We start from the raw sequence: 288,358 nt of genomic DNA on the forward strand, positions 1-288,358 counted from the left end.
AAAACAGGGAATGGGGAGTCCTCACCTTTCAAACTCCTCCATCTTGTGTAGACAACAGCAAAGACGACCTTGAATATAAGTTTGCCAGATGGTTGGTTAGATGGATAGAAGGAGCCTTCAGGAAGATCTTAGAAGCATCCCAGTTGAAATTTCAGTGCTGAGTTTACCACCAACATGCTGTGAGACATGGAAGCAATTTACTGTCAAAGGAAGGTGATAGCTGAGTCCTTTCCTGTTCAAATAATCTGTGCGCCCAGCATGCTGTTAGATGTTTGTGTGGCCAGCAGCTTCCAAGCCAAGAGTCATCACTTTTGTACGGTTTTAGCATTCTACAGCAAACCTGCATCATATTGTCATACCAGCTAGGACCCAGGCAAAAGTCTTACACTTTCAATGCTGTTTATTGCCTGACTCACTGGGCTGAGAAAAGGCATTGCTGCACTCTCAGAAATCTTCCTCTCCAGAATTCACATACCCCATGAAGGCAACTTAGCAGTATGGTCAAGACATAAACACCTCGGTGACACCAAAATGGTTCTAGAGAGTTTTGCCATAACCATCTTTGCCGTAGTACTTTTGCCCCATAACAACTTGGCCGTAAGGCAATTTTGCTGTAAAAAATTAAAAAAAAAACTGGTTGACAGTTTAGTTTCATTTCTCCTTTGGCAGTATTTTTTCATTTTATATTATTATAAATCTCAGCCCTCATAATGGTCCACACAGTGGTGCAGTGTTGAATCCACATTTCTTGTAGAACTTCCAAACATCTCTTGGTGGACGGGATGCCAAGAACAGATGACAGTGTAGAGGTTTCCACAGCACAACACAAAGCTCAGTTACAAATGTACAGCATAGTATCTTGGAACTGATACCTTGCTTAATGAAGGAAGAAATTTTAGCAAATAAAGAAAAAGTGGTATTCCACCACCGAGCCACTGACTGGGTGGCTCAGTCGGTAGGGTGTCTGCCTTCGACTCAGGTCATGATCCCAGAATCATGGGATGGAGTTCCACGTCGGGCTCCTTGCTCTGCAGGGAGCCTGCTGCTCCCCCTACTTGTGCTCTCTCTCTGGGGGGGAAAAAAAGGCAGAATGCCAATGGAGAAGATGAATCCACAAACAGCCCCCCCTCAAATGTGGACCATGAATGAAAGACTTTGAAGACAAATGCTTAGGTACGGGCCCCAAAATAAAATCATTTACTTGCAGCGTGGTGATGAATATACACTATACATTTGGAATGTATTCATGTATTTTGCATTTTGCAATGGTCTTTAATTTTGTTCTTCATTTTTCATGTTTAATGATGCCCTTCTAAGTCAATATCCTTCTTTTACTTTTCATGATTTTTATGTTTTATGGCAAAAGTGCCTTATAGCCAATTAGTTACGCAGCAGAAATGCTTGTGGAAAGATGCCAGACAGGCACCATGATCAGAGAGGTGTGAGTGGGAGAGTGGGAGAGCCAAGACTGATGGGTCAGAAGCTAAGAAGCAAATAGAGAGCATCATAGACACCCAATATTAGAAAACACCACAGGTCAGTGGTTTCAACCTGGATCAGAGACATCTTTTCTCAGTGGACATTCTTTTTTTTTTTTAATTTAATATTTGTTTATTTCTTAGAGAGAGAGAGAGAGAGCAGGGCAGGGGCAGAGGGAGAAAGAGAGAGAAAATCCTCAAGCAGACTCTCCACTGAGTGTAGAGCCCAACGTCGGGATTGACCCAGGACTCTGAGATCATGACCTGAGCTGAAACCAAGGGTCAGCTGCTTAACTGACTAAGCTCCCCAGGTGCTCCTCTTAGGGGCATACTATACCTACTTGATTCCCCTCTGTGACACGCAGCTCACTACATGATGAGGCAGCCATGCTGTTATCAGACACGGAGAAGGAATAAAGGTCAAGTTCTACTCAAACTCTACTCAAGCTGGAGCCCACATTCAGAACCCAAACAACTATGATCTTAAATATTCCTGTGTTCCAGCCGTTAGGAGTACAGCTTCCGCATTCAGTTCTTGTGAGTATCACGCAGAGTGAACCATTTGTTAACTGTGTGACTTTGTGTGAAATATGGAGCCTCTCTCTCACCTGCAAAATGGGGGTATTTGCAGGACCCAACTTACAGTATTGTTAATGAGGTTCAAAGCAGATGATCCATATAAAATGCTTAGCGCAATGATTAGCTCTATTAACACCTGTGAATACTTACTCTATCTAGTAGCATATCAACTGTCACTCAGAGGATCCCCTTTCTCTTCTCTTTAGCGGAGAGCTAATTGGGACAGGTACCAAAACAGAATACTTCTTGCCACCAAATCTAAGAACCTCACAAGAAGGGGGTTGAGTTTGGAATCACAGGAAGGGATTCTGAGTCTCCATTCTGCCCGCTCCACTGGCTGGATTGCTTTTTGCAAGTTACTCTGGGATCAGTTTCCCTGTCTTTATTTTTTTTTTTAAGATTTTATTTATGTATTTGACAGAGAGAAATCACAAGTAGATGGAGAGGCAGGCAGAGAGAGAGAGAGAGAGAGAGGGAAGCAGGCTCCCTGCGGAGCAGAGAGCCCGATGTGGGACTCGATCCCAGGACCCTGAGATCATGACCTAAGCCGAAGGCAGCGGCTTAACCCACTGAGCCACCCAGGAGCCCGAGTTTCCCTGTCTTTAAATGAAAGGTTGTTACTAAGTCAGCATAGTAAGTGTACAGTTTGATCCCTTGAAATTCCAAAATGGGCTAAACTGTTTGAACAACATTCAATCTAAGCAGCGAGATGATTTTAAAATATTTTTAAGTGTGTGCATGAATTTTCTCCGGGGAAAATCTGCTGCGTACTTTCCCATTTTTCTCCCCTCCGCATGAGACTCATCGACATCAAGTTAAAATCCCTGCCCTAGACACCCTCTAACTGTTCCCATCCAGCCTACAAATGTTTGCGTATTGTACTCATCAAAAACAACCAATGGAAGTTATTACTCAAAATTATCATAGACATTTGTTCATCTGTCAAAAAGTAACAAGAAAATTGCATAGAGGGGAACAGTGGTATGAAATTTCATGAGCTCTTTCAGTAGTATATTTTAAAATAAGTGAAAGTCAGCATGTTGTGGAACAAAAACATGGTGGATAAGGATTAATACCTTAAAAAAAAAAAAAAAAACCTTTTGCACACCCTGGACTCTGGTACATTCATATTATCCATCCCACAAGGAACTGAAAAATCATTAAGCCCCCAGAAATCCCATGTGTCCATGGTGCCTGCACTCATTTTCCTTCTTCTCCACCCATGTATCCATGGCCCTGTCTTTGCCTTCTGACCAGGTTCTGCCTCAGGCCGCTGCCCATCTCAGCCTGGATTAGAAAAAAAGCCCCCCCCCTACCTGAACAATGGGGCTTCCAGGCTGGGGGACTTCCTATCTCTGTCCCTGCCCCTGAAGGCTGCATCTTTGCCCCACACTTCCTTGGCTTCCACCCCCAAAGGCAGCAAAAGGAAACAATAGCTGTCAGTCCCCGCCAGCCTAGGTCTTTCTGAGATGCAGCTGAATAATCAATTACTGGGTCAGTGTATCTCAGTTTCCCTGGCTCTGGTCCACAGGCCTTCACAACATCCAAGTCTACAGGCTTGGAGCTGCGGGGTCCTCCTCCCAGACTCTCCACCAGCCTGCCACTCAGCCCCAGCCCGAAGCAGCTCCCGCCCTCACCAGCCTCGCTTTGTTTCCTCCATCCTTTCCACAAGGTGTCTGGAAAGAAAGACCACTGTTTCCTTGAAAAGGGATTAGTTGGAAAGGAGAGATGGTGCAGACAGCACCACTTGGCAACTTGGTGGCTGGGGGCAAGGACCAGGAGCTATGAAATAGATACTTCAAACAATTTTTATTTTCATTTTGGTATCTGAATTAAAATAAAGCCAACAGATCCAAGCTGTGAGGTCCTTCTGCGAGAAACCAGGGCCCCGAATGCCCTCCTGTGTCCACGTACCCAGAACCCACACAGCCCGAGAGGGTGCCTGCACTCCTGGCTTGTTTGCAGAGTTTACGCTAAGCAAAGTCAGCATATCAAGTGATCGAACAGAGGCATCTTGCCAGCTTGACAGCAAGCTGGGAAACAGTTTAAGGAACAGAAAAATTCTTGTCTGTGAAGATGTCCAGTTTTCCTGAGTGTTGGTGTGGATATTTATGTCACTTTGGGGAAAATGATGGCACAGGCAGGATGCCTGATAGGAGGGTGGTTGGTGGGCAGATCACACAGCAGCTTGTGAGGGTTCGGCTGAAAAACAAATATGGTTTATGTAACGGGCCGCACACGCAGGCCGAAATAAGTCCGGCGAACACAACATTTTCTCAGACTTGGGGATTTTGCGTCCTTTGGCTTGGCTAAAGCTAAGGTCTCAAATCTGTGTTGAGCAAATGGGTCAACAGTTCTCAAAATCCGCCAGCGGGTGAAGCAGAGACTCTGGTGTTCTCATCTGTCAAATGGGAGCTGTGAGCATTCCTGTCCCAGAGGTCAGTGGTGGAGGGACAATGAGTTCATTGCCAGCTGCCAGATAGTGTGATTTTATTTGTTTATTCTGAGCACCCAGAGGAAGTGATAAAGTTCACCCAAGTAGCAATATGTAGTTGAAAAAACCCTTGACAGGGAACCTTCAACCTGAGAATGTATGCTGACAGCAGGAAGACTTTACCTAGGTCCAGTGTGTGTTTTTGGAGTGCCCACTACATGTGAGGCACTAGGAGTGGAGATCTGTTGCTATTTCATGATTTGAAACATAGGAAGTAGATTGCTTGTTGTTTAGGGTTGAAGCAGGGGAAGAGAAAAGTGAATGACCACTAATGGGCATGAGGTTTCTTTGGGGTGGCCCAAAACTCTAAAATTAGGTCATGGCAATGGTTGCAAAGTCCTGAAAATACAACTAAACACATTTTAAATGGGTGAATTGTATGGTATGTGAATTATATCTCCATCAGCCTGCGTTTTTAAAAACGTAGAGATGGGCACCTGGGTGGCTCAGTTGGTTGGGCTGCTGCTTTCGGCTCAGGTCATGATCCCAGGGTCCTGGGATTGAGTCCCGCATCAGGCTCCCTGCTCAATGGGGAGCCTGCTTCTCTCTCTGCCTCTGCCCACCGCTCTGCCTGCTTGTGCTCTCTTTCTCTCTCTCTGACAAATAAATAAGTAAAATATTTTAAAAAATAAAAAATAAAAAACGTAGAGAAACACTATTTAAAAAGAAAAGAAAAAGCAACAAAACCAAGATGATGACAACAATGAAACCAGGTCTTGAGCAGGAATATACCAAATTGACTTGGTTTCTAGCCTCATGGAGCCTGAGGTCTTGTGAGATAGCCACAGATTTGCTAATTGGCCAAATAAAGAAGCCTTTGGATAAAGGTTAAATGAGAATAGGGCAGTGTGGCCGACACTGGCCATCACCTTGCAATATGCATGCATGTTCTTCTGTTTTCCTGCTGCTGGCGGTTGGAGACTAGGCTTACAGCATCCTCACAGCCCGGTGTGGCCCTAGGGGCATTAAGTGTGTGGCTGGTGGGCTGTGTGATTTCCAAGTCAGGTAGGTTCCTTCCTTAGAACAAGCTCTCTTTCCTTTTCTGCTCTCCCAGGGACTGAGAAACCAGCATCACCCCTGCGAACAGGTCAGCCCTTTGCAGATGGTACAGACGAAGGCAGAAGGCACGGCCGACGTCTTACTCTGGACCACCCTTCTGTCTCCTTCCTTGCCTTGTTCCCAATAAGAAGCTGTTTTCATTTTTATCTTAGCTTTTCTGTACATAACATGTGACTTGTTCTCTGGCTGGTTTTAAGAGTTGCTGTTTATCACTGGTTTTAAGCATATTTCAATTATGATTTTGATTATTTTGAGCAGGTTTTGTGACATAGGTCTTCATGTCTCTTGGGCTAGGAAGTCATTGGTTTTTCTTGGATCTATAGGTGTATAGCCTTTATTAAAATGGAGGGGGGATTGGCCACTATTTCTGCAAATAGTCTTCCTGCCCACACCTACTCTCTTTTTCATGGAATGTCATTACACATATATTAGCCTGCTCCCAATTGTTCTTTTGTTCACTGGTTCTCTTCTCTTCTCTTCTCCTTTCCTTTCTTTTTTATTTTTTTCCTCTCTGAGTTTTATTTCAATAGTTCTTATTGCAATAGCTCCAAGTTCTCTAATCTTTTCTTCCGCAGCGTCTAATCTGGAATCAGCCTCGTGCAGTATTTTTCATCTTAACACACCATACATTTCATCTCTAGAAGCTCAATGTGCATCTTTTTTAAAGAAAGATATATCTTTTATGTCTTTTTAAGTCAAAGCCATCTTTAATGAGAGCTCAACTTTTGAACATCTGGAATACAGTTATAATTGTTCTAATGTCCTTGTCTGCTAATTTTAACATCTGTGTCAGTTCTGGGTCAGTTTTAACTCATTTGTTATTTGCCATTTGGGTTGTGTTTTCTGGTTTCACTGCAGGCCCGGTGATATGGGGATGCTAGCTGTGGTGCATTTCACCTTGATAAATGTTTTTGAGGTTTTCCCCAGATGCAGCAAACTTTCTTGGCAACAGCTCGATCATTTTGGATCTTGGCATGATGATTTGTTAGGCCGGTTTGAAGCTCTGCTCAGTCTAGAGCTAATCATTCCCTGCTCCTGAAGCAAGACCTCCCTGAGTAGTCTTCCCAGTGCCCACGAAATGAGAGGTCTAGCTGGGGTAAATGGCATTATCCCTGGTCCAGTGGGAGTCCCAGACAATGTTCCCTTTAATCCTTTCGGATGACTTTTCCCCTCCTTTTGAGCAGTTTCCTCCCATGCATGTGCTGATCACGACTCTGCTGACTATTCAGTGACAACTGTCTTGCCGATCCTTGGGGTTGGCTCCACTTGCAGCTCTTTCCTCTCCAAAATCCTGCCCTGCATACACGAGTCACAGCAGTCTGCACACTCTAGTCCTGTCCGTCTCCCTGGATACTCAGCTCAATGATTCAACGCACAGAGTCTCCCAGGTTTCCCCCCGGGGTCCCTTCATCATGCCACAGTCTGCAGGCCTCTTCAAGGAAGCGATCGGGGGGAATCATAGTGCTTACCTTCGTGATTCTCCGTCTCTCAGGGTTCATAGTCCTTTGTGGCTTGATGTACAGTGTCTTGAAAATAGTTTTTCCCTGGATTTTGCCTCTCTTCATTTGTTGGTATGTTTCAGGTGAGAGGGTAAATCTTGTTCATTTGTCTTGCCTGCAAGCAGAAGATATGCTTCCCAATACCTTACTTAACCTTATCAATGAGGCTTTGAAATAGCTGACCTATCCTCATTTGCAGGGGAGGAAGGGGGGGCTCCGGCAGGTGCATAACTTGGGCATACTCACGCCGCTTGTGACTGGTAGACCCCAGATGCCATCCCAAGCTTGTGTCTTGAAAACAGTTTATACTCTTTTCTGTGCTCTGCATTCCTTTCACTGGAAATGCTCTCGGGTGGGAGGGGAGAATGGGAGGAGAGAGCTGGAAAATAGGATGCTAGAACACCATTGGGGCCCTGCAGACCACTTCCCTGCTCCTTTAGGGTGTGAGGTAAGTCGGGGTGGAAATCGGAACGTGTGGTTCAGACCCAGGGGCCACACCAGTATTGGTCACCACACTTCAGTCTTGTAGCGAAGGAGCCTCTAGGTCTACAGGTCTCAATGTGGAAAACAAACAAACACATGTACTCATGGTTGGGGAGAATATACACCACCGTGGGTTATTAACAACAACAAATGGGAGAAAATAAAGATGAAAAGTTCATGTACTTAGTTTCTTTCCTGAGGTTCTGGCTTGTGCCCCCTGTGAGAACTGGGGAGAGAAAGTTCCTCAACTCAGAGAATTGGGTGATCTGAGTGACAGTGTCCAATTATTGCCTTCTCTCAGCACCCCCTTCCTTCTGTGGCTCGGTGCCACAACATTCAGTGTGGCTCAGACCACAGACCCAGCCAATCATCAGAACCACGTGTCTGCCACCCTGACAACTGGGCCAGCCTTTAGCTCCATGCCCCAAGCTAGGTCCCGCCCAGTTCTTCCCTAAGACTTCATTATCTGGGGCCAAAAGAAAAGGAGTTTTGTCTTTTGGGCTGCAGAATAGGAAGGCATGAGTCAGATCTATCTGGAAGCCATCTTCCAAACCCTACAAAGACCTTGTGTGCTGTAGGAGAGAATAAGACAACACATAAGGCAAACACAGGCAAGAATTGGAGTACAGTGGGGCTGGTTGGGGGGGCGGTGATAACATCAGAAAAAAAGAGATTATCAGGGTTTAGTCATTCATGATCTGCAGATCTCACTGGATCTAAAACCAGTGCTTGGACATCCCAGATGCACAACCCAGGAAATCCTATTTTATGCTTAAATTGATTTGAGTTGGATTTCTGTCACATGCAACCAGAAGAGTCCCAGTAAATATGGAGAGGAAGTGATGTACCCAATACAAGGTCCAGAATTAGATGAGACTTCTACTCATTCTATACCAAACATATCGAGCAGGAGAGAAAATTTAGGACCCTGTTCTTCACCTTGACCTGCAAAACCTGCCCCATGCACAATCACTACTAACCATTTTGCTTGTCACTGATACACACTAAGGCCATAAAAACTTAGTTCTGGGCACATTCTAAGGCTTTTATGTGATCCTTCCACAACCAGGAAGAAGATCTTATTATAGTCTCGCTTTGGAAGGTGAGGGAATGGCGGCTTGAAGAATGTCAGCACCTTGAGTCTAGAGCTGGCTAGTGTTGCAGGCAGCCGGACTTTTCAGCCATGTACTTGACCGCTGTGCTGTCTTGCCCTTGCCCTGGTGCGTTAACAACCTTCTGCCTGAGTACCAGGTGATGTCAGGAAATGATCTTTGACGGGTCTCGGACAGCATCGTCTGAATTTCCATTGTGTATCAGGCAGTTGCATCCAGATTTCTCCCTGAAGGATGAAAGAGCTGGTGGTGGCCACATTTCGGAGCGGAGGACGAGGGGAACAGGATTGCTCCCCACTTGTAAAGCTGTCTTCTCACACTTTATCCCAGTGATTCCTCATTTGAAGTTTGCTGCACTTCAGAGAGTGCTGGTCAAGATAGCGAGCGTGAACCCTGGTGCACAAGGGACTATCCTTAACCTAAGTTTCCGGAAACAGTCACTATCCCATCTCAGGTGTCATTCTAGCAGAAATTCAGATAGTGTTCGGGCTGAGCCACAAAATCAGTGTGTTTTTCCTTCAATGACACCAAAGCGCTTGATTTTACAGAATCCCCAGTGGCCCTGATTACAAAATAAACGAGAAAAGTCAAGCCCAAGGGGAACAAATGGGGACCAGCACAGACCTTGCAATTTTCAGGCTCTGAATACAGAATCCATCTGTGATTCAAGAGCATGGATGTTACTGTAAGTGGACAGATGCCTGTTTGGACAAGCAAGGCCAGGAAGTGATTTGCCTTATGGCGATTTTTGCTTTGAAATTCTTTTTGTTAAAAAGTAAGTGGGTTTTTGGGGTGCCTGGGTGGCTCAGTGGGTTAAAGCCTCTGCCTTCGGCTCAGGTCATGATCCCGGGGTCCTGGGATCGAGCCCTGCGTCATGCTCTCTGCTCAGCAGGGACCCTGCTTCCTCCTCTCTCTCTGCCTGCCTCTCTGCCTGCTTGTGATCTCTATCTATCAAATAAATAAATAATTAAAAAAAAAACTTTAAAAAAATAAAAAAAGTAAGTGGGTTTTCAACTATCCGTGAGACCCAGTCTACTAAACAGAATGACACAGATACCTCCGGCATTTTCTGGAATGGCTTTTGGCTTTTATCAACAGTAGGGTTTGGGGAAGTTTTGCTGGGCAGACAGAAAAGAGCTCGGTAGGGGCTGCATGTTTAGACAGGGTGGGGCTGGGAAGCAATCGCAGAAGGCCCACCCTGGGTCTGGGCTGTGGGAACAATAAACACAGGGGAGACTCCCATGTCATAGGAAGGAAGAGACCATCATTAAGGTCTTTGGAAGAACGGAACTGCGGGGTCTCTAGTGGCTTCGGGGCTGGTGTCATCTCATCCCTGAGGTCATCATCACACATGTCTTTCTCACACACCAGATGGTCTCTGCCTCGGAGTTGGCAAGCTGAGGCGCCTCCTGTCCCAGTTGGCCAATACCTACAGGCTAGAGTTTGCAGGAAGAAAGTACATTTGGAACCGCGAAGAGGGGACTCTTGCCCCAAACCCACTTGGGCAGCTTCGCTCAGCAGATGTCAAACAGGGAGCCATGAGTCTGCGTTGGCTCTGCTACTCACCAGCCCTGTGAATCTGGGCAAATTCCATTGCCTTTCTGTGCCCCCTTAGTCTCATCTATGCCTGAAGAAGCCTTAGAGATTATCTAATTAAAACAAGCTATGGTTCTAAAAATGAAGGGAATATCCAAGAGACCATTGTTCTGTTGCATGTAGAATTTTCAGGAGATTCTAAATTCCTCTTTCTTATTCTCTACCATCAGGTTGCAAGTAAAGGGGCAAAAAAGTAGATTCTAGAGAAACGTCAGAATCCCTCAGCACAAATTCAGGGGACCCTGTGTAATTTCTCCTTAATATTTGTCTTGAAGCCAACTCACATTTTTTTCCCCCAAATAGAAATAGTTAAAAAGGAATCTTTATATCACTTGCCATAATAAGAATTTTAAAACATTGTATTATTTTCATTGTATTTTTTTCCAATTACCTTCTAATTAGATACTGTTGCCTGCCAAGGGTTCTAGCCCCCAGGCTTGTTCTTTCTTTAATGCTTGCTAATCTCTCTTTTTAATAGAGAAGTATTAAAGACCTACTCATTCTGAGCCAAAACACTTCCTCTTGATGTAATCAGCAAGTGAGAAAGTGAGTCCCTTTTGAGTAATGTTCAGCCCCTGAGATTTCATTGTCGTTTTGTTCATGTGCTTCCGAAAACTGTCTCCAAAACTACCTGGTTTGCATTTTCTGCACCCGGGAATATAGAATGTAGGCTCTCTCATGCCTAACCAGGAGTCCAATTAAGTAGTCTAATCCTGGGTAGGCTGAAATCAGTTTCTGTGATTTAAAGAGATTTCCTTGCAAAGGGCAGGACCCTGTGCCTTTATCACTGTGTGCTTTGGGGCAAGCTTTATACAAGTCTTCCGAAAAATAAACTATTTTCAAACAACACTGGCCCTGTCCAGTCCTTCCTAGAGAGAGACAGAACAGAAGCCTCAGCAACTAGGACCAGGCATTGTACCCGCCGCCCCTCTACCCGCTTTGAAAAGTCAAGCTTCTTGGGAAGTTTATACTCAGACATGGCTGAGGAAGGCAGGCTGTGTCCATGAGCAAGTCCACGCAGGTCAAAATACTTAGCACAGCCATAAAATGTAAAGTGGATAGGTTTGGTAGAAAAAGTCCCTGCTTTTCTTTTTCTTTTTTATTTTATTTTATTTTTTAAAATTATGTTCAGCTGACTACTGTATATTACATAATTCATTTTGGATACAGTGTTCAGTGACTCATTAGTTGCATATAACATCCAGTGCTCGTCACCACACGTGCCCTCCTCAACACCCGTCACCCAGCCAACCCATTCCCCCACCCACTCCCCTGGGAAACCCCCGGATTGTTTCTCGGGGTCCATAGTCTCTCATGGTTCATCTCCCCCTGTGATTTCTCCCCCTTCAGCTTTCCCTCCTGTCCCCCCTGGTCCTCCGTGCTATTGCTTATGTTCCACACATGAGTGAAACCATATGATAATTGTCTTTCTCTGCTTGACTTACTCCGCTTAGCGTAATGCCCTCCAGTTCCATCCATGTCGAGGCAAATGGTAGGTATTCATCCTTTCTGATGGCTGAGTAATCTTCTGTTGTTTTCTTTGATAAACAGTAAATTTCTGGGATGCCTGGGTGGCCCCGTTGGTTAAGTGTCTGACTACTCAACTCAAGTGATAATCTCAGGGTCATAGAATTGAGCCTCACATCCGTCTCTGCACCAAGCCTGGAGCCTGCTGAAGAGTCTCTCTCTCTCTCTGTCTCTCTCAAAATCTCTCACACTCTGCCCCTACCCTCTAAATAAATAAATAAATAAATAAAATGAACAGTACATTTTAATATCAGAGTATGTTGGTGGGCACTTGAGAAAGATGGTAGTGTTCACTGTGTTGCTACTGCAGGAAACACTCTTTTTAAAAAGATTTTATTTATTTATTTGAAAGAGATTAGAAGCAGAGGGGAGAGGCCGGGGAAGACTGCCCACTGAGCAGGGATCCCAGCGCAGGGCTCTATTCTAGGACCCTGGGATCCTAACGAGAGCAGAAGGTAGACACTTGACGACTGAGCCACCCACACGCCCTGAAACACTCTTGATGGTTAATGAACTTCTTATAAAGAGTGACTCAGGGATCTGGATCTTTAGGACAGTGGTTGCTCCCAGATCAGGGGCCATCCAGCAGGTGGATGAGCTTAGGTTCCATGCTGAGGGACAAGGGTCTTGGTTAAAGGGCCAATAGTCTTCCGTTTCCTCTTGACTTGATCAGGGAGGAAGTGGTGGTAGTGGTGAGGGTAGTTTAATGAACTGCCTGAACCAGGAACTATTTTATTCATCCTCTCCTTCAACCTCTGCCATGATCAAGTGATCTGGATCTAATGATTCCACTTTACAATAAAGACTCAAGTGCAAAGAAGTCAAGATGCCTACAGCTTTGGAGTCAGTTTGGAGGGAGCTCAATCTTCCAAATCAGGCTTGTGCCATCATGTTCCCGGAAATCTTCAGCACCGATTTGTTCTCGGGGTGAGTCTGCTTCCCCATCGCTCCAAAAGACCCTCATCCCTGCCCCGTGTGCTCCGGCCCCATGGAAGCTCCAACTGGAGCATTTTCAACACAGAAAGGTAATGTTTCCAAGATATTTATATCCTCCTTAAACACACATGCATAATCCCGAGACTAGACATGAATGGTAGTGGGGGAGGGTTTACTAGGGTTCCTTAAAGGAACTTTGAATAAATAATACTGGGCATTTTCCTACCCATAGTAGAAGAAATACATGCTATTTTGAGGATTTGGAGCTTAAAATATATCTTTGATAGAGAATGACTATTGAAGATTGAAAAAAAGCTTACTCTAAGTTGATGATTTAACATGGAGGTTTGATGTTCTGTATGAAGTTAAATTGCTCTAAGTTATCATCATGCTCCAGAAGAGTTAAGATACTCTGGCTACCCATTAAGGGGTTTTTATTGAGCACCTACTACCTGCCACTCACTGTGATGGGGTACCAGCAGGAATGGGCATTATGAAGAAAAAGTAGGCCGTAATGGAGCCTTACACAGGGAGCTGAACCTAGTCTGTGGCTTTAGAGAAGGTTCCTCAAGGACAATTTTGAAGCTCGCTTCCAAGGAAGAATATATGCAGGGTCAGAAGTCCCCAGTTTACAAAACCATAATGACATACCTCCAAAGTCATATTAGAAATAAAATCCAAGTAGAAAAAAAAGGCTTCTTTTTTTTTAAGATTTAAAAAAAATTTTTATTTTGTTTTATTTTCAGTGTTCCAAAATTCATTCTTTATGCACCACACCCAGTGCTCCATGCAATACATGCCCTCCATAATACCCGTCACCAGGCTCACCCCACCCCCCCACCCCACCAAAACCCTCAGTTTTGTTTCTCAGAGTCCACAGTCTCTCATGGTTTGTCTCCCCCTCCAATTTCCCCCAACTCAAATTTTTAAAGTAATCCTGACACCTAACATGGGGCTTGAACTCACAACCCTGAGATCAAGAATCACGTGCTCTACCAGCTGAACCAGCCAGGTGCCCCTCCCCACCAAGACTTCTTAAATATAGCATCAGTTACATCAATTATTGATAGTAGACGTCCAGTCTGGAAGAATATAAATGGTGGTATTAGAAATCATTTATTCATTTTTTTTCTTTTCATGACAAATGTAAGTAACCCTTACCATTTAACCATTTTTAAATGTACAACTCAGTCACAGTGCTGACCTACCATGACCACGATCTATTTCTAAGGCTTTGTCATCACCCCAAGCAGGAACCCTGTAACCCTTCAGCAATAACTCCCCCTTCTCCCTTCCCCTGTCTACTGGAGACCCCCAGGTCTGCTTTCTGTCTCTTCGAAAATGGGCCTATCCCGGATATTTCATGCACCTGGATCATACAATGTCTGTCCTTTTTGTGTCTGCCTGATTTCTCTTGGTGTGACGTTTCCAGGTTTATCCACATTGTAGTACATGTCAGAACCCCATTCCTGTTGATGGCTGCGTGATATTCTACCATGTGGATAGACTGCCTTCCACTATCGCTGATTCTGTTTGTGGACCTTGGGTTGATTTCAGCTTTGGCTATTGTGAATAATGCTGCAGTGAACAAGGATCTGAACATCTTTTCAGTTCTTTTGAGTAGATACCTAGTGGTGGAATTGCTGGACCTCAGTTCTGTATTTAACTTTTTGAGGAATGTCAGCACCATTTCCCATGGCACTTGTGTCATTTTACGTTCCTATCCCCAGTGTATGCAGCTTCTGGTTTCCCGACCCCCTCACCAACACTTTACATTTTCTGGTTTTTGATTATAGCCATCATAATGGGTATGAGGTGGTATCTCGTTGTGCTTGTCATTCGTATTTTCCTGATGACTATGTTGAGCATCTTCTTGGCCATCTGTCTGTTTTCAGAGAGACATCTAAGTATTTTACCCATTTTTAAAATTGAGCTATTGGTCTTTTTTGGTGCCAAGTTTTAGGAGGTATATATATATGTGTGTGTGTGTGTGTATCATATATATATATATGATATATATGTATATGTATATATATATGTATGTATATGTATATATATGTATATATGTATTCTGAATATTAAACCTATATATATATATATATATATATATGTATTCTGAATATTAAACCTTCGTCACATGACTTGTAAATGTTTCTCCCTATTTTTTTGGTTGGTTTTTATTTTTTAATTTTCACTAATGTCCCTTGATGCACAAATTTTCAAGTTTGCTGAAGTCCAGTTTATCTATTTTTTGGGTCGTTATAGGTACTTTCAGAATCTGTACTAGCTTGAGAGTGTTCCCATCACAAAACACTCTGGTTTTTAATTTTCCCCATATCAAGAATACCTTTGATTTCCCCTGAGGCCTCACTCTCTGGCTGGTAGGTGACGTCATCTTATCGTCTCTACATACGGTCTTTTCCCCTCCCTTGTGTCTCTTCCTGTGTCCCAAGTTCCTCTTCTTCTTTTTAAAAATTTTATAGATTTAGTTGGGAGAGAGAGCACAAGTGAGCATGAATGAGGGGGAGGGACCGCGAAAGAGGGAGAAGCAGGCTCCCCCCTGAGCAAAGAGCCTGATGCAGGCCTTGATCTCAGGACCCTGGGATCATGCCCTGAGCCAAAAGCAGACGTTTAACTGACTGAGCCACCCAGGCCCCCCAAATCACATAAAATTTAAAAAACGAAATGCCAGAAGAGAAGAGAGAGTGAGTTGAGCAGAGAGACGGTACTTGAGTGATCCAAGAAGTCCTCTCTGAGGACTTGCTATTTCTTTGGCACCTGGACCAGTTTTTGAAGATCTGGGAGACAATTCAGTCTCATCGCCCAGGAAACCACACACTTGAAGTCAGTACCTTTGCTGTACTAGCTTGAGAGTGTTCCCATCACAAAACACTCTGGTTTTTAATTTTCCCCATATCAAGAATACCTTTGATTTCCCCTGAGGCCTCACTCTCTGGCTGGTAAATCTGGCATGGCCAAGGTTTGCATCCAGATCTCTCAACTAACTTCTGAAACAAACTATATTATGCATTTCAAGATTAATAAGCCAAATGGAGTGACTCAACCAATATCTTGTCACTAGTGAGAGAAAAGGTAGAGTGTAAAAAAAGGGGGGGGGGATGTAACTGATTGATTGGTTTATCAGATGTATGGATTTTTTGGCAACCGTGAGGAGGGTAATCTAATGACATATTAATTTGACCAGTATTTTGACAAGCTTCCCTGGAATGTTGGTCCCCAGAATGATGTAAGATTAATAAACAACATTTCTTGCTGGGTACGGTGGCAGGCACCCCGGTCGCACTATCCTGGAAAGGAATGCGATGCATACATTCCCTTCTCCAGACCCACGGCTGGCCACAGTGGGATCTCCGAGCTGCCAAGGAGAACGAGAAGTTACAGATGCTTGGTCTTGGGTGGACTTGTCTGATGAACATCGAAATGACAAATTGTCTTTCACAGTCCCTCGAGTGGGATGACAAAACACGGTGGTGGGTCAGAGTACGAGGCACATTCCACTCTTCTAGGCTTGCGACAAACCCAGCCCAGTTCTCGAGGTCTTTCTGGACCCCAGACCAAGCTCTCCTCCTTGGGAAAGCCCCACCCAAGTGCAAACACGCCCCAGACACACTGCATTCTCCCACAGCACAGCTCTCCAAGAGTTGCGTTGCTCAGCACAATCTCAGCCTTTAAAAAACACCATAGGAGAAGACCCTTCTCTAGGGAGAAATGTCTATTTCTGAGTCCCTAGGACTCGGCCTTATTTGGCGCTCTTTTCTAACTTGAGCAGCAGGGAAAACAACTCTTTTGGGTTCTGATAAGTCTTTATCACCAGGAGGCCCACCTCCCCTTCCTGCCCCCACACAAGGAACTTGAAATCCCCAATTCATTTCTCCAGTCTCTGTCCATAGCATCTCATACACTCGGGCATTTGCCATATTCTGCCCCCAGTGCCCATGCTTTCTTTTCTTTCTTTATTACCTTTGCTTAGTTACATGTTTCTGAATATAAGCATCAGGTTTTACTCATCTCTGCCTGTAGTAGCACAGCACCTACCATGCTTGGAATAAATATATTCTGAATATTTTTTTTTTCAGGAAGATCATGTTAGTTTTGAAAACTGTTTCCTATTTTGCAGGTATTTTTACAAAGTTGTGAGCTGCCCTTGTTGGCTTATGCAGAACTGTAATAAGGCTAGCATGAAAGCCAACTCTGATAAATGTACCAGATGGATATTGGAGAAAAAAATGACATAAGGTGGCCAGGTCACAAAATCTAATTGCAGTATTTCAAAAGGAAAAGAATAAAACTAAACAGAACAAGTTCCTTTTTTAGTTGACCGCGGGTTAGTTAATATAACAAGGGTTACAATTTGTAGACTGTCCAGATACTACAGCCACAAATGTAAGGTTTGATGGGACAATATACAAGAAAAGACTCCCGGGGCGCTTGAGTGGCTCAGTGGGTTAAAGCCTCTGCCTTCAGCTCAGGCCATGATCTCACAGTCCTGGGCTCAAGCCCCACGTCGGGCTCTCTGCTCAGGGGGAGCCTGCATCCTCTCTCTCTCCGCCTGCCTCTCTGCCTACTTGTGATCTCTGTCAAGTAAATAAATAAAATCTTAAAAGAAAAGACTGCCTAGAAGAACAGAACACTTGTAAAGTTAACAGTACCTATAATGCAGTTGTAGTTTTCAACAATGTATCTGGTACATGAGTGGGAGCATTGTAAATTATTTTATTACTTATTTATTTTTAATTTCTAATCTTCCCTTTTCTTTCTTTTTTTTAATTAATTTTTTTTAGCGTAACAGAATTCTTTGTGTCTGCACCACACCCAGCACACCCAGTGCTCCATGCAATCTGTGCCCTCCATAACACCCACCACCTGGCTCCCCCAACCTCCCACCTCCCGCCCCTTCAAAACCCTCAAATTGTTTTTCAGAGTCCATAGTCTCTCATGGTTCATCTCCCCTTCCAATTTTCCTCAACAAATTTAATTTTTTAAAAAGATTTTATTTATTTGAGAGGGGGAGAGAGAGCGAACGAGCATAAGCGGTAACACGAGAGCAGGAGAAGGGAGAAGCAGACTCCCCACCAAACAGGGAGCCCAACACAGGGCTCGATCCCAGGACACTGAGATCATGACACGAGCCAAAGGCAAATGCCCAACCAACTAAGCCACTTAGGTGCCCCTAATTATTTTAAGCTTAAACGGTAATATCCATTAAAAGGAATGAAAATACTCATTCACTTGGACTCAATTCTCTGTCTCACAGGAATTGATATCAAGGAAATAATCCGGATAGATAAAAAGCAATTCTTTACTAGTACAGAGCTTCCTCAACATAAGACGGGGTGATATCCTGCTAAAGCCGTCATAAGTTGAAAGTATCATTAAGTCAAAAATGCATCTAGCATACGTAACCCACTGAATGTCACAGCTCAGCCTCACTGACCTTAAATGGGCTCAGAACACTTCCGTTAGCCAACAGTTGGGCAAGATCATCTCACACAGAGCCTATTTTATTATCAAGTGTTGACTAGCTCATGGAGTTTATTGAATACTGTAGTGAAAGTGAGAAACAGACCGGCTGTCTGGGTACAGATGGCGGTCCACGTCCCGGGTGTTCCTGCTCGCGGCTGTGCGTCTGACCGGGATCTGCAACAGCCACCGCTTGGCACCAAGAGCATTGTGAAAACACTCATTCACTTTGAATGAGCATCGGGAGCAGTGTCAGACCACATGTCACTAGCCTGGGGACAGATCCTGTCCAAAATTCAAAGTACCATTCCCGCTGAATGCCTGTCACATTCACACCATTGTAAAGTCCAAAGATCCTAAGCTGCATCGTTGTAAGTCAGGGACCATCTGTAGAGACAAGATCTTTTTCCTATTCACCCAGAAATTAAATTTAAAAATTACGTGGTTTTTAGACTTGGAGTGTTTTAAGATCTACTTTAGCGTCTAGGCGGCCAATATGTGACGCTTTGCTTAAATGTTGCTGTTAGAACGGATAGCAGCACACACTAGGATATGCTTTAATACTAGTTTTAAAATGGGAATGTAAAAACATACCAGTGATTGCAGATAGCTAAAATATTTATGCATGTAGACAAAAACTGATTTCTTGTAGTTATTGGGGCCGAAGTGACTGACTCAAGAAGCTTGTGGAAGTGTAAAGATTTTTTCCTAAAGCTTTGTAAGCCAATTTTCTGAATTTGAAAGATAAATAAACTAGAATTGACATAAGGAAGAAGAACTAAGATTGGTTTGATTTTTTTTTTTAAAAAAAGGTTGTTTTTGTAATATATTTATTTTAAATAAAATACTTATTTTATATTTATGTCCATTCCTCCCTTGCTGGTCTGAAATGAAGCTCTATCACTTTGTCTTCTAACAACAAAGCAAAGATCAAATAAATTTTTGAAAAGCGGAAACTTTCCTAGATAGGAAAGAAGATAGTAATCACACGCATAAAAGCAGATACTTCCTTCAGGCTTGTGAAAACAGTTCTAGGGTCTGAAGACTCATTAGCGTCATTTTCTATAAATTTTGCATTTTATTAGAGAATGGGAAGAATGCCATTAGACTAGAAGTACCGAAATGTTCTAAAACGGAGATTATTTAAGTCACTGAAAACTCAAGAAGTGACTGAATCTTTTTAAAGAGATGTAATTTTGTCTAAATAGCCCAGTTCCAATTGTGAAATTGATGAGCATTTACAAATGCGTGTTGAAACTAACATGGTTTTTATTTTTGTGCCAAAATAACTACACATACTCCGTTGATGCCTTTACCTTGAGGCTGCAGGAGCAGGGAAGACTTGCATCCTGGTTTCAGAGAAGTGTTTGATGACATTTCTCTGATACTAGTATGTGCAAGGATTATGACATGGGAACTAGATTGTAGGGCTTCTGAACACAATCTTACATGACCAAGGAGGTTGATTAATGACTTCTTGTCAACTTCGTGGGAGGTCTACAGCAGAGTGACACGGAGATCACTCCCCAGGTCTGTCCTGTTCGTCTATTTTTTATCAGCCACTGGGGTTGAAAGTATGCTTATCACATCTTCAGCTGCCACAACGTGGGGAGGAATGGTTAACTGTGTAGACGACAGAACCAAGTACACAATGAAATCAACAGGTGGGAACAGGGTTCACCAGTGGAATGTGACAGGGAGAAAAGGAAGTCTAACTTTTTGGACTAATAGTACAATGAGCAAGTTTACCATAGGAGACATGAGACTTGGTTGGAGATCAAAGAAAAGAGGTGTGTTTTTTGTTTGTTTCATCCATTTCTAAGGGTCTTTGGAATGATAAGAACATTTAAATAAAAAGTCAGTGTTTATGCCCTGGGGTCTGACAATTCTACCTTCCTTTGAATCAGGTACATCTACAGTATTATGTCTAGATGGGAGCTTCACAATTGAAGAGGTTCATTTAAATATAGAAAAATCAGAGGAAGGTCAACGGAAGAATGAAAGGGGAAAAATGCCAAGAGGTACTAGATTCTTGTTCTCCGCCCGGCACAGTTCTGTGCTGGGAACTCTGTATTTTACTCCCCAAAAGTCCTATGGCATGGACACTGTGCTCATCAATTTATAGATGAGATGAGGTCCCAGAATTCAAGGAAGTTGCCCAAAGACTAATAACCAGCGAAGGGCCAGACTAAAATTTGAGTCTAAGACTATAAGTTGCCTAAACCTAAACTACTTTCTCCTCCAGGAAAAACATCCAGATTTATTGAGAACATAAGCATTGTTTTCATACATTTCAAGCATTAGTATAGAGAAGAGGAAACAAATAATTATATGGGCTTCCACATACAAGAACTAGGGCATTTGGTATAGTTTCTTAGAGCAACCAACTTTGCTCAATTTAAGGAAGAAGTTGTGTGTGTGTGTGTGTGTGTTTAAGATTTTATTTATTCATTTGACAGACAGAGATTACAAGTAGTCAGAGAGGCAGGGAGAGAAGAGGAAGCAGGCTTCCTGCTGAGCAGAGAGCCTGACGCAAGGCTCTATCCCAGGACTCTGGGATCATGACCTGAGCCGAAGGCAGAGGCTTTAACCCAACCCACTGAGCCGCCAGGCCTTCTGCAAAGGTTGTCCAAACCAGAAATGGAGCATTCACTTAAGAAAAAATACTAAGCACCATTCCTAGATCATTGTGAACTCTTAATAAATATTAGCGATTGATATTAACAGCACTGTGATGATCCTTAGGGTAAGCAGAGTGACTTACAGGTCCGTTTTCTCTTGTATTCTTAAATTCTTCAAGCGGGGAATATCACGCTGCTCAATGTAGCAACTTGAGGCTTGGATGGGCCAGAACATTTGAGGTGCTTATCTTTCCTTTCACTCACTGCACACTTTCTTCAGGAACAACTCAGCCCCTGGCATGGTGCCAGCTGTCCTAGGGAAGGACACAGATCTTGAATTCTGCTTGGTATCACTTGATTCAGCATACAAATCAAGGCCCAAGAATCCCTTCTCTGGGCGCCTTTTATCTTCTTGCTATTTTCATTATTAAATGTCTTTTTTATCATTGACACGTATACATGAGGCTCGTTCATTTTTAACACATTCATGTGGTTTGGGAGTATGTGAAATACAGACGAGGAGTCCTCCGTCACACCCTCCCCACACCTCCACACAGACGCATTCCCTAAAGGAGAGCGTGCTTGAGAACTTGATGTTCTATGTTCTATTTTCTTTTTCTGTCCAACCATAAAGAGCTCCAGATTTTCTATTTCTGTCCAACCATAAAGAGTTCCCCTTCACTATTTCATCAACAGCCTCAGCAATCACGGGAGGTGTGACCACTTTACATATGATGACTGTAAAGATCAGAGAGGCCGAGTGGAATGTTCTACAGGTAGTGAGTAGCCATTAGGGTTGGAAGTGTTCTACTCTGTTGACTTTTATCCCAACAACAGCTGCCTTGAGGTGGCTTAAACCAGACTTCTGGCTTCTGGCACAAAGAATCATGAAAAAGATTATGAAATCAAAATCGAATTCACTAGTATTTGCTTGAAGCTTTCACATTTAAGAGAAAACTGATTTATAGGACTCTATAAAGAAATATATAACCAAACCTGTATCATCCAAGAATGTGTCATAATTCTTTTCTTTAAAGTGTAAGACAAAGCAATTACACTTACATTTTTAAGAGGCAATTTAGATATTTTGATATCTTTTATTTGGAATCAAATATGATGTGATACAAGCTAAATTTCTAACTAGTTTGTCTTTTCCTACTACCAACTTGTGGGAGCAATTCAAAACACTGCAATTCAGAGGAAGAAAATGTTTGTCTTTCTTCATAACGCTTCCTTTTTTGGGAGTTGTTTATTTAATAATCAGAATCAGGCTTTTCTTTTTCTTTTCTTTTTTCTTTCTTTCTTTTCTTTTCTTTCTTTTTTTTTTTTTTTTTAACAAGCTTGGCAAGTGGCTACCTGTTTTGGCTCCATTCTGAGTTGATTAACTGGACCACAGAGAAGACACTAGAGCAGAACTGACTGGATGTTTCCTTTATTCATAACTAAATATTTGGACTTTGCTGTGCTTTTTTGCCCGTATACATGCGAACCACAGTGTTATAGATTCTTAAATCCACTGTTGCATTTAGAACATTTTGCATTTTCTTCAGCAATCCCTTCTCTTCCTGCCGGGTAACTTTCTGAAATTCAGAGCTCGTGGTACGTGAAAGGTTCAGACTTTGGGTAACATGTCTGTGACAGGTCGTTGGTGTGGCCAGCAGGGCCTCCCATATGTCACAGGATGACATGTGGTCAGGTTCTGCAGACCAGAGTTTCCCAGGCAACCGAGTCAGTCATGCCCTATGGAGATTCCTTGGGAAGTTGAAAAAAGAGGATGGAGATCTCAGAGGTCTGGAGCCACCACGTCTCCAGGCCATTGTTTTGCTTTCTTTGTCCGCTCTCCTGCCTTCCCCTTGACTCTAGCCTGAGAGTCTCCAGTCTCCAACGTGGGCCATGCATTCCTCTGCTGACCAATCCAGAAGCTTCTCCGGGTGGTGGGGGGGGGGGATGGGGCAGGGGAGACACACAGAATTTTAAAATTATTTTACATCTTTATGTTTTAAACAATGAATATATTCTCGTTTGATAAAATCAAGGCGAAGTTTGTAAAGTGAATCAGGTTACATATATGTAAGTAAATAGTTTAGGTGGCACACAGTTTTGGCTAATAAGAAAGAGGAAAAAAATACGAGGTGGCAAAGAAACCATTGGGCAGTTTCCAAAATTTCTACCATCTCTAGTTTTTCTGTTTATAGCATTTTTCTTATTTCTTAACAGCAGCGGTGATCATGATACCTAATACTTTATTTTCCTTCAAATTCACACAATTTTTGGGTCTATATAACCAAATGATCTTCCTTTAATTTGTTTGTTCGTTTGTTTGTTTGAATAAGGAGGAAGTTACTATTTGTTGGCTGGAGGGTGGGAGAGAGAGAAATATACAAGACCACTTCCTGGTTTGTGCTAAGAGAGCTTAGTCTGGAGTCAGATAAGCCTTTATCTTAAGCCCAACTTCATAGTTTCACTAGTCAGGTGGCCTTGGGGAAGTTCTTTGATGGCTCTGGGCCTCAGTTTCCTTCCCTGTAACATGGGGGTGGAGAGGGGTGGGGAGTGGGAGTGTGTGAAGGGGCTGGAAGCAGTCGTACCTTCCTTGTAGGATTATTGAGAGGATTCAATGGCCAAGGCATACAAATGCTTAGCATGGTTCTCAGCACACAGGAAGTATCTGCTAAATTCTAGTTATCATGTATTCTTGTCATTATCATGTTTCTAAGATGCTGTTAATTCCATAACACCTTATTTCACAATGGTTCCAAGGTGCAGAGAGGTGTGTTTCGGAAGGATGGTCTATGAAATTGCCTCCATGAAGCTTTTGGAGTCCTCACAAACACCTTGCCAGGTTGCATCACTCATTAGGATTAGCCCCTTGTCACTGAGGAGAGTTCCGGAGCTATCCCTGATTCCGAGACTACCTCCCGCTCATGGACATTGCCTGGGGACATTGGGAGTTACCCATCCTCCTACCATATCTTAGGACATGGCGTCCATGGTGTACTGCTCCCATGTTCTCGGAGGGCTAAGCAGAGAAAGTGAAATTGCTTCAGTTGATCCCAGTAATAAACTTACTTCTAACCAAAGACCTAATAATGCCTTTAACCCTTTTAAAAAGTTTGCCTTCTTGTATCAATCCTGGCTTTTTTTGTTTTGTTTTTAAAAAGCAGATCCCAGATCACTGCTTCGAAACGTACCCATTTGTCCAGCCATTTTGGTATCTCTCTCTCGCTCTCTTTTAAGATTTTATTTATTTGCAAGAGGTGGAGAGAGAGAGCGAGCGAGTGAGCTCACAAGCAGGGTGGAGGGGCAGAGAGAGAAGGAAGAGCAGACTCCCCCTTGAGCAGGGAGCCTAACACAGGGCTTAACCCAGGCACCCCCTTTTATTTGGAGTCTCTTATAACTCTTGATAACTGCCTTCTAATCTTATCGTAAAAGTGCATTAAAGGGATGCCTGGGTGGTTCAGTCCGTTAACTGCCTTTGGTTCAGGTCATGATCCCAGGGTCCTGGGTTGGACTGACTCCCTGCTCAGTGGAGAGCCTGCTTCTCCCTCTGTTTGTGCTCTCTCTCTCGCTGACCAATAAATAAATAAAATCTTTTTTAAAAGTGCATTGCAGGTGATGGTTCTGAAAGGGATGAGATCTTCCAAAGTAATACATATTTTATTTTCTTTTCTGACGGAGAGAGTGAGCACCTGTGTGCTGGGGGCCAGAGGGCAGGGGCAGAGGAAGATGGAGACAAGGCCAAGCCGACACCCATGCTGAGTGCGGAGCCCAGCTCCCATCTCTCGACCCTGAGACCATGACCTGAGCTGAAATCGAGTCAGATGCTTAACTGACTGAGCCACCCAGATGCCCTATAGTGCACATTTTTCAAAGTGATGAGTGGAGGGTGAGTGAGAAAGGTCAGATAAAGCAATTGGCATAACCCATCCTGATACACGTAACTCCACGAGACACCTCCTTAGAGAAAGCAACATGATAAAGAGAGCTTACTCTGTCTTTTTCTTTCTTTTCTTTTTTTACTCTGTCTTTTTCTTTTCCTTTTCTTCTTTTTTTCTTTTTCTTTTTCTTTTTTTTAAGATTTTATTTATTTATTTGACAGAGAGAGAGAGAGAGAGATTGCAAGTAGGTAGAGAGAGAGAGGGAAGCAGGCTCCCCGCTGAGCAGAGAACCCAATGCAGGGCTCAATCTCAGGACCCTGAGCTGAAGGCAGAGGCTTTAACCCACTGAGCCACCCAGGCGCCCCTCTTTTTTTTTTTTTTTTTTTTTTTTTTAATTTTGCTAGAATGAAATCATGCCTCAGTCTTTTCTAGCTTCTCTAATAAGTGTAGAGGCTCAGAGTGACTGCCCGGGTTTACTGGATGGAATGCAAAGCTCAAACACACTTCCTTCCCTGCCCGCCCCCGACTCCATTCCCACACCTTGGTAATCAAAAACAGGTAATTCTATGAGAAGGAGATTGAGAACATTATTCAGCCAGGGATTCATTCATGTAATGATCCCATCAATCACATGAAGAGTCTTTCCTGTGCCTTGCGCAGGGCAACAATCACTCAGGTTTGCGGTGTTTGAAATGTTGCATCAGAGCATCCTGGAAACACATCTGTGAGATACAGACCACGTTCCCTCCATTTCACAGCCGGAGAACACTCTTCTCTTTGCACTGCAACCAGCTTGCAAGGAATGAGTAACTTGTCTGAATGGCAGCACCAGAGTTTTATTCCAGTGCACTCTACGGTATTCTTATTTTTTCTACCTTTTTCCTCCTCTCTTCTTCATGTTATTATACGAACAGTCGTGGATCCCTCCCTGTTGAGTCCCACATACTAGCGTCCCTGTAGGATGGATCTTAAGACCTACTGTCTTCTCGCTCTGACTGTCATTGTCACGCTTCAACCCTGAGACACCAAATGTGGGTGTCGTCTCACAACGTCGTAACTTCCAGCCTAAATCTTCTCTCTCAGATCCTACTCCAGGCTGACCACCTCCCTCCACACCCCACAACCCACCTACAATTCTCAAGAATAGCTAAGATGTGGGGCACCCAGGTGGCTCAGTGGGTTAAGCCTCTGCCTTCAGCTCAGGTCATGATCTCAGGGTCCTGGGATCGAGCCCCGCATCGGGCTCTCTGCTCAGCGGGGAGTCTGCTTCCCTCTCTCTCTGCCTACTTGTGGTCTCTCTCTCTTTCTGTGTCAAATAAATAAATAAAACCTTAAAAAAAAAAAAAAGAATAGCTAAGATGTAGGGTGTGCCTGAGTGGCTCAGTGGGTTAAAGCCCCTGCCTTCGGCTTCAGTCGTGAGCCCGGGGGTCCTGGGGTCGAGCCTCCCATTGGGCTCTTGGCTCAGCGGGAAGCCTGCTTCCTCCTCCTTCTCTGCTTGCCTCTCTACCTACTTGTGATCTCTGTCTGTCAAATAAATACATAAAATCTTTAAAAAAAAATATCTAAGACTTGACATTTGGAAAGCTTACTTCTTTGGGTCCCCCCCAACCCGCACCCCTGTCCCAAACCGGATGCTTTTCAGAGATGCTGTTTCACTGAATGGCTCTCCATCCCTCCAGCTGTGCAAACTGGAAACCACACTCAGTCTTGACCCCTTCGTGTCCCTCCTCTCGGCACTTGTGATAGATTGGTGTGGACCCTCACCACCCTGAGGGTCCCCACCCTCACCTCTGGCCCGGAAGACTGCACTGCCCTCTAAATCGGTCCTCTTCCTTGGTCCCTTTCCAATCCATTCTCCACACATCAACCAGAGTGGGATTTTTCCAAATGTCGATCTGCTGGTTGCCCTACCCCTGTCTTCTCACTTTTCCATGGAATACCACGGATCTGGTAACAGACCAATATTCTAACAGGGTTCCAAGTCTCTTCAACACATCCTGTATCATTAATCTTTGCTCTTCGATCTCTGTTCTTGGGCCACCCTGATTCTCCATCAGGTGCTTAAATGAGCCAGCTTCAGCCACATGCAAGGCTTTGACATGTGGCCGATGGTCTGAAAAACCACCTCCATTCCAAAGTTTGCTGCTGTAATGTCCATGTTGCCTTTATTTCCCTGCTTGAGTACTACTTCCTCGCAGAAGCTTTTCTTAATTTCCCGTACAATCAGGTCTGTACATTTTATTCAAAACACTTTAAATAAGAGCTTATACGCTTAGCTGTGTGTTTCCTGGATTAATACCATCGGTTCTCTTTACCAGAAGATAAGCTCACAAGAACAAGGACCATGTCCCCACGTTTACCATTATGCATGTCTATGCTTAGTGTAGAGCCTAGAACATACTAACAGTTGAGTATGTATTTGAGTACACCATAATGGAGCAGAATAGGAATATTACATGATTAAACTACCTTGTTTTCTAATTATTGATGAAAAACCATCTCTGTCTCTAGAGTAGGGATTCGCAAATCTTAGTGATGATCAGAAACACCTGGAAACCCCATTGAGCATCCTGGCCCCCTCCCCAAGCATTTCTGATTCAGTGGGTACGGCTGTGTCTGAACTTTGCATTTTCTGGTGAGACCCTTCCTGCTGGCCTGGGGACCAGACTTGGAGAAGCATCGTACTGGCCCATATACACTTTAGAATACAGTTCTTACATTCTTGAGAAATCACGCGTTCTTCATCAACTGCATTAGGCCCAGCCTCAGACGCTGCAGGAAACGGACAGGTTTGCTCTTCCTTAGGCATTTCTAGCCCTTCTGAGAAGCTGCTGTGTTTGGACAGCCATGCCTGGCATCGTTCAGGGGTTCAGTTTCCAGCAGGGATTTACTCCCAGGCAGGACTCTCATGATTCTCAACAGGGACAAGTGCCTGCAACTGAAATGAAAATGTGGAGGGCAGGCAGGGAGGCTTAGGTTTCAAACATCTTTCACTGAGGAATTAGTTATAAAGAGACACACAACAATAAAGCATGAACTGAGCCCAGACACCGTCATTCAGAGCAAGCTTACCCTCCGAAACTGGCCCCACGCCAGCTTGGAGCCAGGTGCCTCTCTTGGATCGGAGTCAAGTGCCCCGCGGCCACCTACAGAGCACTCAGGTAGGATCCTGAAAGCCCCTCACCTCCCTCTGCCCTGCTTGATTACTATTTCAGGTCCCCCCAAAGGACTCCCAGCTGGCTGGCTGGGGCCCAGCTGCTCAGGCTCGCCCATCCCATCATCTGCACCACGGTGGGGAGGACGGGCAGGACCTTTGGGAGAGGAGTGACAATTGGGCCACCTTCTTTGCTTGGAGCTCACCTCAGAGAGGTATTGTTTACACTTGATTAGAGTGTTTATGGCTCATTTTGTCCTGGGTCTGTCTGGTGGCTGCAGAAAGAGACAGGAGGGCCAGACCATCAAAGCTGAGAGATACAAGTTTTGCTAAGAAACAAAGCAAAAGACGAGGACGTTCTGGTGGGGAGGCAGCGCGGAGTGGCGGAAGATCAAGTGTATCTAGAGAAGGACATTTATAACGTGTCCTGCAAGCCGATGAGCTCACCGGCGGCACAGACCAGTGCTCAAGTGCAATGCCAAGACAGGCACAGTGTGCCCCGAGGGCATGAGTCTGAGTACTGCACGTCTGGCTGAACTGAAGGCAGAGGATTTGCGCTTGCTTTAGTGAACATTGGAAAATGCCTAGCATGACGGTCATGGGGATGCCTCACACACACTCACCTTGAGGCAGGGTAATGGACCAAGGGCCCAGCTGCTGGGTCCCAAATTCCGTGGCTGCATTTGTGCCCTGGCCACGCTTTCCGTGGACTGCTTCTAGCCCACGAATGAGTGAGAGCAGCACCCCTGCTAAGGCAGACCGGTCCCCCCCGCTCCCCACAACGACACACACACTGCTAGGAAACACAGGACTCCTCTGCTGGCTCTGGCTTGAGGTCACTTCAGCAGGCTTCTAGAACCTTCCTAACATAGCACAGAAATGTCAGTTGCTTCCACCCAACCACCCTCTGGCTTTCACTTGGGGTCAGACCGACGTCGTGGACTGATGGGTTTGCCAGACTTCCTGGCTCCTCCCCTTTTTTCTCACCAACAATACCCCTAAGATTCCATCAGTTTCTTCTTCGCAGAGGATCCCGGTAGCATGGGGGTTACAGAGTATTTATTCTTCACCTGGGTGAGGAAGCAGGGACTTCTGCTGAAATGGCCGGATTGAAGTTCTAAGAAATAGAGATGTTTCTTTTGTCCCTTGGTCCAGTCCCTCATTATCCACATCATCTTCTTGGATTCTCTCTGTTTTCTGCCCTCTGTTATGTTCCCCTCTCCCAACACACACACACACACACACACACACACACACACTCAATCTCCTGCAAAGGGTCTTCAACAAAGGTCATCCCTGGAGAATAATTGGACATTCAAGATCCCCTCCATTCATCACCCTTCTTAGACTTCTCATCCTGTCTCCTACCTGAAATGACAACCTAGCATCTCTAAAAACCACCCACCATAGCAAAGGCCATCCTTAAGTTTCCAGCCTGAAAACTTGCTCTATTTGTGGAGTCATAAAATACAAAGAGTGAAATAACCTAACAGCCCTATGTACTATGTACTATGATTCCCAATTGTTTTTTTTTTTTTTTTAATCTGGTAAACCATTGTGTGAGATTGTCATGAATCAGGAAGCCTAAGTCAGATGCTGCATTGCCTTAGGAATCTTACTGTCTGGGCTTCCATTCTGTCATTTGAGATGGTGACATTCAGAGCTATTGTGAAGATTATAGAAGACCATATTATATGTGGAAAGAATTATATGTGGAAAGGGACCTTATACCCTTTAATGCTTACTGGGGGCTAACTATTATTAATACACAAATAGTTATGGTAAAGAAGTAGGAACATGGTGATTCTAACCCTTGGCACATGGGGTGACATATAGACAGTGCTTAAAATTTGTTAAATGAAATGTCCTTTAAGATAAGGTTTCTCAACCTCAGCCCCATTGACATTTTGGACAGGATAACTCTGTGTTGTGGGGGTTCTGTTCTGTGCAATGCAGGATGTTGAGCAACATCCTTGGCTTCCATACACTAAGTGCTAGTAGCAACCCCTATCCCACTTATGACAACCAGAATGTCTCCAGACATTGCCAGATTTCCCTTGGGTAGAGGGAAGGCCTCCAGCTGAGAACCACCAGTTAAGATAGAATTAACGTAACTCCTAAACCTAAGAGGCTTAAAATCCAGCAGGGAAGCTAGACCACATTATTTTAGTTTTTGGTTTAATATCGTATGTCCCGTGACAGAACAAAATACTGGATATTTGAAGAGCACAGAGAAAGTTCATTGACCCAGTCTGGAGGGTTTGTGGGTAATTTGCTTCCTGTGAGCTCAGCCTCACGCCAGTTATGGTCTGTTGGATTGACCTTTACAAATAGACCCATTAGGTCAGTCTGAGCTCATGATGAGAGCTGGCTTGGTTTCTAGCTCCTTCGTTGAGAGTAGGTATTCCAGCTTTTGTATTTTAGAAACTGACTGTGTGAAAATTAATAAAAGGAGAACTGAAACCACATTTAGAATGGGACTGGGAGGCCTGCAGGGGGCGCTCTCCCACCTCACATTCCATGGCGGACCCAACGGGAAGAGAAGAGATGGACCTTGGGGGTGGATACTGCTTTACTATATATCCCAGATGGAGGAAGAAAGGCTTTCCTTCTGCCCCAGCAACCGCCCAGCCAATGAGAGAGTGTTATAACTCAGCCCGTGAAAAGCCACCATACTTCAACCTCTCAGTTTACTCCAATGGCCTTTTGGTTTATAACAACCTTCCCCGCGACCACCTTTCCTCTAAAAAGAGTGGCCCTCTGTGCTGTGGTTTTGCCTCTGGTGTTGGCCAGCTTGGCATTTGAGTTTTGCCGTTCTCTGCTATTCCCAAATAAACTCACTTTTTTGCTGGTGAAAGAACTGGCAGTTTTAATTCTTGAGTTTAGCAACAGCAGCAGCACTTGTTTGTCTTCTACCTAAACGGAAGATGAATGCTTCTGCTTTGTGAGGGACGGGCACTCTCTATAGCGTGAGAAAATCATTCTCTTTTCAGCTGGAGAGACCGGGTAGGCGTCAGGGGTCTGAAACACCCTCTATTAGGGGCTCTGAGCTACTGATGAGTGAAGCAAGGGATGGACAACCTATGATTTCTGCGGAGCATCGGTGAGTCGTCTGATAGGCTGACAGGCCTGGTTCTGCACAGGGTGGGGGGGCTAGATAGTTCGGTGTAAAAAGCAAGGGGAAGGAGAGGAAGGGAGAGTCTTTGGGTTTATGGAGACTTCCAGCAGCATGGTGGGTGGCCTAATGACTTGTAAGAAAATGCTATCTGATACCGCCTTAAATCAGTTTAGTCTCCACTGTAAACCCATTTGATAGTGGTGATGCTTGGACAATACTGGAAATGCACTTAATGCTACCGAATTATACACTTTGGGATGGTAAAAATGGTAAACTTTGTGTTACATGTACTGGTGATGGTTCATTTCATGTGTCAGCTTGAGTGAGCTAAGGGATGCCCAGATAACTCCTCAAATACTCTTTCCAGATGTGTCTGTGCAGGTATTTCTGGAACAGATCAGCATTTGAGTGGGCAGTTGGAGTAAAGATGATCACCCTCACCAATGCCTGTGACCATCACCCAATCCTTTGAGGGCCTGAACAGAACCAAAAGTCCAGGAAAGGATGGATTCATTGTCCCTGCCCGAGCTGGGACATCCGTTTTCTGCACTTGAACGTAAGGGCTTCAGGTTCTCGGGCTTTTGGATTCAGACCAGACCTACATCATGGGGTTCCCATGATTCTCATGTCTTCGGGCTTGGACTGCAACCGCAGCACTGGCCTCCAGCTTTCAGATGGCACACTGTGGACTACTCAGCCTCCATAATCAGGTGAGCTAACCCCTGCTAAGAGCTGTGTTTTCATATGTCCACAAACTTCCTATTGGCTCTGTTTCTCTGGACTAAGACAGTGTTTCACATCAAAAATAAAAAGTCATCTGAGTCCTCACACTTTAGTAACAACTGCTGTGGGACACAAATGGCTCTTTTGAGTTGTTTGAGATGAGGCGTGGTGCTCTTTGGTCGATGCAGGACAGAGAGGAGAGTGGAAGAGGTGAAAGTTGGTGACATTGAGAATTTGGTGGGAACCAAGGGACATGTGAGAAAGCACATGTCTAGAAGTCCTTCAAATTCTGGCAAGGCCACTAGATGTCCTATAGTAGAAGGGATCTAGGGGCCACACCCATTTATGTCCACATTTTAAGGGATGGGGTGAATTCAGTTGTAATCTGGCTTCCATAAAGACTGTAATCTATGTCCTAGCTTAGGGCTTATCAATTGGTATTTATATTACTGATCTCATGAGGCTGTTTTTTTTTTTTTTTTTTTTTTTTTTTACAGAGAGAAATCACAAGTAGACGGAGAGGCAGGCAGAGAGAGAGAGAGAAACAGGCTCCCTGCTGAGCAGAGAGCCCGATGCGGGACTCGATCCCAGGACCCCGAGATCATGACCTGAGCCGAAGGCAGCGGCCTAACCCACTGAACCACCCAGGCGCCCTCATGAGGCTGTTTTAAGGGTCAAAGGAGTTAAATAACTATACAAATTTGATATATACCGATTTTTGATGTCTGATTTTACCTTTCTACATTCTGTTTCCTCCCATTGCATCTGTTAAATGGTTTCCTGGTCTTCAAATTACATCCATTTGATAGTCACTGTCTTTGGTTTCTATTATGTGTTCAGCCTTCTAAATGTCTTCCTCCCTCCGGCATGCCCTGATTTTTGCCTCTCTTAACTCCTTTCCCCCCATAATTTAAGGATATACATGCCATGTTGGATCCAGCCTGTGACTTTCCTGGGTGAGCTTTCTGACACTCAGGGATAGCCCATGTGAATTAGGAAGGTCATTTTTAGTGTAACTTGGAAAGTTAGGGATGAATTATAAACACTGCTCCTTTGCCACTGAGGTCTGGTCCGGTCAAGCCTTCAGGGGTGGTTATAGACATCTGCTGGTGGACTCTCTTCCCACACAAAGACTCCCTAGAAACCTCAGCTACTGCTGGCATGATGGGGAGTGGTTTGTACCCCCCAGATCAATGTGTCATGCTGAATGGAAAGGATGGTGAGATGGGCCTCGTGTGTGTTTCCACCACCGCCACTTATCCAGATTTTGTCAGGTGGTAATTTCCCAACTTCTCTATACATTGGATGGTCTCACTTTCATTTTCCAGTTTAGAAAACTGTTTGGCAGAGTATTTTGATGTTGTTTTTCTTTGGTGTGCATGGTGCTGGGCCCACTCACTACCAAGGGAGGAATCAGTGAGTGGGAGTAACTTTCCCCGTCACTGTTGTCATACCTATTCATTTCTCAACCAAACTGGCGTCTCTCTGTGCTATCTTTCTGAAATATATGTATGCCTTGTGCCTTTGTTTTCCTAGTTCTGCATCATTGATTAAGCCTATGCTATCCTTTGTATCCAAAATTGAATTCGAAATTGTGGCTCTTAGGTAAAGATACAACCTTGTGAATCTAACGTTTGTGGGTGCAGCCCCTGGGTGTGTGAGTGATGGTAGCCTAAGTGAAAGGTCTTTATGCAATCTGTATTCATTGGGCACTTAACTTTTGCATGGTCTGAGACAAATAACACTTGGGCTCCCCACCTCCCTTCACCATTATAGATGCAATTATACAGATGTTCCTGTTGCTCTGTAATTTATTTTTTGTTATTTTTGGAGGTGTTTTTTTTTTTTAATTTTATTTATTTGAGAGAGAGAGTGAGCATTTGCAATTGAGGGGAGGAGCAGAGTTGAGAGGGAGAGAGAATCCCAAGCGGACTTCAAGCTGAGCGTGGAGCCCCACCCAGGGCTTGATCTCAGAACAAAGGGGATTCTGAATTTTTGCTAAGTGTGTTATGTTACATTCCTCTGATGAATTATGTCTCAGTCGTTCACACTGGCAGTGCAGGGAATCTTCATATCTGCCACATAGTCTCTCTATAGTACCAGTCAAACAAAGCAGGGCCAAAAGTGTATCCAGCCCAGTCTCAACTATGTAAAATGCTGCTTACAGCAGGAAGATACTATGTTATCTGTGGTCATCTTTGAGGGGTAGCTAACAGATTATTCCAATTCTTTCGTTACGTCTTTCTTTATTTCCTAAGACTTTTTTAAAAAAAGCTTGTACTGGTACTAACTACTATTTTTAATTTAAGTAATTTCTTCAGTCCCTCTGCAGTAGACCTACTTTGCCAGTTCCATAGCGTTGGAGGGGAGGGGCTGTTTTTGTTTTTGTTTTGTTTTTGTCTGTATACCCTTTACGTGCTTTTAAACCAAGTAAGTGTTGTATAATTAAAGCAGTGTGTTCAAAGCTGTGTGTCTGTGTGAGAGAGCTCTCATGTACTGTACAGTGAACTTAATGAACAAAGCAATATTTAGGCAATTCTGAAAAAATGGGGTTCTTTTTCTCTTTTTTTTTTTTTTTTTTTTAGGCATGAGGGAGCCTGGGGTGGGGGGAGTTTCAATTGTAATGATTTTCCTCCGTGTCATTTAGCAGTTTTCCAGGGCTTTTCATTATGGCAGCACCGGGCCATTTGAGGTTCTTGCTTTCTAATCAGCCCTGGACGCCTTCCAGTGAGCCTGGGCGGAAATTCACCGGGCACTGGGTTTAATTGGGGCCACCCACCACGGAAGCGCTTCCCCCCTTTGTCCAGAGAGATGGAAGCTCTTAACGTAATGCACATAAAAACGTCCAGTATTGCAGGGCGAGAGCAAGCGGGCTCTGATGTCCCGAGGCTGTTATTAAGTCCCAGTTTAATGTTAGCTTTTCAGGGAGGCTCCATCCAATCACGGGGGATACGAGAACTCTCCAGAAAGAGAGCAATATAAAGTATTAGGTTGCAGTCTGAACACAACCCCTGATGTTTGGAACCTCTCTAAATAGATCCCAGACTGCTTTAAAAATAAGAACTACCCCCCTCTCATCCCTTCTCCTATAATCCCTCTGGCACCTTGGATTCCTTAAATTAATTCATTGCAAAAGCCGGTTGAGTTCCAATAATTGGTTTTAAATGATCTGCCTCTTGAAATTGTGCCTCGCAGTCTAGTGGAAACGCCAGCCTCGAGCGCGGTGGGGCCAAGTCACCACGCAGCTTCTGGAAACAAATTGCCTGTGTGATGGGGTGCAGGCTCCCTGCAGCACTCCCAGCGGGATGGGGATTGTGTAACTGGGGAAGGCAGGGTGTCTAGAAGGCCAGCTCATGGTGGTGTTTTGGATGCTGCAGAGAAGTCAAGGGAGCTGTGACCTCTTTGCACGCTTAAAATTGGAAATGTTTAATTTGGATGTGACTATGGCATCTGCAAGCTTCTTATTGGCTGTGCTTCCCAGGCTAACACAGCCAGTGTCCTGGGAATAAAGATTATTGTTGCTCTCCCCTCCCCTATGGAAGAGGGTAGAAGGATGAAGAAAGAGAGAGTGGTCTCCAGGCTACTGCTTATCGAGTATTTAATCTAGTGCTTAACCTGATAAGAACCTGATCCCTCTCACCCCTCCCCCTCTCCCTATGAGTCCGCGCTGTTACTACTGCCCTCTTGGGAGCTGAGGCTTACATCGGGGAAGACACTAAGTCCATCCGGTTAGTGTTTCTGTCGTGCCTGTTTGACTCAGCTGCAGCCCTTGGGAAACTTAAGGGGCATACCAGGCAGTCACACACCTGGGGATCTTGCTCTAATGCTGTTTTTGATTGGAAGGGGGCGGCTGGGGCGTGGCCTGAGACTCTGCATGTCTAGTGAGCTCCCAGAGGGTGTGGATGTTGGGGGTCTGGGGATCCCCCCGTGCCTGCGCGCTCCATACCATGGTGGGACCTCAACTGGCCGCATATCCCATTCACCCGGAGCCAGCGGGCTCCCATTGACTCGGAATCTTGGGATGAGGGGACCTGACCACCGAGCACCCAGGCTGAGAACATCAGCCAAGGTGGGGAATTGTATGGCTTCAACCCAGGGTGGGCATCGAGGCCCTTAGACTTAGAGCAACAAAATGCAGGAAGGGAAGGAGGAAAAGACCACGGTGTATTCCAGGGTGAGGGAAGAAATAACAATGGGCCGTGCTTGGGGGTGAAGGAAGGAGTGAAAACAGCGGAGCTTGTGCACAGGCAGGTGTGGGACCTGCTTGGTTGTGCAGTGCGTTCCACACAGGAGACCCTAGAAGCAGGGTTCCCCAGGCGGGGCTGGCTGAAGGCGAAAGGGCCTGTCTCGGAGGTCTGGATCCGTTTTCTTCTGGGCAATGAGGACTCCACTCAGGGCCTTTCCCGACTGTCTGTGTCTCAGCCCTGTTCTCAGTACTAGAAACGGAGAGGGCAGAGATGGCCAGGGGCACTCTGCTCTCGGCAGCTGGGGGAGGCAGCTGTGGCTGGGGTGGGGCGGTGGCCTCTATAGCCCTTGTCTCCTGGAACTAACAGGCCCCCCACGGCCCCCCAACCAGGGTGATCTGGGAAGTCTGGCCAGGGTGCTGAGGGCCTGAACTAAGGCGATTGTGATGAGGGTATGAGGGGCTGAGCCTGTGGCATTTCTAAAGCCAGTTTGGTGATCAGCTGAGCCCCCATTCTCTCCACATCCCGGGGGGCTCCCAAACTTACCAGCTTGGGATTTGGGTCAGATGGCAGCCGCTGGAGAATAACTAATGGCATTTGTTTGGTGCCTTGTTGCGTTTAAGGTGACTCTGGCACATCCATTTAAATACATCCCCTAAGTGGTTGGAAATGTGTGTCTAGAGCTTGGGACTGAGATACAGGCTGGAGGAAGAGCTTGGGAAGTCACCAGCCATTCCGAGGGGGTCCAAGTACACAAGGGGAAGAGATGATCTAATTAGAGAAAAGAGAAGTGACAGGGATGCAAATCCGGGGAGCACCAATATTGAAGGGACCCCAAAAGGGGAGGGAAATAATTGATTAGTAAAAATTAAGAAAAAAAAAAAAAAAGCCAGTGTATAGTAATGACCTAGAAGCTGAGGAGGTGAATGCTTTTTGAGAAGGAAGCAGTGATTATTAGTTCAAATGCTGTAACTACTCTAAAAAGATAAACACTGCCAAGGGCTTTCCCTCTCTTAAGATTTTTTTTTTTTTTAATAGTTGTGAGTGAAGGAGCGAAGTCTGCATCTCTATGTTTCTGCTTATTTTGAAAGAGCTTTATTCTCATGCCACAATTATGAAATTATCCTTTGCGATCTGGCCACCTCGGGGACTATTCCAGGGGACTTGGGGCACAAGTGAGTGGTAATTCACTAAGGTTATGATGAATTTGCCTTCCACCGCAGAGCCCAGTCTTTTGAAGGGCTCCCTGACACCTAGGAAGGATGCTGATAAATGTGGGAAACGATAAAATTGGCGATTTTGAGGGGTGCCTGGGTGGCTCAGTCAGGCCATTAAACTTCTGCCTTCAGCTCAGGTCATGATCCCAGGGCCCTGGGATCAATCCCCATATCGGGCTCCCAGCTCAGGGCACCTGATTCTCCCTCTCCCCTACCCCTGCCCACTGCTCCTGTGCTCACGCTTTCCCCCTCAACAAATAAAAAAAATTTTTTTAAAGTCAGTGATTTAGGAATAGTAGCAGGACATAGCGGTAGGTGGGATGAATCTGCTTCTAGTCAATTTCCCAATTCAAGATAAGAAAAGGCCCAAGAGGGGATTGTATCCCAAGCTGGGTGCCCGGAATGGTTATGTCCTGCCTGGGGGCTGAATTGAAATGAAATCCACTAAGTCCTAGGCTTCTAAATCCTGTCCCAAAAGGTGCCATTAACCCAGAGGGGCATCTCTTATCCTAATTTGCGTAGCTTCCAACTTTTCGCCACTTTTATGTGCCTGCCTGTGCAGAAGGGAGCGCTTTTTTTCTTTTCTCTTTATTTGTTTGTTTGATTTTTTTTTAATTTATTGAGGTGTAATTGGCATTCAATGTTACATTACTTTCAGGTGTTAACATAGTGATTCAACATTTGTATATGTTGTGAAATGGTCAACGCAGAAAGTCTGTCATCTTACAAAGTTAGTATAATATTTCTGACTATAGACCTCATGCTGTACATGACAGGCCCCCGACTGTTTCCTCACTAGAAGTTGGTACCTCTTAATCCTCTTCACCCATTTTGTGCCCCTGTCCCCCCCCCCCCATACCCTCACCCTGCTCTGTGGCAACCACCAATCTGTTTTTATGAGTCTGGGTTTGGTTTGGTGTTGTGTTTTAGATTGCACACATAAGTGAAATCTTACAGTATCTGGCTTTCTATCCAATTTCTTTCACTTTGTGTAACACCTTTAGGTCCATCCTTGTCGCAAATGGCAAGACCACATGCTTTCCTATGGCTGAGGGGTAGTCCCCTGTATATACACCACATCTGCCTCTGTTCATCTCTTGGTGAGCTTAAGTTGTTCCCATATTGTGGCCATTGTAATTAATGGTGCAGTGAACACAGAGCATGTAAGTGTCCTTTGGATTTAGTGTTTTTGTTTTCCGTAGCCCAGCAGTGGAATTTCTGGGTCCTCTGGTAGCTCTATTAAAAAAAAAAAAAAAAATAGGGACACTCCATACTGTTTTCCACCATTGCTGTTCCAGGGAACATCATTTTCTTAATGCACACATAGGCACTGTATCCAAGAGCTACAGCCTGGAATCGGATGGGAAATATTGGGGGTTCCATCTGGGGTTTGGATGGAAGAACATTTGGAGGACACTGTCTATGAGCAAGAGTTCACAGGCTCAGGAAGTGGGATGGCCACAGGAATAAGGATAAAGGAAGTTCGAAAAAAGGGAGAGGAACTAGGTTCTGCCTCAGACATTTTGTATATGTTACTCCCTTCAGCTCTTGTGAAAATAAAAATAGGTGAAGGAGGGATTATCTTCTCAGTGTGAAAAATGGTGATTGGGGCGCCTGCGTAGCTCAGTGGGTTAAAGCCTCTGCCTTTGGCTCAGGTCAGGATCCCAGGGTCCTGGGATCAAGTCCCGCATCGGACTTTCTGCTCAGCAGGGAGCCTGCTTCCTCCTCTGTCTCTCTGCCTACTTGTGATCTCTGTCTGTCAAATAAATAAATAAAATCTTAAAAAAAAAATGGTGAGCACATTAAGACTTGGGTGTCCAAGTTCCCAGAGCAAAAAAGCACCAGGTCTACTTCTGCTGGAATTGATGGAAACCCAATTCAGATCAACTTAAAGGGAGAAAGAGAGTTGGAAAGAGATTTCTTAGCTTACATGGTAGTGATTTCAAGGATTAAAGGAGCGGGGACAAGAGTCTTGGCCTCTGACCAGAGGCTGTTTAATTCCCTCTTTCCTACCTGAGAAGTTTCATTTTTGCAGATCAGAGGGACATCTGCTGACAAATCCAGGCTGTGACCACACACTGTGATGACCTCAGCTGAAAGAGGGGTTCGTTCTCCCGAATGGTGTTCATAAACGCCAGTGAACCATTCTAACAGATCATGCTTGAGTCCAGATCCCACCTCTTAGGCCAGTGCTCTTGGCCCTTCCAAAAGTGCTATGACACGTTTGGGCAGGTCTAAATCACGGATTAAACCAGAACGAGGGAGATGGAAATGTTTAGAAAGCACATTAGTCTCTCCCACCCAAAAATCTAATCAAACAAGCAACAGATACTTCCTGCTTACCCCTACAGCAAGTCTTCAGCCCCACACCTGCCTTTTATGATTTCTACTATAATTTGATTCCTCCCCAAGTAGGGAGTAACTCAAAGGCATCCCAGAAGCTTTAAATCTTTTTGACTCCGAAATAGTGCTGGCATTTTAGGGAAGGCTTAAGTACAGTGGGCCACAGTGTGCTGTTTGTAATACATTTAGTGACATCAGAAACTACCAGGTGTTGGTTAAAAGACAAATGCCGGGTCTCATCCCAGACCCGCTTAACTGGAATATTCACAGGGACGCCCAAGAGTGTGGTTCTGACAACTCCTCAGGAGATTTTGGTTCGCAGTAATACTTTCCAATCCTGGCCATCCACACTGAGTGAGGACGCACTGGCCTTAGAGAGGCGAGATTGGGGAATCACTGGGGCAGATGTCCAAGCCTGCGTGTGCCGAGATCCTGGTGGTGGGGAAGTAGGAGAGAAGAGGTCCCGTAGACAACAGTTACTTCCTTTTCTTCAATGACCTGATTCTTTTCCCAGAGCTTTTGCAAAGTCTCTATTCCACTCTTCCCCTGTTCAGAGAGCTCAGAACTTGGCCTTGAGTCCAGTTGTGGAAATCAGTAGTCTAGTTCCAATACAGCCTCCTGGGTCTCGGGCAAACGAACTACTTTTAATAGTAGGTCTTGGGAAAGCACTAAAAATAGAGCAAGGGAGCCCCACGCATAGCCAGGGCGGGATCACCAGAGGCAAGTGGATCGGAGGAATCTCATCGCACAGATAAGTTAGGGCACGTGCAGGTTGTAAAGCAAAAAAAAATCAAGGTCCATGTCCTGAGAGGTGCAATGAAAGACTGAAATGTAATGCTAGAGGGGAGGATAATAGTTGACAATTCCTAAATGGTGCTTGATGACAGTCTGTTTCTAAAGCTAGCTGTTAAGCTAAGAGTTTCTACTTCCTCTGCTGTCACTGATAAATACAAAGCTTGCTACATGTCACTTGCTGGAGTTTTATTCTTTGTGTGGCACGCACCTTGCCTTTCAGGTTATCTCTAAAGAAAATGGAAAAAGTGGGGTGCCTGGTGGCTCAGTTGTTAAGTGTCTGCCTTTGGCTCAGGTCATGATCCCAGAGACCTGGGATCGAGCCCCGCACCAGGCTCCCTGCTCAGCCGGGAGCCTGCTTCTCCCTCCCACTTGGCCTGCTTGTGTTCCCTCTCTCGCTGTGTCTCTTTTTGTCAAAAAATAAATAAAATCTTAAAGAAGAAAATGGTAAAAGTTTGGACCTGCCCTTCTTTATTCTTCCTTGCTTTCTTCCTTCTTTCTTTTTTTTTGGGGGGGGGCATAGGGAGAGAGCGAGAATCTTAAGCAGGCTCCATGCCCAGCACAGAGCCCATCACGGGGCGTGATCGTGACCTGAGTAGAAATCAAGAGTCAGACACTTAACTGAGACACCCGGGTGACCCACAGATCTTTCTCTTGGGACGTGAAAATACCTTCTACAGGAAACTGTCAGAAATCTGTTGGGTAAAACCTGATGAACTACTCAGTGCAGCTTTGAAATGCCAGAGGACAGTGCCCTTCTGCTCTCTGCATGGGAAGGAGAGGAGAAGCCAAGGGGTTGGTCACGGCACAGAAAGTCAGTGGTGATGGGAGAAGCGTTAAGTGTCTGTACTTTGCGTGAAAGAGACACTTGTATCTTCCTAAAGCAGAGACCAAGGGAAAAGTCTGTAAGTAAGAGGAATTGCCATTGTTTCTTGTGCTGACTAGGAAGGGACACATGGCTTAAGGTATATTCTATTGAGAAAAGGTGACACGTATGCCCATGCAGAAGGAAGGAAAACCGACATTCATATTCATCATTCATATGAGTGAAACCCTCTGACCTCTCTGTCTCGAACTTCCACACCATTTCCTTCCTCGCTCCTTTCTTCCTTCTTCCAAATATTTATTGGCTGCCTGTGGGCCAGGCTCTGGGCTACATCACCACGGATTTTTTTTTTTTCTTTTTCCCCTTAGGTGTATGCATTGAACCGAATGTGCCATGCCCCAAAACCCACATGTTGAAACCGAATACCCGGGATGCTGGTATCTGGAGATGGGGTCTGGAGATGGGGTCTTTGAGAGGTGATTAGGCCATGTGATTGTATGAGTGCCCTTACAAAAGAGACGGAAGACCGCTCCCTTGCCCTTTCCACCATGTGAGGACACAGCAAAAGGAAGGCACCCGATGAACCAGGAAGCAGGCTCCCCCAGACATCAAATCTGCCAGCATCTTGATCTCGGACTTCCCAGCCTCCAGAACCGTGAGAGACAAATGTTTATTTTATTTTTTTAAAGATTTTATTTATTTATTTGAGAGAGGGCACAAGAGCAGGGAGGGGCAGAGGGAGAGAGAGAAGACTCCCCACTGAGCGGGGAGCCCAAAGACCCCAGACTCAATCCCAGGACCCCAAGATCATGAGCTGAGTGGAAGGCAGGTGCTTACCCCACTGAACCACCCAGGCGCCCCAGTGTTTGTTGTTAATGGCACCACTGCTGTGGTATTCCCTCATAGCACCCTGAAAAGACTGACACAGATGACTGTGAACTTCAGATATTCCTTACGGTGCCTTATATTTGTAGTTTTAAAATCAGTAAGATTTTCTTTTTAGTATTTATTTATTTATTTATTTATTTGAGAGAGAGGAAGAGGGAGCAGGAGCAGGGGGAGGGGAGGCCGAGGGAGAAGCAGACTCTCCACTGAGCAGGGAGCCCTACACGAGGCTTGATCCCAGGCACCTGGAATCATGACCTGAGCCGAAGGCAGACACTCAACCAACTAAACCACCCAGGCACCCCCCAAGTCAGCTAAGATTTGTATTTCCAAATAACTTAGAGAGGAGCGCTATTTTGCACTTAGAGCTGGACCTGGCGCTCCTGACTCTCTGTCACCATCTAGAGGCAATTTGTACATATTGCAGGGCTAGTTCTGGGAATACTGAATAAGCACAGTCATGTCAGAGGTTAGTTATGGCTGGCTTTGGCGTGTTTATTTATTGGCCCTACAGAAGACAGTGGACCCAGTCATCCGCAAATGGATGGAAATGGAACTTATGATCTCTCCAGCTGTGAGTACATGAGAAATGGGTCTCAGTTTCTGTACCAGACCATGAAGGGTGGGGATCTACGGAGTGCAAAACCAATGTGGGAGAAGCCACTTACATCAGGTTCAAGAGGAGGCCTCCACTCTCGTGGTGTCCAGGTCTTTACTGAGACCACATAAAGCACAGAAGCCACCAGCATCAGGAGCTCCCTGCAGGTGCTGGCTACAAAAGCTTATCTGCCCCCCCTCCCATGAAATCTGCTGAATCAGGACTTCCATGGTGCACGGCCCAGGAATGTGCACAGTAAGCCAGCATCACAGGTGATATTGATGCACATTAAAATCTGATATCAGATGTATGAAGTGACAGAAATGCAGCGTATCCTCTGTTCTCACTTTTAAAGCCCACATATAAAGTGCTCAGGAAAATACAGCCCTTGAGCTATCTCTCTGATACCTCGTATCTCTTCCCGTTTCACATTATAGAGCAGAGGCCACTAGAACTGAAACAGATTATGTTGGGAAGCCCTGCTGGTTTGTTCAACCTGGATTTCCTCACTGTGTGGCCTTTCCCAAAGGCATTCCCTAGCACGAGGGCTTTTCTTGGGCAGCCTGGGGTTCACCTTGTCGCTGCCGTGTCCAGGGAAACAGACTATGCGTACTGAGTTGTCCCTTGTCCTAAGCTGTGACCTGGACCTCATCTTAACCACCTCAGTACTCTTAGGACTGCAGCAGGGTCCACGTCCCCCTCTCCTGCTACCATCCTGGTCCAGGATGCCTCATTATTCACCTTGACTCTAGTGAGTTTGCTTACTGATTCCCCTCTGGCCCGACCTTAGCAACTCTAGTCCTGATCCCCACAGATCAGAGACTGTATTAGAGATAATGCTGCCCTCCCCACCCCCCTCACGTCTTAAATCTAACAGACTCCTGCATGCTTCCCGAAGTCTACAAGGTCCCGGCGACTTGGCCCTCTGCTCTCTGCCTCTCCCCCTGTCCTGTAACTAGCTCACCAGGGCGAGCACTTTTCATGCGAGGAGACCTTCACTTCTGTTGGGGCCCCTCTGCTGACACACAAGACCTTGTTCCTCTCTTCCCTTGTAGAACTAGCATTCTCTTTGGTATTATTTGAAATGTCAGCTCGGAAGAGACAGCTGACACACTCTTATCCCTACTCCTAGCTAAATTAGATAGAGCTGTTATTCTTTCTACTTTAGGAGCCTGTTCTGTTCCTTTCTAGTATTTCTGATCATCTGGGTTCTGGCATGTGAGAGCCTTTTACCCCCGGCCTAGACTATATTCCATTCATCGGTGCACTCAGTCGGGATCCAAAGATCAAGTAAGTGTATCGAGTAGATGAAGTGAGCCGCACATTCATGGGGGTGGCAGCACGGTTATGGTGGTTCAGTTCTGGGAGTTGTAGTGTTTTGGGCCAGGACTCAGTCTTGAGAAGCTGGAGGCAGGGTCACAGGGAGAAGAAAGAGGAAAAGCGGCTAGGCCACCACCATCGGGGCAGGCTGCGACCAGACTCAAGGTTCCAGCCTTCTGGGCTCCCCTAGATTTGCCAGAGCCCACGGTTTCGTTGGGTAGCTAGGCTCCCTTGAGCCCAGCTGAGCCTAGGTTCTTCGTCTTTCTCGAGGGGTTAATAACTCCCACCTTGCCATAATAGGGCCCGAGGTAAACGAGACAAGGGGGCTGGGTAGCACCTGGTACTTGGGAGGCTTTGCGAACGCCGAATACGTGGGCTGTCTCGCCGGAAGACTTGTCCAAGAGAAGTCTGCACAGGCACCGGGAGGAGTCGCGCCACTTACCTGAGCCTGCCCCCTCTCCGCTCAGCCCGTGGTGCGCTTCAATTACGTTTTCCAAGCCTGACCCAGGGCGCTCCCCACTCCCTCCCCTCCGCTCCCCCACCTCCCCTCCCCCTCCACCTCCTCCCTCGGAGCGGGAGCCGGGGATCCCACGCCCTTGCACCAGCCCGGGGGCTCGGACGGGCCCGGGAGCCGCTGGTCGCCAATCACCGTGCGGTGGAGAGGCGGGCGCTCGGCTCGGCGCGCCGGGGGAGCCAGCTGGCGCTGCTTTCCCCGGGAGCCTCAGACGCTCGCACAGACAGACAGACGCACAGACTGGCGGGCAAGCGGGCGGGCAGGCACGGACAGAGTCCGCCGGCCGCCTGCGTTCGGAGGCGCGCGCCAGCCCGGGCCCGGGGAGCCCCCCGTGCCCCCCGGGAGCGGCAGGCAGGCAGCTCCGCGGGCCGGCGCCGGCAGAAGGGAGGGCGCGCGGGCGGCCGCAGGCGGGGAGGCCCCGGCGCGCGCGGCCAGCGATGTGAGCGGCGGCGGCTCCCACCTGGCGCCGCACCTGGAGCGCCGCGCTCCGGGCCGCCGGGGAGAATGCGCGCGGCCAGTGCGCTCCGCCCGCCGCGTCCCGCCGCCCGCAGCCGCCGCGCCCGCACCTGACCATGGAGTGCGCCCTCCTGCTCGCGTGCGCCCTCCCCGCCGCCCGCTCGGGCCCGCCGTGGGGTCCGGCGGGGCTGGGGCGCGTGGCCAAGGCAGGTGCCCGCCGCGGGGGGCGCGGACAGCGGGGGGGCAGGGGGCGCCCGGCGCAAGCCCCGCCGCGCCTCCTCACGCGCGGTGTCCCCTTTTCTCTTGCAGGCGCTCCAGCTGTGCTGCCTCTGCTGTGCGTGGGTCGTCGCAGCCTTAGCCAGTGACAGCAGCGGCGGCGGATTAAACGTTGGTTCGTATTTGCTCCCACCCCTAGAAGGACCTTTCCAGGCGCTTGCCCCTTCTTTCCCCCCGAAAAGAGAGCAAAGTAGAAAGGCGCCTGCCACCGCCCTCCTCCCCAACCCGGCAGGTGTGCGCGCGTCCTGGAAGGGGCTCCTGTTTGGGGGCGGGGGATGGTGGGGATGCGGCAAGGGCTCTGAACTTATCAAAAGAATCAGTGCCTCAAGCTGTAAGTCCCATAAATGTGAAAGCAGTACTTTCCTTCGTTCACAGATGGCTTGTTTAAAAAAAAAAAAAAAAATCCTCACTGTGGTGAGAAATTAGGAAGTGGACGAGATGGTTGCTCTCAAAAGGCACCTTCCTCATTCCCTTCCTCCTTTGGGAAAGCCTGCAGGAGCTACTTCTTGGTGGAAGATGAAAAAACTGTGAGCCCTCCCCTCCCCCTCCCCCCTCTTGCCTCCTCGCTTTTCGCTTTTCTGCCTGTTTGTGTTCCTGATCTTCCTTTGCTTTTCTGCTTCCCCTGCCCTTGTGTCACGAGTTCTCAAAAACTGCTTTGAGAGAGAGGAGAGCAGGTAGCTTGAGATCTTGGGGCCGTTATCTCTTCTGAGGTTCCCAACTGCGGGGTCCCAGAACACCTTCCCGGTCTGTCATTTATTAACTTCTTGTTGGCACCCACCAGCTACAGGAGAGGAGCGGATCCAGGTATCTAGCAAGACCTTGATGTCCAACCCAGATTCTAGAATTTTTAGCTTTGCAGGGTTATCTGCCACTGCTGTGGGAGAGCAAGGCATACTGGGGAGACGGGGCATGGCAGAGTCGTGGAGTAAAGGCTGGGCAGATGTGGGTGAGTGAGGGGACAGGAGAGAGCCAGGAATGAACTCTTGAGAAATTCACTTTTGGTCCACCCAGAGGGGCTGACTGCATTTTCTGAAACAACCCCTCATTGTTCCATGTATAGTTTCCGGACCGCATCTCTACTTAGTCCCGGAGCTGACCGATTAGATCACTCCCTGCAGGAGGCCCTGCCTGCCTCTCTCTGTCCACGGCTGAGTATCACCATCCACCTGCTCATTCTCCCCTTGGAAACAAACCTGTAGCTGTGTCTTGGGCAGGGGTCTTTGTGGGCTGAGTGCGTGGAAGGCTGGCTGGAGAAGACTACCCCATGGCCTCCTACGTAGAAGCAGGCAGAGTTTTGGGTGGGTTTGGGCAAGGAGGTTTGAAACAACTTCTTGTACAGTCTAGAGCACATGCAGGCGGGGTTTTCACGCTTAGCTTTTAGTATGGTGGAGGAAGGAGGTAGTTTTTTGCTAAGAAAAAGTTGGATTTAACCAAGAGTCGCCTAACTGTAAAGCAACGTAGCAGATTTTTGAAAGAGAAATCGTCTATGGCGTGCTTAGTGGGTTTTTTTTTTTTTCTTTTTTAAGGTTAAAAGAGGAGAAAAAGTTTTCCAGTTGTGTGTCAGTTAGATAGTATTTCTCGTTAAAGGACTCAAGGAGAAAACGGGAGAGGCAAGATAAAAAGTCCATTGTGAGACTGGGAATTGCTCAAGCAATAAGGGTCACCCATGATCCATACAGAAGAAAACAGCTGAGGTTATGATCCTGTCGGGATTCTTACCCCCCCGCCCCCGCAACGTAGGTTCAGTTAGAATATCCCACATCGATTCCTGTTAGCTACAGGGCTTCTGTTCATTCCTGAGCTTTTCTTATTTGGTTGTTGACTATTTTGGGAAAAGGGAAATTCCTCTTTCTTTTCCTCCTCCAGTAACCAAGGACCCAAGTGACTCAAACATGCCTCTTAGTTATTTGGAATCTTTCTAAACACTTTCCAAATTAGTTTCCCATTCTGTGCCTAGAAAGTGGAAACGCAGAGTGTGTCTGAACACGCAGAAGGCATGCTCCAAATCATTTTGTGATGATACTTTTTAGTTTCCACGTTTTGCGATAGAAAACAGTGTGCATGCTTCAATTTTCCAGCAGCAAAGTGGTTTTTTTTTTTTTAAGCTCCTCCCCTTTAGAACAAGCAGCAATTAGTGCTGTTCTCGAGAGCAAGGGGGAAAGTATTTTGAAACATGCCTTTCCAGGTGTCCCCTGACTGACACTCCCCCACCAACATGTCTGAGCAATCTTAAACATCAGACACTATAGGAAAGTTCTGACAATTTTGAGGCATTTTTATGCATCCACTGTATTTTATGTCTACAGCGAAATGGGATTGTCCCTGTAAAAGCTCAGAGTGAAATGTTCAGAGCTGTACAGGTGCTGGGGTTTTATTATCACTTATAGTTAATATCGGAAATATGAAGCTGCCGGTAGGTGCTCATTATCTGAGATGGTTTCAAGTTATTCAGCACTGTCAGTTACCATTTGAAATTTAAACTCAGCCTCCCCAAATGCTCCCAATTCAGTTTAAACAGGAAGATGTTAATCTCCTCGGGGGGGGGGGGGGGGATTGTTCTTTTCTCTCCTTTTGTGGTCTTACACTTATTTTCTCCACCCCCCCCCCCATCACTTTTTACGTGTGGATGGCTCTGACTCATGTACTCAGTCCATCTGTCTCCGTGCAGACCCTGAGACAGAGTTGTGGCATTTTCCGCCAGCATTCTTGACATTCACGAAGCCTGTGCTTGACTTTTCATTTCTGTAGGAATTACCATCACAGAGCTCATTTGCACAGGCCACAGCTCCTGTCGTCCTGAGCCTCTCTAAATTGTCGTCGATCTAGGTGCGTGGCGATGGGAAAAAGCCACCTTTGAGCTGCGCGTTTGCTCTCTGCCAGCCTGTTGCAGGGGGACCCTTTGGCGCTGTGGGTTCTGGGTGCTGACAGCGAAACCTTTCCCATTGCAGATTACGTCTTTGTCACGCCGGTAGAAGTGGACTCGGGCGGGTCATATATTTCACACGACATTTTGCACAACGGCAGGAGAAAGCGATCGGCGCAGAGTGCCAGCAGCTCCCTGCATTACCGATTTTCAGCATTTGGACAGGAACTACATTTAGAACTTAAGCCCTCGGCGATTTTGAGCAGTCACTTTATTGTCCAGGTACTTGGAAAAGATGGTGCTTCAGAGACGCGGGAACCCGCAGTGCGGCGATGTTTCTATCAGGGATTTATCAGAAATGACAGCTCCTCTTCCGTCGCTGTTTCTACGTGTGCCGGCTTGGTAAGTACCCCACACTTGGGGGCGACTCCCTTGTTCGTGGGTTTTGTGTAACTTGAATGAACAGATGTCTGCAATATTAAGCGTTCTTCCAGCCAACTCGACACATTCACACTGTCAGCTTTGATACTTATAATATTCTCAATTGAATTAATCTAATCTGCTCCCAGAAAAAGAAAATAGAATAGAACTTTAATTACCATTTAGAACATTCTTTTGATGTTTAATGGTCTGGGCCTCTTTATTCTCCATGTTTGAGACGCTCCCCAAGGAAATTAATTTGATGGATGCCATTCGCTTTGTAAAAGTCTTGGGAGACCCAGGCATTATATAAATCTAACGAGCTGCTTGCCTGTACGTTGCTTTGAAATGGGAAAACTGTATTTCAATGCAAAATTGTGTTTGGCCGCCCCATGAAGCCCAACCTTTACCGTGGAAGGGAAGCCTTTTGTTTTCTTTTAACTAATCTGTTTGTGTCCTGCACACATAAGGCATCCTTTTAGAGTGTGATGTGGTATGCCTGAGGGCTGGTGGGCTTGAGCGTGGCATCCGGGGTGCAGGGCACTTTAAGCGTTCCTTCCTCTCGGTGGAATCCTCAACAGTGGAGCTCCAGGTCAAGGGTATTGGTGTAAAGGATGCTTGTCTCGGTTCAGTGAAATCTGTGAGGCTGTAAATGGGGTTCCGGGTTCATTGCAATTGATGAGCGTCTTGAACAGACGTCGGAGTGTCTGTCTGTTGACATCCCCCCCCCCCCCGCCCCGTGGTCATGTTTCTGGCACGGCTGGAAGAAGGAAAGCGTGAGAGAGCCTATTTGAGGATGTAGATGGTAATGACTTGGTACATGAGGACACAGACCAAGAGGGGCTGGTGGCTGGTGTAGGTTCCTGGGAATGAAAACTCCCACGTCCTTCACTAGTCAAGACTTTATTATTTAACGGCCTGAAATTTAGCTCACACCTTTTGTCACAGAGTTCTGATAGTCTTTGGTGTAATCTTTGAATTACAGGGCAAAGCAAAGATTTAAGAAGTCTCAACTAAGCTTGATCCATTGAGACGATCAGTATGACTCACTGATGACCTGTATGTTCTGACTTGGTTACACACACACACCCGTGAATCCTGAGAGTTTTGTTTGACTTGGTTGTGGTTGTGATGAGTCTCCCACTCGTTTCTGGGCATTTCTCCCGCTCTCCCGTCTGTTCCAGTACCCTAGCACCTTCAGGAGGTTGGGCATCTCACCACAGTGGCTTGGACTAGCCCAGTCCACGTAACACAGTGGTTGAGAGCAGTCTGTTCTGGGCCATTGCACCCCAGCACTCACTAGTAGAACCCAGGGCCAGTTATTAACCTCTGTGTGTCTTAAGCGTCTTTATCTCTAAAATGGGAATAATAAAGGGGTTTACATCACAGGGTTGTGGGGATTAAGTGACTTCTTCCAGGGAAATGCTTCCATGGAAAACAGCAGTTTCTGGCAGGGAATAATCGCCCTGTCTGTTCTAGTTCCAGCAACAGTTAGCCACTTGATATTGATTTCTCTTGGGATGCCACTCTCTGCCAATGATCACTTGCCTCATATTAATAGATTTCAGGTGATTTCTCCTAAAGAGGAGATTCACATAGAGCAAATGATCCCAAAACACCTAGGAATGGGGCAAATTACAATTTTCCATCTGCCTGTGTATAAGGCCGACGTGAATTAGAATCATGAAATTCAGATTCTGTCCCCACTGCTAAACAGACCAGCCACATGTATTTCATTAAATAACTTCTCTAGGTCTCAGTTTTCTCTCCTGAATTACATAAAATAATTTCTCAGACTCCTGCCATCTCTAGGCATCTGACTCTGATGATTTGATTTGTTGACCCTGGCCAGACCGGCTTGCTGTGGGGCAGGGCAAGAATCAAGCTCCTCCCCACTGCATTACCCACGTCTCCATGACCTTGCCAAGCAAGGGTGAGACACAAACCCATAGACCCATACTCGACAAGAAGAAGACAACAAGAAAAAAACAGAAAAGAATAGAAGTCCAACTGAGAAACTGATCACCACTCGAATTAAGTTTTATAACCTTGTGTTGAGGTGTAATGTATATACAGAAAAGTGTAAAACATATATACAGAAAAATGCAAAAATCAAAGTTAACACCTATATAATGACCAACGAGATGAAATAAGACCTTCATTACCAATGCCTCTTGGTGAGCATATGGACATTGTATATGCCTCTTGGTGAGCATATGGACATTCTGTTGGAAGTCTGCCCAACAGTGAGCTGTACTAATTTGCCCTGCGATCAGAGCATATGGGAGTTCCAGTTGCTCCACTGCCTCACCAACACTTACCATTGTCTGTGTTTTCTATTCTAGCTGCTGAAACGACGGGTGTGAAGTGGTACCACGTTATATGGGTTTAGTTTGTGTTGTCTTAATGGTTGCTGAAGTTGAGCTATTTCTTACACTTCTCAGCCATTTGTGTATTCTCTTTCGTGATCTTTCTATATCATACGGACATAGAGTATAAATGTTTCCAGCCTACATTATGGTTTTATTTTCCTTTTCTCTGTAAATGGATACAAGAGTTCTGAGCAAAAACACTGCTTTGCTGACTTAACATCTCTGTTGTCGTGGCTCTGAATCTCTAACAACACATTGATCTGCTTGTGAAATACTATCAGAAAGCAGCAGTGAACACCCTGCGATCAGCTGAGCTCAGGGAGGGGACACTTGACTAAGGACATTGAGAGATGGTGATAAAGAGAAAGAATCATGGCAGGAGCAAGAATGTCTTCATCCTTCCTGCCACCTAGAACACTTTGGCACTGCTTCTTTGGCCAAACAAGGGGTTCATTTCTTCGCTAAAGTTAATTAGCAATTACTATCACGTATTCAGAACAGTGAATGATTGAAGAGTTCAGGAGAGCTACAAATCTCTAGATGCTTTTTGGAGAGATCCTTGGAGTTAACATGTTAAAGGAGACGAGCAATTCTTCTTATATTGACCCAGAAGCTGACATGAGATGATGGAGATTGAGAAGTAGAGGCTCTTCTGCTGAAAGTGTCTACACCAGGGTTTCTCCTGCCGTGGAGCTGGGCGTCTGGCATCTGAATGCCTGTAGGGGTTACAGCAACCTCCTGGAGGTCATGCAGGTGTATCAGGCCAGTAGGTCACCCTTCAAGAACAAAGTACCCGTGGGAGAACTAACGGTGATCCGGATTGCCAGGGAAGCCCCAGGAGAGAGTGGGAAAACAAAGGAGGTTCATAATAGTGAAATATATGTGTAGGTACAGGCCTGCCTACCTGTATACCTATGTATTCCATTAAGGATTTCTCTGGCAGCGAATTTCCTTCGATAATTCAGAATTAAGCTGTGCTCAAAATACTTTCTTAAAACGCCCTCCCCTCTCCACAACTGAAAGGGCTAACCTTATTCAGAAGTTGAGCAGGTAGTTATTTACTTAGAATAATAGACAAAACAGAAATTGCAAACTTCCCTGACCGAATCCCGCCCACTGTGACTCCTGGGCAGGATAATTTTTTTAACAAACTTGAGTGTCTGTAATTGGGAGCTTGTGCACTCCAGCTCACCACCGCCTCCTACAGCAGACTGTCTCCCACTCTGGGAAAAGTTGTCTGGGTTTGCAGCCTTGGCCGCAGAATCTTGGGGTCCCAGTTAAGCTAATCTAATCACCGCCTGCCATGTACATCCCTTCTTCTGTATCTCACCCCTCCTTGACCACCACAGTGAGGAGAAGGTCATTACCTCCAGGTTCATTGCTGGGATGGTCTTCTTGATGTCGAACCACCACTGACCTTCTCATGACTCTCCCCTGTATTCCTTAGTCCTGTCTTTTGAGCTGATTGAACAAATTTGTGTCTGTCTTCCTATATCCTGGGAGATCCCAAAGGCCTTTCTGCCCAAAAACGTTTCACCCTTGAGCTCCTTTTCATTAGGACTGTGTTTTCAGAGTTCCTGGGATCAGCTGCCTCGACTTTGCCTGAGGTGTTGAAAATGTGAATTTCTTTACCCACAACAGAAGGTCAAAGAGGCTAAGCTCAGGAATGCGTGTTTTCAATTCTCCAAATGACTCCTAATGCATACTAACACGAGAGAACCATTGGATCAAGACAATGAACGTATAGGCAGATTTTTTTAATGATTGCTGTTGGGGGGGGGGGAAACGCTGTTGGTTTGAGACACTGATCCATTTCTGAAACTTAATGGACATGTCCTATTTTAAGAGCTGACTAAAAGGACACGTTGAGTGATTATTTTATTCCACGACTATTGATGAGCTTCTGTTCAGGGCGGGTAGAGTTGTAAACAAGTTGGATGCCATATTCTAATTTGTAGAAAAAGTTCATGGAGTAGGGTTTTAAAAAAATGGGGGAAGCATAGTCAAATTAGTGGTAACTCCACATCTCTGCGCTTTACCGGTGCATATTAGCAACTTAGAAATGCCCTACTTTAAAGATCTTTGTTTATACCTAGCACCTTCCTAACTTATTTGGTCACAGAACCTTTTTTTTTTTTTTCTCCCCCAAAGAACATCTCTTCATAGGCTGGTAGTGACAAGAAAATCAAGTGATGCTCCCCCCCCCCTCCAAAAAAAAAGAGATAGATCACGAATTGATTTCTAACTGGTGCGAGATGCTCCAGGGAGAAAAGGATCTCATGACCAGGTAACTGGTTTCATTGCCAGATACTCCCACAGAATAAGGGAAACCTTAGGTTTAAATGCAACTAGACAAGGTCTTCCCTGTGATACATTTCACACCTTTTACTACGCTAATCTGCATTGTGAAGCTTCAGGAGGCGGAACTGTAATACTAATTGGGCTGCACCTCCCTTCTTCAAGGCACTTCCATCAGCCGCTTGTCCAGGTTTCTGCCTTTACCACGAAAGAGCAACTTTTACATCTCGAGATGCATCGCACTTTATCGGTACCAGGGCAATGCACCTCTTGCTTAACAAACCCTTAACACCAGACTCCATTCACCGTGTGAGGAGCTAAAGACCAGGCATACTGAAACGTCCCCCATCTTGCTTTCCTGCCCAGATCTGTACTAACGGTACTTGGTACTTTACCGTTGATACATAACCTCAGCCAACACCCAGCCAGCAGGAGTGGAGGCATGGTCTGTTGGCGTCTTCAGTCATCTCTGATCAGGGGTCTCAGAGACACATCAGGGGCTCCCTGGACAGTGTGCCATGATCAAGTCTGCAGGAGGTCCCTCCAGCCTCCATTCCTGACACACCGCCTCCTTTGGCCTTTTAGTTGTTCTTTCGTTTCTCTTCTCTTTGTCCCCAACAATGAAACCGTAAGTGGTGTTTCTCCTGCATGGCTGGCTGCCCCAGTGCCCTAGTGTCTTTCTCACCAGTGGCCCTTTTAGATGGCGACTGCAGGGACCCATCCTCCGGAGAGCCTGGGTCCCTGCAAGGAGCTTTGGAAGCAGTTGGGTTTCAATAGGCGGGAGGGACGCTTTGATCTCCTCTTTTCAGAAGTATTTTATGACTCACAAGTCTTGGCCATTGAGGTGTGTGGTGCTGGTCACTGCCTGCCCAGCGGTCTTTAGAAAGCTGGTTTCCATTCATAAAAGGGTTGAAGTTAAATGGCCTTAGTCCAGACAGGCCGAAAGAGACCAGGCTCTTCTGCTTTGTGGGGCTTGTTAGCTAGGCGGGGGTTTGCTGAATTATATACACTCCCTCGGGACTGAGAGGAACATGTGAAATGAAGGGTTAGACTGGACTGTATTAGTAAGTTTTTTGGGTACAGGCTTTCCCAAATCAGAGATGTTTTTTTAGGTTCCTGATTCATCAAGGGTAAAAAGTGGTGTTTTTGTTTTGTTTTTGGCTACTCTTCAGAGGTGATTTATGAAGACAATTATTTGCTATTAGCAGTACTTTTAGCAAAATGCTGGCCAATCTCTTTTTTGAACACCTAGCTGAGGGTCTTGCCAGAAAGCAGGATCCCAAGGCTGATTTGGGGGCTGCTCCCACAGGAGGGTGAAGGGCTGACTCTTCCCCCGTGCTCTCTGCCTGTTAGAGGGTGGCCCCTGCAGGAGCGCGCCCCCACTCACACTGTGAGTGCTGCGCGCTCTGCCTTGCTCCGCACCTGTTTTCTCATCGGTAACGCAGATGGTACCTCTTTCCTCTCTCTCTTTCTCCGGGGACTGTGGCGACTTCCGAGGAGGGCGGAGCCTGATACGCACTGGGTGCTCGGTCCTTGGTTACTCTTGGCTTTGGACTAGGAAGGGGTCTGGGAAGGAAATGACTGTTGTTCTGGAACCTCCTCAAGGAAAAGGGCTCCTGGTGGTGGTAACGTCCTGCTGAGGCTGTCTGGAGATTTTGTGCGGGGAGGTCACCCCTGCATTATCTGCCATGAAGGAAGGAAACGAGAGAAAGCTAAAGAATCAAAGAGGAAGGATGCACCGATCCGTAAAGGTTGGGCTCGGGGTGCGTAGGTTACAGGAGTGCGGTGTGCTGGCTTCGAGCTCAGACTTCGAGAAGTCCCAGCTCTGGCCTCTGCTCACCGCACAGCTCAGGTCAGATGCCTGATCCTCTCTGGGCTTCATTCCTTCATTGGTCAGATGAGGATAACGGGGCTTCTGGATGCTGAACTGGAAGAAAAATGCTCTACGTGCAATGCTTACAACGGCGCCTAGCCCATAGTCGTAACGTTAGTCGTGGTAACGAGAGAGGCATAATCATCATGTTTGCTAACCTCCTGCCATAAAGGAGTTTCCAAAGCTGGCTGATACCCATGCTCCTTACCACCCACAGGCGGGAAAGCTTTTGCCAAGATAATAATAATCGTTTCTATTTATTGAGCACTTCCTGAGTTATTAAAACTGGAGCCGTGGAGAGGAGAATTCAGCTAAGACACGGGCTGGGGCCTTCATAACATTTAACTGCCAGTGAGCATACGGGTATTCAAGGTCTTAAGTGGCCTTTATACCTCCCCGCGTTTCCAGAAGGCCCAGGCACTTGGAAACAAACCCCCAACCTCTGACGTTCGTTCGGGCCCTCCCTCAGAGAATTCCCTGGGTCCTGGGTAGGGCCTAGGTGTCCACTTGAGGAAAGGAAAGGAAAAGCTTCACAGATGGTCTCAACCCAGTGGGCTTTCTTGACTGCCTTAGGGTCCTAGACACATCCCCAAAGAATCTTTTCAGGGGAAGCAGGACTGCTGGACCCTCTTTGGGGCAATCGCTTTCTGCTTTGTGGAATGCATCACGACGCGGAAGTGTGACTGTCCGCGCTCTAACCCCCATCCACGGGTGGGTATGCTAATGCGGACAGGTAGGAGTGGCTCCTGTGAATCAAAACGGATTGTTCTTGTTTGTGTGTCCTAGAAGTTTCCCTGGCGAGTAGAATAACTCCATCTCAAAAAAAAGTACATTTTGGGGCTCTGAAATAATTTGAATTCATGCTTCCCACCTTCACCCCCCCTTGCCTTGTGTTAGAACGGCTAGCTCTCAGCAAGGCTGGGTCCACGGTACCCAGGGATGTCATCACTGTTGTCTTTGTCTGACTCGGCTCTTCGACCTTGCTAGTCTTCCTTCTGCAAGCAGGACCTTCTGTGCTCGGGAGAGGAGGCCAGCCATGCCGTGGGCACCTGGGGTCTCACGTGCCTTACTCAGCAGTGACGCCCCAGTTGTAGCCTCTGTCCCACGTGAGAGCAAGTGTCTGGAGCTCTGGACTTGATTTGCTCTCCCCTCTCTCTCTAAGCCTGAGAGGGCCATGCCCATTTCATCTGTATATCTGAACAAGACCAAGTCAGGTCTTCACTTACGTATTGATATGTGAATCCATGTATGGAAGGAAGTCAGGGATGATGGACAGCGAGCCAAGGGTTGCAGTTATTGCTTTGAGGTTCCTTTTGAAACCCGAGTTTATTACATCTAGGGGCGTGTGTGTGTGTGTGTGTGCACACGTGTGCACATATATGTGTTCACATTTAAAATGTACATAAATTGTATTAACCAACACTTTTCCTGAAGCATGTTTTTTGATGGGAAGGGAGAATTCATGAAAATAATGTATATCTTAGAATTCCTTCTTTATCAGTACATGAGCATCTGTCTTATTCGTTTAACTGCTGTGTATTTAATCATTCCCTTCTGGTTAATGGGTTTGCGTCCAACTTTTTGCTGCAGCTGAAGAAAACACATACATTGGTGGGTCTTCTTAGTTGTATGCAATTCTGTATTCCGTGAAAGAGACAGACACCAAGAGACCTGCTTTGTGGAAAAATGGAGGTGCCAAACCGACACAAGACATTAGCTCTGGCCAGAAATTTCCCTGTTGAGAGTGACATTAGCCACCGCATGTCACTGGCTATCACCTTGGTGGAAAATCATGCCATGTTCCCATGAACTCATTTCACCTTTGTTTTCCATGACCCTAAGAAAGTCACTTAGGAGAGTGGTTCTCTCCAGTGGAGCAGATGTTCTGGTAAAATTGCACATTTCCCACCACTGACCCCCCCCCCCCAAAAAAAACCCAGTTGATGAGAAAGTGGTGCTGATTAATTCCTGAAGTCCAAACAGAAACAGGCCCAAGGAGCACCGCCCATTAAGGCTTTCGTGACCAAAACCATTTTCCCGGGCTTCCAAGCCATCTCTGTCCGCAAACTCAGGAGTTCCCTGTCAGTTACATCCAGTTATTTCCATGAAAGCCTGTTCCCACGGTTTCTCTGCCCAATGACGGGGCAGGGTACACTCAAAGGCCGGAACGCAGGTCTGGTGAGAGCGTTCCCTCTGGACGGCAGGCTCACCTCTCCTGAAGGGACGCCTTTGAAGTAGCCAGGGATTTCATTTGCAGCTGAATTCTTTTCATTGCTTATTCATGCCGCCGAGCTCCAGAATATTTTATCTGCCCTTATTACCACTACCCGTCGAGGGGGCATGCTTTCTAACATAAATTATGTCACGCACACCACTCATTTACTGGAAGTCAGCCACCCTTACTTGAGAGACGGCACTTGAAAGGGACTGACCTAAGCTAGTAAGTAAAAGGAGATTATCTCTCCGGTGATTTCCCAAGTTCTCTCTCCAGCAGTAAACACCTGACACAGACACTGCTTTTTAGTGTCTGTGAGTTCATTCTGTGATTTTATGATTCCTTGTCTCCCTTTCGTAGTGTTCTTCGCCACTTCTGGGAGGCCAATGAAGAGTACCCCAAATTAATTTCTCTGTTGATAAGCAATGAACACAATTATTCCTCTAGTTGATTATGGAGTATAGGTCTGTTTTAGGCAGCACAGTGATGTGGTGGAGAGAAAAGACTGCTTAATTGCATTCTTATTCTTTATATATACTTTATATGTATGTGTGTGTAATATACACACATAATACACACACACACACACACACACAGATGTGTATGTCCTATATTTTCCTATGTCTTGGTCTTACCTCAGGGCTTTACAGACATTTTTCAGTGAGATGCATTAAAGCAAAACAAATTCCATGCCTTTAAAAGGATTCTTTTTGTGTGTAAAGCAAGTACTAATTTCTCTTTAATCCTGCATATGTAACAATGATTAAATCATGTCTAGGTCAGTGATTCTTTTTTTTTTTTTTTCTAACTTCAGTTAATTAAAATATAATGTATTATTAGCTTCGGAGCTAGAGGTCAGTGATTCGTCAGTCTTAGAGAACACCCAGTGCTCCGTACATCACGTGCCCTCCTTAATGCCCGTCACCCAGTTACCCCAAAGCCCCACCCCTCGTCTCCAGCAGCCCTCAGTCTGTTTCTTAGGATTGAGAGTCCCTTGCGGTTTGTGTCCCTCGCTGATTCTGGCCCGTTTTATTTTTCCCCTTTCTTCCCCTGTAATCTTCTGTTTTGTTTCTTAAATTCCACATAGATCAGTGATTCTTGGCATAGAGAGCTTTAAAAAAAAAAAACAAATGCCCAGATCCCACCCCAGAACAATCGAAGACGAAGATCTGGGGCTGGGGCCCGAGCATGTGTGTTTTCATAGCTCCCACCCGGTTCTCCCGCGCGGTCCCGTTTGAGAGCCGCTGGTCCCGACAAATGCCAGTGGCTCCAGAAGCGCGGTCACTTTAGAAATGCCTGCGCAGGAGTTTAAGAGGGCGGATGGCATGTGAGAATGCGTGAGATTTTAGAAGCCCATCGCTTTCCCTTACTAGTTATGGGATCTCGGCACAATTATTCTTTCTGAAGACATTTTTATATTTTGAGATACGCTTAGACTCACAAGAAGTTGCAAAAATAGCACAGAGCTTTCCCATATAATCTTGCCTCAACTTTGGGAAATTATCAAAATCTGGGAATCTAGCACGATGCCCTCCCTTTTACTCATCCAGTCGCTAATTCAGGTACTGCTGGGAAGAGGTCGCGCAGGTGTCCAAGGCTCCAGATAAGTTGACCTTAAGATAAGGAGATTTTCCAGGTAGGTTCCAGGTAGGATCCTACCGAATCAGGAAACACCAAGGAGGTTCACAGCGAAGGGGATTTGATATGTGAGAGTCTCCGTTGCTGGCGTTGGAGATCAGGGGGTCCATATGGTCAGGAATGCCGGCAGCCCCTAGCAGCCAGAATGGCCTCTAGCTGAGTAAACCTAGATGTGGATTATATCCCAGAGCCTCCAGTGAGGAAGGAGCCCCCGGCTGACCCCTGATTCAGGCCTTGGGAAACCCAGAGTCGAGAACCTGGTCACGCTGTGCCCAGACTTCTGGCCTGCAGAACCGCGAGCTGATCAAGGGCTGTGAGTTTTAGGCTGCTACGTATCTCGTGATCTGTTATGCAGCAGTAAAAACGTAACACAGAGACGTTCTCCAATGCTGACTGTGCAGCGAGTGGGTCACATGGTAAGTCCCTTCTGGTTCCAGGGCCCTGGTCTTCTTACATCACCCCCAAATGCTCACGCTACCTTGTGGGGCATGTGAGACCACAGGTTCAAGGAGAAGCAGCGAGTGTCCGTAGATATTGCCTGTTGAAAATGGCCTAGGAAATTGTTCCACGATTTAGCTCTGCTTTCTTAGCAGGATGCTACTCGCAGGGACGGCTGCTTATGAGAGCTGTCCTGTGCATTTAAGGATGCTTGACTGTTATCCAGCAGATGCCAGGAGCACTGCACAGTTAGGACTGATAAGTGCTCCCAGAGATGGCCACTTGCCCCTTGGGTATGATTGTCCCCGGCTGAGGATCATGGATAGTGTCCGGTCACACGCTGGGTTCTTTTATAGAATGTATTCACGTATGTTTGTCTTTCTTCCATAGAGTGCTTGCTGTTGGTTTTGGAGTCATTAAGAACGATGATTTCAGGGGTGCCTGGGTGGCTCAGTGGGTTAAGCATCTGCCTTCGGCTCAGGCCCTGATCTCAGGGTCCTTGGATTGATTACTGTATTGGGCTCTCTGCTCAGCAGGGAGCCTGCTTCCCTCTCTCTCTCTGCCTACTTGTGATCTCTCTCTGTCAAATAAATAAAATCGCTTAAAAAAAAGCAATGATTTCAGTAATATGATGATTCAATAATGATTTTTGCTTTTGAGGCATGTTGCTGGGGAGACCGTCTGTGAATGGTGCATGGGGACTGGGCGTGGATTGGACAATAGTGAAAGATAGTCTGGACATCTTTTTAAGGATGTGTATTTGCTTTTGAGTTGCACGGAATGCCAACGCAGACTGCTGAAAATACATGTATCTCTGAAGAAACAAATAGATATGTGTACATATACATACATATATTTGAGAGAGAGCGTGTGCACACAAGCAGGGAGGAGGGGCAGAGAGAGAGGGAGAAGCAGACTTCTGCGGAGCAAGGAGCCTGATGTGGGGCGCCATCCCAGGACCCTGGGATCATGACCTGACCCAAAGGCAGATGCTTAACCGACTGAGCTACCCAGGCGCCCCATAGAAACAGAGATATATTTATAATAAATTTTACCCTTGCATTCTTACAAGGAAAGAGGGAGGGGGCGTCTATGCATGTGGGTGTAGATTAGAAATGTGCATTCCGTTTCGGGGTTTGCTGTCAACCTTCTGTAAATCTCTGTATCCTGTGGATCTGTAACGATGGGGAGAGTGGGCAGCTCTGGAATGAGTTCTGGAGTGTTCTCTATGTTTTATGAATGTGTGCGCAAGCCTGAGAATCTTGTCAAGGTATTCTGGATTTTTCTATCTGCTGCATGTAGTTGGACATACTTGAACTTCACTGTACTTGAGGAGGCAAAGAGCTCTGTTTTAATCGGAATGCAACATAAGGGAGCTCATGCTTTCATATACAATCAACTCATCAGCTGACCTGATGATGGAACCCACCACCACTTTTACCCCTTCCTTGAATAGACCTGCCCTAGGAGAATGTATAGCACACTGGTACCTGGTACTTTTATAATAACCACGTCCTTTACATTACCCAGCTTCTTTAAGGTCATTTGGGGGTTTGTACGCCTGGCGAATTGCTTGACATTTCTTCTTTTCCCTCTGTTCCTTCCTCCTGCCTACCCCCACCCATGTCTACACCCAGCTACCCCCTCTACCCACCCACCTTCTAAGCCAAAGCATTTATGTCCAGCCTTTTATGTGGTTGAGTACTATGATGGATGATGGAGATACAAAAATGGTAATCTGGTTCCTAAATTCTAAGATATTCCAGTGTGAAGCTGGAGAGTAATGGTGACTGGAGTATAAACATGTAAGAGTGCAACAAAATTAATCTTACTATTTAAGCATCATTTAAAGCACCTTGAGAACACAAAAAAGAATTGAGTGACTACTTTTTAATATGGTGGGCAAGCATTTAAACGCAGACGCGTATAGCGGGTGATTTTATGCACCTGTCCTTGTTCATTTCATTGCTCGTGGGCCAGCTGAATTGGGTATTTAGAAAATACACCCAGTTCCAACTACCTGATATCCCCTCTCCTGCCACCACCGTGACACACACCGCTGTCCTCTCTCACCCCGATTCTCATAGCAGCTTCTAGTCTGATGCTTCTCCTTCTCTCTGGTGTCCCTATAATCTGTGCTTCTCGCACTTGGCCGGTTTATTTCACCTTTTTTCCTCTGGCAACTAATGGCTTTCTGTGACTCATAGTTTGTAATCCAAATTCCTGACCACGACCTGCAACGCCCTATGTGATCAGGCTCTTTTGGCTTCATTTCCTATCTTTTCTACCATCGTACACTCCCCGCCTGCCAGCACTTCTGGCCTCTGTCACCTTTCATGGCCCCCGATGCCCCTACTGCATTGGCTGTGTTCTTTGGATGCTCTCCCCCTAAATATTCACCTACTTCCTTCCTCCGTGTCCTCTGCACGTCTGTGTAAATGTCATTGCAGAAAGCTCTTCCCTGCACTGGTCACTCCGCCATCCCCTTAACTTGCTGCTTTCTTCTTCATCCTCTTTATCACTCATACAGTGAAGACTTGATTATCTTGCATGCCCCTCCCTCCCTGCCTGAACAGCGGCTTTCTGAGGGCTGTACTTTGATTCTGCTGTTTACAGCTGCTGTGTCTACAGTGGCAGGAATGGACCCTGGAAACTAGTAGGCACTCAATAAAAATTTGTTACATGAGCGTATGTGATTAACATCCTGGTCATTTAGAAATACACACATCATTTCTGTTGGGCATGCGTGAGGAATTGGGTTTTCCTTAGGCATCCATGTAGACAGGCATTCATTGGGAAAACGCATCAGTGTGTCTCCTTATGTGCAGGTTAGCTAAGGGGATTCAGAGAGAGCACTGGCCCCCTGTGATTTCTTGTCTCTTTGGCGTCTCTTTCCCCAGTGTTTTGGTAAAAACCTTGCAGTTTTCCTTAGGGACCTACCTTCTTCACCTCTGTCCCAAGTCCTTGGAGTTTGGGTGGAGGTGCCATGTTTCATAGCGACCAGTCAGCAGATCAGATAGCCTTGACTAAAGTGATTGGTAAGGATTTGCATGTCACGGGATCAGAGCCAATGAAATAAAATTCTGGGACACCTGGAGGTCACACAGAGGATGGAACATAAGTCCAGAGCTGCTGGCCACCTTTATGTCCCCTGAGAATAGTCATCACAGGCTTGATGCTGGAAATTAAAGTACTTCGGACCTTTCACTCTAATGAAACATAGCCCCCTTTCTTGTTCCTCTAGTTTACCCTTAGTTTTGGTCCCTTTGAAATGAAAGTAGTAACTGTGATAGGACCGTAGAAGTCATGGACACCTTCTGCCAAGGACCTCCACGTCCCGCCGAGGAAGCAGGCAAGCTGAATGCAACAGGGGTCTTCATCCCGTGCCGGCCGTCACGACAATGCAGTGACACCTTGCCTGCACTTTGTGAACTGGCATTTCGTGGGCGCAGAGCCCACTGCACAGAGCGTGACCACATCTTCCGCTGTCGGTAGTCGTTTGTGATGGTGCATCTTGGCTGTATCATCTATCTTCTTGATTCACTACTTTGTCAGTTGTCTTGTTCTTACACACCTCTCCATGTCTGCCGACAGTAACTACAGACGGGGTTGACACAGCAAACACAAGAGAGCACGCCCCAGGCCTGTCAGTGAGCAGCTGGAGAGAGACCGCTCTGCGCGGTTGACTTAGAGGATGACTTCACACTCCATAACCGCTTTTAATTGATTTCTTTGATTTGTTTGGACGATGACATGTGGGGAAATGTTGTAAACCAAGAATGCTTATTGATGGATGACATTGCCCAACGTTCATATGCAGCTCATTTGCGTCTTTGAAGATATTTATTTTAATGAATCTAATTTTAGGAGGCAGTGGGCTTTTATTTTTAAATAATGACAACAGAAGTGTTTGTGTGTGTTTGTGTGTGTGTCCCCTCCCCCATGCTCTGCTTCTTCTTTATGACGTATGGCATTCCATCCCCTCTTTGCTGTGGCACAGTGCTGTCCAGTAGAAACGTAACACAAACCAACACGTGTTATATGTCATTTAAAATTTTCTAGGAGTCTTATTTAAAAAAAAAAAAAAAGGTAAAAGGAAACAGGCAAAATTCATGGTGGTAGATTTTATTGATCTAAGATATTGAGAATGGCATTTCAAAATATAATGATGAAAAAATTGAGATAGTTTGCTTTTATTTTGTCTTCAAAACTCAGTGTGCATTTTCCAATTACTGCACATTTCATTCAGACCAGCCTCATTCAGGACCAGAGCCCGTCCTGGATAGGATAGCTCTAGTCCTCTTCTATCTGGAAGTCCTCAGATGTATACAGTGAAAGTGAATGGGCAGAAGAGAAAGGTTCCGTTTTTATCTAGCTTGCTGAGATGGTGTATCTTCCAGAAAGTACTTCCCCGGTGTCTTCAGTTTTCTTTTGAATAGTCTCTGGTATGTACAGTTTGATATTTGGGTTTGGAGGCCCATGGTCATAACATAGTTCCTAGACAGTTGGGTAATTCTGATGGTGGGATTCAGATGTAAAATAAAGTCAATTATTTCTTTTGAACATAATTGAGGGTAATTAGGTTTTGAAAAATTTCAGAATTTATGCATTGATTTTCTTCTAATTATATTTGATCAAAACTTGCTAGCTTACTAACTTCTGCTTTTTTAATTTTTGAGTGGAAACCTCTTTATTAGTTCTCATTTTTCGGATCTTCATAATAACCTTCGCAGTTCTGCTCATTACCATATGTAGAAATCGGAGCAAAATTTTTTTAAAAAATTTTTTTAATTTTAAAATTTAAAAATTTTAAAAGTTTTAAAAAGATCTATGGTCAGGTCAGGACATTAAGAGGTACTGTCACACTATAGTATAAAGTTCCCTCTCTCACAGAAGGGTTCAGTGATAAAAATAACCCAGATCGGTGAACAGTCAAAAATACCTTCTATCTGACTTACGATCATATTTAATGTATCAGAAAATTTAGTTATCTTACTATATTTTTCTCACATGATATCTAAGCACATTTTTCCTTGCTGGTGGCCATGCTCACAGAAGCCGGCAATCCCACGGAGAGGCAAGAGATCAGCTGGCAGATGAGGACTCCATGCCCTTCCCAAGCTGGGCCTGGCCTTCCTTAGGCCAGAAGAGTGGAGGAGAGTTTTCTCAGGAACAGTTGAAATGAGGAGCCCATGGCTTCCATTCTCCAGAAAGGAAGGAGACCTTCTCAGTCCAGGAATATGGCAGTGGCTGCTTTTCAGAGGAGCCCGCCCCCGCTCCCCGTCCCTTCTTGGCGGTAGACTGAGCATACCCAGGCTGTGTTAGGGTTTCTGGACAAACAGAAGCAAGGGTGTGTATATGACATATATTATACAAATGTAGTACTAATATGTATGTATATCAATATTTTACTAGATAGTAAGATATGATTAATTCATAATTCTATAGTAATATATTAATGTATGTGTGTATTTTATATGCATATATACATGTGTGTGTTTGTATTTGTACACACATAAATAAACTTATATGTGTATAAATAAAGCTATGAGATTGACTCACATATTATGAGAAGTCCCAGGACCTGCAGCGGGGGAGCTGGAGAGCCAAGAGAGCTGAAGGTGTGGCTCCGGGCTGAGTCTGAAGGCGGGCAGAGAGCAGTGCCCCAGCTTGAAGACCAGGGTCAGGGGGCAAGTTCTCATTTCCTCCGCCATTTTGTTCTGTTCCGGCCATGGGGGACGGGTGATGCCCACCCACACTGGGGAAGGATCCCCACCTTATTGAGCCTACTGATTCAATCTCAACAAGAAACACCCAGAAAAGAATACAAGAATCATGTTTAAACATTTGGGCATGGTCTAGCTGGCACGTCAGATGAGGCATCCCGGAGTTGTTCTGCCATCCTTGGGCACAGTCGGTTTCGCGCCACATCCTCTCATCCCGTGCTCCGGTCATGCTTTCCCACTTCCCAGTGCGATTATCTCCGTAATGCCCATCTCCTCCGCTCGGTGCCAAGGACAGGAGTCCTGCCTGTACTATTTCTGCCCCTCATCATTGTATTTCAAGCATCAGTCTCAGTGCCTGGCACTCACTCATTCACACTCTCTCGTAGTGTATATGTGGAAACGCATAGCTATGCCAATATGCCTCTCCACATTGCATATTAATATAATGAAATAATAGTATTCCTTCAAGTGAATTTCCTCACTTACCAAGTGTGTACTGAGTGCCAACCAGGACGGATCCTGGAGCACGGAGCCTGGTAGTTCTGAAGAAGGGAGTTAGCATCCTACCTCGGCACCTTGTGCCCATGAGCCGAGAACCTCTGGGCGACCTTGAACTCTGTGTGTATCTTGTTTTCCTCATCAGGAACATAGGGATAAGACCTCTTACAACTGTGGTCAGTCTTACGTTCTTCATGCAAAACCCGCATCACAATGCCTTGGAGAAACAATAAACATACAAATGAGTGAATATAAAATAAATCAGAAGGTCCAAGTGCTGCACGGTGGGTGAGGGAGGTAAGGAATGCCTCTGGTAAGGGGGAGTTTGGTGCTCCCTGTTGGCTCCAGGAGCCTCACATACTCAAGGAGCACCTATCACCACAATGAATTGTTGCTGCCGCGCGCCGTCTTCAGCTCTTCCCCTAGAACAGGTAGGCGGTGAGCATTTACACGTCATGGACGCCTTGCAGGAAGATCTGGGTTTCAGCTGGAATAAATGAACCAGTTTGAAATGAAGCGAGGATCTTGCCAAACTGCTGGCTAAACAGAGAGTATCTGAGAAGCCAGAATATTACATTCCTGGCCACGTTCTGAGGTTTGAGGATCCAAGGGAGGGTTTTGGAAAGATTTGCTGAACACATTGTGTTGCCATATTGATTAGAAGGGAGACGAGCTACCTGTACTCCGTCCTGGGTGTTTGGCTCTAGCTAATTTCTGCAAAGGGACCTCTTCTTGATTAGCTTTCTTCCCTGCTGACACTCGGTTTTGTTACTCACTTTCTCAACATGGGAATGGGAAAAAGTGGTTGCCCATCTGCTGAGATGGTCTAGGACCCTGGAGATTTGGTTCTAGTCCCAAGGCTCTTACTAGCTCCTCTGTAACCTTGTGCCTATCTGGGCCTCGGTTTCTTCGCCTGAAAATGAAGGGATAGGATTGGAGAAACATTTATCAAACAACTGTCATTCTGGGTCTCCTTACGGAGGCATTGCTTAGATGCTTGACAGAAGTTCAGGATCCTGGGCCCCATTCCAGCTCTCATAATCTCTGGGACCCTTGGAATCTGCGCTTTAAAAAAAAAAAAGATTTTATATATATGTTTGGTGGAGAATGCATAAGTTGGGGGAGGGGCAGAGGGAGAGAAGGAGAGAGTGCCAGGCAGACTCGTCCCTGACGCAGAGCCGGGGGTGGCGGTTTGATCTCATGACCATGAGATTAGGACCGAGCCAAAATCGAGAGTCGGATGCCCAACCGACTGAGCCACTCAGGCGCCCCAGAATCTGCATTTGAGTCATTCCCATGTTCATTGCATTTTGAGAATCTGTGAAATGTAAAAACAAACAAACAAAACCTGATTTCCACATTTGGAAAACAAAATCTGCTTCCGTATGTAAGATGTCCTTTTCCAACCCAGGGTTGCAGCTCATCGGTGAGTGAGTCGTGAATCCATTCAGTCAGCTGCTGTGGGCATCCGTAAGAAGGAAGATACAGAGAAGCCTCAAATAGAGTCAACTAGACAAGACCAGATTATTATCTAGGAAAAGTATTCTGTGAAATTTTACAGTGTGGGTGTACGTGTGTGTTTGCTCAGCCACGTTATAAAATGTGTGGAGGTGTGTAAGCTGATGTTTGGGACCTGGCTTTTAGTCAAGGGGATTTAGGAAATGCTCTTGAAGAGGATCCATATTTAATGGGTGTGTGGTGTGGTCTGTTCTGTCGTCCCTTGAGAAAGTCGTGTTGTGTCAGGCGCTTGGAGCCAACCCGGACAAACACTGAGAATCACCCTGTGGTGACTTTGACAGGAGTTTCGGAGTCACCGAATAAGTAAATCTTTTCTAAGACAGACGGGTCTTAAAGATTACGTTCATCTCTATACATGGGTGCCATTTCTTTTTTCTTTATCTCAAAAGCACAAGAAAGATTTCCATTAAGTATTTGAAGAGACATGGAGCCTTTTCCCCTTGCATGTGAGCAAACGCTTGCCTTGGAGAGCCCAGCGTTGAGCTGAGCCCAGATTCAAGACAAGGCTTGTTGGACAAAGCAGACCTGTCAGAGTTCTTCACCATAAATGCCGTTACCTGTTGATTTAAGGGTTTCAGTGTACACTGTAGGTCATCAAGCCCCAAACAGAGCACATGGGTTTTGATCTCAGGATTCAGTTCTCCATTGTAAATCTGTCAGCCTCCCCTGTCGAGTCAGCTACCGAGAGCGGAATGTCTGTGGTACTATTTATCCTGTCATATCAGCTTAGGTCAACAGTTTTTTGTTACTCTCAGTGGAATAAGCCAGCCCCCCATTAAATGCTACTTTTGACTCTAATGTAAGTCTCTTATCTCTGCTTTCTTGAGTGTCTGCCTCAGCAGGGCAGGGCTGCAAGCAATGAATGTAGCTTTGGTCTAGAGATTTTTTTTTTTTTTTTTTTACTAACTCGTGACCCCTCAGCTCACAAGGTGCTTCTGAAATCTTGCATACCACCTCTGTCCCTTCCAGAAGGTTAGGATTTCTGCTTTAAAAAAAAAAATCAATTGAAATAGCATAAATATAGAAAGATGCGGGAGGAAGGGGAAGAGAGCTCATTTTTCTATTCCGAAGTGACCACATTCGTGTAACCGCCAACCAGATCAGAATATAGACTATCTCCTACACCCCTCCGGAGCCTTGCTCACACTTGCTCTCAGTCCCTAAATGCCTCACTCCCAAACATAACCATTATCTTGGCTTCAATCTCGGAAGATAAGTTCAGCCTGTTCTTAAACTTTGCATCAATGCAATCCACCGAAGCTCTTAGCTGACGCACTGCTTCTCTCCGACACCGTGTGTGGACACCGCTATGGTTGGTCCATTTTTATGCTCTGAAGCATTCGATCATTACATGAAGCGCTACCCTTGATCCACTCTGTTGTGGATGGACATTTGACTGTTCCTGGCTGTGGGCCGTTACCAGAAATGCTGCTGTGAATACTCTTTTGCAGGTCTTACGGTTCAAAGATGAACTCGTTTCTGTAGGGTTTCTAGAAATGGAGTCTCTGGGTCATAAGGCACGTGCAAATTGGTTCTACCAATTTGTTTTCAGAGTAGTTCTACCAATCTGCGTCCTTACAGGTTCGCTTGCTCCTTATCTTTGCCAGCACTTGGGGTTCTTTGTCTTCATTTTCACAAGTAGGGATGGTACCTAGTATAGCACTGAGTTTTTGCCTTCCCCTGATGACAAAAGAGGTTGAGGGATTTTCCGCATGCTTAATGGAGATTTCAATGTCTCGTGGTTCATCCGTCTTTAGCATCCTATCTCAAAACCCTTTCCTCTACCCAAGATCATAAAGATATGTCTTCAGTGTAAAATTCTAGAAGATTTTTGGATTTATGTACCTTCTTGGGTAGCCTACAAACTACTCGGAATGCGTTTTTGTGAATGATGTGAGGAATTGGTCAAGATAACTTTTTTTTTTTCCCCAGTGGATATCCGGTAGATACAACCCCATTTATTTCAAAGATGATTCTTCTAAGCATACGGCATTCCATTGTTATCTTTGTCATGAATCAGGTGTTGGTGTATGTGTTGGTCTAGTCCTGATTTCTCTATTTTATTCCATTTTAAAAATTATTTCTGTTCTGGGGCACCCGGGTGGTTCAGTGGGTTAAAGCTTCTGCCTTCGGCTCAGGTCATGATCCCAGGGTCCTGGGATCGAGCCCTGCATCCGGCTCTCTGCTCAGCAGGGAGCCTGCTTCCTCCTCTCTCTCTGCCTGCCTCTCTGCCTACTTGTGATCTCTGTCTGTCAAATAAATAAATAAAATCTTTAAAAAAATTATCTTTGTTCTAATACCACACTTTTATTAATTACTGTAGCTTTATCATAGTTCTTGATAGCAAGTAGTCTAAGTCATTCATTTTTGTTAATTCAAGACTCTCCTGGCTATATGAGGTTTACATTTTCTTCTGCATTTTTGTATCATTTTCCTAATTCCTGCCAGAATACTGCTGGGATATGTACTTGGCTTTCATTGAATTTATAGGTTAATCTTTACAATAGTATTTTTGATACATGAATATGGTATATCTCATTTGCAAGTCTTGAAATTCTTTCCTGAGGGAAATTTCTGTCCTGTGAGATCTTGTTAACCCTTTGTTAGATTTTTTTCTTGACTGATATTTTTGATGCTACTTAAAATGAAAAATTGTCCTTGTTTTCTAAATTTCTGCTACTGTTCCAGAGAAATGAAATTGATTTTTGTATATAGACTTTCCTTTGGAAGTTCTTCATTGTTAATTTTAGAAATTTCCCTACAAATTCTTTTCTAAATTTTATTTTATTTTTTCAGTGTTCCAATATGCATTGTTCATGCACCATACATACCCCGTGCTCCGTGCCATACCTGCTGTCTTTTCTACCCACCACCAGGCTCACCCAACCCCCCGTGTCCCTCCCCTCCTTTCTTTTGTTGCTGCTCTATATAATCCTATCTTCTGTGAATAGTGACAGCCTCCTCCCCCCAAATCTTTATTAATTTTTTTTTGGACCCTTTCAAAGTCAAAGAACTTAAGTATGGTGATACATAGACGTGATAATATCCAACATCTTTGTTTCAGTCCTGATCTTGCGGGACAATTCTACTCTTTTACCATGAAGTATGTTCTTAGCTATAGTATTCTTTGTAGATACTCTTCATCAGATGGGTAACATTCCCTTCTATTTGTAGTTTGCTAATAAATTTTATTAAAAATTCTTCATCTATTGAGGACATTTGGTTTTTCTATTTTTTTTTCTCATTAAGTATATTGACTGATTTATTATTTTTTTTTTTCTAATGTTAAGCCCACCTTGCCTTTCTGGAGTAAACCGTGTTTGGCTGTGATGTACTATCACTTTTAGTGATGGCTGCGTTTGATTTCTAAATATTTGTTTAGGTTTACCCATGCATGTTTATGAGAAAATTTGGTCTGTAATTTTATTCTCTTTACATCCTTATCAAGTTTGGGCACTGGTCAAGTTAGGCTGGCTTCATAAAATGAATTGAGAACTGGTTTTTGGTGGTGGTGGTTCTTTTCTTCCCTTGCCACTTTCCATGGTTTTAATTGGTTATTTTTTTATATATATAGAATCTTAGCTCATTGCTTTTCAGACTTTTGTCTTTTCTTTTAAGCCTAACATTTCTTTTAAGCCTAAACATTTCCATATAAACATTCCTTTTACTATGTGAAATCTTTATTGCCATTTATGAACAACATTTTGTAATTTCCCTTTGGGTATATTTTTTAACTCAAGGATTACTTAGAAGTGATTTGATTAATTTGGAGCCATTTGGGGTTATCTTTTTGGTTTTGATTTCTAGCTTAATTTCACAGTGGTGAGAGAAACTCCATCCACTTTTCAACCCTTTGAAATATGTTGAGTCTTGCTTCATGGCCTAGAATGTGGTCATATTTAGGGTGAAGATAAATATTCCATAAGCCCTTGAAATGCAGGTGAATTGAGTCCTTGTGTGTACAGTGTGATATATATCAATGTTGTCAAGTACATTAATTGTGACGCTCAGACTGTTTTCGTCTTTAGTGATTTCTCTGTCTGCTCGATCCATTAGCTTTTGAGAGATATACGGTAGTCTCCCTTTACAATTGTAAAGTTGTGATTTTTGTTGTTGTTAGTTTCAATGTCTCTTTCTGACCAATTATCCCCATTTAAAATATGCAATGTCTTGCTTTACCTCTAGCAATGCTTCTTGCCTTTAAGTCTGCTTTGATGACTACAGTAACAGTGTCATCTTGGTTGATGCTTCATGGTGTAACTTTGTACCATCTTTTCAACTTGCATCCTTTTGCCTTTAGTTTTAAGGTGAATGATTTATAAACAGCACATAGTGGTGTTTTGGAAATACATTTTAAATGGAGTATTTTACCCATAGTCTCTAAATATGATTACTTGCATGTTTTGGTATAAAACTTAGTGCCCATTAGTTTTTGATTTGTTGGAGTCTAACAAAAATGAATACCATGACCACTTGGATTACAGTGTCAAAAAGATAAGACATTTGAAATTCACCTACTGTCACCGGGGTAGGTTATTGTTGCCATGTATTTAAATTTTATATTTAAATCTTTAAGTTATCACTATTGCTTATAGAATTCATATTTATTCAGATTTCCCCCATGTTCCCTTCGTTGTTGTTCATTCTCTTTTATTTTCATTCTTCCTTCTGGGAGTAAGTATGTGCGTGGGTGGTCAGGTGGGAATGTGCATTCATTTATCCATATTCCGCCTGAAGAAATCTCATTAATATTCCGTATACATCTGATGGTGACAGATACTTCTCTTAGTGTTCATTTGTTTGGACATGCCCTTAATTTTTCTTCCTCTTCCCTAGATCTAGAACTCTAAGTTAGCCGTTGGCTCTTTAAAGGTGATCCTTCTTACTTCCTGGCCTCCATCCTCTCTGTCCAGTGTCCCATTGCCATTCTTGCTCTTTGTGTTCCTTTTAAGGTAATCGAGCTTTAAAAAGATTCCCTCTGGATTTTTTTTTAAAGATTTTATTTATTTATTTGACAGAGAGAGATCCCAAGTAGGCAGAGAGGCAGGCAGAGAGAGAGAGAGAGGAGGAAGCAGGCTCCCTGCTGAGCAGAGAGCACGATGCTGGACTCGATCCCGGGACCCCGAGATCATGACCCGAGCCGAAGGCAGCGGCTTAACCCACTGAGCCACCCAGGCGCCCCTCCCTCTGGATTTTTAAGGAATTTTTAACACCTTTGGTTTTCGGTGCTAGTACTAGGATGTGACTAGGTGTGTTTTCTTTTTTATTTAAACTTCTTGGAGGGGATGCCTGGGTGGCTCAGTCGGTTCAGTGTCTGACTTGGTCTCAGCTAAGGTCTTGATTTTAGAGTTGTAAGCTCAGGCCCCCATGTCTGTCTCCATGCTGAGCATTATATTTACTTAAAAATAAATCAATAAATGAACTTCTTGGGGCTTGCAGTGCTTCTTGGATATGTGGCTTGAAGTCGTTTTCGGTTCGGAAAGTTCTTATGGCCATTATCACTTCCAGATAATTCATCTGTCTTCTGCTGTCTCACCTCTTCTAAGACTTCCGTTGCATATGTGTTATACACATGTTTTCAGATAACCAGTAACATGTATGTTATGCATTTTCTACTTAACTGTTTTTCAAAAATATCCATTCCCCCTTTAGCTGTGTCTAAATTTTTATTAAATCCATCTGAGTTCTTTTTTTAAAAGATGATTTATTTATTTATTTGAGAGAGAGCGAGCAAGCAGGAGCCAGGGGAGAAGCAGAGGGAGAGGGATCAGCTGGCTCCCCGCTGAGCAAGGAGCCCACGGCAGGGCTCAATCTGGAGACTCTAGGATCATGACCTGAGCTGAAGGCAGATGCTTCATCGACTGAGCCACCCAGGCATCCCAAAGCCATTGGAATTCTTTTTTTTTTTTTTTAAGATTTTTATTTATTTATTTGTCAGAGAGCGAGCACAAGCAGGCAGAGTGGCAGGCAGAAACAGAGAGAGAAGCAGGCTCTCTGCTGGACAAGGAGCCCAATGTGGGACTCGATCCCAGGACCCTGAGATCATGACCTGAGCCAAAGGCAGCGGCTTAACTGACTGAATTCTTAATTTCAGTTATTATAACTTCCATTCTAAAATACGAATGTTAAAATAAATTTTGATTTTCTAGGTGAAATTTCTGTCTCATCTCCTAATGAATTTTCTCAGTTGTTACTTATTTTTCTGAACATGTTTACCCCAAGTACTTAAAGTCTGTGGCCAACACTGCCAATACTTGCATCATCCCTCTTTGGTCCTGTTTCTTGTTACGTCTCGTGATTTAAATTAAATGGTGAACATTATGTAGGAAAAATGAGAGAGATTCTAGATAAGCCTTTAGCTTCTTGAGGCAGTAGATTCTATCAGGTAGATCAAGTTAATCTAGTCAGCTGTTTTGAGGCTGAACTTCAGTCTTTGTGAGGTGTGGTCTACTTCTCCTTTTCCTGTACTTCTAGGAACTATCCCTCCCAGGGTCAGGTGCAGACTGGAGATGGTCACCAGTGTTTCTTCTTCCTTGGTCAGTTTTCTTGTTATTTCCCGTTGAAAGTACCAAGACCCTGGTTGGACACCTTCAAATTTGGGGCTGTTGCTTTTCTACTTGGCTTCCCTGGATCAGCACCATTTAGGACATGTCAGAGTCCTCAAAGAGGGAAGCATTTCAGACTATGGGCTTCACTTCTGTGTACTGCTCTTCTCTATGAGATGTTGGCCCTTCTAGTCCTAGGTAATTCGGTAGCACCAAACACAAGTTTCCACCTTTCCTAGTTTGAATCAAAAGAATCAGGATGAGGTTTCTGGGGTTTTTTGTTTGTTTGTTTTGCACTTGCTTTAAATTGGGCTTTCAGCCTCTTCATTGAATGCCTTGAGGGGACAATAATGTCAAACACTCAGATCGCCTAACCGTGTTTCCCTTCGCTCTGGGATCTCAACCCTTTTGGTCCTGAATGTCTAGATAATTATTTAATATCTTCAAACAGATTTTTTGGGGGAAGGGGGAATAGAAATCTTAGAAAGTTTATCTAGCTGTTCTCAATGGAAAGAATGGTCTCCTGCAAGATAGTCTTGATTTATGTCTTTATTGTTATACTGTTGAGTCATTGAGCGCACTAACAAAGAGAGAAAAGACAATTTTGGCAATGATGGGAACAGCTAACATAAACATCTCGTGTGCCTATGTTTCGTAGCTGGCACTGTGAGGGGCAGATAGACAAAGAGGCCACATGCATATTGATAGAGAGGTGTCATCATTTCTCTTATAATGCCACTTAATTTTTTTATGAAAGGTTGTCCTTAAGAACATAGTGGAATACTCCATTCTCTTATTAGAATTCCTTCTACATATACCTAGTTAGTTTAGAAATATTTTTCTTGGTCCAGGACCTAAGGTTGCAATCACTATACCATACTACCTTTCATTTGATAATAATAGTGTCTATTTCTTTTTTAAAATATGTTCCCCATGCTTCACTTTGTTACTCATTTAAGTCTTGTAATGCACACATTACAGGGGTTCATTATTATCACCATTTTACAGAAGGAGAAACTGTGAGAGGGGTGTCACAGACTGAATGTTTGTGTCCCTCTCTGCCTCCCTGAATTCCTATGTTGGATCCCTATACCCCAGGGGGATTGTTTTCAGAGGGTGGGCCTGCCGGGAGGTGATAAACGTTAAATGAGGTCCTAAGAGGGGGGCTCCCATCTGATATGGTGGCCTTACAGGAAGAGGAAAAGACACCTGAACTCTCTCCCCTCCGTGGGAGGACACCGCAAAAAGGCAGCTCTGGAAGCCAGGAAGAGCGCTGTCACTGGGAGCTGAGCTCACGGACACCACGATCGCAGACCCCAGCCCCCAGCCCTATGAGAAAACACGTTTCTGTTGTTGATGCCACCGGCCTATGGTATTTCGTTATCTCAGTCCTGGTCCGAGCAGACCAGTCCAGGAGATGAGTCATTCAGTGTCTCTCATCTGTGGAGTCTGAGGAAGAAAGAACCTTTATAGAAGGCTGCTTTCTTGTTCCTGAAAAGCAGTGCCTAAGACACGCCGAAATTGCTTATGTCCTAAGCAGTCGTCTTCAGCATCAGTGGGCACTGAAGACTGACTATCGTCAGTCTGCTCACTTAAAGCCTCAAATGTGTTCTCGTGACCTGTGAAACCAGGGCTGTGCCAGACTCTGGACTGGACATTACGAGATGTTCTCCATCGTGGGCCAGAGAGGTGCTCAAGGTACCAAGAATAATTCTGTTCTTTCCATCTGGTTTTCATTCAAGATTGAAAAATTGGGGATGCCTTTGACCAGGAGCTGCTTATCTGGACATGAATTTGGACTTAGCTGTCAACACACTGCTGAGGTGTCTAGAGTTTTCTCCCCCCAGTCCCAGCACGGGGGTGGCCAAATATTGCTTGACAACAAGGTCTTACATGAAGTCTCTTGCATTACCGTGGTGTGGATTTCAGTGTCACTTTTGGTGAGATTGAGCTGACCAGCCCAAATCACTTGACATTTTTTTCCTTACCAATGGCTGGGGCACTTAACAGCAGGGCTAAAAATATTTTTCTGGAGGCTCAGGCCTTCTTTCTTTAAGATGTTTTTCAGATATCCTTTCCACCAAGAAATCTCTGATGCTCCCACATGGAGTGAAGGGCTCCTGCTTTGTGCTCCCGGGGCTTACCTTTGCCATCATACGGTGTTGCAATCACCTCTTTTCTTGGCCATCACCCCCATGAGATAGATAATTCCTGGAAGAAAGAGACCAGATCCTAATCTTTGCAGTTTCAGAACCTGGCGCAGAGTCAGTCACATTAGCTGAAAGAATCACAGAGTGGACTGTGTGAGATATACTTTAGAAAAGCAGATCAGCAGGAGGACTTGGACTGGGCTTTGAGAACAAACAAACGAACAGAAAGCACGAGCGTTATTCACTAACCCATCTACCGAGTATTTGAGAGTCGAAGTATGTTTACTCTTTTCCATGTGGATTTTTAAACAAGATTTAGCCAAGGAGTTTACAGTGAACTCTCCATGATTTCATTTTTTCTTATCGTTTAAGACTGTCAATGGTTAGGGAATGTTCATAGCAGCAATGTCCACAATAGCCAGACTGTGGAAAGAACCTAAATATCCATCAGCAGATGAATGGATAAAGAAGATGTTGTGTGTGTACACATACACACACACACACACACACACACACTGGAATACTATACAGCCATCAAAAGAAATGAAATCTTGCCGTTTGAAGCGATGTGGATGGAACTAGAGGGCATTATACTGAGTGAAATAAGTCAACCAGAGAAGGACAATTATTATATGATCATATAATAATATATTATTATATGAGGAATTTGAGAGGCAAAGTGGGGGTTTTAGGGGATAGGAAAGGAAAAAATGAAAGCAGATGGGATTGGGAGGGAGACAAACAACAAGAGACTCTTAATCTCACAAAACAAACTAAGAGTTGCTGGGGGGAGGGGGTTTGGGAGAGGGGGTGGGGTTATGAACACTGGGGAGGGTGTGTGCTGTGGTGAGTGCTGTGAAATATGTAAGCCTCACGATTCACAGACCTGTACCCCTGGGGCTAATAATACATTATATGTTAATAAAAATAATTAAATCATTTTTTAGAAAAAAAGATTGTCACTGGTTAGGTTATTAACTAAAAGAGGAGCGGGGGGTCCCTATGATAAGAGAGTGGAGTAGAGCTGAGGCTCACACTCAAAATCCACTTCCTCTGAAGCCTAGGTTTTTGTGGAACTAAGTTCTCCCCCAATTCTATTTTCTTGTCTCTCCAAGAAGCTCCCCCTTCTCTTTGGTCACAGGTGTGCATCCATTTTCTCATGGAGCTTTACGATCATTGTAACCGCACTGCCAAATCATTTCAACTTTTTGATTCGTTCATTCACAATGAAGAAATGAGTTTCCTTCCTCCTCGGAGACGCAGCATACTTGTCCTGTGTATCGACACATTTACTTTCTGGGGTTTCAGTTACCCACGGTCAGCTGTGGTCTAGAAGCGCCTGGTTGTCAGGCGTCAGAATGACGTCAGAAGGTGAGTGGTGGCCTGACGCTATGTCCGAATGCCCACCGCGCATCCTCTCATCACACGGGCACGGTGTCCTCTCCCATCCTCGCGTGAGACCACATTCACATCAAGTCTATTGTTCCAGTTGTTCTGTTTCATTATTAGTTGTTGTTAATCTCTCGGTATGCGTCGTCTATAAATTAAACTTTATCATAGGAGCGCAGAGGAAAGAACAAGGTGTTTATAGGGCTTGGTACTGTCGTGATTTCAGGCACCCCCTGGGGGTCTTGGAATGTACCCCACCCTGCAGATAAGAGGAGGCTGCTGTATTCTTAAAGGTCGAGGGTTTTGATTCACAAGAACCACATCTGAAGAATTTCCAGAGGTCCCACCCTGAGGAAAACTTCCCCCAGATATAACCCCCGTGGTCCCTCAGAGCTCTGTTCCAAGGTCACTCTCTAGGACAGCCCTCTTCCCAAGTTGGGTTCGTTGGGTTTCTCTGTTTTGCACTCTCAAAGCACTGTGTTTCTTCCTTGCAGATTATATCTCTCCGTTGGTAATTGTACACTTAATTGTGTGATTGTGTGGTCATTGCTTATCTCTTCCATTAGACCTCAAGAACTGTGAGTCAGGACTGGGTCTGACTTTGGTCACAACATCTGACCTATAAGTACCCTCCCCCCATCTCTACTTTGAAGGGAAGGAATGACTCTGTCTCTCCTGCTGAGACAGGAAGAGCATTGACGTGTTGTTGAGACATGAAGTCAGACAGCAATAGGCTGTAGTCCATGCAGGGGGACCTGGATATCCAGAAACAAGGGGACTCTTGACTTCTAACCATATAGGTCCCTGGGACCTCCTAACACCCCCTCCCGCCATTTTCCAGCCTCCTCAGTCATACCATAGTGTGAGGTGATGGGTTGAAAGCAAAGGCTCTGAGCGTAGACAATCTTAAGTTCAAATTCTGTCTCTGCCATTTAATAGCATTGTGACATTGGGAAAATTGCTTAAACCTTCATTTCTAAATGGGGATTAAAATACTCCCCACATCCAAATACCAGGGTATATGGCGGTATATGGATTAAATAAAGGGACTCAAGGAACGCTTTCTTGATACATGCTTGCCATGATTATTGACAGGCATGTCGCGTCTTTGCCCAGGAGCTTCCGTTTATGAGAGCCCCTCTTAATGACACCAGCACCTTCTTAGTGACAAATTACTGTATACTTCTCTTACCATCCTTGTGATCTCAGCAAGTTAGCCAGCCTCCTGGTGTATCAGTTGTCTTCACCATGAAGTTGATACTGTTACCATCTGTCTCATAGTCCTACTGAAAATAAACCTGGGCTCATGCACACAGAGAGATTTAAGCAGTGCTTAGCCCATGAGAAACAGCATAGCAGCTTTGTCCTAATTTAGGGTAATGGTGATGCTAAAAATAATCATTAATAATGTACCACCATGTGATTGGGGCCCAGCCATGGCTTCACGTGTCCTTGATAAAGATTGTGTTTTTGTGACATCGTGGGGGCATTTCCCATGAAAAAGCCAGATGAAGAGGTGAAGAATCCAGGGCATTCAACCGTGGCTGGGGTTCTTGGTCTTGAGCCAGGCATCTCTTAGAACTGCAGAGACTTAGGATAATTGTGTAAGAATAAGAACTGAAAACTCCAACCTTCCTTTTTTGGGTGGCCCACCAGCGCTCATCCAGGCAGACTTTCTTTGTTTCATAGAAATGCACTTTCTATTGTTGGTCTCCAGATTGATTATCCGTGTTGATCAAATGCAGGTTTGGGTACCAAGGGGATAAGGAGGCACATAAACATTCTCCTACTTAAAGTTGACTTTTAACATTGTTTATATCCTGCTTAGATCTGGGACTTGAAATGTACTCAGAGTTTAAAGGCCCAGGAGTAATTCAGCCAGAACTCAGGAGTGGGCTCCTTTCTCGCTCCCCATGCTTGAATGCTCCTGGACACAAACAGGGACCCATGGGAACTGGGGGCAGCCCCCTCTCTGTTAGTCTCTACGCTTGGAAAGTACCCCCAGAACTGTCAGGATGAGGAGAGCTACCAGCACCTAGGGCTGTCTCCAGGAAGAGAGCAAGAGAGATCACAGGTGGGGGACTGGGCATCTCCCAGGGGAACAGCCCTTGCTTTGGGAAGAAAACGATGGGTCATAGTTGGCACTGTGACAGGAAATTTAGGAAACTGAGAATCTCGTTCTGTAACTGGTGTTCTTTATACCTGCTTTTTGTTGTTGTTGCTGTTTGTTTGTTTCAGTTTTTCTAGAAGGAGGCAGAGCTTGTGAGTTCTAGTGTCTGATGAGGACACTTGCACTGTGATTAAAGCTCAGAGCCAGACCAGAGCCACCATTTGATGGCAATTTTCTTGAACACTCTGTGTCTCAATTTCCACACCTCCAAGGCCAAGTCAATAATATCATGGACCTCAAAGAACCAGAGAATGAATTTAAGTAAAGGCCTGGTTATGGCATTTGGTACGGTTGTAATTAGCAGCGGTGGTCATTGAGTCACGGCTGCGTACTGAATTGGGGTTGTGGCCATGTGGTCCTGTACGTGTGGAGTGCTTGGTATACCCCAGGCACTATACTTCGGGCCTGACAACATCCTCTCGCTTTCAGCCCTAGATGGCTCTAGGAGTATGTGGTATCTTCTCCCCCATTTCGTGATTGAAGCAACAGAAGGTCAGAGACATTAAGCAACTTTCCAGGATCTGAACACCAAGAAGGAGTAGAGTCACTTGCTAAGAATTAGAGGAAACACCAGACATCACTTAGTTTTATCTTCCTTTGGGAAAGAAAATGCATAAAGATTTAAGATCCCCGAAGCTCTCATCTCAGGAGCGAAAAGCTTGTCTCTCCTGGTTTAAGTGAAACAGGGAAGTCTGGCTTGGGCTCGGCTGGATTGAGGAGACCTGGCCTCTCTCCGTCTCTTGGATGTCTCCATCTCCCTAAGTGACAGCAAGGATGGTCACTCACATGTGCTACTCCTCCCCCCATATAACAGTCTCAGACTAAAGCCAGACTTGATCGCATGCGATCCTGCCAAATGTTCAGGCCTGGCTCTCACTTGGAGGACACAGATGGCCTTACTGTTAAACCCAAGCAAAGTGGCGGCCCCTGGAGCTAGTGGCGGGTCCAGGTGACATCAGACCCACATGCAACAAAATCAAGTAGAAGGTGCCTTTCCCACTGAGAACGGTGGCTTCTGGGCCCTAGGAGAGCTTCTGGCCAGGTCAGGGTGCTGGCGGCTGCTCTATGGGTTCACGGTGTCTCTCTTTCCATGTACGTACGGGAACAGAGAGGCTCTTTCTTTTTTTTTTTTTTTTAAGATTTTATTGATTTATTTGACAGACAGAGATCACAAGTAGGCAGAGAGGCAGGCAGAGAAGGGGGCGGGAAACAGGGTCACTGCTGAGCAAAGAGCCCAATGCATGACTTGATCCCAGGACCCTGAGATCATGACCTGAGCTGAAGGCAGAGGCTTAACCTACTGAGCCACCCAGGTACCCACAGAGAGGCTCTTTTTACACACGGAGTGTCTTCCTACAACCGTCATTCTGTGACTTTTCTCGCCCATCAGACCCGAACTCCTAGATACAGATTTTCAGTTCTCCCAGTCTTTGGGTCTTGAACCCTTTCCATCTGCTTTCGACCTAGAACAGGAGTTCGGAGCCGTGGACGATTTTGCCCCCCAGGGGACCTTCGGCAATGTCCGCAGACATTTGTGCTTGTCCCTGTTGGGGAAGGAGGGATGCTGCAGGCACAGAGCGGGCGGCGGCCAGGGTGGCTCCCGAAGTCCTACGATGCCCGGGAAGGGCCCCAGCACAGACTTGCCCAGAGCTACAGAAGTGCAGAAGCTGAGAAAGCAAGCTTAGAGAAAGGCCTTCAAACTGTTGTGACCAAAGTTAGTCATCCTTCTTCTTCCTGAAACTCCACCGTCGCTCTCTGCCCTTACATTGTCTGACCTTCTGAACATACTGGACGACGTTGATGGCGGACCCTCCACTTCCTAGGAATATGGTGCACCACCCATGGTTTCCTGCTATTCTTTTGACTGCTTCTTCCCCGTTCCTACCATTACTGGTTTGTTTTTGTTGTTGTTGTTGTTTGCCTATCTTAACAACTTTATTGGCCTTATTATGTTCAGTTAGCCAACATACAGTACATCCTTAGTTTTGGATGCAGTGTTCAGTGATTCATGAATTGCAAATTAACACCCAGTGCTCGTCACCACATGCCCTCCTCAGTACCCATCCCCAGCTACCCCATCCCCCCAAACCACTTCCCTTCTGTCTTCATACCCGGTGTCCCAAGTGCAGGATATGCAAATAAGTATCACAAATAATGCAGTCTTGATGCATGCTGCACTTTGGAGGGCCCAGAGGGGCCGTGACAAACACGGCTGCCTGCCAGCTTCTCTCGGTTCTCTAGACAAGTCATGCATCTCGGATGGGAAATCTTCCCGTGTTTAATGTAGGCAACTCTGTAAAGATGCTCAATGTAGAAGATAAGACAAAGCGCCTCTCTGTGCTAGCGGCGTGTGTCCACCTCTACCTTAAATACCAGCATGTCCTGGGGATTTTGTATTTTGGGGAAGATTGGAAAAATGAGCAAGCATCCTGCCCATTTCTCTTTCACCACCTAGGGAGACATAAATGCTCAGAGTTCCTCTTCTCCACGTGGTTGATTTTTCTCCTTTTCGCTGTCTGAAAGAGATGCCGAACCTACTTTTTCTTCTTTACTCCACTTGCAGAATTAACAGTCTTAGAGTTGGAGGAACAGGGGTGTCTTAAACTGCCACGGAGGCTGGCACATATTTGGAGGACAAAGCCGAGATAGCCGCTAATGGGCAGCTCTGTGCAAGCAGTAATGGTTTTGGAATTCACCTGATGTGTGACTTCGGCTTATAAAATAAACCAGTCCCTGTTCCGTACACGCTTTCTTGAAATCCAGATTTCCCCTGTGTGCTGGAATTTAGAACTTGTTCTTTGCAGGTTTTCTCGTGACCAGTTGTCTTACCTTCCACGTTTGTTTTTTCATTAAGATTTTTACCTTCGAATATTTCCTGCGGTTTGGTTGAAAATGGTTTTTCGACTTTGCGGTTCTGATAACAACTTCCTTCAAAAATTATACTAATCATATGAAACTGGTACATAACCCATATGGCGTCTGGAAATGGTTATTTTTAAATGACTTTGTGCTGAAGTGTAGTCATATTTTTGTAAAAAAGGCTGCGATCTGTTTTTAATTTGCGGCAGTTTGAAGCCATATTGATTTTCTTTTTTTCTGCTGATATTTCAAATTTCCCTTTGTAGCAAACACAGTAAGTCGATTAACCTCTTGGCTTTCATTACCATCGAGTGGCAATAGCTTTATTTACTCAATTGGAATGTCTAGAGATTAAAAATTCCTTGATTCTCTGTAAAACTTGGGTGGAATATGGTAGAGAGGGACTGCACGGTCTAGGGCTCGGGCTCGGTACTCAGGTGGCTGGTGGAAATTCTGGTTTAACCATCCCAGCTGGGTGGCCTTGGGCAAGTTGCTTAACTTTTTCTGAGGCTTGGTTTCCTCATCTACAAAATACTAATGGAATTTTTCTTACCCTAGAGTACTATTAGGACAGTTAAGTCTCCTGGCGCCCTGCCTGGTTCATAATGGTAAGTGCTTCCTAAGTATGAGAGTACCTCTACTAACACTGGTGCTTGGAGTAACAGTACTTGTAGTAACAATGGTAGTAATAATAGCCATAATCCTGTCTATCACCTTATTCTATCCAGACTCCCGTTCGCCATTGTCCATTCATCCTTTCGTTATCATTTTTCTTAACTCCTGCTCAATGCCAGAGCCTTTGGTAGGTGCTAGAGATGGAATGATGGACTTTTCTAAGAGGGATATTCGTGCCCTTGGGGAATTATAGCTTATAACCTTGCTCTAATGAAGATACGTCCATTAACGAATCCTCAGGATACACAGTTACATTGGTAAGTGCTTCAGGAGACAGGCGGATGGTAAAGTGAAGACATGGTTGGTGGAGGGGGTTGAGAGGACATAGCCCTGAAGGAATCAGTGGTTAAGCTGGGAGGGGAAGGGAAAGACCTCTTAACTAGAAGGAGGGAATGGCTTGTGGACAGGTTCTGTAAGAAGAGGAAGCACGGCTTGCTTGAGGAGCAGATGAGGCCATGTGACGGAGCCACACTGATGGGCCACTGGCCGGGTCTGCCCTTGGTGATGCTGTGGAGTAGGCAGGACCAGACCCCATGGGCCTTATTGGGCTTTCAGAGAACTTTGGCTTGGCCCTTAAACACGCTTCCTACTCACCTTCTAATCTCATCTCAAATCACATTTACTAACTGATGACTGAGTTGGGAACAAGACCTGAGGGCGGTTTCCAGCTTCCCCAGAGGTGACTTTCCTAAGCCTTCCTTAGGTCTCCTCGGGTGCTATGGCTCGCTCTGTGCTTCCTCAGACCTACTTGGACCAAAAGATCATCATGAAACTCTGCTGATGAGGGAAGGTTATTCACATTCTCACGAGCCACGGTTAGAGTGATAGCAACATTGCCAGTTGTGCCGTGCACGTAGTTTGCGATCAACAATTTGCTTAAAGGATTCGCCTCACTTTTGCTCTGTTTTCTACACAATGAGTACCCCTATGTGAGAGGGGCTTTCTGTGGTACTGAACTTTCTGTGGGCTTAGGTAGTCAATGGGGAACATATTTTATCAGTAGCGGTATGAATTACATTTACATTTCTCAGAGTTGGGACACCTCTGTCCCATCCACCCCTTATCCCTTTGTGAGGCTCCTTTGAAAACTCAGAAAGTGAGGTGTCCGTTGATTTGAGATGAACCTGAGTCCCCCTTGCCTACCCTGTGCATGAGGAAAATGACAACTTTTCCTTCTGTTCAGTTTGAAACCAAATACAGTTGTAGTAGTTTTTGTTACTGTTTTTGGATATTATAATTCCCATTATTTTTTTAACCCCAGCAGGTTACAGATTATTCATAAAGATCCTCACAGATATTCAAGAGAGATGGAGGGGGTAACTGGTTGGCTCAGTCGGTAAAGCATCCAACTCTTGATCTCAGCTCAGGTCTTGATCTCAGGGTCTTGAGTTCAAGCCCTGTGTTGGGTTCCATGCTGGACATGGAGCCTACTTACAAGAGTGCGAGAGAAAGAGAGAAGATTGATAGAACTTTATTGTTGACTCCTCCTCTCGCAATGGCTGTCGATAATGTATCAGGAACCCCCAAATCACTGTTACCGGACATTGCCAGGTTCCCACTTGTTTGTAGCAATCCTCTGCTATACTGATCTAAGACTGAGAAATCCTAAAAGGTTGATTTCTACTCTTACCACCTATGTCTTCCAAATGCCCATATACAGTGGCATTTAATTCATGCTTTTAAGCAGATGGAGGTTCCTATATGTACAAGTAGCCTGACATCTTTTAGACTTCCAAGGAAAACCAAATGTAAATCTATAAGAGCAGGGACAATTTATTGAATAAATTTGATGGAAGGATGGTAGCATGGTGTGTCCAGTGGAACTTTCTACACTGTCCAGTATGGTAGCTGCTAGCCACATGTGATGGATCAGTGCTTGAACTGTATCGCTAGCATGACTCAGGAGCTGCACTTTGAGTTTTATTTCCTTCTAATGGATTCACTTTAAATATCAGTAGCCACATGGAGCTAGTGGCTATTGTATTGGACAGTATAAATTTGATGGGTTCAAGGGGTTATCCTCAGGAAGTAAGCAAGGCTGAGTGATTCTTTGTCTATGAGCCAGCCCCGTTGCCTACAGAAAGGATTTGAGTAACTTCCGTAACTACCCACTCCCCAAAACGCAATCTTCTAAGTCTACATTCTGAATTTTTAAAAATGTGTTTACTTCCTCTTTGCCATCATTGCTGGGTTTCCGTTGCTGATCCGTCGTGCAGAAACCCAGGCAAAGCCTCTGCTGGATGTCGGAGTCTTGATTTCTTGTCTTCTTTCAGTCAGCTTCCACATCTCAGCCCCACTAACTCTCCTCGGGATTAACCTCCCTGATGACTCTCTAATTTTCGCAGGACAAAGTTCAAAGTTGCCAGCTTTAATGAACATAATGGCTTTGGGGGTTTTCTCTCAAGTTGTGAAATTCTGGCAGTTTCCATGTCAGCTGATTGTAAGTTTTACTAATAATGTGATTTTTTTATGCCTAATAACATACAGGTTACACATTATCTTTTTATATTTAGTTAGGGCTTTTTAAAAAGACTTCCTTCCCGGCCCCCTCCCCAGCACATACATGCCAGTGCACATAACCGTTCTATGCTTGGCGAGTCAAACAGCTGTCGGCAAGTGAGCCTTTCACCTTTGCTCCCCCACCTGGATACCCCTCCCCACCCCACCCACCTTGCCAGCTCCCTCAGCTGCTAATTCCCCCTCCCCTGTCCTGGTCACCTGGCTCTGACACTAGCTAGCTTCATTAGAGACCAAGCTTTGATATGCCCCCTTTTAAGAAAGCTTTCCAAGAATTCATTAGGTGCCCCTTCAGTGATCTCCCCAGCTCCGTGGGGGGATGGGGGTGGCGCAGAAGGAGGCTGTCTAGTGATGTGTGTTTATAGCAGGTGGCCTCCTGGGTCAGAACCTGAGCACCCTGAGCTCGGGGCCAGAACAGTCTCATTCCTTATCTCTACGTCTTAGGTCAGTGCCGAACCCCTTAGAGATACCAAAGAGTTGTGGAATGAATGCATCTGATGGTCAAATATATGCTGCCACAGGGGGAATTTTCTAAACCCTCCCTCACCCCTCCCCAAAAGTAACAAAATAAAGCTAAATTCCTCCAAATAGGCAGGCCGTAATCTTACATCTGTTTTGTGGAAATAGAGAATGCAAAGGTTGGGATACTCTTGCTTTCAATCATGCTAAATCGTGTCCTCGGTTCTCCAGCTCCTGACTTCTTTACCTAGTTGACTGCTGCCAGCCTCCTAAGTGGCCGCTCTCTCGTCCCGAAAGTGCCGCTGGGACATCCTTCCTTCAGTCCACAGGCAGTCATTCCGAACCTGTTAAGCATCAGATGCTGCTCTCAGTGCCCGGAAGCTGGGGATAAAAGATGGGACAAGAACATACAAGGGCCTTTCTCTCTGTGACCCCACATGCTAGTGGAAAAAGATAAAACCACCAGTCAGTGGAGAAATACGACACTTTGAGGCAGTGAAGCAACAAATGAGATAGGCCAGCCAGGCACTCACTGCATGTCAGACACGATTCCAAGTGGTTTACCTGTATTAATGTCTTTAATGCTGACAGCAAGCCTGTAACCTTCATTTATCCTCCGGAAACCGAGGCCCAAAGGGCCAGGTAACTCAGCCAAGGGCACAAGCCTTAGAACAAGTGGTGGAACCAGAATTTGAATGCGAGCATCGGGTTCTAGTCCGTGGCATGACCGGAGTGTTGCCCCCAGTCCTGACTTAAGGAGCCGCGTCGCTGATGATGTGGTCAGGGAAGGGTCTTCTGAGAAGGTAAACCCAGCCTCACAGAGAGCTTGGGGATTAGGGTTTACTGGGTTCCTACTGAGAAAGTCAGAAACAGGTTTGGCAGGTTTAAAGAAGAGCTGGAGGGCCAGGCTGCTTAGGAAGTCTTCAAGGGTGGGGGTGGGGGTAATGGAGAGAGAGAGAGAGAAGGCTAGATTGCCCACAAGAGCCAGCGGGCAGTAGCTTTCTCTCTCCAGCTGGGTTGCTGGGTCTACAGCCCCCAAGTGAGGACCATCATCATGCAGTACATCAACTACTAGTTAGAAAACAAACCAGTTTACCGATAGTCTTGGTTGCTGATGGATAAAAGTAAGATACTAGGGCGCCTGCGTGGCTCAGTGGGTTAAAGCCTCTGCCTTTGGCTCAGGTCATGATCAGGGTCCTGGGTCTACTCAGCAGGTCGTCTGCTCGCCCCCACCCCGCCCCTGTATCTCTTTGCCTGCCTCTCTACCTACTTGTAATCTCTGTCTGCCAAGTAAATAAATAAAATCTAAAAAAAAAAAAAAAAGTAAGATCCCGCTTGTCATCTCAGTTCACATGTTATCTTAGCTACGGTTGGAGAATCAAACGAAACCCCTTTTCTGGCCGAAGTCAAAGAACTCAGCATCTTGCCAGTTTTCTCCGTATGCTCCTGGTAGACCACTGATAGGCAGGGTGCAACCCCGGATTAAAGGAGAGACATGGCAGTGGAAGCAATTCACTTTAAAGTGCTTTATGTTAAGAGAAAGGGTGGGTATGTGGTATGCGTGGCTGGGTTGCCACGGCCCTTCCTCCATCTCTGGGCTCTAGAGCAGTGCATTCTGCGATTGCTTCCAAGACCTGGCTGTCCATTCGTATGAGCGATCGGGAAGCCTACGCATACTCGATTTATTGAACCCCAGCCTATCCCAGGACAAGGGTGGCCTGAGCCCTCTGACATTTTGAACAACTTTGTAAACCGATCCGTGACCCATGACCAACTAATGTGTAACTATCGATATCAGACGGAAGTGACCCGACGTTTGGCAAGAAAGCTACTTCTCCTCTTCCAGCCACACTGTGCTTGTAAAGGAAGGGAGCTCGCATGACAGTCGGATGAGCCGAGGAAATATATGAGAGCATACAGAAAGGCTTGGAAATCGCTGCCCACATTCAGTTAATCCCTCCGTTATATGTTAACGAGTTGACAGCATATGTGTTTGTCTAACATCCTGCCTTATTTATGTCTTTCTGAAGGCCGATCTGGATGGAGGGTATTAGTTTAATTTAATGCCAAAGGTCATTTGCTATTTTTGCCCCAGGCCCCCCTCCTCCATCCCTAGCGTCTGGAGCAGGAATCTGGATCCTGCTGAAGGCGGGCTCGGTTCACAGAACAGAGATGTTTACCCATGGCAGGCTTCTGTAGTTTGTTTCGGCATGAAGGCACCAAGTATTTGAAACTCACAGACTCCACAAGGTAAATAAACTACGCTGCTTTTCCAGCCTTCCAAGAAAGCTGTGTTTATCTACCTGCCTCATGCTAACGGTGACCGCTCGGTGATGTCTCAGTGATTGTCTGTCGCCAAGCATTGTGCGCGGCAGCCATTTCCTGATAGATCCCAAGCGATCCTATAAAAAAAAAAAAAAAAATAGAATTCTGTGTTATTCTCATTCTACAGTTCAGGACACTGAGGCTAACTAAGGTAGGGAAGGCACGTGGTGCAAAGTTTGCAAAGATTTTAAGGTGTCAACTCTGAACTCAAATCTATGTCCAGACTCCCAAATCCCAGTTCTTTTTCCCTTTGCTCACTCTAGACTCTCCATTCATAACCAGATCCTTTTTCCTAAATAATTACATTCGTGTGTGGCACATATGTGGAGTTGGCATTGTGCTGGGTGACCTGGCAGATACAGAAAAAGGAAAAAAATGCCTTGGATAATGAGACGGGACTCTTACATAAGTAGCACATCAAAGATAGGACTGAATTAAGGCAGAGGTCTCTAAGCCAAACGTCCACAGGCACCAGACTAGTCATGTAATGAGGGACATGGGATGGTGGGGAAGGTTGGGGACTGTGCAAGCATGTCCTATATGCTTAGGGGACAGCCACTCCTTAGCTGCTGTCTAATAGCTGTATAGACAAAACAGAATTTCTGACTTCTCTTGACAAATGGGATGAAATGACATTAACACAAGAGTTGAAAAACCTACTGAGTAGGGAGCTCATCAGCAAGAAGGTGGAGAAGTTTCCATTGCTTGTCCCCTCGGAGAAGCATCAGTTTAGACAACCAGCCATGCATGAAAATACCTTTACAACAGTGCAGCTAAATGAATTAAAGGCTTAAGCATAAGGCTGGAAACTGTGAAGCTATGTTAGAAAACAGACATTCAACTGAGTAAATTTTAAAGATCTTGTTGGCTTCATTCCACAATTGGGGAATTAGGCAGCAACCCATGTAGTGGATTGAAAGGCGCTCCAAGAAGCTATATAAAATGGAAGACTTTTATAGGTGAAAGGGAGCCGGATACAAAAGTTAAATTGGCAAAATGTGGAGTGGCTGTGGCAAGGCCGCAGTCCTTTAGGGGAAAGACGGGGTCTTTCAGGAAGATTATGTCCTTGGTACTGACTAGGTAATTTCTGACTGACTGGTTTAAGATTCCATTCCTGAAAGAGGCTGATACTGTAATTAAGTTTGGGGACTTGGGGCTGAGGATAAGTGACACCATTTGGGGGCCTTTTGTCTCTTTCTTAACAACTACTAGAAGATAATATAGGGAAAATGCTTTCGGACATTGGTCTGGGTGACAAATCTTTGGATATGACCCCCAAAATGCAGAGGATAAAAGCAAAAATCGGCCAGTAGAATTAGGTCAAACTGAAAAGCTTCCGTACAACAAAGGAAACAATAAATAAAGTGTGGAGACAACTTATGGAATATGAAAAAAATTGCAAATCATGTATCTGCTAAGCAGTAGATGTCCAAAATACATAAGGAATTCAGGCAACTGAATAACAAGAAAACAAATATCCAGATTTAAAAAATGGGCCAAGGACCTGAGTAGGCCAACAGGTAGCTGAAAAAATATTCAACATCACTAATTATCAAGGAAATGCAAATCAGCACTACAACGAGCTATCCCCTCACATCTATTAGAATGGACATGATCAACAAGACAAGATAACCGGTCTTGGCAAAGGCAGGGAGAAAAGGGAACGCCCGTACCCTGTTGGTGGGAATGTGTAGTCACTATGGAAAACTGTATGGAGGCTTTTCAAACAGAATAGAATTATCCTCTAATCCAGCAATTCCACTTCTGGATAAATATGTAAAGGAAATGAGATTAGGGTCTCAATGAAGTTATCTGCTCTCACATGTTCATTACAGCGTTATTCACAATAGCCAAGATAGGAGACCAACCCAAGTGCCCATCCGTGGATGCGCAGATAAAATGTGCTATATGGGGGCGCCTGGGTGGCTCAGTGGGTGAAGCCACTGCCTTCGGCTCAGGTCGTGATCTCAGGGTCCTGGGATCGAGCCCCGCATCGGGCTCTCTGCTCGCCAGGGAGCCTGCTTCCCTCTCTCTCTGCCTGACTCTCTGCTTACTTGTGATCTCTCTCTGTCAAATAAATAAATAAAATCTTTTTAAAAAATGTGGTATACGTGCACAATAAAATATTATTCAGTCATAAAATGGAAGGAAATCCTGTCGATAGTAATATCATGGATGCACTGGGGTGGACATTAATGCTAAGTCAAGTAAGTCAGGCAGAGAAAGACAAATACCACATTGTGTAGGATCTAAAAGAGTCAGGGGTAGAATGGTGATTGCCAGGGACCAAGGGTGGGGGAAGTGGAGACACGTTTGTCAAAGGGTTCAAACTCTCAGTTACATAAGATGAATAAGTTGTTAGGGATCTCATATAGTGCATGACAACTATAGTTAATAAGACTGTGTCAAATACTTGAAATTCGCTGAGAGGGTGGTTCTTAGAGTTTTGGGCGCATATACAAAATAGATGGTAACTTGATGAGGGGATGGATCTGTTAATTAGCTTGACTGTGGCAATCATTTCACAATGAATGTGTCTATCAAAATATCACATCACACAGCGTAAATAGATACAACTTTAATTTGTCAGTTATACGGACCAGGAGGCCAAAAGCCTACCAAGAGCCAGGCCGGGTCTGTGGACTTCAGTTTGGGATCTCTGTTCTAGAAGATGGGTCTTGAAACCCTGGAAATCCAGACTCTGAAGGTCTGAGTTTATAGCCACATCCTTAAGTTTGGTGTTCACCCAGGTCACAGATGGGCTCGAATGTCCATACCTGGGCTCTGATGTTACACAATTCTATCCACGAACTTTCTTGTTGCTCTGTAAGGGCCTATTTAGCCAGAGTAGCCCCACCTCGGTTGAACAGCCATTTTGTTGTTTATGTAGTAAAACTTAAATTGACCCTGCCCACACCCCCAGGGGAACTTATTTAAAAGCAAGTCCGGGAAACCAGTCCCAGGTAACAAAGCCCAAATACAAGGGTAGGTCCGGTCAGGTGGAGACATCCAATCAGTAAAGGGCGCATACTGTCTCCCTAGCTACCAAGGAGTGTGGGCCCCGCCTTTTGGGCGCCAATTCTCACCAAGGTGATAGGCCAGTTCAAATGTCTACTATGGGATGGATTGTAGTTCAATTGGTCACTTGTGTGTGGCCTAGCAGGACTGTGTGGTTTCCCTGTGTGTTACAATCTCATTGGCCACCTGTGTGTGGCCAGGCCCAACCACATGGACTTTGCTCTATAAAAGTTAGTCTGTGAGGCAGGGAGGGGTCGCCCTCTCCGTAGGGGGCGGCCCTGACCGGTCTGTTCAATGGTCTCAATGGTCGGTTTGATTCTCGATGCTTGGCATAAAATAAAGCTTTGCTTGACCTTCGTTTTGTATCCGTCTCGCTCCTTTAACCACAGACCCATTGGGGACCCGACAGCTCCCTGTGTACCAAGCTCTCAAATAGGTTTGCCGCCCGTACCGTGATTTTACTTTACATCACAGTAAGTTACCTGCGTGTCATCCCAACTGATAAAAAGAATAGAATTCCAGACGTGGAAAGGCCCTTCAATGATCAAGTCTAGTCTCTTTATTAAGTAGAGGAGAAAACTGAACTCCGAGCAGGAAGCACAAGCCATCGGCCGATCCGCTGTGCGGCTTTGGGCAATGCCTTTGTTCTCCCTGGATCCCATTTTCTTTCTCTGTAAAGTCGGGGGGATGGAGGACACGATTGCTAACATCCTACAATCCTGTGATGATTTCCTTCGGTTCTGTCTTCAGGCAGGGGGTGAGGAAGGGCAGGAGAAGATAACTAACTAGAGAAAATTGGGACCAGCCATTTCCAGCATGGTGTTCATCTCCGGCTCTTCCACAGCACCCCTGGGAGGGCTCGGGGAAGTCCCGTCAGCGGCCGCACCCCTCTCGGCAGCGACCCAGTGACTGGGTGCCACGTGGCATACGTCATCACGTCTCGGACAGCTGGTGACTGGCTCGGCTTCCAGCTTCAGCTGTCTTTGAAACAAATGAATGTTGTCAGTTCCGAGGGAGGCAGGGCAAGGTGGGGTGGGGAGCTTGACATAACCCATCACCACTGCAGAAACAAGTAGAAACATATGTCTTCCTGATGCCACACATCCGTGGGCAGCAGCCTTGGGAATGGAGGAGCATCATTTATTCCAAAAAAGTGACTTGTACGGTCTTGTAAAGACGGCAGATCCTCTTTGTGCTGCTCCAGATCGGTCGGTCCCAGGGCCTGTGTCAGTTGTTTCTTTGAGGAAAATCACTACTTTCGGCAAACACATGGGAGACATCAGCCACCTGTGTTCCCTACTCTCCGAACTCAGACACCAAATAAACTTGGATGGTGAGAATTTAAATAGCGAGAGGGACCAATAACCTATTGATTACCGATTTTCAGCTAGCAGGGAGTTAGAGTTTGGATAGCAGTACTTTTAGGAAAATATTCATCTGGGATGATTTGCTAATGAGAGTTTAGGTGTCAGTGATGAAGTTCTAGAACCTAGGTGAGGTTTGGTGGGCTGAGGTCCGGAGCCGATGACCAAGAAAGAATTCTTGAGACATCTTTGGTGCAAAATGGTGGTTTATTAAAGCACGGGGACAGGACCCGTGGGCAGGAAGAGCTGCTGCCCCGGATTGTGAGGGATGGTAGGTTATACACCTTGCGGTTGGGGGAAGGTGAGAGAAAGGGAGGTTTCAGTGGAACTTTCATATGCTAAAGAGGGCCTACAAGGTGCCCTGATACCAGAGGCCTTGCTGGCTTGATCAATGTTGTCTTTTGGCCAGCCATTATCATCAAGATAGTTGGGAGATTCTTGGTGGGATGTCACAGTCCTGCTATCAATTATCTTTGTTAGTGAGATTTGGGTTTAGAAGAAATTTAACTTGGGGCGCCTGGGTGGCTCAGTGGGTTAAAGCCTCTGCCTTTGGCTCAGGTCATGATCTCAGAGTCCTGGGATCGAGCCCCACATTGGGCTCTCTGCTCAGCAGGGAGCCTGCTTCCTCCTCTCTCTCTGCCTGCCTCTCTGCCTACTTGTAATCTCTGTCTGTTGGGTAAATAAATAAAATCTTAAAAAATTTAAAAAAAAAGAAATTTAACTTTATTTAGGGCTTGAGGAACTGAGTTATTTGCCTCTGGAAATTGTGCTATTGATAAGGTAACTTCTTTGTAGATCGCTAGGACATTTGTAAACCAAGGGAGACTACTGTCTTGTAGGATTGTGGTTTCTGCAAGTTAACTCTTTGTTTCTTATGGCGGTCAGGGGTGCCTGAGAAATGCTACACATATTACTGAGGGGGAGCGGATGGAGAGGGGGTGCAAGGTGCCAGCTTTTGCTTTTGCCCTCAGCCAGCCTCCTGCTCCCTCATCATCAGTACTTGAAAACCTATGTCTGGAATGCTGGGGCTCTTTGAGATAGCCGTCTGGAGCAATGGTGGTAGAATGAGGTGAAAACGGGATTTTACCGAACGTGTAATGTTAACATTTTTTTAGTCTACATTCTTGGCATATCTCACCAGAATGACAGGCAGGCTATACTCTATCAAATTAGCACACATCCTTTGGGGTGCAGGGGTGGCTCGGTCAGTTAAGCGTCTGCCCTATGTTCAGGTCATGATCCCAGGGTCCTGGGAGGGAGCCCTGCATCTGGGTCCCTGCTCAGCAGGGAGTCTGCTTTTCTCTCTGCCCCTCCCCCCACCCAGGGCTGCTCTCTCTCTGAAATACATAAATAAAAATCTTTAAGAAATTAGCATATCCTTCAGTGTTACGGGAGCCCAAGTCCCTACCCCTTGGGTTCAGCCATTTTTCTATCATATAGATGGGTTCTTTGGGCTTTCCCTTTAAAGCCCTCAGCCATTTCTCCCTGTACAGGAGCTTGATATCATTCTCAGAGGTGGTCTGCCTTTGCACTCCCATGGAATTTTGAACATTGCCTCATTCCTTCAGTATGATTTGAGTGTCTTGTCCATACCATCTGAGTGCCAAGAGCATAAAATCAAAGTATGTTATCTGTCCTTGCAGGGATTCTGCATTACAAAAAAAGTTGTCTAACTCCCTTCAATAGGCGCGGCAGTCCAGCGCAAGGTGATAAGCCGGCAAGAGAAGCCTGTAAATCGTAGGGGTGAATCAGAAGAGGAATGTAACGTGTCTGATGCATTGGTTGTGGTTTGTCTCCAAAGGGAAGAGCATCCTTAAGTATGGGCACCAATGTCTTGCCTATTTTTAGGCCTCTCTTAATCCCAAGTACGTTGCCTTTTTTCTGGTTCATTCCTTCTGCAAATATTTACAGAGTACTTACCACATGCCAGAGGGGAGCCAGAGCAACACAAGCCCCAGGCTTTATGATGCTAATAGAAGCAACAGACAATAAACACAAAAGTGAACAGCAGCAAGGTAGACCATCAAGTAACCATAAGGGCCACACAGAAAAACAAAACTGCCTGAGATGGAGAATGACGGTATTTGCTTTATTTTATAGGATGGTACGATGAGGTGGCCTTTGGGCAAGATGAAGTGAGATATCTGTGGACAGAACATTCCAGATGCAGGAAACCGTAGTCAGAAAAGTCCAGGGTGGGAGCCCGGCTGTTCTGTTGATGGAAGAGCTATGACATCATTGCGCCTAGAGTTCAGCAAGAAAGGCTTGAAGATGGTTAGAGGGGCTACTGGGGGCTGGATTTGGATGGGACTGGACTGCAGAGTGGTTTGAAATCCATATTTCTTGGTTTGCCACTCATCTTGTCCTATTAGAGCTTGAATGTGACGTGTTTTAAGTGATGCTCTAGAAAAATAACTTTGGAGAGAAAGAGAGGGTAGGGCTTGCCAGCAGGAAGACGAGATAGGAGGCCCCAGCTTTATCCTAAGCCCGCGACAATACATGACCAAACTGAATGAGAACAGAGGGCAGGACAGGGTTAGGAGCTCAGGAGATCAGCTGTGCGTTGAAATTTGTCAACATTGTTAACCCATAATGCCACATTCCTTGGGACGTTGTGGGAGAAATTGAGGACTAGATGTTGGAAGCCTAAGTTTGGATTAAGAAAACATGACTTTGATGGATATGTTATGACCATTTCTTCTCAGACACTTAGCCTGCCCCTCCCTCCAGAGGATGCTGACACGACATGTGAAGAAGGAACACTTCATTAGCAGACACAGTACCAAAGCCTGGAATGATGTAGGGGGAGAGGCCGGCTGCGTGGTCCCATGTGAAACTGGCAGAGAGTCTGGTTTCTATTAAATCCAGACCTGCTAGCTATCTCCATGTGGACCAACAGCCATTATGGTAGTCATGTGTTTTCCAAATGACAGCCTTCCTGACCTTCCTTTGAAACCATCTGATGCTCAAAACCAGACTGGAGCAGAGGGGATCATGTGACACAGGCTGTCAGGTGGCTCCCGCCTTAGGTTTCCCTAGATGAGAAAGTCTTCATGACCACACTGCTTTGTGAGGGTCATGCAGCTCTGACGTCCATTCTTCCTGATGGTCAAGGTCTGTCTAACTTTCTGAGGAGCTGGGAAGATGTGGTTTTTCTTCCTTCTTATTCTATGCACATCTCTCCCAGAGATGTGTGGCATGCCCCTGGCATACAGGACATGACATGGTTGGTACAAAGCAGGGTGTCCCAGCCTTGCCCTGAAATTACCCGTGGTTCACTAGACAGACAGGAACCAGAGCGCTGCAGAATGAAATCTACCAGATTAGTCGTGTCCAGTAAGGCTACATTGCAGAGAGCAGTAGAGCCGCTCACCTCCAGATCCACCGAGAAGATTCCTCTGTGACACTGTTAACGCCCCCCCCCAATCCCTTTGGTGTGAAAATTGAGAGGGGAGGCCAGAAAGATGACAGATTTTAGTGTCACGTGACCCCCACCGTCACTTCTGGAGTTTGAGTTTATGGTGTTCTCCCAAGTCCTTTGGGTCCATCTAAATGACAGGAAAATTTCATCGCCAGGATGTTAGGATCGACATTAAGCCAGCTCAGAAGTATTTAGCTCTTTAAAGTTTGTTATTTGGGCTGCTACCCTACTCCCCCCAGAGGTCCTATCTTCTCTGGAGCCTTTGTTTTTTTTTTTGTGGTTTTTTTTTTTTTTAACCTTTTTGAGGTATAATAAATAAAATTGTAATATATTTAAAACCTACAACATGATTTGATAAACATAAACATTTGACTTAAACATCAGTCAGCTCCCGTATATATTCATGCCTTGATTATGTGAAAATATTTAGGCTCTACTCTTAGTAGATTTCAGTTAAGCAATACAGTGTTTCTGGAACTTTTCCTGAATCCAAATAACATGTGTGGTTAAGGGCGAGCAAAGGCCGTGTGTTCAGATAACCCTGAGATACAGAGAGGCTAATGAAAGTACCCATCAAATTGAGCTGCATGACTGGTAGGATTTTGCAGACAGAATGCCTCGTACAGTGTCTGGTACAAAGGAAACAATGGCCTCTCCCTCCTGGTTATGTAATAAAGGGTGGGGGAAGGGAGAGAAGAAGAGAAGTTCCCCCAACCTCCGTCGATCCTGATTAACCACTTGGACTAATCAGTAAGTGTTGAAACATAGGTTGTATGACTTCTTATAAAAATTGTGTGCGTTATGAGCATTTGGGCATTTAATTTTTTGAAATTAATACTAAAAGATAGACAACCGGCTGTGGTAAATCTGTCAACCATTTTGGTATTAGGAAATTGTTTTGTTTAAAGAAGAGGATTTTGGAGGTCTGTGTCCTACTGAGAATGGGCACGGGCATAAATTAGAACAGAATGGGCTTATACCTCCCAACCCAGTGTTGCTTTGGGAACCACTGTGATCTATTCTCAAGAGATTTGGGCTGTTGAACTCATTAAGTGTTAATTTCAACAGATATTTAAAAAAAATAAATTAATTAAATAGGTTTCATCAGTATATTACTTATGTCTTTGAAGAGCTGCTAGTGTTGCATCTTCTATATGAGCCCAGATAGTTACACTTTAAGCACTCTGAGGAAAGGGTCGATTCATCTTTGTATCAGGAGCTTAAACCATCGCACAAGGTCAAAGCCATGTTAGTCAATACCGTCTCGGAGCCAAATTTGCTTAGTGTAAGTGAAAGCAAAGGATGATTCCTTTCAGCCTCCTGGAGTATTTGAAGAAGTAGCCCAGTATCCCAGGCTAGGAAAGGGATAAAAGCCAGGGCAATTTGAAGAACTTCCGCAGAAAGATTTTTTTAGACCTTTTTTCGAATCCTTATCAGCGTGACTCAGAAAGCCACAGAGACTGACAGGACACGGAGACTCTACCTGCCTCGTGGAAGTCAGGGGTCACCTGGGAGAACGGGTCTCTTCCCAGGGATGCCTCAGTGTGGACCGCAGGCAGGATGTTTGGTGAGCCTCTGGAGTGAGCTGCCGTATTCTCCAGAAAGTCAGCTTCAGTTTTTTTTTTTTTTTTCCTCCCAGCAGTAACCTCCCAGTTGTTTTCCTGGCCTCTCAAAGTGTCCTTTTCCCCATGAGGCTGCCTTTTCTTCAGTAGAGGGCAAGTGGATAAGAGATCGGGTCTCCAAGATGGATGTGGTCTGGGTTTCACCACATTGAACCTGTGAACTTGTGGGTGAGAAGTTAATGGGTCCAAAAGGATCGTTGAAGAGGCGCAGTCTAGCAATGTCCTCTCTACCTGTCTTCTGTCCTTCCTGTCCCCATCCAAAGAAACCAATAAACAAGTCAGAACTGAAACCTGGAGCCTTTGGGTTAAGCAGCTCTCCAAGGTCGAAAAATCCATGCTGTCTCCTCTATCTTTAAATACCTCGCGTTACATTTGCAAGAATGTCATTAATATGTCTCTTCACCAGTCTTAAAGCCTTGTGTAGTCTTTTCATTATTTTCTCAAAAAAACGGAATGCTTAGGCCATCTCCCAGAATTTCAGGTCCAACTGAAGGGGAAAATCATAATAGCAAAACGCTACCAGAAAACGGCATGGCTTCTCTGCTTTGTTCCCTCAAATAGTCGAATGGAATGATAATAATAAACATGTACTGGGTGGTTCTCTGTGCTGGGCGCTGCTCTTAGCCCTTCAGAAGTATTGACTCACCTTAGCCTCTACAAATCCTCTAAGGGATGTGGTAGTATCATTCCCATTTTACAAACCAGGGACTGCAGTATCTGAGCAGTTTGTAAACTTCTTCAGGAGAAAGGGAAAGGATGAAAGTGTCACTTAACCGTTACAGAATTGAAGAAACTTTGTGGCTTTTGGCTTCATGGTCCCTTCTCTCTTTTTTAGTTTATTCCCTTAGGATTTTATTTATTTGCTACCGAGAGAGAGAGCGCACAAGCAGGGGGAGCAGCAGTGGGAGAGGGAGAAGCAGGCTCTCCCCCGAGCTGGGAGCCCAATGTGGGGCTTGATCCCAGGACCCCAGGATCGTGACCTGAATCGAAGGCAGATCTTTAAATGACTGAGACACCCAAGTGTCCCGGTGGTCCCTTTTCTCGCCAGGGAATTTGGGGATATTGAGAGTGGCTGATGAAATTTGCACCAAGTGGGATTTATAGTTTTTTGAAGGAAGATTACTGTGTGTATGACTCTGGAAAGCCTTCTTTGCCTCCTAAATCATATTTGTACTCTGAGTCCAGTTGACAGTAGTATTACCCTCAGTGAAGGAACAGGAAATGCCAGATTTTTGTTGACATGTGTTTTTTTTTTTCCCCCAAATGTAAGAGATTTTTCCCCCCACTGACAGTCATTGGGGCTCCTGAATATACATTTATTTTTTCAAAAGGCATGTCTACGTGTGAGGGCCTGTCCAAGTTGTCTGTGAAACCACCTCTGCATGGATAGATGCAGGCGGCAGAAGATTCTATTTCAGTGTCAGAGAATTGTATTCTTTGGAGAGAACTGAGGATGCCAGCTGCGTCTGCCTGCTCTCAGCACAATGTCAGATTTTGTCCCCTCAGCCTGCTCACTGGTGCAGATCATTCCCCTTCTCTCCTCTCGAACCTGGTCAATGATTTCTCTGCATTCTCAAGCTCCTGATTTCTTTTTTTTTTTTTTTTTAAAGATTTTATTTATTTATTTGACAGAGAGAAATCACAAGTAGACTGAGAGGCAGGCAGAGAGAGAGGGAAGCAGGCTCCCTGCCGAGCAGAGAGCCCGATGCGGGACTCGATCCCAGGACCCTGAGATCATGACCTGAGCCGAAGGCAGCAGCTTAACCCACTGAGCCACCCAGGCTCCTGATTTCTTTTTGGGAAGCAACTATGGCTCTCGGTTTTATGTTAATAGTTAACTGAGCAGTTGACTGCTTAGCATGTTGCCTGATGAATAAATACTTTCTTGATCCAAGAGAAGAAAGGTGGGGATCTCTTCACTTCCATTTCACAGTTAGGAGAGAAAAAAAGCAACCAGAAGTTGAGAGTACTTAAGCCCAGCTATCAAGCAGTAAAGCTTGCAGTTTACCTCTCAACTGTTTAGGTTTTTAAGAGAGAGAGAGCAGAGGGAGGGGCAGAGAGAGAGGGACAAGCAGACTCTGCACGGAGGGCAGAGCCCGACACAGGGCTCGATCCCACGACCCTGTAATCGTGATCTGAGATAAAATCAAGAGTCGGGTGCTCAGCCCACTGAGCCACCCAGGCACCCCGAAGTGTTGTTCATATGTTGAGCATTCCTTTACGTCATTGCCTCTGTGCCATTCCATTTTATCTTAATTTCTGGCCACTTCTAACTTTTGTCCATTCTAAAACATCCTCATGCTGATGGTTTTCACGTTAGACTTTCTCAGCCTTTCTTAGTCCCTAGTCCCTCGTTTCTCTGATGCTTCCTTTCTCTCCTCCTCCAACCCCTGGACCGTGGACTCCTGTTTCACACCGAGTGCGTACGCTTCCTTACGCCCTGCGCTCGCTCTAAGCTGAGACTTCTTCTTTGGGCTATCTTCATACGCACTGGGCCATAAATCAGCTACTTATTCTTTAGTGCTATTGTTAGGACAAAATATAGTTAAAAAAAAAAAAGAATGTGATGTCTTGACTGAAGTTGCAATATTTTTTTTGGTCACTATTGTTGACAATGGGCTAAATAATAAAAAGTGAAAGATCAATGGATTTTTAGTAACCACAAATATATATATCTTTGCCGATATTTTCTCCAGCCAGCCTCATGGGGCAACTTTATTTTATTAGCCTTTCCTAAAAAGAGAAAGAGAATGTTCATACTGCCCCCCCCATTCCTTTTTTTTTTTTCTTTAATTACTTCAAGACCTTTCTTTAAGGTATATCATCTCACTTTCAGCAAACTTCATCAACCCATTTAATCAGTTTTTGATTATTTAATAGGATAAAGGTCGCTTAAGACAAGGACCTTAGGGGCATCTGGGTGGCTCAGTGGGTTGGGCCTCTGCCTCCGGCTCAGGTCCTGATCTTGGTGTCCTGGGATGAGCCCCGCATTGGGCTCGCCACTCTGCAGGAAGCCTGCCTCCCCTCCCCCTCTGCCTGCCTCTCTGAGTACTTCTGATGTCTCTCTCTCTGTCCAAAAAAAAAAAAAAAAAAAGTGTTTAAAAAAAAAAAAAAAAGAAAGACAAGGACCTTGTCCTTTCTGGAATCTGTAGTTTCCCTTTTTCTGTCAAGTCTAAATCTTTTAATAGAATTTAAATATGACCTGGGGGGGGTGGTGTTTTAAAGGGCAGTTTCCTGAAGTATGATTTATACCCCCCAGAGCCCTTGGTGTCTTACTTGGCCATTGAAATCTAAAATAGGAAACAACTTCTAACGAAGTATATTATCTTTTAGTCGTTCCTCTCTGAACGTATGAAGTGGTGAACTGTGATCTGTGTAGAATATTGACTGTTGGTCTGTATCCATTGCCTCTTTCAGTTTAGCAGTTAAATTATATGATGACTGGGTTTCTAGGTCTTTGAAACTGAGAAAGGTTGACTCTTAATGTGGGAACAGTATTCAGTCCAGAAGGGGGCGCTGCCAGGCCTTTATCTCTGGCTCTTCTGGCTTCTGAGGGAGAGGAGTCCCCTTGGGTGGGTCGTTGGGGCAGCCCTCCCTGTAGCACACCTACCTTCTCTGGGACTTGAGGCCTTCCCTGTCCTTCCCTAGCCTAGGGGAAGCTTCAGCGCATCCTCAGTGGTAGGCCACCCCTCACCAACTTCCTCCCTCCTCATGAGCCAGGAAAGAGCTGTGGTCCCCTGGCGATGCCCGTCCTCAGGAAACCCTCCCATGATCTCCCACTCTTGTCATCCTTGTTTTCTCTCATGGAACACTTTTTTCATTCATATTTTGCCCAAAGGAGTATTCCATACCCATCTGTGATCTCGTTTAACCCCTCCCCTCCCCCGGCCCCCCATTTAACTGGAAGCCACATGAGACCACGCTGCATCTCGCTCACCACTGTCGGAGCCAGAACGTCGCGTGTGTTCGCTAACTCAAGACGCTTCACACATTCTCCACACAAACAGATGGCTCTTTTTGGAGGTGCTGGGTTTGGATTTTTAAACTATAAAATGTATGTATTTGGTCAGACTCCAATTTTTTTTTTTTTTTAGTCAAACTACACCCAAAAAAGAATCTTTCTTCCTTAATATCTGGCGCTGTAAAATTCTTTTTTCATCCTGAAGAATTATTCTAGATTTTTGTTCTTGTCACTCTGAACTGAAAAAGAGAGGGCCATGTGGGGCCAGTAGGTTTGTCCTGATATAGGATGACAATTCTTTTTTTTTTTTTTAATGCTTTCTCAACACAGAAGCTTTCCCTGTGCCTTTGAGTTGCTTAAGGTGCTCAGGAAACGGGAAAATACAGGAAAAGTTTCCCAACCGGTTAGTCCAGTTACGGCACTGAAGTGGCTTAAGCCTTTGATATTAGTTTAACCAAGTTAGGAAGTTAGTAAGGCAGGAGGGCTTTCAGGGATAAATCACTCCTCCCTCCTGCCCCTGCCTTTTAACTGTTCCTTCTGTCTTCGGGGGACTGTAAATGGTGTCTTTTGTCTTCATGCCTATGGAAGGGGGGGCTGGGAGATGGGGTTTACATCAGGGGGACCCCATTCTCCCTGGGCTGCCAGCCGAGATCTCCTCCCAGAATGGTTGTGGGGTACAAATAAAGCACCCCAGGGAGTGCTCCGGGCTTGACGGCTGGACTTTGGGAAGAATGCCTGGTTTTTATGTATTGGAACACGTTGCTCCCCACCTCTGGTGTCTTCCGCTGAGCAGGGAAGGGCTGCTGGCTGGTCTCCTGGACCAGCAAGCCTGCGGTCAGAGAGTCTTTCATTCCCTTATTCCACAAACATTTATAGACCAATAAACAAACATCGATGGGCTGATAACATGTGACACGCAGCAGGGATGCCCGCGAGGCTCCTGCTGTCACAGAGGGTACATTAGAACTCTGCGCTCTGGGGGATATGGAGAGGGTGGCATTTCGTCTGTTTCTGTCACTGTAGATAGACATGAGCAAAGACACCGGGATGTCAGAGCATTTGAAAGTGGGGGAGAAACGGGGCCACGAGTGTCGTTTCTTGGAGGGGAGGGTGACAAAGCAGTGAGCACCAGAAGCCGAGCCAGTCGATGGGAGGGGGAGATCATAGGTCGAAGAAAAAGTGTGCAAGAGTGTGTGGGGGAGGAAAACTCATTTTCCCTCTACCCTACTAGGTTCTTGGCTCAGACCTCTCTGTAATAAAAGATCAACGGGAGAAAACAAAGTGTCTAATAATATGTATACCTCCTGCACACACGGGAGGGCCCCAGGAAGACTTCGGGATCTCCCCCAAAGGGCCCAAGAGAGTGCCCTAAATACCATCTCCAGCTAAATACAAAAGAAGGTGTTGAGGGGAGCAGTTGTGGGACCTTATCAGGCCAAGTGCCCTCAGCAAGGGTATGGTTGTTATGCAGGTTTAAGTCCACACCTTCTCCCTTGAGAAGAGTTTCCCGATCTTTGGTCATCTTTCTATTCCTGGTACACAGAGAGACACTCTTATAAATAGAGATTTCCTTTATAAATGTAAACTTCTCTTAGAGAAGGGTAACTTCTCAAGGTTTTCAGAGCTTCTCCTATGTGGGCTGATTCTTTCCTTTTTTTAAAAGATTTTATTTTATTTGACAGAGAGATTAAGCACAAGTAAGGGGAACAGTAGGCAGAGGGAGAGGGAGAAGCAGGCTCCCCACTGAGCAGGGAGCCCAGTGCAATGCAGGGCTGCATCCCAGGACCCTGAGATCATGACCTGAGCCTGAGGCACCAGCTCAACGGACTGAGCCACCCTGGTGCCCCTGCATGGGCTGATTCTTAAAAATAACCAGCTCAAGATAATCCTTGTGCCAAGAGACATATTCTGGGGTGAAATTTCTGTTCCTCTTCAAGTAAGAGAACATAGTAGATTCAGGAAATGAAATGTCCTATAAGAATGGTGGGGAGGGCGGAAGGGAGTGGGGCCAGATAAACTGCCCAGCGCCACACAGAGGAGGTTACGCAGGGGCCTATTGGCCAGGAAAAAGGGTTTGGATTTGAGATCAATACCAGAGTGCATGGAAAGAGCTTATTACCGGGCGCCTGGGTGGCTCAGTGGGTTAAGCCGCTGCCTTCAGCTCAGGTCATGGTCTCAGGGTCCTGGGATCGAGTCCCGCATCGGGCTCTCTGCTCAGCAGGGAGCCTGCTTCCCTTCCTCTCTCTCTACTTGTGATCTCTGTCAAATAAATAAATAAAATCTTTAAAAAAAAAAAAAAAAGAGCTGATTCCCTTGGACAAGGACTCTGGCCAGTGTGAGGAGGCCCTAGGAGAGGATGCAGGTAGTTTGGGGACACTAAACAGAAAGTGTCCAAATGAGGGACGAAAACCTCTCTCAGCACGGCCCTGGGCTGGGCGGAGAAGGGTAGGTTACTCTGAGACCCAGCCTGAAGATATGATGGAAAGGATTCCGACATTGTGGGATTTTACTCAGCTGAATTTGGATCTTGCCAATCGATTTATCTTCTTCCGGAATCTGCATGAGAACATGAACGTGATCTGTTCCCTTGACTTGCCATGTGCCTCTGTTCTCTATGCCAACACCTGGCACAGGGCTGCTAATGAGGTGCTCGGTGTGCGTTCGCGGAGCCAAGGAAAGCATCTGCCTGTGTCCCGATTCTAGATAATAGGTCAGTGCTGAAGTCAGTCTGGCAGGCGGTCAGAAGGCAGCACCCGAATGAAGGGGGAGGGAGATCGGCACCAAACCACGTGTTCTGGGGCTTCTTTTGAGAACGAGAAGCTGAGCCGTATCAGAGAGCCCAAATTAGGCCTGGGCGCAGAGCCCTCCACCCTGTGGGGAGTTGGAGGGGCGGCTAGGTGCCAGAGCCCCTGCGTTCCCATAGTGATCTGCGCTCGCCACGATGCCCCCTTAGCATTTGGTACCACCTTTGAATTTTTAGTTGTCTGCTCCCTAACAAACCACATGCGGTTTGTGTATCTCCTGCCGCCCAGCGCTGTGCCTGGCCCTTCCCCAGCATTCAGCGAGGGTTGATTCAGTCACTCCCCCTCCCTAGCCGCCTCGATGGCTGTAGCTGAGCGTGGGTAAAAGGCTTCTTCAGTGGTTATTGTCTCCCCTTGTAAGGTAGTCAAAAAGGAGGGACGAGTCTCCCCATTTTGCTCATGAAGAAGGGGAGGCCTAGAACACTGGCCAGCAAAGCCCTTTGTGCAAGGCGGTGGTCATCGGAGCAGTGCAGAGCCAAGGGTCTCAGGCGTGAGTCCCAAGGACAGAGATCTGGTTTCTGGTGGGGCGGGATCCTGCCCGGGAGTGAGGCGTCCGTGTGTGCATTCCGTTTCCCCGTGGCTTTCTGATGTTCGCTGAAGTTGCCGGCCTCTATCAGGCCTCTATCAGGGCTTCTCTGACATGCACAGACACACAGATCCCATGGGGACCTAAATAAAACGTAGACTGTGGTGGCGCAGGCTTGGGGCGAGACCCGCGTCTGCATCCCTAACGAGCTCCTGGATGGGCTGAAGCCGCAAGGCCAGCAGACCAGACGTGCCGCCCCCGGGCCCAGATGTCCAGGACCTTCTGAACCAAATGCAGGAAGACAGAGGGCAGAGGTGTGGACGGGAAGGCAGGGGTGTGTTGCGGCTGAAATAGCAGGTACCAGGATCCACACTTTGTGCCGTGAACTTGGAAAGCGAAACTGTGGTTGGATGGGCTTGCCGAGTCCCTTTTACAGCTGGGGCGCAAGGGGTGCGAGAACGCCGGGCTCTGGGGGTCCCGAAACAGACCAGGTCCGGCCACCTGCCGCTGACAGAATCCGAAGGCAGAGAGATGGGGGGGCGGGGGACAAGAAAGGGGTTCGTTTCAGGGAGGCCAGCACCGGGAGGACAGCGGACTCACGTCTCCAAGGCGGCCTCCACAGTGCCGGAAGTCCTGCCGGGTTCATGTCAGGGAAGTGTGGAGCGACGGTGAGCGGGTATGTGCAGTGGGCGCTGAAGGTCAGGTCCGTCGTGGTCTCGGGGTCAGTCACGTGGGGTCTGGCTGGCTCAGGGCAGTCACTGTTGCTCGAGGAGGTAGTTTCAGTCCCCGTCAGGGGATGCGTTGCCCACTGGGTCTTTTGCCCGAGTGAAGAGATAAGCTGGCAAGAAGAACGTGACCAGGGAGAAGGTACAAATTGACGTCCCAGGGGAGGGGGTCCAAGTCCGCATTCACTCCTCCTTCCCCGTTTAGCAGCTCTGTCTCTCGAGAACGCAGCCCCAGGCCCCTATGCTGAGTTGACCGTAACCGCTCACCCCCTGCTTCCCCCCCAGGCTTGCCCTGTTATTTAGCCCTTGTGGAACCAGGGTGGAATGGCGGCGTTTCTCCCGCCCATGCTGGGGGGTCCCTCGAGGGCCAGGATGCCATGAAACGGCCCCCTTGGCCCTGTGTTTGCCGCTATGTCCCCTGCGTCCTAGATGCAGAGGCTCCAGGATGTCATGTGGCTCCTCCCTCAGTCGCAAGAATCCCTGAACATCAAGATTAGTAGTGAAGAGTCTGGAACAGTAGCTGAGTCCACTGCCTCTGAGGGTCAAGCTCTCCGGGTATCCCGAAGCCTGCCTCTTTAGCATCAGGATTATTCTAAGCTGATTGTTTTTAAGAAACAGCAGACATGAGGAAAGCTCAGAAAACTGAGTAGAAGTTACCATTTTACATTCACAAGGGAAATCTCTATTCATGGGGGTACCTTCTTCTCTGTGCCAGGAACAGGACGGTGGCCAAATCTTTAGCAACTTGTCCGTGTAGAAAGCCAGGACTTAAATCTCTGTATCAACCGTATCTCTTTTGTCTGTGCTTTTCCGGGTAACCTTGCATGACTGCCCTTCCCCCACCCCCATCACCGCCTCAGTATCTTCTTATACCTTTAGCTGGAGACAGTAGTTGTAAAGTGGTGTCTTGGGCCCTTTGGGGGAGTTACTCAGTTTTTCTGGGTAAGTTCCATGTGTATGGAAGGTATATATGTTATTAAAAGTCTGTTTTTCTCCAATCCGTGTTTTACTACAGTGGGGTCAGAGCCAAGAACCTAGAAGGGTAAAGCGAAAATTATTTTTTCCTTCTCTACAATGCCATTGCTAGCTTTTCTACTGACTACCTTTGCCTCAGTTTTGTCCTCTGTACAATGGGGATAAAAACATTATAACTGCTAATGGTACATATGAAATAGATAATACTCATCAATTACTTAGCACAGTGCCGGCACATAGGAAGTAGCGGATAGACAGTTGTTGAAAATCACCACATACAAAGGGGATGCCTGGAATCATTCATATTTTCTTGTGTTTGGCTCTTTAGTCAGGTCTGATAAGGACACGAAAAAACGAATTCCTCATTTCACCGTTACCTCAGCTGCTGGCCCAGGAGCATAACTACAGCGCACCCACGGGACACCATCCTCATGTACTGTACAAAAGGATGGCTGAGGAGAAGGTCCAGCGTTGCCATAGCTACCCGGGCTCCAACGGGCATCATCCTGGTCACTCCCCAGCCCACACTCCCCTCACATCTCGGAGTCAAGAAAGAGAGCATCACCACCCAAGGTTGCAAAAGCAGCATTTTTGTGGACGACGCAAGAAATGTATGTAAGGAAACTTTTTCTTATTCTGTTCTTATTTGGGCCCTCGATAGGCTCTCTTGAGTGTAGTCAGATGTGCTGACTTTGTAGGTTAAAATGGGGCGACCTTAATCACCCCTTGAAATTTGTCTTGGAGATGGGCCAAGATTCACCCCTGTCAGGCAAACCTAGGTGATCAGTTCCCAATTCCTCTAGGTTAAACTAGGAAAGATTTTGATATGCTTTTGTTTGTTTTAGTCATGGGTCGCCATATTATCTTGGTTTCTGTGCTCCTGAGAAAGGTACCCAGTCTTCCAGTGATGAAGGAAATCAGAGGTGAATCCTCAGGTGTGGTTGGATGTTTATTCCTTTTGAGCTCTTACAGGATAACTTCACAGGAAATGAGAACATCAACACCTATGTGGATGTAGCAGTGAGATACAGGGAGGGCCCATTGGCCATGGTTTGTGACCCAGGCACAGCATTCTGCACTTTGTAGATCAGCAGCATCTAACAGAAATACAGTGTCAGCCCCACAAGTAGTCTTAAATGTTCTAATGGCCACATTTTTAAAAATTAAAGATAAGTAAATTAATTTTAATAATATTTATTAATTAATAAATAATTATTTACCTGATATAGTATAGACTATCATCTCAACATGCAATGTTGAATATACCAAATTATGAATCAAGTATTTTATATTAAATTTTGGAATTCCGGTCATTTTTGGACAGAGCACAATTTCAATGTAGACAACAAATTCTCTTCAGAAATACTTAATCTGTATTTCAAGTTCATAAAATTTAAGGTTGGAAAAGTAGCTTTGCATAGTCCGATAGTTCCAAACTTATTTTTCAATGACCGTACCAAATATTGCTTGCTTAATTTAAATTGAAATTAATTAAACTTAAAATTAAAACTTTGGTTTCTCCAGTGGCACCAGACACATTTCAAAGGCTCAGTAACCACGAATGGCAGGTGAGTGTGAGTTAGAGGAGCCGGATGGTAGTTCTACCCAAAGAGAATGGGAACTGGTATCCCTGAGCAATAATGAAATACCATGTGTCTACCATTTTAATTGCTCTCTGGGGTTTGGGGTATTAACAGAAATATCATCTTTAAGGAACATCTGTTTGACATGGATTTATGATCATAGTGGTAATTATAATGGTGCTCCCCATAGTGACAATGATCTGTATTTGATAGATATCAAAGCTCATATTTAGAGCAGTCCTGTGATTGGTATTGTGGGCGTTAATGCTCTTTTCCTTGATAAACTGAGACTCAGGGTCACTTATCAAAGTGGCCACCTTGAGGCTTTTTAGCTAACTCTACATAATTTGATCTTTTAATTTCACTTTCTGGAGAGTTATGATGACTTTACTCTGAGGACTGTACTAGTTGTTGAAGTATTAAAATAACTCTGTGTTAGTACTACAGTGTCCCATTCCCTCCCAGCAAATCTTGGACTTGTCCCTTCCTATTAACTGAAGGGATCGTGCCTGGCCCAACATCTGGAGACTTCCGGGTCTCTTCTCAAAGGCCATGGCCAATATCCACTCTGTTAAGGTGGTGCCTACACTTTACCTGCTAGGAAATACTTACTATCATTTTAAATATCACCCCTGACTGTGCTCTTTTCCTCAAAACTAACTCAATATTAGGTCAAAGAGTCCTTATTCAGCACTTACTTTGTGCTATATTCAAGTTTCTGTTGATGAAACAAGGATATTAGACATGGACAGTATTCTGTAGGACGTATATTTCTAAATTTCATTTTGGAAATAATATATGAAATGTTATGAATTCAGATGCAAAGGATAATGTCTATTTCTGCAGTGTTTAGAATAAAAATGAGCATGTTCCGTTTTTAAAGGCTATTACAAAATTAATTTTTGTCGACCTGCTGTACCAACTAGATTTGTAGTGTGTGTATGTGTGTGTGTTTTACCTGGTAGAGTATTTTTGAGTTGTTGAGTCTATCCATCCACCAGCCTCTTTGACTGAATCTTTCTTGACCACAAACTAGGTGCAAAGCACCCAGGACAAGCCCCGAAGTCACCATTTATCAGTACATCAGTCAAGTGTTGATTACAGACTCTCTCCTGCCCTGTTTAGATTTCTTTTATCTCATCCAGATGTTCTCCACTGTTAATCCTCTCCAAATGCTCTTATGTTCATTGTAGATGCCCCTAAGCCTCCCCCGGAGGACACCTATCTCAGGTTTGATGAATATGGGAGCACAGGGAGACCCAGAAGATCAGCTGGAAAATCACAAAAGGGCCTAAATGTGGAAACCCTTGTGGTAGCAGACAAGAAAATGGTGGAAAAGCACGGCAAGGCAAACGTGACCACGTACATTCTCACGGTCATGAACATGGTAAGGGAGTTTGTTAGACTCCAGTGCTCTGGTTCTCCAGAACAGCCCAAATCATGGAATATCCTTGTGTGGATTGAATAGCAGATGGAGCCACATAATTTTACTGGAAAAAAAAAATTGAGTTTTGAGGAAATTGCTTCATACGTACATATACATATATTTAATTTTGTAGATTTGAAGCGTGCGTACTTAAAAATCTGAATCACACAGAGAGTTTTGGAAATTTCTAGATTTTCTTCATTTTTTGTTTGATTTCAATTGTTCCAACAGGTTTCTAGCCTATTTAAAGATGGAACCATTGGAAGTGACATAAACATTGTGGTGGTGAGCCTCATTCTTCTGGAACAAGAGCCTGTACGTGCCAGACTTCACTTACTTCTGAATTCATTTTGCCATTTGGGCTCTACTTACTGAATACCTCCTGTGTACCTGTCCATGAACTAGTCATTAGAAATTCCAGCTTGAAAACAGGCTGACCCTATCCTCAAAGAAAGTAAACCTAATAGGGTTGTGTATTCAAATAAGTAAAACATCACAAAATAGTTATATATATACATATATGTGTGTGTATATATATATATATATAATTATATATAATATGTGTATACAATGGCATAAACATTAAATATGCATATATAATATAAATACTACATTATATATAAAAATACAAATATTATGTAGGCTTCACAGGGAGGGTGCATTTGATAATGGATTTAAGGGTTGGTTGCATTTTGCACATCGGATATGCTGGGTAATTTCAGGTAGATGCAAAAAGATATTTTGAAAACCTACTGAAAAGAAGTCATCAGAAAATTCTTGTAGTTAACCTGCTGTCCCCCCAACACCATCTTAGGTACAACCGGGACTAAGTAAAGACTATTTAACTGCCCTTGAATTGATTACCTTGAGGTGCAGGACACAGGGAGTAAATCATTTAACCAGAACATATAATAAAGTGTTAATTGCATGGCACTCACTGCTTTGTAGTGTTTTGGTACCGAAACTGTATTTTTCTGAGGTAGAGATTACCAAGGTTTTAAGTCCCGCTGTGGCTTCTCCTCTTCATCTGTTATCCCAGTAATTACGGTACAAAGCGAGGAGTCTGAGACAGAAATTAATCTCATTGTCCAGGTGTGTAGAGCTACAGAGGTTAACCTGCCAAATTGTTCCTGGAATTTTAGGAAGGTAGAAAGGAGGGTGTGTGTCATTGGGAGGCAATTTTGTCTATAACCTACCACCTATACTTTGCCCAGGGACACTGAAGCCGGAGGCATCCTAATTTATGGATAATTAAAGACCTAGTCTAAAAACCCCCAACTTGACCCAAGTCAATAGTTTTAAGCAAAGATTTGGTAAATAATTATCTCAAAGCGAGGTCCTATCTTACCCCTCAGAGTTTTATAATTATTTGTTTCTACTGTTTCTACATCCACTCACTGAGTTTTCATTTTATTGATTGATGGATGGATTGATTTTAGTCTGTGATGTGCCAAGGCCTTTGCTGGAAATTCTGACACAGGGGTAGGTAAGTTGTGGTCAGTACCTTCCTCATGCTGTGTTGAAGAAGACATTGCACTTTCTCACCACTTTCTTACAATCAGGTTCTAAAAGCTATAACAGTTTTATAAGGGTGATACCAGCATGAGATGAACACAGATATTCCTAACTGATATCAGGTTACTATTTTTTTTTTATAGAAAAAGAACTAGTTATAAAGTATACTACTAAAACCCTTAGTTACTTTAAGTATTGTGAGCATTTACCTGAAATAGTTTTAGGGTGTTATTATTTTTTTAATCAGTCCTCTCCAACCTTAGCTCAAGTGTTTTTCTCTACTGACCTTTCTCCCTAGAAACATGATGTTTTCTGTATTTGCCTGTACAAATGGAATGATTCACGGTTCTCACCTCTCACAAATTCACACTCTGATTTGTGTGGGTTTCCCATAGGGAGGATTACTTATCAACCATCATGCGGACCAGTCTCTGAACAGTTTTTGTCAGTGGCAGTCCGCCCTCACTGGAAAGAATGGCAAGAGGCATGACCATGCCATCCTGCTCACGGGATTTGACATTTGTTCCTGGAAGAATGAACCATGTGACACTCTAGGTAAGACATGAGTGGATGCTTCCCTTGCACCTGTTGAAGCACGGTGTGGAAACTGTCCACCGGGTGGGTGGCCCTAAGAATCCTTCATAAGAAGACCTAATATTTAAATGGTGGAGTAATACCTTCACTGTGCCCTGAATATTGTTCTATTTAACTGAAGTTGGGGTGGAATGGTGAGCTCATTTTCATTGTGTATTTTTCTTTATTAACTCTATTGATTATCATTGAGGTAAATTGTTTAACTAGACAAGTTGTGGTTTATTCCATCAGCACAACTGGGCAGCTGAAGAGAATTTGACTGAAGAATTCAGAATATCTCCATGCTGAGTAACTGTGCCCTTGGGTAGCATAGCGGTGCATCCTTTAGAAAGTTACTTGACCTTTAAAGGACCCAGCTATTCTATATTTGCAAAAGATAGTGAGTAAGGACTGTGTCTTCTATGTCTAAACTGTTTTTTTTCTGGTATATTCCATTATATACAGTAGGAACCCAACAATTTTTTTTGATGAGTTAATGATCATTTAGATCAGTGTTGATGATGGTGGTGGCGGTGGCGATGGTGCCATTGGTCATATATGCTTATACATTATGTTTCTCAGACCATCTAGTTGACCTTATAGCAGCAAGGTGGGCACGGTCCATCCACAAGTGTGTGTATTTCGTACACACTGGACACATACTCTCATTCTGCATATGAAGACCGAAAACTGGGAAGAAAGACATTTAACACACAATGTGGTTCAAGATAGAATCAAACACTGGTTAGAATGATTTTATAGCTGCACTTAGAAGGAGGTAGTTTATGAAAACAGAAGCATTCGTCACGGTCTAGTAAATAGGAGAAGAATGCATTTACTCTGTTCACATTGTTGAGGCCTTTTCATGTTGTCTGCTTCAGAAAAAGACCAGGATGTATGTTCTCTTAGAAAATATACCTTGAGCTTTAACGCCAATAGCGTTGTTTAGTGTACATTTTGCATTGGTTTAACTCCAATAAGGCATATATAACTGTCATACAGCTTCCTATTCTGTATGGAAAATGGAAAATACAACACTTGTAGTGATTACACAGGGTTGTGAGGAGGATCTGTTGACGACAATATGTTTTGTTTTGTTTTTTAAATTTATTTATTTGACAGAGATCACAAGTAGGCAGAGAGGCAGAGAGAGAGGAGAAAGCAGGCTCTCCACCAAGCAGAGAGCCCAATGCGGACTCGATCCCAGGATCCTGGGATCATGATCTGAGCTGAAGGCAGAGGCTTCAACCCACTGAGCCACCCAGGCACCCCGATGACAATATGTTTTAAAATGCAAGAAAATGTGAATTTCTGCATTTATCTGGATGAGACAGATAACCAGATAACTCTATACCTTTAGTGCTTTTCTGAAAAAAAAAAATTAAGTACCTGAATCAATTAACCTGAAATTAATCATGTTAATCAGTGAAACTAGAACTGTGCAGAACATTTTGAAGCCATAAGAAATGAACAGGTAGGGGCGCCTGGGTGGCTCAGTGGGTTAAGCCTCTGCCTTCGGTTCGGGTCGTGGTCTCAGGGTCCTGGGATCGAGCCCCACATGGGGCTCTCTGCTAAGCAGGGAGCCTGCTTCCTCCCTCTCTCTGCATGCCTCTCTGCCTACTTGTGATCTCTCTTTCTCTCTCTGTAAAATCAATAAATAAAATATTTAAAAAAAAAAAAAAAAGAAATGAACAGGTATCTGTACGTGTGCCCTTGGGACTAACACTTGAACATGCTCTCTCCATAGGGTTTGCCCCCATCAGTGGAATGTGCAGTAAGTACCGAAGCTGTACCATCAATGAGGACACGGGGCTTGGCCTGGCCTTCACCATCGCTCATGAGTCAGGGCACAAGTGAGTGAGCCCTCGCTTCACCACTTGATACGAAAACCGGCTGGGTGATTCACTGGCATCTCCCTAGTGATCATTGTTGGTCTAGTCTGAATAGATAGGCTGAATCTTGGGTCAAGCTTGGAATCCTGCCTGACTCTAAGGAGAGCTCCCTCAGTAAAGGCCGGCCATCAGGGATGTTGCTTTTTTTGAACAACAGTGTTTCCCTGCAGCACAGAATTACATGGTGGGCACAGATGGATTGTGGATCATCTAATGGACCCCGTTGTCTTTTAGGAATGTCTTCCAGGCTCTGTTACAGTGAAGATCCTTTTGGTACAGTACCTCTAGGCAGACATGTAAATTCACAGAACATAATGGCGTGTTCATTGTTCAAAGGCTTTCAGTGCACACACTGGATATTCTTGGAGTTGGTGTCATGGCGGGTTCATAGTAGTCTTTTCTCTGGTGTTAGTAAATCTTTCTCTTGTGAGAATGGAGTTCGAAATGAGGGATGAGAAACTTGAGAGCAGTGAGCTAAATGGATAAGGCATGAAATATGGTGCTGACACCGTTCTTTAGAGGCCTTTCAAACACGCCTTGAATGGTAGCGGCCACATTGGAATGAGCCCGCTGCTTTACAAAACAGCTGCTTCGAAAGACAAGCTGTTTGGATAGAGTTGAATATTGGTGTGTGTGTCCTGTGTTCAACACTTATCTCGAATGCTCATATTCAGAGCATTCATCTCCTCTACAACTATAGTTTATATTTGAGTATTTCGGTGCTTATGTCTCTCATGGGCATGTTATCTTCTGGAAATTTGAATCCGGCATATGTACACAGCCACTTTCTTAGCAAGGTATGAATGAAACTTTTTTATTGTGAACAGTGGTACAAAAATGCATGTCATGCACAAGGCCCCTTTGTACAGAGCAGGAAAGATGAATGTCAAACATGTCTGCTTAAATTTGTTTCTGTACCTATCACCTGCTGACCCTGAACTTCAGTATCACCGTTACAGTTGGTGGCAAGAAAAAAAAAAAAAAAGCGGTACTTGAAAGAATTGGACTATCCCATCATTTTAAAGTAGCATAGATATCTTGACCAAAAGTTTCTCATCCTTAAAATATTTAGCAGATATACCATTCTCTGATTTTGTGGGCAAGACATAATGGAATAAAACCCATAGCATTCTTGACAATTTTCTACATGAATTTTACAATACGGCAGTTGCCTTTTTTTTCCTTAAAAAGGTTTTTTCTTTTTTCTTTTTTTTTTTTTTTAATTTGTTTTAGAGCGAGAGGAGCATGCAAACAATGGGAAGGGACAGAGGAGAGGGAGGGCGAGAATCTAAGACTCCACAATGGGGGCAGAGTCCCACACAGGGCTCGATCTCACGACCCTGAGATCATGACCTGAGCTGAAACTGAGAATCGGTCCCTTTACCTACTGAGCCACCCAGGCCCCCCTGTAGTTGACTCTTAAACAACATTGTTCTGAACTATGTACAGGTCCACTTACATGTAAATTTTTTTTTTCAATAAATGCCATATAGTATTTTAAGTGTATTTTCCTTATAATTTTCTTAATAACATTTTTTCCCTAGCTCACTTGATTGTAAGAATATAGTATATAATGCATGTAACATACAACATATGTGGTAATTAAGTTATTAGTAAGGCTTCCAGTCAGCAGTAGGTTATTAGTAGGTAAGCTTTGGGGGAGATAAAAATTAGACTTGAATTTTCAACTGCAGGTGGGGAGGGTCAGTACCCTTAACCCCTATGGTGTTCAAAGGTCAATTGTATATAGTAACTCATTTTGTCTTTCTTTATCCTTACAACTTTAATAACTGTCTCTCACTGGGGTTCAGTGATTGCCAATGCATCTTCTTTCCTTTGATTATAATCTGGAAAATGGGCTCACAGAACAATGCTTTCTTCTTTCTGCTGCAGTTTTGGCATGATTCACGATGGGGAAGGCAATCCCTGCAGAAAGGCTGAAGGCAATATCATGTCTCCCACACTGACAGGAAACAATGGGGTGTTTTCCTGGTCTTCGTGCAGCCGGCAGTATCTCAAGAAATTCCTTAGGTAAGACAAAATAAAGCAGAGGTATTCCCAGGGTGGTGACAATAAACAGTGCTCAGCAGAGGTTTAAAATACTTGGTGGTTTGATGATGACGGCGGTGTTAGTGACAGTGATGATGATGACGACGATGGGGCTGGTGCTGGTGAGGATGGTGGTGATGGTGGTGATGGTGATGATGGTGCTGGTGGTGGTGGTGGAGATTTGATGGTGGAGATGGTGATGATGAAGGTGGTCAAGGTGATGATGGTGCTGGTGGTGGTGGTGGAGATTTGATGGTGGAGATGGTGATGATGAAGGTGGTCAAGGTGATGATGGTGGTGATGATGCTAATGATATTGGCATCACTATTGCTATTGAAGAAATACATTGAAGGTCTAATACCATGCTAAATGCTCTGCACTTGTTGCCTCATTCAATCTTCATGGAATTCCTATTATGATTCTTTGTCTCTGCTTGAGGAAACTGAGTCATAGGGAAGTTAATTGTGTTGCTTAACATCCTACAGCCAGTAAAATATAGACATGAGATTCACACTTAGGTTTGCTATGACTCCAAGATCTACGCCTATAACTATCTCCCGTTTATGACCTCCAGAGGCTGCTATATAAACATTTAACTGTGACTCACTATTTTAATCTGATCATCCAGTTTGGTCATAAGAGTATTAAAAATGCTAAAATGGTGTGCATATTTATAATCTTGCTTAGCTAATTTTGTTTAAAATGGCCATGAGCTAGCTGTAGGTCTAGAAGACATCCAAAGAGGAAGATAAATATATGAAATCCATTTGATAACTCAAAATTCCTACATAGCATTTGTAAAATGGGAACTAGAAAGGTAGCACTGTGTGATTCATATTAAATGATGAACCTAAAGTTGGAACTCTTTGAAGTTTCCTCTAACTTTATTTAACAACAATATGTATTTGACCATTATAATTATAATAGCACTCCTAATTTTTATTATCTATCTTATCATGCTATGTTGACTCACAAAAACGAGAAGTTCTAAAACCATTTCCCTTTGACCAAATGTTAGGAAAACAAACAAATATTTCTGGGAATTGATAATTTTGATAGTTTTTTTTAACTGAAGTATTGCATACTATTTGTGAATGTTCCTAGAATTAGTAATACAGGCAAAGCTGATTAAAGATGTCTGACCAAACAGTATCCAAAGAATAGTAAAAAATTGACAAACCTTTTGCTAATTATAAGTTTTATCAAATAGAAGATTGTCTTCATTAGTTTTAAATTTATGATTTGAGCTTTAAAAGTATTTTTTCTATCTCATGTGAGAATAGAATCAACAGATATTATAAATCAAGGTCAACTTAGTACAGATTGAATTCCCGTCATTAATATACAATTAAACGTTCAGGGATGATGGTACCAGTTGACTTTTAATGCTTACTATGCTGGGTCGGTATATTGCATTTTCTTGCTGGATCTGTTAAACTCTTAATGGAAATCACTATCCATAATGAAGTATTTAGAGTTGATCTTGGTCTCATGGTTGACTCGGATTCTCATCTGTCTGCCTCCACAAGCATACTTAACCACCGTGCTATTTTAACTCTCATTGATATCATAGTTTAACTCTTCAAGTTAAATGGAGGGAAGGTGCTTTTTAACAATATCCACCATCCAGACTGACTTTTGTTTTTTCTAATACATCCCAGTTTAGTACACTTTGGGGAATTAATTGGGGCTTGTTGCCCCAGTGCATCCTTTCTCCTGATGCTTTCGAAAACCCAACTTATCTTTGGCTTGTCAAGACTGTTTGAGGTAAATTACATTTTTGACCTCGGCCCCATTACTTATAAAAGATGCAGCCCAACCTTCAACTCCATGAAGACAGGCACCAGCTCTGCCTAGTTTATTTTGTACCCTTAGTGCTTGGCCTGGTACTCAGCACCCGGTAGGCACCCCAATAAAAATCTGTTGAATATTGTTGAATGCGATTCAAATACAGTGACCTTTCCCATCTAGTTGGCCAAACCAAACCACTTGGGTAGCCATAACTTCCAGTGCCAGGTGAAACGTTCCATAGCTGTGTAAATTCTATCTTCTTAGACAGGAAGGGACTCACTCTCTGCAAAAATAAATAAATAAATAAATAAATAAATAAATAAATAAATAAAAATCCATTTTAACTTTCAGTATTATCTATATCTTTTGCCATGCTGTATTTTCCTTTGCCTGAGTGAATTCAGAGACATCGTTTTGCATGGAAGGATCAGAGATAAACACAGGAATTAACACGGCTGTGTTTTCACGGCAGCACACCTCAGGCTGGATGTCTGGCGGATGAGCCCAAGCAAACAGGACAGTATAAATATCCGGACAAACTACCAGGACAGATTTATGACGCCGACACACAGTGCAAGTGGCAGTTTGGAGCAAAAGCCAAGTTATGCGGCCTCGGGTTTGTGAAGGTATGTTTGCGCGTGATTGCAAACTCACATTAAGATTCTGCAGCGAGTCTGTGTCCCTAACAGAAATGTAAACATTTGGTTTGCAGAGGCCGAGGGTTAGAGTCTGGGTTATCTCGAAGATGTCAGTTGTTTGGCATGATAATTAAGTGGCAGTTTTACTGTCAGTGAATTATCCAGGCTTATCCCGCATAGATCGTGCCTGGTTTAAATACCATTCGACTGCATCCCTGGGAGAAAATCCCTCCTGGCGAGATGAGGGTTTCATCACAAGCAGTAAATCTGGGTACAGTCACGTTTACCTTCTCCTCATCCTTCTGTCTATTATCGCTGTGTCCATATTCCGCTGTGATGTGATATGTTGAAAAAGCGTCACCCCCTCGAAATATATCCCTGTACCTTTCTGGAATATGAAAACTACTGTTGACAGGCAACTTTTTGTGTGTCCAGTCTTCCCTTCAATATTGTGAGAAACATCGATGGGAAATGGAAAGGTCCAGGACGTAGAAGTGGGAGAAGCGTCAGACCAGTTGGTCCAAAACTCCATCACGGAGGGCGTCAGCATCAGTACAAAATGGAATCAGTTTAAAGTGTTTCTTCCAGAAAGAAATGTGGTGTTCCTCGGTCTCCGGAAAGCGGGAAACGACAAAGTTTTATAGCTCCTTTTCCCTGCTCTCTGTCTCTTCTTCCCCCTTTCCATCTCTCGCCTTGTCCGTGTGTCCTGCAGCCACCAGCAGCCCTACCGTGGGTAACCCGCCCCTCCCACCGCCCCCCAGCACTTGCCACATGAGCGTCTGTTCCACACAAGGCATCGTCTCAGAGACGTATTTTACTTCTTCTCAGTCTTCGTGAAGACCTTTTGAAAGGGGAATGATCATGTCCTACACGGAGCTCAGAGAATGTATATTCCATTTGCCCAAAGCCTCAAAACTTTTAAACCTGTCCGTCACGCTGATGTTAAGCTTGCTTCTCTCCAATTAATAGGTGTTTCCCAAGCTTCACTCACTAACATCAAGAGTCACTGATAATTACCTTCATTCTCTGTGCTGTGTCTCTGTATTTTTTTTTTAAGATTTTTTATTTGAGAGAGAGAGTGCTCAGCAACAGGGAAGCAGAGGGAGAGGGAGAAGCAGGCTCCCCACTGAGAAGGGAGCCTGATGCAGACGCGTGACTTGATCCCAAGGCCCCAGGATCATGACCTGAGCTGAAGGCAGATGCTTAACCCACTGAGCCACTTAGGCACTTTTCTAATAAATCAGTTTCTTAAAAATATGTAAGTCCAGTCTGAAGAAATAACCACCAAATCCCAGGTTTTGATATGGGATCATGTATTTCTCTAATGCTCCTTAAACGTCTCACTGTTAGGAAAGTTGACCAATGCACCATCCACAGTTTTCTCGGCGTATCCTCCATGGAACACGGAACTGACTTAGGCAAATGCTGGCATTTCGTGTATATGTTAATACGTTGACAACTGTTTCTAATTGCCTGTTCCGTTGATGCGTCTGGCAGAGGTCAGTAGACATTCGCTTGACTGACGAAGTTTGTCGAACTCTGTCTCCTGTTCACTTCATTCCTGAAGGTTTCACAAGCTCACGCATTCATTAATCAAACATTTACTAAGCGCTTACTATGCAGCAAATGTACAATGGGTAACAAGTTTGATTTTCCTTGGAATTATCAAGGAAGTTTTTAAAATGACCGTGATTCCTGCAGGATCAGACATTTGACGCACATGTGTGGGGTTCCTGTTCCGTGTCCGACAGTATGCAGTGTCCCACAGCCTCTCTGCAGCAACTCATCTTTTCCTGGAACCATACCCTATTTTTGGGAGACAGTGTCTCAGTCCGATGGTCTTTCTTGGGGAGCGGGGCAAGGGGAAGTGGCTGTTGCAGACTGGAGAGCATGAGGAAGGCTCAGGGATGGGAATGCCTGGTCAGGTGGGGAGATTCCCTTAAGGGAGAGGTTTGAGACAACCATGAGGCAAGACAGGAAGGCGGTAGATCCCGAGGGTGGAATTCGCCGCCGCCCCAGAGCCTATGGGGGTGGAAAATACCTGCTTGTCACCAACCATGGCGATACCTCCGAGAATCACAGATAGTTCCTCCCTGGCCCTATGTGGAAGGGTTTTCCAAACACGCAAACCTCTCGTTCATCCTGCTGGTCTGGACAGTGTAGAGCCATTTCCAGCAGCCTAGGAAAAGGGTGGTGGTTGTTCTCCGAGTCTTCACTGTTCTCTCGTTGCTTCCCTTACAAACCTGATCCCCTCACTGCCTTTTTTTTTTTCCCCCTAAACTTTATGCCTTCTGGAAAGGCAGTTTTGCATAATAGTTAGACGCGTGTGCGCGCACACACACACACACAGAAAGGGGAAGAAAGAAAGAAAAAAGAAAAGGAAAGGAAAGAATGCTCAAGTGTCTTTGGATCCAGGGATGCAATTGTCAGTTTCCCCTGGAACTTGTTAGAAATGTAAATGCTCAGGTCTCATCCCAGCCCTAAAGAACAAGAAGGTTTGGGGATAGGATGGTCAGTGCTTAAGCAGGGGCTCAGGTGATTCAGATGCTGACTCAGGGATGAGAACTGCTGAATTAGGCAGTCTTGAGTTTTTTACACACACACATACACACACAACTTCTGGAGTTAGGTAGGCCTGGGTTTAAAACCCGATTCCGCCACACCCTAGAACCCTGGCAAGCGGCTGAACCTCCCTCAGTTTTTGTGTCCCCATCTGTACCATGAGGCTAAGGAAGGTTCTTCCCTGCTAATTGTGAGGGTGCAGCTCTAGGGGCTGCGGGAGCCCTCAGCGGATACCCAGGCTCTTCCTCCTCCTATCTCAGCAGCAGCATCATGCCAGGCTCCTCTCTCCCCGTGGCTTCCTTGTCCCAGGTCTGGAGTTGGCTCTCTTCGATCCCGGTCTCTTCTTCCCTCCTCCCCCAGCCCCGGGTTTTCTGTCTTTGGCATATCAAACCGGATCTCTCTTCCCTTGCAAAATGAGTTGACAACTGAAGGGTCCCCATTATTTGGACAGATGGAAAGGGAGGTCCCCTCCACAGCTGCTGGGGAGACTGTGCCTTTGGTTATTGCACATGTAGCAAAAGCTCCACAAAATGTTCATTTTAGTGGCACCAAGAGGGATTGAATCCAAATAGCAATTACAGGGAAGCATTTGAATTCTAGTGAAAATGTTTGTGATCATCACCTCACAGAATGCTTCCTTTAAAAGAAGAGGCATGTTAGAAATAGCAGGATGGAGAATGTATTTCTTCTTTCAAGAATCTGTATGTTGCAGTGCATGAAGGACATAAAAGGAAACACAGTTCTAGAAAATAAGTCACGGACATGTTATGTATAGCATGGTGACTGAAGTTAATACTACGTTGCATGTTTGAAAGTTGCTGAGCAAGTAGATCTTAATAGTCCTCATCACAAGAAAAAAAAATTGTAACAGTGTATGGGAACAGATGTTCTCGAATTTATTGTGGCGATCTCTTGTATAAATACAAATATTGAATCATTATGTTGCGTACCCAAATCTAATAGAGTCAGTTATACCTCATATTTAAATATTATTTTTAAAAAGTACTTGACATTGGGATAAAAGAATGGAGAATAAGGAGAAACTTTCTAGAATCTAAATCTAAAAGTAATCAGTGAATTGTACCAACTTTGCGATCTACTAAACTTGCTACATCAGGTTTCAACTCTTACTAACTCACCCCATGGACTCCTGTTCCAGTGTTGATATCTTTGTATTTTCCCAAACCCTTCCTTTGTTCACGTCTATAAGCCTTTTAAATTGTGCTTCCCACCCTAGAATGCATGGCCGCCCGTGGGACAAATACCCAATCACGTTTTACCGTTGTCAAAGATTCAGTGCAAGTCATACCTCCTATTTTCCCCAAGGTTCCTCTCCCGGAGCCTCCATCTGCACACTCTACGGACCATCATGAACTCTTGGCACCGTATTATAACTGACAAGGTGTGCCTCTCGCCTCAGTGGATGGCAAGCCCGTAGTGTCTGCCCGCCATGTTGGCAGATACCCCAGAATCATTTACTGAATTTACATAGTACTAAAGCTTACATTTCTCTAGCATTCCCATTTTCATAAACTGGAAGATTTCGCCTCTGTCCTCTTCTCATCCCTCCTAAAGGAAGGGAGAGAGAGAGAGAGGAGTCAAGAATGTCTCTACGATTCTCGGCTTGGGCAGCCAGAAGCATGGGGGTGTGATAACACGGGCTGGAAGAGGTTGAACAGGTTTGGGGGAGCAGCTGGGGAACTTCATTTTGGATGTGTTTGGTGCTTCATAAAATTCGATTTGCAGAGACCACTCGCATTTTTAGCGCATCGGTTTCGCTTGACGGGGCATCCTTCAGAATCTTTGGACTACAACAGGACGACACGGGCCAACCAGTGACAAGACAGAGGAATGCGTAATGTCGAGACTCTCCTTAAAGATCACATCCAGGCGACATGAGACCTTGGAGTCTCTGTGGTTATTTCTTTTCCCCTTAAATTATGACTTGAGTCTAGGGAATTATAGATAAGGAAAAGCTAGTCGAATGTGCTGGGGGGATGGGGAGGGAAGAGCAAGCAAAAAAGTGCAAACTCCCATTTCTGTTTACTTTGAAAGGGAGCTTTCTCAGAGGACTCGCATGGTCGTCAAGGCATGTAGTTGGCTATAATTACGTTTGACTTATGTACTTCACCACAAAAGAAATAACATGTTCATACAGCCTGTCTGATTTCACTCTGGAATCCTGTGTTTTTTGCCTCATTTTCCCGGTCTTCTCCAGCTGCCCCTTCTCCATAGCCCTGTGGCTTGGCATTGGCCATGGAATCTGGGTCTCCTTTGCTTGGGTCTGCCCCAGGGTCATTTCGGCGGCTGCCACATAGGCGAGGGGTGTGGGTTATGGCTGCCTGCTGGCTGTCAGGAGGAAACGGTTTAATTCTGCAAGTTTTCCTAACTGTGGCTGGGTTTCAATGGTTACCTCTCCTTTCTCCATTTTGATGTAGGACTTTTTCCACATTAAGTTATTCCCCTCAAGCCCAGGGCGATCCACGGAGGGAGAGCACACAGAGATGATGAAGCTGATTCACTTGTTGGAAGGCTGCCTCCTGCTTTCTACTGCTGTTAGCGGCAGGGCCATGTCTTTGGGAAACACTGACATACCGTGTCTTAGGAGCTGTTTTGAGATTTGAAAGGGGTGTTCTGGAATGTGGGGTGCATGGCTAGGGCCATGGACGGGTGGTGGTCCCCAGCAGCAGCCTGAATGTCCTTCCATTCTCCTTTGGAGGGGAAGGACTTTCTGGTCCACACGATCAGGCTCACTGCCCTTATCTCTGATTTCCTTCTTTCTTCTTCTTAGTTCTGTGGAAAACTTTTTTTGTGAAATCACTCTGGAGCTGGCTCTTGCCATGTTGTCTCCCCATGAAATCTGCATTAACCGGAAGGCTTGGGGAATTGGGCGCCCAGTGAATGGAATTTTCAGGGCCCCACCAAGTGACCACAAAAGTCATTTTGTTTCCTCCCTGGTTGTTAATATTTTCCCCCAAATCATACACGTTCACACGTCTATCCCAGCAAATAGAACGTGGCAAACGAAGTGGAATGATTTTGACATTTCATGATTTTGACATTCTCTTAATGACATAATTCTGAGTAGCAACTTTAGCTGTTTGGGCTGGAAGGAATCTGGTTCAGTCCCCTCGTTTATAGATGGGTGACTGAGGCCCAGGAGGTTGAGAGCTTTCCAGCTTCCACTAATGACAAATCCAGGTCCAGAGAGCTGGGGTCAAGGACTCTGGCTGGAAACAGGCCAGTGCAAGTCTCCTGCCTTTGCCACTTACCAGCTGTGCGACTTGGCAGCTTTGGAAGTGTCAACGGCTCGCTCAGTCCCGTCATCTAAATTAGTTTCTCTGGGGAACTCGTTTAGTGTCCGCCACTAAATGCTGTTAGTAACACTATTAGTTTCCCGTAGCCGCTCTAATAACTTTCTGTGAACTTGGTGACTTAACATAAATTTATTTTCTTTTGGGAGGTAGACATCTGGGATGAGTCTCACTGGGCTGAGATCAAGTGTTGGCAGGATTATGTCCCTTCTAGAGGCTCCAGAGGAGAAGCCATTCTCTTGCCTTCTCCAACTTTTAGAAGCCTCCTGTGTTCCTTGGCTCACGGCCCCTTCTCCCCATCTTCAAAGCAGCAACATCCCCCTTAGACCCCCTCACGCTGTCCTCTCTCGGGTTCTCTTCCATCTTCCTCTGCCCTATTTAAGGTCTCTCATGATCATCTTGGGCCCATCTGGGAAATTAAGATAGTTTCCCCATCTCAAGGTCAGCTGATTAGCAGCCTTAATTACATACGTGATTTTAATCCCCCTCTGCTATGTAACTGCACAAAGTCACAGAAGTCGCAGGTGCCAGTGATTTAGACGTCGTTTTTTGAGGGGGTGGGGGGAGCAGTATTCTGCCGACCACAGTCTAGCATGAGAGTTCAGTTCTTTCACGGTTTAGTGTGAGAATTGTCGAAATGCTTGAAAATTACTATGAAGAGGAAGAAGGTGATGATGGTGATGACTTACACCATTTATCCTTGGGAACCAACCTAGAGAGTCAAGAGCTACTTTTATCACTGTTCGCATAGGGGAGAAAACCACAGATCAGAGACGTCTAGAACTTGACCATACGGCATGGAACCTGGAATTCTGGAGCAAGGATTTGAATCAGTTGGGCTCGATTCCAGTCTTGGCCGCTTCTGCTTCCCTGGTGGTGGTATGGGTGGTGGTTCTTACAAACCTGGTCTCTTAGTTTCAAGCCAAATGGTCTTTCCATAAATTATTATTACTCCCCCATCATTACCAAACACACAGGCAGGCAGCATAGAAACTTCCTGATGTTACGTTCGCTACTGCACGTAACTGGTTGCCTTGCGGCTACTGACTTCACTTGTCTCTACTTCCTGGATCATGTCTCATTCTAGCCCCCTCAGAACACAATATTGTGAACAAACGCTTTGGGTATTTTCATTTTTATTGTATCAAACCCCTGACGACCTGCCTCTTTCCTTTCAGGATATTTGCAAGTCACTTTGGTGCCATCGAGTGGGCCACAGGTGTGAGACCAAGTTTATGCCTGCGGCGGAAGGGACCGTTTGTGGCTTGAGTATGGTAAACTGCATACTTGTTAGTTTTTAGTTCTGGAAACATGATAACACATAGAAATAAGTCACTGTGTAAACTGTTTGCAGTGGGAGCTCAGAATGGAATGCCTTGGCCGCATATATTTTCTGACTTGTCTTTAAATCAACCAGCCTTATTTAACGGCTCTTATCAAAACTCAGTGCTAATATCACCAGTAGTCTCCGTTATTTAGGATGAGGTTTTTTTTCTGCCTTTGATTTCCATTTTTAGATGAGATATTTCAACAAGGTGTCTACTGTTTGCCTTTTCAACTTGATTCAGTATAGAAAAGCCTCAAGGAGGAAATACTCCCTTTAGTAGCAAAGGAGACACTGTCCCCCCCATATAAGGTCTCTGTTGCTTACCTCACAGGACCCATCACTGAGTTTCTGACATGCTCAGTGGAGTCCCGTCACTTAGAGGGACTCCTAGCCAAGGGTAAGCTGGATCACTGTCTAGGTTGTACCAGAAAGCCATTAGCCAGCAAGTATGGTCAGTCCTCAGAACCATCACCGATATGGGATATTTCTGTGTTTTGGATAAAGAGCATTCATATATTTGTTTCTGGGTTTTTTCCTCCTTAGTAGCCTCTGGAGGGAGAGAGGTGCATTTGATATCACAGTAAATGACCCAGATTTGGTGCATTCCTTTGAAAGATCATGATTGAGAGCTAGAAAGGGGAGCATGGAGGTGCTCCAGGTTCTTTGATCTCTGCTTGAGCCACAAGAAGTAGAGAAGACTCGGTTATTTATAGTGAATTCAATCGCACAATAACTTACCGACTTTTAGGCATCAGAGACAGGAGGCTCTGGAGATCCAAGGATGAATAAAATTCCATTTTATCTCTTCAAGAACTCCCGGTCCAGTGGGGAAACGTGTGCAGAAGCCAATAATCTTAACTTTCTCTTTAAACGGACCTCCTTTAAGCCCCAGGTTGCTGTCAGTGCTCGGGGTTAGTGCGCATTTAGAATGAAGTACCGTGAGTGGGTACTCCGAGATGGCTGTCAGAGCACAAATCAAAACTCCTCAGTTGGATGGGAGAGAGACTTTCTGTGAGAAATTAACGATAACGGCAAAAATAGAGGCACACAAAAATCAACGTGTTCAGAAAATGCTTACTAATATTTGTTGAGTCCTTTATTCCGAGTCACTTAAGAGATTTGCATTTTTTAATTCTTTGATTTTTTTTAAATTTATTTATTTGACAGACTGAGATCACAAATAGGCAGAGAGGCAGGCAGAGAGAAAGGAAGGGAAGCAGGCTCCCCGCTGAGCAGAGAGCCCAAAGTGGGGCTCAATCCCAGGACCCTGGGATCATGACCCGAGCCGAAGGCAGAGGCCTTAACCCACTGAGCCACTCAGGCGCCCGTAACTCTTTGATTTTAAAGAAAATAAACTTTATAAAAAATTGAGGTATTATGTGCAGCTTTCCATCAGAAGGACCCGTCTTAGAAAATTCCAGTCAGGATGATCATGGGAAATGTGCGTGGAATGTTTTAGGTGTGATGAGGCTAAATAGTGAAATAATTAATTGGATATACAGGTACTGCTCAAGGCATTTTTATTTTTTTGTTTTTTAAAGATTGTATTTATTTATTAGAGAGGAGCATGAGTGGGGGTGGGCAGAGGGAGAGGATCAAGCAGACTCCCTGCTGGGTGGGGAGCCCGACTAGGAGCTCGATCCCAGGACCCTGGGCTGAAGGCAGCTGCTCAACCGACTGAGCCACCCAAGTACCCCATCGTTTTTATCTTTAGAGCATCATAATTGAGGACTTGCAACTCGAGGATTAGTGGGTACTTTTTCGTTATGAAAGCAACAGCATTTAACATAAGAGGAGTGTACAAGAACAGATTGATCCGCTAAGCGAGGAAAGTAAGTGCCAAGTGGCATAGGGCTAAAGTTTTATGACCTACATCACCAGAGATGTAGTTCCACGGGCAGGAAAGTGCCCCTGGGTTAGACTTGAGTTACTATAACCTGAGACAAATAGGGCCAGAAGTAAGAAAACAGATGTCCTCAAGCCACTCCCCTACCTCATTATTTTAAAAAGACCAGACGGCAGTTCTAAATACCTGAGGAATGCCCCTTTACTGAATGGGGGGAGCCCCCCTTAGCAGAAAGCGTTCAGATGCGTCCGATCCATCATCACTGCGGCTTAATCATCACCGTATCCACACGCCAGGTTCTCGGACTCTTCCTCCGCTAGGGGCCGAACCGGCTTTTCATTAGACTGTACACCCCGTGAGGCTGGGACCCTGTCTTACGCTTTTCTCAAGTGTCCCGCACAGCAGCAACTACTCCCTGTTTTGTCCCTGGAACCTAGCGGGATCCTTCCCCTTCTATCCCGAGTTCCTGGTCACTTAGAGCTATTTGAACCATGAATGCTCAGTAAGCGTGTGAGGATGTGAAAACCACCTACGTTTATCTAGTTAGATGTGCAGGGAAAGAAAGGCTTGCGTTTGCCATCAGTCATAAAAGGTGTCTGCCCAGTTATGGCCCTCAGTTTGAAATTAGAAGAAGTGCAGATTTACGTACGTATGGAGAGAGAAAAGTTTGTGTGTAGAACTTTATAAATGGAGATTATGGGCACCTGTACACGCTCGTATATATAAAATATGTATATTATGAACAAGTTCTGCATGACCTAGCACAACTTCACACTTTCCTAAAAGCCTCTGCAGTGAGATCCAGAGAGGATGTGTGTGTGTTTGTGTGTGTGTGTGTGTGTACATGTGTGTATGCATTCATGTATTAACTTCTGATTTCTGTACCGAATGAAGGAGCCAGAGGAGATAATCTCTTAGCAACCTAACCTATGAGGATGCATCCTGGAATAAAAGAAATTTAAATTAATTGAAGGTTTGCAACAAATCTGAAAATCATATTTCTTAAAAGAAAAAAAAAATTAAGGTGAAGATCTATATATGTGTGTAGGGGGCGGCGGGGGGGTTGCCTCTGAGGCGTGAAGGTTACGTGTCCTGTTCAGCAGCTTTGGTGACCGAGCTGAAATCGAGCCCCAGCCAGCTGTGTGGCTGCCCGGGTAGCCGTGTTAGCATTTCTTTGCTACATTTCTCTCATCCAGAAAATAGTTATTAACTCCTTAGCGCTTTGGGAGGATTATGTTAGAAAGCACGGGACGTCCTCCCGCTCCGCCTGCCTGTGCCGTTTCTGGCACCCAGAAGCAGCTTCGTCAGGGGCAGCCTCTGTGCTGTTTCTGGCTCTTGTTCTTTTGTGTCCGCCGCGGAGCTCAGCTGGGAGAGTCCCGGGGATTCCGGGTCGGGAAGATTCTGACTCCTGCTCGCAGGGGCCAAAAGCCGCTCGTGACCAGTCGCTTTCCCCCTAAAAGTGCTCAGCGGTGTTATGTGAGTTCCTGCAGACTCTGAAAGGGCAATTAATCCAGGGCAAAGACAAATGGAAAACACAAGAAGTAATCTGCACATGGCAAGAATTTGAAGAAAGGAAGCCGGATCTTGACCTGGGCAAAGTGCACTCGCCATGCAATAAACGGCCAAGGAGCCAAATGTATCCCGGGGGAGAGCAAAGATTGGAAAGTCAAACCGCCTCCCCCTAATTCTGTAACTGAAGCCCCACTCCTCGGCAGAGCCCAGCATGGTCCCAACCCTAACTCGTTGGATCCCACTGCAGTGGCTTTTAGGAACGTGTGCTGTTACACTGTCATGCAGAACTTGCTCATAATAAAAGCACCACGAGAATAAAATCACTACCAAGGGCTAATGCAAGCCCCAAAGACAGAGATGACCAGTCAAACCTGGAATGTATTGCAAAAGGAAAAAAAACGCAGGGGTTAGCCTGGCTCGATCAGAGCACTGGGCAAAGCAAAGACCGAGAGCTAATTTGTAAAAGGTACTCGGAGAGCTCAAAGTCATCCGAGGGTCTGGAGTCGGGAACTTTCCTACAGACAAAAGGTCAAAGCGTGTTATCTACAAGCACAATTTGGCTGGACTGAGAGCTCTGGGGCTTCCTACAAATTGCTTTGTGGGGATGATTTGGGATACACAAAAACGTTTGCATAATTGTATCTGTTTTTATGATGAGCTCATCAGAATGATGAATTCTGTGTTCCTACCTAAAAAAATCCTGCGTTTGTCCCTGAGTGAATGACCTACATTGTTCTTGAAGCAGCCTTGTTACTAGATGGCGGGGGAGGCTCGCTTATCCTGGGGCCTGGACTCTCTCCCTTGGCTGCTGGGCGGAGTCTTATCTGAATATTTCCCCCGGACAGCTCACAAAGCATATGATCCTCGCCTGCTGCTGACAGATGCCCTCCCCTTGCCCCCCGAGGTCAGCCTTTGAAAACGCACACGGTAGATGCCGGGTAGCCAATCCTCGGTCCAGGGCCGCCTGCCAAGGGAGTCTGTCAAGGTGTCGTGCGTTCTCCCATTCGCCGACGTGCTCGTTTTTCCTGCTAATGTGCAGGTGTCTGCCTCTGTTTCCCTTCCCCGCGTGGACTCTAACAGGAAACGTGTCCTGCCTTCTTTTCGCAGTGGTGTCGGCAAGGCCAGTGTGTGAAGTTCGGGGAGCACGGCCCCCAGCCCGTCCACGGCCAGTGGTCCTCCTGGTCCAAGTGGTCAGAATGTTCACGAACTTGTGGTGGCGGAGTCAGGTATCAGGAGCGACACTGCAATGACCCCAAGTAAGGCTCCCGAGAAAGCCCGGGTTCGTAGAAGGCCAGAATGTACCGTTTTGGTTTTGCTTTGCTTCCGCGCTGGCCTTTAAGTGCAGTTTCCTTACCTCTCGGAATCACAACCAAACTGGGGTTTCACGGTTTGCAGATGAAGCTGCGGGCATGGGGGAGGGGACAAGGATGTGATGGCCAGAAACCCAGAGCAGCAAAGGAGCTGCTGTGTGTGTGTGACTATGATGATCAGAGACTCAAATGATAGTCTGAGCTCCCTTCTGAGTCTAAATTCAAGCCACGTGGTCACACGATCAAATGCCTGTGTTGTTGAGAGAGAAGCTTGGCCAGTGGAATGTGCGTGTGTATGTGTGTGTGTGTGTTGTCTGATGAACTGGAGAAAGTATGCTAATTTTTGCCTTGCAGGAATGTACGTCAACACGTGTTGACAGATCTGCCTGACTTTTCAAGAGAAACCAGAAATCCTTTAAAAAAAAAAAAAAGTGTGTGTGAAATTCCCTGACTGTGAAGATATTGACAACAAATTCCGTTTTCTTTAAGCAGAACACAGCAGGGACCAATCACAACATCTGCCGATGGAGATTGGCCTGCAGTCGCCTGCGGGCCCACTCGGGCCCCGGGTGTCCCGGGATTTTGAACCACTCTGTGTCTTCTTTGAAAACGGAGGTGGTTTTAGGTTCCTTTTCTCTGGTCTCGTCCCCATGTGCAACCCATGGGAGACGTACACTTCCCAATGTTCACAGGGGAGTAGAGCGAGCCCAGGGTTGAGAGTGAGATCGGACTGCAAATCCTGGGTCTGCCGCCTGTTGACTATGCGACTTAGGGAAATCCACTTGAACTCTGAGCTCGAGTCCGTGTGTGAGGTCGAGATAGTAATGCCTCCTCTGAAGGTTTGGGAGGGATTAGAAGTGGGTCTGTAGGACACCCCCTTCCAGAGAGCATCCAGTGGGCAGTCAGGAAAAGGATCTGGGGTCTGTGTGGCTTTCATCACTGTCATCCTAAACTCCAGGGGGAGTACAGGGTAGCAGAGGATGGGTCCTCGGAAGCGAGGGGAGCAGGGAGGGAGGCGTTACTGATGAAAGTGGACTTTGGAGAATGTGGTAGAGAGAAAAGAGTTCAAGGGGTCCTCGGAAGATGAAGATTTCCTTCGTGGCACTGTTTGAGGGGTGGCTTAGTGCAAGGGGCAAAAACACAGCTTCCTAATCCCAGAACCCCAGGTTTGCCTCCTGGCCCTGCCTCCCTCCAGCTGTGTGGCCATAGGCACAGTTCCCTCCCTGCTCTAGGTTCCTCGCTGGTTAAAGGGGATAAGGAGAGTGTCCCTGCCAGCTGGGTTGAAATTCGCAAAGCGCTTCTGCAGAGTGCCTGGCCTGTTACAAGCATCGTATGAATGTTTGGTAGATTCAGAATTAAAATAATGAAACGGGAGCAAGAGGAAAATTTAAAGGAGACCTGGCATTTCATCGAAGTCAGCAGCCTGAGCTGAATCTGGAAGGCCAGCTGGTTCCAAAAGAGGAGAGGGTCAGAAGACACTTGGGCCGTGGTTTACTAGGTGCTCTTAGGGCTAGAGCAGGCTAACGGTATTTTTCAGCTTTGACACTATTGACCTTTTGGGTTGGATAATTTTTGTTACGGGGTTTGTCCAGGACACAGCAGCCCCGACCTCTCCCCACTAGATGCCTGTGGGATGACACTTCCTCCCCAACAGCCCCATGATAACGAGAAATGTCCAGAGACTATCCAATGTCCTGTCGGGGGCAAGTTCAGAGAGAGTAACTAGGGGTATGGTAGACAGGCTTGTGATGCATTTCTAGTTTATCCCAGATTATTAAAACCACCCTCCTCGTACTTTGAATGTAGCCCATATCTTGGATAGGATTCTTAAAATCATTATATTACTTTTCATTTTTTTTCAGCCTATTTCACGGATCTGGTTTTCATACCTCACAACATTTTACAGCTCCGTATTTTCCCAAGAAAGAAATAGATTACCTAATTTAATAGCTCTGCTGGTAAAGTGCGTGAATGACACCCCTGGGATTTAAATTAAAACCTCTCTCATATCTGTGGGGCCGAGCACTCTCATTGTGATAGGGCATTGTTCACGGGAATATTGTACTGTAATTTTAGAAATGCCTCATAAAAGAATCACCAGTGTAGTTCCATTTGGTGCCGTTTTATCATTTCAACAAGCATGAGGCTCCTCGGACACTGTTTACTTTAATTATGCCTCACAAATAAAACAAGAACATGAGCAGCCGCCCCCAGGCAATTGAATTAGTTGTTCTCTGTTCTTATTTCACTTTGTTGTAGGAAAACTGAGGGGTTCCCCCCCCTCCATTTTAAATTACTGATTTCTTCTTTGCTTCGGTTGAAACATTCGGTCTGTTCACATCACTTCACCCAACCAGCTTCATTTTCTCACGTGAGAAGCAGGAGGGCCTTTTATTTCACATTAATGCTGATTTTCCCAGAACATGTGTTGTTTCATAAAAGTGAACTCCTCCAGGCTGATTCGTGGACTTACCCTGCTTTTCGGCTTCCAAAGGGATTAAAGGTTCCCTGGTTCTGGAATGACTGGTACCACCCACACATGGCGCTTCTTTTTTCCCATGTCTGGTGTGGACATTTTTGTTTTTATTTATTGATTGATTTAGAGGCAGGGAGAGCGAGTGAGCCTGCGAGTGGGAGGAGGGGCAGGTCGAGAGGGAGAGTGTCTGAAGCAGGCTCCAGGCTCAGCACAGAGCCTCCCATGGGGCTCGAACTCACAACCCTGAGATCATGATCTGAGCTGAACCCTGTAGTCGGACACTTAACCAACTGAGCCACCCAGCAGCCCTGAGGTGGACATAATTTTTAATGGGTAGAAGCTCCATTTTCTCCTGAGCCCTACTATATGCCTCAGGGACCTGGAAACATTTCCCAGTCTACCTAGAACACACGCAGGAGTTCCAGCCTGTTGTCCAGTCCAGTTATCTGATGAGTGAGTAACCAGGGCAGGCAGAGAGGGTCAGTTATCACAGTCTGAAGGAGTCTGGTAGAATTTCTATAAAGTCTGTTCCAGAAAATTAATTGCAAAAATTAAAGTGAAAACGAAACATGCAAAGGCATTCTAGAACTTTCCTAAAATGCAAGTCTATTTGAGAAAAAAAAATAATGCTATTTTTTAGCTCTGGAAAAATAATTGAATTAAATCTCCAGCCCATTTTTCAGCCAGTGATTTCCAGGCTCAGGTGGTTATCAAAATCACCAAGTGTGCTTTAAAAAAACACTGATTTCTGGATCCTCTTATCATATATTCTTATTAAGAAAGTCCGGAGGGACCCAGGAGTGAGTCCATCTGTCTGTCTGGCTGTCTGGTTCTGCTGATCAGCCAGCCAATACTGTAACCATTTGTAGCCAGGACGTGATAAATTATGCAGAAGTAAAAACGAATATCCTTTATATCGGTCTCATATAAGGATAAAATCATATTCCCAGACATCTGTTTTCTGACTGTTTATGTTTTTGTTTTTAATCTTGTTGCACCAAAGAATGTCATGGTAGAATCTTCTGTCAATTTATCCTAACACTCCTGTTTACAGCTGCAGAAAAAAGTACATGTTTTTGAGGATTTGATGGAAAAGTACAAATTCTTGCTAGTCATTAGAACCAGAAAGCACTTTAAAATTATGATTGATTTGTGCTAACTCTGCCCTAGGTTCAGCCGTGAATTTTTTTTGAAGATTGTATCTCATTTATTTTGTGACCTTTGTTTTTGTCATTTTATTTTTTTCTCATGATGATCAGTGTAGTCTTTAATCCCCATCACCTATTACCTGCTTCCCCCTACCCACCTCCCCGCTGGTAATCATCAGTTTGTTCTCTAGAGTTAAGAGTCTGTTCTTGGTTCATCTGTCTCTCTTTTTTCCCCTATGATCATTTGTTTTACTTCTTACATTCCACATATGAGTGAGATCATATTTCTCTGCATTTCTCTGACTCATTTCCTTTAGCACAATACCCTCTAGCTCCGTCCACATCATTGCAAATGCAAGGTTTCATCCTTTCTGATGGCTGAGTAATATTCCATTGTATATATATACCCCACCCCTTTATCCACTCATCTACTGATGGCCTCTGGACTGCTTCTGTACTTTCTCAGCTGTGAAATCTTTACAAACATTATCTCAGTTAATCATCATATCTGCCCCCATTTTACAGGTTAGGAGGTTAAACAAAATTGCCTAAAGATAAGCTGGGAAGAGGCAGCGGAATATTTAAATCCAGATCTGTCTCTTTATAGAAGGCCAACTCCCTAACCATCGTGCCTAAGTGTCTTCCTCTCCCCTGCCAGCCTCTGCTGCCTAACTCAGCTAAATGCAGGTGGAGTGGGGCAGGGAAAGGATCCTGGGGAGTCAAAGGTGGAGGGGCTCCGCTGTGCCCCGTCTCTTGCTAGCTATGTGATCGTCATTCGGCAAGTTTTAGGAGGCTTCTCACCCATCTACAAAATGAAAGGGTGCTGTGGTGGTTTTGAGATCTCTGTGTTACGGTTTCTGAGTTGGGAAAGTAACCCATGTCGTCCTCTTTTGCTTTCTCGAAACTGAGGAGTCTAAACGAAGATCATTTATAAAATTGCAGACAGAATGCCTTAAACTAAGAAAAGTTTTAAATACGCTTTGTAAAGATGACCAGGAATAGTAAAGCTATGGTAGGGCCCTTTAAGGTTTTTCTAAGTGCTTTTCAGATAATGATTTAAGATGTCTTCGGGGATTTGATGTAGCACAATGGCTGCTGAATGTTTAAGTAGTCGCTCCAGAGTGTTTTGAAATAGCAAAAAAATCTCGCTCTGGCGGCGTGACGCTTCCCGTTTCTGTTGAATCCATCTCAGCAAGCAGTTGCACGAGGATTTGATAAAATAGGTTGAAGCAAATCCAGGGGTGTTTTATAGCATTCTTGTGCTTCCTAAAGAGACAAGGAATTTTAATCACACAAATGTATTAACCTGGAGCCTTCTTTCATGTTACATGTTTGCACTGAGCTTTTCTGTGAGATGATCCATAGTTGGGTTTTAGCCTTTGGAGAAAAGCACACACAAAAAGCAATTGCTTTGTGCCTGGAAGAAGCTGGATAAGCTGTTACTGGTCATTCTCAGTTTGGTTTATGCTCCTTTTCCCTTCAGATTGCTTTCTGGGTTTTGCAGTCTACCTACCAAGAGCTTAAAGCGCCGGCCATTAGATCATAATTATTTATGTTCTACTGGGATTCCCTATTCTGGAAATCCGTTTCCCATTGTGCTTGGCAGGAGAGGAATAGGCCACCTACAAAGTTAAAAAGTGATTATGCAGATGAAAACATGGGAATTTCTGTTCACAGTTGAGGATCGACCAGGGCGAAATATACAATAGTCAGCCAGTAGTCAGAGCGCGGGCTCGGTGACAGGCAGAGCCGGATAGGAGGACATGGCAGGTGGGGCTTCTGGCTCTTTCATTTCAGTGCCCTGACCTTCTGCGTGGCAGCAGGCGGACAGCACCCTGGAGGAAGCTGGGGGTGTTCAGAAATGGGAGGAAAGCTGGGGAGTAGGTCGGGTCCACATTTGAAGAGCTGTGATACCAGTTGGGTTGTGTGTGCGTTCGTGTGTGTGTAGCGCGCAGACACACATCTGTCTACATCAGTGAGAACACTCGGGTGCATTTATAAATTTCGCTAACACAGGTAACACGAGGAGTGTCCAGAATGCGCTTTCATCATTCTTTAAGGAAATTGCCAGAATGTAAAACTGGCATCGGAGATGACAAATCGGTTTTCTCTAATATGCCAGTTCCGGTTGCTGAATAGTGGTGATGCCTCCCTAAGAGCTGTATCGGGAAAAGAAAGAGCGGGTCCCTGATGGACGGGTTCTGCCATGGATACAAGGCAGGACACGGCACATCGTGTCATCCATTATTTCCTGTACTAGACTGTATACGCTGCACGCCTTCTGACAACGGTCCCCTTGACTGTCCCTCCTTACATTATTGTTTGTGACCATAGCCCGCTGTTTGCTTGCATTAAAGCCCTTTCATTTTATTTTTAGGCCTCAGTATGGTGGCAAGTTCTGTCCAGGTTCTAGCCGTATGTATCAGCTGTGCAATATTAACCCTTGTAATGAAAATAGCTTGGATTTCCGAGCCCAGCAGTGTGCAGAGTACAACAGCAAACCTTTCCGTGGATGGTTCTACCAGTGGAAACCCTATACCAAAGTGGAAGGTAATTTGGTCTCTGTACCTCCAACAAATAGGGCTCTCTGGGGACAGTAATGTGGATGAACACACGGGGAAATTGCCGCCTACATAAAAGAGTTTTGATGTTGACGTCACCCCCTAGACCCGTCCTGACCCAGTTTTTCATTCACTTCCATAGGTTTTGTTTATTTTTCCACACTTTTTTTTTTTCACAAGACACCCCTTTTCCCCCACATCTGTAAGCCAACGGGTTCATGTGTTTGGAATGTACTTATGTTTCTAAACTTACCTTTGACATTCCGGCAATTAAGTCTCCCAGGGATGTTAATTGCAATTGGTATGAGTTGTCCAGACCAAAAACCCATGAAACCATATATGCCCCATAGAGAAGCCATATTCAGCAATTGACAAGTAGATGATTGCCCGCACAGAAGGCCTGTTTGCAGGGTATTTTACACACACACACAGACACACACACACACACACACAGCCAAGAATTTAAAAATGTCTCCATACTGGGTTCCTAGTGCTTATTATTACTTAAAGTTGTGACTTGTATTTTACCTTTTAAATTGAATTGTTTTTGTTTTACCGAAGTATCAAAGCATTTATTTTAGCTGCAATGTACACATTTAATGTGCTTCCCATTACCTTTGCAGATAAAGCTGTCACTGTTCTGGTTGTTTGCCTCCTATTATTGCCATACCCTTGCTGTACCAAAACTCAGCCTTCCTTGCTTGAGAAAGGATAAGTAGGAGCCCCTAGGGGACACGGGTCGACTGGGAAGACATGGAATGTAGTGGCAGTTCGTGGGAGATAAGACTAGGGCCATCGCTGGGCAAAAATCTCAAAATGAACCCATGTTGTCGATCACCATAGAGAAGCCAGTGGAGTTAGGGCCATAACAAGGGGGATGATAGTGCGGCTCTGCCCAGGACCAGCCCAGCCGCCGCAGGAGCACTGTGTGGTTCTGGGTCATCGGTGGCCTCTGAAAGCACGAGAGGGACAAACATGAAAATTCTGCAACCACAGTGAGCAGTCTGTAAGTGTCTACTTTTAGGTGCATCTTTCTTCAAGTAGAAACTCAGCCCTTTCTTGTTATTTCCAGTGTTTCAAGTTGCGCTGAGAGATAATATGTACGGGGTTTATTTAGGAGTTTTCAGCCATTTTTTTGAAGCAATACTTCATGGTACGCCTCTTTCTTGCTTGATGGAACAAACGTGTGCTTGTGCACTTAGCTTGTCTGTCATTTCTCTCGGACCCCAGTGACAAAGCTGGGAAGACATGCATTTCCAAAAAACAATTCTTCAGTAGACTAATATGGAAACTTGCCAAGAAAAAGAGAGAAGAAACCCGGTACCTGCAAAAATCCAGAGGTAGTAACTAGAGAAGGATTTAGAGTAACTGGAAATCACTTCAGAGGCCAGGCAGGGTTAGCTCAAGGGCTAAGACCTTCCCCGCCATGGCACCTCCTCAGGGAAGCCTCCCTTGCTAGTTTGCCCAGAATATCCTTTCTTCGGGTAATCCTCCCGTTCCTAAACTGCTCTGTTCTTCGTAGCTCTTATGCACGCCTGAGTTTACATCCCATCATCGCTATTCAGTCTCTCCGTCCCCAGGAGAATTCACGTTCCACGGGATAAAGCCTTCGTCCGTTTTGAGCATGCTTGGGCCTCCGGCATCTGAGAACAGCCCTTGGCACGTATTTGTAATTTTCAGAACGAATGAGTGCATAAATAAGCACCAACTGTCCCTCATGGAGGTGTTTCCCGTCTCCGAGTGGCCAGCTCTCCATCACTGGAGGCATTCTATCAGGAACCGTGCGCTGATCCATGCAGGGCACTGCACAAACAGGTGCCCCGGGACCATTAGCTAGAACAGCTGCAGTTGCTTTCATTTCCAGCATTTGAAGATGTCTTGTCTCTTGGTAGAACCCTCCCGTCATTCCGTGATTCTTACGGGTGCATGGCTCTTTCCCCCAGACCCTGCTGTCCTTCCTTCTCACGTCCCCTTCTGCTCCCTGCTCTGTTTTCTTGGGTCTCCCTGGGGCTTTCCCACATTCATCGCGTCTTTCGTTCAAATGCTGTGTTTACACTATGTGTTTTTTGTTACAAACCCTTTAAACAAACCCCAAACAAACCCTTTAAATAGGTTCTGTGGTCACAACACGAGACAGTGAAGCACATACATTTTCTAACAGGTGAACTATTTTTTTGTTTCAAAAGTGTCTCACTAATTTAGTGGCAGCCCGACTGAGTAGGGAGCGTGTCACTTCATTCAGTTGCTCAGTGGCTGTTTACTGAGCACTTCTCCCGTAGGAGCCGTTCTGCTAGATGTGGGGGCAACGACACCAAGGAGAAGAGACCCAGCCCAGGGAGACAGAAAAATTAAGGCCTTTGGTTTCTCCCTCTTCTCCTTCTGATACGAACTCGGGATCGGGAAACATTGACCATGGCTTGAAGGTCTGGTGGCGTTCATGCAGGTTGGGAAGTATGAGGGAAGACCGTTTATACATTAGACAGTCTTTGTCTTGCAGTAGAGAGGTGTTTGTGTTTCCAGTAGACCAGTTGAGAAACTTGCCCCAGAGCCTCTGTGGGTAAAACTGAACTTTTTAGAGCTTGTGCATTCCTGGGCATGACGGAGAAAAAGAAAGGGCTTCGATAACGTCTTCCGTAACATCTGATGCAAATATTACGAGGTGTTGAATAAAGCTATTCAAAGAGATTTCTAGGTAAAGGTAAAGCTTTCACTCCATCAACCCATCTGCATATTTGGATCACGATAATCTAACTACTTTCACATTTAAGTTTTGACTTTGTCTTTTATCGAGAGATTTTATGAGCCCAGTGGTTTGCAGACTGTTCACACGTTCGTTGTACAAATGTTATCAGGGCTGTTGTGTGGTGTCGCCCACGCACGGTCTCTTGGGAGAAATGTCCTCTGGAGCTGCTGGCCTGGCCAAGAAGAACGCTTTGTATTTGGGGAATTGGCATAACTCCTTTCTGATACAAGCGCTCTGTAAAAATACTGCATTTTTTTTTCTTTTTGCCTGTGATACCAGAAACTTCTCAGGGAATTTATGGTCAATAAAAGTTACATTTTTTAGCCTTTAGGTTTAGTTTATTTGGGTCTTCTTCCTTTTCATGATAGGATTATTCTCTGTATGTTTTATAAACATAAACCATATGGCCCTTTTTCCCCCCAAAGTACCTAAAATTTTTTCTCTTAACTGCCTGAATAGATTTTGAAGTAATCCATGTCCCTAATCACGGTCAACAAATTATCACCTATGGGCCAAATCTGACCGGTTTTTTTTGTTGTTGTTGTTTAAAAACTAGTAACATTTCCCATTTTAGACATGATCTCTTTCTAAAGAAATTTAATTCATCCTTCGGGCCATCATGTCATTGCCCTGTGATCTCCTCCTGATCACGTCCTGTCTTGATCTCTTTGCTTCTAGAGGCAGATCGATGTAAACTGTACTGCAAGGCGGAGAACTTCGAATTCTTTTTTGCGATGTCGGGCAAGGTGAAAGATGGAACCCCTTGCTCCCCAAACAAACACGACGTTTGTATCGATGGGATTTGTGAAGTAAGAGGACCTTTGTTTTCTGGGCTGTGTGTGTCGTCATGCTTGCGTTTCCTCCTACCAAACGTGTACCGTGAGAAGTGGCACAAGAGATTCTGTGTCTGGAGAAAAGGCAGCTTAGGGGAAAAGACCAGTGTTTGCAAACTGGATGTGTAGACTGGCTCTAACGTCCCCACCGTCGCTCTGCAGGACCGTCTGACATCCTTAGCTCCTCTTCCCCCGTCTCCACAAGTATGCAGTGGAGAGGATGACATATTTACTCCACGAGGTTGTTGCAAAAATTAAATAAGAATGTAAAGGAAAGCAGTAAACTTCCATTGCATGTTTGCTAAGTGTGTTCCCTGTGTGGTCAGACCCTCACAGACGTGTTTTGACATAGGACTACTATTTCCTGCCAATTGGTCTTCCTTTTAATTCCATTGTGTGTGTGGTGAGGGTGAGGGATTATGTGGGGGGGCTCAGCATTTTATGTTTCAGCAGGAGAGCTGGCCCAAATCAGCTCACCTGCCATTAGTAGCAGCAGTGACTTGAGGCTCCAGTTTTCCTGATGAAGAGTCCCAGCAAACTTTCGGTGCGTTCTGTAACTGCCCTAGTCCCGCATCTGGTAAAGGCAGAGGAATGATTTGAACCCCCAAACTTGAGGCTCTGCTTTTAACCCTAAAGCTGTACTATCTTTCTAATGTTCTGAAGATAGAGCCCCCGTTATCTCTTGATTATTAGTAGCCATTGGCTTTCCTGATTTTTCTCTTTGTTGCTGTTATTTTATTTTATTTTTGTCACAGCCAGTGGGATGTGATCATGAACTTGGCTCTAAAGCAGTTTTGGATGCGTGTGGTGTTTGCAAAGGGGATAATTCGACTTGCAAGTTTTACAAAGGCCTGTACCTCAATCAGCATAAAGCCAACGGTAAGAGATGCCTGTGGTTTCATCACTGTGGCTTTGCCACTGAGCAAGTCCCGGTCACGCTGGCCATGACCGAGCTGTTTCCCAGCTCCCCTGACACACACAGGACAATGGCTTTGATACCTCCCAGGAACAAGGGAGGATGGGTGGTTTCTCAGTGTGAGGAGTTCCGTCAACACGCACAACTCTGAGATGTGTCGATCAAATGCCCTTTACTTTGCCGTGTGTCTAATGTCCCACAGGCCTTTGGTAAACACAGAACGGATTTTGAAACTTACGGTTCAAGATGTGAATCATGATTCCCACTCACGACATCTGATGACTGTTTGAAGCAATGATCTAAACGAATCTTGAGTAAAATGAAACCTGGAGCCCTGTTGCCCAAGTGTCACTACTGAGGTCATGGCGCTAAGTTTCTTCTGAGTAGATGAAAGATAAAAAGGGTCCTTGAGTTTCGTGGCCTTGGTTGTTCTGGAAGGAAGAAGTGTATACCTCCTGTCCACACACACTTTCTTTCTGGTGTTCCTTCCTCCTGAAAAATGAAAAAAAATTATTTATTTGTACTCCGTAGAGTAGGAATGAATGTCCATTCATGATTCAGCAACTCTGCTCTGTAAAAGTGGACATCGCTGTCCACTTGTGAAAATGTGTCTCTGCACATTTTCAGCCCCACTTCTGCAGTTTGCATCATGGAAAACAGCACTGTTCTGTTCTTCCCATTTAGCATATTATCCAGTCGTTACCATCCCAGCGGGGGCCCGAAGCATCGAGGTCCAGGAGCTGCACCTCTCTTCCAGTCACCTTGCAGTCAGAAGCCTGGGCCAGAAGTACTACCTCACGGGGGGCTGGAACATCGACTGGCCCGGAGAGTTTCCCTTTGCTGGGACCGTGTTTGAATACCAGCGGACCTTCAACCACCCAGAACGCCTGTATGCGCCAGGACCCACCAACGAGACGCTGGTCTTTGAAGTAAGCCCCTTCTGTTTGTTTAGCGCTCTGTGCCTCCTGCTACATTGACAGTGATGGCCCCACTTCAAGCTAGCTTGGAGAATGCCTCTCCCTTTGGCTCAGATGTGTTTCCTAATAAGCTAAGTTGCAAAGTGCAAAGAGGAAGAGACAGGATCCCCATTCTGGGAAAGATGGCAGGAGGCCAGTGGATCTCAGAGAATGCACAGATTTTCAGACCTACATGCCCACCACTCAGCCTTGCCCTTGACTGCCGTGAATGCTAAGGAATGCAGTAGGAATGCTTTTTAGGTAATTCCATATTGTCCGCGTCTGCCATTCGGATAGCCCATTGGAATTACTCAGCACACCAGTCGCCTGGCCTGGGACAGTAGAATGATAAGAGTAGAAAGAACACTTGCTTGAATGCCAAGAAAGTTGGTTTTTTTTTTAAAGATTGTATTTATTTATTTGACAGAGAGATCACAAGTAGGCAGAGAGGCAGGCAGAGAAAGAGGAGGAAACAGGCTCCCCATGTAGCAGAGAGCCCGATGTGCGGCTCGATCCCTGGACCCTGATATCATGGCCTGAGCCAAAGTCAGAGGCTTTAACCCACTTAGCCACCCAGGTGCCCCTGCCCAGAAAGTTTTAATCAGAGAAAATCACCTTCCTTGTGTGGGTTGGGTTGTTGTTTCCTTCGAGATAAGAGAAGAAAAATGAGTGGGTCCTGGTCTGCCAGTTGTCTGCTGGTGACTCTGCAGGACAAGTATCTCACGTTCATTTTCCTTGTCTGCGTCAGTGTCTCTGAGGTTGCATTTTCTGTGCGCAAAGTGGGGCCGATCGCTGCTCCCAGAGGCAGTCTCGTTTGCTGCCGGTGGTGTGGGAGCCGTGCTCGCGTGGGCCGAGGTTACCAGACACTCCAGATCATCTTCCTGTGTTTCAGTTTCTGACCTAGAAATTGGGAGAGAAAACTTGCCTCGTCGACTCGCTAGAAAAATAAGCAGTGAAGTGGGAGATTAGTGAAGAGGCTTGCCTAACACACAGCTAGGGAAAAAGCAGAACTGAGCTGGAGTCCGAGTGTTTTCTAGCTACGAGCATTTATTTATTTATTTATTTTAGAGAGTGAGTGTATGAAGGCAGGGGAGGGGCAGAGGGAGAGGGAGAGAGTCGCAAGCCGACTCCATGTTCCGAGATCAGGACCTGAGCTGAAATCAGCAGTCAGACTTTGCCCCGACTGCGCCACCCCGGCACCCCTCCCTCCGTCTATAAGCATGATGCCTACACTCCAGTCATGCCGCTCTCTTCTCAAATAAAGGAAACTTCGGCATAATTTAACTAGTAGTGTTTAACACACTGCCTTTAAACATTTACTAAGAAAGACAAGTAGAAGACGGTTGGGGAAAAAAAAACATGTCACTTTGGATTCTAAGTCAGTTATTGTATACCTAGTATGGTTAAGAGGAACGATCTTTTATTTATTTATTTTTTAAGATTTTATTTATTTACTTGACAGAGTGAGCGAACACAAGTAGGCAGTGCGGCAGGCAGAGGCAGAGGGAGAAACAGGCTCCCCGCTGAGGAGGGAGCCCAAGGCAGGGCTTCATCCCAGGACCCTGGAATTATGACCTGAGCCAAAGGCAGACACTTAACTGACTGAGCCACCCAGGAGCCCCAAGAGGACAGATTCTTAACTATGTACATTGAACAAGTTATGGGGTTAGGATTCTTAACATCCTTGTCCCTTCATGTTCATATTTGTAAAATGGGTGGACAGTACTAGCTACGTGTTAGGGTTATTATAAGGATACTTGAAGACAAGTTCAGTGCTTATGAAGTAAGTACTGGTCACATAATGGTATAACCATTCTCATCACTTTGCATTCTGAACTTCTCACATACATATTTTTCTAAAGTCTAGATCTCAAGGGGGTGCCTAGGTGGCTTAGTTGGTTAAGCATCTGACTCTTGATCTCAGCTCAGGTTTTGATCTCATGATCTCAGGGTCATGAGTTCAAGCCGTGCACTGGGCTCCATGCTGGGTGTAGAGTCTGCTTAAAATAAATAAATACATAAACAAACTGGTAAAAATAAAAACCTCGGACCATGGCTAGCAAACTCATGACTACCAGCCACATCCAGCTCCCACATCTGTGAAATACTGAAACAAAATGGGTAGATGCTTTAATATCAGGTGATTTGTTACAAAAATAGAGATTTGGACATCTCCTAACAACAGGGAACTTTTGGTCCCAGTAGCTACTTGAATTTGCCAAACTTGGTTCTAGATGGTGACCATGACTTAATTCATTTAAATTCCTATTATTTTGTCACTTGAGATATTAGGTCCTGTCATCTCTGTGTGGTGGGACATTCCTCAGAGATCTCCCACCACTTACTTGAAGAGAAGCTGCATACAGTTAGAAAAAAGTCTTCCAATCCTCTCAACTCTTCCATTTCAGAGATTAGAGCAGCAACTCCAAATCAAACTGAACTAAAGGGGTCCTAGGATAGCTCAGTAGGTTAAGAGTCTGCCTTTGCCTCAGGTCATGATCTGTGGTCCTCCTTGGGTTTCTACTTCCTGCTCAGCAGGGAGTCCGCTTCTTCCTCTCTCTCTGCCTCCTCCCCCCTGCTCATGCTGTTTCTCTCTCTCTCTCTCTCTCTCTCTCTCTCAAATAAATTAATAAAATCTTAAAAAAAAAAAAAAAAACCCGGACTAAGGGTGGTTGGAAGCTCAGCAGTGGGTTGAGCCGCTGGAATTAAACTTTCATTAAACATAACGCACAGAAATGGAATTCTGATTCAAGATTTCTGGATATTTTTTCAAAACTTTATTTTTTTTCTAATGTTCTTTTTCTTTTCTATCAAGTATTTGAGCGGGAAACATCTCTTCCTTCTCTGCAGGAAGGTTGTATTTTCTTTCAAGAGGTGTATTTAGCTTGCAAGGTATTCGTTTTAGAGCAACAACGCTTCATTAGTTTTGCCAAGAGGCCTTTGATCCATCTATGAGCAAATGTACACAATCCAAGGTCTGTGGCTGCAAAAGAACCTAAAGTCAGGAAGTGGGGTGAGATGCCCCTCACGGCGCCTGCTGCCAGCGATCAGAACAAAGTGCAAATCATTCCCGGGGAGAAAGACATGTTTTACTATTTCATGACAAGCAACCATTTTTGGTCATTGTTTCTCTCTCCAGTCTTGTTCATAAACATAAAGCTTCTCGAGTAGGTTTTCACAATTTTGCCTGTAATTTAAGGTTTGCCATTAAACATATATTATCTGCAGGAAACCACAACAAAGAGTAAGACAAGAAATAAAGGAACAAGCAAAGCAGAATAACAGAGTTCCCTCTTGCTTTCATCTTTGGGACTGAAATAATATCCCCTGGCATTGTCTGCAGTGATGACATTAACCAGATAATTGACACATTGTCACTGAACATTGTACCAGCTTGGGGCTTAGAATTTTTGTTTATGCTTTGTTTAATTTAAACATAGCTGCTTATCTCATTCATCCATATTATGTTGCCCTGACCCATAATCTTTGGCATGTTTATCAGGTCTTTAATTTTTCTTGATGGAGCTATTTTTTGAGAAAGGGAAGGAGAACCTCAATTGGTGATGGAGTTCTCCAAAATTGGCCAGGTCCGTCACCTGTCTCCTTGCAAAGACAGACACCTCCTTGAAAATAGGTCAAAATATAAGGAAAAATACTGGCTAACTCTAAATAAAATTATAAAAAGGGAAAGTCTTCCCTAGGTCCAACCACATATGTATTGTTTTAAATAATTCCTTACTATTACAGGGATAGAATAAGAACTATAATAATATCTATTAATACAAGGCCGTAGTTTTGCCACAAAGGATTAAGGTCATATTTGCTAGCTATTGTTATACAGAATCTTGTTTTATGGACTCATTCTACTTACAGACGGAAAGAAAGCTTAAATTAATATCTTAGGAATGTGACCTGTCTGAAAATAATCTAGAGGGAAACTTGTATGATTAATTGGACATGCCTTGCTTGTATTTTTAAAGGAGTTATGGTTTTATTCAAAAGTTGCAACTAAGTTAGTGGAAAAAGAGAAAATCAAATCTAGTAACCTAGTATTATGTCTATTTTATCTTTTAAAAGAATTTAGGTTAATGACTTTAATATTTAAATTATTCTTTATTGCACTCAGGGGGACATCATCAAATTTCTGGTCAGTTTTTATCACATATTCATACCTTTCCAAACTCAGTAGAACACAGTGATTTTTTAAACTTAAAATCACAATAAGCAATAACTTACATTTTCCAAAATGAAACTATATATCTGTATCCAAGTAATCCATGACTATATTCTTTAAAGGAAGTTAAATAAAGTTCACGTGCCTTTCCATACAGCTATGGATTGAACCAAAATGAATACTTTGGGAGCCAAAAATATGTTCACTCCAATATAAAAATGTTGAATGTGTTTTAACAGCCCTGTGGGATGTTGGAATCAAAGTGTGGGAACCTACCAAAATGAAAAATGCTATTCCATCCACAGAAAGCATAAGTCTATGAAAAAAAGCACTTTCTCTTTTGGCCTCTTAAAATTACTGAATGTTCACTAGGTTCTTACTATAGTACAAAATTTAGCAGAAGGGTATGTTTTTCAAAATATGTGGGGATGGCACTTGGGGGAGGGGTGGATAATGTTTCTCTCCTTCATATGTCTCAATCAGATCTTCCCAGTATCTTGACTAGCTCCCATCTTCAACCATTCTGGTGTGTGTTGAGCTCGATACCTACCTTCAGAGCAGTTTTCCTTTCTTTGCTTCCATGTCTGAAAAAAGGAAAATTAAGCCAACATTCATTGGGTGCCCATTATATGCCCAGTCCTGTCTGAGGCATTGAAGACGCACAAACGGCTATGACATAAATTAGGTTGCCAAAGCATTGTGGTCTATAATGAGTGAGTGTTGATATGGATCCCATTCGTGTTGGAAGCAACATGGGTTAGAACAGGGATATATATAAATGGTGGGTTCTGCTATTCCCCTATGTTGCTGTGCATGAGTCAGTTAAACTCCCTGGGTCCCAGTCTTCTTATTTGAGAAATGAGGCTAGGCTCATGTCTTCCCCTACATCCTAGGACAGTGTCCTGAAAGGCTTTTATAGCACCCCAAACCCCAGAAGAGCAGAAAGAAGACTTGCTCCTCTTTGTGGCCTCCCAAACTGGCACGATATCTAGGACATGGTAGATGTCCCCTCCCCCCCGCAAAATGTTTACTGAATAAATGGCATCCAGTGATAAAATATATTCATTCATTGAAAGAATAGAACCTTCTTGAGAAGTCATCCACGCAGGTGAGGAAGAAAACACGTGACCAGATGCTGGCTGCGTTTGGGAACAGGGGAGCAGAGCGTAATGAATGAGCTCGTTGAATCGTTATGTTGTACACTTGAAACAAATATAACATCATGTGCCAGCTGTACTCAAATAATATCAATAAAGCAAACAAAAGGAGAACTTCTGACCAAAGTCAGGAGGGATAGGCCGAGAGACCAGCCTTCTCCTTTACCTGCTTCCAGCCCCTGCTGTCCCAAACCACAGTCACAATCCGAAGTTCTCTAAAGAGATCTGAGCTTCTGCAGTTCGCGTTTTAAAAACCACTGGATTTCATCATCTCTTAAGACTAGTCTTAAAACTGTACACTTTCAAGTTAAGTAAAGTGAATGGCACTTAAAGGATTGAAATTTGATCTCCTAAATTATATTTGAGGAATCAGTAGGCTTCCTAAAATGCTGGCCTTTCCCAGAGTGGATGATGTGCATGTAAGAAGTTGCTGACCGGTTAGTTTACAGCACATTTAGCTTAATGTGGGACAGTAGCAACTTGCCCTCCCTGGGTGGTGGATTTACCAGATCTTTTCACTTTCTTTTTTTTTTTTTTTTTTTTTTTGTGGGCATAACCTAGTGCAAGGCAAGGGTAATGCAATCCTGGGAATAACTGACTGCTGTCCATTAACCTCAAGAAATAAGCACATGGCCCAAGACCAGAGAGAAATGTCTTCTGTGTCTGGTTCTTTTTACATGTCGAAACCTTCTAGAATGTCTTCATAGGGAAGCTCAGTTTAGACTAAATGGAAAACAGACCTTCAGTTCTGTCACTGAGTCACCCAATTTAAAATGCAGTCTCTGTTACATTTATTCTCTCTGGAACCTTGACTCCACATGTTTCAACGTCTGCAGCAGGTGGATGTCAGTTTAAACAGAGCTGGCCTCGCTGATTTCCTCGGTGGCCAAGGGAAGCTCCTAAGGGGAATCAAGGATTTATATGATTGTCTTAGGGCTTACATTTTTAAGGCATTATTTAAGTTAATCAGTCAAGTTTTTATTTTGAAGTACATTTATATATATACATGCAAATGTCTGGAAGAAAAGAAGCTGATTTTCAGGACCGTGTATTAAATTTATGCATTGCCCAGGAAAAAGTACTCACACTCACACACACACACACACACACACACACACACACACACCAGCAAAAAAAAAGAATCAATATTGATTTGGCAATCATATGCTTTCTGAGATCACTACAGAGACAGATATTATAAACTAGATAATTTCCACATATTTCTTCTATTCAACATATTCCCCACAACATAAGTCTGACATAAAATCTGAAGACTTTCTTATTGAACTAGTGCACTCATTAGTCTTCCGAAGGATTGAAAAGTCAGCTTGTGTGCTAAGTCTTTCGGACATTATGTAAGGACCGCACCAACTTGGGTTTATTTTATTGGCTTTGGGAACACAAGGAAAGCTAAAAATATTACTTTACCCCCATGTAACTAGTTTGGGTGTGTGAGTATGTGTGTGTGTTGTGTAAGGAATTTTTTTTTTTAATTTATTTGACAGAGAGAGACATAGTGAGAGAGGGAACACAAGCAGGGGGGAGTGGGAGAGGAAGAAGCAGGCTTCCAACTGAGCAGGGAGCCTGATGTGGGGCCCGATCCTCGGACCCTGGGATCATTACCAGAGCCGAGGGCAGATGCTTAATGACTGAGCCACCTAGGCACCCCAGGAATTCCATTTTGAACAATTTCACAGAAATGTGAAAACGGAACATCAGAGTTGGAATTCACACATGCTTTTGTTGAAAAATAGTCACTTATGGGGCGCCTGGATGGCTCAGTGGGTTAAAGCCTCTGCCTTCAGCTCAGGCCCTGATCCCAGGGTCCTGAGATCGAGCCCCGCATCGGGCTCTCTGCTTAGCAGGGAGCCTCCTTCCCCCTCTCTCTGCCTGCCTCTCTGCCTACTTGTGATCTCTGTCTCTCTCTCTCTGTGTCAAATAAATAAATAAAATCTAAAAAAAAAAAAAAAGAAAGAAAGAAAAATAGTCACTTAATCTGAGGTACACAGATGTCAGGCTTTCTGAGGATAGATGGAAACTTAATATTTTTTCCAAGCTGAGGTTGAGATAGAAGTCATGTAAGGTCACGGACTCTGTACTTTGTCCAAGCACTGAGCAAAAGGCCCATTTAACATAAGTTATAAAAGACCTTGGTCATAAGAATTAAAAAACACAAAAAATTGGGGCGCCCGGGTGGCTCAGTCCCGTAGGTGTCTGACTCTTGGTTTCAGCGCAGGTCAGGATTTCAGGGTCTTGGCCTTGAGCCCTGAACTGGGCTCCGAGGTCAGCGTGGAGCCCGCCCGAGATTCTCTCCGACTTTCCTCTGCCCCTCCCCCCGCACGGCTCACACACACTTGCACACACTCTCTCTCTCCCCCCAAACAAGTGAATCTTTTAAAAAACACACACACACAATTTTTTCACGATAAGGTGTCCCCTTAGAGATGACACATTTTTTAGAAGTGACTGAAATTTAGCTTTTTTGCTGGTTGATGTCGCCTCTCTCCCCTCCCCCTTCTTCCTCTTCTCCCTTCTGGCTCTTTCTTCCACTTCCTGTCTCCCTCACTTTCTTTCTCCCTCTCTCTCTCTCGAATACACACACAACAACCCAGTCATACGCGGCCTCACACCTCCCCGCCGTGGGAGGGAGGGAGAGGCAACTCATCGTGCGTGTGTCATTGTACCGTCGCCTCGTCTCTGCGCGATGAACGGGACTCAGGATGACATGATCACACAGGTTGCTCTTTGGAGACTGAAATAGGATCCCCTGTGTTTTGACGGCGTTCGTTCCTTTTTGAAAATTCTTAAGCATAGAAGCCCTCTTGCAGGTTGAGGACTTGCTTCCTCCGTGGGAAGCAGCACAAGGGATGTCGAACTCCTGGGAAGCCCGTTGCATTTAAGAGCGTGACAGGGGAGAGTCCTGCCGCCAGCAGCGACAGCTGCCTTAGTGAGGCCAGCAAGGGAGAAGTCCGTGAGCCACAGGCCAGTTTCAAGGCAGGGAAAGACATCTCAGGAAAATTACTCTAATACACAACTTCTTCCACGCCCCCCCACGCGGATGGCAGGGCAGCGGGGAGCAGGTGGGCGGGCACGGTGATCGGTGAGGCAGCCGGAGTGTGACCTTGTCATCGGAGTGTGACCTTGTCATCGGGCTCCTGCCTTGTGCCCCTGCTGTCTGAATTCACCACCACCACCACCACCACCCCCTGCCCCGGGGCAAGCGGCGGGTGTGAGTAAAGATGGGCCTCAAGATAAAAACAGCAGAAGGGAGAGGAGAGGAGCCAAGAAGCATGGACTTGAGGGAAGACACAAAAGAGGCAAAGACCTGATGGAGAATTAATTCGGAACAGATGAGAGAAACCTCAGGCTCCCGAGGACGATTCCGAAGGGCTGTCCCGATGCCACCTCATTTGTCTAGAGGCTACCATCGGCTGTTTGAAGCGTGGGCCCCCCGTTAATTCCTGGCAAATACTTGTGTGACGGGTCGGAGGACACTATTTATTTCTCTTCATTCAACTCCAAGGAATGCAGGCGGGTGGAATTAGACCTGTTGTCGAGGCTCGGGTCGAAAGCTGCCTCGTAGATGCATTTCCCAGTCCCTGGTAGAGCCTTTGTGCTACTGTCATCGTCCAAGCTGAACCCCCTATCCCAACCCGCCACCATAGCCTGGCTGATCCCCAGTGGTGTCCTTCCGCCTGGAACAAAACAAGGCAGAGACAAAAGGCAGTGCTGTGACATCACAGGGGCTTCCAGAAATCACAGCCCCTTACAAAACCAGGACTCCACACTTCCCCAAGAGCTGTCCCTTCCCCAAGCGTTGCTCAACATGTAAAGTCCAGTGCAAGTCACAGTTCATCCGGAAGGGCCAGACTACAAAGCCCATCCTAGTTCCGCTGTCACAACTGCGGGTTCGTAAAACATCCAAATAAACCCAGGGGAAGATGGATTGAGGAGTTTAAAATCCCGTGTGCTTAAACCACACTGGAGCACGGTCAAGAAATCCAAGTTCCAGGTTTGAACCCAAAGCGCGATGCAAATGTTCTAGCATGCTGTTGAAGCCCAGGGACAGAATGCTTCCCAGGGCTCCCACAGTTTTGAGAATTTTGAAGTGTGGTCCTAGACATTGTGTTTCAGAGTTGGAGAAAGAATGTGGTAAGAGATAACGCATCAAGTTTTGGAGTCAGACCTTATCAGAGGCTTGAGTCCGGCAGTCGCACTTCAGTAGCTAGTGGCCCTGAAACGAGAGGAGACACGTACAATCCTTTGGCGTGCAAAAACCACACTAAGCGTCGCTCTTATTTCAGAGCCATTAAATGCATTATTGAGGACGAGAAACAAGCTTTCCGGCTTGCATTAATTAAAAGGGCAGCCCTTAAAGCCTATCTGTAAGTCTCCGATTTACTTGAGAGAATTAGGACTTTTTTTTTTTTTTTTAAGGCCTTTCTGAATGAAGAGTTTCTGGGTGGCTCAGTGGGTTGAGCCTCGGGCTCTCAATTTCTGCTCAGTCCTGAGATCGAGCCCCACCTGGGGCTCCATGTTCAGCGTGGAGTCTACTTGGGATTCTCTCCCTCTGCCCTCACCACCCCCAGCCCCAAACTAATTAAATAAATCTTGAAAAAATAAAAATTAAAAAAATGCCTTACCTAAAAAAAATTACAAAACAGATTAAAGGCATTTATAGTTTTAACATTATAAATGAAAAGCGGGAGCAAAAGAAAGAAAGCCGTTTATCCAAGATGACTCAGTGGGTCCTTTGTTTTAATGTTGTGTGCCCTAAGCAGACACTGAGCGCCCCCCGTCAGAGGGCAGTTGGTAGAGTCCAGTCCGGCTGTGGTTTTCCAAGTTAAGAAGCTGTAAATTTTATAACTCTGCACCCTGCGGTCAGAGCTGCTGAATGTTTTGTCTGAAGTCAGGTGGTTCGTGTGTTAGAGGTGGACATTAAACAGTTCTACTGAGGACCTGGAAGTAGTTATGGAGGTGGCTTGCCAGCTGTAAATTAGAGACCCAGTGCCAGTTGGCTGGAAAATTCTCTGGACTAAGTCCAGTTAAGTAGACGGAATCACTGGCGGCCTCTGTAAATGTGTGCATTCACCAGCTCGCCCTGCAGGCTGACACGCGGCGTGGGGGCCTCAGAACGGAACGTGACCTTGTGCCGCGGGCGGGGGTGGGGTGGCGTTCCCGGGCCCTGGAGGGTGGCTGTGTGCTCCGCTAGTGCTGAGAGCAGTTTCTGACTGCTTCCAACAAGGTCACTGAAAATGCCTTACAATAGATGGGAGTGCCAGGAACGGTCGTGGTCCTCAGGTGGAGTCTCAACTGTGTGGCTGGTACCCGTCTGGCCCCGGTGGGACAGTCTGTGCCCCCTGGCCATGGTCACACTGAGGTCCTTAGGGGCAGGCTCTCCTGACATGGTCTCACGGATGTCACCGGCCGTTCCTATCCGGAGACCATAGCCACTATAGCCGGTGACATCAGCGTTAGACCACAGGGTCAATAAGAATTTGGACGATCTAAAATCGTGTCTTGAAAGGAGGGCAGGTAACCACTGGAAGGTGCGGCAAAGGTAGGCTCGTGGCTGTGGGACCAGCAGCGTCCACGGAGCCTCATGCTCGGAAGGACTCTGTGTTCGATTTGTGCTCTGCTGTCACTAACCTGAAATTCTTAATTTTTTAAAGACTTTATTATTTATTTATTTATTTATTAGTGAGAGAGCATGAGCAGGGAGAGTAGCAGAGAGAGAGAAAGAGAAACAGACTCCCTTCCCAGCGCAGGGCTTGATCCCAGGACCCCAGGATCATACCCTCAGCTGAAGGCAGATGCTTAACCAGCTGAGCCACCCAGGTGCCCCAGTATTTTTTTTTTTTTTTAAACAAGAGTCCTTGTGTTTTCACTCTGCTTCAGGACCCACGATTTATGGAGCCGTTCTTTAGGGTAGGATTGATTTTTTTTTTTTTTTTTTTTAAACAAAGTTCTGTTCTCAAGAACAGGGTGAAAGTGTGACCAACAGAGATTCTATTAGCTGGGCAGATGACCTGTTTCCAGAGGATTAACTACTTACAAGCACCAAACTGTGAGAGACAAGATGATTGGTGTGTATTCTGCTCTTGGTCACTTCGCTCCTTGATACAGCATAAAGAAAAGGGCAGAGAATACCTTAATTATCCCCGAGAAGCAAATAATACGCTATAATTGGCAAATACTCATCTTTTATGTACTTGGCCTTGATGTCTATTTGTTTAAATAATTACTGCCTTTCAGAGGCCTGTGTGAGCTGATGTTAGACTCTTAAATCCGCTTTCTGCTGGTTTGTGCAAATATTGTTTTTCAGCCTACGTGATTGTGCACACGACTCTGCATGTGACTTTACAGCTACGTAGACATTATACTCAAGCCTGAAGTCATTTCATTTTTTAAAGTGGAGAATCTTTTATTCATTTATGTGCTTGCTGCATGCATTAATGTGTTCAGCAAACAAAATATAAATGATATGTCCTATATGCCACATAATCTTGTATTTATAGTAAGTTGTATAAGTTATTTCTCTTCTTGCTTTGGCTGGCTACGTAATCTTACTTGGTAATATGAAATGGATTAGTTGCCTTCTTGGAATCCAGTCTTCTGTCTGGTGCTATTCTACAGAAAGCACAAGAATTTTACTCTTCAAATGAACACTTACTCTTCTCGATCTATTTCAATAACTAGAAAAGGAAGGAAAACCTCCAAATTCATTCTATGAGGCCAGCATTGCCTTGTACCAAGACTAGAGGAAGACCCCACTAAAAAAGAGATCTACAGGCCAGTATCTCTGATAGGTAGGCCGAAAAATCTTCACGAAATACTAGCAAACAGAATCCAACAAAATATTTTAAAAATCAATCACCATGTTCAAATGGGATTTATTCCCGTGTTGCAAGAATGGTTTGATTTTGGCAAATCAATCAACATGATACTTAACATTAATAAAACAAAGTATAAAATCATCTGATCATTTCTAGTAAACACTAAGAAGGCATTTGACAAAAGTACAACCACCATTCATGGTGAAAACCCTCCACGAAGTAGGTTTAGAGGAAACATGACTCAACATACTAACAAACGTATATGAAAAACCCACGGCTAATATCATCCTAAGGGAGGAAAAGCTCAGAGCTTTTCCTCTATAGTCAGAACAAGACAGGAATGTCTGCTCTCACCACTGGAAGTTCTAGCTACAGCAATAAGACAACAAAAAGAAATAAAAGGCACTCAGATCTGCAAGACAGAAGTAAAACTTTTTCTATTTGCAGATACTATGGTACTATGTATAGAAAACATGGTACTATGTATAGAAAACCCTAAGACTCCCCTCAAAAAACTGCTAGAACTGATAGGGAAATTCAGTAAAGTCATGGGATACAGAATCAGCATACAAAAATCTGTTGCATTCCTTTATTCCAGTAATGAAGCAATAGAAAGAGAAATGAAGGAATCCATTACATTTATAATTGCACCAAAAATAGTAAGAGAGGGACTAAGCCTAACCAAAGAGGTAGAAGATCTGTACCCTGAAAACTGTAAAATGCTGAGGAAAGAAATTGAAAGTGACAGAAAGAAGTAGAAAGACATTGCATGCTCATGGATTGGAAGAACAAATACTATTTAAATGTCTATATTACTCAAAGCAACCCACACATTTAATGCAATCCCTATAAAAGAGCCAACAGCATTTTTCACAGAGTTAGAGTAAACAATCCTAAAATATGTATGGAATGTACACATTTGTATGAAAGGACCCTGAATAGCCAAAGCAATCTTGAGAAAAGCAAAGCTGAAAGCATCACAATCCTGGACTTCCAAGTTCTATTACAAAACTATAGCAAATAAAGCAGTGTGGTACTGGCACAGAAACAGACACATTCATAGGTGAATGGAGCAGAGCAGAAAACCCAGAAACGATTCCACAATTATATGGTAAATTCATCTTTGGCAAAGCAAGAAAGAATATCCAACGGGAAAAAGACCATCTCTCCAACAAATGGTGCTGGGAAAACTGGGCAGCCACCTGCAAAAGAATGAAACTGGACCACTTTCTTACACCACACACGAAAATAAATTCAAACAATTAAAAACCTCAATGTGAGACCTAAAATCATAAAAATCCTGCAAGAGAACACAGGCAGTAACTTCTTTGATATTGTCCATAGCAACATCTTTCTGGGTATGTCTCCTGAGGCAAGCGAAACAAAAGCAAAAAAATAAAAAATAAAAACTATTGGAATGACATCAAAATAAAAAGTTCTGCACCGTGAAGAAAACTCAACAAAACTAAAGGCGACCTACTGAATGGGAGACGTTTGCAAATGACATATATGATAAAGGGTTAGTATCTAAAATATATTTTAAAGAATCCTAGAATTCAACCCCCTAAAAGCAAATAATCCAATTAAAAAATGGATAGAAGACATGAACAGACATTTTTCCAAAGAAACATACAGATAGTGAATAGACACATGGAAATATGCTTCATGTCCCTGACCATCAAGGAAAGCCAGATCAAAACTACAATGAGGTATCACCTCACACCAATCAGGATGACTAAAACCAACAACACAAGAAACAACATGTGTTGGCGAGGATGTGGAGAAAGGGGAATCCGTATGCGCTGTTGGTGGGAATGCAAACTGGTGCAGCCACTCTGGAAAAACAGTGTGGAGGTTCCTCACAAACCTAAAAATAGAGCTACCCTATAATCCAGCAATTGCACAATTATTTACACAAAGAATACAAAAATATTAATTCAAAGGATACATGCACCCCGATATTTACAGCAACATTATCTATAAGAGCCAAATTATGGAAACACCCCAAGTGTCTATTAATTGATGAATGGCTATGTAAGAGGTATGTACGTAGGATGGACTATTACTCAGCCATAAAAAAGAACGAAATCTTGTCATTTGTAAGGACCTGGATAGAGCTAGAGGGTCTTACGCTAAGTGAAATAAGTCTGTCAGAGAAAGACAAACACCGTATGATTTCACTCGGATGTAGAATTTAAGAAACAAAACAAATGAGCGAAGAGAGCAACAGAGAGAAAGAGGGGCAGACTCAGAAACGGAGTCTTACAGCGATAGTCACCAGAAGAGAGATGAGTGAGCGGGGGTCAAACAGGTGACGGGGTTGAAGGCGGGCCCCGTTGTGATGGGCGCCAGGTGTTGTATGGAACTGCTGAATGACTATATTGTATGCCTGAAACTAATATTATACTTATGTTAACTAACTAGAATTTAAATTAAAAATTTTTTTTAATTTAAAAGATTTTGTCCTTCTGGAAATCCTTACATATGTTTGTTTGAACTGTGAGGGAAGGTAGATGGGAAACCCAATATAAAAATTTGCCCCCTTTGAGGGGAATAGAAATCCTCAAAGAAAACTTAAATTCTCTTTGTGACTCTGTGGCTTCTTGGCAGAAATTGTCACCAAGATACTTGATTAATTAAGCGATGGCTACAAAGCTTCTTTAGGGAGTCATGTGGTCTGCCCTTCCCCCAACCCATCCCAGTTTTCACAGCAGCTTTTGTTTTTCCTTTGATTGGATTTGCAGGTTCGAAGGCATTTTGTTTTTCATCCCTTTAGTAACTGTCAGCAAGTGATTTTTAGAATGCTAAAATGGTGCAGCCTTATCTTCTCTCCTGGAGAATATGGCTTCTTCTCATCCCTAGAGCGCCCTGAGCATGGAAATCAGAAGAGGTGATGAGGGAAGGGTAGACCAAGGAAGCCACAGTGGTGACAGACAAAGGGAGACAGGGTCAGATTGGAGGTGCCCTGGACATGAAGAGAACGCCATTTCCTGGCTGATGAGACAGAGGGTGTGAGACCAAGGAGATCGGGATGCTTCCAACTTTTAACCTTGGTCTGAACAGTTGAAAGGACTGGTTGCCATTACATGGGACCGAGAAGACCAGGGTACTGGGAGGACAGTCACAGGCTCACTGTCGTATGTTGCTGTGCCTTTTAAACATTCAAGGAGAGATGCTTCACAGGCGGCTGAGTGTGTGAATATGGACCTTAGAGGATGGGTTTTATCTCCAGACCTGCTGCCCAATAGGGCAGCCGCTATCCACACATGGTTATTTAAGTTTAGATTTAAATTAAATGCAAAGGTTTACTTAGTCATAGTAGTGTGCTATGTTCAGAAACCACGTGTGGCTTGTGGCTTGTGGCTACCGTATGGAGCAACACGGGATTCTAGTCCGCTATCATCGTTGTAGAATGTTCTCTTGGAAAATACGGTGTGGAGTGATGGATTTAGGAGTGGGCAGCATGAGGACTGCACTTAAAATCAGAGCACTGGATGAAATCCCATGAAGGCGTGTGTAGAGCTAAAGGAGAGGTCGAGAGGTTGGAGGTCTCTTTGATAATGACAGTTAAGAGATAAGGAGGATTCTCCAAAGATGTGATGAATGAAGTTCTGCGGGGCAGGAAAAGAACTGAGAGAATGGGCTTCGGGTGGCAAACCAGGGAGGAAGTGATCGATTGTGTCTGGTAAGACGAGGCCCATCAACTCTTGGGTATGGCAGGTCGCCCTTGAGAGAGCAGTTTCAGTGACGTGTTTGGGGGCAACGCCTGATCCAGAAGGATCATGGAGGAAGGAGAACAGATACGGAGACAGAGTCAAGACAACTCTCTGAGGGATTTTTGCTATAAAGGGAATCAGTGGAATGGGATATGAACTGGAAGGATGTGTGGAGATGCAGCCCACGTATGTGGACATTTTTTAAAGATGAGAGGATACTGATGGGAAAAGTCTGAGAGGGACATTTCAGTGAAGCTCAAGATACGGGGGCTCTAGCAGTGGTGTTCTGAGGTGGGTGAGGGCCGATCTGAAGCCCGGTGGAGAACTCAGACTCAACAGGGGGTGGGGTCAGGCATCGTGGGTGAGAGCAGGAGGGCTGACGTGTATGGGTGCAGATGCAGAAAGAGGTCATGGGGGAGATCGTGGAAATTCTCTTCGTGCTGGCGGCACTGATAATTCTCTCTGGCTAGCTGTACTGGAGGCTGAGGGACACTTGATATCTTGATTGGCTTTGTTTAATAGTAATGACACTTTCATGTGTCATTTGTTTTCCCTAAGCACATCCTGCTGTTCACAGCAACATTTTAAAATGGTTTTTTAAAATTACGTTAGTCACCATACAGTACATTGGTGTTTGATCTAGTGTTCCAGGATTCATTGTTTGCGTGTAACTCCCAGTGCCCCATGCACCACGTGCCCTCCTTAATACCCACCACCAGGCTCACCCATCCCCCCACCCCCTCCCTTCTGAAACCCTCAGTTTGTTTCCCGCAGTCCATAGTCTCTCATGGTTCGTCTCCCCTTCTGATTTCCTCCCCTTCATTTTTCCCTTCCTTCTCCTAATGTCCTCCATGTTATTCCTTATGTCTCACATGTAAGTGAAACCATATGATAACTGCCTTTCACTCCTTGACTTACTTCACTCAGCATAATCTCCTCCAGTCCTGACCGCGTTGATGCAAACGTTGGGTAGCCGTCCTTTCTGATGGCTGCGTAATATTCCATTGTGTCTATGGACCACATCTTCTTTATGCATTCATCTGGTGAAGGGCATTTCGGCAGTTTGGCTACTGTGGACATTTACAGTGAAACCACAGTCTGTGTATGACTTAGGTTCTAGATTCTGTCTAAAAGCTGAAAGTAGAATGTATTTTTCCTGCCCACTGAAAGTGTATTAAGCCCCTCTCAAATCATTAGAGCGTCAGTCTTTCACACTCAAAAGGCAAGAACTACTGTTTTCAATTCTTCTCACATTTCCACTGGGGACCCTTTGCTCTTGTGGTAGTCAGAGTCAGGGTCTAGTGTGAATGGCAGAGAATGGGGTAGTCTTAGGAAGTAGAGACAAATGAGTGGGTTTCTCTGTCATGCTTCACACTCGAACATGTGTCCCTTCTCTGCATGTGTGATACAGCTCCACGTGCTGTGACATCATCCTGCCTCGTGAGCCTGACAGCTCACTACAACCCCTCACTACCACTCCACCTCCCCAGCATTTTATGGCCACATGTAGGGAGGTTCTCTCTTTTACTCTCTCCCTCTGAGATCTCTGTACGAAGAGATTCTGCTTAAAGGGATGCAGCACAAAGAAAACAGAACCCCGAAGTGTTACATACGAGAATACTACTTTAATTAAAGGGGAGATTGAGTTGAAATATCAATGAGCATCAAGATTCTTTTCAGAATAAGGGGCTCCTAGGTGGCTCAGTGGGTTAGGGTCTCTGCCTTCAGCTCGGGTCATGATCCCAGGGTCCTGCGATCGAGTCCCACATCGGGCTCTCTGCTCTAGCGGGGAGCCTGCTTCCTCCTCTCTCTCTGCCTGCCTCTCTGCCGACTTGTGATCTGTCTCTCTGTCAAATAAATAAATAAAATCTTTAAAAAATTATTTTCAGAATGAAAATTCTGAATTTTCTGAGTTGTATGACATAGCCATAAAATTGTATGACATATCTGAAAATTCTGAGTTGTATGACATAGCTATAAAAAGAGAAAAAGACTACAAAGAGCTTCAAAAGTAAGACCTCTAAGACCTTGATTTTGAGGTTTCCCTGGGTGACTAAGGAGAACTTGGCATTTTTCCATCTTAATGGTCATCATCTGTTGTGTTCTGTTTTGGATGGGGGCACCGGGAGCAAAGACCCATCTCTCAGCATGCTGGCTGTTTCCGGGAGGCACCAGGTGTTTGTACTCTTGTACAGCAAATGATGGTCACACCATGGAATCTTCAGAGTAAGGCATAATATTCCTGGAGACGCTGAAACTAGCAGCGAAGTGGAAACCATTCTGTAGCATCCTGGGCAGTGGTTGGTATAATGAACAGCTACCACCCACCTAGCTCTGATTGAAGTGGGCTCTCACCACACAGGGAAAGAGCCAGGGTTGCCTATTTTTAACTGGAAATCTGCTTTGCTTTGGGGGCACGAATGCCAGTCCTAGTGGTAAAGATTTTTCCACAAGACTCACGGGCCAGGAGAGAAACAGCTACTTATACTCATGTTTGAGATTGCAAGAAGGAAAAAAAGAAAAGCAGTACTTAAGAGTGCATCAGGAAGGGAGGCTAGCAATGTTTGCCCGCACCAGAAACAAGGTGATAGACTGCGGCATTCAGGCAAATTTTGTTGGTGGCCCTACATTCTATTTTAAGCTTTTTTTTTTTTTTGCCAGTCATCTGTGTGATCTTATACAAGTTCTTTCTTGTTGGTTTTTTTCCAATGAAAAAATGAGCAACTGCATTGTAGAGTTGTTACAGGACTGGTTTGAGATAATGCCTAGAAAGTGTCCAGCAGAGGGCCTGACATGTGGGTCCTGCCAGTAAATGATGGTTCTTATGTTAGTGGCCAGACCTTATAGGGTCAGATTTATGCTAAGTCTATGTCCTTTTTGTTTGTTTGTTTTTTGTATTTTTTTTTTAGTTTTTATTCAAATTCCAGTTAGTTCATAAACAGTGTAATATTAGTTTCCAGTATATAGCATAGATTCCAGTACTTCCATACATCACCCCGTGCTCAGTCCCTTCCCCTGTTTCATTCCCCACCCCCCCACCCCCACTGCAACTTCCTCTCTGGAACCCTCAGTTTGTTCTCTGGAGTTAAGACCCTGTTTCTTGGCTTGCCCCCCTCTCTCATTTTCTGCCCTCTGCTCATGTTTCTTCAATTCCACATGTGAGTGAAATCATACGGTATTTGTCTTTCTCTGACGGACTTATTTCATGTAGCATAAGACTTTCTAGCTCAGTCCATGTCCCTGAAAATGGCAAGATTTCTTTTTTTTTTTTTTTTTTCATGGCAGAGTAACACTCCACTGTATATGCATACACCATCTTTATCCATTCATCTGTTGATGGACACTTGAGCTGTTTCCATAAATGGGCTCTTGTGGCTAATGCTGCTGTAAATATCAGGGTGCATGTATCCCTTTGAATTAATATTTGTGTATTCTTTGGGTAAATAATAGTGTAATTGCTGGGTCATAGCTCTATTTTTAACTTTTTGAGGAACCTCTGTCTGTTTTCCAGAGTGGTTCTACCAGCTTGCATTCCCACCAACAGCGCATAAGGGTTCCCCTTTCTCCGCAATCTCGCCAACACCTGTTGTTTCTTGTATTGTTGATTTGAGTCATTCTGACTGGTGTAAGGTGATATGTCATTGTAGTTTTGATTTGTATTTCCTTGATGATCAGGGACATTGAGCATCTTTTTATGTATCCTAAGTTCTTTCAAGATTAAATCCATTCCAGTATATATAACCAACCCCTTCTTCTGATCCTGTTTCTTTTGGTCTTATCTGTTCATCCTGGTATAAAATCAACAGACACATTCTCTTGGGACAGATTCTCTTTGAAAATCCTACTGGAAACCTGCCTGGATTTTAAAATTGACGATAGGCAACTCTAAGTGGGGTATTCTGTGGTTTCTGGAGTGCCTCCCTTGTGCCCAGCTTCTACTGGCACCCAGGAGAAGGACTAAATTGTGGTCCAGGATAAATCTTAAAAATATATCCATGTAGATTCAGTTTCAACATTATCTGTGAGGCACCACTGTGTGTTAGTACCATGCTAGGCTTTCAAGTTTAATCAGAATGTTGAGACCTCATAATATAACCTTATTGCCTTCAATATATTGTAAAACTAATTTCTTTTTGCTTTATTAATGGATATACATAGACTTGAGGGTTGTGGGCTTACGGCAAATGTCAAGTCATGTTTCCCTATTTAACATCCATCTAATCACAGCTTTGATGGTACGGAAATAAACATTTTCAAAGTATCTAGGGAAAACTTGAACTCAACATAGAACATACTTGGGAACAATGGCATGAGCCAACTTTAAGGCCGAAATGCCATAAAAATATCTTAAGAATGTTCAGTGAGATTTCTGGAATTCCGGGGTCTGACCTGTCTCTCTACCTCTGGCTTGTGTCTACACTGTCCAGGTCCTGATGCAAGGCAAAAATCCGGGCATAGCTTGGAAGTATGCACTTCCCAAGGTCACGAATGGAACTCAGCCGGCCTCAAAAAAGCAAAACCACGCCTGGACCACAGTGCAGTCCCCGTGCTCCGTCTCTTGTGGTGGAGGTAGTTGATTTTCCAATTCTGCCTTCCAAGTCTCTTCTCAGAACAGGTTCTGCAATCTCAGACCTCTTTAAATGATTTAAATGATTTAAATAAGCAACAAAGGAACTGTCTTTTAGGGGACCCATCCCTGTAAAAAGCAAATATTAGTGTCCTCTTTAAGGATTTTCCTGTGGAGAAAGGCACTAAGTCTCAGAAAATTCCAGTCATTCATAACCAGGACTCACAATTCATCTATCTGAATTTATGGGGGGGGGGGAGACAAAAATACCTATTTATATTTTTCTTTTCAGCTTACAGTTTAGTTTCTCCCTGTGCTGACTTTTGTTACAGTAAGAACCGCCCACTGAGGCTCGTGGTAGGCAGGGTCAAAACCAGTGAGAACAGGTACTAGGCAAACCTAAGCCTCTGTCTTGTGTCACTCCATCCCCTCAGGGGCAAGGCTCGCAGACTCTCTCTCAGGAGGGAAGTGTGGTAAATCTCAGAAATCACCCTCCTCAGGTTGGGAAAACAACAGCCATCTTCTCAGTGAGCAGAAGGCAAGCATTTTATTTAGATCCAGAGATTTCCTATATTTCTGTGTAAGTCCGTCTTTGTTACCCTTGCCCCTATGAGAAGAAGAACGAAAGTCTATAAACGGATCCGTAAAACTGAAGCATGGAGGCCGGTCACTCATTTTCTCATTACCAGAGCTTCTGGTGACAGTGGGTCTCTCGACTCCGTCCATCTCCCTGAACACAATGGGGCATCTTGAACCAGACACAGAACTGAAATAGAGAAAATGAAGAAATTCTTTGGTCTGTAAGCCTTCCTCACGGGCTCATGCTAATTAAATAAAACACAAGGAAAGACTTCTTTTTTAAATATATCAGATACTTGAGAAGTAATACATTTTTACAGAAATAGGTAAAGGGGGATTAATGGGTGTGGTGCAAAATCAGTGAATACTGTTACACTGAAAAGAAATAAAATAATAAATTTTAAAAAATAAAATAGAAAAAAAAAGTACATGTATCATGACAAGCCCCGAGTAATGTATAACATTGCTGAGTCATTATGTTGTACACCCGAAACTAATATAACACTGTATGTTATATGGAAAGAAAAGAAGAAAATGTGAAATTACTGAAAGAAGTAATACATTTTTCGTAGTTCACATTTTAAAGGCAATATGCCATGCAGAAGAAAAAAAATTTACCCTAATCCTTGAAGAAGCGTATGCCAACGTGGATACTTTTGTCTATGTCATTCTATTACTGTCTTATGCAAATGTAACAACACATGTGTTAGATGTTCTCATTTTGTATTCTTTTTTTTACAGCACAGAAACCATTCTATCCATATGTGTTTATAATGTACTCTTTTTCACTTCGTCTTAAATTACAAGCAGTTTTTCCTGTATTAAATGCTCTTTGAGATCATTTGGAATAACTTCGTGGAATTCCAGGGAGAGCCCAGTTCCCCGGGAAGGAGAGAGATTCAGTGCATTTGCCACTTAGGGCAAATGAGTCCAACCAGAGGGAGGATGCTGCCGAAGAGCATTGTGGGATCCTCCCTCTTCCCTTGAGGTAGCTGTCCCTTCGTGTGACTCGCAGAACGTAGTGGGTCCGAGGCATAGGAGAAGGAGAGTTCAAATGAATCAATGCTCTGGAAGTAAACAGTTAACTTGAGGGAATCCCAGTGTTTGCATGTGCCTCCTCCAGGCAGACCTCCTTCAACCTAATCATTATCACAGGAGGGACCTTTCATTGTTTCTCAGATTCAATTTTAAGGAAAGGTACCATGTAAATATAAACAAACAGAATTCAAAGAGGAGGCAGCATTCCTATTTGGAGAGCCAACAGACAAAATTATTCACACACATAAAAAATATGTGCCTCTGATAAGTCCGGAGATGAACACTGCAAATCAGGCATTAAGTACCATTAAAGCAAAAAACCAGAAGCCCCGAGTCCTAGCTGACAGGTAGAATTCCATATTCAGAGTTCAGCTCTTTGTTTACATCTATTTCTCACTGAAGCAGAAGATGCTTCATGGAAAAGCAGAATGTTAGAGTTTCCATGCAGAATTTATGAATGGTTTTTCTTTGAAGAACATTTTCCAATAGACGGATGCAATGTGAGTTCAAGTTTGTGGGATATGCCCCGGTATAAACACCCTGTTTTCCAAAGGTTGTGTTAATCACTTCATGGTTCAAGAATCCACAGTGGTCTTGAAACTGAAGAAGCTACATATTAAAATTATTAAAATATGAAAACTATTATCTCGGTGGCAGAGGCAGAGGAATGGGATTCAAATTAGTTGCAGATTTTTATCAAAGGAAGGTGTTCTCAACACCCTATTTGGATTCCATACCTTAAGTTAAACATCAGAGTCCTGGTAAGTCAGAAGCTGCCTTTGGAACCGAAATTGAATTGGTTATCTGTAATTTTCACTTTGTAACTTTCGATGTCTTACTAGGTTACATAAGTGTAAAGGCCGTTTGCTTACGAGATCAAAACACTCAAGTCAGTTCTTCATTCTGCAATGCAAGAACCAAGCCAGCAACTGAACCCAAAATATGCAACGCTTTCTCCTGCCCTGCTTAGTAAGTCATCTGGAAATTTCTTTCTGGTTTTATTTGTGCTTGTACGCTCTCCTTGTTGATATGAGAAAATTAAAACCCGCTGCCAGTGCCTCTACTTACAAGTGACCCAGAGAGAGAGAGAGAAAAAATGCGCAAAAAAAGTAACAGAGAAAAGAAGACAGTTGAGGTTACAATATATAACTGGAAAAACACAGATTTCCTTTAGACATTCATTTGACTCCAGCTAAGCAAACCTAACCTTGGGATTTAAACGTGCTTTTTAAAAATTTTTGTTTTGTTTTGTTTTTTAATCTTTACATAAAGCCTCCTCTGAATTAAATCAGACAGATTTAAATAATACAAAATCCCATATTAGTTAAATTGACATGTGGTTGTTTGCCTAACTTTCATATAGTCATCCAAGAATTTAAAAATCATAATACTATGCAGACCGTGAAACCCCAAATGCAAATTACACAGTAGCAAGACACATAATGAAAAGAAAGAGGTAGAGGCCAAGGGGTAATCCGCTTCTGATGATGGCACTCTATGGGGAGCTCAGCGGGTGTGTTTTGGGGATGGATTTTAGCCACACTATTGTTTGAACACTAATTTTAAGTAATCTGCCCAGCCGAATGGAGTCTTGTGTGTGATTGATCTTCTGCCAGATGTATTTATAGAGAATCAACAGAGTTTCTTCTAAAGCAGTGCTGTGTTCCCTAATGTCTCAGATCATCTTAATAAGTAGTGTTTGCTTTGGGGTGATGCAATTATATTGCACAATCTTCTTATGCACAGACAGATACTTTTTGCTTGTAATAGTGCAGTTGTCCTCATTGTCTGGGGCTTTAGCTACTCACCAACCCATCTGCCTGGTTGTCCACCTCCTTCTTCTCCAAGAATCTGGAACCACCTGTGTCCTGAACACACAGAGGAGAAAGAAATCTGGTGGGCTTCCCTGGATTTTCCCATTTTGCTAAGAAATATCTGGTTCTAAAAAATGCCCAGTGGCTCTAAGACATGATTACCAACCAGTGTTATAGATGCTTGTGGAGTAATGTCTTCTTCAGATGGGGGTGTGTGTGTGTGTAATTGTGAGTCTTCTTGAATGACTAGCTGATATTTTGCCTCCTTCACATTGTTGATTATTTCTGCCAAGCCAAGAAACGGACCCCATTCATATGTCCATCCGTGAAAAAGGAGGGAGCCTAGCTTGTGCCCGACTTCTAGAACTTCTGTGATGACCCTGTGTAGAAATGAGACTCTGCAGTAACCAGTTACTGGCTGTTTAAAAGCAGAACAGCCCTCACAATGACTGCAGGGCTGGAGCGGTGACACAGGCAGGCTCCGTGGCTCCTTTCCTTTCTTCTCCACCTTATCATTCACATCTTTGTATTTTCTGTTGGAACAATGGGACCTTCAGGGACTGTTGTCCCCCAGACATGGACTGGAAATAGCCTTAGGTTATTCAAGTTAGAAGGAAAAAGGACTCCATCCCATCTAACTCCATTATCTTTCCAAGCAACAGGCATGTCATAGGCACCTACTGGATACCAGCCTTGGGCTGACAGTAGAGATCTGGAGAACTTGTATTTGATGCCACCAGTGAACTCACAGTCAAGAGGAAAAGAGGGCTGTGTAAGGAAATAATTGAGAGGCGGTGAGATCTGCGCTATGAAGAGGTCTTGTATAAAAAAGCCAGGGCAGGGGGGCTGGGCAGTATAGGAACTGGGCTCTGAAATGGCGTTGATAGGGACTGAGGACCGATGGGAAGTGAGCCCGGGGCTCAAGGGTGTGGAACCATGCCTGGCATACAAAAGGTCTACCTGCTGTGCTCTTCTGTATTTTAATGGACTCATCCTTGTTGCATGAAGGAAAAACTTGAATTGGGTAGACAACGATGCCATCTTTATAGGAAAATGGTGAAACTAAAAATGTCAAAATACTAAGTATATTTTCTCTGCACCTTATAAGACACAAATAATTACAAAAATAAGGAATTACTCTATTTTGCATTCTCTTTCTTGAAGAGAATATGGATCATGTAGTGTGTTAGAACCAAATCATCTAGAACTCACGTGCCACATTCTCTGAACAAAAGGAAAGGATTTTAACTTCACTCATCAGGCTGGTGGGGGAAACTTTTACAGGACTGGTAAAGGTGGCAGAAATGCAAGGGTAAAACAAGAATGTATTTGGTCTCAGTGAGATTGTGTTTCTTGAAATGAGATTTAGAATACTGGTAAACCAAGGTCCATCTCAGACCCCGCCCCTGTGACTGAAACGCATAAGGTCATCTAGGGGAGGGAAGGAGTCTCGTTACTGCCAGAACTTCCAATCCTAGAGTATCTACTGGTCAAATGCAGTTGCTGGAAAGGATTAGTGGGTCTCACTGCCTCGTCCTCACATGCACACCACATCTCAGAGCACCGGGATAACTGGGGTCTGGCGATCTTTCAATAAAGAACACGAGGTTGTGTCTCTAACTCCTCCATAAAGTTGAAGACTAAGCAGAGTAGTTGGGGGAACTTCCTCCTTAGAGTTTCTGTAGGACCAACTGCTGAGCGAGCCCTCCCCTCCTGCACGTGTGTGTGATGCGTGTGCGCCCCCCGCCCCCCCACCCTCCCGTTCCCTCCCCTTCCCCCCCCACCATTGATCATTCTTCCCTCGGTCTCATCACTGCACTTTGTATTAACGTCCCTTATAGCAACCACCCCATAGAGTTGTCTGTATGTGTTCACACAGCCATCTCGTCACTGTGTTGGAGGCTCCTTAATGGAAGGAACTTTGCCTTGTTCGTTTCTCCAACCCCGATGCCGACGAGAGTCCCTGGCACAAAGCGAAGATCCCAGTAGATCTGGCCGAGTGAATGACTCGCTCAGGCTTCCAAATGGCACATGTTTCCTCCCTTGCAGAGAGCAGGAACGTGTTTCTGCCCAGAACCGGGTGGTGATTAAATGTGACTCCTTCTCACTGGACCACATTCGCATGGGCTTCCAAACCCGGACAAGAGTAATTACTAGGCATCGCCCTTATCGGTTCTAAGATCGATCGGAGGCTTTCCTCCGGCGGTTAAGGCTTAGGCAGTCACTGCGTTGGGAGGGAGGTTGCCAGGCTGCAGCCTCACCGGAAGTAATCTTGTTTTTCACTCCAAGCTGGAAGCCGGGCGAGTGGAGCGTGTGCAGCAGGTCATGTGCGGGGGGCCAGCAGAGCAGGAAGGTCCAATGTGTCCAGAAGAAGCCCTTCCAGAAGGAGGAAGCCGTGTTGCACTCGCTCTGCCCGGTGAGCACCCCCACGCAGGTACAGGCCTGCAACAGCCGTGCCTGCCCCCCCGAATGGAGCCTTGGGCCCTGGTCTCAGGTAAGACTTGGAGTCATGAGTCTTGTTCCTTCTGGGTCAAGGATGGTGGCCAAAATGGGGGGGGCGTCCTGGCTCCCCACGAGGCCCTCCGCCCTTTGTGCTTTCCCGGGAGTTACACGGAGTGCACGTGATGAGGCAGTTCGGCTTGTCTCTGTGTGTGTGATGTTTGTGCGTCCTGCGGGTTGGGAAGCCCGGCCCCACAGCTCAGTCTTCCTTAGAAGTCTAGGAAGGAGAGCATGGGGGGCCACTGGGGCTAGACTCACGAGCACAGCTAGAAGGGATGGGAGTGGGGGTGGGCAGGCCAGCGCACGCTGCTCGATGCTCCAGAACAAACAGAAATATAAGGAAGGTGGCGCAGAATGATAGTCACTGTCACTTCAGGGGGAGAGAGCCGCGGCGTCCGAGGGACCCAGAGGGGACTGGGGCATAAAGTTCGCTGTCTTCGCAAACTCTCGGTGAAAGGTAGAAAGTGATGAAGTCCGAAGAGGCACAGACCTACCCACCCTTCACAGCTCCGAGGGGATCAGTGGGTCACTGGGGGCTGGGATGCTCAGGGGTCCTCTCAGATGGCACTTGTCCCTGTCCCAACTCGGGGGAGCCGTGCTGTGGGCATCTGTTTGGGGGAGAGGAACATGTTACAGTGTCGGGGACGGCTCCCCGAAACAGATTTATCTGGTCCAAGACGTGCTGACGGTGGCAATTCTGCTCCGTGGGAGCCCTGCCCCTGCTAAACCGCGGAGGTCAAGCTGGTTGGACGGAACCCTCACAAGGATGCAGGGGTTCCGTCGCCTGAGCTGGGACAACCACATTCCTACCGTGCTTTCCTTTAGGGAACATTATCCCGGAGCGTTGAATTCTTTTTTATATTTTCTTTGAATTTTTTTAAAACTTATTTTCAGAGAGATAGAGCACAGGTAGGCAGAGCGGAAGGCAGAGGGAGAAGCAGGCTCCCCACTGAGCAAGGAGCCCAATGTGGGGATTGATCCCAGACCCTGGGATCATGACCTGAGCTGAAGGCAGATGCTTAACGACTAAGCCACTGAGGTGCCCCTCGGAGCATTGATTTCTGATTAAGGATAGCTGTGTACTGTCACATCCCCAACAGAATTCAGATTAAGGCTTTTGTTTTAATAATAGGACATGGAATTTTTCTGAAGGTTACAACTCTGTTAGAGGAATAAGGAGCTAGCACTGGGAGAGAGTATTTTTGACATGCATTGGTAATGCTTTAAAATGAAGAAACAGGCGCCTGGGTGGCTCAGATGGTTAAGCATCTGCCTTCGGCTCAGTTGTGATTCCAGTGTCCTGGGATCGAGCCCCATGTTAGGCTCCCTGCTCAGCTGGGAGCCTGCTTCTCCCTCTCCCTCTGCCCCTCCTCCACTTGTGCTCTCTCTCTCTCTCTCTCTCTCTCACTCCCTTTCAAATGGATAAAATCTTTAAAAAAACAAAAATAAAATGAAGGAACATATTAATTTATAACAGAAGGTCAAACTGAATAGGATATAGGGTTATGTCTGGTCTCTTTCTCTGCAGGTAGGGAGGTCTACTTTACAAGAGGAAAGAAAATTCACAAGGTTGTTTTAGCCAAATGTGTGTGGTAGGCATGGGGAAAAGAATTAGGGGACCCAGCAGTTCCAAATGTGACCTCATGAAATGGAGTTTGCCCCAGATCGGACATGGAAATATCTTGAGAGAGTATTTTGTGTCCTTAGTTTTTTGTATATTTCATTATTGTTTACTAAGACCAACTGTGTCCCTTTGGGAACATCTTCATGACAAATCTGAAAGGAGTCCCTCCAAATTTGTTACCTCAACTTGTTTTCAGGGACCATGTCTCTCAAACCCTCTGGGAAGCAATTTTAAAATGTTTGATCATTATTTAAATAATAATAATAATAATAAATAATTTTTAAATAGGGGGAAAAACCCAGAAAAACAAAGTAAGAATTCTATTGAAAGGGGTCAACCACCTAGAATCTTGAATGAACGAAGGCATGCGTCCGCGGTGTGACCCCCCCGTCTGATACGCCCAAGTCTGTCTGCCCGTCTCCGCTTCATGACAGCTGCCTGACTGATCTGGGTCAAGTTCTCTAAGTTCTCAGCTGGCCCTTCTGGAGAATGGGACGACAGCAGGGATCTCAGAGGGGTGGTAGAAGGCTGTGGACACAAGTCAACACGCATGCCTCATCGCGTGGAAAGCCATTCTGCTGCTGTGGTTCGCAGATTATGGCAGTATTGTCCCTGTCATCCCGCTCCCTTCAGGGCGTGAACAGCCAGAAGTCCTGTTGCTCTCAGAGGAGGCTTGCAGTTGTGCCCAGATGTTTGCATGTTGACCAAGAGCCAAGGCAAGAGGGTCACATTTCATATGACCCTTCTGCTCAGAAACCAAGGCTGGGGAGGGGGGCGTGTCCCTTGAGGGCCGACCCAGACCGGGAGCCGATAGCTTCCAAGTGACTGACCAGTTTTCAACCGCTCATCTGAAAGCCGGGAGGTTCTCCCCCAAGACTTGTCTGTTTCAGAGAGTCCTGGGGAAGGGCAACAAAGTAAGAGCGCGGGGGTGACTGGCCCAACACACAGGTTCATTCCGACATTGACCGAGTGCTTTGCCCACCCCCTAGGCAGCAGATCGGAAGAAGAACTGGACACCCTCCACCCATTTTTATCAATGTCCCGGTCTCTTGCTCTTAGAGGCGCGCATCTGTTTCTATTACGCTTCCATCAGATGCACAATGAGCCTCCTTAGCAAGTGCCCAGACCAGCTCTGCCTTGTGCCAGAGAGCGAGCCACTGCTGGACCCGGGGAGCAGGCACGGAGCGTTCTCCCGGGAACCGTGTGCCCTGGAGAGAGAACCTTGTCTCCAGCCCCGGGGCAACCAGCAGCCCCTGGGCATTCAGATGCTGAAGGGGAAATGCTAACCTGCATTTAAGGCCTCAGAGGGAGGAAACATTTCTCCTACTGTCTGCAAGGGATTTTACCTGGCATTTGGTTTTAAAGCTTAAGAAGAACTTGTTGAATACCTCATTTGTACGTTCTCCGTGTTCACCTGAGGAGAACCATTTGAAACAAGCAGACAAATGACTTTATTTTCCCATCTCCAGTGCTCCAAGAGCTGCGGGCGAGGGGTGAGGAAGCGTGAAGTCCTCTGCAAAAGCTCCCCCACAGCAGAGAAGGCCTCAGAGACGCTGTGCTCCAGCAGCCCGAAGCCAGAGTCCCAGGAGGGCTGTGTGCTGGGACGATGCCCCAAAAACACCCGGCTGCAGTGGGTGGTCTCCTCCTGGAGTGAGGTAGGAGTTGAGCGCCGGTACTGCTGGGTTGTGGGTTCGAATGCTCCCGTTCACCCACTGGCGCCCAGAGGCTCAGACCTCCTTCCTGATCCACACACACAGCAGGTGCCGACTAATGATCCATTCTTCCCTCCTCACCTTTCCCCAAACCCCGCCTTGAAGCACCCATCGCAGTGAGCAGGCCCGTGCCTGGGCGTGAAAAGTGCACAACTCCACCCACGTGTGTGTAGGGCACCTCGGGGAGGGTGTGCAGAGTGCTGCAGTGTGGGGGGGTCCGTGATGCCACCGGAGCGCTTGGGGTCCCTCAGCCCCGCCACCAAGAGGCGTCTCTGTCAGGAGAGACTTTCCAGGGAGCACGAGTCAGAAGGATGACCCAGAACTGGGCAAGGATGGGGTCGGGGAGGTTGTTCCAGATGGAAGGTGTGCCCCGTCCCAGGGTGAGGGGAGAGAGGATGACACACCTGAGACAGTGGGGCAAAGGGGCGGTAGAAGCTGAAAAGCCTCATGGGACCGCAGTGTCAGGGCCACTTAGGACCCAGAACAACCCAACATAAAGCAGACAGCCCTTAGGACAGGCGAGGTGTGCTCACAGGGGGCTGCCGTGATGGGGGCGCGAGCCGCGGCGTCTTGAGTTCCTCGGGAGGCCGCCGCCCCTCCGGGCACACGCGGGTGGAGGGGAGAAGACGCGGGACGACGTGCCCTGGGTCTGTGGCGGGGGAAGCTCCACAGCGGAAATGTGACACGAGGAGCCCAGCCTGAAGTCTGCGGCAGCCACTGGTGGGACGAGGTCTCTGCCCGGGAGGAGATCGCAGTTTGGGGTGGAAAACGGGCCAGGACGGGGGTCAACCGTGGGGTCGGTGCGGTGTGGCAGAAGCGGGACCTCCAGCCCAGCAGCCCCTGGGTCTGGCCGTCCGTGTCCTTTGATTCTGCCCAAATGGTAAGTCACACACACAGCAGCGCGCCCACCGCTCTTCCCCCCGCTTTCCTGGAGACGTCAGAGCCTGACGGCGAAATGCGTGGCTCAGTCAGACTCACCCCCTTTCCCTGCAGGATGCACTCCGGCTGTGGCCTTGAGCTCGCCACTTCACCGCAGAGCCTCGCCGCGGGACAGTGCCCCGTTCTGTTTCTCGTGCTGATAAGCTCTGAGACGTGGGGACAGTTACTCGAGTTCTCCAGCCTTTGGTTTCTTTGCAGTAGCAGGAGGGATGCGGTCGCCTGGCCTTCAGGGTCACACGTGGTTGACCTGGCGTGATCCCATTCCTAGAACGTCCCGCGGATGGTGCGTCTGCTCAGCACACTTGACCGTGGGGCTCTGCACACCTAACGCCTCCCTTCTCCGCTCCTAGTGCTCGATGACCTGCGGCTTGGGCGTGAGGCGGAGGGAGATGAAATGCAGCGAGAAGCCCTTCCAGGGAAAGCTGATCACCTTCCCGGAGCGAAGGTGCCGCAGTATTAAGAAACCAAACCTCAACTTGGAAGAAACCTGCCAGCGAGGGACCTGCCCCGCCCGGCCCGGCTCCGGCGTGGCTGCTGTGTGGTTCCCATCCCCGTGGCAGCAGGTGAGTGCCGGCGGATTCCCGTCACGTTCCCAGAATGGGGGCAGCCGCCCCCCAACCCCCCCCCCCCCGCCGCCACCAAGGACCCATCCAAAGGTCAAGAGCAGCAGCTCAGATTCGGGAGACCTCACGATCTCGGGGAGCTGTGCCACCTGCATGGCCCCGGGCTGCTTCCGTCACTTGGGAGCTCTAGCTGTCACCGCTGGAAAACCAAGACGCTAACGAAGAGCTCATCTCTCATGCGCACCTACGATAACATAAAGCACCTAGACCAGACGGTCCCGTGGCCCCAGCTGCTCACTCTTGCTGCTGCTCTCAAGATCCCCGGGAGCCTCCTGTATTCTAGAAACACTGCTCTTCGTCTCGACACCTTTGGTTTTTACGTCCAGTTGCTGAATGACGTAATAGCTGGCATTTATGGAAGCCGCCTTGCTTGTGGGCGCTTTTGTGCCTGTTTTGTAGAGGAGGCAGGGAAAGCTCGGCTTGGGTCAATTCAGGCAGGAAACCCCCAGGCTTGTAAACACATGAGAGGTTAGAGGCACCCTTTTTCTCAGAAGACTCCCGTGAAATTTTGGTTAAAGTGGTTTGGTTCTGATTGGCGAGGTTGGCGTGTGAAGCAGAGTCTGGGAGAGAAGCTGTGTTGTGTCCTCACCCTTCCCGACCAGCAGAGGTCACGGAGCTGGAGGGGTGCTGCCTACCCCATGGCAGACACAGGGGCTGGGCTGGGGCATGTGCGAGCACAAAGGTACGTCTGTAGATCCGTGTCTCTGTAAGTAAGCGTATGTACACACAGTGTAGAATGTGTGTGTTTATAGGCGTGCATATGTGTTTTTTTAATTAACATAAAATGTATTACTTGCCCCAGAGGTACAGGTCTGTGAGCCCTCGGTCTGACACACTTCACAGCACTTACCATAGCACATTCCACCCCCCCAAGTGTCCCTCACTCAGCCACCCTGTCCCTCCCCTCACCCCAGCAACCCTCAGTTTGTTTCCTATGCTTGAGTCTCTTATGGTTTGTCTCCTTCCCTTGTTCCATTTTGTTTGATTTTTTCCCCTCCCTACCCCCACCACCCCCGACCCTGCCTCTCACATTCCTCTTATCAGAGATTCATAAGATAATTCTCTTTCTCTAACTGACTTATTTCACTCAGCATACCTTCTAGTTCCATCCACGCCATTGCAAATGGCAAGATTTCATTTCTTTCGAAGGCTGCATAGTATTCCATTATGTATATATATACACCACATCTTCTTTATGCATTCATCTGTTGATGGACATCTAGGTTCTTTCCATAGTTTGGCTATTGTGGACATTGCTGCCGTGAACATTGGGGTACATGTGCCCCTTTGGATCACTACATTTGTATCCTTGGGATAAATACTCATTAGTGTGATTTCTGGGTAATAGGGTAGCTCTATTGTCAACTTTTTTAGGAACTTCCATGCTGTTTTCCAGAGTGGCTATAGGAGCTTAACACCGGTCATTTCCTGAATGACTGGCGTGAGGTGGGATCTCACTGTGGTTCTGATTTGTATTTCCCTGATACCGAGTGATGTTGAGCACTTTTTCATGTGTCTGTTGGCCATCTGGATGTCTTCTTTGCAGAAAGTGCATGTCTTCTGCCCATTTCTTGATTGGATTATTTGTTCTTTGGGTTCTTAGTTTGATAAGTTCTCTATAGATTTTGGATACTAGCCCTTTTTCTGATATGCCATTGGCGAATATCTGCTCCCATTCTGTCCGTTGTCTTTTGGTGGTGTTGACTGTTTCCTTTGCAAAACCTTTTGATCTTGATGAAGCCCCAATAGTTCATTTTTGTGTGCATACGTATTTGTAAATGCACATACATACACATGTATAAATGTCTAATAAAATGTGTATGTGTGTGTCTGCGTGTATTGGAGGATCTGAGAACTAAACCATGAAGAAAAGCAAAGGAAACCAGTGTGATTGTGTATCCCTAATCAGCTAGACTCCAAAACCAAACCTCGTATGTTTTCCATCCCTGCTGGTTTTCCCCTCCCAGACACCAGTCCCTATAACGATGCTTGTCCTGGATTAACGCTTCACCTATCTGCACTAAGAACAATGTAGTGCATTTTTAAAAGCAAAACAAAAGATAATCCATGTATAGGGCTTTTTTCCTGATATTTCATTTATTCTTTTGGTATAAAATATATGTCTGAGGAAAAAAAAAAAAGGTGATAGTCCTTGTTAGTCATCTATTTTTTTGTTGTTGTTTTAATGGAAGCGCAAGATCATTGATTTCTAGGAAGCACCACACCCACCAGACCAACTCTGACTTTGGCCAGGCACCGAGGACAGGATTCCAAAGCTGCCTCGGATAAAGTATTATTTCTTCGCTGTCCTAATTCTGAACCATCCCTCATGTCCCCCCCCCTGCGGAGATTATCTGGAATTCTTTAAATACTGGGATGATTTGTTCTGTATCCTTATGACGGCTTCTGTATTTCTGGAAGCCGTCTTCGTTACAGTCACTTAACTGGAGACACACTCTGGGGCAAGAGAGAGAACGTTTGCCGCGGAGCCCCTTCTGATCAGATCACGCCTGCTGCATGTTCGACGGGACGTGAGCATACATGCCAGGCTGTGGCCACTCCTGGCTTCATCAACAGGGCGCCCGGGTTTGGCATGGAGCGTGGAGATGCCTTCTATTAGACATCTCTGACTGCCACAAGCACCCTCCCTCTGAGTGCTGCTGACTCCTTCTTCTTGCCCCCTTATGCAGTGCACGGTGACCTGTGGAGGGGGTGTGCAGACGCGCTCGGTCCACTGTGTACAGCAGGGCCGGCCTGCCGCCAGCTGTCCGCTCCACCAGAAGCCTCCGGTGCTACAAGCCTGTAATACCAACTTCTGTCCGGCTCCCGACAAGAGAGGTAACTGGCCCCCCACCCCAGTTCATCGGATTTGTCCTCCGAGAACTTTTCCAAAACCCCTCCTGTGTGGTGGTGTTTATGCCCTGCAGCGCCACTAGGGCGTGCTATTCCCACCCTGTCTGTGTGAACGGCGCCCCCCCACGGGGTTCAGGGCACAAATCTGGGGGCATTCCTGCTCACAAGGATCTCGTTTGCACACCCATGCAGGGAACATTTAATTCTGCGATAAGGCTGGTGAGCCCTTACTTCTTACTCTAAAAGGGGGAAATAGCAATCACGCAGGTCAGTTTTTTAACACGGTTTTAGTTAAATAGGAAAATGAAAATGTAACTACCATGAGCCCAAGATTAGGGTTGTCGGTGGAAACCCAAGCGTGAAGGGGGATCGTCCTTGAACTCACGTGTTAGCGGAGGAGGCAGGTAAGTTACAGTCCGTCAGGGAACGTGCGGCATCCTCAGACCACACCGTGCGTGTTTCCTGGGTAACAGTCCATTCCCACGCAGTGCGGCGTGTGCTGGAGGCACAGTGGGACACTGGATTACGTGAGCGAGCAAGACTGGCTTGCACTGGCTCAACTTCCTTCTCAAAGACCCCTGACAAACACACCAGGAAAGTCTCCTCCGTCCCCTCAGATTTCCTTGTGCTAAAGAGTCAGGTTCCCGCCAGGTACCTGCCACACTTTCTTTTCATCCCATCCTGGCTTTTCCAGGGCTGGCTTATTTCTTACCCCGCGCTCTCCCATCTGCGGGGAATCAGACTCGGGACTCGGACTCCTCGGCTCTCCCCTGTCCCTATCACTTTGCGTTTCTAAGTTGTTGTCCTTGTTTAGCTTCGTCTTCGAGCCTTGGCTCCAGACTCTGGGCACCTATTTTCCCTCCTCTGCCCTCTCTCCTTCCTCGTCTGAGGCTTGCAGGAGACAAGAGAACTAGTAACGTGCCCGCTTCTCTCAGTCCCATCCCTGCCAAGGCAATTTTGGAATTCTCCAAATCTCCAGCCTCTTTCGGCAGAAAGCTTATGGGGGAAGAGACACACATTTGGAGCAAGTGTCTCCCCGTTTCTTCCCCCTTGTTAACTTGTCCACCCCCCCCCCCCCCGCCTCTAGTCAGCTGGCCCCAGACACATGCCCAGAGTCCGAAGTGCATGACCCCGGCGACAGGCTGTAGGGAACGGCTGATCAAGCCCGTGGCTCAGCAGTATCTCCTGGGCAGGAGTACAAGGCGGGGAGAACCAGACAGATAAGATCCAGGATTGCGGGGAGGCCCTTGGTGTTACTATTCTGTTCATCCGGCACCCCGCCAGGCACACTGTCAATGCTCAGCACGTGTTAGGTGGGAGATTTGGGGTCCAGTACCATGAGGTTCTCTTATTCCTTCCAAGCCAGGTCACTAAGCACCTGCTGCAGATCCCTAGCATTCTTCTAGGGATAAAAGAACAAGGTGACGTCCTGTTCTTTAAGGTACAAGGAGTCAGTGTCTCAGAGGAGGAGGAAGACGGGACAACAGGTGCGCGTGGTGGAGCGTTACCAGCGTCACAGCGAAGGTCCCTCCGTGCTCCATGGGTCGCAGGGATGGGGGCAGTGGGAGACGGCGGGACGAGAAGGGGCTCTGAGAAGGACCCCTCTCCGTGCCTCCTGACTATGTGAGGTCTCTTTTGTAAAGAGAGGAGTAGGGTAAGAAGGCAGATATGAAAGGCATAACCCTGAGTATTTCTTCTTGGCAAAAATGTGGCCCGTGGTTTTTATGCAGTTGAAGGCCTCCTCCTGCTTCTCACATTCCATCCCAAATCCCGGGACAGGGCCATGCCCAAACAGCTGCTGGGTTAGTCTTCCTCCTTACATCATTGGCAGGCTGACCACAGGTGGAACTGGAGTGTGTTTTCTAACACTTAGTTTTCCACAAACAGTAGTGGACAGTAAGCAAACCCGTGGTGCCAAAGGGAAGAAGGTTTAATCCTTGGAATCTTCTCTGAGACTCCCATGAGGCACCGTGCTTTTGAGGCACCGCCTTCCCCTCCAAGAGTTGAGAGTAGACAGTTCTGCCCAGACTGGCACCATCGTGTCTTGCAGGACAGCCAAGTGTGTGTGCCGTCGCTCGGACCCCCTGCCCCACCCCCACGCTGGTAGCCAGTCTAGGGCACTCACTCGGTGCCGTCTGCACTGTGGGAGGCTCTGCCTGGGTCTTCACTGGATCTGGATCCGGAAAGCATCGTATGAGCTGGCATTGTGCCTATTTTACATGTAAACCTTATTCAGAAAAGAAGGAAGCCTCGGGCAGCGACATCAGTCATCATGTATTGTGAGTGGTTGTTGACACAGTTGGGACGAGGCCTGGGCTGCAGTCTAGTGGGATTTGGCTGGTGATGAGCAGCCCCCAATGGGAGTAAGTTTATTCCTCTTGGAATCTCCCCTTCTCACATGGAGAGGGGCCAAGAAGGGTGGCCCTGCACAGCGGGAGGAGCAGGGACTCTGACGTCACAAAAAGCATTTGCGTCCACACGCTACCATTGACTAGTTTGTGGCCACAGGCAAGCTCTTGAACTCTTCATAAAATGAAGATATAATGCTTACCTGAAAAGATCACTGGGAGTGAAGTAAGATGATTCAGGGTTTCCATGTCTATTTCGGACTCACTGTGAACTGGGAACTGTTCTGATGTCCGACTGTAGCTAGAGCAGTGGACAAAATGGCCAGGGTTTCTACCTCCTATCTGGAAACGAACAACCGGCCAAGCAATAAATATACAATGTCAGATAATAAAGTAGAAAGTAAAACTGAAGCAGGGTCTAGAGAATGAGAAGGATTAGGGGGTAAAGGTGGGGGGAACTGGTTTAGAGAGACTAAAGGCTAAGACCTTGACTCCTAAAATGGGCGCTGAGGTTTACATGAAGAACATCTTACGTACAGCTTCGCGTGCCTTCTGTACCTAGTGAGGTCCTTCTGCGTGAGAATCCCCAGTGTACCGCGTTCTGCTTTCAATCCGTAATCCCATCTGTCAACAAGAGAAGTCAGGCCTGCTGTTGACTTAAATTCACTCTGTTGCAGATGGGCTGGGAGATTTATTTGAAATCAACCTAGAGCACCGCAGCTGGGCCCTCAGTCTCGGTGTGCTGACTCCCATATCTCAGGCCTCCTGTTCCCCAAAATAAAGTCTGTGGACCAGGCGGCAGCGGCTCCCAGCTCACTCCAGACCCTGGGAATCAGAAACAGTGGTTTAACAAGACCCCCAGGGCATTCCTCCCAGGCTGGGCTAAGGACACAACATGGTGGCTCCCAGGCCGCTGGGGAGGATCCAACAGGAATCTTGGGCCGGATATGACACTTTCTTTTAACATCCACTCCCCCCACCAGCTGACATTTCGCTAAGGGCCCTAGTCCCTCTTGATGTCTTAATCCTGCTCCTCCTCCCTCCCAGCCAAGTCCTAGTACAGGAGCAGAACCACTCCGAGGCAGGAGGCAGGTACGTCTGAGGTCTTTGACCCACAGGCTCTCACCTTAAGGAAAAGGCTAAGCTTCCTCCTGAGGAGTGAACAATTTTTTTTCTCTCCCTGCAGAGGATCCATCCTGTGTCGATTTCTTCAGCTGGTGTCCCCTAGTTCCTCAACATGGCGTCTGCAACCACAAATTTTATGGTCAACAGTGCTGCAAGTCATGCACGAGGAAGAGCTGATCTCAACGACCCACCCCACCCCTCACAACACTCGAGGGCAAGGTCTTCCCTCTCGTCTCTGGAGAGAGACCAATCCCCCACTGAAAGCCGAACACTGCAGACCACCCATGCGCGGCTGCGGCCATCAGTGGAATGGGCTCTCGAGGACAGGCTCCCTATCCACTTCCCCAAAGCACATGGTACTCCAAAGCACTTGAAAATGGGAAGCAAGGGCAAATTGGACTTCCACAAGAAAAGACAAAATAACTTCGATTTGCACTGTGACAACGAAAGAAGTGATGCATCCCACTGAGAGACGTCACATTTTAATTTTGACAAAGTGAGAATCTGGTCACCGTGGGGAGAGTCCCTCTTTGAACTTCAGAGGGTTCCACGGCCAAGACATCTGGGTTGAAAAGGTGCTTTCAGACTTCGGGTCCAAGATGGAGCCTTGGAGCAATCAAATACAAATGGAACCCCTTGCCTCGTGTTGCCCGGAGCTCACAGTGTGACGGATACTGTGGCCAGCCCCAAGGAGGAGTTCCACGGGAAGCAGAAAGGTGCTCATAACTGTGCTTGCTGCTGGACTAGCAAGCCTTGTGTTATTTTTATCCAGTGTGCGTGTGTTGTTTTTATTATTTTGTTTAGACTATATTCTGCTTAGAGAGTCTCCAAGACTAAAAGTCACACTTGAAAAGTATGCCAAGGAATATTCTGGAAACAGGGCAACATGGATTATTTAAGATCCCCAGTTAAGTGAACTTCAAGACTCTGAAAAAAGGAAAGCCCACAAACTCACATAAAAGGCATATGTTGACGCCCTACACAGTACGTCAACCTCGTAACTTCCGGTGCTAGCTGAACAAGTCCACGGGAGCCCCTAATCTGCTCTTTGGGAATCAGAACTGGCGAGACGGTCATTTCTGGTAAAACTCTAGGAGGAGCTAAATAGCAGAACAGCAGTGTTTTGAAGGAGAGCATAACTGCATTTATAAGGCTCCCTACATATTATCAGAGCTGCTTGGAAAATTAAAGACCACTTGTGGTTCTTTCTTACCAATGGTCATGTTTAAATTTTCCCTAAGATTTAGTTAACAAGAAAAAAATACTGGCAACAGAGAAACCCATCTGTCTTCTTGCTAAGTTAATATTAATAAATCATAATAAGCCAAGATCCTTCGATGAATGAGAATATTTTATAATCTTTCAGATGATATTTTCAGTCATCAGAAGCCAGCTGTTGATAGGCACTAATGAGCTTAAAATTGTTCTCAATTGGAAAATACCACACTGTTTTGCCAAAACCAAAGTAACTTACAAGACTGAGTCCTTCTGTAATTTTTTGAGATGTGGTTAAAATGGGCATATTTATATAATTCTACTCTATTCCTCAATTTCTTTGATGAATGTAACCCAGTTTTACTGCTTTATAAAGTCACAATTCAAACAGGGATTTGCCAGCTCAGCACAACCAACCAGACAGTGGTTTGTTAAATTTAGAGCATCCTTTGTTCCCATTCTAATTAAAATCATGCGTTCTTGAATCTAAGAGAAATAGGATTAGAATAGTCTCTCAATCCACTCGGCCTGGCCTAGAGTAGTGGCCATTCTATCATCAGAAACACACAGTTCCACATCACCCACCCCTTTGCCCTCCGAAAAATTGCAAGTTATTTGTTTCTTTATATAATGATCATTTTATTATTTTATGGAAAAATTAATTTATTAATAGCCTATTCTTATGTGTTCTCACTTGCTTCTCTGAGTAAGTGATATTAATTCTGAGGAAAAATGTTGAATAAAGCAATGGGTTATAGAGAAAAGTCAAAATATATGTGTAATATTTAATTATTTTATAAGTTTTATAATAAAGTGTTCTGTTTCTTTATCTTTGAAATTTGTTAAGTTCTTGAATAAGTTAGAAGTCCGTTACTTCCAAGATCATGTAGCTGATAAACGTTGATGAGGGATCTCAGTAATTTCTCAAGGAGAAGTTGGGAGGAGAAAATACTAATTGATTTTTCTTGCCTGTGTCTGAGAAAATTAGAAACCACCAAAAGTTGGGGTAAAATGGAAGATATGTTTAGCATCTAACAGAGATAGTTATTTTTTCCTGCTCTAATGCTTTGTCCACATTTATGGAAATCGTCCAAGTTAGTTAGATAAACCATAAACATAGTTGGCTTTCTCCTTCATTTTTTCCATTTGAATGGCAGGATTTTGCAAAATCCTTTTGCAAAAAGCAAGAGGGGAGGGGAAGGAAAAAAAATTAAAAAGCCAGTATTTCAGGTTTTCCAAATTTGGAATCATCAGACCAGTGGAGAATAAAAATAGTCTGGGCAAAAGTCAGTCCAGTTGATGTGAATATATAATATTTTCCTTCCACATGTGATTATATACATGTATATGAATATGCCCTAAATATATACATGAATGTATGTGTACATGTGGATCATTTATGCATGCAGATCTTTAAAACATATTTAGGAGAATCTTATATGAATTATTGCTATTTGGCAAACAAAAAACTGATAAGAATGAAAAATAGAAAAAAAAAAGAATGAAAAATAGAATAGCACATAAAAGAGCAGAAGAGGAGGTATCCTTGTGCTTTTTGATGATAAAATGTTAATGGAAGCAACCACAGATGTAGTGTTTGGTGTTTAATGGGTACCAGAGATGGGCCACGCTCTTCATGTATGTTACCCCTTTTCATCCTCCCAAGACTAGTTAGGGAGCAGGGAGTCTGATTCCAGGCTCAATCCCAGGACCCTGGGATCATGACCTGACCCAAAGGCAGACGTTTAACCAACTCAGCCACTCAGGTGCCCCAGAAAGATACTGGTTTTTTTTTTCCCTTTGCAGATGAAGACTCTGGGATTCAGAGAGATCCTGTATTTCATCTGAGGTAGCCATAAAAGTGAGCTCCATAAATAATACAAACATTTAAATTGTTCATTTTCATTGAAAATAGTCACTCTAATTGGTTTACAGAATTCCCATCTAGAAAACAATTCCCAGCGAGAACAGGGGGGCTGCTCACAGCTTCACAGGAATGTTCAGCTTTGTATCACGAAGAAGATAAAGATGCAACCTTCTCACTAAGATGATTTTTATCTTTAATCCTAAATTACCTTGGAGCAGAGAAAAGGAAAATTGTATCTAAATATTTAAGTGTACCTTTCCTGATGGACGCTGAGGGTCATGATGTAAGTGACTTTGTTGTTCAAATTTCTGTGTATAGAGAAGCCAGCACAAGCAATGTCCAGAATGTGTTTTTTTTCTGAATGTATAATTTGTTTCTGCAAAGTAATGACTAATTGCCTCACCCCTGCACACAAGCACCACCCTGTTGGGACATTAGGAAGCCGTACGTCCCAGGTATGGTGGTTTTCCTAAATCACATTTAGTGAGGGGCATAGCTGAGTTCATAATCAGCTCATTTAGTAGCAAGAAGTGATTTGTGTAATTGTTATATGATTGTTCTAATGGACAAAAAGGTTGAAAGATTGTTCCTAGCATCCTAACTGGGATGAGAAAGAAACAGCAATGTCAAGGCAAAGGAAAGCCTATAGGCCATGTCTCCCCACCCCAACCCCCGCTGTTTCTTTCCGCCCCTCCTCCCTGCCTCGCCTTGGCCTCCCCATCCAGGCTGCCTCTGCCCCCACGCGAGTTAGGGCATCACCTGACATGAACTAGCATTGCCCCACAGTGCCCTTACCACATGTCAGAAAACACAGGACAAACACTGGGTTCTCCTTAATCCTCCATCTGACCGCTAATGGAATTTCTAAACCAACTGCTCAGTAGAGAGAGGCGCGCTCACTGTATAAAGTTAACCGTCAGAGCCCTTGAGAGATGGTCTTTGAAGGAGAACCAGGGCCAGAGGCTGTTCCTGCTGGAGACGAGGCCCAGACATGCCTCTCCCCCGGACTCCCCTCCTGCCTCTTTATTGTGGCTGGAGCACAGGAAGGACCGGGCAGCCCCCTCTTGTCAGGAGACCAAGCCAGCTCTCCTGTTCTTCTGCGGGCTCCTCGGTTTCTGCAGACCCATGCCACCTACCGAGGGGCTCAGCAGCTCCCCTTCCTCGGAAAGAAGGCTCTCCCTACCCTGCCCCATCCCTTTTGAAAGCCAGCTTGGCTCTAGAGGAAGTCCGGGGACACAAGTTTCTAAATAATTAGCTGCGTGAACAATCGCTTGAGCCTACTTTATACATTCCTAGGTCCCATTCCAGAAATGTAATTTATTAATTCTGGGAGTAGGGCCTGGGAACTTAGAGTTTAAAAGGCATTCAAGTTGCTCTGAGGAAAAGCTAGTTTTGGAACCACTGGTCTAGGGCAAAAAAAGAAAGTAGCTCGAGTCCGTCTTCCTTGTGCCGATGAAGGAGTTGCGTTGGCACCAGGCCCTCTGGTACGGGTCTGCTGGGGTCTGAGCTAAACTCAGCCAGTGATAAAGGGGGCCTTGCCTGCTCTCGTCCGTCCTCTGTATGGAATTCACCTGGGACGCTCTGGGGGCTGCCAATAACAGAAGGGTTTGAGGGAAACTGGCCAGTTCTCAGTCAAGCACCCACATGCACGAATTCGTATACCGTGCGTGCATGCGTGCGTGCGTGTGTGTGTGTGGTTTTTTTTTTTTTTTTAAGAAAAGAAGAAAGAAAGGGCATTCAATAGAGAAGCCAATGAAATCCCCATTGGAAAGTGTCTCTTGGCAAGTTACTCCAGGACCTCGTGTGTGCGTGGAGAAACCCAGAGCACATGACAAAACCAGTTGTGCTCCTGGGAGCCAGAATCAAGGCAGAATGAAAGCTTCCAACCTACTTCCTGCGGGGCCACTGGGTGCCAAGAGGTGAATTAATCCCTTTTATGAATCAGGCCAACTGTCACTTGCTTACAAATGGCCAGAAATGCATTAGCTGACTCGAGTGAATGAAAATTGTAACTTCGAGCTCTGTACGACAGAAGAAAAAGAAACAAAAGACTTTGAAAAGATAGGGAAGACCAGCTGGGATGGTGCTTTTGGCCGCACCGAGGTATAAACAAGGTAATTTCGTGTTCCCTAGAACTGTGCTGTTCTGGGACTCTGATTTTTCTCATTTGGTGGCTCATATCATTATTTACAGCGGCTTAGGTTTTTTTTTTTTTTTAAATATATATTGGCCCCAGATACTTAAAATGAACACATCTATTTCTGTATCAGCATAGTCCTAAACCCATGAAGGCCTAATTGTTATTGTATTCAGCATTTTTCCCCCTTTGTTAGGATGCCCACATTGTCTAGGGCCTTTATTACTTGCAGATAGGTCTGCGGAGGACGCAAACATTTCACATTTTGTTAGAGGTTAGCATTTGCTTTCAGGCTAAAAGTCCCCCGACACACACAGAGTCGCAACCAGTCTTTCGTGGGCTCTGCCTACCCTCACAGTTTTTTTCCTGCATGCTTGCTATCCAAAATACATCCGTTCTTTCAACCAGCATTTATGGATCTGTGAGATCCAAACACCGAAACAGATCTTGTTCCTGACCCAGAGAGACTGGCAGTTAAAAAACAGGATGCGGGGCACCTGGGTGGCTCAGTGGGTTAAGTCACTGCCTTCGGCTCAGGTCATGATCTCAGGGTCCTGGGATCGAGTCCCGCATCGGGCTCTCTGCTCAGCAGGGAGCCTGCTTCCTCCTCTGCCTCTCTGCCTACTTGTAATCTCTGTCAAATAAAAACAAAACAAAACAAAACAAAAACAGGATGCGTATCCATGCAGTCGGGCAATGGTCCAAGGTCACATTTAGTCCTGAGATTTTGTTTTTAATTCCTCACTGTTAGATTCACCCCAGTCAATATTCGATAATGTGTGTTTTTAGGCTTGTATTGTTGTCACTTATGGTAAGGTCACATATGCAAATGAGGGTCAGGCTGCAGACTTCTTTTCCCCTTCAAAAACAGTAAAGTCACAAAATTATACCATTAAACAGAAAGTAGCCCATTTGCAATTTTTTGTATAGAAGGGAATAAATGGGGCACCTGGATGGCTCAGTGGGTAAAGTGTCTGCCCTCAGCTCAGATCATGATCCCAGGGTCCTGGGATCAAGTCCAGCATCAGGCTCTCTGCTCAGTCGGCTTCTCCCTCTACTCCTCCCCCTGATCCTGATCTCAATCTCTCTCAAATAAATAAATAAAATCTTTGGAAAAAAGAAATGAAGAAATGGAAGAGGATTTTGTTATTTCATTCTTTCTCCCTCACAGATGTAGACAGAAATATTTGAGGACGCTTCCTAAAATTACATAGTGAGTTAATGGCATGTCTAGATGTAAGGCCGGTTATAATAATTTTCATGCAAGTATAGTTTTCACTAGGTTGTAAAGTATTTACTGATTTTTATACTCGATAAACACTTTTATTGCACTTAAAGGCAATTTTAATGAATAGTAAGTTTCAGATAGAAATCTAATAAGAAACATCGCTAACCTCATGTGCTATCTATAGTGTTAACTTAAATTCCCCTCCCCCCCAAAGAAATACATATTCTGGTACCATAAAAAGCATAACAAATGTTCTCCTCTTTCCTTTACGTACAGCCAAGATGACCTCATGAAAGTACCAGTTTTAAAAAACAATTGACCCTTTCCCTTTCCAATAGCCTGGTCTCCTAGGGAATCGAGCAATAGCTTTGCTTTGAGCCTAGACTTGAGAACAATGCTGAAGGCCACAAACTCTGTCAATATACTAAAAACCACCGGACACTTTAAATGGGAAGGTTTTGATGGCATGTAGATTCCATCTCAATAAAGCTGCTTAAATTTTTTAAAAATGTGTCATGTGGGATCAAGATGGTGGACCGGGAAGTTTGAGCTCACCTCCTCTTACTGACACACCAAAACTCTACACAGAGAACAATGGTCTGGTCTCTGAGAACAAAGGGAAGACCAGTAGAACGGATGATAGATACAAACATGGGTGGGGCTGGCAGAGACCCAGTCTGGCCAGGACACATGCCCCTGGCATAGCAGCCCACTGGCAGGAGGGACATCACACGTGCAGAGGCCCTCTCTAAGGAACAAGGGATCTGAGCCCCACATCAGGCTCCCAAACCCGGGGAACCTGCACAGGGAAGATGAGCCCCGCACTCCGTCTGCTTTGAAAACCAGCAGGGCTTATGTCAGGGAGAGCCAGAGGGCATCTCCCTAGTCTCACTCCCGGTTCCAGGGCAGAGGCAGCAGTTTGAAAAGCAGCTGGGTTATGCATCGTGTGGAGCAGCGCTGGCTCCTGTTGGGGCATGTGCCAGAGGGACCTATTGGAATGGTCACCAGGGACAGAAGAGCTGGTGGGCACCATGTTTTGGTCATTCCCCCGTCTATCTGGGTGGGCCCAGTTCTGACACTCCTATCTACTGTGCTAGCACCACTTGCCCTGCCCAACTGGCTTGCCCTGGATGGCACCACTTCCTAGCGGTTCCCACCAAGCCATGCCCAGCAGACAGCCTCAGCCAGCACTGATGTTCCCCCACCCCAAGGCAACCAACCTTGCTCAGTCAAGTCCAGGTCTCCCAGACAGTACACTGGGGGACAACCCCACACACAAGGGAGTCTGCCTCAATCATGGGGCAACCACAATAGGGGACACACCTGACTTAAGTGTCAAGGGGGGAGAACTGCGCTACAGGCCCCACAGGACACCTACATAAAGCCACTTCTTCAAGACCGGGAGACGTAACTGATCGGCCCGATACACAGAAAACCAGAGACAGCTAGGCAAAAGGAGGAGACAGAAGGGTATGTTCCAGATGAAAGAACAGGACACAACCTCAGGGAAAAGAACTACATGAAATGGAGATGAGCAAACTACCAAATCAAGGGTCAAAGTAACGGTCAAAACGATGCTTGATGCTCGTGCACTTGAAAGAAGAGGAGATGAACACGGCGAGAACAGGAAAATGTCAAAAAGAACCAGAGCTGAAGAATACTGTAATTGACATGAGAAATACACTGAGGGAATGAACAGCACATTAGATGATGCAGAAGAATGGATCTGCGATCTTGAGGACAAGGTAGTGGTAGCAAAAAGAATCCTAGCGATCAGAATAGCAAAAAGAAAGAACTTTTTAAAAAAAGATTCATTTATTTGACAGAGAACGAGAGAGAGAGAGAGAGAGAGAGAGAGATCACAAGTAGGCAGAAAGGCAGGCAGAGAGAGAGGAGAAATCAGGCTTTCTGCTGAGCAGAGAGCCCCACAATCCTGAGATCATGACCTGAGCTGAAGGCAGAGGCTTTAACCCACTGAGCCACACAGGCGCCCCGAAAGAGAACTTTTTTTAAAGGAGTATTGTTTAAGTAGCTCTGGGAAAACATCAAGCAAGCTAATGTTAGCACTATCTGTAATGTATCTCACTAGAATTAGCAGAGAGAAAGAGACAGAAAACTTATTTGAAGAAATAGTGGCTGAAAACATCCTTAATCTGGCAAAGAAAACAGATATCCAAGTCCAGGAACCATAGAGAGTCCCAAATAAGATGACCCAAAGAGCCTCACAATGAGACACATTATAACCTAAGATAATCTTCAAAGAAGCAAGAGAAAAACACTAGGTACATATACAAGGGAATGCCCATAAGACTATTAGATGATTATTCAGCAGAAAATTTATGAGCCATAAGGGAGCACCATGATATATTCCAAGTGCTGAAAGGAAGAAGGGGGGAAAAAAAAAACTTACAACTAGTAATACTGAACCAGCAAGGTCATCAATCAGAATTGAAGAGATAAGCAATTTCCCACACGAGCAAATGTTTCAGGAGTTCATCACCACCAAACTGGCCTAACAAGAAATGTTAAAGCCACTTTAAACTGAAAAGAAATGGCCAGGCCTAGAAATAATTATGAAAGAAAAACATCTCACTGATAAAAGTAAGCATATGGTAAACGGAGTGGATCAACCACCTACATAGCTAGTAGGAAGGGTAAAAGACAAAAGTAGTAAAACCATCTAGACCTACCATAATTAGTCAAAGGACACACAAAATAACGAGCTGTAAAGCAGGACAACAAAAACATAGGGGAGTGTACAAAAACGCAGTGCTTGGAGAATGTATTTGAACTTCAGCGACCATCAACTTAAAAGAGACTATCATACACATAGGAGTATATGTGAACCTCATCATAACCACAAAATCAAGTGCCTATAAGGCACCCAGAAAATGAAAAGAAAGGAATAAAAACACTAAAGAAAGTGACCAGATCACAAGGGAAGGGAACAAGAGAAAAAGAAAGAAGCGGGGGATAACTACCAAACAAAAATCAACAAAATGGCAGTAAGTACATATCTGTCAATAATTACTTTCGATGTCAATGGACTCAGTGCTCCAACCCGAAGACATACGGTAGCTGAATGGGTAATGCCTGTATGCTGCCTACAAGAAACTCACTTTGGATCCAAGGACACATACGGACTGCAAGTGAAGAGATGGAAAAAGATATTCCGTGCAAATGGAAATGAAAAGAAAATGGGGTAGCAACACTTACATTAGACAAAACAGACTTTAAAACTAAAACTATAACATAAAACATGGTAATTACAAAATGACAAAGGAATCAATCTAATAAGAATATATAACACTTGGGGCGCCTGGGTGGCTCAGTGGGTTAGGCCTCTGCCTTTGGCTTGGGTCATGATCTTGGATTCTGGGATCAAGCCCCGCATCGGGCCCTCTGCTCAGCGGGGAGCCTGCTTCCCTTCCTCTCTTTCTGCCTGCCTCTCTGCCTATTTGAGATCTCTGTCTGTCAAATAAATAAATAAAATATTTTAAAAACTAAAAAAAAAAAAAAAAAAGTATATAACACTTATCAATACATCCAACATGGAGCACCCAAATACATAAAGCAAATGTTAACATAAATAAAGGGAGAAATTAACAGTAGTGCAATCATAGTAGGGGCCTTTAACGTCCCACTTATCCATGGATAAGAAAATCAACAAGGTCTTGGCCTGAAATGATACGTTAAACCAAATGGACTTCCCAGATACATAAAGAACATTCCATCAAAAACAGCAGAATACACATTCTTTTCAAGTACATAAGGAACACTCTCCAGGATAGATCTTATGTTAGGCCACAAAACAAAAAAAAGTCTCCGTAAACTGAAGTAGATTAAAATCATACCAAGCATCTTTTCCAAACACCAAGGATATGAAACCAGAAATCATTATAAGAAAACAGGAAAAAGACACAAACATGGAGGCTAACCGATATACTACTATGCAACCAATGGGTTGATTAAAAAGTCAAACAGGAAATCACAAAATACCTGAGACAAATAAAAATGGAAACACACCAGTCCACGGCAATACAACAGTCTATAATCTGGGGGGCACAACAAGAACAGTTCTAAGAGGGAAGTTTATAGTGATACAGGTATCCCCCAGGAAATAAGAGAAATCTTGAACAATCTAACCTAAAGGAACTAGAAAAAGAAGAAACAAAGCCCAAAGTTAGAAGGGAAGAAATAATAAAGATCCCAGTGAAAATAATAAATAAAAAATAGAAAAGATCAATGAATCTAAGAACTGTTTCTTTGAAAAGATAAAAAACAAAACAAAACTGATACACTGTTAGCCAGTTCTATCAAGAAAAAGAAGAGGGCCCCCAAAAATAAAATCAGAAATGAAAGAGAAGTTACAACTGATACCAGGGAAATACAAAGGATATATGTTATATGCCAACATTTAGGACAGCTTAGAAGACATGGATGGATTCCTAGAAACACAATTTCCCAAGACTGAATCACAAAGGAATAAAATCTGAACAGACTAATTACTAGTAATGAAGTTGAGTCAGAAATTTGAAAGTTCCCAACAAACAAAAGTCCAAGATCAGATAGCTTCACAGGGGAATTCTACCAAATGTTTAAAGATAAGTTAATGCCTATCTTTCTTAAACCACTCCAAAGAACTGAAGAGAAAGGAATGTTTCCATATTCATTCTATGGGGTTAAAAACCAAAGACACCACAAAAAAATAACATTAAAGATCAATATTCTTGATGAACATAGATGCGAAAATCCTCAACAAAATATCAGCAAACCAAATTCAACAATAAAAAGACTCCTATACCATGGTAATATGGGATTTATTCCAGGGATGCAAGAATCATGCAATATCCACAAATTAATATGATGCACCACCTTGACAATAAAAGAGGCAAATATCATATGATATGTCAATAGATATAGAAAAAGCATTTAATAAAATTCAACATCTACTTATGATTAAAAAACTCTCCACAAAGTGGAGAGTATGTATACTCTCTCAAACCTCTATGTATAGAGGTTACATATCTCAACAAAAGGCTACAGCTGACAACATACTCAATGGTAAAAAGCTGAACGCTTTTCCTCTAAAACAGGTAGAAGACAAGGATGCCCACATTTACCACCTTGGAAACCCTCGTCCCAGCAATCAGACAAAAGAGAGAAATAAAAGGCATCCAAATTGGAAAAGAAGTAAAACTGTCACTATTTACAATTGACATATGATACTATACATAGAAAACCCTCAAGACTTTACCAAAAAAAAACCTATTAAAATAAATGAATTCAGAAAATTGAATACAAAATGCATATGCATACATCTGTTGCATTTCTATCAGAGAAATTATGAAAGCAATCCTATTTGCAACTTCACCAAGAAGAAGAAAATACCCAGAAATAAACCCAAACTTACATACCCGATTATTCCTGAACAATGCCAGCAAAACCATACAATGAGGGGAAAGTTCGGATCTTCAATGAACAGTGTTGGGAAAACTGAGCAACTACATGCAAAGAATGAAAATGGACCGGCATCTTATACCAGACACAAAAATAAACTCAAAATGGATTAAAGACTTAAATGTCAGAACAGAAACCATGAAACTCCTAGAAAAGAGCACTGGTATTAAACAATCTGACATTGGTTTCAGCAGTATTTTTTTGGATCTGTCTCCTCAGGCAAGGGCAACAGAAGCAAAAATAGACAAATGGACCTATGTCAAATTAGAAAGTTTTTGCTCAAAATTTTCATGTTTCTCAGTTTCAATTAAAATCACTAAGTACCATGCTTCCTAAGAAAAAATTTTCTGCATAGTGAAGGAAATGATCAACAAAACAAAAATGCAACCCACTGAATGGGAAAGATATTTATAAATGATGTAACTGATACGAGATTAATTTCCAAAATATATTTTAAAAAGCTAACACAACTTGGTATCAAAACTACAAATACTCTAATTACAAAATAGAGGATCCAAACAGACATTTCTCCAAAGAAGACATCCAGATGGCCAGCAGATACATGAAAAGATGTTCAGTATCACTAACGATTGGAAAAATGCAAATTAAAACCACCGTGCGAAATCATGTCACACCTGTCAGAACAGCTAGTATCAAAAAGCCGAGAAATAACAAGTGTCGGTGAGGAAGTGGAGAAGAAAAGCCTTACGAACCATTGGTGGGAATATAAATTGGTGCAGCCTCTATGATAAACAACATGAGGTTCCTCAAAAAATTCAATCTAGAACTACCATATGATATGGAAAAGTCCATTTCCAGGTATTTATCCAAAGCAAATGAAAACACTAATACAAAAAGACATACGAACCTGTATGTTCACTGCAAAATTATTTACAATAGCCAAGATATGGCAGCAACATAAGTGACAGCAGAAAGTCACATGGAAAAAGTGTATATGTACATAATATATACATAATATATAATATACATATTATGGCATCACATAGGTACACACACAATGGAATATTACTCAGCTATAAAAAAGAAAGTTGCCAAATGATGTTGGGAAAACTGGACAGCCACATGCAGAAAAATGAAACTGGACCATTTCCTTACACTACACACTAAAATAGACTCAAAATGGATGAAGGATCTCAATGTGTGAAAGGAATCCATCAAAATCCTTGAGGAGAACACAGGCAGCAACCTCTTCGACCTCAGCCGCAGAAACTGCTTCCTAGGAACATCACCAAAGGCAAGGGAAGCAATGGCAAAAATGAACTATTGGGATTTCATCAAGATCAAAAGCTTTTGCACAGCAAAGGAAACAGTTAACAAAACCAAAAGACAATGGACAGAATGGGAGGAGATATTTGCAAACGACATATCAGATAAAGGGCTAGTATCCAAAATCTATAAAGAGCTTATCAAACTCAACACCCAAAGAACAAATAATCCAATCAAGAAATGGGCAGAAGACGAGAACAGACATTTCTGCAAAGAAGACATCCAGATGGCCAACAGCCACATGAAAAACTGCTCAACATCACTCGGCATCAGGGAAATACAAATCAAAACCTCAATGAGATACCACCTCACACCAGTCAGAATGGCTAAAATTAACAAGTCAGGAAACGACAGATGCTGGCAAGGATGCAGAGAAAGGGGAACCCTCCTACACTGTTGGTGGGAAAGCAAGCTGGTACAGCCACTCTGGTAAACAGCATGGAGTTTCCTCAAAAAGTTGAAAATAGAGCTACCCTACGACCCAGCAACTGCACTACTGGGTATTTACCCTAAAGATGCAAAAGTAGTGCTCCAAAGGGGCACGTGCACCCGAATGTTTATAGCAGTAACGTCCACAATAGCCAAACTATGGAAAGAAGCTAGATGTGTGACTCTCAGTGGGAACATAGACAGTCGTCATTTTAAGCAGATTTTTTTTTTTTATTGAAGTGTAGTTGACATATTAGTTTCAAGAAGATGTGATATATATATACAATGGAATACTATGCAGCCATCAAAAGAAATGAAATCTTGCCATTTGCTACCACGTGGATGGAACCAGAGGGTATCATGCTTAGCTAAGTAAGTCAATCGGAGAAAAACAACTATCATATGATCTCCCTGATACGAGTAAGTGGAGATGCAACATGGGGGGTTAAGAGGGTAGGAAAAGAATAAATGAAACGAGATGGACTGGGAGGGAGACAAACCATAAGAGACTCAATCTCACAAAACAAACTGAGGGTTGCTGGGGGGAGGGGGGTTAGGAGAGGGGGGTGGGGTTATGGACACTGGGGAGGGTATGTGCTACGGTGAGTGCTAGGAAGTATGTAAGCCTGACGGTTCACAGATCTGTGGCAAATACCCCTGGGGCAAATAATACATTATATGTTAATAAAAAATAATAAAATTATTAAAAAAAAAAAAGAAAGTTGCCATTTGGGACAACATGGACAGACCTAAAGGGTATTATGCTAAGCAAAATAAGTCAGACAGAGGAAGACAAATATCTTAAGATTTCACTTAAATGTGGGATCTAAAAACCAAAACAACCAAACCAAACCAAACAGAAACAGACTCCCAGATACAGAGAACAATCTGGCCCGAGGGGAGGGAGGTTGTGGCATGAGGAAAATAGGGGAAGAAGTTTAAACTTTACAACCTGTCTCTCATCGAATAAGTAAGCCATAGGGATGTAATATACAGCACATACAAGTTTGTATGGTGACAGATGGTCGCTGAATTTAAGGATCATTTCCTCATGGACGTGAATGTTGAATCACTATGTTACACACCTGAAACTAATATGTCAACTACACTTCAATAAAAAAAAAATCTGCTTAAAATGACGACTGTCTATGTTCCCACTGAGAGTCACACAGCAGCTTTTCCGGGTGGCATCAGTTCTTCCTGCATTGTTTGCAGGATGGGAATGTTTACTTGGGGCAACACAGCCCTGAAGAAATTTTACTACAGAAAAAGCAACTTTAGTCACCCATTTACTATTTCACTCAACAAATCACCAAAAAATTACCATTTTCAACCATTGTCCTTGGTACTGAAGATACAATGTAAGGCCCATAAAGGCAGGGGCTTTTTTTTTTTTTTTGGTCTTGTTCTGTAGGAGATCACTGCTACCAAGAATTTCTGGAATGGATGATACAAGGGGAAACAAGACAGACATACTCTCTGCCTCTTCACACTTAAGAGTCTAGTAAGGGATTCAGAAAATTAAAGAGCATTTTCAAAAACAACTGAAATCCTCTATGAAAAAAATTTGGGGGGGGGGCTAGGAAAAGAACACTCTGTGAGATTGTTTCTTAAGTTCTTGTTTGTGCTTATTTAATTTCATGACTAAGATGCAAGAGAATCTTAATGTTAGCGTTTGCTTTAAAAGTTTTCTAAATCAGTTCCCTTATACTCTCTTGAAATGGAAAAACATTCACAATATCCATGTTTGGGCACAGATAGTAAGCGTGGCTTTTGACCCAAATGATGTCACGAATGCATATGCCCAGTTAGAAGAGTAGTTTGATTTACTATGCTTGTTCAGTTAAGAAACAAAGAACAATAGGACGGTTGAAACAATGTTAATTAAATCCTCCTGGCCCTGACTGGAACATAGGAGGAAATAAACCAGGTTGGAAGTAAATCCTTCATTTTTCTTATGATGTCACCGAAGGATAAAAATCTTGTCAGGAGCACACCTGCTTCTGCTGGAAACACTTCTGAAGTTCTGAATTCCAGGTGGAGAAAACAGGGGAACGGGACCCTTCCACTAGCCCCATAACTTACTCGTTCAACCTCCTCTTCTAGGGTATGTTGGGGGGGCCTTTCCATCTGCATTTGTAGCAACCTTCCTTCCAAGGGAAAAAAGAATCTGTGAGAAATTTGGGGCTGGAGAGGGTGGAGGGAAGGAAAAACTAATTTGATACTCCTCCCTCCTCTCTGCCCCACACATTAAAGGCTGAGGTAGGGGATGGCAGGGTGATGGACACTGGGGAGCGTATGTGCTATGGTGAGCACTGTGAAGTGTGTAAGACTGAAGAATCACAGACCTCTACCCCTGAAACAAATAATACATTATATGTTAATTTTAAAAAATGCAAAAAAAAAAAAAAAAGAGGCATACCTAGAGGAATGTATCTTGGATACAGTATTCTTTAGTATCTGGTAGATTCTATGAATGAGATTTTTTAAAATCTGCATTAAGAATCATCTGATGAAATTTAAATGTTTTGTTTCTTTCTGTAAAATTTTCCTAGGACCTACTTGCAAAACCAGTAGCAACAATGTCGTACAAGACCAGAACTCCCAAAGCCCAGCAACAGGAATGGGAAGAGCGGGGAGAGGCGATGATGACGTCATGATGGCGGACACTCATGCCCGTCTACTTTGTGCAAGGGACCTTCCCTGTACGGATTTGAATTTCTACAGTTGTCTGCATCCTAACACGACGCGTGAAATCAATTTTTAACTATCCTAATTTTGCATACGAACCAAGGCTCATAGACATTTCATACAATGGGGTTCAATTCGCAGAAACCCTATTATGTTAAAAGCCTAGGATTTGCAACCACAGGAACCTCACGTCCATATCCTGGGGACCCGCCCCCAAAGGATCCATAGGGGACAGCAGTCATCCTGCTTCGTCTCGTTAAGTCTTCGTTTCCTCATCTAGGAACAGGACTTTCATCACTTATTCAGTGAACATTAGAGCTGCTGTCCCCGGGGTTACACAGTTGAGGAGAAACAAGGTTCTGCCCACACTGCGCTGATGATCCGTGCGTGGGGAGCGCCATTAGTCACGTCATCTCACAGACACACGAAGCGACAGTATGCTGAGGATGAAGCAGAAAAGGTGTATGATCGCACCAGAGGCGATACAGTGCTCCAGCCCTTCGCGCCTGGAACTCTCACTCATGATCTCGCACGCCAGGCGGTGGTGCGGTTTTGCTCCCAAAGCCAGCACCTGCGTATTGTTTGCCAAGGTCATGTGCTCACTGCCAGCACCCACTCTGTCCGCAAGCACAGAAAACCACGAGGGCCCAGAGATGTATTCCCCTGCTCGACCCCAAGCCAACGCTGAACCGGGATGCCATTCGTTCACCAGCGATCACCTGCGTCAGGAGTAGTGAGCAGTACTAGAATGTTCAGGAAGGTACTGCGCCCTCAACGGGAGGGACAGGCATGCAGCAATCCTCCAAAAATGGTCACTATGGAAAGGACAATTCAGAAAAGAACACAGAAGGGTGAGGAGGGCAGCAGGTGCTCTTGTGACGGGCAAAGCAGAGTTGGAGGTTGTGAGATACGCCTTAGGATTCTGAAGCTTTTCGGGAACTGGCTTGAGAAGCAGGTGCACGTGGGGCTGACATTTCTCGAGACCCCAGATCACTTGACCCTCAGCTGCCAGCCACATCGCCCAGGTGCACGGCTGGTGTCCTCCAAGGGCCGAGAGCCGGCAGCCTGGGAGGGGCCAGCGGCCGAGCTCCTCTTCCCCAGGTGGGAGGAAGTTGGCTCCTGCCTGACGATTAATTCAATCCCGACTGGGTGGGCACTTTCAACATCCTCTCCCGCGGCAGTCTCGCTAGCCGAGTTCCTAACTGAACTGCTGCCAGCCTCCGTCACGGAGCAGGAAACCACCTTTGGCTGGGGCCAAATCACTTGTTCTGCGTCCAAATTTATTCACCCAGGTAGAGGTCTGAATTGGAGGTCAGCCTGTGATTCTCAATGGACTGATTGTTTCCACCCACCTCCCGTCTGCAAGGTCCGGAAGACATGAAATAGGATTTGAGGGGGGGAAGATTAACATGTGGCTCTACCACATTGTCTATCTGGAAGGCACACACTGGGTACTGTTTGGCCAGCACAAAGGGTCTTTCAGAGTTACCCTGGAAAAGGGCTTGCACTTGGGAGTTAGGTGTCTCAGTATCCCAGGACAAAGTGGCAGGGAGATTTAGCAGTGATCTAGATAATCTTATCAACCCAGATAATTCAGATGTTGGTTTTACAGCCTCCAAGTGCACTAGCCAACTAATCAGCAGCTCGTTCAATTTCCTTCCAAAGTGTTTGGGGCTACACGGAGAAAAGGCGGCTGATATTTACTAAGCCCCGATGATGTGCCCAGTGTTGTCCCCCTGCACTTTGCATGTACTTGCTCCTTAATTTTTGCATCAAATCCCTCCTTATCATTTCCGGCCTTTAAGGATAAGGAAACAATTCCCTTAAGGTCACACAGTAAAACCTGATGTTACAGGGTTTAGAACACAGGTCTGTTTCAGGTAATAGAATACTTGGGAGCGGAATTCAAGCTTTTGGATCTCTTAAGCTCATGGAGGGGATTCTGGCTCGCAGCCAGGACAGAGAACCACAGCCCTACCCTAAATGCATTCAACCTAAGTAGGCCAGCTAGTCAATGGCAAAGCAAATACTAGAACCCTATTTTACCCGGCGTGCTTTCTACAAGCTCTACTGCCCCTTAAAAATAGTAAAGTCAGCCCAATTCTCAACAGTGACTAATGGAAGCCAATATACTGGGGACCAATGATCTTGGCTGCCTGAGGTTCATTATTTAATGAAAGAAATCTTAAGATTCACTGTCTCTATTTCCAGAATTGATGAAGTAGACGTTACTGAGTGCATTCGTTACTAAGTGCATCGGAAAGAAGTCCACACTGGAAAGCAGAAAACCTGGGCTTTCGCCTTTGCTCTGCATTAATTCCCTGGATGAACCTGATATATTCTCATATCCTCTCTGAGCCTAGGACATCACTGGATCTTGTGATTCTCGACCCTAATGTACATTATAATAACCTGGAGAGAAGGTAAACAATGTTATGCCCATGTCTCACCTCCAGAGTTTCTGATTCCATTGATTTGGGAGAAAGCTATAAGGTCCCCCGCCCAACACACGTTATTCTTACATTCAGCAGGGCTGGGAACCAGTGCTTTAATTCCAACAACACTGTAGATGAGTCATTTCAAGGCTCTTCCAAGCCCTTGAATCTTCCACAATTTTACGACGGTTTCCATTCTCACTGAAAATCTAAGAATGACTTCAGCCCTATTGTGTAAGTTGCCTGAATGTACCGATTGCTAAAGCAATTTATCTATCTGCCCTGGGTGGGTTCAACAAGCAAAGATTAAAAACATCTGTGCAGAGTGCTAGTTGCCGCAGTGACCTGGGACACAATGAGGAAGGGGGAAGTGGTCCTCGGGGAGCTTGTTGTTGCAAAACTCAAATCAAAACTTTTTTATATGGAGATCACTGTTACGAAGAGGCTGTGCTGGAGGGTCTGGTACAGTGAGGCACTTGACTTCTCTGTTTCCACAAATGCTTTTTTCTCCTTCTCCTCACCTGAGAACATCTAAAAACTCACACGGATAACGGCATAACCCTTGAATGAGAACTACTTGTACCTTTTGGAGGGTGAAGGTCACAAAGGAAATGGGATAGGGGCCCAGTTGGGCCCTGATCTATGCAGGGGGAAAAAACAAAGCTTAAATTCAAACTTACATGAGAAAAAGGTAGTATTCTCTCTTTCCAACTGCCTCGATTTCCTACTCCTAAAAGGAAGTCAAGTTTCTGTGTTGAATATTGATCTTCAGTCCAAGCCTGGAACACTGTTATCTGTTTTCCCTTCTCCAGAGAAAAACCACGTCCCTCTGGAAGTTAGGGTTCTGCATTCAGGGCAGAGAACGCTGGAGCTCAGAGCACAGATGAATGGGGTCTCCTCCAAGTTCTCTCTTTCTTTCCTTAAAAAGCTCTCCTCTACCTGTGTCTGGCACCGGATGCCTGAGCCTCCTCTTAGTGCTGTGGAGTTAATATCTTCTTACTCTGTCTCTTTGGACTCATTCAATCAGTGCAACCTGGCTTTTCTTCCAGAAAGATTTATGGGGATGACATTAGACATTCTGGATTATGAAAGGTACAGAAGAATAAAAACCCAATCTACTCAAGTGATCTAATTCTCTGCTGGTTTCTTCCATGAAGAAAAAAAACAGGTGTTACAACTGAACTTCGAATTTTCCCATTTCCAAAAGGACGAATTTGGGCAATGTAACTTTTAAGGCTTTTTCCTGCCCTAATTGCTGTTAATTTCCATTTTTTCCCCCAGCCTTCTCCTACAGAAAGGCGTTTCCTATGAAAATTGGACTTAGGTTTCGTGTTTAAATAAAAAATAACACGTGTTGCCTTCTACTTTGTCCCAAGTACTTTTGTACTTCATTTCATTGGCATCTGAATTGGGCCCTAAAAGTAAGTTAGGTTTGATGAGAAGAGAGAAGGGCTATTAATTCGCTGGCCTATTCTCGGAGTACCCATTATTTGCCAAAGTTTAAGTCAATATTAGAAATGCCAGTTAAGATATGGCCTTTTCTCTCATCTGTCCCTTTGTAGGGACATAAACTAGTACTTTACAAAGTGCCTAACTGAACATAAACGTATCTTCTTTATGAGATAACATAGAAGTACATACAGAGTGCTGCAGAAGAGCAGAAAATTATTAATTCTGTGTAATGGATTCAGAGAAGCCTCCACAAATGCCACAGTGGCATTAGAGAAGGTTCTAGAAGGATGGATGGGCAAGGAGCTGAGGCAAAAGGGACAGCATGTTCAGAGTTATGAGTGCAACCACAACCCCCAAGAAAACCCCCAATGACCTCTGCCTCCTGGTATCCATGCCCCCTCTTGTAAGATCCACTCTAATACTGGGGGGGGAAAAGCCAACTTTTTTTCCCCCCCAGAATAACTGTGTGTGATTTCCAAGTCCAAGGCCATAAAAACTACTGTGGGTTCCGTATTGTGCCCTCTTGGGTTTACACCATGCAGCGGTCAGCCTCCATGTTGTAATGATGATCAAGCAGTCCAAGAAGAAGCCTCCAGAAGAGGAATGGAGGTCTCTGAATGGCAACCAGAACCACGTGAGAGCCATCTTAGAGGCAGAGTCCCTAACTCAGCTATGTGTTCAGGTAGGTCAAGCGTCAGACCTGACATCTTCCCAGCAGCCTCATGAGACACCCAACCCGAACCACACAGCTAACCATTTCTGAGTTCCCGGGAGACAATAAATCTTTACTGTTGTAAGCCCCCATGGTGGGGGATAATGTGTTACACTGCAGTAGATTGCTGATACAGGTGGCATCCAAGTTTATGTCATGCTCTGAGATAAGGGGCGGAATGATAAGGGATTAGGTCCAAAGGGAAAGAGGAAGATCCAGTTGGAAAGGTTTTGTAGTCAGAGTGGACCACAGAGAATTATTAAAGTGGATTGTTGTTGACTTTAGCAAGGAAGTGATGCAATTGGATGTGTGGGTTACAAAATACACGCCTAGACACTAGAGCACGAGCTGAAGGAAGGTGTTGGCAGATAGGATATTAAGTATGAATTATAGGGAATTTTTTGCACTGGATTATTTGTGTCTACCTTCATTAAAGAATGGTTTTCAGAATTGCAAGAACTTTTATGGATTACCACCTCCTTCCCGCTTTAAGACTCATACACAACCTACTTGACAGATGACCTGGCTCCCTCTGCTTGAATATCTCCAGGGATGGGGGGCTCTCCATCAGTTGAGCCAGTCACCGAAAGACTGATTTGAAAAGCTGTATGACTCCCTGTAATTCTAATGGATGACTGGACTGGGTTTTAGACTTGTCTCTCCCACTACAGAACTGGTGGCCTCAGGACTAGAACTTTTAAGATCCATGCAAACTGGGCAGGGTTCAAGATTCTAATGTCTGCCACTGGTCTGCCCATTCTCTAGAGACGAGTTTGCGTAAATCAGTAAACTAACTCTAGGTTGGGGTCTAAGAAGACGAGGAGCAGAGACTTGACACTTACCCACCATTTCTAGCTTGGCCGTACCAAATTAAGCAACAGAACCATTTGAAAGAAAGCTGAACACAGCTCCATCTGTCTCCTTGACATCTCACTTTGCAGCTATTTTTAAAACTCTGGATTGAAGGAAGAGGCTTTGTACTGAGAGAGTTGGCGGAGCAAGAGAGCCCATGCCATCTCCCTCTGATGGCTCTCAAGTGGCCAAGGACGGAGGTGGTCTCAAGTTTGCAGTCCCAGGATGTCTATGATGTAGATGAGGTAATGGTTAATCAAGACTTGGCTCCCACCAAGCCCTGGTAGTGGAAGCATGAGAAACAGTCCAGCTTGTATAAAACCCTTGCCTTTGAGCCCAGGGTTACAACACTTGGCGACCGTCAGAGCCCTGTTAAGTGATTTGGATGTCCACACCAGTTGCTTAATCAGAGGATTCAATCATCTGGGGTTTTAATAACTTAATCTTTAAGCCTATCTCTGTAGGTCCTGCCAAAACCCAGTTTCCAGAGAGAAAGCAAACAGAGGAATGGAAGCAAAATTGTGAATAAGAAGGCCACCTTGTATCTTGTCTTACGTAGGAGCTTAACCTTGAATGCCGTATTTATGTTGGTATTGTGAGGGCGCAGGTCGTCCACTGGTCTTTGAGACTTTCTTTCAGGATATGTGACAGGAGGCCTCTGTCATGAAAATGGACCTTAAAGTCAGACTGACCCACTTTCAAATCATGATACTACTGGGACATCCAGACTGAACATGGCAAGGAGTCCAGTTAGCTGAGAATTTCCAGCTGCACCACCTTCATTACGCACCTCAGCTCTGCATGCAGTGAGGACGCTGGAGGACAACCATTGCTGCTCAGTGTGGAACCTCTCTAAAGGGCAGTCTTTGCTCTGGAGCTCCCAGCTGAACTGACCAATACGTCACCAAATCCGCAGCACGCGCCAGCGCTCTCCCTGCTGAAGCCCATGTCCCGTCTCCTGCCCCTACCCCTCCCCTTTTCTTTGAAAGGTCTCAGATCCTCACCGTAGTCTGAAGGATTTCCCTGCTGAATTCTGCCTCCCCCCACTCCTTCTGGCATTCAACCTCCCACCACGTCGCCTCTCCTAGAATGACCCATTTGGACTACTCAGTCCATCGGAGAGTCATCCCCAAAGGATCTAACTGACAGAGTAAGTTAATGAACTTGAGATTCACTGTCTTCATCTTTCACACCTTAGTGCTACTACTGCACACATCAGAAATTGAAGAGGTTAAATGAGGTAGCACACGTTTAGCGCCCTCCCTGGCTTGTCAGTAGACCATCACCAAGATTGTTTTTCCCTTCACTCAGCTCATCAGTAGGACCACTGGTATGAAAGGAGAAGATACATTCTTCACTTTCATGCACCAACGGTGATAGGCCTAGAATTCCCTTAACCACATGAGGAGGAGAGGGAAGAGATGCTGGAAACAGAGTCTTGGAAGAGTGGGACACATCCGTCACAAGTCTGTGAGCCTCTTTGATGGTGGGGAATTTGGGTTTCCTAAATGCTATGACCAATGTCAGAGAGGAGCACAGAGCAGGGACATCTAGCCTGAAATGTCCAGGGCAACCACCTGGGGAGGAAACACTTAATTCTGGAAGAATATGTATGAGTTCACCGAGCAAGAGAGGCAGGTTGTTGCCAGAAAAGGTGGCCCTTGTTGAGTCAGAGACATGCCAGAGAGAGTGGCAGAGTGAGACAAAGGATGCTCTACAGATATTCTAGAGTCAAGTGGGGAAGGGGGAGAGGTACCCCGGCAGAGCCCCATGAAGGGCTCCAGGCGAGATTCTCTGCCCTGCTGTATCCAACAGAAAGAAAAGTGGGGCCCACAGGGGCTAAAAGCTGGCCCAAGGTCAAATTTATAAAGTCACCGAGCCCCCAAGAGACAGAGCCCAGGTGTTTGGTGCTCCTCTACCTGTAAGCAGAGCAGGGAGTTACTGAGGGTGTCCGGATGAGCGTGGAGCAACTCTTAGCACACTGCCCATGGAGCAAGGAGAGGGGCGCAGCTGACCATCTTAGAATCCATCCATGAGGCTTTGTGGACTGGATCTCTGTGCTCAACGGTTCAGGGAATCTGAGCTCCTCTAAAGCATGACTTTGGGGAAACAGAAGCCAATGTACACATCCACAGCATTTGGTACCCCCCGCCCCGAATCAATTATGCTTAAGTGATATTAAGGGTCTGACAGAGCGAAAAAAAGAAGTTTTTAACCTCAACACTGAAGCTACTCCCCATGCCTTAATCTAAGCCGTTGTGTCTGGTCCCACTTGTAAGCCCGGGTCTGGTTCTAATTGCTTTTGTGGATTTCAGGAAAATCCTTCACATAATTGAAATGAGGGTTTGATTTGGTATTTCTTTTGTTGTATTTTTTTTTTTTTTTAAAGAAAGAAAACCACCAAGTCCCTCAATCCAGGCCATTGGTCTAGTGGATACATACTGTCCCGACAGGCAGAGCATCTTCCCAAAGAAAAAGGGTAACATCTGGGTGGGCAGCGGTACACGGGGAGTGAAGTACTGCTCCTTCCGAACGAGCCAGATGGGCTTAAGTTGTTCCCTTCCCTGGCATTGCTTTGTGGTAAGACAGGATCAGGGAGTTACTAGAGAAGCTACAAGGACAGCTTCTGGGGCTACTGGGTCCAAAGCAGCCTTTGGATGCCCCTGATCTAGAAGAAACCACATCTCATGCGGGGAAAGATCACAGAGACCAGACTAGCTCAAGTCCCTCACCTTCTAGGTGGGAAAAATGCAGGATTTGATTGGACGGGTGACTTGCTCCAAGTCAAGGCCAAGTTCATGGCACAGGCAGAATTAGAATCCAAACTGGCTGGTTTCCAGACCATCGCTCTCAGTTGGCTCAGCTCCTCGGAAGACAAAAGGCTTCTGGCTCCAAGGTTTTCTTTCCATTTGGAGGAGAAAAATGGGACCCAATTCTGAAAGAAAAGGCTACCCATGGAACAGTGGGAAAACCTAAAAGCCAGTTCCGGCAGCAATAAGAATGTTGTGAAGTGCATTTTTAGACTGTGCACGGTCCCATCTTCTTTGTGCACGCACAGACGGGTGTGCATTTTACCCATGTGGCTCCGTGTAAATATAGACCTGTCAGTCGTCTGTGCCACGTGGTTTGGGATTGACGGAGGTGGCCCCCATCAACAGGAAAGCATCTCCACTCCTACCTAATGATGAAACCATAGAAAGGAACATGGAAGGAAGAGGAGGTTGGTAGAGAAAAAAGATTGCCAAGGTTGAGAAGGCTCCTAGCAAATCACCTAGTCCAGAATGTCCCAAAGAACAATGCACAGGAGAGGGATTTGTTGCAATGGAGAAGGAAAGTCCTATGGTTGAATGGCTTAGGAAACTTGCATCCAAATCGAACAGGATTCTTTACTACAGGATTCCCTTATGGGGTCCTCACTCTGGTTCTGTGCACTGAGGCATTCCAGAAAAGGAATGTAAGATATAAACTTTCCCAGACTTCTATGTCCACTGAAGCCCTTTTCACAATAAGGACAATTTCATGAGATGAATGTTTCTTGGCAAATAACCTTTAAGTGCTGACCTTTTCCCATATCCCAATTTTACAGATGAGTAAAAAAGTCTCAGAGAATAAAGTGACTTTCCTTAGGTCACACTAGTCATCAGCGGGCAGAGCCAGGACTCAACACTAGACCTTCAGACAATCGCCAAAGGACCAAATCCCTTTCCTGCTCTATCCTTAATGTGTTTCCAAGACAGTTATCAGCAAGTGGTAAAGCAGTGATGGACTAAAATAGCAAAGTGTTTTGCCTGCATTATTTTCTATGATCGCGATTAAAATCCCAAGGGATAGATACTCTCATTACCAGTGTATCCTTACAGATAAGGATGTGGAAACTTAATATACCAGCTAGTTGACCTTGGGCAAGTAGTAGCACGTGGAAGACAATGAATGATTATATAAATGATACAGAATAAGACACTACTACGGATTTGAAGGACTCCCAGGTACTGCCCTGAAAAGCAGCAGCCATAGGAATAAAAAGAAGAATGATAAAGGCATATGGCTTCCCTATGACCGTGGCAGAGATCCTGCTCTCAAACTGGAGGTGAAGACCACGCCCAGAGGCAGCAGGTCTGTAACTCAGTCCCGTGACTGATGGCCTGTGCACAGACTTGAGAGACCATCCAGGTCCTACAACCCAGGGTGGTCCTGAGCCTCCCTGATCACAGCCTGGGACATCCCATCCTGGCCAGAAGGAAAGAACAGCCCACCAGCCCACACTTCTGATGTCTCCTCAGAGTTGCTCACGTCTTTTGTACCATTGCAGAAACCCCATCTCTACCCTTAATTCTTTCTTCCGGTCTTACACTGGAAAAACCTTCAGACTTTAAGTTGGACCCGGCCTCTAGCTCAGGATGTGACGTGCCGTTTGACCCGGGGCAGATCACCTGAGAGACGACAATCATGACTACTGTCAACGTCAGCATCGTCATTGTCATCATGGTGCGTAGCATCGGCTTCACCCACCACGATCGACTTTACAACAAGCTGCGGGGGCAGCTGTTAGTGCGGCTCCCATTTTTATCAATAAGGAAATGTGGCCCAGAGAAGCTAAACTAGTCCTTCAATTTACGGCGTTGGGCAGGTAGCAGAGCTGGAGTTAGGACACAGACGGTCCGACCCCCGCATCCACTGGGTAAGCACTTGATAAACAACTTCGCGGGGCACGTGTTGCCTAAGAGCAAATGAATTCTCCTCTCTTGTCACAAGCCCACGGGGTAGGTAGTATCCCACCCATCACAAAGAGGAGACTTGAGTCTCAAAGAGATTTAAAAGTCTGCTAACTGTCGCCTATCAAGCAAGCAGAGAGAAGAGCTGTACTTTCTAGAACCCAATCTCTTCTGGCTGTATGTGGACACAGTTTCCTCATTTGCAAATTAAGGTAATGATAATGTCTCCTGCTCAATGACCTCGGCGAAGATGATGGTACCTGAGAGACCTCGTAATCTCAATGCTTGGGGACAGTCCCCTCTCCTCATCTTTATGCAAACGAATGAGGAGTCCTCTCTGGCAGGCTGCCGTTCGCCGACTCTATTCCTGCGCTGGCTGGACATTTGATTCACTCACCTAATTTTTTAGGGCCTTGTAAAACGTATGAGGTAATACATCTTTGTTAGTGAAAAAGATTTAGTGATGAATGCACCCTACACTGTAATTAGCCCCAGGCCTGTCTGTCCCGGAGGGAATCCCTCCTATCTTAGCAAAACATGGGCAACCTGAGGTTCGGGGGCAGGTCATTTTATAGAATCTGGCTAATCAAACACAAAATGCATTGAATCCATGGGTCTTTATTCCTTCCACCTCCAGGAGCCTCCACTACTCCCCAAAGAAAAACAGAGGAGGAGTCTGGCCAGCATTAAGGTTGGCCGAACGGTGTAAATCCCGACTGCTACCTGTTAAGAATGGCTCATTGCTCAGGGGCTCGTTGTTTCTGTGGACGCTCCTTGGGTTTCAAGGAAGAAAGAGGCACCCTCAGGAAGCGGAAGACACTTGTCATCCTTGCTATTGCTTCGAGAATGTGCCTCCACTTGACTGCCAACAGACCTTCTCCCATAAAAGCTGGGTGGCTGTCAGACAGCCTCAACGTGACAGGAAGATTTGCTCAAAGGAGAGGGTTTGCCTTTAATGTGAAATCAGGCTTTGTTCCTGCACACAGGGTCCCCCAAAACGTGAGGAAACATTGGCTATCCTTTCCCAGTGGCTTCTGGCATGTGGCGATCATAGGACCTTTAGTGATCTAAGTCACCTCTGTCCCGGCTTGGCCAAAAAGTTGATGGCTCTTCTTCTTCTCACGGACCACTCAGTGATAAAAATATGTTTGTATTACCAACGGAAGATAATCCACAGGAGGAAAAAAAAAAAAAAGAATCCTGTGGCAATCTGGGGGGCAGTAGATGGGTGTGGCTTAGATGGCCGCTCCCCTCCGGGGCTAAAGTCCACCTGCCTTCCTAACAGTCCTCAGAGTCCCCTGTGCCAGCTTCCACACAGGGAGGGTCTCGGGCAGCCAGCCAAGAAAACAGCACGTCCCCTCTACTCCTGGTGAGGTAACAGGACCCAAACCAGGAAGCAGGACTCTCAGACATGAGCCAACCAGGGGACACAGCAAGGACCGATGACTGGGGCTTTGACCAAATCCATGGGCATGAAGGAAGTTCCTTCATGAAGGGAGGTCACCATGCAGCAGCTGTGAAAAGACACTGCAGATCCAGAAAAGCAAACTCACCGTGTGAGTCTCTGGAGGGAAAGGCTCTCTTGCTGAACTCCTGAGCTAACCCTTCCCCATCTGCGGCTTCACCAGAGCCGATCCTATGGACTTGGCAATGTCCCAGGCCACCCGATGCATTGTGGGACAGTGCCAGATGTGAGGATGTTCTTCTCCCGCTGTGTCCTTCCCCACAACTGCCTCCTTGGTCCTCTGATCCAGAACCCGGTGAACTCCTCCCAACAGTCCCCGCAGGCTCTCCAACCTCCTTCCCTGCTGCGCTCTGCCCTTCTCGGCTCTCCTGAATCAGACCTTCTTTGTCCTTAAGCTCAAGTTCAGCTCTCTGGAGTCACCTTTCATTGACCCTATCTCTGGATTTCTCAGCCTGATTGCTGTAGACCAAAGTCCCCCCCAAAATGGGAACTGTTTCTTCATTCTTCAGCTTCAAACTTGCCTTGACGAACAGAAGATGGTAGAAGTGATACCATGTGAGTTCCACCGCCCAGTCCTCAAGATGCCTTGAAACATCTTCCTCTGCCCTCTGGAAGTGCTGTCCTGAGACCGCCCATATGAAGAAGCCCATCTTTCCTGCTGGCCAAAGTGAAACCACGTGGAGAAGAACTCAAGTGCCCTGAGGGAAGGCTAGCACCCACGTCCAGAAATCTGAGGCCATCTGGACCCTCCTCCCGGTTGAGCTAACAGAGGACAGCAGCCCCGTGAGTGATTCCAGACAAGCCACGAGAAAGACCACCTGTCAGAGGCCAGCCCAAACTGCAGAATCATCAGCAAATACATGTTTGTTTGTTTGTTTTTTTAAGATTTTTTGTTTATTTGACAGACAGATCACAAGTAGGCAGAGAGGCAGGCAGAGAGAGAGGAGGAGGCAGGCTCCCCACCAAGCAGAGAGCCTGATGTGAGGCTCGATCCCAGGACCCTGGGATCATGACCTGAGCCGAAGGCAGAGGCTTCAACCACTGAGCCACCCAAGCGCCCCCAAACACATGGTTTTAAGACACATTCTGAGGTGGTCTTGGGCCACCTGTTGGGAAAGTCATATACGCAAAGCAAGCTGTGGGGAACTTTGTATTTGGGAAGGCGGAGTACTTCCATGAGAAAACTTTCTTTCTCCCACATTCATTACCCAACTGACTCCTATATTCAAGTCTTTCTGGGGCACCTGGGTGGCTCAGTGAGTAAAAGCCACTGCCTTCGGCTCAGGTCATGATCTCAGGGTCCTGGGATCGAGCCCAGCATCGGGCTCTCTGCTCAGCGGGAGCCTGCTTCCCTTCCTCTCTCTCTCTCTGCCTGTCTCTCTGCTTACTTGTGATCTCTGACTGTCAAATAAATAAATAAATAAAATCTTAAAAAATAAAAAGGAAAGAAAAGAAGACTCTCTTTCTCTGGGAATCAGTCTGCCGACTCCCTAGAGAAGAAGTGATGGGCTTCCCGTTCTCCTGGGATAGGACAGTTCACCGTGTCCTGCATCAGACTGAAGGCTCCACAAGGCAAGGGTGGAGAAGGCCTGTCGCCACTGTCCTCCCGGCTTTGGTTCCCACTTCCATACACGGGCAGGATTCCTGCTCGTGCAGCTCGTCGGTGCGCCGAGTGTTTACTGATGCCCTCTCCAGGCCACCCAGGCCACCATGGGCCAGTGCTGTGTACGACCATGTTTTTCCTTAAAGGAGACACCATCTGCCACTGTGTCTGCTTTCTGTTCTCAGGCCTGCATCTGATCCCCAAAGGCTCCCAAAACATATCCCCCGCATAACTGCATATTTGGATACGGGGGCTCTGCTCTCTTTAAATCAGCTCTCCTCCAACCTACGGGGTAAGACCCAGCTGAGGGCCCTGGGAGCATTTAGTCCCAGCCCCTCCAGGCAATCTCCTCTTGACCATTGTCCTCTTGCCAAAACGTTGCACCAAGAACCTGGTATTGCCAGGAGGGGGCTGACCAAAGCAGAGTAGAGGAGAGTGATCATACTCATTGCTGAGAACTTTATTCGGATCTTAATGCCACTTCATGCTCATACAGCTTTACTGGGGGGACACGCGGTCCAGATTATGATGGCCTTGCCGCCACCGGCAGCAGCCTGGACGAAAAAGCCATCTGGGTTATGTTCGTTCTCCTTTCCCCTTGACCTGAGAATATGCAGTTGATTTTATTCAGGAACATTCTAGAGAACCAGCACAGCAATTTTCATTTAGCCTTGTTTTCAAAATGGATACAGTCACGGGGCTTTTCAGGTGTGATGGTGATTATAGAAAATTGTGTTTTCTGCAACACTCCTGTAAACACACAGAGAGCCAGAATTCCAAGTTGCATTCCATTTAACGTAGAACTTGCCTTTGGTAGCAAAGTCTCTATGTAGCACTTGGCAAAAGTTTTTGTTTAGTTCACCTGTATCCTATTTGGAAAATGAAAAACAATTCTAAGTGGCACTAAATTCCTTGCAGAGGATTGAGTATTTCTTGTTCCCATGTTGTAGGAGAAGCAGTTAGAGGCTGTGCAGAGGAGAGGGTGTCTGCAAGCAGGTAAATTCAGGATGAAATCTCTTTCCTACCACTAGGTAGTTTATGACATTGGAGATGACTAAGAAGGGACACTGCGGGGGGCGGGGGGGGGGGTGGCGGGATGAAGATACTTCTCTTGCAAAATTAAGCTCTCTCTATATTATACTATGCATATTAATATATGAGTGTGAATAGATCTATATCTCTATATATTTCTTTTGATAGATACATCTGATCACCGTGCCAAAGAAGCACACAGTTAGTCTTAGTTGTTTATTTGCTGTTGTTTCCTACTGGATACAACCTCTGTCCATCTGGTAACCTGGCTGACCTTGGGGTCTAATAAACCCCGCCACTGAAACACGGATTTGATGTAGAACACTTTCTGTGATTGCCCGAATGTAGAAGAGTAGGTAAAGAAGAAATGGCACCTTGAGATCTGGGATCTCGTTGGGCTGTTTGGGAATCGTATGTGTGAGCAAGTGTGTAATGGTCATATCTACGGCGACAGCCACGGGATCCTCTTTGTGAATAAGCATAGGAGAGAGAGAGAGTGTGAGTGAGTGTGTGTGCGCGCGCGCGCGCGCAAACAAGGAGATCCTCTGAACCCGCCGGCTCTGCAGCCAGCAGTGGGTGCTGGAAGCCCTCTAGCGTTCCTTAATATATCTCAAGGCGCCGGAGCTGGTGGCGGAAGGTTGGGGCATCTCTGGGCAGATGCTGCCATCTGCTGGTCAGACCCACATTTAGCAAGTGTCAGCCTGTTCACTGCTTTGGGCAGGAAGGTGGGTTTTTCCTCACCTGAACCCTTGGACTTAGCTTTCTTTTTTTTTTTTTTTTTTTTAAGATTTTATTTATTTGACAGACAGAGATCACAAGTAGGCAGAGAGGCAGGCAGAGAGAGAGGAAGGGAAGCAGGCTCCCCGCTGAGCGGAGAGCCCGATGCGGGGCTCAATCTCAGGACCCCGAGATCATGACCTGAGCCGAAGGCAGAGGCCTTAACCCTCTGAGCCACCCAGGCGCCCCGGACTTAGCTTTCAACAGGCAAGAAAACACCAAGGACAAACCAGCTGGCTGCTAGCAGAGCCCACGATTACTTCCAAACATACTCTGGACCCATCTTCCCCTACACCTCTGGGTTTTGAAGGCTGTCTACAACAGGAATGACCCTGCCACGCCGACGTTCTAGGACGATCTTGTTTTGGGGGATGAGAATTAAGCAACTCTTGATCAAAAAGTAAGTTTTACAAGTTGTTCATACCCTGAAACACAGGATCCAAAGTACTGGAGAACAGCCTATAACGTAGCAGGTATTTTCACATACAAACTTCTTCCTAACCCCCAGCCCTACACACCACATCCTAACCAGGCCTCTGAAGTTAGTCTCCCAACCACAGCACACAGCTGTGACTGCGCACTCATCAGCTGCTGCCCAATCTGTTTGATTACCTCTGATGACAGAGCTCTCACTACCCAAGGTAGCTGCTGACTCTACCTATGCACAGCGTTGTTAGCAAATCCTTTTGTCTTGCTGATTCCTTATCAAGAAGAAAATATTCAGATAACAAAGAGGATTTCAGTATCCACTCTCTGTTCATCAGAAAAAAAAATATTTTAAGATTTATTTATTCCAGAGAGAGAGAGAGGGCGTGCATGAGCAGGGGGAGGGGCAGAAGGTGAGTGGAAGCAGACTCCCCACTGAGCACAAAGCCCTACGTGGGGCTTGATCTCCAGACCAGAGAACATGACCTGAGCCAAAACCAAGAGTCAGATGCTTAACCGACTGAGCCACCTGGGTGCCCCAGAAAAAAAAAAAAAAAATTCTTAGATTCTTCAATCTCAACTCTCCTGACATAGATTTCAAAATCTTTTTCTTTTTTTTAATTTTATTTATTTGACAGACACAGATCACGAGTAGGCAGAGAGGTAGGCAGTGGGTAGGGAGGCAGGCTTCCCCCTGAGCAGAGCCTGACACAGGGCTCGGTCCCAGGACCCTGAGATCATGACCTGAGCCTAAGGCAGAGGCTTTAACCCAGTGAGCCACCCGGGCACCCCAGATTTCAAAATCTTTATCATACTTTCCTTACTGGATGGGTTTCACTTTGTTAATTCCATCTCAAACTGAGTTTACCCGAGTTTTACGAAATGCTGTGAGCAAGGCTCAAACAGCATAACTGTGATCTCCTTGCTCTGAACAGTAGAGCTGTATCAGTGTGTCTAAAGATGCAAAAACATGGTTTCAATGGATAATAAATATTCCGGCCCAATGTCATCCAGATTTCCCTCAGAGGAACCTATGGTAAATTTTCTATATACAGACCCCAGTGCTTCAGCAACATGGAAATCACTCATATTTATGCCATGGCAGGATTTCAAACGCTCCCATATACTCGTCCTCCTCTTCCTCTGCCTGGGACAGTTTCAGGCTGTGCTTTGTGTTTCTCATCCCTGAAATCTCAGAAGTACTTACGGCCTTGGAGACATGTCCTCGTTGGTCAGAACTCCGTGGAGCCCACTCATTACATTTTAAAGATTTCTTTCAAATAAATGTAAGTAAAAAAAAAATAAGTCAATTTCTTGAAAAAGCCTTTTTGTTATTATCATCGGAAAACCTAGCCCTAGCTGCCTTTAGAAGGAAAACGCAAAAATGGAGGGAAAGCTGCACAAAGGCATTAAGCTCAAGAAAAATATAGCTGCTGGCCACAGGGGTTACTGAAAGGAGAGGGTGGCACAGGGAGCTTCAGGGATGAATTTTAAATCAAAATGAAAGTTGTTGCTTTTAACATAGTTGGCCATTTTGAACACTTCTGAAAGGAGAGGAACATGATCACCGTGTGGTTCATGGCTACCAGGTGAGCCCCCTGACCACAGGAGTCATGAGTAATGGGAGTCCCAGTCTTTGGTGACACCCTGCCCTGAGCCGGTGACCGAGAACAGCACATCCTGGCAGGTATATTTAGCTTTCAAAGCGGGATTCGGGGTGAACACGAAGAAGCACTTATCATTCCCATGAATGCAGAGTCCGCAGAATAGCGAGTAGTGTCCCCTTTAACAGAGGAGGGAAAACGGACATCCTATCTCATGTTTACAGTAACTATGGAAACCAGAATCTTCTTTTCTATTTCCAGGTGAGGTCACTGGAGATTAAAGAGAAATATCATTTGTGTGGGGTCCCAAGTTTAGTTTGTAAGGATCTCAGGCTTGAGCCTGATACGTGCTGCCTTCAAAGGCTAGGGGTCTGTGTTTAGTTTACTGCAAGAAAAGAGATGAAGAAGTATAAGAACTTGATAGCTTTTCCTTGTGACAGTTCAGTGGTTCTCAAACCCAGGGAGCAAGTCATCCATGAACATGGATATGAATCCCACCCCCTTTTCACGTAGGAGGGAATGGAGACCAAGAAAGATGTAGGGACATGCAAGGCTGTACAGGCAAATAGGAATTATAACAAGAGGCTTCATGCTTCCTGTTGAAACTAAGGGAAGAGATTCTGCCTGCCTGACTTTTCTTAGGGCATCTACTTCGGAAAACTGGTCAGCTCCTCCTCTCTTTGACCTGCTCCGTTTCCGACCTGGGCCGGTTCACCCCTCCTTAGGCAACCTGGTGGTCCCCCGCTCCCGGGAGGTCACCATATTGATGCCGAACTTAGTGCGGACACCCGATCGGCATAGCGCACTACAGCCCAGAACTCCTGGGCTCAAGCGATCCTCCTGCCTCAGCCTCCCGAGTAGCTGGGACTACAGGCGCGCGCCACAGCGCCCGGCTCCTCCTCTCTTTGAAATGTATATGAATCTTTCTAAAAAAGCTTAGTAAGCCTCATACCACCTTTGTGACCCACGAGGTTCCTTCTCAATAATCTGGAAACCATTTTTTTGTTTTTGAAGTAATCTCTGCAACCAGTGTGAGTGGGGCTTGAACTCAAGACCCCAAGATCAAGGGTTGCGTGCTCTACCGACTGTGGTAGCTATCTCTGAAATGGAACCATTCTGGAAGACAGCACCCATCGCTCAGTTTCGATGGGAAGGCAGAAGCCTCACTTCCACAACCAGCCTCGCACAGATGCCTTGCTCCAAAACTACCTCCTGCCATTTGATTGCCCCATGGATAAAGCCAATAAGCTAGCACAGATGGTCACCCCAACTGCTAAACGAATGCAGGATGACCTGAGCGTGACAGATGAAGCAGCCACGTCTGCTCTCTGGGAGACAGTTACTGCGTATCAATGGACTGTATCTGCTTGGCTAAACAAAAAGGTGAGATTTCTGGGTTTTTTTAGCAGATTGTCTGCCTGGGATATGCCTCGCATTCTCCTTAAATGCTTATTCTACAACGAAACAGTTTTCTTTTCCACTTTCTGGGGAAAGGTTTTCTGAGTTGGCAGATTTTATTTTAGTTCTATTTTCCCAGGAAGGTTGCACAGTGAACCAGGGCAGAGTCAGAAAAGGAACCACCGGATTCCTAGCCCGGGGTTCTTTCGGTGGGTCCCACTGGCAGTTATGAGTAAAGGGGAGCAGAAAAGCCACCCCCAAAATATGCCTCTTTGGCATGTCGACTAGTTTCAGCTGGGTTGTTTTTAGGAAAAGGTACACACGGGAGAAGCTCAGACCAATGAGTAGAAAGTACTCTTCTGTAACTTACCCTCTGTAATATAAACACATATTAACATTCATAAGGGAGACCTCTCTGTGGAAGCGTGTCTCTTTCTCCACACCAGGAAGAGAAGGAGGACACTAACTCCCAAGAAACTGTTATCAAGGAGGAAGGAAAGAATTTGAAGTTACAGGACAGCCTTGATTGCGTTTGCTGGGCTCCCAAGAACTTCCCCTAACTGGCCTCCCCCTCCCCAACCCCTTCTTTTTTCTTTCAGGTGGTGGCCTAGGCGATTTCAAGGAGTTACTCTGGGGAACTAGTTTCTGGTTATCTCCCACGCATGCAAGAGGCACACACAATACTAACCTTCTGTTTCTCTCTAGTTAATGTGTCTTTGTATTACAAAGAGAGATCAGGCTAAAGAGTCTAGAAGAGTCCAGGGAAAACTACGCTTCCTTTCCCCATGTGAACACGGGGTTTATGTTCGTTACTGGGTACCATGTGCATCTTTTCTCCCCACGATCGCTTTATACTAAGTTCCTCTAGAGCAGATCCTAATATGTTTTCTGCTATTTTTCTCAAAGACTAACAAGGTGCCAAGGACGTGGCATAGTCAGTAAGTTCAAGCTGAATCACTGAACTTGGAAAAATAAGGTCAAATGGATTATAATCTTTAATCACTACAAGACTGTTAACAAGATGGCAGGCCTCACATGGAGTTGCTCAAGCTAAGCCCGTATCACCAAACTGGGACTTAATGTACATTTTTGGTTCTCCCAGAGATGGAATCTTACACCAATCAGGAATCACTTAATCAGCACTCGTTGGGTCATCTTCCTGACGGACCCATGCTCTCCAATTCTAAGAAAGTGACCTTCAATAACCAACCAGCTTTGTGTGTGTGTGTGTGTGTGTGTGTGTGTGTGCCTAGTACAACTTCCTTGTTCCTGCTCCCTTCTGTCTAGAAGAGCTTTTCATTTGGTACACCTCCGGGGAGCTCCTCTCCATCTGCTGGACTGGATGCTGCCCAATTCATGATTTGTTGGATAAAAGTCAGTAAAAGATTTAAAAGTTATTCAGAAAATTTTGTTTTTTAACAGTTTTGTGGCAGTGATGGGATCCAAAGGGGACTTCCGATGGCTTCGGGGGCAAACAATGGAAAAGCGGGTGTCGGCACCCGTTAGCCTTTTCGAGTTCACTGTTTCCAAGGGCAAGGGTAAATTTTTCTTGGTTCTGAGCTCTGCCATTTTGAGTTGAGTACCAAATCCCGTTGGCTTTCTAGCCAGGTTAATGGGTCATTCCAGACCGGCGAGAGGTTCTAACAGAACTCCAGCCCTCAGCCCTTGCTTAGTCCCCAGTCCAGGACTTAGTGGGTCAGCCGGAGCTACCAGATGCTTCTCCATGGAGCCCAAGTCCATCGCCCTTGATTTACTCCAAGCCCCCCTGTGCTGGGTCTGTTGGTTCAAACCATAGTTCCATTCTAGGAACTTCTGGTCCTGTACACCTAAGGCCTTCCCTTGGCCAATCCATGATACTGCCTCTTGACTTACTGGAGTCCACAGTTCTATTCTCTTGGTTACTATTGGTCCCTGTTAATGGGCCCATGACATAAAGGAACAAGAGGTCTATTATTAATGTGAATCTCAGAACCCCAAAACCACCAAATTGGTGGGCACAGGCTGAGTACTTGCAAGATGCTAGAGCATTTGCCATCTGATGGTTAGAAACTTATACAAGAACAAATGGTTACAGAGTGAGTGACAGGAATACCAGGAACACCCATCAGTCTCGAAATTTCCATACAAGGAGGTACCTTGCGAAGCACGGTAAAACAAAATCTCCAAGCCAGCGGCTCATCCCTCTGATACATTAATTTGACCCCAAAAACCTAAAGCTGAGAGAAATGGAATCCTCAAGTTTCAAAGTGTTGAGCACTCCTCTCTCTGGCATACTTATTTCTAGGTTCAAGAACTCTGGTCTCAGAAGCTGTAGATATCTGTAAAAATGGCCAATCTTACCAAGACCAAGTGGAAATACAACGGCCACTCTGGTGAACATCCCCACTAGACAAGCTCATTCATGGACAGGGTACACTTGAAAGCAAGGGCACCTGAAGTCAAGCCAACAGAATGGGATACCTGATGGGCAGTAGCCTCCAGAAGTCTTCAAGACTCCAAAATAGCTTTACTGAATGATTAATTGCAAAAGACTAATTATAAATTAAAGACACAAAAGGTACCTGAGATAAAAGACCATAAGACTGACAGAATTCCTGCTACTCCCCTTTCTCACCCTTTTCTTTATACTCAGTCTACTAGTCCTCCATGTGAACTTTCTACTCTGAAGAAACTACAAGACTATTAAAAAAAAAAAATCCAGCAAGTTATCAGTCTTACAGAGGACCCAATTCTACCCTAGAATGAGGGCCCCCTATGGGCCCAATATTTCCCTCTAAAAGGTGGAAGGAACTCAAAGGGTTCTCCTATAAACAGTTACCAGTTATCCCCTTAAATCGTCCAGGAGAAACTGCGATTAATGGAAAACCTTGCCAAATTCTGCCAAATATTGGAACCGCACTCTACTTTAAAGCTGACTCATTCTGGAGCTTCTAGGAAGGATTCTCAGAAAATGGGCAGAAGCTGGCAAAGGGGGAGAATTCTTACAAGTCAGCCCTCCCAGATCTGTCTGGAATGCCCAGTTGAGAGAGGAAGGTAAAATTTCGCATTGTCCCTTCCTAAGTCCAGACTCATTGGTTAAAGATGCTTTTTCTCCCAGGGATAGCTACTGCCTTCTTGTAGGTCTCATTTTGTGTCTCAAGAACATGGCTTGGCAACCATTGGGGGGGGGGGGTGGGCAGAAATGGCTGGGCAGAAATCACGCTCACGCTCTACTGTAATTGGAATCCCACCATTAGGCAGCTCTTGGGGGGAGCTCTCTGTCTTTTGAGGGGCTATCTCAGGGTGTGACTCTGGATCTTGGGTAGGAATACCTTTAGTGAGATCTCTTGGGTCCATGGGGTTGTTTGATACTCCAAGGCATATTTACTCTCTGTCCCAGCTGAAGCCTGACAAAACATTTGAAAGGATTGAAGTAGCTCTGCAGTTTGAAATTGGCCAGATTGGAAGCTGATATGCAGAGCCAGATAGGATTTTTTTTTTTTTTGAGGACTTCTCCCCACCTAAACATACTTAGAAAGAAAGAAAAACACTCCAAAGACAAAGCTTTAAATCTAGAACATAGAAATCATTTTCATCTTGAAGATCTTTCTGACATAAAGAGGACACCCCCAAATTACTAGAATTCACAGAACAATTCAGTAATGTGGCAGGATACAATGCACCGAAAACCATAAGATACTTTGGAATAAAATTAACCAAAGATGTAAAGGATCTGTATTCTAGAAACTACAGAACACTTATGAAAGAAATTGAAGAAGATGCAAAAGGATGGAAAAACTTTTTCCATGGATCAGAAGAAGAAACATTGTTAAAATGTCTATGCTACCCAGGGCCATCTATACTTTCAATGCCATCGTGATCAAAATGCCAATACATTTTTCAAAGGGCTGGAACAAACAACCCTAAAATTTGCATGGAACCAGAGAAGACCCAGAATTGCCAAGGGAATGTTGAAAAAGAAAAAAAGGGGCGCCTGGGTGGCTGAGTGGTTAAAGCCTCTGCCTTCGGCTCAGGTCATGATCTCAGGGTCCTGGGATCCAGCCGGGCTCGCTGCTCACTGGAGAGCCGGCTTCCTCCTCTCTCTTCTCTCTCTCTGCCTGCCTCTCTGCCTGCTTGTGATCTCTCTCTGGGTCAAATAAATAAATAAAATCTTAAAAAAAGAAAAAAAAAAAAAACGGGGAGCATCACGTTGCCTGATTTCAAGCTATATTACAAAGCCGTGATCACCAAGACTGCATGGTACCGGCACAGAAGTAGACACATAGATCAGTGGAACAGAATCAAGACCCCAAAAAGGGACCCTTCAGCATCAGTGGTCAATCTTGCCTACAACAGGAAGATTATTCCTTAAAATTATTATCATGATATTTGAAACTTGTCTCTGAAGTTAAAAACAAAAACAGGGCTGAGGGAAAAAATAAGGTTCCCATAGTTGTATGGCTTTGCTGCCAGATTACTAACAAAAATCTATTTCCTTCCGTGGAGGTAAGTTTTAGTGTCCAGACCGAGAGGCAGGCAGAGGCTGCCGCGTGGACAGTAACAACTGTAGGGAATGCTGGAAAGGTTCTGCTGGGAGCAGGGACTGCAGATGCCCAGACAACGCAGGAGAAAATGCCCCCAGTTTGGTGAAAATGGGCCAAAGCTGAGGCATAATCATGGCATCTTTAAGGATAGTAAACTTCTAAAGATACATGTATTTTTAAATGTTTGGTGAAATTTGTAGTCCAGAAGGATTTAGGATTGAGTAGATAATACAGTCTCTCAATAGCTGATATTTTCAATGGACAAATAGTTGCCAGATATGAAGAACAAAGACTCTCTCTCTCTCTATACACACACACACACACACAGCAGATAAACCTAATTCTAAAATATATATATATTCTGTTATTCTGCACTCAGGAAGTAGTAATTTTCATTATTTACGTTTTATCCCAAACCCTACACGCTATTTGTAAGAAATATTGTAACTCCATGAGGGATGCATGTGTCACAGGAAGCCAAAGGTTGGAGGCTTCTCATGATACATCCGCTGTCTTCAAAGGGAATTCAGAGACAATTTTCATCTGTTTAGTCTCTGTAGAGCATTTTAAAATATTTTAAAATTCATGGGAATAATCAACACTCAAAAGAATTACGTCTTTGGCAATGAAAAACACATTGAGAGGTTTTAGAGCCGCTGCAAACTGCCACTCAGGCTTATTATTTATGAACTCCTTGCTCTTTAAAATCGAGAACAGAGCAATTAACTATAATTTTACACCTTCAGGAAGACGAAGAACACAGTCTGCTCTCTACTGTAAATACCCAAGGGTATTCTTCCACTTAAATTTATAGTCCCATTGTGTGGAAATTTTTCTCTTATTCAGAAGAAAGTTAGAACGTGAATCTTTTAGTTTGTTCACAGGCAGTAGTACCGAATATGTACCAAACTGCTGCTACGAAAAGAAGCTTAACGGACCCCACTGTAAAGAGAATTGCAAGGTCAATATTTAAGACGACAGTACCCAGAGGCAGACCATGTTAAGGGAGGCCACGTGCTCCCTGGTTTGGTTAGGGAGCTCGGCGATCACGAGTGCACGAGTGTACAAGTGCAGGCCTTGGTAAAAATGTGTGTTCAGGTCAAGGGCAGGGCACTTACCGTGGGGTCAGGGCCTCAGTCCCCGCAGTGGCTGTGCTACACTCCTACCTCCAACCACCCATGCTCTTGAATCAGGGAGACTGGGGAGGGTCCCCAGGTGGGGCGGCGTGGGCTGGAGCCCGGCGGCCTGACCCGAGCGCGAGCACCCCTCCCTGCGCACTGCAGCTGCCCCAGCAGGAGCGCCCAGCAGGTCCGGGAGAGCCACCGGCATCCACGGCGTCACCCCTGAACACCGCACCTCCGCACGGCTTCCACCCAGAGAGTAACCGGATGTTCCTTTTTGAGAACAATGAAAATAACAAAACGAATCCCTTGGTTTGCATTCTTCGGAGCTGCCCGAAGAAGGAATAAGAAGTGAGCGGGCATCCCAGGTGCCTTAGACGCAACACTTGCCTCTTGTTCTTCCTCCTCCTACGGCCTGAGTCAGGGGCCTCCGCCTCCCGCTCAGCCATTCCACGAGACCCAACGTCATCCTTCCAACCTCCATCTCCGCTCCGGTCAGGTTTTCGGAGTGGTTCTGCTCACGACCAGTCGACTGCTCGAGGAATGTTCAACGGCTGCTCCTGACCACAGGATAAACTCCTACAGCCCAGACCTTGCGGGTCTGGGCTCCCGAATGGACTCCCCACACCCCCTTCCCCCATCAAGAAGGAACCACCAATCCCACCATTTCCCAGTAGTTCCCCTCCCCCACCCCACCCCCAGGACTAGTCCCCAAATCCCAGGATCTTGCTACATTTAGTGGTCAGTTCTGAGGGGGGCTGGGGAACCCCGGTAAATGTAAATATCATCTCTGCACGGATGCTGCCCTCGAGTCCCACACACATAGTGCTCAGAAGGATGAGCGCCACTTTGGAGAATTTATCAAATTCCGCTGGGAACTGTGTTTTTCGCTCAGCTATTTTTGTCATCTCAACAACTCAAGCAGATGAGCACCCCTGGTGTGGAAATGGGGCGGGTGTCCGGCTGGGGGTAGATTAGGGTCAGGGTGTTGACCTTCACGTAGGAAAACACACAGTGATTCCCCCTCCCTGGTCGGACTTCCTTTCTCTATTTATCTTGAAATTTGCCCCAGCTACGATTTTGCACTTTCCCACTACTAGTCCCATAGTTTTCCTATCTACAGGAACTATCTCCCACTCTCTGCCTGTTCAAAAGAGGGAGCACGATCACTGCTCCGATCTACAAAGCTGTGCATGGAGCCCAGCTCAGGGTAAAATGGTGGCTCCCTGCTGTGAGGTCCCACCGCTCTGGGCCCTCCGGCCACACTGTGGTGACAATGGAGCATTTGGGAAGCAGCGGGATTCCTCCGTCATCAGCCCGGATGAAGATACCTGCAGTCTTGTTAGAGCCTAGATCGGAGCCCTCAAAGCCTGTGGCTCAACCTGTATTTTCTGCTCAAAATATCATTTTTTCCCTATATATTTCCTTTATTAAGAATAATTTACCTTTCATTTGCTTTCTCTTTTTGTATTTAAAATTTTTTTTTCCAAGCTGTCTTTGCAATGTCAAGTGCTTCAAGCATTTAATCTGTTAAACTTCCATTCACTCTCCTGTAGATGGGAGGTGAGGGTATGATCTAAAACAGAAGGCTATTAGGGGAACCGACGGAAACAAGGCACGATCAAAGTTAGCACCTGTCAGAGCCGGGATGGGAAGCAAAAGGACAGGCCGGACCTGGGCTGGAAACACAAAAGGAGACCTATTACAGCCCAAAGGACACTGCTGAGTCCTTTGGGACTCCCTGCCCCATGCAGGGAAACAGAGACAGGAGAGTATGAGGAAAGCAGGGAAAATATCACTAGAGAAACCTCGTCCACACGAGAAGTCTCTCCATTCAAGGGACGTTTCTGCTGGACATTTCACAAAAGCAGAGTATATGGGTTCTAGCATCCGGGGTGTTTCTTGTTCAGAAATGACGTGGCAAGTCCATGCAGGACACGGAGGGGACTGAAAAAGAAGGGAGGGTTCTCGAAACTGGGAATCACTGAATTGACGGGGTTCAGTGCAGCATCCCGCACGCAGCCCTCCGTGGAGACTGGTCCAGGGATCGCGCTGGGTCCTTCCTGCCGCAGGGAAGCCGGGGCCGGGCCACGTTGGTGACTCAGCGCCACGCTCTGATCACATCAGTTGGCAATAAAATGCGTGAGTGACCAGCAGCAAATGGTCCTGCCTTCCGGTTTCCCTCTCGTTCCCTACATAAGCAATTGACCAGGTGCTGAGGTTACAGAAGAGATTGTCGTTTAGTGTGAGAGAAGGGAAAAAAAAAAAAATCCATCAACCCGTTCCCCACAGAGTGTTATTAAAAACATCCAAGGGTGTGTGTGTGGGGGGGGGGGGGAATGTGCTCTGAAAAAGAAAAAGATTTGCTTGGACTTGCCGCTGTAATTGTTTAAGTAATTTATTTTGAAACAGTTAATGTCTATATTTGTTATTTTCTAAGACACCGATGGGTTTAATAAGATTAGGAACATGAGTAACAAGCTTTTCTGACTTTATTTACGGTCAGAGAAAGAGAGAGAAGCAGGAGCAGGGGTGCCGCAGGCAGAGAGAGGGGGCTCCCCACTGAGCAAGGAACCCGACACTGGACTAGATCCCGGGACCCTGGCAGATGGACAGAACCACCCAGGCTCTCTATGTGTAACAAACTTAGATCACGAAGCATCTGCGTTCTCTCTAGCTGTGTATCAAATCAGCATAAACCCAGCTGCTTGCAACAGCACATACTTCCTTTCTCACAATTTGCATGGGTCAGAGCCCAGCCCCGGCGGAGCGGGTCCTCTGCTCACCTGGAGGCCTACCTGGGAAGAACCTGCTCCAGGATCATTCGGGCTGTGGTCAGGATGCGACCCTGGCAGCTGCCTGAGAGCTCTGCCCCCACCGGGTGTAGGTGGGGGGCTGGCTCTGGGCCCGGACGCCTCTGGTACGTCCTCGCCTCGGGGCCTCCTCACCCGTGGCCGCCTCCTTCCTTAGCGTCAGGAGGGGAGGCTCAGGCTCTAGGCTGCTCTGCCTGAGTCTTCTACAAGCTCATGTCACCACAGCAAGGACATGCTCTGGGTCCCCTGCAGCTACGGGTCTGAAGCGCAGCATGGGTCCTGCCAACACTGGAGGGGAGGGCACCGCACAAAGGCCCAAATACCGGGGACTGGGGCCCGCTGGCGCTCACTTCGGGTGGGTAAGTGAGGTGGAGAACCTATAAAAACACATTCCCAGCCAGTATCTCTGTACCCAAAATTCAAGGGTTAAAGAAATGATGGAGAAGCTCAACGCTGTTAAAACTAAAAACTTCTGCTCTAGGACAGAGTATGTCCAGAGAAGGAGACGACCAGCCACAGCCTAGAAGAAATACGGACCAGACACACCGCGGACGAAAGACTGTTCGCCAAAACACCCAAAGAACTCTCCAACCTCATCGCCCTTAAACACTGAGCCAAAGACCCTAAGAGACCCCTCTCCAAAGATATGCAGATGGAAAATAAACATTTGGAAAAATGCTCCCTATCGTAGGTTATCAGGGAAATGCAAATTGAAACGAGATACAGCTCCACACAGGTTGCAACGGCCACAAGCCTGACCCCTGACAACAGCAAATGCTGACAAGGGTGTGGGGCCAGCCCTTGCAGAGGCGGGGCCGTGGGGTGGGGTGGGGGCACAGAGGGGCAGCCACTTGGGAAGACAGTCCGGCAGCCGCTTATGAAACTAAACCTTCTCTTCCAATCCGATGCAGTGATCATCCTCCTTGGAATTTTCCCCAAAGGGGTTGAAAACGTGCGTCCACACGAAACCTGCCCACGGATGCGAGACCAGCTTGATCCAGAACTGCCCAATCTTGTAAGTAACCAGGACGTCCTTCAGCAGGCGTCTGGTAGGTTCCTCAGCGCTAAAAGGATGCGAGGCATCAAGCCATGAAGAGACACAGAGCCATCTTAAAGCCATGAAGAGACACAGAGCCATCTTAAAGCCATGAAGAGACACAGAGCCATCTTAAATGTGTATTTCTAAGTGAAAGGAGGCCATCTGAAAAGGCTGCACACTCCCGGACTCCAACGATACGGTGTCCTGGAAAAGGCAAAACTATGGAGACAAAACACAGATCCATTGTTGCCAAGGGGGCGGGTGGGGGCTGAGTAAATGGAGCACAGAGGATTTTCAGGGCAGAGAAAACACTCCGGATGGTATCAGGATGAGGGACATAGGTCATTCTACCTCTGTCCAAATCCACACAATGGCCAACACCAGGAGTGAACGCTAATGTCATCCTCCTCCTCCGAGTAATTATGACGTGTCAATATGGGTTCATCAGTTACAATGCATGTACCCTTCTAGGGGGATGTCCACAATGGGGGAAGCCATGCATGTGTGGGGTAGGGAGTCTATGGGAAATCTCTGTACCTTCCCCTCTATTTTCCTATGAAATTTAGCATTCTTGAAAATAATCTCTTTTAAAAAGTAATGGACTGATCAAGACTTATGTAGGATTATACCTCAAGTCCCCATTTCACTGTGATCCTATACAAATGTCAATTTCTTAAATTAGGTATCCTCATAACAAGGGGCTTTAAATACAATGAAAAAGAATTTTTAAAAAAATTATGGGGTCCCTGATTATGTTACTATGTTGATCTAGGAACTTTGTATTTAGGACTCAACACTTTCAAGAACGATTTTTTTTTTTTTTCCCTAATCTGCTTTTGGAGAGTGAAATAAAAAAAAAAAAATCACACGGGAAATACAAAAATAGAATCCTAGCCTTTTTATAGGAGATGGAGCCAGCTGCTGAAAATTCAATCTTAGCCTGAAGCCAACAGTGTTATTTGAATCTCTGGGACTAACTTGGGGAGTAAACTAGTAAATACTGCATTCAATGACCACAAATTAGTATTTAAAAAAATATTCAAATATAACCTGATTTCTATATAGAGGCTTACATATTTAGATCTAAATTTTTTTTTAATTGTCCATAGTATAAAAAGTTGTGAACACTCTATTTGTTCACTTAATTATTTTAAACCTTTACTAAGGATCATTTCTATCTATTGGACCTTATTCTAGATGTTGGAAATTACATTAGTTCTTTATTGATGCTTCCCAAAATAACCTCAAAACTCACTGGCTGAAAACAGAAAACACAGACCAGCAGTTTCTGAAGCTCAGGAATCCGGGAGCAGCGTCGCTGGGGCGTTCTGACTCAGGGTGTCCCATGGGGTTGGCATCAAGATGGCAGCCAGGACTTTGGTCATCTGAAGGCTGCCCTGGGCTTTCAGAATCTCCTGCTAAGGCCACTCATGGGACTTGGCTGGAGGCCTCAGTTCCTCACTGTGTCTGTCCCTCCCTAGAGCTATGGTGACACGGCGGCTGGTTTTCCTGGATTCAGCAATCCGAGAGAGAGCAAAGGCACAACCAGGGAGCATAACTTCATCTCAGAAGGGACACACCACCCTCTCGTCTGTAGTGGATTGTCCCAGTCACCAGCCTTGGTGCAAGGTGGGAGTGAACTGCTCAAGAGTGTGTCACTGGGAACCTGGCTCCCCCAGTAAGACTCAAATGAGCCCTATCAGAACAAAGTCAGTATCTTAGTACGGAGGGTTCATTTCTGATGATAACCAGTAGCCCTCTGGTGCCAAAAGGACGAACCGAGGGCACATTTGAGCTGGGTAATACCAGCTTGTGTCCAAACAACCTGTTCGCAGCCATCATTCCATTCTCCCCAAGGTCAGAGCTCGCATGCGTCTCCCCGGCTCACCACAGTCCGCACCGGGACCTCCTTCCCAGCCTGCAAAGGGATGCCCACTCTTCAAGTATCCGTTCAAATTCTGCTGCCTCCATAAAGGTCTTCAACCTCCCCTCCCAACCCAACACACTCTCTCTCTTCTGAATTCCACCCTCAGAGATTTTAAATGTCTCTTGCACCAACTCTAATTTTCCCTGCGCTGTAATTACCCATCGAAGCATTTCCTCCCACTCATCTAGTTTCAGCATTTCGTGAGGAAGGACAGGGTCTTCCTTCCTCTATGTCCAGCATGGCGGGTGTTCTAGCCATTACAGAGAAGAGTGACGGGGGGTATACCACATAGCACGTTGCCAGGAGGCCTCAACACAGGCAAGGGACTAGGGGACACGAAGACATAAAGGACAAGGGGAAAATACATTTTGAGGCTGAAGGTAGGACAAATACGCAATTACAGAAATAAACTTTCGAGGACAGCTCCATCCACAACACTGACCACACTGCCTACACGCCCTTACCCCGAACTCTCTAGTGAAGCAGATGCTCTGTACACTGGGGACACGGACACATACACGGGTTATGCATTTGACAAGATTTTAAGTTTCTCCTCATTTCCGTCTTCTTTTGAAGAACAGAAATCCAGACTGGAAAACCATCCATCTCCACGACATCGCTGATTCCTAAATCCTGCTTGACATACCTTCTTCTTATAGAAGCTTATCGGGTCACATCACGTGCTAACACATCAACGGATCCAGGATTTATTTTCCAATCCATTGAAGCTCAACAGAATCACATTAAAGATGAGATCCCAATCTGCCTCCACTACTTCATCTGTGTCATTTCAGAATCACTGTCATTCCCTTCAGCACGTCCGACCTGTCACGACGCTGGTTCTTTTCCACTGGATGGTCTGGGATGGTTTGTGTTTATCATTAAAGCAGGTGTCCATTAATGCATATAGAATAGTAGTATTTTATTCAGTAAATTATACTTAATAACGAAGTAATACCAATTAGTAAAGAAGGAAAGGCATTACAGACTGACCCATTTGGGGCATCTGTTTCCAACACCTTACTGGGATTTACAAAGCCCTAAATAATCTCAACTACATCTTCCCGGACTTCAGTTCTGCCTCCAACTCAGCACCCTGGCTCCCTTTCCATTGCTCAAGTTTGTGAAACTCTGACCATCGCCGCGTTCTCCCGTGACTTCCTTTCCCTAGAAAGATAACTGCTCATTTTTCACAGGAGAGACTGGTCATCACTGAGTCTTGATTTAAATAGGAATCTCTTGAGGGATTTTCTTTAATGATACTTTTTGAATAGGAGCCCAAATAATTATTCTCATTACAGCACTCAAATATCACTGCATTATAATATGAAATTTAAATTTTTACTTGTTCACTTGGTTACTGACTCCCTCACAGAGTAAGTTTTGAGTTCCTGGAGCAGTAGGGTTTTTTGTTTTGTTTTGTTTTGTTTTTTTTAACGTGTCCACTTATACAAGCATAGGGTGGTACCCAGAACATGGAGGGCATTCAGAAATACTCCTGAATAAATGAATTAACATCATCAATCACAATCTTCTGCAACATAATCCTTTATAAAATTTCACTCTGCATTCTTGCTTTTCCTGAGCAAACATTTTAATTCAGTTTTAACAAGTTCCTGTGTTGTTGTTCACCCAAATGATCTGCCCATCTGAAGCCCATTTTAGGAAACGAAGCCACAGCCATCCATCCCCAGGATGGGACGCATCACATTCACCTTGGGTGGACACGCAGGGCAATCACACGCCATCGTCGAGTCTAGGATAGAAGAGAGCCACCGTCGGAAATAAAGCCATTTCCAGAAACTGAAATGCAAAGGGTACTAAGCGTGTGTCTCTTTTAATAAAATAAGAGCATGAAACTGCCAGCTAACCAATCTATCCCAACTGCACTGCAGAAATGGAGATGGTCTCATTTTTCTTAAGCCATATGGAAAAGGCTGGCAGCAACCATGCACAGTCAAAGTCACAGCGCTACACAGCAGGAGTGGTCGACCAGGTCAAGTGGTCTCGATTTCCTTGTCCTTTTGCCTTCCCATCTCCTTCGTCATGTGCGCAGCACAAAATGCTTCCTGCCCTTGTCTTCTGTGATCTGTTTGTGACGACCCTTCGCCTGTGCACACACAGCCATTACACAGCGATAATACATGTGTATATATAAACTTACATTTAAAAAAAAAAAAAAAGGAAGAAGCAGGACACCTGGGTGGCTCAGTTGGTTAAGCGTCTGCCTTTGCTCTGGTCACGATCCCAGGGTCCTGGGTTCTATCCCACCTCCTCCTGCTCAGTGGGGAGTCTGCTTCTCCCTCTCTCACAAGTAAAGTCACAGAAAAGAAAAAAGCTCTCATTTGGGGAATTAACATGTTTTCTGTTTGCCTTACTTTACAGAAACCTTTTTCCCAGGTGTGTTTGATTCTATTTTGGCCATTCTGATGTCTTCCCGACATTTTTGTTTGGGATATAATAAGCTCCGCATCATCTCAAAATAGACTATTATGCCTTAGAATTGTTGAAATTGGACATCTAGAATGTACATATGTTTTATTATCTCTGAGGAGGAGACTACTTCACTGTGTCTAAATAAGCCTTTGAATGTGGACTTAAAATCACCAAGGTTTTTAATGAATTGAGAAACTTCCTGATACTTATTTCTTTACTGTATTTCTAACAAAAATAAGTCATCTGCTCCAGTGATCCCCACCGGTGCTTACATAATCCCTACAGACTTGAAGATAGCCTTAAGTTTTTTAAAATCTAATGCTCTAAAGTTAGAAACCAATTTGAGTGAGAGCTATTGAGCTAGTGAGAAGAAACAACAAAAACAAGCCACCAACTTTTGTAACTAGTATTTCACTCAAAGCTCATAACCACAATTTTTGATAGATCTATATTATATTTTACAGATGAATAAATCTAGATATAGCATCCTGCAAGTTTGATTAAGGTCCTATTTCCAATTAGGCCATGTACCAGATTTCAAACTATAAACCTTGCTGTGCCTTCCTTGTTCACTCTTTTTCTAAGATAATTAGAGGATCCATCTGTAGTGGGTTCAACAGTGTGCCCCCAAATTCATGCCTTTTCAGAACATCTCAATGTGACTTTATTTAAACATAGGGTCTTTGCAGAGTTAATTAGTTAAGAATTGACATAAGATAAGGGCGCTTGGGTGGCTCAGTGGGTTGGGCCTCTACCTCCAGCTCAGGTCATGATCTCAGAGTCATGGGATCGAGCCCCGCATCAGGCTCTCTGCTCAGCGGGGAGCCTGCTTCCCTCTCTCTCTCTGCCTGCTTCTCTGCCTCCTTGTGATCGCTCTATCAAATAAATAAGTAAAATCTTAAAAAAAAAAAAAAGAATTGAACTAAGATCATACTGGATTAGGGTGGATTCTAAATCCACTGAGAAAGTCCTCAAGAGGCTCAGAAGGACTCACAGAAGCACCAGGAAGAAGGCAAGATGAAGGTGGACGAGACAGGAGGAAGGAGTCCACAAACCAAGACCCATCAAGGATTTGCTACAACCACAAGAAGCAGGGAGGGAAGCACGAGGCAGTTTCTCCCTCAGAGCCCCCAGAAGACCTAACCCCACCAACACCTCGATTTCAGACCTGTAGCCTCCAGAATGGTGAGTGAACACCTTTCTGATGCTTTGAGCCACCCCGTCCGGGGTGTTCTATTACAGCACCGAGGAAGCTAGTGCACCATCACGTACAGAAAAGAATTTCTATTTACTAATGAAAACCACATTCCTCATGAGGCCATCTGGCCCTGGATTCTAGTGTCTCTTGATGTATGTCCTGTACATCGCTCTGTGATGAATCTGGAATCTGAGAGAGCAGAATCACTTATGGTGCTTAGATTAACTCTCTAGTTCCATCTGCAGTGGCAAACAAGAGAGCTAAGGTTATGGCTGGGTTTATTTGCAGTGTAGAGTCTCTTTCTAAATGTCTGTCCTGACCTCGATTTATCTTCTTAATATTGGAATTCAAACACTCTTCCTTTTTCAACGTAACTGAATTGCAAACTCATGGAGGGCAACAGTCATGTCTGTACACATTTAGCGGGTCACCTGTTGGACTGCAAACTCGAATACCGTTCACTGCCTTTCTGTCACACCAAACCCGGGAGGGGTGACACTGGTGCACGGGCCCTTAACCTTCGGAACCCTACAGACCGCCACCGGCAACAGAAACTTTCCGAGGCCGAGACAGAGAACAGTGCCGCGTCTGAAGTTCTTCGGTATCTCGAAGGCAGAGCAAGCGCCTGTCGGACCACACGACTCTGCGTGTCCCACGCGTCCTTCCTCAGCTTGAGTGTGTCCTTCCTCTCGTCACCCACGGAGCCGTGAGGCCCCATCAGATGGATGGTCCTGGCGACCTGCTCATCCTTTTACCCGGCCCCTCCCACCGTGCCCAGCGCTTCCCTTTTATTTTATATCCTATCAAGAGGGCCCTTTCCTAAAACCCACGTTCACAAGTATCTAGGACATCGCTCTCCAGAGAAACAAGGGTTAAGACCAGGTGACAGCCCCAGATTTCACACTTAGAAGCCGTGCACGCGCACAGCACCCCGACACACCGTTCCCTCCCCCGCGGTCTGCGGTGACTGGGGCGGAGACACAGAACGTGCACGCGGAGCGCAGCCTGAGCCCCCGGGGGCGGGAGGGGGACCCAGCAGCAGGGACCAGCTCCAGGAAGCCCACCCTCCCTGCCCGCGACTCCCCCACAACCAAGCCGGGAAGCCAAAGAGCAGCTCTTTCAACAGTCCCCAAACACCCGGGACAGGACTTATAACTGACCGTTTTCCTCATTTTCGCCCTCACTTCCAACTTCCGACCCACAGGCTGCAGCCTCCCCCCTGCACCCGGAGCAGCAGCTCCCCGGCCACCAGCCCCGGCTTCCCGGCCCACAGTCTCCAGCCACGGCTGCCGGTCCTCTGGGGGCCTTTGCACTTGAAGCTTTGCTTCTCTCCCCTCTGCCCAGGGGTCTCCACCAAAGGCAGATGCTGGTGGTTGGCTCCCTCCTGTAGACTGGGGAGCAGCAGCCCTGCCTCTCCCTTCTAGGGGGCCTGCCCTTGGCTCCACGGGGGAGCGAGAAGCCAGGGTCCTGCTTGGCTGGCACCTGAGATCTCTCTGTGACTGTCCCCTAAGCAGAAGCACAAAATCGGCTGCTCCCGGCTTCAGGGGCGGATTCTTTCTGGGAACTTGGATCTGTACAATCAGGAGTCCTGTCTCTCAGCAGACACTCTGCCCTCATAATCCAACATAGTAAATGCCCCTATGGGGCAACCTGAGTCCTCTGACGGGTTATGTAATACATGTGATTCATTTTATTTGATTATCTTTTAATTCTTGCTTGCATTTTCATTTCTACTTCTCTATGCAGATTCCAACCTATCAGAAAAGCCAATTGCTATGAATAGAAGTATTATTTAAGGATTAAATGCGTATTTTCAGTTTATGCCACATTCACATGGAAAACTTGGAAATTATTTCCTGATCATGCGGTTGTCTTTGCTTTACAAATCAAGGCAAAAAAAAAAAAAAAAAAAAAAAGGCACACGCTAATATTTTCAGAGGAGATGTGGTGACACAGAGAAGCCTGTGAGGGAAAGGGAAGAGAGGCGGGGCTGTCTGGAAGCAAGGACGAAGCCGTGCATTCTTCAGGAGCCTGCTGCGTCACCGAAAGAAACCGCTGGTCACTCGGCCACACAGGATGTCGCTGGCCCGCGTGCAGCCGCTCCCTACATCAGACCAGAGCACCGGGACAGAGACGGTGCGGGTCTCCAGCCCCTTGTCATCTGCCATTGGTCACTGGTCAAGATTCCCCTCCTAGGAGCTCACACTGGTGGCTCTTGTCATTGGAGCATGTTGGACACGGACGGGTGACGCCATCCCGCTCACTCTGTCGCACCACACGGCGCCCCATCATCCTCACCCAGGGGTGGCCGGAGGAAACAGAGCCTCGGTGGGTCTATCACATCCCAGCCACCTGCTGCAGCTTCTGGGTCCCACATCCGGGGGGACACTGGAGTCCTTCCAGAGGCTAATGCACACCCTGGAGGGACGGTAGGACAGACCATGCTGCCAGCAGGGGACGGCGCAGTGGCCACAGGGCAGAGGGGACAGCAAAAGCAGAAACTCTCTCTGTCAACAGGGGGTTCAAAGCCGAAGACACAAGGAGACCAAGAAACATGTGACCCATGCTTCACACGGGACGATCCTGATGAGTGCAGGTCCACAGACCCGAAGAAAATAAGCAACTCTGCAGGACAGGAACCAGAAAGCGGCAGTCCCCGGAGTTCCTGCTACTGAAATAACCAGCCACTGTCCTCCCGACAGAGCGGGCAGACTGAGATCAAAATATTTAATAACGGCAACCCCCAAGCCACTTGTCCCCAGCTGGTGATGGTACAGAGAAGCAACCGTGAAAGTTCAGTCCATCTCCCCCCAGAGTAAGGACTGAAGTCAGGCCGGCCGGGACTGAGACAACATATGGAGAACTGAGACCTGTTAACGCCTGAAAGTCGTTATTTTGGGAAGAAAAATCACTATCGTCTTTGACATAGAAATACATTCCCACAGGACAATGAAAGAGCATCGTTCACGGAAAAGCCAAGCTAGATGAGCTGCCTCAGTGCTTAGCTGTTGAACTGCCTCACTTGAATATCAATAACTTAATTAGTACGTGCATGTGTTACGAGAACTTAGAGAATCTCAATTGGAAAAGGATGACGAGGTGCGTCTACAGGTCAGTCCGAGTTAGGAGTGAATCGGGTCCCGGTGCACACGTGCTCCCGCTCCATCATCATCATCATCAAAGTGGTCCTGACCTTATTAGCAGGAGGACACCACAGCGGGTACATGAGGGATACGCGACTTTCCCTCTGTATTTCTCTGAGCCCTGTGGCAGGTAGCCCAGCAGTGAGCTCGTCTCTGTTCAACGCAGTTTCAGACACAAGAAGGCCCTGCTGCCACCTCTGTCCCCTCCCCGACGCCAAGGGAGGCCTTCTTCTCGGGCTTCATGGCTGACCTTCCCCAAAGGACATGTGTACATCCCCTGAAACCGCAGCTGGACACGAGCCCAAGCCAGGCAAGCTCGGTCTGGTGCCTCTTTGCGTGTCTGAGCCGAGCTGGTGCCCGTACTGATGAAAGACAGAGCCACTGGACTTGCAGCAGGTTGTCCCCGAGATCACAGTGCACCTGAAGGGACAAAGTGTGGCTGAAAATGCTAAGTATGGGACTTCCAGCCCCGTGTTGCTAGGAAGGCACCTCTCTCAGGACGTGTTTCCTCACTCCATCAAGGGAATTCCCAGACTGCATCAGAACACTGAGCCAAGAGTTGTACCAAAACCCCCAACAGAGGGAGCTTGAGCAAAGTAGCAGCTGATTTCCCCTCTGCCTCACACTAGGATCCTAAGAGGGGACACCTGGGGTGGCAGCTCTAAGGGCCAGGGACTCGGGCCCCTCCTTTCTTATTGTTCTCCCCGTCCCCCTTGTCTGAAGGGTGGAGGTGGCCCGAGTCAGCGGACGGGAGGGAATCCTAAGGCACAGAGCACGTACCCCCCTGTCTGAAGGGCATGAGCTGCGTTGTCCTGGAGGGGGCAGCTACCAGCCCCAGAGCCAGCTCTCAACTTCCCAGCAATCCCACGAGCACACGGTGCAACAGCCTTTATCAAAAATTCAATTACAGAAACTCCTAACCATTTATATGAAAAACAGGGCAACGGTCACTCAAAACTCAACACTTCCAAGTAACTGTATCTTACTATTGTCTATGTTCTTACAGCTGGTTACTTACTCCCACGGTTCAGGCATGTGCATGTTATATAATGACCCGCTACTGCCGAGGTTTCCTGACAGTGAAGAAACTTCACGTGGGCGGCGTGAAACCAATCACAGCGGGTGTATTTACACTACGGAAATTGGCCAACACGGCAGGTCAGGCCTCCCCTGATTGTTTTGTTGACTCTCCAGACCAGCAGCTGGCCAGCCAGTTCACACCGGTTTTGGTTCAGTCCTTAGTCCAACCATTTTTTATGTTTTAAACTAGAAAAAGAGAACATGTGACCCCGTCGGACTGTATGTGGCTGGAAAACCTGAGCTATCTACTTGCCGGCCCTTTGTAAGAGGTGCTCCTGACCGGATGGAAAATGTGAGCATGCAAACGAACCTGAAAAACGTCCTTGCTGGGGGTCAGCTGGAAGCCATCCCGGCCCCACAGAAGCAGCCTCATTCCTTGCCATGTGCCCCCCCCAGCTTCACGGCCAACAAGGAGAATATCCCACGGGTCCAAGCCTTCCCATGCTTTGAGTCTCCTTGGCCAGGAAGCATCCAGTCCCTTCTAAGGATCTTCCCCCACCCCGCCCCTGCAACCCCCCATAGGTCAGGCCCAGGCCTGTTGAGGAGAATCGCCCTTTCTTGGGTCAGCTCTGTAGGCACGCTCTGATCATAAAATGATAGCCTGTCCTACTTCTAGGTCCCCACCCCAATCAAGAGGATGAATTACACATGGACTTGGATCCTGGGGATCATCCTAGAGTTCCTGCTTCTAGGAGAGGAAACTCGTTGTTTCTGCATTATCTACCTGTTGTATTTACATTATTGAGAACTTCATGAAATCGTGGACAATTAATGTACTTGTATAGGGTGTAGGGACATGGGCACACACGCGCACACACCGGACTCCCTGAGGCTTTGACTTTCAGCAAAAAGAGCTACACGGCTTGATTTGAGCATGTTTGTAAATGAAAGCAGTATTTTAAGTGCTGACGGTCACCAAGAACTCCCTGCAGGTGCAGGAGGAGAGCAAGGAGCCACCGGCAGGATCGCCCCCAGGTTGGCAGGAACACGAGCACCCACCTGCGTCCGGACCACAGGCAGAGACAATGGCACGTCAAGTGCCCGGAGGTCCCCCGCACCCTCTCTTTTTAGCAAGGAGGATGCCCTGACCCTTTATGAAAAACAGGACAACAGCCCCGAACGCCAGGGGGACGCTGAGCCCCAGGTCACACAACTGAGACTCGCCCACACTTCGGCTCTCTCAGAAACGGAATTCGGAACTGGTGAGTCCGTCACCGGGTCGGCGGCTCGTCTGCTGCACCGGCCCCTGCTCTTCCCTAAAGTCCCAAATAGCTGCGACAACCGACCAGCTCCTTGGTCTAGTAAAAGTCCCCGATCCCGGCCGACACCTTCCGTGGCTCACAGCCCCTCCTCGGAGCCCCTGCCTGTCTGCTGACTCGCACGCAGCCCCATTTGAACCGAATTTTGCGTGAATAAACTCAAAATTCTTAATGTGCCTCAGTTTGTCTCTCAAGAGTTCTGGTGTCGGAGAAGGAACCAAAGGCGACCCCTGACATCCCCACGGAGCAAGAGCAACCAGGCACGGTACCTGCTGGGCCCCTGGGGCGCGCTGCTCCGCGGTCCTGGAGGTGATGGGTGCGACCCTCTCAGGTCCTGGGGTCCTGCCCCCCGGGACTTCGTGGGGTTAGGAGCCTGCAGACTTGGTGAGCTGCTTCTTCCAGAGGGTTCTGGTACCGGAACCGGATAGGGATTGCGCAGGGTCTGACTTAAAAAGCGAACTGGATCTGATTTAAGCTGGAGTGGAGCCTGTGGGAGAGGCCCCAGGTGGCTAAAATTTTAAGGTTGAAAACAAGCAGGTTAACCACGTCAGAGATAATTTTGCGTTGTAGTGGCCACAGTGGAGCCACAGGTGAGCTTATCCATTTATGAGGTGCCATAGAGAAAAAGGGGTCTCGGCCAAGCGCTCACCATAAAGGGAAGAGGGAAAATTATTTTTCCTCCTTTATGGTTTTTCGTGACAGGATGGAGAGCCCCAGGGACCCCCGGACTCATTCCAGAACCTGGAGAAGGGATCCTGGCCAAACTGACCAAAGCCAGCGTAAAAAGTCCATTAAAAAAGAAAGTTAAATCAACAAATCACTGGGTTAGTAATTAGTAAAGGCTTATCGTGCAACCCCCAGGAAGAGAGTTGCAAATCTGCGCTGGTTAGATAATCTTCCTGAGAGAGCCCTGCCAGCGCCCGAAGGAGAGTCACGTTCATTAACCAACGAGCTTGGTTACCTCGGGTGACATCTTCCTTCCTGGTCCCCTCTGCCTGAAAGTCTTGGACTTTGTACAGCTCCTTGGGGCAACTTTCTGCTAGTTTGGATGCTGCCCCATTCAGGATTCATTGAACAAAGCCAATAAGATCTTCAACTTTTATTCAGTTGAATTCAGTTTTTTTGTTTTTGTTTTTGTTTTTGTTTTTAAGATGAAGCCAAAAAAAAAAAAAAAAGGCCAGAAAAACCTGGGCAGACTGGGAAGGTGCTGGTGTGTGTGCTGTAACCTGAAGAACGGGAAGCGTTCTAGTCTCCACGCAAGAGGACCCGGGATTGAAATCGAGCCCTACCTGGGTTATTAGGAGACCGCCCTCGGTTTCCTTTCCCGACAAAAACCTAAGGTGTCAGTTAGGATCACAGTAGGATGCTCCGGTGGTGACCGAAGGCGACTATAAAAATTCCCTGTGAGGATGATGGACGGTGGCGGCTCTCTCCACCGGAGCGCTCATGCTTTGCCAAGTCTTGTCTTGGGCGCTTTGTCTGTATTATCCATTCTCCTTTGCCCTCACAGTGACCCTGCGCTTTACAGAGGAGGAGACTGATGCTCAGAGAAGGTAAGGAACTGGGTGAAGTCACAGAGCTGGTGTGTGGCGGAGCTAGGCCCTTGGGGAGGGCATCTGGCCCCAGGAGCCAGTAGGTCGTAGGTCAGTCCCCAGGCCTGCTCCATGGTCGCCAGGGCAGAGGGAGGAATAACGCTCACCTTCCCCTGATAGTCCACTGAGGTCACCTGGCCTCTCCCTCTCCCTCCCTTCTCTGGGCACCCCTCACGTCGCTCTGGCTCCTCTGGCTGCTTTCCACAGCTGGCTTCTCTCTAGCTCAGTTCTCTGAGGTGCTCTTCAGCCTTTGGCAATTCCGAGCTCCCCTGGGGCCATGCCCATGTGAACCTGAAAGACAAAGCAAAGGTCTGAGAACAAATGACAGGAAATGAACGTGCGCCCCACGGACAGAGGACGTGGGCGGGGGGCAGGTGGGGAGTCTGTTGATCCAGGAGAACAAACGGCCAGTCAAAAGCCAAAGGACACAGATTTGTGGTGGACCAGGAAAGGCCAGCAGGGTGAGAGTCGTCATCTCCCTGCAGAGGCTGCTGCCAGCCAGACGGGCTTTGTTCCCCTTTGCAACTCCTGCCTGGCCAGGGAGATGATCAAAACATCTCCCAACAAGACGTGGTGGTTGGGTGGAGATGAAAAGACCTCCAGGAAGAGCCTGAGATGCACTTCTCATTGCCACGAGACTAAATACCAATGAAGAAATTTCATGAAGAAGGCAGAGTTGGGCTGGGACCTAACGAGAACATCGTAAACCCACGTAGTCATGGAGAGGGGTGCACTTCCTAGGGATGGGGATAGATCAAGTCTGGTTTGATGTATATTCATGCAATATGAAATGTCTGCTATCCCAGGGGCTTCCCATTGGTACATTTAGGACACAGGAAGGGGCCATGGAAATGAAGCCCCAATTAGCCACTTGTTACTAGGTTTATTAAAGGATTTCAAGTCTTTGACGAAGAGCCGTACAATAAACCCTTAGATTAACTAGTCTTTCTGCACCTACTTTGCCCTCCCCCCTCATCCACATGTCCACACTTCCGCTCTGCCAAACCATCCAAACCTTGGTGGCAGATATTATGAAACTTAAAACTTACGTCAGTCTTCATCTCCCCGAAAGAGCACTTTCCAACCGTCTGCCAGGACCACTGCTAGAAATCAATGTTACTTCCACGGTGGCATCCAAATTTCACTCTATTCTTAAATACCCCACAGGCCCCCACAATGTTTTCTCCCAGCCATGATCTGGGGTCCATTCAAGTTTTGTGAATTACCTTTGGTCTCTTTGCTCTCTCCCATTCAAGAATGGTCCTCCGGTGTGGTGGGCAGAGTAATGGCCCCCAAAGATGTCCATTAATCCACAGAACCTGGCAGTATGTTACCGTATGTGGCTGGAGGGGCTTCGCAGACATGGTTTACTTAAGGGAATTTTCCTAGATTACCTAATGACATCCCAAGGATCCTGGTAAGAGGGAGGCAGGAAGGTCAGAGGAGATGTGACCATGGAAGCAGAGGTCTGCGTGTGTATTTAAGTATTTAAGGCAACCTTGAGAAGCTAGAAAAGGTAAGGAATGGATTCTAAGAGCCCCCAGAAGGAACACAGCACGGAGGACATCTTGAATTTCCCAGAATTGGGACTCCTGATCTCCAGAACCGTGAGGTAGCAAATCTGTATTGTTTGTGCTAGTTTGTCACCACAGTGATAGGCAACTAATACATTAGAGCTTCTCCATTCTCCATGACACTGACCTGCTCCAGATGTCCAAGGTGGTTGTCCTACAGAACTTCTCGCTGTACAGTTTTCAATCAATTAAACTTAAGTTAAACCTTTTCATCAAGAACCCCACATGGGGGATGATGTGTACTTCCCACTCCCTGGGTCCCAGGACAGGTCATGCTGCATTTGACCCTTGGTTCAGGCAGTTCTGATCTCCCCAGGCACATCCCCCTTCGGAGTCAATACACAAACCATGGGATAAAATTTTAAGAACACGTGATTTTCCCATTCTTCACTGGCCATTCAACAATTGTGTAAAACGCATTCCTGAAGGCCGATCGTTTTGTCGTGTACCCGTTTTGAGCCTCTTGCTAATGACGTTAGAAGAAATGTAGCATTTTTGCCCGAGGGAGCAAGGACATCTGGTACACCAAGATTAGGTCCTTCAAATCCACTAAAATGTTTTCTGAGATGCAAGACTATGGTATCTGTTTATCCACAACCGGAGATGTATAGAGAGAGGGGGTAGGGGGGCAGACGGCTGTGTATGTGCCCCGCATATACGGCCATCCCATATGGCACTCTGTTCCAGTCTTCAACGCTGAGCTCCTGGCACCAAAGTCACCAGGCGAGATCATGACACCAGGAGACAAGGAGATATGTGGCCTCCAGGTCACAGCTACAAAGGGGCTGGAGACACAACAGATGGCCCAGTCCCCTTCCACGCCCTCTAATAAAACAGTGCTGCCCACTAGAAATAGAAATAGAATATGAGCAACATATGTAACTTAAAATGTTCTACTAGCCACGTTAGAGGAATGAAACAAGGAAAAACAAGGTGACTTTAACCGTAATATTTTCTTTAAGCCAATATATTCATTAAATATTATGACTATAACTATTCACAAAATAGTATCATGTACTTATGTAATCACCATAAGAATGATGAGTGATGCTGTTTTTTTCCTTTGTTCCAGGTTTTTGAAATCCAGCGGGCATTTTGTACTTAGGGTGTGTCTCCCTTTGGACCGGCTACACTCCGAGTGCTCCATAGCCCCCTGTAGGCCCGTGTGGCCTGGAGCTGTCACGCTGGGCAGCACAGCTCCCATCCAGAACTCCCTCTGTCTTATAAGATGCACTTCCCATACTGCTCTCAGCATTCCCAAACATCGGTCTCCTGTCCTTTCATTCTCCCATTCCAAACCCACAATCCCAACAGAATCAAGAGGAAAGGCTAAAAGAATCCCCTGACCAGGAAGTCCATTTGATCCTTTCCTGCCCAGGGAATAATTTGACAACTGCCTTGAACTTTCAAGCAGATGAGAAAAGGAAGCGTGTGAGAGTAAAGAAGCAACCACTCAGAGTATGAGCTTTGGGGGGAATATGGAAAAAGCCAGTGTTTATTTTATAGGAGAGAAGAGAAAAATGGTTAAGAATAAGAACTATCGGCACATGAAAACAGTTAATTTATCAGCAGCAGCCTTCAGATCCAGGGGATTTCAGCGGATTTCATGCATGCACAAAAATATCCGGGCGATCACTGAAAGGGGCATCTGTCTTCAGCAGTTTTTTCAGGCCTTTTCCTGGAACTCAAGGGGACAAATAAGGCTGGTCAAATAAGGCTGCTCTTCGGAGTTCGGTCCGGCAGCCAATTCACCATCGCCTTCCTTATACTGTACCCACATGAGGCCATTTAGCTGTGAGCTCAAGGGCGATCTCCTAGAAGAGCAAGGAGTGGGCTAGGTTTATGGTAATTTCTGTGCGGTTGATATCATTTTGCAAATCTGGCAGTTGAGTCTGGGAGACCTTAATCAGTTTGCTGAGGTTACTCAGCCGGTGAGTAGGGAAACCGGGACTTGAATCCTAGGATGAAGACGGCAGAATACCCAGGCTGTCCCATCTGCATGACTCGGAGACACCAAGGCTCCCGAAAGATCCTTGGAGGCTGGCCTGAGGCGGGTGGGCAGTGGGCCCGGGGATCTAAGCGATAACTAGCATGCACTGAATGTTTGCTGGGGCCCAGGGCCCCTTCTCAGAACACCACACAGACCAGGCAGACACGGTCCGACTTGACTGGGTCCCCAGCAGTTCTGCAGGATCACCTCCCCTTCCTCTCCACCTCACCGTGCCCCACCACACTGGCTCCCTCCAGATGCTCCTCAAACACACAAAGCTCAGTCCCTCCTCAGAGCCTTTGCACAAGCCATTCCCTCTGCCAGGGGCACCTCTCCCCAGATGTCCACAGACTCCCTACCTCACTTGCCCCCTCCCCTCCCTGCTCAGTGAGACGTCCCCTGCCCATGCTATTTCAATTCGGGGCCCACACCAGTGCCTGGCACACAGCAGACAACCAGCGCAGACAGTTTACCAAGGCAAGTTTAGTAAATGACAGCACCCTGGCACAAGGTGGCTTTTGAAATAGGGTCCCCAGGTGAGCCTCCAAGGGAGCTGACAGACTTTTAAACAGACTTGCAGTTAGAGAACCAGGGGGAAGGCGCCGCACACGAGGTCACAGCAAAGGCCCTGAGAGGAAAAGTGCAGGGAGAGGCTGCAAAAGAAGCTGGCTGGACCCGAACATGGGGAAGGCCGAGTGGACCGTGGAAGTCTGTGGGGGATGCAGGGGACCTTGGGAGGCTGTGATTTTACTCCGAACCACAGGAGACAGGATTTTACACGGGTTTTTACCACGTTCCCTCCAGCCCTGGTTGGTAAAACAGTTAGGAAACGCAGAGGAGATGGGGGGGCTTGGACACCCGACACCTGTTAGGAGACGGAGTCGACCACCCCTCAATTAGACAGAGAACACTCTCGATAATACAAGTCACACAGCGAGGTTTATTTCCAGGTAGCTGGGGTCCGAGTATCTGCGCGATGCAGCAGGTTTCTATAAAGACCCCGAACACTCAAAGCCAAGGGTTTATATAGCATTTTCAAAGCACTTGACACACAGTAATGTTCCATAGCTACATTCGTATCTGGCGCCACACTGGATGGTTTACTTTTGCGTCACTCCCTGGCTTGCCTCTGCTGCGGCTGGGTGGCTCGGTGTACGTGGGAGTGGTAGACCCAAGGCCCAATGCCGTCAACCTTTAAGGCAGTGGAGGTAACCAGAACAACCACATAAGGACCCTTCCATCTTTCTTCTAAAGTTCAGGACCTGTGTCTCCTTACCCACACCCGATCCCCTGCGACAATGCCATGTTCTGGATTCGGTGTATCCCTTGTCTCATACAAAGAGCGCACCATGGGCCAGATTTCACGCTGAACCTCCCGTAGGGCCTTCAAACTGGCCAGATAATTTGGGGTCCCATTAGACTCTTGGTCTGGCAAGGCACAGACAATAATGGGGGGTGGTCTCCCATATAGAATTTCGAAGGGAGTTAATCCGTGCACATAAGGGGAGTCCCGAACCCGGAAGATGGCATAGGGTTGGAGGGTCACCCAGACCATGCCAGTCTCGATGGTCAATTTTGATAAGGTCTCTTTTAAGGTTCGATTCATCCTTTCTACCTGCCTGGAGCTCTGGGGACTATATTCGCAATGTAACTTCCAATCGGTCCCCACCGCTTGGGCCAGTCCTTGTAGGACATTGCTGATGAAAGCCGGACCATTATCAGACCCTAGAACTTTGGGGACCCCATATCGGGGTATGATTTCTTCTAGTAATGCCTTAGCAACAACCTGGGCGGTCTCTCCTATCGTGGGGAAGGCCTCCACCCAGCCTGAAAAAGTATCAACAAATACCAGCAAGTACTTACATCCATACCTCCCAGGTTTTACTTCAGTAAAATCTACCTCCCAGCTCCGGCCCGGTGTCCCCCCGTACCTGTATGTGGGGGAGGGGGATCCCTTCCTACTGGGTTTCATAGCCTGGCACCCAACACATTGGTCCATGATTTCCTGGATCTGGCTGGCTTGTCGGGGGAACTTAAGGCCAGCAGACTCGAGAGCTGTCAGCAACTTTCTCTTTCCTAAATGGATGGCTTGGTGCAGGTTGGAAAGGAGGAACAGTCCCAGTTTTGCAGGCAGTATTAGTCTTCCCTCTGGGTCCCGATGCCACCCGTGCTGTTCAGGCTCTAGGCAGTGGTGGTTCTGGATCCATTGTAGGTCCTCTGGGGTACACCCCAGAGGGTCAGGTCAGGTCGTGCGGTTAGGCACGGTCTTGGGTGCCGGCAGGGCGAGTGCCAGAATTGGTGAAGCTATTGCTGCCTTTTTGGCGGCCTCATCCGCTCGTCGGTTTCCCTCAGCCTCCGAGGTTCGGGCAGACTGGTGTCCAGGGACGGGAACAACCGCAGCTGCCCGGGGCTTTTGCAGGACGGCAAGCAACCTCTGTACCTCTGGGACATTGCGTGGGTCTTTCCCTTCCGCTGTAACAAAGCCCCTCTCCCGGTAGATGGCGCCATGCACATGGACAGTGGCGAAAGCGTAGCGACTCTCGGTGTAGACAGTCCCTTGTCTCCCTTCCGCCTGTTCTAGCGCCTCCACCAGCGCAATCAGCTCGGCCTTTCGGGCTGAAGTCCCCGGGGGAAGCGAGGTACTCCAAACGACACCCCCGCCTTGGTCCACGGCCGCCACACCCCCCCTTCGCACCCCGTCCACGATGAAGCTGCTCCCGTCTGTGTCCCACGCCAACTCACGGTTGGGGAGGGCCGTGTCCTGGAGGTCGGGGCGCACCTGGGTGATTTCTGTCAAGGTTTCCTGGCAGTCATGTAGGGAGGCTTCTAGATCCGGGGTCGGCAGCAGGGTGGCTGGGTTTAGGGCGGCTGGTCCGGCAAAGATGATCTGGGGTGCATCTAACAAGAGTCCTTGGTAATGAGTCAGATGGGTATGAGTCATCCACTTACCAGGGGGTGTTTTAGGACCCCCTCGATCGCATGAGGAGTTACTACCTTCCGATGCTGTCCGAAAGTGAGTTTGTCTGCGTCCTTTACCATTAGGGCTACTGCTGCGATGATCCTTAGACATGGGGGCCATCCTGCTGCAACCGGGTCTAGTCTTTTGGATAAATCAGCAACCGGCCGCTTCCATGGCCCCAGGCGCTGCATCACTACCCCTTTCGCTATGCCCCTCCTCTCATAGACGAAGAGGGTGAAGGACTTCAGGGGGTCTGGCAACGCCAGGGCTAGTGCCTTTAAGAGGGCGGTCTTGAGTCCGTCAAAGGCCTTTTGCTGTTTTGGCCCCCAGGCCCAGGGGGCCTTATCCTTGGTTGGCTCAGACAGGGGCTTCGCTATCTCAGCATACCCCAGAATCCATAGCCGGCAGTAGTCCGCTGTTCCTAGAAACCCACAGACTTCTCAGGCCGAGGTTGGGACTGGGAGCCTGAGAACAGTCTCTTTCATGGTCTCTGTTAACCATCTGGTCCCTTCCTTCAATTTATACCCCAGATAGGTGACTGTCTGCCTGCATATTTGAGCTTGCTCTGTGCTGGCCCGATAGCCCAATTGTCCCAGCTCCTGGAGGAGGTCTCCAGTGGCACTCGGCCTTGGTGGGGGCTGCCAGAAGCAAATCGTCGACATATTGCTGGAGCATAACTGAATCATGGCTCTGGCGAAACGAGTCCAAGTCCTGATTTAAGGCTTCATTAAACAGGTGGAGAATTTTTGAAGCCTTGTGGCAGTCTAGTCCAGGTCAACTGTCGGGAGTTCCTGTGCTGTCATCATGCCATTCAAAGGCAAAAATGTGTTGGCTGCTGGGTGCCAGGGCTATGCTAAAGAAAGCATCCTTTAGGTCTAGGGTGGTGTACCAAACACGTGAAGGGGGCAAGTGACCTAGCAAGGTACAAGGGTTGGGGACCGTGGGGTGGATGTCTTCTATTCTCTTATTTACCTCCCTCAAGTCCTGGACTGGCCTGTAGTCTTTCCGCTCTGGTTTTTTAATGGGAAGGAGCGGGGTGTTCCAGGGAGAGGGGCAGGATTTGAGTATCCCCGCTTCTAAGAGGCGGCTAATGTGTGGGGTAATCCCCTTTCGTGCCTCAGCAGACATGGGGTATTGGCGGACCCGGATAGGCTGAGCTGAGGCTTTGACTCCGACCACTACTGGTGCCCGGTGGGCCGTCAGACCCATGCCCACTATTTCTGCCCACGCCTGAAGGTATGTTCTAAGCCAATAATCCATTTCCTGGGGCCACTCTGTAGGGGGAGAGGTACCTTGCAGGGCAAACAGGCGATACTCATCCGCGAGGGACAGGGTCAAGACATGAAGGGGCTGCCCCTGGCCATCACTTTGATGTCCGGCTCAAAGTGGATATGGGCCTGGACTTTGATTAGGAGATCATGCCCCAGCAAGGGGGCCGGGCATTCAGGGATAACTAGAAAGGAGTGGGTCACTTGGTTCCCGGCCCAAGTTCACCTGGCATCTACTGGTCCATTGATAAACCTTGGACCCAGTTGCCCCCTGCACCAGGCTGGTTTTCTGAGACAGGGGCTCCGTAGTCTTGTTTAAAACTGAGTACTGGGCTCCTGTGTCCACCATGAATCCCAATGGTTTCCCCTCTACATACACAGTTACCCAAGACTCGGGGAGGGGGCCCGAGTCCTGTCCCCCCTCGTCACTGTCCCTTCCAGCTAATAGGACCCGGGCGTCTTTGCCAAGCGTGGCAGCCCGTCCCTGCTGTCCTTTGCGGTTAGGGCACTCCTTTCTCCAGTGCCCGGATTCCTTACAATAGGCACATTGCTCTCTGTCTAGTTTAGGTCAGGGGCGCGCAGGGCCTGCCTGACCAGAGTTTGGTCCGGCCCGACCCCGGACTCCTGTCAGTAATATTTCAGCTATTTCCTTCTGTTCTTCCGGTTTTCCTTACACTGGTGCTCTCTAGCCTCCTGTCGAATTTTTTCTTGTAGTTCCTGATTTTCCTTCCTAATTCTATCCTCTCTTTCCTCTGAGTGTTGAAAACCCTTTCTGCCACTTTCATCAGATCCCGAACGTTCATTTCCACCAGTCCTTCTTGCTTATATAATCTCTTCCTAATATCGGAGGCAGCCTGGTTTATAAAGGACATAATCACAGCTGACTGATTTTCCTCTGCCAGGGTGTCTATAAGCATCGGTCTATAAGCATCACAGAGGAAGGGGTGTACGGTCTATAAGCATCGCAGAGGAAGTCTAAAAACACGGCTGGGCTTTCATTTTCCCCTTGCATTACAGCTTTTACTTTAGCCAAATTGGGGGGGGGGGTCGGCGCCCCGCCGCTCGGAGACCTGCCATAAGAGTCTGGCGGGAGACTCGGAGACGCTTCTTACCTTCCGCGACCCCAAAGTCCCAATCGGGTCTATCCAAGGGGAAGCGCTCCTCCATCAGGTTCGGCAAGGTTGTCGCCCGTCTGTTGTCGTTGTCGCCAGGGACATTCTTTCTGGCCTCAGTGAGGATTCACTCGCACTCTTTGGGAGTAAACAAGGTCTTAAGGAGCTGCTGACAATCGTCCCAAATGGGGCTATGTGCGTGCATAACAGACTCAAATAGGTTAGTTAGACCCTTTGGGTCTTCAGAAAAAGGGGGGTTTTGAGCCTTCCAGTTATACAGATCGCTGCTTGAAAAAGGCCAATACTGGTAAGATCGCTCCCCATTTGGGCCAGTACCTCCCAGGGCCCGTACAGGGAGAATAGGCGCCCCGGCTGAGGTGGAGGAGGACGGTTCCTCTTCAGGGGTCTCCTCCCTGTGCCTGCGGGGCCTTAATCCCTTTACTGGTCCCTGGGTTGAAGCGGGGGGCGGGGGTGCTGACGGGGAGGCAGACTAGTGAAGGGGCTCGGGAGGGGTGGCAGCCTCAGGTTGGAGCGTCGGGTTTTTCTAAATCTAGGTCTATCAGGGAGGCGCACAGGTCCGACCCTTCCTGTAAGAAAGGGTTTCTTGGATGGGCTCCCCGGGAGTTTCGGGTGGGCTGTAAGATCGGGGGCAGTTGGATGCTGGGGGGCCCGAGAGATGGCCAGCACTGGGGGGGGGGTGATCCCCCGGCTTCTCGGGGACAAATGGCTTCAGCCAGGAGGGAGGACTTTCCACCAAAGCCTGCCACATTAAAATATAGGGATATTAGTCCGGGCGGCCGTGTAGTCCGGGCCAGTTGATCACATCTCGGACTTTCTTAATAATGACCAAAGAAAAGGTCCCCTGGGGTGGCCAGCCCACCTTAAAAGTAGGCCATTCTGCAGAGCAGAGGGTATCAAACTTACCTTTTTCTACTTCCAGGCCATGATTGTGAGCCTTGGCCCGGATCTCAGGGAAGTGGTTCAGGAGCAGGGTCTTAGGCGTTACCTGAGACTGTCCCATTATTATTACAGAAAGAAGCCAGGAAAAGACAAGAGACACAAAGCCAGCAAACACACACATTCGAAACGAGTTTTCTAACACCCACCAGCCGGTCAGCCACACCACACCCACAGGTGCCGGCGCACGCACACAACACTCAGGACCCTTACCTGGCCGGCCAAACGGTGTCCACTGTGGACGTCGTTCCGGCACCCTTTCGTCGGGGACATCTCCCGCGACTTCCAGAAATGGAGCCTCCAGGGTCGCAACCCTTTCACCCACCCAGAGGAGAATTCTCTACCAGATCCAGATAGGGACCTTCAGTCCCTCCAGGCGAGAACCTTAAGTTCTCCAGACGGAGGTGGTCAATCCTCCTTCCGCGGTTCCTTTAGTTAAACCTCGGTATCGGGGAGTTGTCTGTCTCTCTGAGGAGGGTCTTAAACCTCCAAATGTTAAGATACGGAGTGGACCACCCCTCAACCCTCAATTAGACAGAGAACACTCTCGATGATGCAAGTCACACAGCGAGGTTTGTTTCCAGCTAGCGGGGGTCCTTGCAGAAACCCGCTGCGCCGGGCAGATACTCGGACCCCCGCTAGCTGGAAACAAACCTCGCTGTGTGACTTGCATCATCGAGAGTGTTCTCTAACTGAGGGGTGGTCCACTCCCTATCCTAACACACCCACCCACGTGTCCTTCGTGACGCTCAGGAACGTTCACGGAGCTTCCTGAGTCCTGCACGCGGCTGGTGGGCGGAGCCCGGAAGAAGCCCCGCCCGGGGTGCCTGGACACGCCCCCGGCCTGCTGCGAGCAAGGGCCCCGCCCTCCACCCCCGGACCCGGGAATACAGACTCAGGCAGGAGGTGGAGGAAGGTCCGAAATCCTCGCCTTTATTTCTCGGCCCGCCTCGAAGCAGGTAGGGGTGAGGAGCTTCGGGAGGGTCCTATTGCTCTGGGGGCGGCTCCAGGTCCTCGCTGAGGGCGCCGGGGCGCTCGGGGCCGGCCTGCGGGAGCCGCAAGTCAGGCTGCAGACCCCGGGTCCCGAGGGCGCTGGCGTCCGCGCACGCGGGCCGGCGCTGCCTTTACCCCACCGGTCGCGTCCCCCGCCGGGGCGCCCTGCTCCCCACTGACGTTTTCTCCAAAAGAGACTCCGAGGGCACCCCCGCCCGCCATCTCTGCCCCCTCGCCGCCTCGCCGAGCTCCCTACCTCTCTTTTGGAGGCCCCGTCCTTTGGCGTGCAATGAATTTGGGCAGAACCCTGGCCCCCGAATGTCTCCAGCTCCGCCCTCAGCCTGAGAGCAGGGGGCGCGGAGAGGAAGAAGAGAACGAGAGTGGAGCGGCGCGAGCGGCTGGAGTACAAGGGGCGCTGCACCCCAGAGTCCCCACCGACCTACTTCAGAGCCAGGCCTTCGGGGGCCGGCTGGAGGCGGTGCCGGGGGCAAGTCGGCTCATTGCCCTCGCCCCCCTCCTTGCTCCTTCCCTTTCGCCCCATGCTCTCTGGCCCACTCACCCATCGTTGACTGCCCGGGCATCCCGGACCTCGGGTGGCGAACTCAGCTGCAGCTCCACCTCCTCTAGCTTGGCCCGCGCCAGTTTCTCTGCGGGTGGGCGGGGCGTCATGGGCGGGGCCGGGAGCTCTAGCGGGCGAGGCCCCGCCCCCTCGGCCCCAACCCTACATGGGGGTCCCACCTTCAGTGAGCAACTGCTCCTTGCTGCTCTGCAGGGCGCGTATCTCCCAGGCCAGTCGCTGCTTCAACACCTGTGAGAAGGGAGACCTATCTGTCCGTGTGTCCTCTCAGCCCCCTGGGCAAGCCCTTACTCGTATTATGTCATTCATTCATTCATTCAACTATTAATTCGATGTGCAGTTCCAGCTGTGCCTGGTGGTGGAGGGGACGAATTTCCTCTCCAAAAGCTCCCCGTGTCCCCGTATACCTCTCACTCAAATTTCATCTCTTCTCACTCCCCCCACCTTCCACCCGCCTCCCCATGCTCTTCTTCAAATACCCTGGGCACGCTTCAGCCTCAGGGCCTTTGCATTGGCCCGTTCCTTCTTCCAGGACCATTTGCACCAAAATCGCTGCGTGTTTTTCTCCCTTTATGTCTGCGTTCAGATGCCACCTGCCCAGAGAGGCCTTCCCCACTGACATTACATGATCTAGCTAATTATTTGTTTAGAGTCTGAGTATGCCTCCACCTGCTCCCATCTGTCCTGGGGACAAGCAGATACTTGGCCCCTTAGGCTCCCCACCATTTCCTCCTTCCTGGAATGTTGCTGGGCACATCCTTCATTCGTTCAATGAAGGAATGATAGGACCATGGCCTTTTCAGGGTTCGTATTTGCCACTGCAAGGGGAGCAAGCTCTAGGTAAGCAGGGAGGAAGCGGGCTGGGTGGCAGATGCTGGCTGTGGCAATGCGGCAATGGTAAGAGGCTAAATTTAAGGTAAAAGCTGAAGGGCTGCGTAGGTGGGTAAGAGGAAGAAAGGAGTCCAAAACTATCTCACGGAGCTGGGGTGAGCAGTGGGTAGACACTGAGCCAATCAGTGGAGACAGTGAAGCCAGGAGAGGAGGGGCTGTGGTTGGAGGCAATGAGGGCTCACGTGGAATTCCCAGAGGTCCTTGTGCTGGCCCATCACAGTCTCCAGCTGTTCTTCAACGTGTAACCTAGGGGCCAACACCCAGGAATGAGAGAATACATGCTAGGACTGACATCCGGTCTGGCCCAGTCTGGGGTTCCTCTGGATGGCCTTTGGATCTTTGCCCAGTGCTCCCTCTCCTAGGAGCCCTTTTATGGGCCTTCTCCTCCAAGCCTGGGTTCCCACAGCTCCTCCTCCAACAAACTCCCTGATGCAAGTCCCACCCCCAGCCCAGCAGCACTCTGGGCCGTAGACCCAAGGTTACCCTCAGTAGTTACCCCAGCTGCTTCTTTGTGCAGTTCTCTGTGACCTGAGAGTTAGGGATTGAAATTTGCTCTGTGAACTCCTGCAACGTGCTCTTCCTGAAAGGAGAAAGACAACTCTTAGTCATATTCTCTGAATAAGCTCCCACTTCATTCAGCAGGACTGGGGGACGGCAGTGGTCTGTTCACAACCTTCACCATTCTCCTTTCTTCCGACACGGAACGTGCACCTTTATGGGCCTCTGTTGTGATGATCACCCTGTCCGTCCTGCCCCTCATCAAAGCATGCCTTCCCAAGACACCTCCTTGACGGGTTTAGTAATGTAGCTTAATAGAATCTAAAGTCCCAGCCTGAGGCCTAGATATGCTATTTAACCGCGACCCTGGACAAATTACTTAATCAGTCTGGGTCTATTTCCTTATATGTAAAATGGTAATAGTGGTGGAAGGCTGACAGTCACCCTTAACTCCTATAATTGTCATTGCAAGGATCAGATAGAAAAATGAACATAAACTGCTCATCACACAGTATGTGTGGTGTGATTGAGCTTTATCAACAGGTTTTCCCAGAGTTAAAATCATAGTACATCAGGGTGTGAGACTTCTGGTCACAAGAACCTGTTAGGTGAAGATTCCACAGTTGGAGAGATGGTTGGACGGACAGTAACTGGACGGGTGAATGGCTGACGAGGTCAGAGCTGGCTGGAGAAATGATGAGTGCAGGGATGATAGCTGGACAGAGAAATAGAGGAAAGGTTGCTAGAAGGATCCATAGAAGTCTGGGTGTCTGGTAGGGTGAAGAAACGAACAGCTAGATGAACGGGTGATTGGAAAGATGGAGAGAGGGTGCCCGGATGATTGGATGGAAAGCTGGAGACATAACGGCTGTCTGGCTGGCTGGAAAAGGATTTCACAGATGTGCGGATGAATGATGAACGGGTGAGTGGGTGGACAGGTGAGTAAGGGGATGACTGGAGGCCTAAGTGGGCAAATAAATCAACAAATGAATGGATGGTGGAAGAGCTGGACAGCCAATGGAAGAAGAATAACACCAGTGGGTGAGATTTATTTAATGAAGAAATGAGCAGTGAATGATCCAATGAGTGAGTTAATCTCAACACCACTGTCTGATAGCAAATCAGGGAAGTCTCTTGTCTAGCTACTCTATTCCAGAGAAAGGGAAAATGAGGAGTGTGCGTCCAAGGTATATTTTCCCTAGCTCTGGCTCCTTCCTCCCTCAGGTTGGGGAACAAGGCGGGGAAGAGTTGAGCAGGACCTCTTACTTCTGAGCTCCACGTTCCCTCCTTTGGCAGTGTAGCTGGAGGATCCTCAGTGTCTCTGTGGGGAGAGGAAGCAAGGGAGCCCTGTGTGACCTCTTGGGGAGTCAGGATTCGGGGGGAGGTACTGGGTCCCACATCATGTCACACATGGGAGGGCACTCGGAGGCCCTTAGTGTCTGCTTTGAGTCAAGTGGCAGGTAAGGGAAAGGTCCGAGCAGAGGGAAGCACCCCGATTCAGGTTTCAGTGGGATTCCTCTGGCTGTTCCGGGAATTGTGGGCATTTGTGGGTCGAATGTGGTAGAACAATGAAGACAGGGCAGCTGATAAATACCTTGCTTCTTGCTCAAGACCTCCTCAAGATGCATTTTCTCTCCATTCACTGGAAAACACAGTGCCACTATGAGCCCCCAGAGGCCACATCCCATGTCCCCATTGCAACTTCATGCAAAGGCATGTCCAAGTCGCAGAAAGTATGGCACCGTGCCAGGGCAGGGGAGGGGTCTCCTTGCCACCCGCACCCATCTCCCACTGGGGACGGTCCTCATCCAGTTTCTCCCTGTCAGTGTCCACATTCTCTGTAAGTGCCAGAGGAGTGAAGACCCCGCAGAATGCGCAGGGTTTGTACCCATGGGAGAGATGACCAGAAAGAAATGCACTATGTCAAGGGGAGATAAAGGCTTGAAGAAACAAATCAAGCAGGGGAGTGGGAGTAACCGAGGGCTGGTGGCAGCCCATATCTAGATGGGGTAGATCTTTAGAATTAAGTCTGGACTGAGAGCTGGAAGGTGAGATAGCAAAAGGCAGCCGGTGTTACATGGATAAGAGCACTGCAGGTGGAGGGAACAGCCCATGCGAGACCTGAGGTGTGCAGAGAACATCGGCAGTGCTGAGATCTATGGGTCCCTCTTTTGGTCCTACTTACAGGAGTCCAGTTCCCTATGCAGGGTCTCCCAGAGAGCTTGGGCTTCTCCCAGTTCCTCACTGGATTTCTTCTTTGCTGGGCCAAAGAAGAGGACACTGTGTGAGTGCAGCCTCTAACCCTGCTATTCTCTTGCACACTCTGACGCTGCACACCCATCTTTCAATAACCCAGAGGTGTCTGGATTTTATAGATGAGGAAGTGGAGGCACTCAAAGTTCAGGTTCTTTCTGGCTAGCTAGGAAGTCTAGGTCCTGGGGTTTACCTTGCTGAAGCTCATTAATCCGGTTAATCAGGTCTTTAATCTGTGGCTCTAGGCTTCCCTCTGCAGAGTGAGAGAAAGACTGAGCCAGAGAGGGCAGATGCCTGGCTGTCTAAGGCAGAAAGAGATGGGGAGGGGGGGGTCTTGGTACAGTGTCTCTGATACTAGCAATCAAAACGCATTTATCAGGGCACCTGGGTGGCTCAGCTGGTTAAGCCACTGCCTTTGGCTCAGGTCATGGTCCCAGAGTCCTGGGATCGAGTCCCACATGGGGCTTCCTCTGCTCTGCAGGGAGCCTGCTTCTCCTTCTCCCTCAGCCTTTCCCCTGCTTGAGCTCTCTCTCTCTCTGTCAAATAAATAAATAAAATATTTTTAAAAAATTAAAAAAAGATGCATTTATCGAGTGCCTGCTTTGGCTGGGCTCTGTAAGAGGGCCTCGCAGGGCTTGCATTCTGCATGGGCCAGACGGACACTGAACGAGGATATGAGTGGTCAGTGTGGGTGGCAGTGACTGCTGCAGCTGGAAATAAAGTGAGGCAAGGGGTCAAAGGTGAGAGGGTAGAAGGTGCTTCTGGATATAGAAGGGCGCCCCCTCCCCGTGAAGCGAGGAAAGGGAGCCCTGCAGTTCTGTGGGCTGGGGAATATGAGGGGGGGAACCACGCCGGGCGGAGGGACCAGAGCAGTGGAAGTGAGCCTTTACCTCGGGACCACATGCCTAAGGTAATGGCCAAGGGGCTGCTGTGGCTGATGGGAGTCTAGTGAGCAAGTCGAAAGTACCAGGTGGCAGGTGGGGGAAAGTAGAGTTGGCAGATCACACAGGGCTCCTGGGACACGGTGGAGGATTCTAGAAGTAATTCTGAGTGTGCTGCGAGCCAGTGATCTCCCACCTGCCCTACTCTGTTAAAAGCTTAACAGTCACTTCTCATCTGATTCTGGTACTGGACTCATCTGAGAAATGGCGCAAATGCTGCTTTCATCTTGTGGGTGGCAGCTTTAACATTTTCCAGTGACAGAGAGATCATGCTCTCTTTAGAGAACTATCTCTAGCTTCCTACAGTCCCAATTTCAGGGCTCTGTATGGAGAAGTCTTCCTCCTCATCCCTTTTTGGCTTCAAGGTCAGCAGCACGGAGTTGGGGCAAAAGCTTCGCAGCCCTTGCTGGGTCTCACTACACACCCCTGACACTCTGGAGTTCTGGAGTTAATAAACCCAAGCCCTTGATTTTCTGAGACCACCAACTCCCATCTCCTGAGACTTCTAGGAGAGTGAATGATCTCCAAGGTGCTGATTATGACTTAACATATGCCTGAGGGGCCTCATTTTACTTGAGACACTCATGGTAACTCTGCATTTCTAGTCCTGTAATTTCTCTACCTAATGTGAGCCTAGGCAGCAGCTCCAATGCAGGTGGCCATGGCGGGCAGGGGCGTGCCAGGCTGGAGGAAAGAGAGGTTCTCTTTTCTTTGGAACAGACCAAACAGACCAATGGGTCATAGTATTTTAGTTGCAGATGGCCTGGTCTGCGGGTCAAACCTCAAACCTAGCCAGCACTGTGCCCCAGCCCCCATGCAGGCTGGCCCCAAGGCCCCCTCACCGAGGGACGCAAAGTGCAGCCATTTGCATGGCCATTTGCCATTTGTGTGTAAAAAGGGAGGACAAAGAGTGCACACCCAGGAAGGTATTTTTTTTTAATCTCTGGAAAAATACCTAAGAATTTTTAAAGTAGTTGCTGCTAGCCCTTGAGCCAGGGACATGGATGGCTGTGTGTGTGTGTGTATGTGTGTGTGTGTGTGTAAGAGAGGAGGGTTTTCCATTCCCTTATACTTCTTGAATTTTCAAGCTGTACTTTAGGTGCAAAGAATTAAACTGTATAAGGGGGAAAATGCGCGGTGGTATAACTTCCCAGGGTTGTTGAGCTGAGGGGGCTAAATTTGAACCACATCCGCCTGCCTCAAAACCCCAGGCTGAGCCTCAGACACAAGGAGACACACGACCTTTCTGCAGCCTTTTCACCAATGCCAGCAGGTCTTCAGCCGTCGTCAAAGACTTGGTCTGCTCTGTGGAGACGAAAATCAGAATTACAGGATGGCAGAAAGGTCCAGGCCTATCTGGGAAGGGAGGAAGAAAGGCGCAGGGAGTTCTGCAGAAAGCCTGAGCTGGAACTGAGGACAGGCCGTGGGCGTGGGCAGGTTTCCAGCCAGAGCTCCTGCAAGACTCTGTCCCCTGCCCCCTGAGCTTTCTGATGTGTGCTGGATGAATCCGGACTCTTAACGGTCAGCTTCTCCTAAACGTCAAAGGACACCATAGGCATCCCCTTAATGAAATGAAACAGTGTGGGAGAAGGGGATGCGCTTTTGCTGCTGCTGTTTAAAATCAGTATGCATTTCCACCGGAGGCAGCGGGGCAGGAAGACTGCAGATGGATTTTTAAAAAATCATTATAGGTCACAATTTGCAAATTCTTGAACAACTGACGGGTGTAAGGAATGGTTATCGCTAACATCAAAAAAAGACAACCAGATATTGTGAGCCTCCTCATGGAAAAACACACCACTTACGAAGGATTCTTGCCAAAAACCAAACCAAACCAAACCGAACCGAACCAAACCAGCCCGGGAACCTTACCAGGCTTCTATACCTGCATATCAACCAGAATTAACAAAAGGAGCAGAGAAACATATTAAATGACCCCATAGGGATACAGATGCTGGGGGGCGCCTGGGTGGCTCAGTGGGTTAAGCTGCTGCCTTCAGCTCGGGTCATGATCTCAGGGTCCTGGGATCGAGTCCCACATCTGGGACTGAGCAGAGAGCCTGCTTCCCTCTCTCTCTGCCTGCCTCTCCATCTACTTGTGATTTCTCTCTGTCAAATGAATACATAAAATCTTAAAAAAAAAAAAAAAAAAAGGGGATACAGATGCTGGAAAATGCCAGAGGACAATTTGGTTTTTTCAAGAAATAAATTCCAAAGGGGAAAACAAAAAGAATGAGGGGGGGAACTCTATTGATTAAGAGAGACTTGGCGCATATATATATATGATTCAGTTGTAGGAAAAGACCTTATTTGGATCCTGATTCAAAGACCCTTTTTAGCCATATACACGTCTATATGTATTTAATGTGAGTCTGTATTACTTTTAAAATTATAACAATGACAAAAGCCCCACAGGAAAAATGTTAACATCGTAAACTCTTGAAATCAATGATAAAAGCTCAAGGTCCAGTGACCCACTCCTCTCCAAGGAACATGGTGCAGAGAAAATGGAAGGCAGCTCTACAACGCATATGAGAGTCCCAAGGTAAAGTAAAAGATGCTTACTCACAGGAACGTACAGTGCAAAGTCCCTCCTCCTCAGACCCTAAGTTCCTCACTTCCCCTTCACAGAGATCACTGTGTTAGAAGCTGTTTGTTGTCTAGTTGGAGATAATCCAATTCACATACAAGCACAAGTCCACTCTTGCTTTTTAAGTGGTGGCATGTCATACACGGTGCCTACGTCTTGTATATTTCATCTGACAGTGTATATGGGTGATGCTTTTATTCTTTTTAGTGGCTTCGTAGTAGTCCACTGAACGGACCGACAATAATTTAAAAGAAGTCCCCTACTGATGGATACTCAGGCTGCTTCTCTTCTTTTGCTGTTACAAACAAGGCCACAGTGACCATTTGTATTAGTTCTTCTTGGGCTGCCATAAGAAAGTACCACAAACAGGGTCTTCCTTCTGTGTGTGTCTTCATCTGGCATTCTGTGAATTTCCGTATGTGCAAGTTTCCCTCTTCTTATAAGGAAACCGATCATTGGATTAGGGCCCATTCTAATCCAGAACGACTTTATCTTTTTTTTTTTTTAATATTTTATTTATTTATTTGACAGACAGAGATCACAAGTAGGCAGAGAGGCAGGCAGAGAGAGAGGGGGAAGCAGGCTCCCCGCCGAGCAGAGAGCCCAATGCGAGGCTCGATCCCAGGACCCTGAGATCAGGACCCTAGCCAAAGGCAGAGGTCAACCCACTGAGCCACCCAGGCGGCTCCAGAATGACTTTATCTTAACTAGTTATACCTACAAAGACCCTATTTCCAAGTAAGGCCACATTTTAAGGTACTGATAGACATAAATTTTGGGGAGAGACAAAATTGAATTGTGTATTCAACCAGAAAAACATCCCCATGCATACTTTTGGTGCATATATATGAATGTATTTACTGGATGAATTCCTACTAGGCCACCTGCTGGATCAGAGAGCATGTGTATTACTAAATTTGGTTTTATGAAATGGTCCTCCCCGTATTTCAAGCAGGCCCATACAAGTTTCCTTCCCCGTAGTCTTAGCAGCCAAGTATGTTTTCCAACTTCTTCATTTTTGCCAATCTGATAGGCAAAACCAGTATTACATTTCAATACTTTTGGTAGTAAATATCAAAAAAATTACTCAAATCCTCTACATCAGAAATTCCCTATCTAGTAGGAATCTATCTCCAGGGAATAAATGATGGTGGTCGAGTTGTTCCTTATTTCTAATCTTACAAACAGAAACAATCTAAAGATATTTTAGTTAAATATGGCATGTTCATAGGATGAAATCCTTTTTAGCCATGAAAAATCATGTTATAGGGAGCCTGGGTGGTGCAGTCGGTTAGGTGTCCATCTCTTGGTTTCTGCCTGGGTCATGATCTCAGAGTCATGAAATTGAGCCCCATGTCAGGTTTCACACTCAGTGCAGAACCTGACTGAGACTTTCTCTCCCTCTTCCTCTCCCCTTGCCCCCACCCACTCTCTCACTCCCTCTCAAATAAATCAATCAATCTTTAAAAACAAATCAGGTTATAAATCAGGGGTTTTTAACCTGAGCTTATTGGGTTTTGTTAAAATGTTTGCTGGTATGTTCGCTTTCTTTGCATGTCTTGTCTCAAATCATTTACAAATTACTATGCGGTATTTTAACTTTGCATTTGAACTTTTGACTATTTAATAAACAACTGTAGAAAACCATGGACAAAAAAGTAACAGCTTCCTCTCAGGAACAACACCTTCAATGAGTCACTCCCCTTCCTAGAGGTAACTGCCGCCAACAGTTTGGTGAACACCCTCAGATCTTTTAGGAAAATGTATTTCATGTTTTGCTTTTTTACTTTCTTACCCAAAAACATTCACACAATACAAAATATGTGAAGTTAAAAATGAAACTTCCCCTTCTCTCCTTGGCTCTAAATCTTAACTGCCTTTCTCTGATATAATCAATAATAATGGATATGTCACTTCTTGAGACTTTTAATTTTTACAATACTCTTAATATTGGGAAAAGGGGACATCTGGGTGGCTGCCACTTAAGTGTCTGCCTTCGGCTCAGGTTGTGATCCCAGGGTCCTGGGATCAAGTCCCACATCAGGCTCCTTGACCAGTGGGGAGCCTGCTTCTTCCTCTGCCTATGTCTACCACTCCCCCTGCTGCTCTCTGTCAAATAAAGAAAATCTTTTAAAAACATATTTGGAAATGAAACAAAAAAAATTAAAGCTATTTTATGAACAGGGAGAAGTATTTGTCATTGTTTTCTTTGTAGGATTTCAAATGAAAATTTATAAACATCCATGAAAATAGAGAGGACACCATGGTGAACTGTGATTACACATCGCTAAGATCTCATAACTATTACTTGCATCCATATTGGCTTCAGCTGTTTTTTCTGTGCTGAAGTATTTTCAGGCAAGCTGTATGTTTTATTACATTCCATCCCCAGACACTTCACTAAGAATCTCAAACACCTGAGGCCATTTTTAGATAACTCCAATCCTGTCATCACACTGACAAGATTAATAGTCCTCATGTAATACCGTCCAGTAATCAATGTGATTTCTCGATTGTCCCCATGTCTTTTACAGCTGGCTTTTGTAACCATTTCTGCAAAAGCCCCATCTTCACTTTTCCTCTCCACTTCCTTTCTAGTCCAAGTGATCATGAGTGATCAGTAAAGCTCTTAAATAACCCAACTAACATCTTGATAAAAAGTTTCTGAGAAATCCGGATTACAAAGCAGTCTGTACAGCACGAGTCCCTTTTAACATTTTATTTTGAAATAATTTCAGATGTACATAAAAGTGGTAGAAAAAGGCCACAGTGCTCCTCTTTGCCTTTGTATTGGATTTCTCATTTGTGAGCATTTCTGTACCATATATTGCTGGCATCATGGCCCATTATTCCTTAATATTCCAGTGTATATTTCTTATATACAAGGGACTCTACCAGGTAACCACAGTATAACCATCAAAACTGGGATGTTAATATTGATCAACATTAAAATATGATCCTCGGACGCCATTCAAAATTTCCCCTTCTCTATTTTAAAATTATATAGCACTATATATTCCTGAAAGAAAAATAAAAGAAAAAAATCACAAAAATGCCTCCACCTCTGCGCACCCCTAAAAATGTTAAGTCCCTTGTTAAGAGTCATCAGTTAGGCCTTTAGCCTTCACATACTGTGCAACAGTATCTAGTTGACACTGTCCCTCTTTATATATTTTTTTAAATCCCAACTCCCTTTTCTCTCATAAAGTATGATCACCTTTGAAGCTGATTTTGTGTCAATAACCCGTGATCTTACTCTTTTAAAAATTCATTTTTAATTATCTTATTTTCTTTTTTTTTTTTCCTACTGCTTAAAAAAAAGGTCCACCACCCAGTCATTCCACAATAGGCGTGGATATATCTAAATCTAGACATTTCCCTGATTGCTTCTTGTTCTGCTTCCATCAACAACACTGTGATGGTCCTTCATGGGCCACACATCTGTATATTCCCTGATTACCAAGCATGGTGACTAAAGAGATGGAATAGCATTTTAGATGCTAAAAATATTCTGCCAAAACGCTTCTAGCAAAGCCTTTACTGGTCAGTTCTGAGTGAGGCAAGAGAGAGCCTGTTTCCCCACACAGTAATCAATATTAATTTATCCCTCTCTTTTTAAATCCATTTTCAATGGGCTAGAAATGCTAACTTACACGCTTTTCAATTTTCTCCAATGCTGGTGAAGTTAATTATGACTCCAATTTTGACTAATTTGAAAGCTGGATACTAAAATAGGTTTTAGCACAATTGCTACTATTTTAAGCGCTATAGCAAGTGCTTAATATATGAGATCTATTTGCATCTGTCTTCTTTCTGAATGTCCTTTGTTGGAAGCTGGCCTTTGATGCCTAGCCCTAACCTGAGAGCTCTTCCTGTTAAATTACTGTTCAAACAATTTAAAACAAACAAAAAAAAATTAGTAAGCACCTACTATGTGCCAAGCGGGCATTGTTTTAGGTGCTAGAGAAGTAACAATAAACAAGTGAACAATCGTAATTACTGTTGACGTCTGCATAGATAGATCTGGAAAGATGCAGTCCAGATGACATTGATACAGTGGTTTAAAGAGTGCGTACGAAGGGGGACAGAGATCAATCAGAGGGCAGAAAGTCAGAGCTGTGGGGACAGGAGTGGGCCTTCACATTATTTGCTGTACTTTGGTACATTCCAAAAATGTCTACAATAAAAAAAAAAAAAAAAAAAAGAGAGAATGTTGGAGACATAGCGGTGGGTCACCGAATTGGGAGGTTTCCTTCTTCAGGCCACACTACGATTTCTAATGATCTCTAGGGCCACCCCCTGCCCCTCGCCGGGGTGCGGGGGTGTCACGATCGACCAAGGGTCCCAGAGCGACGCCGGGCATGGGAGAGGCCCCTCGACTCGGACTCGAGTCCGTGTGAGATGGGCTGTGGGCTGGGTGGGAAGGACACTGGGGAAATGCTGTGCTTCTCCTCGGTGCGACAGGAGCCGGTGACTTGAGACGACATCCGTCTCCGCGTGTCGTCCGCGGAGCTACGGACTGAAGCATTTAGTCGGCCGCTCCTTCGGAACACTTAAACCAACGTGCCCGATGAAGCGGAGTTCATCTAGATGATGACAAGATGCACGTTGTCTTTCTCCCCGTTGGTGAACGGTTTTGTTTTCATAAAGCTTCCATTTTGACTTTTTTTTTAGTACTGCTATTACTATTTCGTCATTGTGACGGGACAGGGCTCTCTCCCTTCCACCGCGCCCAGAGGCAGGCTCGCCCTTCCTACCTTCAGCCTCCTCCGCCTCCTTTACCATTTCGGGGGGCTCCATTTTCAAAGGCTCCAACCTGCCGTTTTCCATTTTCCAACGCGGGGTTTGCGCTTGCGTACACCTTGGATGACTATTGGTCCCCCCCCCCCCCAAAAAAACCACCTACGTGAGAGCGCATGCGTGCAGCGCGCGTCGGCCCGTCAGTGGACCCGGGCGGAGCAGCACGGAGGTTGCGAATCGCGGCCCCGAGCCCCTGAACGACAGCGCGCATGCGTACACCCTGAGGCCCGCCAACTCTACTGTAGGGCACGACCGGGTCTTGGTCCGTTGAGAAGGGAGTGCTGTGCCCACGCACATGAACTCTAGGGAGGCCTTTCCCTCTCCGGGTTGCTACGTGGTGCAGGTTGGAAGTACGAGACACACATATGTGAACTGTGCCGTGGTACCCAAGAGTTCGAGTCCCCTTTCGCTCACAGATCCTCGCGTGACAGCCGATGCGAGGTTCTCTGCACCTCACGGGAGTTCAACGAGCCTCAGAAGCCGAGCGCGCCTCCCATGCACACGGTCTGGATCTCAGCCAGGTGTGAAGTCAGTCAGGTGTTGTGCCCAGAAGGCCACCTTCTCCACCAGCAGCAGCCAGCATTGACCAGGGTCACTTCTGACCGGGTGAAGATGAAGTAGGTGAAGGGCAAAGGAATGTCCTTGTCGAAACTGATTTGAGGTCTTTTAGATACAGTTTCTTTCTTAAAGCCTTTCATAAAGGCTGGCCATGCATTCCCAATTCCAGAGTCCCCGTGGACACCCAAAGGGACCCTGGCCAACCCTGGACACTCAGGGCTCACAGCCCACCAGGAGGCTGACTCCTGCTGCAGGACACAGGGTGTGGTGCCCAGGACTGGAGGAGACAGCCCCTGACAGAGGGATGTCATCCAAGTGGAAGAGGCGGGGCAGAGGGAGAACAGGGCAGAGGGGCCCAAGGATGTCCCCAGAGCTGGAAGAGCATCACCGGGCTGGGGAAGCAGCCTTTCCTGTGTCTTCCTGCCCCATTTCCAGGCTGGAGACAGAAGGTAAAAGTCAAAGGTGGTGCTTCTCAGCACGGCCCAATCTAAGAACTCTGCCACTCAAGGTCCAGTGAACAAGCCATTATGGGAAGGTTGGTCTGTAGAGGCAGCTGGGGCAGCGGGGGGTGTGGAGTACTTGGGTGGGTAACGGATGAAGAGTCGATCCTCCTCTTTCTTCACCCAGCGCAGGAGTTTGGTCACTACCAAGATGGCACCTGCCTTTGTCACCAGTGGGCTGAGGCAGGTATAGAGTTCAAATTTGGAAGTCACCTGCAGGTTTGAGAGGACACAGAGTTAGTTAGGCCAGAGCTGGCCATGCCCTGTCCTGTCCACCCCACCTGGGCCCCATGCTTGTCTTTTGTTTGGAAAAAACATAGGGCGAGGGTTCCTACCTGGTGCTACATCACCGTGGGCCAGGGGTTTTCAGTAGGGCCAAAAAATCAGCTGAATCTAGTGGCTTCAGCTGGGTAATGCTGGCTCTGTGTGTGTGTATGTGTACGTGTGAGCGCGCACACACACATACTCCCTGGATGTCAGTTTGCTCACCTGTGGACCAGGTGTAATAGCAACAGTGCTTAACATTTACTGAGCGGTTGTTATATACAAGGTTCTGTTCTAAGCTCCACATAACTGTTTTCATCCTTTGTAGCCGGGGCATAACAGGAGGATTAGGAGGATAGGAGGATTAATTCTATTTAATCCTTATACCAACCAGAGGGTCCTAACCTAACCAGGTCACTTCTGCATCACCTCTCATTGCTCTCCCCCTCGCTCACCGGGGGAGCAGACCAGCCACTCCAACCTCTCCTTGCTATTCCTACAACATACAGGTTCTGTCTCACCTTACAGCATTTGCACGGTCCTTTCCCTCTCCATCTCTTCAGTGAGTCATCCCCTGACAACCTAATTTAAAATCCTGGGCCTACAATATCTTGGTTTTGAAATGCTGTCCTCCACCAAAAGGACACAGGCTCCTTGGACAAATGGCTGATTCCAGGACTGGCACAGAGAAAGTACATGATGAGCCTGGAACATCGTGTGCCAGGAAACAGGAATGCTCAAACAGTGATGGGAGACATATAAAAAAGAAACAGGGCCCGCCCCGGCTACACTGAGATAGTTTTAGCACCAAAATCAATGACAGAAAAGGCTTTTAGCTCACTGACTTAAAAGAAACATCCATGAGACCATATTGATATAAAATTAAAAATTAACCAATATGTAGGGGGAGGAAGAGTTCTTTCATATAGAAGTAGAATGCCAAATAATAAATGTAGAAGGGATGATGCAGTTCAAAAATCACCACGTGGCAAACACCAGAGTAGAAACTTGCAGACAAGAATCATTAATGGCTATTAAAATTAGTGAATGAAAGTGTGATGAAAAACAGAAACCTGACATAATTCCCACAAGATAATTATGAGAGGTAAAGGGGGAAAACACTATATAGTGCAGAAATCTGGGAGACACCACCTTAACCAAGTGACCTAAGTTACATCAACAGTGGGACAAACCTGACATTGTGGATCTCCCGATCCGGGGCAAAAAAGGGCATATCACTCACTCTTCTGATAGTCTTGCCAAAAATGCCTGACCTTATTTCAGTCATGATAAAATACAGAAAAACCCAAGTTGAGGGACATCCTACAAACTAACAAGCTGGTACTCTTTTAAAAAGTATCCAGGACACGCAAGAAATGAAAGACTGAGAAAGGTTTCTAGAATAAATGAGACTGAAGACAGAACAATAGTATGATTCTGGACGGGATTCTGGATGGGTTAAAGGACATTAGTGGGACAACTGGTGAGATCTGAATGAAGTCTGAGGATTAGATGTACTGATGTTAATTTCCTGATTTTTTTAAAGCCCCTGTGGTTGACATCTGGAGAAACCAGGTGAGGGACCTATTTGTAGTAATTATTTGTACTATTTTGTAGCTTCCTTGTAAGTCTAAAATTGCTTGGAAATGAAAGTTAAAAAAACTTAAAAATAAAATCCTTAGGTGAGAACAATGCCTCCTACCCAATAAGCATGCAATGAATTATTTAATACAAGTCTGCCAGCCGGCAAAGCCTGAGGGAAGGTGCCATTTCCAGTGGGGTCGCCTTGGCCAAACTCCCTGAACAGCTGACCTTAACAGACCCACAGGAAGTGAGGAGAGGAACCCTGAAGCCCCCAGGGGAGACACCCCAGGTAGAAGGCATGGCCTGGGACCAAGCCTGTGGTCTTCAAGAGTGCTGGGGACTCCCAAAGCGAAAAATGAACTGGCAGAGAGACATACGGGCAGGGCTACTGGGAAAGCAACAGGCATACTGATGGCTGTTAATGGGACCTCTTCCAAGTTGAGGATGCTGTACTGGTAGCTAATGGGGGAACAGCGAAGAGAACAGCGTACAGGAGGGCTGTAGACTGTGCGATCCTTATGGGTTTCAAAGGTACGTGTGTAATGGTAGGAAAAGCGATGCAGACCAAGGCAGGGTGTGCCTCATGGAGGCTGTTATGGTCAGAGGGGATAGAGTGGAGGGAAAGGGGGCGTGAAGTCAGGAACGAACTCTTGCGGGCCCCTAGCCGACTCACCCAGGCCAGCAGCGTCTCCCTCTCGGCCACGTGGTAAATGAGACGCAGGGGCCTGGAGGCGCTGTGGAGGCGCGCGTGCAGACGGTGGTACAGGTCGGACAGGCGCTGTCGCTCCTCCTCTCTGCTGTACGGGGCCTCCAGCTCGGGGCTGCGTGATGAAGGCAGGGGAGGCCAGCATCAGTCAGAGGCTTGCTTGGCCGCCCCATCTCCCCTCAGTCTAGGGAGTTCAGTGAAACAGAGCCCAGCCACCCCCATTAGACTTGAGGTTTCTCAGTGGCTGGAGGCCCAGCTACCGAGGGGCCTCCTCCAGGACCGGGGCCCTCTTCTTCAACAGAATACAGGATTCCTTGAGGTTGGCGGCCGAGCCTCCCTCCGTGGACAGACACCCATGCTATCCCGTCCTTCTAGAGAATGCCTGGCTCTCTCCCACCTCTTGTCTACGAGATGCCGGATCTCAGGCCTTCCTGCCCACCAACTGCCCACAGGGTCAGGGCCTACCTGGTAAACTGGGGCAGCTGGCGGTGATGGTCGGGGATGTCCAGTGGCTTATAGAGGAAGTGCCGGAGGCCCGGTGCCCCCACAGCCTGCACGCTGTAGGCAGGAGCACTGGCTGATGGGGCATTGGAGAAGCTGGCAGCCTCCCCCAGAGCCCGCATGGCACCCAGGGTGTGCATGCCTTCTTCAACCAGGCGCCGGCAGGTGGCCATGTCATGGAAGGCCTCAGGGTCAGTGCCAAGCAGCAGCAAGCACACGGGCATGGCGTCCAGGCGCGCCACGTAGGCGTAGAAGAAACCATCCGGATTGAAGCGGGGCAGGCACACGGGTGCCCACGCCTCTCCCGCCGCGAAGGCCGGCGCCCCCACCCAGTCGAGCAGCAGCTGCAGGTCGGCGGGGTCCAGCCGACACTCGGCTAACACAGTCCGCTCCTGGGCCGCCGTCACCAGTCGACCTCCGATGGCCAGCACCGAGAGGGCCAGGCCGGGCGCCGTGCACCGTCGCAGCAGCGCACCCAGGGCTTCGCGCAGTGGGCGGGCCAGAGGCACACAGCGCACGGCGCCCAACAGCAGGGCGCCGGGGTCCCGCTCCACACTGTCCAGAAGCCGGTCCAGCGTGCGCTCCGAGCCGGCCAGCAGGCGGCGGAGGTCGTAGTTCTGCTTGCGCGCGAAGATGCGGGCCACGCTTGCCCGGGTCAACGTGCTCACGATCTGTGCGTGCACGGCTAGCAGCTCCCCGCGGAGCTGGGCTGCCGACTGAGGAGTCCTGGACACAGCCACCAGCAGCAGTGGGCCCTGCTGTAGGAACACCAGCTTGTGGTCCTCTGGGGGAGGGAAGGGGGGCACAGCGGGTAGAGAGGGGTCAGCGGCGACAGGCGGGGTCAGGCAGGGCTCTGCCGCTCTTTCCCTGAACACACGCACTCCTGGCCCATGCTCACGTGGTCACTTGGCGGTACACTGGGATGGGGATAAGGACAGCTTGGGAGAGTCTGGTTAGTTCTAGAGACATGACGGGATGGTCAAGGAATCAGGTTAGACACAAAGCATGGGTCAGGGGACAACAGAGCAAGGACTGACATGGAACCTAGAGACACCCAACTCAGCCACAAAGCTGAGCCCCCAAAGTCACGCTTTCAGATGAACCAGGAAGTATCCAGTGACTCAGATCCAGGTGTGTTAATCACTCAGAACCCAGCAGGCCAAACAGTCAGACAACAGACAGATCCTGGCCAGCCACCCACATACACGGACTTGCCCCTGGCTGCCTGGACAACCTCCCAGGCAGCCGGCTGGCCGGTCAGCCATTTGCCCAGTCACCATCCCTGCTCCACCTCCTCCTCCTCTGCTCACCAGCGTAGATGGCGCGGATGGCATCGCCTGCACTCTGCACGAAGGACACGAGGGCCGTCATCACACCCATGGTCGTCGACAGTGCCTCCACGCTGCCATACCTTGAGTAGATGGGCTTGCCTGCCTCGCTCAGCACAAACACGTGCTTTCGCTTGCTGCGCCAGTCCTCGTCACTGGGGTCCCCGCCCTGGCCCCCAGAGCCACTCTCGGCGCCACCCACGGGACTATTCTCTGAGGCTGCAGGATCCCAAAGCCTACAGTTGCATGATGGGGCCTCTGTTTGGGGCAGTGGTGACAGCAGGCTGGAGGGCTGATCCTTCGTCTCGGATTCTGAAAGGGAACTCCTGGTGGGTCATCTGGCTGTGGACTCCCCGTAACCCCATGTGCCCAAGGACTTATCAAATCTCTACCAGTGCCTCCCACTGACCCATGATGCTGACGAGACCCCCAGGTGTCTCCTTAGCCCCTCAATGACCTCCACACGATCCCCCTAGAGCCCCAACAATCCAATCTCTGTCATTACTGAGCCCTCTATATCCCTAGAGACTGTTTATTCTCCTTTCAATAACTGCCACTTTCAAGTCTTCATGCTATTGCTTCTGAATGGCCATTTTTAATAACTTCATCTTCAATAATCCCCCGTGAATACCTCTGACCCCTCATATATTTTCCTAGTACCGACTACTCATCTCTCATTGGCCACCATGATACCCACTAATATCTCCATAGTCTCTCATGTAAATCCTTCCCCTGCCCCATCCCTCCCTAATACCTTATTTATTCTCATGAATGTTCACTGATACCTAATGACCTCATTGACTCTTCTGGTCACCCATGTATATTTTTTGGTGATAACCACTAATTCTCCCAATGACTGCCATGAATGTCCACTAGCACCCATATCTTTTAGCCTCCCCTAACCCCCTATTTACTCCCACTGCTGTTCACTAACATTCCAATTATTCCATTAATATCACTAATACCTGGGTCTTCAATGACCTCCAGTGACTACCCTGACACACAATCTATTTTACCCCATGTGCACTCCACTCCCCACCATGACTACCATTGACCTCTACTAACATCCAAGACTTCAAATAACCTCTCCTGATTCACCTGACCCTTTTTTATTTCATTCTCCCATCTCCTCCTATGACTACTATTAATTTCCACTAATATTGAGGACTTCAGTGACATCCTCTGACTTCCCTGACCTCCTGTTGTTCTCATTGATAATCCACTTCCCTCCTTATAATATCCTTCATAACATACATACACTAACACACAGGACTATAATAATGACCTCCATCTCCCCTCCTTGTGACCATCATTAACAATCAGCAATAAAACCCACGGCTGCCCCCTACTGATTCCCTTGACACCCCCCATTTATTCCAGTCAATGTCCACTGATCTTCCATTGACAACCCTTATTTCAACAATTTTCCTATAGAATCCTGATAACCTCATATTCCTCATTCTTTGATTGACATTTGCTTATCCCCCATGTCCTCCTCCCAGTTACCTCCCCAAGAGCTGCCATTACTTGCCAATAATTCCCAAATCCTCAGACAGCCCGCACCCACACCCTTTATTCTCAGTGATGTCTACGCATCCTTCCTGATGATGCCACCAACATCCACTCATTCCGAAGTGGTCCATGTGCACTCCTTCTGCAATGACTCCTAATGAGTCTCCACTGAATACCTATACGCATCGACCTAGGTCTTCAAATACCCTCCTATCGGTCGTCCGACTCTCCAGATAATCTCATTGATGTCCACGGCTACCTCACCGACGATCACCATTAACATCTACTAATTTCTGGTTCCTTAAAGACTGCCACCAACAACTCACCACTGACTTCCTCAAAGATGTAAACAATGAATGTGCATTTGTCACCATTGATCCCCTTTCCCACCTCAATGACTTAAGTAACACCGTAGCCTCAAAAGACACAGACTTTTAAATAGTTCCCCTTTGGCCATATCGACTTTCTTTTGGTCATTCATTGACCTTAACATCCTAAATCCCCCATGCCCCTCGTTGGCGCCAGCTGACCTCTGATTCCTCAAAGGCCTGAACTCAGACCAAGTCCCCAGTGAACATCACACTGATACCCACTGATTTCATTTCTCAACGACTTAAACTGCATTGTGTGTCCACCATGGCCTCCTACTAATCCTGCTATGCTCTAAACTACTTTCCCGAGTCCCAAAAGACTCCTCGCTGGTCCCCCTCGGACCTCTCCCAGCATTGGCACCCTCCAGGTATTCTTTCCAAGACCCTGGTGAGAGGAAGGCATACCTGTTTTCTCCAGGTCCCCGTCCCCAGGATCCGGCGGGGCCTCGTGAACCTCTCCATCCTCTCCATCCTCCTCACTGGGGAACCGAGTGTCCTCCAAGTCCTCCGCGTCCCCAGGGGCTGGGGCAGTAGTGTCTCCTCCAGCCTCCATCTGCACATCCCTGTGGGGTAAGGGAATTGAGGGTGACAGGCAGCAAAAGAAACTTCTTTAAAGCCTCTACTGAGCCTGGACTCCTTGAACACATTCCTAGCGCTTGTTTCCCCTCGGGTTTCAACAGGATGAGACAAGCAAAAACATGACCAACTACTTGCACCCTCCAAGATTTCCCGAAAAGGAGGTTCTAATGAGCTTCCTCAGATAAAGAGACATAAACACCTGTTTTAATCCCGTATCCCAATTGGCCGGGTACCATCACTTCTCAGGCAGCGGCAGCATCACACTTCCGGGTGCGGCTGACGTCTTGCCACACTTCCGGGTACGACGCCGCTCTGAAGACACTTCCGGCTGCGGCGCTTTATTCGCTCGCCGCCGCGCAGCAACCTAGCCTCCCGCCGCACGCTGGTGTCCCCTCACCGTTGAGATGACGCGCGCCCCTCCCGGATTTACGTCGGTCTGGCTGGAGACCCGGTGCGCCGCCTAAGAGCTCCTTTCACCGCTCCGGCTCGCAAGGCTAACACAGGCGAGCCGGGTAGCCTCCCTTACAGTAGGTTGTCGGCGTGATGGGGGCGCGGCCCGCTTTCAGCCAATCCGGAGCCGGAGGGCTTCCCTTTTGGCCCAATCAGGAGAAGCCGGCTCTCCTGCGGTTCCGCGCACAGAGGCGGGCAGCGCCGTATCTCCACCAATACTGTGCGCGGCATTGCGATTGCACCCGCCCATCTGGACTGACATATCCCTGGGCCCAATCGAAGGCTCGAGGACTTTCACAGCCGGTCATGATAGTTACCAATATCCGACCAATAGGCGCGCTCCCCTCAAACGGAGGCTACTTCATCCTCCCTAATCCACCTGAAAAAGCGATGGGGTGAGATAATTGACGGACAGTCCCGGGTTCCAATCGGAGCGCTGAGCGCAGTCTGGCCAGCCTATGGGGCTCGGTTGCTAAAGAAGCGAGAAGGCGGGCTTCTCAGATGCAGAAAGTACCGTGTGACAGGTAAAGGTCTCGACAGTCTCTGGGGGAAACGGACAGCCGTGGACATGCTCATGGGGGCGAGGGAGTGGGCTTACGAAGGCAGTGTGCAGGCTGCCCAAGGTCTGCCCAGATCCGCCAAAGGCCGGGTAGACCTCACTTCCGAACAAAACTCTGTGGGCGGAGCTTTGCGGTTTAGGAGTCCGGGCACGAGGGAGGGACATGCAGGCGTGGCTTTGAGAGGCCTAGGAGCTCTGGTTGGTTGAGGAAAATGCCCCTCCGGCTTCTGCGCGCCACCATTGGCTGGGAGAGGGAAGGTGCGACGCCGCCGCCGCTGGGGACCCGCCCCCTAGAGGGTGCCCGCCCTAGTTTAGAAAGTGGCAGGAGCCGGATTTGTTTTTAAACCGCAGAACAAAGCCTTTGAGGATCGGCAGACGAGAGTCCTGGCTCCATTGCCCGCAGGATTTCCATTTACCTTAGTTGGGTTAAGAAAAATTCCATTTCCATTAGTTGCGTAATCTTCGGAGAAATAGACTCCATCTCTGATCACTCCGAAGGGTAAACTCTTCCATCCCTTCCCGATAAGGGTTCCCTAATTGTAACTTGCTTTCCCTCCGCATGATGTGCCCAATTCCAAGTTTCTCGTCATGTCAGCTGGAATATGCTTTTTCATGAATCTATGTCACCAGGTAACGTTGGTTTAACTCTTCCCACATCCATATTCCCACCAAAACACCAGGTATTAAAAACAAACAAACAAACAAACAAACAACCCAGCTCTACCAAGAGGTAAGTAAATTTCTGGAGTCCAGTGAATCCTGAAGACATAGTAAGACCCTGGGCTCACACAATTACTTTTCAATTCTGATTACAGAGGGTCACAGGAACTGAAGGGCATTTGAGTTTATTTATGTGACTGCTAAGGAGAATAATTGTGCTAACATCCCTGGACATCTCCAGTGGGAAATTCTGCATTTGGGGTGAGTCGACCAATTTCAAGATACTTGCCCTCTCATCCTGTACGCAAACACTTCCACCCTGGGCTTCACCCGCAAGCCCAGGAAAGTGTACCTTTCTAAGGACATTTTTTTCATGAAGTCACTAGAACAGTTTCTGGATCTGCATGACCATACCTACTTCTGTACTTGCCCCAGGATGGTAGAACTTCTGGAACTGAGGCTTTGAATTCATAAACCACACTAGGAATCTGCCTGTGCCTATCTGCATACATTGTGATGACCCTCATGCCATGGATTCTTTCCTTTCTAGACCTCCTGAATGCTAGGAAGTTGAACTTGAATATATACAGTGGAAACTGGAGTGGGAAGAACACAGCTGTGAGTAGAAACAAGGTAGTGTATTTGTACTGTGACTGGCTCCCTCAGTTGTACCCGCAGTGCAGGACCATCTGTGGCCTTTATTTCCCTAATACCGGTCCATCTTCTCTTTCTTGCCTTTTCTCTCTTTTCTTTGCCACCTCACCTTGTTCCATGCTCTCTTCCGTGATTTGTACCACTGCTACCTGCTCCTTTTTGTTCCCCATCACTGTGTTCTCCGCTCTGTTTCCTTAGTCCTTGCTCCCTCCCCCAGTTTTTGCCCTTTTTTCTCTACTTGATCCCCTAATCTTATTATCTCCCCGAAATTGGGTTGGGAATAGGACTAGGGAGAAGAGGAATGATGATCTTAGCTACACTGACCACACTCTTCCATAAGGACAGAGTGGTTGCTTTCTTAGATACCTGGTTTTGAGTGGGACACCGCTGCCCTGCATCCATCAGGTGACAAAGTCGAATAACATTGGCCTACCCTATGGAGCTAATCAATGTAAATGGAATCAACAGTTTATGGCCTTCTCTATTCCATCTGACAGAGGTCTAGCCCCATTTCCAAGCTTACCATTCTCCACAAGCCAAACAATTTCTTCAAGTTTCTAGAATACTCACACCTACTAATTTAACGAGACCCTTAAACACACCTTAAGTCATCAACCTCCATAAACATTCAATGCCTCCAATTCCAAAACCTCTCCATATACTATGCCTCCTCCAATGTGATAACCTCTCCCAAACCCCTTCTTCACTATACTCACCAGTGTCACCAAAACTCTCACTCTTCCATCCCAAGAAAATGTCCAAAGCACCTAATCATCCTACACATCCCACCATCCATGAATCTACCCACATGCCTAAAGCTGCCAATTTCCACAAATCAGCAACCTTCCAAAAATACTAGCCTTCAAAACCAAACACACCAAAGCCTCAACCTCCCCCAATTCACTAATGTTTCATGTCTGTCAACCCCCTCAAGCCCAACCATGTCCTATGTCCATCACCTGCCCCCAAACCTACCAATATTCTTATGCCACTCACCCTCTCCAAACAAACAAACCTCCTAAACACACCGTACTGCCCAAATATACCCACTTGTTCTAACACATGAAACTCTCCAAACCTCTATGCTCCCTCAAAGCATCAGTATTTCCAAACTTTCCAAACTCAAGTCCTAAATTTTCCATGATGCTCAAATTCCCATGTCCACCTAACTCCCCAAATCCACCAGTCGCATAACTTCAAGTGTGTCAAGCCCTAAACCAATCCACCAAATTTCTCAAGTTCCAAAGGACTAAATTCCTCAAAAAGTCTCCAAATACCCATCCTCATCCCTCATCCCTCTAATCCCACATCATCCACAAAGCCAAAATCTCCAAACCCACAGTCACTCTCAATGTACTGCCTTCCTCAAATCAACACATCCAATCACTGAGAACTTTCCAGTTGCTCAAAGCTACTGGTCTCTCCAAATAAGCAAGCCTACCTAGCACACAAAACTGCCCACATACTAGTCCCCACAATTCTACCAGACTTTGACGTCAACAGCTTTTCTAAACCATTCCACCTTCCCAAACAACATTCAGTATGATCAGTTCTCAGAACTGTCAGTTCTGAGCTGCTCTCCATGGACTATCTCTTGCTTGCTCTGGGTGCTGATGGGAGGGGTTCTAAACTTAACAGAATTCCTCAAGTCACTCAAGTCCATTTAATAACTCTTGTCTCTCCTTCATCAAAGAGCCACATCCCTGTGTCTGTTCCTTCTGGCTGGGAGGCACACCATCTTTCCCCACCGGGGGCAACAAGACCCTGGGACTAAAAGACTGTGAGATACAGGCGGCTCTGATAGAAGACCACAGCAGTCATGGCATGAACATTGCTGAAGGCTCTTTCTCTCTTATTTGATTGAAATCTAGTTAGTCTGTGGTGTCCAGGAAGAGGACTCTGGACTTGTGGTGGGCCCTCCACAGAGGATACACAGGCCTGGAGAGCTGGGTCTGACAAGCGACCGCAGCCTGAGGGACAGGGCCAGGCCAAGTGTCACTATCGGGATTGTGGGGTTTTTTTCCCAACAAGACTGTGACATTCCTCGGTCTCTTGGACCCCCGTTGTGGGATGGGGATGTTGACCTCCTGTGTCATAATAAAGAATGCAGAGGCTGCCTAGGCAGGGCAGACGGCGCAGAAGAAAGGAGAGGAGGTTCCCCCTTGCATAGGCAATTTTAAGACTAAATCCAGACTCCTTTCCCACAGTGGGCATGGCCTGACCCAGGGTGAGGCTACTGTGTGGCCATCCTGGGGCTGGGGTGGGGTGAACAGACATAATCCCTGACTTATGTGGAATCTCATGATGAGTCCTGGGTGTGTACTATGTCGGGGGAACCTGGGGCAGACCATTCACTAAGTGTCTGCCCAGCCCTGAGGGGAGGGACTGGTTGGGTCCACAGGCTATCCTCTTCCAGAGAGCACCCCCAGTCCGCTCGTTCGTTCGTTCGTTCGTTCGTTCCTTCCTTCCTTCCAGCTTAAATGGAGTAGACCTCATTTATAAAGCCTTATTTATCACTGCAGTTTTCTTTCTTTTTTGAAAAAAAGTGGAAGGCACGTATTGCATGGAGCACTGGGGGTGGTGCATAAACAATGAATTTTAGAACACTGAAAAAAATAAAATTAAAAAAAAAGTGATTTATTTCAATGAGAGAGAGAATGGGAGGGGGAGCAGGAGAGAGAAACTTCAGCAGACACCCCGCCCCCTGCCACCACGTGTGAAGCCCGACACAGGGATCAGTCTCAGGACCCTGAGATCATGACCTGAGCCAAAGTCAAGAGTTCGATGCTTAACCGACCGAGCCACTCAGGTGCCCCATCACTGCAATTTTATTTCTAGTAAATATGCTAAATTTGCTCATAATGTTTCGTATTGAGAAGACTAAAAATGCCTGCCATCTCATTCTCAATCCCCTGAGCCTGTGAATATATACATGGCCTACATGGTGAATGGAGCTTTGCAGGTGAGATTTGGGGAAGTGCCTGAGTTGAGGAGATTGACCCTGAATGACCCAGTGGGTCAGTTTACGGCAGGAGTCCCTAAAAGCGGAGAACATTTCCCACATTGAATCACAAATAGTTATGAAAATAGAATGAGTCAAAGAGATTCTGCGTGGTTGGCTTTGAATTTGAACACAGGAGGCCAAGGGTCACGGAATGCTGTCAGCCTCTGAAATGTCACCAAGTAAGGCACAGATACTCCCACAGAGCCTTCAGAAGGGAAAACAGCTCTGCTGATAGGTTGATTATAGTCTGGTTATATGTTGATTATATGTCTGGTTCTGACATACAGAAATGCAAGAGATCAAATTTGCATTAAGATATTAAAAATGTGGCTAAGGCTGTAGTGGTATGTTATATACATAACGAGAGTGAACTAATACATAATAAGAAGAAGAAATTCACAAAAATAATCCTAATAGTAACATACACTGAGGGGCTAACATGTACCAGGCATGGCTCTGTGTGTTACAGGTGCTTTAAGTTATTTAGCAGTCTATCCCAGTTGTTTTGGAAGAAAAATTATTCTCGTATCACATTAAAGAATCTGAGGGACAGAGGGGATGAATGTCCTGTCCTGAGGAAAGAGAGAGCCAGGAAGGAGCATAGCCTAGATCTGGTCCCAGGGTCGTTTGAGGCCTGGCTCTATTCTTGTTTCCTCTGCTTGTGCCAGGGTGATTAAACAGAAACTTGTTATACGTCTCTCCTATCTGTATTTTGTCCACATTATATTAGTACACTGCTGGGATTAATATATCCATATCGACAAATACTGATGTCGGAAAATGGGTGAGACATGCAGCTTCAGGATAACGCCGTGACACTTTCCCATCCGCACCTCCCCCACACACCTCCTTGGCTGCTGTGGCTTGCTGGGGCATCCCCTGGCATCCAGCAGGTCCTAGAAATACCAGGGCTCTTTTTCCCTACCCTACCAAAGTTCTTTACTTTCTTTTCCATGCACTTTCTCCCTATAGATGATCAACAGGCCCCGGGGACAAATGATATCTTCAGATTAGCTAAGTCCATGCTTCTGTATTCTAAGACCAGTGAGGTCGGCTTTCCAACAGATTTGCTCACAGGGGTATGTTGCCCTCTGCCAGGTTTCTTGTCATCTCACGGAACGGAGCCCTGCATCTTGGACCCCACGCATGCACCGAGTCACCCAGAATGCCCCTCACTCCAGGCAGTCCACCCCCGAGTCACTCGCTGGTAGCTGTATTCACAGATCTGGCAGCCCTTGACTCTTTCTGTACCTGCTCTGGGGCTTCTGAGCCTCCGGGACTGACCACCTATGACCTCTGAGCAGTGTGTGCTTGTCAGTGGACATCTGGACACACTGTGCTGACCCTTTTGCAAGCATCTGTTCCTGTGTGGTGATCTGGATAGTAATGAATTACATTTGACCGAGTATGACGGGATTCCTTGCCGAGACGTCAACAAGGACCGGAAAGCAGTTTGTGAGAGCCGCTTCTCTCCTAATCTCAGCAGCCTCTCTAGTTCCTGCAGCCAGGCCCTGGGGCTGGTTTTACTTCCTATTTTCTGTTTCTTTTCCCTGTATCTTACTCCCCTGACTGGAAAAAGGCTCCTTCTCTCTGCTCTTGGCCCAGTGCTGTATGCTTACCCGCACCACATCCCTCTGTTCTTAATGGAGTAGGATTCAGGGAAGGAGGGGTGGGGGTTGGCTTTGCTGAGCTCACTCCACCCTCCAGCTTATGATGGCTCTTAGATGACTTCAGTCAGCATCATAATCCCATGGTCCTGAGCACCCCATCCTCTCTGGAGGCTTTCTGTGCTCCACACACGGAAAAGGCCAGCACTTGCATCTCCTGGCATCAGGCCTGAATCTTTCTCCCAGTTCCTTCATGTCATGCCATCTCACACACACCCTAAGGTCTACGACCATGACACTCCCAAAGGGCACTTAGTCATATGGCCCACAAACCACCAAGCATTTCAAATATTATCTGTGTGGGAGTTCACCATGACTTTCTCTTGGTCTGAGCATTGCAATGAATGAGAGGTGGCTTGTTGGAATGTGTAAATGGGCACACGACTTTTTATCTGGATTATATATCAATAAATTCAAGGAAGTTCAAATATTAATAAGCTACAAAGAATGTCAACATCTCATCATGTTAACAGATTCTATCTATACCTTCACCCAATTCTTCTTCCCACCTCATTCTTTTTATTTATATGATTGTAACTAAAAATATAGATGTGCTTTAAAAATACAGATGCTCGGGGCACCACCCAGTTGCCCCGAGCATCTGTTATATTAAATAAAATATTTTAAAAAAATACAGATGCCCTTGTAAAGTAGTATGAGACAATTCATACTTTGGAGGTATTTTTTTAAAATGGGTTAGAATATGAAAAAATCGATGGATGAACAGATAAATAAGATAGAAAAAAATATATATATTTCATGTATGTATGTATGTGTGTGTGTGTGTGTGTGTGTGTATAAATTACTCGGTCATCAAAAAGAATGAAATCTTGTCATTTGCAATGACATGGATGGAACTAGAGTGTATTATGCTAAGAAATGGGTCAGTCAGACAAAGACAAATACTACATGATTTCACTCACATGTGGAATTTAAGAAACAAGACAGATGAACGTAGGAGAAGGAAAGCAAAAATAAGAAGCAAAGAGGAGCAGTCAGCCGAAATAGCTCAGTTGGGAGAGCGTTAGACTGAAGAAGCAAAGAGAATACAAACAAAAATAAGATACAAACAAATAAAATAAAATACAAACAAAGAGGGAGGCAAACCATAAGAGACTCTTACCTCTGGGGAACAAACTGAGGGTTGCTGGAGGAGAGGTGGATGGAGGGATGGGGTAACAGGGTGATGGGCTTTAAGAAGGGCACTTGATGTAATGAGCACTGGGTGTTATATGCAACTGGTGAATCACGGAATTCTACCCCTGAAGCTAATAATACACTATATGTTAACTAACTTGAACTTAAAAATAAATAAATAATAAACAAGTGAATAAAATGGGTCAGAATTTCATTTGGAAAACAATGTTCACGACAGCTGCAATTTTATTCCTAATAAATCTTCATGAAAGAAATGTCTGGAAATAGGAACAGTAACTCCTAATGATGTCTGCTTCCTTCCCCTGAAACCTGTCAGTGCTCTTGTACATGGCAGATGGGACTTTGCACGTGTGATTAAGTTTGGGGATCTTCAGGAGGATTTTTCCTGGACTATGCAGGTTGGTCCCATCTTAAAATAAGAGTCCTAAAAAAAAAAAAAAAAAAGAAAGAAAGAAAGAAAGAAAAAGAACCTTTCCTGGCTGTACTGAAAATGAGGTTTAACAATGGAAGAAGGAGGGGTGTATGGATGGTGCAGTTGGTTGGGGCCTCTGACTCTTGGTTTTGGCTCTGGCCCTCATCTCAGGGTCATGAGATTGAACCCCACGTTGGGCTCTGTGCTCAGCGCAGTCTGCTTGAGATTGTCTCCCTCTCGCTTGCCTCTCCTGCTTATGCTCTCTCTCTCTAAAATAAATAACTCTTAAAAAACAATGGAAGTGGGACACCTGGGTGGCTCAGTTGGTTAAGCAGCTGCCTTCGGCTCGGGTCATGATCCCAGCATCCTGGGATCGAGTCCCACATCGGGCTCCTTGCTCCGCAGGGAGCCTGCTTCTCCCTCTGCCTCTGCCTTCCACTCTGTCTGCCTGTGCTCGCTCTCACTCTCTCTCTCTCTCTGACAAATAAATAAATAAAATCTTTAAAAAAAAAAAAACAATGGAAGAAGGAGATGAGAGGAATGCTCTGTTGCTAGTTTTGAAGATGGAGAAGAGGTCCAAGAGCCAAGAAATGATGGTGTCCTAGAGAATCCCCAAGAACAAGAAGACAGATTCTTCCATAGGATCTCCAGGGGGAAAGCAGCCCTGTTGATGTATTGGTTTTAGTCTGGTTGGACATGTTGTGGACTTCTGATCTACAGAGCAGTACGGTAACACATCTGTGCTGTTTTAAACTGCAAAGGTGGTAGTGCCTTTTTTTTTAAATAAAGATTTTTCTTTCTTTATTCGACAGACAGAAATCTCAAGTAGGCAGAGAGGCAGGCAGGCAGAGAAAGAGGGGGAAGCAGGCTCCCCATTAAGCTGAGAGCCTGATGCGGTGCTCGATCCCACGACCCTAGGATCATGACCTGAGCCGAAGGCACAAGTTTAACCCATTGAGCCATCCAGGTGCCCCTGTAGTGCCTTTGTAACACATAATTACTTCGAAGATCTCGAAAAACAAAACCAGCAACATATACTCAGTCGTTAATGTGTGCCACATGCTTCTCCGTGTGCTTGTTTCATTTTAACCCTGTATTTTGAGGAACAGTGATGATAAATGTCCTGCTCTGAGATGTCACAACCTGGAAGAAACACATCTTGAATGTGATGCTAGGGAAGTTTGAGGCTGGCCTTGCTCATTTCAACATTGTTTTTCACAGGATGATTAAAAGAAAAGAGGAATCTCAAATATATGTTTCCATGTTCTATCAATATTAAATCGATGCTTTGGTGGTGGTGAGCTCAGCAGGGTCACATAAAGTTGACTGGGACACCGGAACTGAAAATGGCTGCCATGCACATCAAATGCGCATAGAAGATTCAATTCTCTTCAATTTGCATCTGATGCTCCTATAAATCAGGCTAAGAATATAAGTAAAATTAAACAGGAAAAAGTTCAGGGAAAAAAAAATCATTCCTGGTCCTGAGTAAATGAATGATGGCTGCCTCTATCCTCAGGCTTGATTCCTGCTCCCTATGTGCCATACCTGCCTCAAATTTTCTGCCTGGAGGAAGACACAAAATATCTACATTTGCTGTAGACTGATCCATGATATGGCTAGGGTTTGCGGTCATCACTAAAACGGTCAAATTTTCTTTCCTTCCCTTTGCAAGTGGCTGACATGGGATTTGGTATTTTCCTGCTTCTTACCTGACTTCCCAAGGCATGGTGTGGGATCCCATGCCAAGAATGGTGCCCATGGAAGGAAAGATGAATAGTGATCTAGGTGATCCTTCTGGAAGAAGGATGGATATAGCCAATAAAAGGATGATTTGAAAGTCCGATCAAGTCCCAGCTACTCTCTCCCATTTCCTATTTCCCACTCTGGTAGGTGGCCAGATGCTTGATATCCAGAGGGTTAAAGAGTGGGGGGTGTGGCTCACAGGCCATACTGAGGTTGACTATCTCCTCTTAAGCTCTGGCTTCCTGTAGAACCTTCCAACCTGGCAAAGGCAGGAAGGGACTTGGTGTGTTCTCTGCCATTAGTTTCCGGGGAAACATTCTGTTCCCCTCAGGGCTGCAGAGATCAAGGATGATAGAATTTTTAACAGAATCCATCCTCTTTCTGACATTAGAAGGTAGAATAAGTTTTGCTGTGAGACGGTTCCAATTTACCTCTCTCTCGGGCCTTTTTAGGTCCCTACCATGGGACATCCTCCTGGTGACCTCTACTGTGGTATTGTCCCTGTCTGTCTGCTGGGCCCGATTAAAACTGCTTCCAGCATCACCCCTAAACTATTCACACTAAATCTGACATTGGTGTGCCTGATGGACATGAGAAGGGCCACCACCATGAGTCTCATTGGGATTCTCTCCAGAAGTTACTGAAGGCCAAAACATCTCCTACAAATGGTTGCTGGTCAGGGAAACTCATTGGTTTCCATAAATTCCATCGTCTGGAGGCTTGGATACAGGTAAATGAAGAGAAACTCGAATCCCTAAACACGAGGCAGGACAGAGTTTTTACTGACTATTTTCCTCTTACCCAGGTATGTGTTGGTAAAGACTTGAGAATCATCCACATTAGGCACAAGCCAGCTGTTTCATGATTTCATCATAACTTAAATTGTTCAACTCCTTCTCACAGATGCATCATCCCCTGGACCTTGCTGCAGCTGAGGAGGTGAGGAAGTGCAATGGGTCCTGGTGATACAGCAAGGCCATGGCCCACTGCCCCACTAGAATGTCTCCACTTCTTATCACTCTTCCACTTTCTTCTTACAGATGGTCAAAGTTACTGCATCCTTTGAAATTTTTGAATATAGACTAAATCATCAATATGATCACATCTGTATGAATATATTTCCCAATGAAGAGTTTCTCATTTGGGGTTCATGAACCTAACCCATGTTCACTATCCCCTTGCATGGACTCTTTGACATGGACCACCTTCATGAAGATGGCAACATGGTCACTTCCACCCCATCCCCTCTCCCCATGGAATGTTCCAAAGGATACTGTGTCCTCTGACCTGGCTGTCCTGTCTATTCCTGCCTTGAGGTGTCTGTCATTAGACTCCGAGTCTGAAATCTATGAGCCAAAATACATCCTTGTCTATGGACATCTGGACACACTGTGCTGCTCCTTCTGTTATAGCTTCTGTTCCTTTCAGGTCTTCTGATTAATAAAAACCAACTAAAGGTGACAAAGAGTGATATGGTGTCCTGGGAGAATGTGAGCCATTCCCAGAGACAATGCCTTCACAGATACTAAGAGGCAGATGTAACTGCACTGTGAGTGGTCCTCTTGGCTATTCCTACAGTCCAGGAGTTGTGGATTATTTCCTTCCTGCTATTGTCTGCTTCTGTTTTTGCTTCCTACCCACTTAGCCTGAAACTTCCCCTTCTCTATGCCTTTTGGATCTACTTTCTGTTCTCCAGCCCCTGCCACACTTCGAGTGATGAGATGGAGCTGAGTCCTGGGAGGGAAGGTGATGACCTTTGCTGTGATCTCTTTCCAAATACAGTCTGAGAAAGAGCGAGCGTCTGTTGATCACTCTATCCACACGCGCTGATGTTACTCCTCTTGCCTGGGCTCCGTGGGCTCCGCACACTTGTGCAGCATGAGAGCCTACCCCAGGACCTCCTCTGGTCGGCAGATAGAAAGATAGAAGTGAGGCCATCTAACCTATGTCCTTATTTCTCCCATGTCATGCCATCTCCTGCATTTCCAAACATCTGCCCAAAGACTGTGAGACAGACTGTGAACACTACTCTCATTAAGTCCATGAACAACTCCAAGCATTTTAATGGTGGTCTTTGTAGGATATTTTTCAAGGACCAGTTTTTCATCTAAGTACTGCAGTGAGGACTGTGAAAACTTTGTCAAGACGAGTGGACAGGTACATTTGTGATGTGCATATATTTCATTATGCAGCTTCTGCATTAGATACTCAGGAACTGCACAGAAATGGCCAAATCCGCATCCTATTTACAGATCCTTCAGCATCTTTAACTCTCCTTCCCTGCCCATGGGCTCTCCTTCACTGAGGAATCAGGTCCATAACCACGCCCCTGATTACCCAGAAGCACTCAGTCTCTCATCTCTTTCCCCCCAAGTCTCCACGTAGGGAGGCAGAGGGTGCTGAAGCCGGGGACCTCTTGGACCAAAACTAACAGTGCATGTCAAGAAATTTTCTTAAAGATATTTGTGATGTAAAAAGCCCAGCCGTGGTGTCATGGAAGGGACTTTGGTTGTGTGGAGGGAGAGAGTCCAGGTTGGTTCTCTCTGAAGAATACAAATAGGCCTGGAAAATTGGGTCTAAGAGGACACAGTCCGAGGGGTGGGATCAGGCCAAATGTGTGTGGCAGGTGCTTTTGACTTCCTTCCCTGGGAGAGAAGTGGGAGACTGATCTCCTGTGTAGGGGTGAGGGACATGGAGGCTGTTCGTGCAGGGCAGATGGCTCAGAAGAAAGCAGAGGAGGTCCTCCTTGCACAGACAATTTTAAGGCTAAATTTAGACTCCTCTCCCACAAGAGGGCATGGCCTGACCAAGGGTAAGACTACTATGTGGCCATTTGGGGCTTGGGGAGGGGTGAGGTGAACAGACACAATCACTGATGTATGTGTGATGTCATGACAAGTCCTGGATGAGCACTGGGTAGGGGACAGCCTGGGGCGGACCATCTGCAGAGTGTCTTCCCAGTCCTGACAGGAGGGCTGGGTCAGATAGGGTTTGCCCTGTGTGTGACCTCCACAGATCACCTGCAGGGACATGGCCTTGGGCCTGGTGGGAGACATCACTGTTAGAACCTTGTTTCCTCATCAAAATGGGGGGTTCCCTCCTTCACTGTTTATTCGCATCATGCTACCTTCAAGGCGATAGTACCACAATAGTCTTGTGCTCTACCATCACCAGCTGAAATGAGCATAAATGGGAGGCCTCACTGTCATTCTAACTGTCTCACCTATATAACTGTTCTTAGTACAGCTGTAAACATGATGATGCTCCTATCACACGGGTTGACATCATCCATACATTACCTATTTTTGAGAGATTTAAATGTGGCATAACTTAATTTATAATGTAATACTAATGACTGCTGCCACTTTATTCCTAACACACACTAATTATAGTAATTAGTATAAGTTAGTTAATAAAAATAACACCAGAGCCACAAGCATTATGTGCTGGGCACTGCCCCATGCCCTTCACAGGTTTTAATATTTAATCATTATGTAATTACTCACACCAATCTTGGAAGCCAAAACTACTCGCCCTTTATTTATTTATTTAAAATATTTTATTTTATTTTATTTATTTATTCTAGGTAAAGAGAGAGTGAGAACTAGCCTTGATGTGTGCATATGTGAGCAGGGAGAGGAGCAGACGGGGAGAGAGAGAGAGAGGGAGAGGGATAAGCTGATTTCACACTGAGTGCAGAGTCCCACCTGGGGCTGGATCCCAGGACCCTAAGATCAGGACCTGAGCTGAAATCAAGAGTCAGATGCTTAAGCAATGGAACCACCCAGCCGCCCCTATTCCCATTTTATATGGAAAGCTGTGAGGGACAGAAGTGATCAATGTCCTACCCTGAGGATTCACAATCGGGAAGAACATTTCCTGGATTTGATCCTATGGTACTTTGAGATCTGGCTCAATGTTCCTCCTAGAAACTTGCTGCAAGGTACCCATGTTTCATCCATACTACACTGATGTCATGTTGGTGGTCATGTCAGCAAGGTCAGCTGATGATACACTTCCATGAATACACACAGATCAGTGATTCTGTGTGGGGGCACCAACAAGGCTGGGTTACCCCTCAAAGGATTCCTCATGTCTGGTCATCAGCCCATGTCAATCACTTCATCCTGGACGAATCCCTCTAGCTGGTGCCCATTCGTCTATCTGGTAACACAGAATCCCTCACATCAGGCATTCTGCCCTCGGAGTTGTCCCCACACCACTGTGCTGGCAGAACAGTAAGTCCTTGTGGATTCTTTACCTACCTTGGGTGTTCTGAGCCTTTGGGACAGACCCCTGTGAACCAAAGTATGGGTTTGTATGGGGCTATCTGGACTGGACATACTGTGGAGGCTCTAATGTTGTACCACACATTTCCTCAAAGTTATCTGTACAACATAGAACTACACCGTAATATTTGTCATACGGGTTCCTGGGAGGTGTTCCTTTGTGAGCAAAATCAGATCTTCCTAAAGGTAGGATTAAACTCTACCACGAGCACCTGCAGGCATAGCTCTGGGACTACAGCTAATTTCTGTCCATGTCCCCTGCTGCTTCTCCATGTTCCTTGGTCCCCATGTTCCTTCCCTGGCCCCGCACTCTCTCCTCTTCCCAGTGTCTACACTGCTGTGAGCTCCTCCACCTCGTTCCCGGCCTCTCGCTCTGTGATCCCGTCACTGTTCTGGCTGCCTCTGTCCTCTACTCCTCCTCCCGGTTGCTTTCTGCCTCCCTGAGCCTGTCCCCATCTCTCTGCCCTGTGGCTTCACCGCAGCCCACTTCTTTTTCTCATGTGCTCCATTCATTTCTCTTCTCTAGTTGGCATAGACTACAGTAAGGGAGCAGAGGGGAAGTGACGCTGCTGGATCCTGACCCTTGTAGACAGACTGCAAAACTAATGTGTGGGTCTGCTTTCCTGAATTCCTCTCCTGCCCACAGGGCACATTTGCCTGAAAACATTGAGTCCCTTCACTTGTCCTTGACCAGCTCCAGCCCACCTTCTCTACCTGGTCACTGTAACTAGAACTACTTAAGAGCTTCCTGCAATTCGCTCATCTCACCCAACTGATGAGCTATCTTAATCCCTAGGCTCAACAACTCCCCCAGGACCTTCCATGCTCTCAGAGGCCTTAAGACTCCCAGGCGCACCAATCATCCCAAACACTATCCTCTCTCCTTCCATCAGCCCTTCCAAACCCTCAAAACTCACCAAAGGTATGATTTTGGATCTGTTCTTGGTTGCTTGTTCTACTTCTTGATCTGCGTGCTAGTAAGACAGCTGTGTAGGATTTGTTACAACTCACACAGCTGTACTCATATGATGTTCATGCATTTTGTCTTATAATTTATGCATTGATATAATGTATAGTTTATGCATCAATAGAATGTAATAAATAAAAAATTGACAAACCTCCTCTCTGCTTCTACGTTCCATTTCATTTCATTACTTTGTGTTCTCTTTCCTGTACAAGTTGCACTCCTGACCCTGTTTTTTCTCAATCTCAGGTACACTCTGTGTCCTTACCCCACCAAAGGGATAAAACCTAGAGATAGAGAAGGTGCCAGATCCAGAGTGCTCCAGGGTAAGAAAAGTTCTTGTATCTTGTGAATCTTCCTTAAAGACTGTGGAAGCCATGAGTCATCTACAGTAGGGAGACAGGGAGGACACTTAGATTGTTTAGAGGGTTGAGTGCTAGGGCTGACTCTGATCCCCAAAAGGTCTCGATCAAACATGGAAGATAGACTTCAGATGTGAGTTTAGTTTAAGGAGTAGGGCCATGCCTCGTGGATGCCACTGGCAGCTTGACCCTTTATCTCTGATGAGCCTGTAAGCCTGCCTCCTAGTCTAAAGCAGGGACGGGGTGACAGTTCATGGGGTAATGGGCAGGCCTGTGGAAGAGGCATGATGTACAAAGAAAGCTTCCTAGGTTGCCTATGACTTCCTCCTTTCTAGAATTTGATTTTCCCCAGAATCCTAATGGTCTAATATCCCTCTTCCTGGTTTTCTGTTCTCAGGGAGCCTTTGTGGAAGTACACTGCTTGAGGCAGGAAGCACCTCTCTTGGGTGCTTAGGAGTTATCATGGCAGACTAGATGAACTCATTAAGGCCCAGACAATCAAACCTACGTCCTCTAAAATACCCTGGGACTTTAAGAGGCCCAAGGTTGCACCTACTTGAATGGATTTATTTCTGATATGCATGATCTCCTGCTGTGTGCACAGAAGGTCACGGGGGAGTGGTTAGGGCCTGGGGTTACAATCGAAGTGTAGCAGGCTGGAGGGCAACAGGGCCATTGGTGCCTGACCTGCCTATGTCCTCTAGCCAAGTGCCTGCTTGTCTTTGGGCCTTCCCAGAAGTGGGAAAAAGCTGAAGATCTGGCTACAAATTGATACGTATCCACCATTTATGAAGGCGTGGCAACTGCTTTATGACCTATAATTGCCCATTCATTAAGTCTTTGGTTCAAAGGGATCTTCCTTGCTTGACTTGTGCTCTCCTGTGACCTCCTCAATAGGGTCTCCAGTGATCAAGGAGACATAAAACCAAAGGGTTTCAGCAAGCTGTAGCATAGCTGAACTGGCTGAAGCCTTGAAGGCTTGAATAAAAGGAAGCCTGCTTCTCTGTCCATTGGACTGGCCTTAGTAATGGCTTGGGCATAGCCAATCCTGTATTTTGGGATGAGAGTTGATCAATGACCTGCGTGTAACCTTCCAGTAGGGGCCTGACAGGTGTTGGACATTCTTAGAGTAGAGGGAGGCTCTTAGAGTAGAGCATGTGATTGGCCCAGTCTAGGACCTGGGAGCTATGCTGTATCTCTAACTATTCTTCTGTAGTCATACTTACTTTTCTGAGAACCAGAAAAGGTTCTTTACTTTTTAAGATTCATGCAACTAAACTGAGCACACTCCAGATAATCCAGAATAATTACCCCAAATCAGTGTCCTTAAATTTAACCACACCAGCAAAATCCCTTTTACTATGTAAGGTAACATATTCACAAGTTCTTAGGATTAGGACTTAAACATCTTTGGGGGGCGGTTATTCTGCCTACCTTCTATGGATTGAATTATGCCCGCCCCCCCAACAATTCATATGTTGAAGCCTGAATGCTCCCAACGTGATGCTATTTGGATATGGGGCCTTTGGGAGGTAAGTAGGTTTAGAGGGTCATGAGAGAAGGTCCTCCGATGGGATTAATGGCCTACAGAGAAGAGACCAGAGAGCTTGCTTTCTCTCTCTGTCCACCATGTGAGGATACAGCAAGAAGGCATCGGTCTGCAAACCAGAAAGTGGGTTCTCACCGGATACCAAGTCTGCCATCACCTTGATTTTTAGACTTCCGAGCCTGCAGAACTATAAGAAATGTCTGTTGCTTAACTGCCCAAGTCTATGCTATTTTATTACACAAGCTTGAGCTGACTAAAACACCTCTAAACTCTCATACCACACTCCTACCTTTTGTTACAAGTGATCAACTGAAGGGGTATTTGAGTTCATTTATATGACTTCCAAGAATAACAGTGTTTACATTTAAAAGTGAGAATCTTGGGAGAAAGTCCTCATCTAGGATAAACTGATCAATCTCCGGACTCCTACCCCTAGCTCTTGGCATGTGTTCCTCAAAAGTGGGCCCCACTCATCTTCCCAGGACAAGAGGTGACCCTCTCTGCACATTATTCTCCACAAGGCATCCAGGGCACTGCACTCCCAGGGCTGATGAACCAGACCCCATTCTCCACCTGCCCCAGTGTCCCCTGAGCCTCTGGAAGAGATTATTTGCAGACAACAGAGTGTTCTTTTCTGTAGACATCTGCATGCACCAAGGTCACCTCTAGGCAATGACTTTTGTTCCCATGAGTCTTTCTGCATCATAATAAATTAAAACTGAAGACAAGCAGCAGGAATCACTGGGGAGAATTCTAGCTGGGAGCAGTAACAAGGCAAACCATGGATCTACAAGAAAGAATGCAGCTACTTTAGACGGTATCTTGAACATTCTGAGTATTATCTGACATGATTCCTTTTAAAATCTTCCATTTAAAAAAAGTTTTTTTATTTTTCTTTAAATATTTTATTTATTTATTTGACAGAGAGAGAGATCACAAGTAGACAGAGAGGCAGGCAGAGGAGAGGGGGGAAGCAGACTACCCACTGAGCAGACAGCCCGATGCAGGGCTCCATCCCAGGACCCTGAGACCACGACCTGAGCCGAAGGCAGAGGCTTTAACCCAGTGAACCACCCAGGCACCCCTAAAATCTTCCATTTTAGTAAGCTAAAGGCTGTCACTCATCTCAGAATTTAGCTTTCAGAGCCTTTGCGGTGAGATTATGGTTTTACTTGCGTGCTACTCTGAGGCCACCTGTGAAATCTGTTCAGTAGTCTACACTGTAGTTAGTTTCTCAAATCTTTTGCTATGTTGACTCTGATCAATAAAATCTTTTTAAAAAAGAAGAATGAACTTTTAGTTTGGAGTAATTTTAGACTTAGAGAAAAGCTAGAAACTCAGTATGGAGACTTCCTGTATGCCTTTTATCCAGTTTCTTCTAACATCTTACATAAGCACAGTGCATCTGTCAAAGCAATGAAATCAACACTGGAATGATCCTATGCACTAAGCTGTAAACCTGATTCCCATTTAAGCGGTCTTGCCACCCATGTCCTTTTTTGCTTCCTTGGTCAGATCCAGGTATCTTCACATATTGAATCTTCTACAATATGTGACAACTTTCGATCTTTCCTAGTTTTTCATATCTTGAAAATGTTGAAGTGTACGGACTCAGCTATTTTGTAAAATGTCCTTCATCGTGGGTTTGTATGATGTTTTCTCTTGGTTAGGTTTGGATTATGGGTTTTTGAATAGAACATACCATGGAAATGGACTGCCCTTCTCACCGCATCCTATCAGGTGATACGTGATACCAGTAGGAATCATCCCTGATTATATTCACCTTGATCCCCTGGTTAAGAAGGTGTCTGCCAGGTTTCTCCACTGGAAAGTCACTAATTTTACCATTTCCTACTTTATTTGGAAGTGAGTGAGTCCCTAATTGCAGCCTGCACTCAAAGAAGAGGACGTGAAGTTCTGTAGGGTTTCCTACGTATGTTATTTGGGATTCTTTTGTGGGAAAGGTTTGCCTTTTCTCTTTACTTCTGGCTTTATTCAACCTTTTATTGCCAACCACATGGTCACAGATAGTTACTTTATTCTTTTGGGGGTAGAAGCCTATACTACCTACACATATTTTGGACAAATCACTCCAGTTTTAGCCCTTGTGAGCTCCTTTAGATTGACTCCTGTGTCCTTTTGGTCTATCTGTAACTTTTATTTACTTACTTAAAAACTATATGGCAGTGAGGGGTGGGGAAAATGGGAAAGGTGAGCTAAAGGGTACAAACTTTCAATGAGATGAACAAGCTCTAGGGATCAAATGTACAACATGGTGACTACGGTGGACAATACTGTGTTGGGTACTTGAAATTTGCTAAGAGAGTAGAGATTAGGTGTTCTCACCACAAACACACAAACACACACTTGCTTGCTACTAAGGTCTACTTTGATCCTTCCTGGTTCACGGAGGAAGGCACCTCTCTGGCAATGTGGGTTGCTAGTGCTTTGAAACCACCGCATAGCTGGAGGTAGGTGGACTAAAGTCAAATAAGATCACCATAGAACTTTTCTACTGTTTTGAAGTCACATTTTTTTTTTTTTCTGGATTCAGCATTTGCTCGGTTGCTGTCAGCTGTTGATTGTTTTGCGGAGTTCTGATAAAATTGGTTCTGACATTTTCCGCTTGTGTTGCGATGTGTCTCTGAGTGGGGGAGAGCTTGCAGCTGCTGACTCTGCCATTCTGACGACATTACTCCTCTAGATATTGGTTTTTAAATACCATTCTTGGATTTTAAAAATATGGGCTTTGCTAATGGGCACAGAAGCCAACCTGAAATTGCTCCCAATGGGCAAAACTGGAACAATTTGAGCAAATACATAAGTAATATTATGACTGAATTATAACCCCCCAAACAAAGTAAATATCTACGAGTCCATAATAATATCGATGGATAATTGAATAAATAAATAGAAGGGAAGAAGGGGACAAATCTCCTTATAGAGATATTTTAATTAATTCCAGTTACCTTCCCTCCCCAGGTGTGTGCGCTGCATTTAGTGCCTCACTTCCAAATGAAAAGTGGAACATAAGAAGTGGCTTTATTGTGGAAAGACCTGGTAGCAGCCACTTTGTCCAAGCGATAAGGTTAATGTCACCAGAAATAATCATGTGCAGATAATGGACGCCTGATATGATTTGATGAGAAGGATGCTGCTTCTTTGTAGTAGTTCTCGCCATAAAAACCACAATCCCAGTTTAATAACGAGAAGGTGGGGGACTAACAATAGTCAAGGGACACTGTACAAGACGGTGCTGAAGACTCTTTTAAGTTTCCTAAGTTAATGGAAAACAAAGAAGGACCGAGAAAGTGTCATGGGTCAGACTGCAGAGACGCAGTGACCGAGGGCTGCGGTATTCTGGATGAAATTCTGGCAAAGAAAAACGACTTAGTGGGGAAACTGATGAAATCTGGATAGAGTCTGTCACTGAGTTAATAGTATTGTGCCTGTGTTGATTTTTCAGTTCTGATGAATGTCCCCTCATGACGTAAGGTGTTCTCATTAGGGCAAGAGCTAGGTGAAGAGTAGGAAAAAAATTCTAGGTACTGTCTCGAACCTTTTCTGAAAATCCAAATTTATT

The 288,358-nt window shown here is 46.1% G+C and overlaps 3 protein-coding genes and 2 long non-coding RNA genes across 8 annotated transcripts; 2 read left to right on the forward strand and 3 right to left on the reverse strand.

Annotated features, from left to right (window-relative positions):
* Positions 1–44,831: 44,831 nt before the first annotated feature.
* Positions 44,832–181,126, forward strand: ADAMTS18 (ADAM metallopeptidase with thrombospondin type 1 motif 18). Of its 2 annotated transcripts, XM_082711180.1 has the most exons (23): positions 44,832–45,076; positions 45,180–45,261; positions 48,095–48,411; positions 106,836–107,118; positions 109,284–109,477; positions 109,748–109,831; positions 111,427–111,586; positions 113,352–113,457; positions 115,390–115,527; positions 117,809–117,962; positions 125,029–125,124; positions 129,643–129,791; positions 135,847–136,019; positions 139,452–139,582; positions 140,362–140,485; positions 141,207–141,451; positions 161,789–161,930; positions 164,388–164,514; positions 167,649–167,853; positions 170,952–171,137; positions 172,484–172,696; positions 175,447–175,594; positions 179,144–181,126. In XM_082711180.1, exons 1-23 carry the CDS (start codon positions 44,987–44,989, stop codon positions 179,257–179,259), a joined length of 3,663 nt encoding a protein of 1,220 aa, XP_082567306.1. In that variant the 5' UTR covers positions 44,832–44,986; the 3' UTR covers positions 179,260–181,126. The 2 variants fall into 2 exon arrangements, with proteins under 2 accessions (XP_082567306.1, XP_082567307.1); XM_082711181.1 differs by lacking the exons at positions 44,832–45,076; positions 45,180–45,261; positions 48,095–48,411 and having other exon boundaries at positions 106,841–107,122.
* On the reverse strand, positions 178,471–234,799 carry LOC309853334. The gene is made up of 3 exons (XR_014305612.1): positions 234,673–234,799; positions 179,084–179,201; positions 178,471–178,782 (listed from the first exon to the last, which is right to left on the reverse strand). It is a non-coding gene; the product is annotated as an uncharacterized lncRNA (long non-coding RNA).
* An 11,968-nt stretch (positions 234,800–246,767) lies between these two features.
* On the reverse strand, positions 246,768–253,244 carry SYCE1L (synaptonemal complex central element protein 1 like). Its single transcript, XM_082712350.1, has 11 exons — positions 251,958–253,244; positions 251,261–251,320; positions 251,000–251,074; positions 250,409–250,456; positions 250,081–250,135; positions 248,813–248,896; positions 248,499–248,562; positions 247,587–247,656; positions 247,408–247,495; positions 247,105–247,189; positions 246,768–246,901 (listed from the first exon to the last, which is right to left on the reverse strand). Exons 1-11 carry the CDS (start codon positions 251,968–251,970, stop codon positions 246,842–246,844), a joined length of 702 nt encoding a protein of 233 aa, XP_082568476.1. The 5' UTR covers positions 251,971–253,244; the 3' UTR covers positions 246,768–246,841.
* Positions 253,245–253,250: 6 nt separating this feature from the next.
* MON1B (MON1 homolog B, secretory trafficking associated) lies at positions 253,251–267,864 on the reverse strand. 3 transcript variants are annotated; one of them, XR_014305977.1, is made up of 7 exons: positions 267,501–267,841; positions 267,128–267,285; positions 264,822–265,151; positions 263,476–264,295; positions 262,978–263,125; positions 259,356–260,669; positions 253,251–253,313 (listed from the first exon to the last, which is right to left on the reverse strand). XR_014305977.1 is itself a non-coding variant. In XM_082712348.1 (6 exons), the coding sequence occupies exons 2-6, from the start codon at positions 267,273–267,275 to the stop codon at positions 260,460–260,462; spliced, it is 1,656 nt and encodes a 551-aa protein (XP_082568474.1). In that variant the 5' UTR covers positions 267,276–267,285; positions 267,501–267,864; the 3' UTR covers positions 257,303–260,459. The 3 variants fall into 3 exon arrangements, 2 of the variants coding, with proteins under 2 accessions (XP_082568474.1, XP_082568475.1); XM_082712348.1 differs by lacking the exon at positions 253,251–253,313 and having other exon boundaries at positions 257,303–260,669; positions 267,501–267,864; XM_082712349.1 differs by lacking the exon at positions 253,251–253,313 and having other exon boundaries at positions 257,303–260,669; positions 267,699–267,847.
* Positions 267,865–268,035: 171 nt separating this feature from the next.
* On the forward strand, positions 268,036–274,034 carry LOC309853833. The gene is made up of 3 exons (XR_014305978.1): positions 268,036–268,275; positions 269,521–269,603; positions 271,318–274,034. It is a non-coding gene; the product is annotated as an uncharacterized lncRNA (long non-coding RNA).
* Positions 274,035–288,358: the final 14,324 nt, after the last annotated feature.

This window comes from Mustela nivalis (assembly GCF_964662115.1).
Source record: "Mustela nivalis genome assembly, chromosome: 18".
In the NCBI taxonomy this organism is placed as follows: domain Eukaryota; kingdom Metazoa; phylum Chordata; class Mammalia; order Carnivora; family Mustelidae; genus Mustela; species Mustela nivalis.

What these genes read in the sequence shown, in the direction of transcription:
- ADAMTS18 (XM_082711180.1), top strand. Translation starts at nt 44,987, where the DNA reads ATGGAGTGCGCCCTCCTGCTCGCGTGCGCCCTCCCCGCCGCCCGCTCG. An exon ending in CCGTTTGTGGCTTGAGTATG is followed by an intron (nt 125,125 to 129,642) that starts GTAAACTGCATA and finishes TTCTTTTCGCAG; the next exon opens with TGGTGTCGGCAAGGCCAGTG. An exon ending in ACGAGACGCTGGTCTTTGAA is followed by an intron (nt 141,452 to 161,788) that starts GTAAGCCCCTTC and finishes TACACTGTCCAG; the next exon opens with GTCCTGATGCAAGGCAAAAA.
- SYCE1L (XM_082712350.1), bottom strand. An exon ending in GATTAATGAGCTTCAGCAAG is followed by an intron (nt 251,075 to 251,260) that starts GTAAACCCCAGG and finishes TCTTTGGCCCAG; the next exon opens with CAAAGAAGAAATCCAGTGAG. An exon ending in GCCCGGGCAGTCAACGATGG is followed by an intron (nt 247,190 to 247,407) that starts GTGAGTGGGCCA and finishes CCCTGCTCTCAG; the next exon opens with GCTGAGGGCGGAGCTGGAGA.
- MON1B (XM_082712348.1), bottom strand. Translation starts at nt 267,275, where the DNA reads ATGGAGGCTGGAGGAGACACTACTGCCCCAGCCCCTGGGGACGCGGAG. An exon ending in CATCCGCGCCATCTACGCTG is followed by an intron (nt 264,296 to 264,821) that starts GTGAGCAGAGGA and finishes TCCCTCCCCCAG; the next exon opens with AGGACCACAAGCTGGTGTTC. An exon ending in GGGAGACGCTGCTGGCCTGG is followed by an intron (nt 260,670 to 262,977) that starts GTGAGTCGGCTA and finishes TCAAACCTGCAG; the next exon opens with GTGACTTCCAAATTTGAACT.